This window comes from Vanessa cardui, chromosome 17, assembly GCF_905220365.1.
Source record: "Vanessa cardui chromosome 17, ilVanCard2.1, whole genome shotgun sequence".
Lineage (NCBI taxonomy): Eukaryota > Metazoa > Arthropoda > Insecta > Lepidoptera > Nymphalidae > Vanessa > Vanessa cardui.
The window spans coordinates 10129279-10385113 of record NC_061139.1 but is presented as its reverse complement, the minus strand read 5'-3'; the positions used below and the strand labels follow the sequence as shown (position 1 = coordinate 10385113).

Here is a 255835-nt window from a genome sequence, read left to right as displayed (position 1 = left end):
TTCGTAGGCCTTGATGTTTCTTGTGAGTTGCCAGTTATGAAAATAAACCATCATTGTGGACGTATTTGATTAAGACTGTCTTAAGGGATGAATGCTATAAAACAAATATTCGGTATTATGGTAATTACTTTAGTATCACGTACTACTGTAATATTGTATTTATAACACTTTGTTTTTTTGCACTTGTTATTTTCAAAATGTCACTATAATATGGTATTTAGAAAATAATCATTCAGTGATTTTATTTTCATTTATGAACGATACGCCATATAAATAAAGACACTAAAGCTTATAGCATCTGTTTGATGTTAAAGGTCAAATTTTCGAGTAAGGTAATGTGTATTTTACCATCTACCGAATCATTTATAAAATTATAACTTAGGCATAAGCTTAACGTTACTAATACAAATATATCACAGAAAAAGACATTTGTTGAAGTGATAACTTACTATGGTAAACCGCTTTGTTACGTAACGCGTTACAGCGTTACGGGGCCAGTCAATTTTTGACAGATGGACAGTAAAGGCTCGCGCAAACTATAGCCGCGGCGGACCTCAATGCATTGCATTGCAAAATTGCGCCAAAGCATATAGCAGGCGCATCGGGCCGCACTGCAACCCAATATCTTATAATCAGTCAGGTTTTGGCAATCAATAAATATTGTTGATGATTCGGTTTCTGTTTGGTAATTCACGAACAGCACTCATTCAGCCGTCTACTTGTTGCGTCTGCTAACGCACACTGAGACGGGCCGCATTGCAACGCATAACATCGTCGCAAAAATACGCCTGGCTAGTGATGCGCCAATGCGTTGCGATGCGGCCCGTTGCGGCCTGAGGTGTGCGATAGCCCATACAAAATGTATGAAACTGATTCAGGAGCATTTTTGTTATGCGTTGCGGCCCGCTTCAGTGTGCGCCTATCTTAATATTTCAATATTAAATAGTTCCACTTAGATTGATATAAGACACTTATGTCGGGCTCCCAAGTCGCAAATTTATTCTATTTCAAACAACCAAGTAGGTCTTTGTTTCTTCTGATCATCAAAACTAAATATAATGGCACTTCTAGTATCAAGCCACAGATTAAAAATTTACTTGACGAAAATCAGTTAGTAGAATCCATCGATCAACTCATTCAATTGTTATTTGGGTATTCTATTGATCTTTTAATAATATTGGAAAGTGTATGTGATATAAAGGTTGTTCAGGGTTCGTAAGGGTAATGAAATAATTATAGTTTTTTTCAATCTATGAATATTAGGATATTCTTAACAACACAGAACAGCTGTCTATGTGTGACATTTTAACGGCTTAAATGTTTTCTGTAATATGTTATTTTGCAGTCTGTTGTTATTCGAAATTTGAAAATTTTGACTCAATTTATTCTGTTTCTTTCAGTCTACTAAAATAAATATTGTATTATTATCCAGTTATTTCGGTTAGTTTACTTATTTATGCGTTACAAGTCATGTTCCAACATGTTTTCAGAGTTTATGAATCGTTTTTTTTTTTATTATAAAAAAGACTTGTATTAAATATACAAATTAAAAAAAAAAGTTTTTCAAATGTATCTGCAAGTTTTATACAATACGAACTTTGATTAAATAACTAATTTATGTGTCGGTATGTATTGATGTTATTAAACATAATACGAGCAGTTATTTTGGGTAAACGTGTAATGATACGATAATCTCCATAACGTTCTCTATTGTATTATGATCAATCCTTTAAAAATTCAATACAAATTTCATCCATACGTAAATACATTTAAATCTATTAAAAAATACCAACTAGTACCGTTTCGGTGCGAAAACATATCTCGTTTAGAGACCGTATTAATGACCGCTTTATATTTGTTTTTTAAAAAAAGATTGAAATAAACTATAAATAGTAATGTAGATGTGTAATGTTTACATTTAACGTTAAGAAAGTTTTATGGATACGGCGTTCGGTAGTAAGTAATTGGAAATTATATGGCAAATTAAACGTGAGCTTTGAAATAAGGTTTATTAGATATGACATAATTTGACGATGTCTTTGGATATAAATGGTTTACAATGTTAGATGGTAGGACCAGAGAAGAGGTGGAACTCTTTTGGGGAAATCGAGTGCCAGAAAAATACAAGGAAATCTTCGATATGCAAAAAAATGAAGATTATTAATCAACTATTATAACTAATATATTTGTGTACATATATTGTAAAAGAATACTTTGATTGTTTTCTGTTTTGGGTTTACGAGACCCTCTTTAGATAATATCCTGGCAACACCAAGGTATGGATGTAGTCACTGTTTGATTAGAAGTGGTATGCCTATTGTCATTGTACTAAAAGAATGGGAGATTCCCCAATGTATGTTCTAATACCAGTAAACCTATGTGTTTAGTAATAAAATATCACTCATTTACAGAAATATACATATCTACTTTGGGTTTGTTTGTAGTAATTATGCGTTGGTCGAAAATATTTAACATTTAAAATGACTTTATTCATAGTTCTATATTGTTTTCTGAAATTCACATACATCATCGCCAAGAGTAATTACTGCTGGAAATGGGCTCCAGTTGTTCGCCTTCCGTCTAGTCCGGTCCCACAACTTTCTTTACAGCAAACGAGTCAAAATGTAATCGTAGCCATTTAAACGTTTTCCTATTTTACTAACTCATCGATCTTTCGTTTCGATTTGAGCGAAATTGTTAGGAATTCGTAGAATTGAACCCCTACTCAGCTGAGGTTTATTTTTATAAGAAATATAATTGGTAGTGTTACGTAAATTAGTAGAATTGTCCCCAAGCCAGTTTCATTGTTAATTACTATATTTAATGTTTAGTTATATATTACTTTTCGAATCACTCGCTTAAATACGTACTTAATATAAAATGTGAACCGTAGTTGGAAGTATATATAGTAAGACACAATTTAGATGTAGCATCGGAAAATGCAATAGAATGAAAATAAAACCGATTACAGCCGATTTACACAACCAATAGAAATAGCTCCCTATCGCGCCATTCGACGCTATTCATCGCTATAGATTCACGCGTCAGAGAAAGCAAGTGCATGTAAATCGACGTGTCAAATTGACGAATATATTAGGTCATATGACATTACAAGTTATTACGTTTGTGCAAAGATCATATTCGCGTGAGAAATAAATAATGATAATTTGGGATAGCGTACTTAATTCGGATGTGATCGGTTTTACGAATTTTGCCGATGCTACATCTAAGTTGTGTCGTGCTATATTTTGGTACGAAAACTATCAAGTCATTCAATGAACGGTATAAAAAATTCGGTATCGAAAGCAAAACTCGATAACGTCATAAAATCAACGGATATGAATATAAGTTCGGTATTTGCTAACCTTGGATTGTTCTCAATTACGTCCGAAGGTCGTTAAGTTCGGTTGACAGTTTTTTATTGTGTCGGTTTATAGACTGTCAAGTATAAGTTGGCGTTCCTGTGGCAGCACCAGCTACACCTTTGTCTTGCCACTTTTTTGTTTATTTTACCAATATCTCCCTTGAAAATAATTCTCTACGTCTCATTTTTAATAGATTTTGGGTAAGTTTTCTTAATAAGGGTAAATATAACAAATAAGATATTAAATGAACAAAAATAATATTAGTACATGTTTTTGCCACACGCCAACTTACACTTGACGCGCTATACAAGCCGGTGACATAATACGGCGTTGAGTACTTACATGCGTATTACCAGTCGCTTGGATGGTAACCTATTTCACATTGCTAAAAGGAATTATGCAATTTTTAATCATGGTAACAGTTCTCTGTTTTGCCATATTTCGATGTCAAATTAATTTAATTTCTTTTAATTCGTCAGTCAATCTTTTATTTCGATTGTTCGGTACTCTGATAACAGATCAATATTTAAATATAACAACGATCCTACGGAAAAATGCTGCTAGTATTCTTGCCACGCGGTCAAGATTTATACAGTAACTATTTTTGGTTCATAATTAAATATTGGATACAATTACCAGATATTTAAATATTTATCTGTTATGGTATTTTTTTTTTTTGTAAAAATGTTGCCATCTACAAAAATTTGTGCTATTTTTAGATTGTAATCTCTGATGGCTATGTTTGTTAGGTTCCAAAGTATTGTTTCAATGTTGCAATAAATTTCCCAAGTTACAATGCATTCAAAATGTAGGCAATATCAATGTTATAAATTATTATCGTTATTTACTAATTAGTTGTGCTGATTTAAATGAGATTATTGAAAGAGTATTTAGCCTAAAAAACAGAAATTCAACAGTTTTTGTTATTATATACCATTTTTTAAGTAATAAATACTGCATTTGATTTAATGAATACTAAAGGAATTTAAAGTATTTACAAAACAAAAACAGTATCTAGTAAGTTTTTTTAAATGTTGTACATATTTTGTGAAACATTGAACTAACCTGAATGCCAGAAATTATTTAATATTATAATTTTGTTACTTAATTTTAACTTAACTATACTATGTATTACTTTTTCATTTAGTACTAATTTTTGTAAAAAAAATTCAATTAACTAAACATCTACTAAGAAACTTTTAAAATTGAGGCTGAAATTTCATCAACAACGATTAGTTTTGATACTTAAAACCATTGTAACGCATAAGTTCTGCGCTTATAATCTGTAAGAACTCACTTCGTATTTCACTCATGGAGCGTTGAATATTATAATCGACTTCCAATCATACCAGTACCAGATTATGCAAGCACGGGGCCCGTAGCAAATTCTTTTTAAAAACGCTTGATCTCTGGGTACTTAGTGGTAAAGAAATAATAATGTTTAAATTTGCGGGCCCCCCTTTCGCGAGGGGCCTGGAGCAATACTTATGGATATTTAAAATGTTATATTATTATAGTCAACTGACATTGCACGATGGTGTTTTGATTTGAGATTCGATTTTACATAATATATAAACAGTTATTATTTTTAACATTAATTCGGAGTTAAGACGGGTGGTATAAATTTTATAAAAAATCCATTCGGTGGTGCTGCGTAATTATAGAGGAGGGTAATTTTCTAAGTACTTACATTGACTGTTCCAATGACAGGAGTGGCGTTAATAAACCTTAGTATATATTTCATCTGATTTCCTAATGACTCTGTTTTATTATACTCTGCAAACGGCTTACGTTGACTGTTCCAATGACAGGAGTGGAGTTAACAAACCTTAGTATATATTCCATGCGATTTCTTAATTGCTCTGTTTTATTATACTCTGCAAACGGCTCTACATTAATATATCTCTATTTATAATACAACACTATTTAACATAATTACTTTTATCTACTTTATTTTTTTTCGAAAGTTTAGATAACAAATTCTCTGATATTCAAAGCGCCATTTTTTCACGAATCAATAAAATTGTTCACTATTGATTTATGAAAAAATGGCGCTTTGAATGTCATCGAAATCTCGACCAATGAGATCACATAAAGTCATTGTTTATGTTGTTTATTTGTCTTCACTTCTGCCATTGGAATATGTTTATAATTTAGTCTGGTGATGATGGTTTCTGTAAATATGGTACGATTGTATGTGTCTGATGTTTTAATAATAAATTGGTGCCATACTGACCAGTACAAATAATTATTTCCTTTATCCTTTGTAACTAATATTGTTTTTTTTATATTTTTGAGTATTTTGCTGTAATGTCATACAGCCCGTATGGCGTCTTCGTAATATTTGTTTTCAATAAACGCAACGAACTTTGAGTGGAGTTTTATTTGTAATATTTTATTGAATTAGGTAAAGTAAATTTCTTATCCTTGGGTGAACATCTTATGTCCTCTTGAATAATAAGTATATGTGGCAGAATCGAGAGCAACGAGTCGAGATGGCCCAGTGGTTAGAAGGCGTGTATCTTAACCGATGATAGCGGGTTCAAACCCAGGCAAGCACCGCTGATTCATGTGCTTAATTTGTCTTTATAATTCATCTCGTGCTCAGCGGTGAAGGAAAACATCGTGAGGAAACCTGCATGTGACAAATTTCATAGAAATTCTGCCACATGTGTATTCCACCAACCCGCATTGAAACAGCGTGGTGGAATATGTTCCAAACCTTCTCCTCAAAGGGAGAGGAGGCCTTTAGCCCAGCAGTGGCATTTACAGGCTGTTGTTGTTTGTTGTTATTTGTGGCAGAATAGTATTCTCCATCTAATGCTAACTAAAAAAGTAATATTGATTGTACAAAGTATCTGGGTATAATCATAGATAAAAATCTCAATTTCAAGGAACATATCAACCTAACTACAAGTAGGAGTTCGGAAACTAATATATATATTTAAAACCTTAAGAACTATTACAACTCAAGCCATTATAAGAAATGTCTATTTTGCCCTGTGTCAATCTATTGTCACATATTGCATTACATGCTGGGGTGGGACTGCAAAAACTATCCTAAAGCCACTGGAAATTGCGCATAAAGCCATATTAAAAGTGGCTACCTTCCGTCCACTCACCTTCCCAACTACACAATTGTATAATGAATGCAACGTCCTTAATATACGACAGAATTTTATACTGCAGACAATTCTATTGCAGCACCGCCAAACCCCCTACAAAAAAATAAACATACGGCGAAAGGACAAGGTCTGTGTAGTTCCACGAGCACGTACTACCTTTAGTAAAAGGTTTTTCCATTACCTAGGGCCATCCCTTTACAATAGGATCAATAAGGATTGTCCAATACACGACTTATCCTACCATAATTGCAAGAGAAGTGCACGTAAATTTCTTTCACACATGACCTATAACGAAACTGAGAAATACCTAACCAAGTATTATTAAAGGGAAAAGTATTCACACTAAGACCTAGACACACACATACAAACATACACACACACACAAACACTTGAATAAATAACTGTAGAACGTATAATATTGTATAATTTTTCTCTTTGTTTTTTTTTTTTTGTAAATCTTTATAACGTGTTTGCATGTTGTACAAAATGTTTAAGATACACCCAAAGAAGGGAAAGGGACTGTTACTCCTTATTACAGATTATTTTATAACCTAGCGAGGAGTACAGTACTAACTGAACTGAACCCAACTGATTGAAATAATATACAATTGTACAAATCAATTATAAAAAAAAAATATGCTAGGTATATTACTTTCCAGAAAGGAGTGATTCCTACCATGAAATGATTATATTGCGTTGAAGAGGAATAGGTTATCTTATGTATAAATAGCGTAAGCCGATTTTTGTCACAGTGCTTATGGAACATTTGAACTTTTCTATGGTTGGCGGACGAGTTTATGGGCCACCTGATTGTAAGTGGTCACCATCACCTATAGACAATGACGCTGTAAAAAATATTAACTATTCCTTACATCGTCACTGCGCCACCAACCTTGGGAACTAAGATGCTATGTCCCTTGTGCCTGTAGTTACACTAGCTCACTCACCCTTCAAACCGGAACACAAAAATACTGCGGACTGTTATTTAGGGGTAGAATATCTGATGAGTGAGTGGTGCCAACCCAGGCGGGCTTGCACAAAGCCCTACCACCAAGATAATCCATAAGCTGCACAATTAGCTGCGCAAAAAACATCGGTTATGGTCTCGTTTTGAAGAGCGGTCGTAGATGTGCAGAAAAATATGGGGATTCTTAATTGCAATTTGCTAAATTTTTACGATTTAACAAATAATTAATTTTAGAGAGCGAAAAAAGTTACTGGCCGACTAGAGAGCGGTTCAACGGCTGTATAAAAAAAATGAGAAACAAAATAAAAGTAAATTGTAATCGACAAACTGCCATTCTAAATGAAATAATTTATCAGTATAATAAATTATCCAATAGGTTTGACATTAAAAAAATCTTTCAAATAGGGTTTCATACAGGCGACAAAAATGTCGCCAAATGTATGTGTGACCTGCAGCTTACAATGAAAAAACCAAAACAAAACCTGACATAGTATATCAAATTTCTAAAAAATCTTTTGAATCAACGCGAAGTTTCACGGGATTTCCACTAGAAGTTGTTTATTGTGACAAGTTTTATGCCACTGTTGATAGTATAGAGATGTTTAGAATTATTAACAACAAGAATATCAACAGCCTGTATATTTCCCACTGCTGGCCTACGGCCTCCTTTGAGGGGAAGCTTTAGAACATATTTCACCACGCTGTTCTAGTGCGGGTTGGTGGAATAAACACGTGGCTGAATGTCTTTGAAATTAGACACATGCAGATTTCCTAACGATGTTTTCTGCCGAGCACGAGATATATACGCTAAATACGCTAGTAATACAAGTACTAAAAACAATATGACAAATAGAATTTATGCTGCTCTTGGTCCAATGCGGTTTTAGTTAGGTATAAAATCTCGAGCTAGAATTTGAAAGCACATATTGTTATGACGATATTAAATATTTGTAACGATACTATCGTAAGGTGAGCAAAAAACTTAAGCGAAATGAAGTGGGCGAGTGTTGCTGTAGGTGACCTAACAACTGTTTTTTCACGAAGTATTTTATATTAATAGTACAAAAAGTATGTAAGTTACAAAAAATGAGAAAAGTGATATATTTTCGTCAAATTTAACCAAAAAAAGAAACTTATTCTAAAAGAGTATCTAATGAGTTTCCCATCGTTTTCTCGGTAGACTCTACACTCCGAATCGGTGGTAACTTCACTTAATATAGTTTGTTAAATGACGATTTAAATGTACTTATAAAAACCTACTTGAATAAAGTGTATTTAGATTTTTGTTTTTAACACAAGTACAAAAACGCAATGTCAACGTTTGATTAGAAAATAATAATATAAAAACAATTAACATTATCGCGACCGTAACCCAGAATCGTGTCAGAACAGCATACATTACAGATAATCGCAGTCATTATATTAAAACGTAGACAATAGTCAGTAATAAACAAAGCCTCGCAGAAAGTGAGCTCTCACCGCAAATTGTTATCTACGCCGGTATCGGTCCCGGCCCGACGCGGCGACCCGTGGTAACGCCACATTGCGTGTGGTGCAAGTTACTTGCCAACCACAATCATTATTCAATGCAAATATATTGTCTCGAAATAGCCTTACCAAATAATTACCTTCCAATAAATATTGTGTTATGATGAAATCATAGTATTCTACAAAATACGCTTATTACATACTTAACGCTGCACTATTATACTTATCATACTACTCAATGGATGAATTAAACTTCCATGATCTTAAACAATTCCCTATATTGACTAGCAAATAACATTAATATCTACGAGTAAATAATTTGTACAAAATATCAACGCTGTAAAAGACTAGTAATTCTCTAGACTAGTAAATCTATAATAAATAAAAATAATAAATATACAATTTTATCAGAAATAAAACTAATCGACAGAAATGACACAAAATATTTTATACAATACTATTTTAATGTAAGTACTAAATTAAATAAAAAACAGATGCTAAGCCACAAATTGTTTGTATCGTACCTTCCAGCGTTAAGTTCATAACACAGCGCGTCTTATTATTTTGTCACGGCATCGAAGTGCAAACGAAAGTGTTACGTAAAATCCGTAAAAAAGTGGCTTATCTCCCCGGCTTAACTCTGTTCTTAATCGACCGTGAAACCGAACTTCCTGTGTTGTCGCTAATTATTTTTTAAGACATTATGCCTTTCTTGGTAAAACAATTGTACAATATTTCCTAACATTGATTCAGTTACATCTGTAATAATATTTGTAGTATTTAATTTTTGTAAGTAGTTATATCCACATTAATATTATAAATGTGAAAGTAACTCTGTCTGTCTGTTTGTCGCTCTTTCACGACCAACTCGCTGAACCGACTTTTATGAAATTCGGTATGAAGCAAACATGAACTCCAACAAAGGACATAGGTTACTTTATTTGCCTAACACATAACAACCAATATACTAAAAGGCAAGCAAAACCACGGGGGGCTTCTATTATCATATAAATACGATAATTATTTCTCGGTATACCCAATTTGAATACAGTTACCGCCGATTCAGAACTTCTAGCGGTTTTAACTTTAAGGTAATTACTAAATAAAATTATAATTAATTATTCTATAAGCTAAACTAAAGTGAAAGCTAGTAAATTAAGTACTGATTGGCAAAGATCTTTCGTCGGGAATTAATAAATTTGGATTTCACTGCTCCAGTGGTACCAAGCACGAGCTTTACGGATACAAATGCATCAGATTTCAATCTAACACGTGCCGTTTTTCTAAAGAGGTCCTCCTTTGCTGTCTAGCACGTGATGAATTATAAACGTAAGAGAAGTTAGTGGTACTTTCCCAGGTTTTAATACGTAATCTTCCGTTACGATTCATATTTTCTAGTCAATCCTCTTAGTGTTATTTATCATACAATAAAAATAATTCATTATAAGCAATTTGTAAGACTTTTACTACTTAATTGTGTAACTAAAATTTTGATAGATCTTTAATTACAATCAACAAAAACTCATTTAAAATATCGTATAAAAATAAATGACAAATTATTAACGCATCTGTTTTCTATTACTGGTAATAATTTATTTTAATCAACTTAATTGTAAAACAGTCACCATAACAAATTGATTTCGTAATAATAAATAAAAGAAAATATCTTCCAATATCGAGAAAACCACCAGAAACATTGATGTAAGACACTTTCCGTTCACTAAACGGACTTTCGATTCCACAGTTAACCCGTGAACTTAAAATTTGTCTTAAAACGGACCAAATTCGAATTGGATTTTAGCATAAGTATGACGTCACTCGATAATTAGTCGAACTGTGGGATTTGTGCATGTCCATGTAGATTAGTAGTAGCACACAGTCACCATGTTACAATAATAATAATAAAGCCTTTTTTATTTCCCATAATGTAAACATATTTTATAAAAGAAAATACTTATATCTATGTTAGTGTTGTATTATTTCTGTTTTTTTTTTGGTTAAATTATACTATAGGAATCGCTTCGTAGGGTATAGGCCTCCTCCTATTCTTTCCATTTTTTCCTATTCTGTGCTAATTTTATCCAGTCTTTCCCGGTGGTTTCTTCTATATCGTCTCTCCACCGTCTTTGTGGTCCAGACCACATCATATTATAAGCTAAAGTTAATTTGTTAATTAACTGTTGAAGGATAACTTTTGATATTAATTAATAACGTTCTTCTTTATTCTAGTTAAGCAAAGAATATAGAAAACGATACAGTAATGAAAATTAAAGTTATCACAATGTTCTCGGTTCCAGAGTATTCTGCAGAGAGCGAGTTCAATTTCCCGTCAATGTTTTCTTTTTTTTTATAATGTTGCTTACTTCAAAAACCGTAGCGACAACAATATATTCTATCCGCAAAGCAGTAATACCTAGTATTTTTGTATCATGGTTTGAAGGGTGAGTGAGTCAGTATTACAACCACAAGGGACTGAACACCTAATTTTGTTGACAATGTCCCTAAATGAAACTGTTAGAATTCCATAAAGAGTCATTGTATATGGGCAGTGGTGACCAATTAACGTCAGGTAGCCCAGCTTATGGAAAGCGAAAATCTTCCTTCCAAAGGCATCTGTCCTGTCAAATGTGCTAATCAGATAAAATATTCATTTCAACACAATGACACGGATAACGCATAATATTCGTATAATAACGTATTAATAGTGTATTAACTCCATCTCAGCAAAAAAAGCTGATTCTGTGAAAAGATGTTGACGATACACAGTATTGTATATGATAAAATAAAACTCGCATATAACATTTCTTATTACAAAAGTGTATATACAATCTCCGTATAAACATTTATTATTATTATTTTCACCGAAGAGTGTCTAAAATGTTAATAAGTGTAACAAAAGGTTTCTTTATTTATATTTCATATGAATCGTTCATAAGTAACTAAATCAAAGTACTATAATCAGATACTTGCGGCTGGTACTATATCAGACTTTCACAAGACTACAAGTTACTTACACGCCTTGTTCTAAACATAAATAGGTACCTACAGTTAAACTTACGAAAGCCGATATAAATAACAAACAGCTCCCATTCACGAGAATCAGACTGATATTTGCGTTACTCTAGGAATTAAGTGAATTAAAACATCTATGAAAAAAAAACAATATTTGATGTAATTGTTCTGTTACAGTTTTTATTAAAAAATAATTTTCCTTTCTGGAATTTTCAAATCGAATCTTAGTTATTACTTATATAGATTTATTAATTATTTAATTATTTATTTTTATGTCTATCTGAACAATATGGCAACACTCACAAGGATTGACTAAAGTTAATTTAGTCGAAAACATTTAAATTTCGAAGGATGGAACCACGGAAATCATTAGCAGATGGCGATGACATCGGAAATAAGGATAAGGGCTTCAGCCGAACATAAAAAACCTGTGTTTAATTTTATTTCTACATACCATAAAAAATAATGACTTATTTATTTTATTTTATTTGTTTACACACAAGTTTGTTTAAAATTTTTATACCAGCCCTGAATTTCAAACTAGTTTTCGCTCTGTTTTGGAGAATCATTTTTCAAACCATCTCAACAAACAGAAGAAGGAAATTTGCGAGCTGTTACTTACGTTCATTAATATAATTAGGTAAAATTTACTAAAGAACATTACAATATATTAGAGTGAAATTAATTAAACATTCTGAACAACAATAATATATTATTTTAATGTTGATTGTCATCATAATACTTGTTTACATTCTCGCCCTGACTCGTAACTACAGTGACATTCTCTCGCTCAGCGATAGAGGCGAGTACCAAAACCGAAGGCTCGCCGCATGTAGCTACACAGTCAAGACTAAAACAAAAGTGACCTTGCTCGATGGGCGTTAACGAACTGTGCAGTTATTAGAAAAAAAGTATCATAAATGCTATTCCAAACCTACCTCTACCAAATTTCATTCAAATTCAGAACAGCCTGTAAATTTCCCACGGCTAGGCTAAAGGCCCCTCTCCCTTTGAGGAGAAGGTTTGGAACATATTTCACCACGCTGTTCCAATGCGGGTTCGTAGAATACACATGCGGCAGAATTTCTATTAAATTAGACACATGCAGGTTTCTTCACGATGTTTTCCTTCACCGCCGAGTACGAGATGCATTAAAAACACAAAAGCACAGGAATATTCAGTGGTGTTTGCCTAGGTTTGAAGTCATAATCGTCGGTTAAGATGCACGTGTTCTAACCAATGGTCATGATTTATTTACAAACATTCATCCAAAAAAACATTCGCATTTATAATACCAATAGGACGAATATGTATTTTCAATTGTATTTCATAAAGAATACATTAAATAAATAAATGAGCTATTTTTACAAAACCAAAGCTTTTGATTATAATTGTAAATAAATTATTCTCTAGTCGCGATAACAGATCACAAGCAACACGTGTACGCATAAATAATTTTAATTCAACATTACTCAACGACAGTAACACTATTGCATAGCATTATTTGATTCTCGTATTAGGGCAGTGGAGAGTGCAGCAAGTGTAGCCGCACAAATCGAAAATGTGAAAGTTATTTCGTCTGTACATTACGTCGTGTCTATGGGAAAACTGTCCCAATATTTTATGATTTGTATCTTCCCTGTTTCGAATTGAAATAGCTGATAGAAATAGCTAAGTCAAACGAAGCATATAAAATATAAGTTTGCAATAAATATAAATGAGTATGTATTTATTATTGTAATAAATAATACTTCAGTTCAATGTTACTAGTTGTTTGTTTTTAGTTTACTTGGTGGTAGGGCTTTGTGCAAGCCCGTCTGGGTAGGTACCACCCACTCATCAGTTATTCTACCGCCAAATAACAGTACCCAGAATTGTTGTGTTCCGGTTTGAAGCGGTGAGTGTGCCAGTGTAACTACAGGCACAAGGGACAAAACATCTTAGTTCCCAAGGTTGGTGGCACATTGACGATGTAAGGAATAGTTAATATTTCTTACAGCGTCATTGTCTATGGGTGATGGTGACCACTTACCATCAGGTGGCCTATATGCTCGTCCGCCAACCTTTACCATAAAAAAAGAGACGAGAACTCAAACAGAACAAATAAAACGAAGTCAATGTTAGGTATTCGGCGGGATTTTACTAGTAAGTTAGTGATATGAGCAACTTGCATTTCGATTTTCCGAGTATTTTTTTACTGTCTTTGGTTTTTAACTGTATTGTGTATTTATAAACAGATTGATTTATAATAGCGTAATATTTAGGTATTTGCTATACTAGTATTAATAAATGTCATATAATGATTTTATTTGAACTTTTAGAATAGTAATTTCACCTTATTGGATTAAGAGAAGGAAGAATTTTTAAACATATTAAAAAAAAGTGACCTGAACTCGTATGCAGTTTTTCATATAAAGTTTACTTCTTAGTTTAACTTGGTGATACGACTTCATGCAAGGGTACCACACACTCATCATATATTCTTTTTATTCCATAATTCATCTTTCTAGATACCTAGAAGTCTGCTAACAATATAATAATGAAAAACCTAAAAGATCCCCAAAAAGACAACACAACAACAGTCTAAAACATCAAACATTTATACCATTTTTATGACAAGAATTCCTACATTTATTTAGCCATTGTCATAGTATGCGATATTGACTTAGAATACAAATGTTATGTAATGTTCAAAAGAAACAACTTTAAATAAAAACTTTCTCACTTAGAACGATAATTTCGCCGTTTATCTGTTAAGTGCTAAAGCTACATAACACCGTGGATGATGTACGGAATTACAACGGTCGAAGCAGAAAGACCGACCGTGGCTTACGTCACGCCGTGTCCGATGACGATAGATAATCACATAAACAATTTACCACTAAATTAACATATTTATAATTTATACAATAACTAGCTTTTATTAATTTCGCGGTTTTACCTGCGAAATTAATAAAACTTGAAATAACTACCCGGTCTACAGTCTACCCGTTACCACGAAAGCTGTAAAGTGCTCGAAACGTCGGGATGTTAAAAATAATTAATATACGCGATTCAAATCCGTTATAAATAGTTTTATTTCAATGTGTAATAATCGCGAAAATTTAAGACAACATTAATAAAACTTAACCTATAGTTTTGTTGATCGAAACCAGCAACAACTCAACAAACCATCACGCCCCCATTTTACGTAATCGAGGGGTGGAAAAATAAATAGCCTACGTCCTTGCCCGGGACTCCAACCAACTACGTACCAAATTCCATATAAATCGGTCCAACGGTTTAAGCATAAAGATGTAACGGACTTACGGACTTACTTTCATTTTTATAATATTAGTATGGATTACCACACGCGTTACAAACTGTTTTTCCAATCCTTAAAGGCCCAATGTCAAGTGATCGCTTTTGTTTATAAACATTAAAAGTAAGAATGAATAAATTTGAATACATAGATGACATAACTGTTTGTGTTCCTTTCGCTTTTAATTACATTGGCTCTTAGTTCCCATAGCTGGCGTGCATTAACGGCGTAAGAAATGCTCAATACTTTTTACAGTGCTAACGTTATAAGCGGCATTTATTATTTAGTGTCAGATGGCTTATACCTTCCTTAAAGTGAGTTTCGTTTTCAATACGAATCCGTAGGGCTCGAGATCGCTTTTTATAATGTACTAGCGACCCGCCCCGGCTTTGCACGCGTGCAATACTGATACTAAATAGGTATACTACGAAATTTGTTTATTTACGACACCACATTAGAAATTTCTAAAATCATCAATATTTCTTTACTTTATTGTCCATGTATTTTTTCAAAAACCTTCCTCCCGAATCACTCTATCTATTAAAAAAAAACCGCATCAAAATCCGTTGCGTAATTTAAAACATCTAAGCAAAAGGGACAGACGATAAGAGACTTTGTTTTATACTATATAATAATGATGAGGCACTGCTCCAACTAGCCTTTGCTCAGAGGAACTCTCCTAAGGGTGCGAGGCCCAAGATTATCTGAAACAGAACACGCGGGGTCCCGGCAAAAGCTTTAAGTATTTAATTAAATACATTATTAAATCTCGTTATATGGTGTGAAATTAAAGTTTTCCTTGACGAATTTCAATTCAAGATTCGGTTCTCAGATATCTTGGTCAATAGTATTACAAAAATTCATTGTTTTGATTCAACTACGCAGTTTTCTTAACAATTGGGTAATAGCCGTTACTCTACAACGAAACAGCAACGATTTTTATGATAAGATTTAGTACGTAGGTTGAATGAGATGTGATCTTTCGTGCTGTATTAAGGTCGTAGAGGTTGTAACAAAAATTGCAATATACATATGTTTTTAACTGACTAGGCGATGTATTTTTTTTTTTACTTTGAAAATAGCATTTTTTAAACTATAATCAAGATCGTGTCTATATAATAATTCAACTAAATATGATTTATTTTAAATATATATTTTTTAATTTTAAACATACTGCTGTTTTTTCAATTTAGTTGTTCTGTGCTGTATATTATGTAGATTCAATAGATTCAATGTTCCTCGACGTTTTTTTTATTAATAATTAAAGCCCACAAAATAAAAGAACACACGTTTGTTAAGAAAACAATACAAAAAAATTCGTTATTATTTTATGTACAAACTGCAACAATCCGTTCTATTACATTTTAAAGAAATGTCTGCAAGAGCGCTAGAAGAAATTCCACGTTAAATTACATTTTTTCTCATACATTCCTAGCATAATATTTCATAATGATAACATTTTTATTAACAGAAGCAATGCAATCTCGATTCTTCCGTAACATTTATGAATATTATATCGGCTATTATTTCTTTATTAAAGAACTAGGTCACACAAATGACACTCTATACTAGTCTACCTTTGCCAGAAAATGGAATTGCGACATGGTGATTTAGACCAGTGGTTCAGGTAGACAGACCCCCAGGGGTCCACAGAAGACATAATGGGGGTCTACGTAAGCGTGAATAAAAAATGGGGTCCATAAGATGTTAATGGGGTCCACGAAAGTTTATCTGCTTTTGATAGTAAAGAGTAAAAATGTAAGCATAGTTATATTACCCTATTCATTTTTTTTTGTAATTCTATTTTTTTAATAATTTAAATGTTAGAAAATGTACTATTTGACGTTTTTAGTTTACCTATCGGAATATAGGGACAGATTTCAGAAGCGACACAATTTTTATTTTTGGCGATTTTAAGAATGTCGTAGGAATGTAGCAGCAGGGTTCCACTGAAACCAATAAAAGTTCCCAAGTTTGGGAACTACTGATCTAGACCATCTTACTCTCAGTCTTACAAGAGAATAAAAGAGCCGTGGAAAAGGATATTTCAGGACGCAGTTCAATCCCCCGACCTAACACCATAAGACATATTTAATATTGTAATGGTTCATTCCAGATACATTCCATTACATTCCAATACATCTTTGATCTGATGACATTCCTCACAATCACAAAATCAGTCTTATGACCAAATTTGTTCAATGAAATGGGTCCAGAACGAAATAGGAACAGCACGACACAACTCAGATGTAGCATCCGCAAAATTCTTAAAACCCATCACAGCCGAATTAAGCACGATATCCCAAATGATCAATATTTATTTCTTAAGTGAATATGATCTTTACACAAACATAATAACTCTTTATATCATATGATATAATATATTCGTCAATTTAACACGTCGATTTCACAAGAATCTATAGGGACGAATAGTGTCTAATGGCGTGATAGTGAGCTATTTCTATTGGTTCTATAAATCGGCAGTAATCGGTTTTATTAAATTTGCCGATGCTACATCTAAGTTGTGTCGTACTAGCCTTTGTCTTGTTTTGAACTCCAATAGAATATTTCTTTAAAATTTAAAACCAATTAATTTCAGATGGGTGGAGGGTGGAAGTGCCATCTTTTTTACTCTTTTAGTGTCACAATTTTTTGGCAGGATAATTTGCGCGAATTTCTTTTAAAGGGGGAAAGAAAGATATTGCTACCTCGTCCTGATGTTTAATATTTATTTAATTCTGTATAACTAGAAATATATTAGTGTCGTTTCGTTAGTTTAGCAGATAATTTCAAGCAATGATTTCTTCTTAAAGCCGTGACATAATTATATTCAGGCAGGATATTATTGTGTATTGCTAAATATGAGATAAAAAGTAAAACACAGCTTCTCGTGAGAACGTTAAATTTGAATTCACTGTTTATTGACATCTGTCATAAAATAAACATACCCTTCAGATATGTTGTTTAAATCTAGTTGACATACAGATATATGTAATGAAAATAATTAAAAGAGTAATAACTACGGATTTTCTTGATGGTTTTTCTTTTATAATCTAGTATATTATATTACGGACCAACGATAGATTTAGATTTAATATAATCATACTGTAAAATGACAATCCAAAATTGAATGAGTGAAAGCGAATAAAATATGTTTTGATTATTTATTATTACCATTGAAATACGTCAACGCTTTATCGTAGCTATTGTCAATTCTCGTAAGTTTCTAAATCTTCTATATAAAATAAAAACTAAAATATGTTTATTTACATTTTATAAATATACGGAAAATTAAGAACATGTTAGGCGGGCAAATGTGTCAACTGATGGATATGTCGCATTCAGCCATTCCCAATCAGCACTGTTTCCATTTATTCACAACAATTCAACATTGGGAACTAAGATATGTCATATGTGTCTGTACCGAGTGTTTACTCGACGATGGAATATATGACGATAGAATATATGAGAAGTGGGTACCCCAAAGTAAATACGCATTAATATTATAAAATAGACTGTTACCAATAATTTTAAAGATAATTATTTGCAAGCACAATTTTTTCGTGTCTGTACAAGTTTTCAAACCAGATACAGATTAAAATATACTATTATTTATCCAAATTAATAATTTTGCAACAGTAATTGAATAATAGTCGAAAACTCATATATTTTTACTTTAATAAATATTTTATATATTAACACTAAGTGATCAGATGCATGCTGTTTAATCGTAACCAGAAATTTGAAATTGGAATATATTGAGTTCGAAAACAATATTAAGTACTAAAATAGTATAAGTCCACGCGAAATTACACAAGTAACGAGTGCATTTATAATGTCTTTGTCCTTTCTACAGTACTTATGTGTAATACTATATGAGTAACAAGACGTTGGATGTCGGTTCAAACGCCAGCTGTCGCACCGCTGACCACCTGCCCCCAACTTTATTGACAGACAAATGACGGCCACAGCTGTTCGATTCAAAGTACTTTTACATCGTATTATTCTCGAAATTTAAATAATAATGCTGTGGTTTCTTATCGTTCAAGAAGCACATAATAATATATCTCTTAGAATTTAATTGCAAGTGATTTTTATTCGTTGGAAATTCCAGTAACATAAATTAATATATCAAGCTATCAAATGTAATGTACATACTTATACATGTACATAATTCTTAGACATAAATTTATAGACAACATAATATATTTTATATGTAAAAATATTAACTATAACAACATTAACTGAATATTAGATCATATAATATTATTTATAATATTAAACCAAACCGTCTGCATAAACCGTCATCGTGTACTATATTTTTAAATTATAATCAATATTAAATACAAATATTTTTTGCAATAATAATATAAATAAAAGTAAAAGCCGTAAAAATCCATGCCCATCTCACCAAATAGAGTCATTCCTTACTCAATATCTCCAGCTTACAGGCGCTCAGTACAAACTCACTTTATTTTATTACAGCAGTCATATTCAATACATATAGATGTTTTAGGTAATTCTTACCTTATAATTAGGTAGTCCTTACCGTTTTTCATTTGGACAAAATCCTGTGGAAACCGAAAATAAAATCTCAATCAAACGAGAGCATTAAAGAAGTAAAATAATCATAAATAACATGCAAAATTTCAAATTATTAAACATGAAAAAAAATGCTAATCTCATAACGTCAACGTCTGATAATGCCAATGGTTTACATTTTACAGCCACGTGAAATTTCCGAAAGGATTTATTTTCTAGAATTACAAAACCAAAAATCAATAATTGTGCATCGTAAAAAAGTCGCCACAGATTAAATGTCAAGTATAATGACCATAACAAAGCCGGGTTTACTTTATCTACACGAGGAAGTGAATACATATTGCAACATTTCTCACTGAGTCAAGGTTGGAGTTAATCTCTGTAATATTAAGGACAGCTAAGGTCAAATGACACTCCTTACCTTTAAAACCGCTACAAGCGGTATATCCTGTTATTTATTGAAAAACGTACATTACCAAATAAGATAAGAATCATTACCTTTATAAAAAAGGAACAGATTAATTCAATGAACACGCTCTAGTATTTCATTTTATTGATACGTTTTTAAATGGCAACATGGCCGTGATAAAGAATGTCATTTGTTCCAAACAAATTATTATCTATATTTCTATCTAATTCAACATTAAAAAAAAAACATAAATTTGTGGAATTTTAAGTATCTAGTTACTTTACAGAAAAAAGGATAAAACTGACAATGTTATAAATAATCAAGTAAAATGGATGCAATGATATCTTAACATCATGATAGAACTTGTTTTCTCTGGTAATAAGATTAACTAGTAGACTTATGCAAGAAAATTTTGTACCCGTATAACCATGTTTAGCTTGGCGAAATAATCTTATGCTTGTAACAAATTCTACAATCTATCAGTAACATTGGCCGCTGTAAGGACTGATAGAAAAACTTATTGGATAGAATTAGAATTAGATTAACAATAAAAAGATTTACTTATTACTTAGTTCAGTAACAAAACCTTTCTTTATCGCAGACGTGCTGCGATAAAGAAAGATATCGTTTACTACGTGTACTCTTAAGTAAATATTGTTCTATATTGTAAGTAGTATGAGAAATACTTATTTATGCCTTTATATTGTAATTTTCATAAAAATAAGTACAATTGATTTCGAAACGTTATTTACGAATGTCGTTCTAAAGATTTCTAAATTTGAATTTAATTCAATTAGACAGATATCTATTTCTGTAAACGTAACTCTCTAGAGTTCCTTTTAAATTTAAAATAACCATAGATAAATTATATTTTCAGTAGACACCAGAGTACACACGTATGATATTAATTGCGACAGTTTCGAAATTAAGACGGACGTTACCCAATAACTTCGCGACAGCTGAATAAATTTAAATGAAATTTGAAGTCTATTCTTTATCATAAGCGTATATGTATGTGTAAGTAAGTAGGTTACTTCTTAAGACACTTTTATTTTTTCAACGTGTTTTAAATTTGTAGTGTAAAATTACTGAATTGAATATTTTATACATTTCATAATATATTTCGGTAATTTGATAATCAAATCAAATCAAAATAAAATTTATTCAAGTAGGCTTTTACAAGCTCATTGAGTCATTTAACAATCAAGTGAAGCTACCACCGGTTCGGAAAGTAGATTCTGCCGAGAAAAACCGGCAAGAAACTCTAGTAGTTACACTTTTTCAACATTTAAAAAATACAAGCGACTACTTCATTGGTGACTCCGAGTTGTGTTGAATATAATTTATTAGGTAATAAATTAATCCACCTAAAGTGAATAAACTGACGTACTTATTTCTCTTAGCGCAACTGTAACAGAAATAAAATAAAATAATAGAAAATGTTTTGAAAATTATACGAATGAAAAACGTACCAATTTTCAGGATAAAAATATATCGTCAATTTATTTCGTGTCCAAATAATTATATTCAATTAATATTACACGTACAGTTAGCAATTAATTATTAAACCATAAATAATAGCTTAATCCAATGGAAGGAGGAAAAAAGATAAACAACCTTAGTTTTACGTATTTAATGCTATATACTGATTTGCTAATAACTCAGCTATACTGAGCACTTTATCATTAATGAATCTTTATTTATAATACAATACTATCACACTTAACTGATTATATCCACTTTAATTTTACTTTCAAAGTTCCGATAATAGTTTCGCTTTGGTCCAAAGCCCAATTTTTTTTTGCAAGTCCATTGTGTATATCGAGCTGAGATGGAATTAGAACGCGTGCATCTTAACTGATGATTGCGGGTTAAAATCCAGGCAAGCACCACTATATATATGTGCTTAATTAGTGTTTATAATACATCTCGTGCTCGGCGTTGAAGGAAAACATCGTGAGGAAACCTGCATGTGCATTCCACCAACACGCATTGGAAAAGCGTGCTGGAATATGTACCAAGCCCTCTCCTTAATGGAAGAGGAGGCCTTATCTCAGCAGTGGGAAATGTGCAGGCTGTTACTTTACTTTTACTTTATTGTGTATATCGCAGCCAACCAAGCTCTCGACCAACAATACCGCGTTAATTTGCCGTCAAACGTTGTTTATTTGGCTTTATTCTGTTATGTTTGGAATAGATTATACAAATATTATTAGTCACACCTGGCTCTTCGATCTTGTAAACTGGATTTAAGCGATTTGTTCAACGTGGTACGTGACATTAGGATAATATTTAACTTAGCAACATTGATACAATCAAAGTTCACAGTCCGAGCTGAACTAGGACATTATTGTTACACAAATAATGATAACTAACAATTTAAGTAATTTGGTATTAACATAAACGACTTAAGACGCAAAATCGATTACGAGTAAAATAATACGTAGTTATATTTAAAAAAAAAGCTATACCCCTCTCCTTTGGAGGAGAGCTTATTCAAACTCACTGCTTGCTACTGGTGGATACTCACAGCACGCAGCAACAGCCTGTAAATTCCCACTGCTGGGCTAAAGGCCTCCTCTCCCTTTGAGGAGATGGTTTGAAACATATTCCATAGTGGATACTCATGTGGAAAAAATTCATTGATATTAGACACATCACCTCACGATGTTTTCCTTCATCGCCTGACACGAGATATAAACAGAAACCAAGCCTATAAAAAATCAGTGGTGATTACCTGTTTTTGAACTGGCAATCATTGATTAAACGTTCTAACCACGGAGCCTTCTCAGCGGTAATTTAAGAAACTTACTGTTAATTATTAACATACAAATTAAAAACAATAAAAGTCCACTTTTTGTGAGGAATGTTGGTACGCATGCGGTTTTTCCCTCCTGTGTCCAGTGAGGGTAATAAGACGACTATAATATGTGTTTGAACTATTAGTCCAGTACAACAACCGGCAGAAAGATATCAGTTATTGTTACACGATTATACATTTAAACATTTAATAACAGGCAATTACGATAAATAGATTACCTACTAATATTTAATTCTTGAGAACGGAGGCTACTGACAATCTAATTACATTAAGTGAGTAATTCTTGTACATTTATTGAAAGCAGATTATCTAACGATTTGGCTCAAATTATGTATTTAGATAAGGTTCTCCTTTTTCAATATATCTCCAGAATAAATATATCATACATACATTACATATAAGTAATTCTACATTATATATAAGTAATTCTATTCGCGCTGAGCGAAGCTTAACTGTTCAGGTAATTTATTATTAAACGTAGTAAAGACTTAATTTAAAGACAATAATTATCTTTACTTATTCCTTATACTTGATAAAAGTCTTAACAACTACACACAGACGTATAATTATATTGTATATTAGTTTCGTTATTCTTAACTTGTAAAGGGGAATTTTCACAGTAGTTTAAAGAGAAAGGAGGCGTACAAAAGCTGATGTTCCTTCGACTTGCACACAAAGCGCTTAGTATCACTTTATTACATTTATTTGAATTTGTTAACAATTTAAAATATAAAAATAATTCAATTGTATGTGTAAGACCGTTGCATATTAAGAATCTTTATTTGAAATTATTGACTCCTAGTGTTTTAATGCTTATTTTAAAAGTATTGACAATCTATGCATTATTTCAGTGAACTTTTTTTATGAAAAAAAAAAATCATTGGAAACACGTGTAATTATATCTGGAATGTTCGTAATATAAATCTCCGTAGCCGAAAACAGACTTAAAGTTACCTCAGCAACAGCTTCACCAAATAGTATTTAATCGATTGTGCTTTAGATTACCTTTGACCCCTCTATAGCCAGGTATTTGCCTGGGGGTTGCCTTTGTACCTTTAAAGGCATAAAAAAGTGGATCACGTTTGACTGGGCCGAGTAGAAAGTGAAACTTTGAAAGGTTGGTATAAAAATTGTTGCAGCGGCAACGTCGAGTTCAGTTGTGGCAAGCGCGCCCTGCGGTAGTGAAGTGGTACACCGGAGAGCATGGTCAGTTTCATTTGTGTTACATTTTATAATACGGATCGTATAAATTTAACGTGACGAAATTTTGCAAGTGTCTTGTTAACAATACATTCCTAATTCAAATTTATTATAATTGTTTATTTTTTTATTTTAGTATATTCGATTTCCTTTTTCGTCATTAGACTTTTAATATATAATTAAAAACAATAATTATTTAACTCTAATTTGTATAATATTGATAAAGAATTAATCTGATATTTTAATTAATATTTATCGCATATTTATGTAACTGTATAATTTTAACGCGTTAATTTTTTTATTACAGATTCATTCTTTGTCAATTCTTAGGATTTTAATTGTAATAATTGCAAATGAATAATTTCACGGCCCACAGACAATTGTCTAATAATTGTTTTTATTTTTTAAATTAACCAATCAACACGGAATCAGAGCGTTAACATATTAAGTTAACAAGGCCAGTGCAGTTAATCTTTCATAATTTTATTTAACGATGCATTTTTTTCTCTTCACAAAACATCCGTTGTTATAACTAACTTTTACTGAAATCACACATTATTTCAGTAAATGTTTTACATTTTAATTTTATGATCACATATTTTATATTTAGATTTAGAATATTTGAAATTAATTATTTACAAAGGTGTTACCAGTAAGAATAATATTAGACGAATTTGGTACGGGTGGAGAAATAATTAAGATATAAATTAGTAGTTTTTGGTATCCCTAGATAATTTTTTTTAAATGTGGAACACGTGCACTCAAATTGTCACCATCGTCTTTTATCATTAACAGTACCTATAAGAAATCTGCCAGCAACTAAGGAAAATAGATGTTATATTCCTTATCCCGGAACACTAGTTCAAGTCTTGAGATACAATTTGGTGGTAGAATAATTGTTGAGTGGTATTCTCAGGCTAGTTGACACAACGTCCAAGTAAAATTGTAACAGCGTAGCTAGATTAAAAATGAAAATAAAACAACGATTTTTAGTAAAACGTAAGTTCGATTCTCAATTTAAATTTATATCTAATCCACAACTTATTATTAATATTTTTGATTGTTTATAAGCTCGATTGAATTATTTTTTTGTTCCCTTTGGTTAGACAAATAAAAAAGTATTTAAAATTCTCAATCAACTTATTTAATGATCAAAATGTCAAAATTACTGTAACAAATAATATCTATGCGTCTTTAATCTAGCATAAAGGCTTTATTTGAGTTAAAAGCAAAGGTAGAGTTTTAAAAATCCTTAACGTTTAACAGCATTTTTTTTTAAACTGAATTATAATTTCTAAGACAAACAAGTTTAAGGGTTATATTATCATTTTTAAACATAAATATGGAGAATTATGATTTGCAACATAATTTGCATTTTTTACTAATAAAAACTGTAAAAATGAATTCGTTCAATGTTGATCACCTTGGTCCGGTTAATGGCAACCCTGTAAACGTGAAATTCGGTTATTCAAAATAAATTACTGCTATTTACTTTATTCACGGCGGTTACTTTAAATCATATTTCGTCGATTCAGGTCAACTGAAATACTTTATTAAAGTGGTTTTGAATTAAAATGAGGCTAAGCTATAACAATTTTAACGACATTATGAGATCTGCACGAATTTACTACAATTCTCAACATATAATAATGATTATTTTAAAATGTACATTTGATGTGTGAATTTCTAAACTACACATGTCAAATTTGACAGGACTTCTAGCTATCCTCTTTATGCCCACACTAAGGAAAGAGATAGTGAATTACCGTTAGAGATTGTGTGCTATAAAATCCTTATTATATTGCATTTCATACTGTAAATATTTTATTACGGTTAATATGCACGTGATTAAAATTCTTTTAAGATTTAATAACCTTATGATACACGTTATCATATTCCGTACTCTATTAAACCGGAAAAGTAAAAGTGCTTTAGCAACTAGACCTTGATTTTGTTACTTACAGATATTCTTTGTAGTTTTACCCACAATGGTCACCGCGACTGGCATTGAAGCCTTTCACTGATACGGAACCTATCGAAGGTTGACAGGAGTGGGCGACCCAGTCTTAAATTATTATAAATGTCGTTAATTATCTGTATGACAAATGGTACAAAGATTAAATTATTTAATATTGGGATACAAAAACATGATTAATTACTTCGTATCTGCATTGTATAATATTCTAATTGTATCGTGACTTAGGCATACGAAATATAGAGACTGCAATTCATTGTTACTGAAATAAGTAACTTCTGAATAAAGTAGCTTTCTAATCGTGAAAGAATAATAAAAATTGTTAAATCGGTCTAGTGGTTTCATAGTTTATCGATTGCAAAGAAAACGATATTTCCTCTTTAAAATAGAGAAACTTTTTTAATTTTTAAAGCAATGTCAACACAATGAATTATAAAATATCGATTTTATTCCAAATTTAATGTTTAAATTCCGTTTGAACTGTATCACGTTGTATTAGCAGAACTTTTTACTTTCTAAAATAATGAGTGCATGTATCGCAATCTCCGATTTTCTGAACTACGCTGACAGCGCCGAACGTTCGTGGGACAGATGTTACGTAAAAACAATTTCGCTTTTCGATATTACCTGATAATTCGGAAGTAGTTATAACATAAACACGATTTTATAGCGTAAATATACTTTCTGTTATGTTCGTATAATATTTATTTAATATATGAACTGCGATATATCCACATTACACTTACAAGATACTAATGTTGCCAGTATGGTACATTAACAATCAAAATATACAGATAATTGTTTTTTAGGTAAATAATATATTATTAATGAAATACTTTTATTCGTTATGTTTTGTATAGTGTAGGTTTTATTTATGGTAGGATTATGCAATAGACTTATATTCATATTAGAAGGGCCGTGTGGGATGGGGACCTATACAACCTTCTTGTTTATAGGTGTGTCGGAAACGCTACCCACATGAAATGATAGACGATGTCTACACATATAATTCATTTAAACGACGACAGTTAACTACTGTGTACGATTTTTTATTTTATTTTACTTATCGTCTTTATCTAATAAAGAATATTTAAAATGTTAAAGATTTTGAAAATAGAAATAACGATGGATAACCACACTCTTCGAGTAATTAAAATATCTATTATGTATTCATTTAACGTAAGCGGAAAGTGAAAACACCTCGTACGTCCGTGAGCGATAATACTTGTTGTTATTGCAATCGCTTGCTATTTTTATTATCACACTTTCAAATCGCTTGAACTCTTACGAAATTATATACCTTGAAATTAAAATTATCATTTATCTAGAAGAAAAATATATGAAGAACAATAAACAACAATAGTGTTTGATAGTAACCGTGCGAGCGTAAGCTCCAATTACGTAGGTTGCGCAAGCGCATCGGTCCGTGACCAGCCTTACCACATCTCGTTATTGCTCTGACATACTTCAATTACTCTCCGTGCTTTCTGTATGCGTAACATGCCACAGCTTAACGGATCATAAGATATATGTCACTCTATCATATTGGAGTTTTCATCATTAATCATCTAAGAACAACCTCAACCTCCTTTTGAATTATGTTGGAACTTTTTTATAAGTATACATCACATACATACTACAAGACTGCAATACGCTGTTATCTTATATCACTAAAATATATTTTTTAAATAATGTTGCATATTAACTACGCTTTCGATTTTCTAACGGTATTTAAATTTAAAACGTTAAAATCTGAAAATGTTATATAAACGGCTATTTCCTTCCATAGATTTAGATCTAAGCAGTTTATGCGAACTATTATGCTAAATTATATATTATTTTTGCAGCTTTCTCTCATTTTCGCGGCTTGTATAGCCGTAGCATGCGCCCTGCCTTCGTACATAGCGGTGCCCGCGGACCAGATAGCCTTCGTGGACCTGACAGCTTTGAGAGCTCGACGGGTCCCGAGGCAAACCCTGGCTCCGCCACCACCGCAATTACCAGAAGCTCTGTATGAAGACAATTATCAACCGATACCACTACAGAACTACCAGCAAGGAAGTGAGTCAAATTCATTGTCTTATAACTTGAATAGTTTATTCAAAAAGAAAACCTATCTGACTTGATTAATGTGAATGGATTTATCGATAAGTCTTATCGATAACAACTCTACGGATAAATCATTGTATTGACAGTGTTAAACTCAATTGCTGAGTCACGACTTCAACGCAGCTTTCAAATGATTTATATACAAAAAAAAAACTGTAATACAGTTTTTTTCCGTTGAAATAAGAGCAAATATATTTTCATATAAAGTGAAGTTCGTTACATAATGTTACTGAATGACAATAGAACTGGATAGGTCAGAGGCGCAGACCGTGACTTCCTAAGTACAAAGATCAGTTTAGTAAATGTCAAAGAAAGCGCAATAAGCGAGTCATACGGTTATCAATCATCGTCACTTTCACCGTCACAAAGGATTACCGACTTTCTAGTACACGGAGCAAACTCGTTTTACATTTGGTACACTATTTGTAAATAACACGTTCTCTAAAATTTTTATTCCATTATTTTGTGATTTATTCATCTGTATTTGTTACCGTTTGCACTTTTAATATGTAAATGGTACTTTATGGTATTTGGTTACTGTAGCAATAAATATATCCGAAAAATACCTAATCGCGTAAAACACAAATATAATTTTCGAACACACGCAAATATAAAAAACGAATCGATATACCTTTGGAATACGATTTTATTTATAGTATGACACAACTTAGATGTAGCATCGGCAAAATTCGTAAAACCGATCACATCTGAACTGAGTACGCTAGTCCAAACTATCAATATTTATTTTATACTTAGTTTCAATTTAATAAGCAACAGATTATACAACTTGGACGCAACTAGGAGTTCCCCCCTAGAATTTTAAGTGGGGTTATGCAAACCGAGCCTTGTTGCAATGTGACTATAGCAAGCCACTTTCGATTCATAGTCGTCGTAATTACAGTGGTAGATTGCCTTCCGCTAGTAAATTAAAGCCTGAATGAAATTACTTGCTTCATACTAGATAATAATCAGAATTAATTTAGACAAACTTATATATTATAAATGACGTTCGTACAATATGATGTAAGCTTATTTATCTTGTTACAAATAAAACAATATATAGAAATGGAAGAATGTGTTATAGACAGAAATATGTAAGGCAAAGTAAATATTGCATTATTACCAAATTGATTACCGCTAACATTCCTTCCATTTAATAGTTTCTATATTCCACTTTTTTTTTTAAAATAGAGAGTATAACCACCGGTAAGTAAGATATGTGATTATTTCCAGCTGTAGCGCTTGCCCCTCCTCCTGCGCCAGAAGTCCCAAGACCACAAGCACAAGATGGGGCTCCTAGTGAAACCAACTTAGGCGCAGTCTCCCAATACGCCGAAAGACCACCAGACTTCGGGGAATACGTTGACTTCGGTGCGCACACCGGGGACAACGGTGCTTTCGGCTGGTATGCCGATTATCCCGTTAATAACCAGGATTCATCGGGATATAGGAAGTAGGATTTAAAATGATAGTAAATCGAATGCACCCATCGCGATATCTGTTGAGCGAATTGGGTACAAAACATCAGTATTTCATAGAATATCTTTTTTAAAATCTATTAAGACTTAGAAAAGTAGATGAGAAAAATTCTTGCCAATTTTTGGATATGGCATCAAAACTCGAATTACCAAAGACAGTATTCTCAAGTGATATAATTATTTTAATTGTAAGCCGGATTACCGCACATTTGTTTAAAACGGTGAATTCCGCTAAGCACTTTTTAAATAATGTTCCTCTACATTAGATTTAGGTTGACAAAGTACACTGTGATATGCCACCAGGGTAGTTCAAATTTATATAACACCTTTTTTTAAATCTTTTCAATATCTTTTCTACTGCTTGCTTTTTCTTTTTCTTTTTCTTTTGCGTTTACTTCTTATTTCACTCTATTAACTCTATCTTTTTTTCTTTATCTATTATCTCTTGTATCTAAATGCTCTAATTCTTATCTATCAATGTCTTTTCTTCTTTCTTCTGTACTATTTCTGCTTCTTCACGCCTCACTTCACGCTCTATACTATGCTTTCAGCTTTTAAATTCTTTCTTACTTTTATCTATTTTTTTATCTTATATAATAAAGAACAACGTATGTATTGAATAGTTGCTACTATATATTTCAACTTTGATACTAATAAAAGTACGCTACTTGTTATTTATTAAACTATTAAACGCTGCCAATTCTTCTTTATATATTTTTAATTTAGTTTTCTCTTCTTAATCTGTCTTTCGTGTATACTTATATATATTCTAAAATTACTTTAAATATCTTTTAAATATATGTTTTATTTTCATTTCATTCTCTTTATCTATTTTACTTCACTTGAACCAACTACTTATCTTTTCATTGTTCTTATTCTATTATTTACTTCAAAATCTTTTATTTTGTTCTGTACACTGGACTTCATTCAATTCATATTTAACGTTGTCATTATAACATCGGCTTGATAATATTCATCATCCGATTTCTGTCTACATTCATTTTTTCATAACATATTATATTTGTACTTCTTTAATTTCTTTTTGTATCTTAACACGTTTTTCATCTTGAACTTAATTCTTTTACTTTTATCTTTGTTATTTATAACATCTTTACACTTCACTTCACTTTCATTTAAAACTTTATCAAATATTCATATTCCTTCATTCTACGCTTACTTACTTTTTTATCTTCTTTTTTTGTTCTAACTCATTTTCATATAATTAAGTCACAGAACATTTCCTTACTTTTACTTGCTTTATCATCATTTCTTTTATATTTCGCTGAAAAAGATAATTTGTTTTTTACTGTTTACTTCGTACTGTTTTCTTTAAAAAAATATTTTTATTGTTCATCTACTGATTTTCTATTTCTACTTTACAATTTTATTATTTTAATTACTATTCTGCCTATACTTTCACTTTACTTGTTTCTTAAAATCTCATACTTTTGATCTTTACACAACCTCTTCCTAATTTCATTCTTTTATTTCTACTACATTTCATCATTCTATTTGTTCAATTACAATATTTTCATACTCATTTTCTCTATATCTTGTACTTTCTCTATATCTAATTACTTTTACCTTGATCTTTCTTTAAGTCATTCTTTCTCCGTTTATATACTTTTCTTAATCTTCATACATTTTCTTATAATTTCTTCTCACTATCACTCAATCATTTGACATTATGCTAATTTCTTAAAATACAAAGCTACTTCAACATTTTCTCATAACATTCTTACAAAGAAACATCATATCGCATCTATCTTCTTTTTCATTCTTTTCCTTATGTCACAAGTTACAACTTCTTGAAGAAAATAATCATTTTCACAATTTCTTTTTCAACTAAATATATATCCTATTCATATTACATAGATATCATTTTATGCCATGTCATCACTTCCTTGATGTTATCATATTAATACCAATTATATACATATAATATCAAAACTTTTCACTCATATATTCCTCATAATTTCATATTAATAAAAATCATTTTTATGAAATCATTCTATCGACACTTTCTTTCTTCTATTTTCTTATCTCTATTAATGTCTCAAACTTGCTTTGTTTACTCTATCTGTTTTATTTCTTTCCCCTCAAATATCTATCTTTAGGCTTCTTTTCACTTTCTTGAATAGTTTTTACTCTCGAACATCTACAATATTTTACACTTTTATATCTATAGAAAAATATTTGCTGTCTTGTTGATGACTTCTTTCTATACTATGTCTTGTTTGAATATTTATCTGACTGTTTTCTTCTTCTTTTTTACTCTAATTTCACTTGTTATTTCAATTTTCATATTCATCTTGATTCTTGATTCTTAAATTGACTCTATATACTTGATATATATACTTAACTCTTCACTTGACTCTATATACTTAATACTTGTTTTACTATCCTTTACTTTCGATAAAGTACCAATTATTATATTCTTGTTATTCACATATTTTTTCTAAGCTATCAAAATACTTGAGCTACTTTATATATTTTTTTCTTTAACATCTGTATTATCAATTATTTTTGCGAAATATCTCAGGGGAATAATAATATGTTTTCTGCTACCAAAAAACATGCTATAATAAAATAGCTACGTTGATATTTTTAGATTTAAAGCAGCAACAATAAAATAACAACAAATGATGCTGTTTCCATTACATACTGACTTGTATTCTTATTTATTCTTTTCTATACATACATATCTATTCTATATTTTCTTTATTTTTTAATTTATAATTCAATCTTTTTATATATGTACTTATATTCTATTCTATTCTTTCCTGTAACTTTCTTTCTTCTCTTCTCTTCTCTATTTTTCCATGTCATATTTATCAGTAAGTTTAAATTATGCAAAATACTGATATATATTCTGTAATATACTATAACTTTTGATTTTGTATTCCGTTTCTTCTTTCATTCTCTTGTTTTTGTACTGTTTTACTTTTTTACAATTCTTTATTTCTACTTCATACTATCTCTATGCTTTTCCTTATATATAATAAGTATTCCTTCTTTATTTACTTCGCTTTTTTTATATATATTTTATATTTAGTAGAACTATTCTGTGACAAGAAACTCGAAACTCACGTCATACATCTATCTATCCATAATAATTATTAAATTATTGAATTTATAAGATACACGTACTGTACGTCGTTTGTCAACATTTCACGAGTGAGATACGAAATTAATTCTTACAGAATCGCACTGCTGACCTTTTTTCTCACTACATCTGTTTTATATGTATTGTTTCTTAACACGAACTACCTGGTGATTTATAACAAATTAGAATAACGCACAAAATGTTGTTACATGTTATTGTTATTAAATTAATGTTGTTCTCAGGAATAACAGTAATACAACCACTGTAATTTTATTACACAAACCATTTCCCAATTTCCCATTTATTTATATAACTTAAAAATAAAGTACACTGAGAAGATTCCTTTACCGATCCAACTGGCACTAACAATAAAAAAAACAAAAGAACTGTTGAAATTTGAATTACAACGCTATTAATTTTTCGTTTTGCCGTGTACCGTCAAAAGTTGATATTAGCGTGACTCGTATTTTTGGTTCGGTGTTTTATTTGGATTTGTTTGGTTAACTTATTCTACCGCCAAATAACAGTACTCAGTATTGTTGTGTTCCGGTCTGAAGGGTGAGTGAGCCAGTGTAACTACAGGCACAAGGGACATAACATCTTAGTTCCCAAGATTGACGATGTAAGGCATAGTTAATATTTCTTACAGCGTCATTGTCTATGGGTGATGGTGACCACATGCCATCAGGTGGCCCATATGATCATCCGTCAACCTATACCATAAAAAAAATTAAAAAAAACTGAGTAAGTAGTTTACTCAATAAATCAGATATTAGTAGTTTATTTATGTTAAGATAAATTCGAAGTTAGAGCAATTATTTTAATCATATTTTTTAAGTAATGTAAATTATTATTTTTTTTTGTTTAAATCTATTTCACTACTGGTTACTTATTCTATATTTATTAACGCGAAGGTTATGAAAAGCCATTGATATAAATTTTACATTTTATTATCATACATTTAACATATATTCTTATACAGTAATATTTAAAATATATTTCTTTATATTGATAACAGAGTTGATGAATATGCAAGATTATGAACCTATGTATTACGCTAATGATTTAAAGAGTCAGGCTGATAAGCTATTGAGATGATAACTAGTCATTTTAAATTTAATAATGATATTTAAACATTTGGCAGAAAATAAATTAAACACACTTGACGTGCTGCAAATTATTGCCTGGTGCTAAATAGGTCACATTATATTTGTTACTAGCCCTTAATTCAGGCATAGGGAGCTATTTTCCCACTCTTCCAATTTAACTAATTTCCCCAATATTTTATAAATGCCTACATTGAGGTTGCATTATTTACAAAAAATAATCCTGGATAAATACAGAATTATTTTACTGGTGTATATCTTTCAAATGTCAACGTCAGAATCATGGCCCAAGAACATATATTTAAGCCATGAAAGACAGATTTTTTGTTTCTGCCCTCTAATCGTATACCTACAAAATAATAGGTTTCTATTTTAATAACGGCATTTTTGACGACAGCTTATACGTTATTAACACCAACTGAGGGCCAATTTTACGAACTTGCAGCGGTAAGGATATTTTCCCAATCAACTCCGATCCAAATTCGACTAATCTGAACAAATATTACATCCTCATCTTAATCGTAACTGATGATCAATATCAAATCTTTCTTTTGGTTACAATACGATTCCAATTATATTCCGACACAACTCAGATTCTGTTCTGATTACCAAAATAAAGGGTTACAGAATTTGACCTCATTAGCACCAGGCCACAGAAATGTCTTCTGATCAAAGAACATGACGTCAAAATTATACACGAGCTTCACACAGAAATAGTCATGGTGAAAATGATGCACACGTACACATACGATAGACAGAGTCGGGGCGTTAGGCAGTTACATAATTCCACTTAATAATTTCTTCAACTTTTTAAAGCACATGAAATTTTAAAGACATAGTAGCACATATAACACACAATAACATTTAGCCAATTGTTTTGGCACCTGTTCTGAACACGGTTTCTGATAAACAGCAATTATTATATGGGATCGAACACGTACACGACCAAATAGGCAAAGCGAAAAAGTCCACTACGAAAATCGAAATGTATATGTGTCGACTACAAAATATGGTAGATATTATTATTAGAGATTATATGTGTCTCATTTACCCAGCGATGGTCGTATGGCAAAGAAAACTGAAGAATTCTACCAAATTAGTTCTAACTTTACGCCGAAGTTAATCATACGCTTCCACAAGACCGAATTAATATGTGGAAATTTTGTCGTTATTAAATGTGATCGCTTACGTTTGGTCGTGTAGTGTTTTCGATCTTTATTTCTATCAACACCTATCATTAGTGATTTACATTCTTTATTTTAAATATCGAAGACAAAATTTGTTTTTTTGTTTATTTTGTACTACACACAAAGTCTACGCACACAATTTGGTTCTATCGATTAAAATGAATATTGCACTGAACAAGAAAGAGTTTGACATAACGTGGCTAATAACTCAAAAAGCGGTCTACTAACAAATCTAATACATTTTATAGATTCCCCATATCTAAAGTTTAAACAACAAAACTTTTGCGAAAAATTAAAACTTGATATCCATATTTTATTCCAAATATTTCAATGACAAGATGGAAGATTATTTAAATGATTATTAAATAAGGTTTCATTTTAAAACATCTGTTCTTTTTTTTTAAATCGAGATCAATACAATTCACAACCAATTAAACCTCTAGACTTTCATTAATCTCGAATTTCATGTACAGCGCTCAATATACTTTATTTGTATAAAATTACAAATAAACCCATAGAAACAAAAAAACGTTCGATAATACAGAATTGTAAAAAAAATATTTACTTGATAATTGTTGTAAATATTTAAAAAAATATAATGCCAACGATTATTCGGTTATTAAGAAAAATCACAAGTACAAAGTAAAAAGCTTCCAAAAATAATAACGGAAAAACCTTTCAACCCTTAATCTTCTCTTAACTACTCTATGCCTTACCGATACCTACCTAATTAGATGCAAGTACCGCTGAAATTTTAAGCACTTTTTATGCTAGACCAAAATTTCCTATTTTTAGAATCAGTGACTAAATTCTAACCAGTATATAGATTGAAAGATTTTGAATTTTAAATTGATAGTTATAAATTCGGTAGATACTTGCATTCAACTATCCATTTCGTATGAAAGCCAAGAATATACTAATAAGACACTTTCGATTCATTCAATTCCCAAGCTACATCTATGAAAAATAAAAGAATTCTACATATTCTCCTCTAATTGATTTAATTATATATATAGGCTATAGACATATTAAAAAAAGAGTACGGTATACACTATATTTCAAAAGTTACCGTAAACGTCAAAAATGACGTTTGTAAAGCGCCATCTATTAAGAATTACAGAAAAAAGTTTATAATACTTGACAATTTCGTCAGTATAATTAGGACTGTTATAAATAATCCTTCATTTGAGTTTTTAATCTTGTCAAGAGTCGACAGATTCGAAATTTTTGAATTTCGAATTTTAATTTATGAATTATGATATATAAGGGGACAGCCCTTGTCCAACAGTCAATGATAAGTTTAAGAGTAGCCTAGCCAGCTAGTAAGTAAAGCAATTACATTATAATTATAATACACTTTACATCAAAAATACTACACATATTAATACAATAATATTTATATTAGAAGATTACAAACAACAATTTGAATTCGATTAAAATTTATCAACCGCGATATTCGTCTGTCGGCCAATCGAAGCACGTTTGTAACGAATCATTTAAATTGCCGACCAATCAGAATGAGCTATTCAAGGTCATATGATCAAGATTTATAACATTAAACATTTACTAAAGCTATAAAATACGTCGACATACAAATAGTTGCAGTTACTTCTTTTGCCATTATCTTCTTAAAGCAAAGAATTGTTTACTATTGTGTTCGTAGTGCCGATTTCAATCGATTCCAGAGTATTAACGTGTTCTTAATTGTAATAGAAATACAGTCATGGTGGAGAAATAAAATTCCTACTATTAGTATTTTCACACTTATGAACAAAAGTATTAAGTTTTTACTAACAATTATATATTTATTTTTGAAGGGAAACTTCATTGTGCGCAATATGATAAGCTTAATGTAAATCTGAGTGCATCATAACTATATTTAACGTTTCAGACGCTAAAATGTCTATCTTTCTATAACTGACACATTAAAAACCATAGATATGAGATACAATGTCAAACAATCTTGATATTTAACTTCGGGAGTATTGTCTAACATCAATATTCTTATTAATTTATAATACAATATCTGAAAATACATTTGTCTACACACAGATATTAAAGTATGATAATAATATACCACTGAAAAACGAATAAAAATGTCCATATCAAACATTTTTTTCTTGACAACAAGATAACTATAACAAAAACAGCGAAAGATATAAAAAAAATAACCTCCAAAACAAGAAAGAGACAGAGCACCATAATTTAGAAAAGTGAGCAGGAATTTAAAAAAATACTTACGCACTATCAATGATGTTGTAGTAAGCAGATATGTTGTTAACGCGCAAAAAGTGAAGACTAGAAAACGACCTAATTGGGACGTTTGCCTTTTGTCGTTTGACGTAGTAATACGTTATAATACACAATAATTACGTAGAAATACGTTTTGCGTAATTAAAACATCTAGTTATCCCTTTTACTTATTGTATTTATCAAGCTATCCTCTTTACTTTTAACGAAATGCAAAAATAAACAAAAATAAACGGTCCTCGGCACGGCACTCTTTTTTCTGTTGTTTAGTATGGATATAACATATCTGTTTATTAGAATATCATTGCGCACTATACATTAGTGACGATTGACATAAAATACATCTCTTTTATACTCTTAAAACCTTTATATTTTATAATATGAAGGTAAGAAAAAGAAGATTATGAGGTAGATTTGCTGGGTACCGATTCTGACACTTTTCCCGCAAGTGTGCCATGATAGAATTATGTTGGAGATTTTTTCGTGTACCATCAGTAATCACTATCATCACTTGTTGTATTATGAAGGCAATAACTGTTCACATACGTTTGCCCACAAGGATAATCACAAGACAAATCTACCCCCATTTCTATATTTCCCTTAGGCTAACATTACACACATACCATGCATATAACTAGCCTATACATCAATATCGATTAGTTAATTTTCAATCTTAATTATTTATAGATAAAATTGAAATTTGATCTACTAAACTTTTCAATAAAGTTTGTAACGATTTCAACTCTAACGAGCTATCTGCATAAAACTTCATATTTTAAAAAAAGGTTTTACGTAATTTGAACTTTTTATTAGTACTTCATAATTATATAGGAAGAGAATTTCTTACATAGTTCAATCAATCGCAGCTTGCTTTAGGCAAATGTGTTTTTACAGACAATACACATTACTTACTATCGTGAAACTGTAGTAACAAACAAACAACTACATGTAATATTATTTTCATATAAATCGTTTGTGGTCACAATCATATAGCAAAGTTGAAAGTTTGCTAACTAGCCTATAGGTAACTAGCCCATGAGTAAAATGTATAACGTTAATCCTTCTCTCCTATATCTTTTAGTTTCTCTTTAAAGTAATATTAAATTTTTCTTCAACTGAAGTCTTTTATGCAATACAAATGTTATTCGATTATTCACTATAATTTTTTTCCAACTATTCCAAAATCAAACATGTGGTTAATACTTATCACTGTTATCAAAAATAAACCTTAATGACACCATAGTAATGTTACTTTCAAATGACTTCAAGAGTATCACGTTTTTATACATTCACATTCCTTCATCAATTCCAGCAGGTATTCTCCCGTCTTATTATTACATAACATGCGTTAATTAGGCCTTTCTACATAGATTGATCAGTATAAAGACAACACATTTATATAAATTAACATGAACTTCACATTTATTTGAAAAGTCTAAAAATGGTCCTTCGAGCCGGATTTCCGTTTCACTTCATGTGCCTAGTTGGCCCACGCCATAACTATCTTCGAGAAGGGTACAAACAGAGCAGTGTACTGTGGCGGAGTGAGGAAATACCGCCTTCCATTGTAGTTACCATCATTACGAGGCATTCCTGGGTACTGAGACATTGAAAACTCCGCGCCGACAACTATACCGCTATTTGCAGCGGTGCCGCCCGCGAGGCCGACGTATCTATAACAAACTTACAACTTTATAACAGGGAAAGTAAGAAGCAAATTCAACAATTACTTTTTTCGCCCTAAAGCTTGCTATAAGAGTTTCATGAGTCTATATTTATCTAAGCGAGATCAAACATAAACTCATATTTCTAGTCCCATTGCCATAAGGTACGCACGGGAGTGAAACATGGCGGAACTTTTATATTCGTGCTATACTGAGATTTGTTTCACATAAAAAAACTGGTGCACGATTTTTTGATTTTTCATTCCATACCTGACGCGTCCCACCGCAAGTCTTCCTTGTGGGGTTATCAGTTTCACAGCGTGTCCGAGACGCAACTGCTTTGCATCAGCTGGGATGTATGGGTGACCTGATCGTTCACTGGAACTGTCCACTGTAAAACCGAGAAATTTGAATGATCGCTACTTATTCGTATTCGAGTATTATTCATTTGTTATTAAATTTATTTACATTATAATTAAAGACATTGAGGCAGTACAAATCATGACCAATTCTACGCAATGGTGGCAGGAATTCTAACAGCATTTCCTCATGAATCGCACCTCCGATCCTCTGGACATTTTATATTTTTAAAGTTTATCAACTTTAAATATTTATTTGACAGTATACCAGAAGGAAGTGCATTGAAAGAACAGTATCTTGCAGTGTATGTCCTTTTGTTAAACATTTACTTCAAATATTATCCTTTACACAACAACATTTTCAGATGGACTAATGTTGGACTTAAGTGTTTTGGTATGGATCTTTCGTGCGATAGTGCCGGTCAAATTATTGACAAAATCCGATTATTATATTATAAGCTATTGTATGTTTATCCATAAGGAGTTCTGGAATAAATATGAAAGAAATTATCTACGGTTTAATCAAATTCGATATAATAATAATTGACGAAACTATTTCAAAATTCGTTTAATTAACTGTGAGTGTGAGTGACGTCTAGTAATGATAATAGAGAGGTAGTTAATTATACAAAATTTATTTGAAAAATACTCAAAAGACATTCCAGAAGCGTTGTAAAAGATTGATTCTTCAAAAAAATTAAAACTTCAGTTAAAAATACATTCATATAAGTTAGATGGTGATTACATTTATATGGTGTTTCATCCTTTAAATAATCTTAGAAAAGTCCAATCGAAATACTAACTTTCAAGCGAAGTGGAGCGCAAATTATCAATAGAGCGACGAAGGAAAGCTTCGGTCTCCTGTAGAAGCTCATCAGTGTCATCCCGACGAACGTCTGGTAGTGAACCGCGCCAAGATACACCTAAGACATAATTTCAGTTAAGTAACAAAATAACTTTTGCTAAACAAAATGTCGAGTTTAATACGGCATTGCGTGGATTAACAAAATGTTTTTAAATTTAAGTCATCCTTTCGATTAAATAAAGCAACATAAGTCAAAAAACATTTCTCTCTATTTGATTAGGTATAGAATTAGAAATATTGTCGATATAAAAACCCATAAAACATAATCCAGCCAAACATAAATAAGAAGATTTAAAATATTTACAGGAAGATTTACAGGACTCTTGCTGTACTTATTTTATTTATGAAATTCGAAATATTAGACAAGGAATAAAATATTTTGGGTTATTTTTTAAACTAATGAAGATAATTCGTTACCTTTAACGGAAGCGATGTTTGCCGTTTGAGTCCAATCATTGCTTCGATCTACGCTCAGACACGGAGAACGGTAGCGATATCTGCAATAAATTGAACAAATGTACAACTTCATACATTATGGAATTCAACTGATGCTATCACGATACGACGATGCTACGATAATCTTCCATCTCAGAAAGCCGTTATATGTAGAAGGATAATTATAAATGAATAAACCCATAATTTTACTTTATCTAATCATATTCGCTCAGCAGTTAAGACTTCTTAAGTTCTTTGGAAATGACATGAAATGTTGCTTGATTCTCCCAAAAAAACACACATGCCTTAGGCTGATAACCAAAGATCAAATAGTCGAAATAAATGGCAATTTATTTTTATGACTTTTCAAGATTAAGGACTTAAAAATTGCCATGTATTAGACTATGGAATATATGTATCATTACGATAGATTAAATATATTTTAGGATATACGTAATTTCACACAAAATGCTCAAGTAACATCTGTTATACATATATTGTATATTTACTTGGAGGGTGATTGAGAAGAATCGTGAACGCCGGTCGCTCGTCGTGTCCACAGCGGCTCAGCTGAGCGTGACAACTCAGGCACCATGGACGTGAATCCTGTAAAACATATTACTAGCAACAAAGCTTCACCAGTGTCTTTATTACATACTACGAATCTTTTAAGCCCACATAGTGTATGGATTATGAGCGATTAAGACTGGCACCTAATCGTTGGATCTATAGACTATTAGGTAGTAAAGTTTGTATATTTTCCTGTAACCTCGTTGTAACCCATATTAAGTATACGTGTTGCAGGACAATGATTTATTGAAGTCCTCGTGACGAGATTGATGCCACTTTCTAGGAAATGGCAAATAAATCAATCGTCACGTTCGATATAATGCAATATAATTCAAGTAATCTTCGATTTCTATAAACTATACCGCATAAGTATCACTTTGAGTTCCATGAAGTAACCTCAAAATAACTATAAAGTTCTGAAGGCAACGCCTATATGCATGTTATAAAAACAGCACTTTACAATTTTCAGACTCATTAACAGACGATTGTCGACATGTTTAAAGAACACTACTTTGTTCTCTTTTATTTTACAATAAGGACATAACCACCACCAAACCAACCGAAAGAAAAAAAAATTCTGTAATGATTGGAAAAACGAAAAAATAAATAAACTCACAATTAAAACCAAAACGGGACTACAGGGATTTCGATCACGGCAAATCAAAATATGCACCGTAATCGGTGCACTCTACTTACTAGCTCTTTTAATCCGACACTACCTGTGGTTTTAGTTGCAGGATCTACGAAGTCACTTCCTTTAATTTCTACATCTTTACAAGCTAGATAACAGATTATCAAGACAGTCAAATGTCTAGATATTAGTAATTGATTTGCAATATCTTACCAATGTCACTGAGTAGTACCCGACGAGCCTCATCAGTGCGTCGTTGTGGTGGTGGTGGCCGCGCATCGGGGATGGTAAGCCGACGGGTGGTGCTTGTGCGCTGTGGTAGCGTGGGCGCCACCGTCGGGTGAGTCGAGTTCATCTGTTAGTATCATATTAATGTAGTACATTAATGTTATACTTCTTTGTAAACAATTTGATTGATATGGATGTATAATATACTTAATTGTATTTTATTTCTAATAAATACCAGAAAATCATGTGAACAGTATCAAAAGTCTGTATCAAGAGGGCTGATGGAGTTCACCGCACTTCAACGCAATTGCAAACTCAAAAGCGAAGGCAACAGTTTACGACGACGTTACTTATTGTTAATACGTCAAAAATGATATCACGTTTATTATTGTCATTTTAACAAATTGTTATTTCAACACAGACTTCCGGGAATTTTCAGTCGCTTTTATTGCTTCACTAAATAATCCGCGCGCTCCATGGGCCTCTTGTTTTATAGTCAATCTTTTATGTAGTATATTAACACAAAATGTGCAGAAAAATAGTTAAGTGTGTGCGTAAGCAGCTAGCAAAGGCAATGACTATGAAGAAAAGCATGCATACTGAATACAGGTTTGGCTATGGCCAAAAATGTTTCGCATTACATACCTTATAGGCTAAATAGCCATCTGAAGTCCACCTCGGTGGCAGAGCGGAGACATCTGTCTGTGCAGCGTTCTCCCGTCGAGGGGCGAATCCCTGGTACACTACTGGTCGAGGTCGGCCGACAGCTTTGTACCCCGAACGGGCTCCAGAGCGAGGCATCAAGGGTCTAAAAATTCCAGCAACATTTATATTCTAATTTATTTACAATACGCAAAGTATTTGGCACTTTCCAATGCGCTTTACATTTTACTCAAAAATTTAGATATGTCCTTTCAAACGCAGAGCCAAAATTGCAGTTAATTGAATTCTCACCTATATTGGAATGGGTTGGGGCATGTATTACGCCTCGAATTCAGATTGGTTGCAAGATCATCCTCCGAAATGCCACATTTCGATATATCAGTTTCAGCAAACACGGAAAACCGATGTCCCATTCTTGGCTTATAAAAGCTGTCCACACTCTCCTCTCTATGTAAGACATCTAGACTAGACCCTAATTCGTAGCTCGAAGACTTTGTGTTATCAAAGCTGAGTCCACGATTATATTCGCAAGTTAGGCTATCAATACTGTCAAGTCTCCTGGAACTTGTATTTGGACTACGTCTGTACAGCATATTATCGGACTTATTATCATAACTCTTTAGAATCCCACGACCAGGCAGTTCGAGAGTTCCCTTCTCGTTAAATCCAACATGTTTTATCTCTTTATCGTTAGGCAAAGACACCCTTTTCATTCTTAGCGACGGTTCTGCTGCATAGCATGGACTGTTTTCTTGATTCTCTTTTCTCATATTACTGACATCACTTCCTGGTTGAAAGTCTGGATCCAGAGTATGAAATTTGATCAGAACAGGCGTCGAATGAGTCGTAGAAGCTGAGGCAGGAACCCATTGATCGGTCTCTCGTATTGAAACGAGATCTTCCTGTGGATAACAATATCCATATTATATGGATGCTTTAAAGTATTTTTGTTTTAGAAAAAATAAATAAATATCAGTTCTAAAATTTAATGTTCTAATCATATACAGCCGAACGAATTATCGACTCTAATTCTGCTTAACACGTTTACTATTTCACACGCAAAACCATAAACCCCAGTCGTCGAAACAATTCTGGTATCCGAGTTGCAAATTTACGATGTGAATAAATGGGGGCGATACATGGGTACTCGAATTTAAAACTAATGTGACGTTCACACGCAATCAACTTGAACGGCAAAATCTATTACATCGTGTTTGTGAATTGCTCCTTTTGATAATAATTTTATCAAGCCCACCTTCACAGACCTATTTTCTAAAGTATTCTGTTTTTAAATTCATTTTGAAGAAATATTTTACTTTTTTAATTCATTTCTATTATTTTAATATTTATAGGGTTTAGGCGATTAGGGTCGAGGGAGGATCTTGAAGTTTTCTTTTTTCCTTAAGCATTCAGTTAAGACGTTATTTTTTGATAAACAAAAAAATTGTATACATAATTTAAATATACATAAAACAAGCCCAAATGTACAAACAAAGTATCTAAAGATATAATTCTGTCTATGACTGAAAAATAAAAACATCTGAAAATGATATACGATATTTCTAGTACTAGAACGTGCCTGCAAATTGCTCATATCCTTCGACTCATCCGTCGTAAATATAAGTTCTATATCGTCGACTTCCTCGGACTCGTTGCCGCTCCCGTTTTCCTGATCTTGTTTATCATCGGGTTCAGTATTCTGTTCCATTGGAGTTGTTCCGCCTTCAGAGAAAACTGAATTATCGCCTTCCGACATTGATCTGAAGCAAATAACATATAAATAATTTTATAAGATACTATATACATTTTATACTTAAACTTTTGAAAAAGAAACGTTTTATTTACCGAAGACTTAAATTGTCCACATCCAAATTTAACGTATCTTTCCTCCTCGACCTCTCGATAGTTTCTTTAACGACGAGATTGTCCTCTGATGTGATGCGCACTTGTACATCAAACTTATCAGTTTTAGATTTTACTTCTGCTTCATTTGGCACGGCCATTGTTATATTCTCCGAAGAAACAGATTTAAAATCAACCTTATCACCTTTATGGTTTGTTAATTTTTCAAAGTGTTCCCGTTGCTCTTCGAAATGGTAATTTTTTGACTCGTTAGCTTTACCAGTTGATTTTTCTTTTCTTTCTTCACTCGTAGTCGTAGAATCACTGTCAGACGTGGTGCTTGATTTTGCACTACCCTCTTTCAAAGTCTTTACTTTAATCCTAACATCAAACTTCGACAACAATTCCAATTTCGTTTTGAAGCTCGGTGTATTGACTTCAGATTCTTCTTTAGGAACAAAGATTTGACTATTATCGTCAATAGGACTGCTAGTAGCAATAGGAAAATTAGTTTTATCTGATACTATTGATTCAGATTTGGATTCTTCAATTATTTCTTCTAATTTCTCGGAACTTTTGAGTTCAGTTGTTTTATAATTTGTATCCTCAAAAATTTCATTGGCAGATTCTGTTTTAATAAAAACTTCGCTCCTATAACTGTCGCCACCTTTGTCTCCTTTTGGGCTATAAGACACCTCTAAATTGATGTTCTTGGGAGATTTACTTCCTATATCATCAGAATCAATTATCCTTCGACGTAATATATGATTCTCTAAAGTTAGTTTTTCTATAACATCAGCATATTCTATACAACGTGAATGTTCCTGATACTTTTCTTTCAATTCTTTAAGTTCGTTCTTAGATACTTCGAGTGCGGTTCTTAGAGACACCACCGTTTGATGAAGTGACCTTACAGTGTCCAAGTGTACAGTCCCTGGAGGGACCGTTTCCAGCCTACCGTTGTCCATTCCACCTTATTACCTTCATTCCATCCAATATTCAACATCCCATACATGACTGTTGCTATTTTAAATACACTTCAGTATACAATCACTCCTTTTTCCATTGCGAAAAAGTATTCACAAACCTTAAAAGAAAACTGTGTGATTATTTATTTAAACGGAAGACTTTTTGGAAAAAAAAGCAATACAATAGAATACTCACCGAGCGGTCGTTTCATTGTCACAAAAACTCATAGTAAAATCTCCGCGCATTTTTCGATCCTTATCGAATTACTAGCTCGTACACTTTACGCGAAAGGATACGAACGGGATGTGCAATCGATAAAGCAGTTCGCCTCGCGAGTAATTAAGCTTTTAAAGCCCTCAAAACTTCGCCCGGTTCGTATTTAAACTGGCACGATTCGTTGATAAACACCTCAACACGTAAAGAAGTAATTAAGTCGGAATATTATCTCGATCGTTTTGACAAGGTTGAGACACCTACCTATACCGAAGTATACTCAAAGTCTCCCAATTCGCTCCTTGTAAACAAATCAATACTCCTCAATTTGGTATTCGCGGGCGTGAGGGTAAATAAATAAGAGAGATATAATTGTCCTTGTCTTTCATTGTCATGGTGACAATTATTCGTTTCGTCCCGAAATAGTGAAAAATTAATGACTACTTATTTTCTTTAAATATATAAATATAAAATTTGTTTTCATTGTAATATAAATTAATTCTTTTTTTTTTTCATTTTTATGATGTAGTCGATGGTAATATCTTAGAATCTTTAAAGTATTTATTGACAGAATTGTCAATGTCAAAAAATAACCTAAAAGTAAATAAATATAAACACAGTGAAATCGAAAAGTATTTATAAATAAATATGTTTAGTGTTCAAAATATATTTAAAAATGCCCGAATAAACACATACTCGATTTTGCAAGTTAGGCTTAAGTCAAAAACTCATTGGGTAAAGTTATATCTAATGAACCTTTTTACCATAGTTCACAACGAAAGAAATACAAATGAATACTTTAAAATTATTTACAGTCAAAATTAAAAAAGAAGACTGGTCCAAAATACAAGGCTTTACACCACTTCGATGAGTTTTACGGATCGGTCTTCGGTAGTAAATGGGAACCGATGCGAGAAGCGCTATTACGAAAGTCCAAGTATGTAGCGGTTATTAACAATTACGGGGATTCCGAAGAAACTATGGAGTATCTATCGCATCGAGGTAACTATTGAGAAACATCTTGTTTAATTAAGTATTCATTCCATGCCATCGAATATACTATTTCCATAGATCATTTAATAATTGTCATCTCACTTTGGCATAAAGTATTTAGTATTCTTAGTGGGTGGACTGGCAATTAAGCCTAAATTAATTATAAAATTATTTTATTTAGATAACAATTTCTGAATTTGTGTACATTTTTAATGAATATGTACATCTTGGTGTGTGTTACGAAATCTTATTATTTTCCTAAGTATAGTAAAAATATTAAAGTACCCTTAAAAAACACTAAAATATGTGATGTGAAAGGTACCTACCAAGATGGAGTGGCACCCTGACAACTAAATAAAACAGACTCTTATATATATTTTAATAATCAAATTATATATGAATGCATTATAAAATACAATTCATACATACACCTATTTTGTTAAATTTAAGGTGCTCATTGCCTCAAGAAATTGATGTCCGTGCAAAAGACGTTTCATGATCAATATTCACCACAAGAACAGACAGAAGGAGATAACAGCCATAATAATAATTTAGATGACTATTTAGCTAAATTACAAAGCGAGGAAATAGCGAAAGTTTATCCGCAAGGTGAAAATCTACCAGACAAACTAGAATTAAGTGATAACAGGATACTACAAACAGACAAAAAGGAAAAAGAAAACAAAGAAGAAATGTAAGTACACATTTGATTGTTTTTAAACATAACAATTTACAAAGTTTAACAAAGTTTTTAAGTATAACAGCATTAAGAACAGCCTGTAAATTTCCCACTGCTGGGCTAAGGCCTCCTCTCCCTTTGAGGAGAAGGTTTGGAATATTATCCACCACCCTGCTCTAATGCTAATTGGTGGAATACACGTGTACCAGAATTAGCTAAGAAATTAGACACATGCAGGTTTTCTTTCACTGACACAAGATGCATTTCAGCCATTTTGGTTTTTTGAATAAATAAATATTATTAATTATTAATCAATTGTATATTTTCCTTTTAGTTCAAAATCAGCATACACCCTGAACAAAGCAATAGAGGAAGCACAGATAGACCACTCTCGTATTATTCAGCCATCAATGGGTCTGTCTTCAGAAGCGTTATACCAGTATGTGCCCGCAACGAAGATTAAAGGACTTGATGATTGGGTGCCGGAGTCCATGCATTATTCACTGTATGCTAATAGTAAGTTTGGGATATTATAGTCTTACATAAGTTATCATACATCATTGAATTCATATCTCATTGCTTTTTTAAGGTGACAGGAGGTCTTATCCTCTTCTCTCTTTAAGGTGAAGGGTTGGAGATTATTCCACCACACTGTTTCACATCTTGTTGGTGGATACATATGTGGTAGAATTTCATTAAAATTAAGTACACAACAATAATCATTTACTAATTATCTTTAAAAATATGGATTTTTAAAATAAGTACATTGTCAATACTACAATACAATAATAAATATTTAAATCGAAATTTATAATTTAATATAATATTGTTTTGTAGGAGACACAGATTTTCCACTCATCATTGAACCAGAGACAGAATTTGAATATCCAGAACATTTAAAAGTGATGACGTACGAAATGAATAGCGAATATGAGAAGTTTCCTGAGCCAAAGAGATGTAAAACAGGTAAGATTTGATGATGAATAAACCATACTACAAAACAATAAAATGCTTCAACCAAATGAGCTGGGTCCTTCATGTTCTGGGTTTTTCTAGGAGTGTTCAACTACTACCCCATGGACGGCGCCAGCGTGCTGGGCGTGCTGGCGCTGTGCCTGCGCGGCGGCGAGCGCGCGCTCGACCTCTGCGCGGCGCCCGGCGGCAAGGCGCTCACGGCGCTGCAGACGCTGCTGCCCGACGTGCTGCTCTGCAACGACGCGTCCGTGTCGCGCTCCAACAGGTGCGCTCTACTCGCTCTACTCGCTCTACTCGCTCTACCTAGTGTCGCCGGCGGCAAGGCGCTCACGGCGCTGCAGACGCTGCTGCCCGACGTGCTGCTCTGCAACGACGCGTCCGTGTCGCGCTCCAACAGGTGCGCTCTACTCGCTCTACTCGCTCTACTCGCTCTACCTAGTGTCGCCGGCGGCAAGGCGCTCACGGCGCTGCAGACGCTGCTGCCCGACGTGCTGCTCTGCAACGACGCGTCCGTGTCGCGCTCCAACAGGTGCGCTCTACTCGCTCTACTCGCTCTACTCGCTCTACCTAGTGTCGCCGGCGGCAAGGCGCTCACGGCGCTGCAGACGCTGCTGCCCGACGTGCTGCTCTGCAACGACGCGTCCGTGTCGCGCTCCAACAGGTGCGCTCTACTCGCTCTACTCGCTCTACCTAGTGTCGCCGGCGGCAAGGCGCTCACGGCGCTGCAGACGCTGCTGCCCGACGTGCTGCTCTGCAACGACGCGTCCGTGTCGCGCTCCAACAGGTGCGCTCTACTCGCTCTACTCGCTCTACCTAGTGTCGCCGGCGGCAAGGCGCTCACGGCGCTGCAGACGCTGCTGCCCGACGTGCTGCTCTGCAACGACGCGTCCGTGTCGCGCTCCAACAGGTGCGCTCTACTCGCTCTACTCGCTCTACCTAGTGTCGCCGGCGGCAAGGCGCTCACGGCGCTGCAGACGCTGCTGCCCGACGTGCTGCTCTGCAACGACGCGTCCGTGTCGCGCTCCAACAGGTGCGCTCTACTCGCTCTACTCGCTCTACCTAGTGCCGCCGGCGGCAAGGCGCTCACGGCGCTGCAGACGCTGCTGCCCGACGTGCTGCTCTGCAACGACGCGTCCGTGTCGCGCTCCAACAGGTGCGCTCTACTCGCTCTACTCGCTCTACTCGCTCTACCTAGTGTCGCCGGCGGCAAGGCGCTCACGGCGCTGCAGACGCTGCTGCCCGACGTGCTGCTCTGCAACGACGCGTCCGTGTCGCGCTCCAACAGGTGCGCTCTACTCGCTCTACTCGCTCTACCTAGTGTCGCCGGCGGCAAGGCGCTCACGGCGCTGCAGACGCTGCTGCCCGACGTGCTGCTCTGCAACGACGCGTCCGTGTCGCGCTCCAACAGGTGCGCTCTACTCGCTCTACTCGCTCTACCTAGTGTCGCCGGCGGCAAGGCGCTCACGGCGCTGCAGACGCTGCTGCCCGACGTGCTGCTCTGCAACGACGCGTCCGTGTCGCGCTCCAACAGGTGCGCTCTACTCGCTCTACTCGCTCTACCTAGTGTCGCCGGCGGCAAGGCGCTCACGGCGCTGCAGACGCTGCTGCCCGACGTGCTGCTCTGCAACGACGCGTCCGTGTCGCGCTCCAACAGGTGCGCTCTACTCGCTCTACCTAGTGTCGCCGGCGGCAAGGCGCTCACGGCGCTGCAGACGCTGCTGCCCGACGTGCTGCTCTGCAACGACGCGTCCGTGTCGCGCTCCAACAGGTGCGCTCTACTCGCTCTACTCGCTCTACCTAGTGTCGCCGGCGGCAAGGCGCTCACGGCGCTGCAGACGCTGCTGCCCGACGTGCTGCTCTGCAACGACGCGTCCGTGTCGCGCTCCAACAGGTGCGCTCTACTCGCTCTACCTAGTGTCGCCGGCGGCAAGGCGCTCACGGCGCTGCAGACGCTGCTGCCCGACGTGCTGCTCTGCAACGACGCGTCCGTGTCGCGCTCCAACAGGTGCGCTCTACTCGCTCTACTCGCTCTACCTAGTGTCGCCGGCGGCAAGGCGCTCACGGCGCTGCAGACGCTGCTGCCCGACGTGCTGCTCTGCAACGACGCGTCCGTGTCGCGCTCCAACAGGTGCGCTCTACTCGCTCTACTCGCTCTACCTAGTGTCGCCGGCGGCAAGGCGCTCACGGCGCTGCAGACGCTGCTGCCCGACGTGCTGCTCTGCAACGACGCGTCCGTGTCGCGCTCCAACAGGTGCGCTCTACTCGCTCTACTCGCTCTACTCGCTCTACTCGCTCTACCTAGTGTCGCCGGCGGCAAGGCGCTCACGGCGCTGCAGACGCTGCTGCCCGACGTGCTGCTCTGCAACGACGCGTCCGTGTCGCGCTCCAACAGGTGCGCTCTACTCGCTCTACTCGCTCTACCTAGTGTCGCCGGCGGCAAGGCGCTCACGGCGCTGCAGACGCTGCTGCCCGACGTGCTGCTCTGCAACGACGCGTCCGTGTCGCGCTCCAACAGGTGCGCTCTACTCGCTCTACTCGCTCTACCTAGTGTCGCCGGCGGCAAGGCGCTCACGGCGCTGCAGACGCTGCTGCCCGACGTGCTGCTCTGCAACGACGCGTCCGTGTCGCGCTCCAACAGGTGCGCTCTACTCGCTCTACTCGCTCTACCTAGTGTCGCCGGCGGCAAGGCGCTCACGGCGCTGCAGACGCTGCTGCCCGACGTGCTGCTCTGCAACGACGCGTCCGTGTCGCGCTCCAACAGGTGCGCTCTACTCGCTCTACTCGCTCTACCTAGTGTCGCCGGCGGCAAGGCGCTCACGGCGCTGCAGACGCTGCTGCCCGACGTGCTGCTCTGCAACGACGCGTCCGTTTTAATAAAAAAGGAATACATGTAATTGCGTATACAACAAAGTCATGTATGTCTATTCATAACAACCTGCATTCTAAACCAAGGGTAAAAATTAGTCGTAATGCAGTAAGTTGTAACAAAATCGTCTTTTTTGTTGCAGAATACATCGAATATTCCGCGACTACCTTTTAGACTACGAGAATGGCAACAAATGGCAAGAACGGGTTTTGTTATCGCGAGTTGACGGACGGTTCCTCACCGACGATTTCGGCTTTGATAAGGTTAGCAACTGTCTATGTGCCTTTTTCAATAACAAAATAAGAATAATAATTAACAGCTTTGAAATTGAACTAGGGCTAATTGCTATACAACTTGAATGACAGGGTATTATCGGTAGTGAAAAATAAACTGTAAAATTATATAAAAATCAAAATGTACGTAAGTTTTCTTAAATTTGTTGATTTGGAACTTTATGTATTTATTTTGTTTTCAGGTTTTAGTAGATGTGCCTTGCACAACAGACAGACATTCTGTTACGGAGGACGAGAACAATATATTTCGACCGGATCGTGTTAAGGAGAGGCTGAACATCCCGGAGGTCCAAACACAGCTACTGGTGTAAGTTTCTCAACTTTCTCATACTCCGATGGGGTTCTCAATTTTCCCATACTCCGAACGTGCATTCCGAAATGTAGGATTGTTAACAGTGTCCACTTTTGATCTCAGGGCACAGCCAAAAGATAATATTATAAGTCTCATTGAATTGAATTTGTCTACTCCGAGGATGGCATCCATTGCTTTGGAGTCTATAGCGTCAACAGAAGAAAGGATTTGAACGTATAAGTAGTGGACAAACATTTCCACAATTACTGTGCACTCTCTATTGTGTCACTCTCACAATTCGATTTAATCGCAGAATCAAAAGAGATTCAGGCGCAGGACCAATAGCCTTACCTGGTTTCTGAGGCACGCGATAGTCCTCACTTCCAACTTCTAGGATTGGGGCTATTAATTTTTGTCCAAATAACAAAATAACTTTCTATCCATCCGATCTCCAATTCACCAACGAGGTAATCCCTGTCTCGACCAATAATAATAACGATACAAATGTATGGGATTCGCGCAGCAACGCGCTGCGACTGGCGCGCGTGGGCGGCGCGGTAGTGTACTGCACGTGCGCGCTCAGTCCGGCGCAGAACGACGGCGTCGTGCACGCAGCACTGCAGCGCGCCTTCCGCGAACACGCGCTCGTCGCCACCGTGCGGTGAGCCTCACGATACACATTCACAGCTCTAATAAACTCCGCTTTGAATCAATAAAAAAACCCGAAGCTTGAGTTTCTTAAACTCCTGTCAGTTTGTTAAGCTATAAGGTGCAGTGTAGTTTTTCATGTAGTGGTATTGAATGTACGATTGTTTAAATGATAACGCAGTGATGATTAAAAATTGAATCTATATTATTAAATAATGTTGTTGTCTGTTTGTTTATTGTATCACGCAATACTGCAACGATTTAGATGAAACATTTTCTGTTTAAAAATTCATGATTAAACTTCCTAACTGACGTGCTCACCACAGAATTACGATGGCCAAAGTCGTCATCTATTTGTTAAAATAAATGCATCTATTAGCAAACATAAATGAACTCAAATGTTGAATATAAGTTCTTTTGCAAGTTTAAAAATTACAAATATTATTTCATACGATATTTCAGAGACTTGACAAAACCATTCAGTGCTCTGAGTAGTACTTTGTGCCTTGGCACGGGAGCAGCGCGACCAAAGTACGGGCAACTAGTGGTTCCCGACATCGCCGCCAACTTCGGCCCCGCCTACATATCACGACTTGTTAGATTAAAGTGACCACTAAATTAGTAACTTTGTAAATAAAGATTTGAATAGTTATTGCATTTTTTTTTATAAACCATGACCCAAAAAATATTTGTAATTCGATTTTTGAATTTAAGAAACAATGTATTTGTCAATTATACTTTTTTTTTTATTTGACATATATCTAATCTTGTGCTGATTGAAATAATACAATAAAATTAATGATTACATTTATTAAGTACAATAAAGTGTCTTTGGTAAGCACAAAATAATTAGAAATACAATATAAAATCATTATTAAACATACATTTTAAAAAAGCTACACATATTTTTACTTTTTTATTATATTATTAAAATGCAACAATACAAAAATATATTATTTATTCAGTTTTTCTCTTTTTAAATAATATTAAGCTAAAAGAGATTATTGGCTCATTTTCTTATTAAAAAAACTATAGCTAACTATAAATAAGTACATTTAAAAAAATATATACTTAATAATTATGTTGATTTAGCCCAGGCTTTAAAAAAAACATTTTTAATTATTATTCACGACTAAATCGTTTTTTGTGAAACTTGGATTGTCAAAGAAATAATTAAATATTGAACTTGTCTTGAACGCTACCGCGTATCTAGATAAATGAGATAAAGATCAAATATAATGTACTTAAAGCTAGGCGTTTTTAAATCTAAAAAAAATTACGACTTGTCTGTGATTTGACATTGCTTACAAAAAAAAAAACATAAGTACATAGACAAAAGTAGATGTAGATTAAATTCCCTTTTGGCAGTCTTAGACTAACATTTAAAAATATATATCGACACAATGGCACGAGTAAAACTTACATCTAATAATATCAATTACAATATATATTTTTCATAATAACAGTTGTTTTTATTTCTTAATTCATATGTAATTTAATTGGCTAAGAAAAATCAGTTAGATTCCAGTCTCACAAAATGAGTTTCACAGTGCGTTGGAATTATATAATAAGTACTAACAAAACACTTATAATTATAATAATTATGAGCATTGATAATTGCATTTAGAACAATGAATATAAGTACCATTGTATACAATTAGATGTTACGAGTACTACAGTTTATAATTAACATTGTACTCAGTATAGTAGTAGGAATTAAATATACATATGCCCATTTAAAGACATATTTATAAATAATTGGTCTTAATTATAATGTTTACCTATATGAATATTAGTTAAGTTTTTACAGAATATAAATTTGTTTTTTTTTTTTTTTTATATTGCTTCCTGTAAATTGGTTTATATAATTGTATGAAATGTACTTTCATTTGATAAAAAAAATATAATTTGCAGATATGATATTATCAGTCAATTCCTTATTATATACTTTTGTTTACTTGTTAGTGTTGCTATTAGAGAGACCAAAGGTAGCTTAACTTTTCATCACTTTTTTATAATCATGGAATAAAACATCAAAAACTTATTGGGATTTTTCAACTGTCTATATATATCTGTGTCCTTACTTTCTTGAAATTCTTACAAATAAACTATGTTCTTGTTTCCCTTAATGAATGAATGACCCGTACAAAAAGAAGAATCACAGTGAAATTAATATTTGTTAATCATATTTTACGAAACCAATATAACAAGTGCTGTTTCTTGTTATACATTTTGTTATCTATTATGCATTTACTTACAAAATTTTTAAGTTGAACTAAACCTTTCATCAATGTAACGATTGTATAAATTTAAGCATTGTTTTTAGCATTACATTAAAAAGTTTAGATTTCATCCATCTCAAACACTTTCTTCGTTTTTCAACGGTTTACCCTCCGGTTTTTCAGGAACTTCCGGCACTTTATTCCAAGACTGTTCTTCGCCTGAACCGAAAACTGTGTAGACAATAATTTCCACTGCGTACAAAGCAATCGTAACGAAGAAGATGATACGCCAAGCCGAAATGGTTTGCTGCAATTTAAGGAAAAACTCAATGATATAATCTATTTAAGAATATTTTAATAATTAAACAATATTAACAAAGGACAAAACGGATAAACCAATTGGGTTTAAGTTTCGTAATCCGGCTCGAAGGACCAAAAATTTATAGTAAAAATTAACTTACATTGCCGTGAGTTAAGACTCCTACGAAAATGGGTACGACGATACCAGGTATGGTTGCAACAGTGTTGGTTATAGCCATTAGTGTGCCTGAAAAAATAACACAGATTATAACATACCTTGACTGACATAATGTTTCGCTTCGTATGTAAATTTAAAGTGACTTTCTTGTATTGTATAACACACCGGACAATTTTTGTCAGTGTTGAAAAAATATGAGAACAGTTATATATTTTAGTAAATAAATAGAGTGCATAAATTAAAAACACTATCTTATAGTTCTAAGTCCAAACAACGATACAAAGTCTAGCGCTACTGACCATTGATTTGTCGATAGATACTTATGTAGGTAGTGACGTACCGGCGAAGTTGGGCGCGATGTCGATGTGGTTGGAGAGGAAACCGCAGAACATGCCGCCGATGGCCGTGACGCCGAGCGCCGTCAGCGCTACGGCCGCCGCGCGCGCGCAGCGCACGAAACTCAAGCCCAGCAGGCACGCCGCCGGCACCAGCGACGCTGCGCACACGCACGCTTTAGCGAGCCTGACACGCTGACCACAGCTTTTATTTCGTTATATTAGTGTCATGTATTAAACATTTTGTGCTCTCTAATGATTATAATCTATTTTTTTGTATAAAAATTTTTGTATATGATAATTTAATATCAGTATATTTTTAAAAAGTACAAAGATTTCTATGAAATCGAAAAATGATCATTTATATATAGCAAAAATAAAAATGGTCCTAATGTTTTACCTTGTGGAACACCTATAGTACGTATTACAAATCCAGAATACCATTACATTACCAGACAGTATACCATTAAAAGAAACAATTCCCACTTCTCACCGAACAATGTGCCTATCTTCCTAGCGGTGGTGGTAGTGATGATCCCCCTACTGCGTAGCCAGTCCAGGCCTCGACTCAGACCAATACTGAAGAACCAGAGCGAAAGGAAAGGCAGAGCTGTTGTCACCGCATTCTGAAATTTGTAAATTTCAACAAGTTATTAAGCTGGACTCTATTAGATTTTATTTGAATGATATTCACATCTCGACTAGAGTACAATTGCAGGGTAGCGGGAAATACATGATCTGCCGTTATACACAACGTAACAAAAATTTCGAATTTCTTACATGCGCCGTACCTCTAACATTTTACTAAACGTTTGTATATGTAATGGTTGTGTATATGTGTATTTAAAGCTACTGCCACACTGCTCAAAGTGTATCCATATAACATTGATTTTCTACTAAGCTGCGGAAGTTTGATACACTTGCTTTTTCGTCATTGGACGACGTGACCAAAATTTTACCAGGAATTTTTATTATGTAATCAGATAATATTTGATGATAATCCTCAACAGTGCTCAAGTCTTGTATTGGTTGAATAAGCAAAAAAAAAATTAAAGAACATTATAATTCATTTAAGATCTCAATCGATGCTAAGAACTGACCTGATGTAACAAAAAAAGGCAATACCTCAGTCATGTTGAACTTGAGTACTTGCTTCATGTAAAAGGGCAATTCGATCAGCAGCATGTACCAGCCCCAGTTCGAGCAAGCGTGCGCCACTAAAATAGCCAGGAAAGGCCCTGACGTGAACACTGCCTTCCACGGCACAGCCAGCTTCTGCTGAAAGAGATCAATCGTTTTATCGAAGTTTCCCTTCCCTTCAAACATTTTTGAGGTAAGTTCAAGTCGTTCAAGCCAAAATACTGCTTGCCTTTGGGAATTTGTTATGCATTATACGGGATCACTTCAGGCAGATTTTGCCGAGAAGAACTAGCACTCAACACTTAGTTTAGCTATGTTTTATACAATTAAAGCTAAAATAATTGAAGCAGTCAAATGTGACATGGTGCTTATACTACCAATGGACATTTACTCTGTAAAATATATTTTTTATATTAATATTTGTTGCTCACGTACAATTTACCAAAGCTTTTAGTTTGTGAAGTAATAACGGATCTTACTTTATGCTCCTGATCATTTGTCTTCCCGCCCAATGAGGTCACAATCATCTCCCTCTCCTCCACACTGATGAGAGGCTGCGACTGCGGCGAGTCCTGCACGAGCCACACCCACAACACGCACCACGCACACGACAACCCTCCCATCACGTAGAACACGCTCTCCCAGCCTACACAACGAGAACCAAAAAGAAGATAAAGACTTACATTCTACAATTACTTATTATAATATAGATTAGCATGTATCTTGACAGACGATTACGCGGTAAACTAAATTTTCAATAATTGTGCTTATAATTCATCTCGCACTCGGCGGTATACGAGAACACTGTGAGGAAACCTTGTGTCTAATTTCAATGAAATTCAAGTAGTAGCAGAAAGGAATATGCTCCAAACAGACTCCTTCAAGAAAGAGGGGGCTTAAGCTCAACCGTGAGACATTTACAATTGTTACTACTACATTGGTAGTAGACCAACTATTTCCATATCAATCCGTCATAGAACTGGTAAAGGAACTCGGAAGGTTTTAATGTTAACTGCAAATACTGCTTGGTGGTAGGGCTTTGTGCAAGCCCGTCTGGGTAGGTACCACCCACTCATCAGTTATTCTACCGCCAAATAACAGTACTTAGTATTGTTGTGTTCCGGTTTGAAGGGTGAGTGAGCCAGTGCAACTACAGGCACAAGGGACATAACATCTTAGTTCCCAAGGTTGGTGGCACATTGACGATGTAAGGAATAGTTAATATTTCTTACAGCGTTATTGTCTATGGGTTATGGTGACCACTTACCATCACGTGGCCCATATGCTCGTCTGCCAACCTATACCATAAAATTAAAAAAAAAAAATAAATAAATGACAATAACCGAGTGTCGCAGTCAGTACTCCAGCCATGAGCATGGAGATGACGGTGCCGAGCGAGGTGCCGGCGTACACCAGCGCGGCCATCACGCTGCGCTCGGCGGGCGGCGCCCACTTCGACAGCAGCACGTGCATCGCGGGGAAGGTCACACCCTGTGCAAACATTCTGTGGGTTAAGGACTTGGCAGGGTCTGTCTACAATATTATCTTAACACCCTTAAACAGGTAAAGAAGCAATTGAGTAATTATCACTTATTACTTACACAGGCATATTTAAACTTAATTCCTGTACATATAATATATAATCTATTTATTGATTCACAATTAGGATATTTCATAATTTTATTGTATTGAATAGCGAAAAAATTAAAGAATATTACGCTTTTTTGTCGCCTAATAATAATATGGCTAAAAACACAAAGTTTAAATTTCTTTTTTATTCAATTATGAGTATTAAGTTCTCAAGAGAATTTTATTTTAATGAATGGTTCGAAGGCATAATTATGGCATTATTCAGCGCAATATCAGCATGACATGACCTTTATTTAATTAAGTAGAGTTCGATCATTAATAAGCCTAATAAACGACAACAATATAAAATAATCATCCAGTACTAATACGCCAGCGAATAATGACACTAAAAGATATTTTCGGGAGACCGAAATCTTTACGATTACGAAAATACACAAAGCGATCACGTGCTACGAACGTGATGACTGGAAATATACTTTATATGTAATTATATATAGAACAATTTGGTGCCAATAAAATGTTAATTCGTTTTTTTGAATATACAATGTTGTTGTTAAACACATCGAATCATAAATTCGAAACATTAATGCAATTAGAAAAAAGATATAGATGTACCGTGGACGTGACATGACATAATATAAATGCACTTTTAATAAAAGAACGTTGAATTATTACTTACTTTCTTACAAGAGACAAAGAACGAGAGAGAAAAAGGTCCTCAAAGATGCAATCTTGATTTTACTATTTTCGAACTTCTTTATGACTCAATATAATGTAAGGCATTTATTCTGATATGTGAATAAAGCTAACACATCAGGATATCTTAAATAATGCCCAAAAATGCAGAATACCTAATGTGCAGAATAGGACACGGGGAAGATTTATATCCATTTAGGCTTCAAGACAGGCCAGGCTCGAATATGACCAAACAGTTGTCGAGTCCTTGTGACATATTATTTTGGACTGTTTACGTTTTAGACAGGCACGGACAGACGTGGAAATGTAAAAACCAAGAATTCTGTGAAATCAACCAAGTCCGAGATTCGCTGAATTTTTGAAGATATCAAGAACAGGATAGTTAAATGGCTAACAATGATTACTAATATACCCATATGGGATCCTCTTACTACTTATGACAAGAATGTATACATCGTTAGATTTATTAGAAAGCAAAAATTTTACACCTAATCTTGTAAAATTTAAAAAAAAAATTTAGCGCTTTACTCGTAGGATAATGTATCTGTAGAGGCCCTATGGTCTTCCAATATTAAATATGTTTAAAGGGTATTAACAAACAAACAAACAAGACAAGGGACTTAGTGCAATAATATTACAAATTTACAATTGTTAATTTACTACAATCAGAGAAAAAACTGGAGTAGGGGAAAGTGGGGGAAATACGAACACCTAAGGGAAAACTCAAATGAGACAGTGAAATATAATCACGTAGCTTCTTTAATTGTTTAATTATAAAGTTTAATAATCTATGCAACGAATTAACTAGACAACATTTATATTTTTTTAATAAAGTATGAAAATATGAATAAAAAACAAAACTCTTAGTGTTCGGCTTTCCCCGACATTAGTCGGGTAAATACGAACACCAAGTGGGGTAATTACGTAAGTAATTTACGTAACATTAATAACGACAGAGATCACATTTATAACCCGCCGATGTTGACTGCCCGTCGGTACAATGCTCGTGAGCCCATTGTCCACACACGTAACACATTATCCAGTCTTCGACCGGGGGATCTATATATTTTTCTTCACAAAAAATACAAAAGAAGTCTTCATTTCTCTCCTTTTCTCCTTTTTCTCTTGTATTTTGACTAGCGTAATTAAATTCTTTTATATTATTGAAATTTTTTAATATTCCTTTAATTTCTTTATTCAAAGGTTTCTTATCACTACGTTTCAGTCTTTTTATTTGAGATCCTTTATTTGTTTCTTTTTTTGGTTTTTCCTTGCTTTCTTCTGCTTTTGCTCTTTTTCTGTTTTCCTTTTCTTCTAACTGTTCTTTTATAGGTGTGCTCGTCAGAATAGTAGATTTTTTCTTCCTAATATTGCGTTTTGATACTTTTGGAGAAATCACAGGCAATTCAACAATTTCGGATAGATGAATTTCTTGTGTGCTTGTATTTTCGATTTGTGACTTAGTAAGACCTGCATCGGATGCCTGGACATTAAAATCTTCTATATTGTGAACTTGGGTTACTGCAGTCGTATCAGAATTAGGAACTTGTTGAACTTCAGTTTCTTGGTTATTTGAGAGTTGGGTATTCGTATCAATGTTTTGTGGTGGGTTTATTGTTGTCTGTGCGCTATTTTGGGATATGTTTGGATCGATTGGATCGAACTCAATGGGGCGCAAGGGATATATTCCTGCAGATCTGAATCCACTTGCTGCTTTTTGAAGGTTACTGCATCGATTAAAAGCATTCGTAAATAATTCTACTACATCGTATTGTGTGATGGGCTGTCCAAATCGATCCGCCATGTGATTTTCACATTCTTGATTGTATGCTGTCTTGATAGGGCCAAAATATGTCAAGTCCAAAGGTTGAAGTTTATGTGAGGTATGTGGTGGCAAAGTCAACATAATGATTCCATGTTCTCTGCATAGTGAATAAGCATCAAGACTTATGTGGCTTTCATGGTTATCCAATATGAGCAACACTGGATCTTCTTTTGAAGGCTTTGCATATGAAATGAAGTGGTGTAGCCAATCAACAAAAAGACTTTCATTTATCCATCCAGAGTCTGAAACAGCTCCAATCATGTTAGGGTTACTACCTTTTAGTAATAGTGGATTCATACGTTTTCTTTTAAAAATAAAAAATGGTGGAATGTATTGACCGGCTGCACTAAATGCACAAACCACTGTTGTTGTAGATCCCCTTTCGGCACTTGTTGCCTTACCAACTTGTTTCTGACCTCTTACTGCCACTATTTTCCGATTCTTCTGGACTGTTGATATACCTGTCTCATCAACGTTAAACATTTTATCAGGTTGAATATGATATTTCTCTTGTATGGCCTTCAAATGATCATAAAAAACTTGAACTTCAGTTTCATTGAATGCTGTGATACGATTCAGTGAAGTCGCCTCAGGTGTTCTCAGAGATAGGCTGGGATGTCTTTTCATGAAACTGTAATACCAGTCTTTCCCGCCTAGCTTTTTTACTCGGTCGAAATTATGGGGAAGTTTGTTTATCTCAGCATATTGGTACGCAATTTGGCGAATTTTTTTTATGGTTAGGCCGTAATAAAGTTTACTGCATTTTATTATATAATCCACGAGTTCAGCTTCTTGTTCGCCTGTGAATAAAGTTTTTCGACCAGCTATTGGCAATTTAATCACTGGCTTCTTTAGGTGATCAAAAATTGTAGTTTTTGGAACATTATAAGTTTGTGAAGCTTTGCTGATGCTAAGTTTATTGGTTTGAGCATCATTCACAGCCTTTTTGAGATCTTCTAGACTGTATTTCGTCACTGTTTTTCTTTTATAATTACGAGGCATCTGGAACAATAATACAAATTAGATTAACTGGGAATCAACAAAATGACGGGGCAATGACGAACGTTCGAGATTACCCCACATTGAGTGTTCGCCTTTACCCCGGCAAATCGAAAAAAATATATTGAGTTAAATATTTTAGGTTATTTTACTTTTGCCGATTACGTCATTGTTATTTTGCAGCTTATTATGTAAGTATTCCAGTAAATAAACGTTAAATAAATATTATTAGTAATAATCAAGTAATATCAAGTTGGATTTGCAAAAAAATTACATCAAAATCATGCAAAATATAACAAAATACATACCTTAATAAGTACGTGCGTCCGCGTCGCTCGGGTTGTTGACTGGCACTAGTGGTGGCGTGATGTTTGAGATAGCGACAAGTGAAATATGCCTATCTCTTTCTAACATATCACAATCGTTGCGTTCGGGTTTACCCCGCGTTCGCGTTTACCCCACACTCCCCTATGTCATTGTGTTAGCCTTTTTACTAACTTCATAGGAATTTCTGTTTAACCAATAAGAGTAATATTCGAATAAGTACTTACTCCACCAATCCCCTCGCCCACTCTCATGATGACCACCGCAATATAGTGTGCTTCAGCCATGACAGGAGTGAGCAGCGTGCATACTACATTGATGGTCACACTGAAGAACATCACCCATTTTGCAGAGAACAATTCCGCTATGCGACCTCCTGTTAAAAGCATATTTGTGTTTACAATAAATGGCATGTAACCAAGAATAAATATTCACTGCAGCAATTCAAATTTAATAGTTATAGGTTGAAATAAAGTAAGTGCTCTATTTGCGATTTGATAAATTATGTTCGGTAATACTAATTTTGTTTATTTTTAATCGGAACTCACCAGGAATTTGTGAAACGAAGTATCCCCAGAAATAGCAGCTGAGAACGATACCCTGGATTTCAGATGACCACAGAAAAGGGCCGTCCGCCTCCTAGAATCAATACAGATATTTTAAATATATTAGTGATCTAGACATATTTTACAAATTAGAACACTATTTATTGCACGTGAAAAAAAATATTATTTCTCGTAAACAACAAAATAGCAGTATGCTCACAGAGCTATAAATAAAACACCAAATAACAATGCAAATTATTGATTGGTACTTGTAAATGTATGAGCCAGTGAATTACAGGAACCAGTATGATGATGATCAGCATCATCATCTTCTTAAGCTATTATCGCCATAGAGGACATCAGAATTTAAAGAAGACTAACCAAATAAAGGACATACATTATAAGGCATAGTATGTAGTCACATAATCTTATAGATAATAAATCCGATGCGACTGGAAAGAGTACAGATATATGAACATGTTTTAAGTCCTTTCCATGACAAAGAAAAGTAAGCACTCCCAAGTTCTTTAAGCCAATTATAAAACATTCGCTCTTATTGAATACTATTGAAAAGTATTCGACATAAACAACAATATGGCTATGAGTTATGACCCAAAAGAATAAATCGGATTTGATTGAAATGGGTCAAATCATTGTACAAATTGACAATAACAAATCAAGTGCCAATATTTAAAATTTTATTTAAAATAAAGTCGCTCGCACACAATTCAAAAGCTGATACGTTTTGCTCAAGGAAAATGGTTTATTGAAGCGGTGTCTGTCATTTTCATAAATTCAACTTATTATTTATAATTTGTAAACTTCTAATCCCTTAGTATCAAGCCAATGGTAGTTCCGTGTCGTAGACAACTTTACGATCCGTAAGAAAAACTATTTGTCTCTTAAATACCGTAATCGGACGTACTACTGTTGAATGTTAAAAGTTCAAATTCTAACGACCTCCGTGGTTGAGTAGTGGGTACAGTGGTTTTGGGTGGGTACGCTATTCCGAGGTCCCGGGTTCGATTTCCGGCCGAAATGATGTAAAAAAAGTTCATTCATTCATTCACATTCCTCGCAATAAGAACGATATTCGAATTTAATTGAATCTCTGGAATCGTTCCAATAAATCAAAACGCCTTCAATCTATTTATAATTACTAGAAGTTTGTGATTCTCTATGTAAAGCTCTTTGTTTAGAACCCACTTTTGATTCGCCAATTTACTTGAATTGAATATGTATAAGTTGAATCCTATTTGAAGAAGGTTCACAAGGACAGACTTGTTTCTATACTTAATGCGAATATTAGGTATTAATTGGATGGAATCGGTTCAGTAACTTATTAATTAATTGGTTTTCCATTTTTTTCATTTTTAAAAATTTTTTTAAGACTCTTCATATACGATTGTCGCGAATTCGTTATGATTGGTATAAAAAGGAATCGCTATTTTCCTTGGTCGCTGATAACGACTTCACCAACATCATTTATGCTTTTTTTCAAATATCTGGTAGAAAATTCTTACGGATACAAAACTTTTGAAAGTAAATACCTAAAATTAATTTTCTATCCATAAAACGTTTAAATCGATGGCTATTTTATAAAATGTTTGCTCCATTCTTAACACTTTGGCTGCGGGGCCATTATTTTATTTTTTCCATTCCTGCGGTACGGGGTGTTTATGACCTCGTATGAAAAATATCATAATACGGGGATTATTAGACCGTAATGTTTAAAAAATGTGAAGTGATGCTGTGATGTTATCGAATGTTATTTCCTCAATGCGGTAGGTTGTCAAAGTGACCCCGTATTAAGTAGGTACATAGCATTCTGTTTTCAATGGGCATAAAAATATATTTATCACTTTTCTAACGTACAAATAGATATACGAGGCCTATTAGACCTCGCTCCGCTTTGATACGTGTTAAAAGTACAAAACTAGACAGCTATTCACGTACGGTAACCTAACACACTCGTGTACGTTATAAAACATTTACATAAACAGTTTTATTATCACGTGGCCAAAAATATAAACAGACGGTATGTCTGTCTGTCAATTCCAGGACAACAAATGAACGTAAATTTAAATATTTTATTGCTGTTCTTAATCCTATAAAAAGATTTACGTTTAAAGCGATCGCTCTTCGTTTGTTGATAGCATATTAAAATCCCGCACTTTAAACCTGGACTGTTTATAAATATTGTTGTTTTTTATAACTACAACGTTTCAAAAAACGAATGCCAAGTTTTTCCACTGTTTTTATTGTTATTATCTCTTATTATATAAGGCAATTTTTCATGACATATTTTTCTGTAAATTGACTTTTAGTCAAATAAACACCGATTTATAAAAATTAAATTTTTGACATATTCAATTTAATCCCATATTTTGTTGAAGTGATTTCAAGCTCTTTCCACACTTCTATCTACACGGTTAAAGTTACTTATGAAGCCGGCGTTTTTCCTTCCAATGGTATTCTTACATCTTTCTATCACAATTAAACTTGAAATGAAGTATTTATAGTCCTTTCCATCTCGGCTCAAATATATCAATGGATTTTGAGCCGAGATATAATTTGTAAAGAAATACCACAACAACAACAACAACAGCCTGTAAAATCCCACTGCCAGGGAGGTCTTTAGCCCAGGCTAAAGACCTCCTCTCCCTTTGAGGAGAAGGTTTTGGAACATATTCCACCACGCTGTTCCAATGCGGGTTGGTGGAATGCACATGTGGCAGAATTTCTATGAAATTTGTCACATGCAGGTTTCCTCACGATGTTTTCCTTCGCCGCTGAGCCCGAGATGAATTATAAAGACAAATTAAGCACATGAATCAGCGGTGCTTGCCTGTGTTTGAACCCGCAATCATCGGTTAAGATGCACGCGTTCTAACCACAATACAAACATATTACCTTCGCACTGGTCGAATTACCCGTAGCGTCACATTGCACGTCTTCTGCCGGTGCGGTAAAGTTGTCCTCGTCCTGCAAATTGTGTACCGATGCCTTTATCGCGGTGTGGTTCAGCATGCCCACCATGGCGACTGACAAGTTGACCTTCAACCCGTAGACAATCGCCATGCCGATGGAACCGAGAATCGCTAGGACGTACCGCGCCGGTACTATTCCTGGAAATAATATAATTATAGATGATAAAAAAGCGTGGAGTTAATACCTGTTGACTTCCAAGCAGGATAATTTAATTTAAATAATTGTATTTAATTAACGTGACTTTGAATTTTTTAAATGTTAAAAAAGAGTAACTACTGAGTTCTTGCTGGATCTTCTCGGTAGAATCTACTTTCCGAACCGGTGGTAGTTTCACTTAATTGTAAAATGACAATGACGATTCAAAAGTGCTTGTAAAAGCCTACTTGAATTAAGTTTAAGAATAGAAAAATTTTCGTAATTTTTTGCAGATTGACACACATACTATACACAAATGCTGTAAAGATTATATTTGTATCTACATGTTTTACTAAATTGCTATGTATCCAAAAGATACTTTTTATTAATTAAAACTAAATCATACGTATTTGTATCCTATAAATATGTTAGGACGAACTCTGCCTACATACCAAGTTTCATTCGAATCCGTTTAATAGTTTTGGTACCATTGACTAAAAAGGTACTGTAGTAACATTTTGTTTATTTCTATAAAACATCCCAGATATTTTTTTAAGCTTTTGGATGCACCGATTTCGATGTTAGATTGAGTACGAATATTACGTTTTTAAACATAATAATAACCTTTTTTAATCGCTTCGAAGTCGAAATGTAATATTGAAAACGAGACAATCCATCATGATATTTTTATATATTTAATGTAGATTCTTTGACAGAGAATATTAAGATTGTATTATATTACTACATAATAGATGTAAGAAAGTAACTCTGTCTCTGGCTAGTAAAAGTGGTTGATTTTATAAGATCATAAATCCATATTAAAGTGGAAACTATGTGATTGACCCAACTGTATGGACTACGTCAGAATAGAACTGGTTTTTCTACAACGGTCATTAAAAAAGTATAAGACAGTTTGTTACAAATCCAAGGGTTAGTTGAAATATGAGTGGAATGTTGTATAATTTAGAGATTAGTTAAAAACCTGTTGTTAAAACAAAAAGCTTCTTCAAAAATTGTAAAAATAAATCTTAACCTCTTATTCTTCTATACACTAGAAAATTAATAGAAATATCATCTTACTTTGTGATAATTTTGATAACATAGTTTAATTTTATCTATTTTACGTGCAAATATTAATTGTAGAATGAATTAATACCCCGAACAAGAAAATAAAATATAGAACTTAAGGGGCAACGATCGTTGCCTACCTCTGTTTTGCTAAAAACTACAAATTTAACTTCCGTCATTATTAATGATTTGTCTTAACTTTCGTAATTAAATTGAATTAAATCGATACAGAAAAAAAAACTCACATGTGTATGTATTTTTAAAACGTTAATATAGGTAATAGTTATGACTTATTAATAGGATGGTATAAATGACAGTATTTTATTTTCCTTATTTACTGAGCAACTGGTACGATATTTATGTACAATTATATTGCAGAGTAAATGTTTCATTTATCTCTTAAGAAAACAATCAGATCGTTTATTCTCACGAGGTATATAATTATTCAATTTTATTGTAAACACATGGTATAGTCCATACTATGTATAATGCAGGTAATCTCCGTAACTAATCTACTTAATTAAATTTTTTTATTAGTAAAGCTACCTTATCTTGAAAGCATAAATGATATACCATTTTTTTACTAATAAATAACACCAATGCGAAACTGGGGCGGATTAAATAAAAAATGCAAAAAAATTGTTAACTTAACCAAATGAATCGAATTCAAATCCAGACTCTCGGCTAGTGAAATTGATATTATTTAATTGTGTATAAATATAAAGGAAACTCGTGGGTCAATTTGGTATAACACATGTAAAATCTACAGGCACAAAAAGTTTCAAAAAAATTTTTTACTGACGAAAATCTATTTTCTTTTTGGTGCTGAAATATCAATAAAAAGGAGCCAATGCCACTTATGCCTAAAACAGCTTTTTTTCTACCGTATCGCTCAGAAATTTTCGAAATCTCGAATTCTAACATTATTTTTATTAATACAATTTCATCCTTATTGATGTTGAAGAAAAAATTATATAAATATTTATAACATATTTTCAACAAGTTTATACAATTTGTTTGTTGTTTGTAAGATATGTACGAATAATAAATAATTATGTGTAGACATGTCATGATAATATGTAATGCATTTATAAATAATGACTAGTGTGTTGTAAGTGAGGAAAGAATGAAAAATACTCAAGATTTATCCTACATCTAGACAGAGTCGGATTTTAAGGTCTGGAGGCCCTCGGGCAACAAAGCAGTGGGGGCCCTAGACAAACAGAAGCGTGAACAACCTAATAATTATATTATCATGAATTAATTACTTTTTTTTATTTCAATCAGTAAGCTATGATTTATTTAATAGTATCGGTAACTTTTAAAATATTAAATAATAACATTATTATATTTATATTTGTTAACTTGCTGAAAACTGTGGCCCTCACTAATGTGGAGGCCCCAGGGCAGTTGCCCCGGTTGCCCTCCCCTAAATACGGCCCTGCATCTAGAGTATTTAAAATTATCTTTAACTAATAAAAAAATGGAAATAAATGAGTGTTATTTAGTAGATAAATAATTATTATATTTAACAAATAACTTTGTTCATTTCTTTAATTTTATTAAAGTTTCTAACTTTCTCCAGCTGTCTGCTTGAGAAAGTTATGAACTATAATATGTGTTTTATAGGGATAGGGAAACATATATGTGAAAAAAACGCATAGTTATACTTATTTTTTTATGATGAAATGCGTCATCTAAATAAATTCTAATTAAAAAGGCTTTAGCTTCTGACTTCCGAAATGGCATCATCGTTTCAGTTACATGTTGCATGTATACAAACGATTATTACATTCAAACTAGAAATAATAATTACATATGATACCTTTTTATCATGAAAACCTTTTTATTTAATGAATTAATAATAACGAATTATATAACAAAAATAAACTTTATCATATATTCTTATGATTTCATTCATTTATAAGAATATTCTCTACATTGCAGATAAAATAAAAAAGGGGTTTACACTTGTTATTAATTATCTACTATGATTATTATTTTTTAAATATTTGTTAACTGTAATAAGTATTTCTATTCAAATTCAAATGGATGTCACGTAAACAAATACACATTGGGTATAAGTGATCCTTAATGTGTTGCCGATTTATTATGAATTAGTTTTAGTGGTAACCGATAGAAATGAATTTACATTTTAAACTAATATAAACCATATAAAAAAATATAATTTCATCATTATTTATTTACACAATATAATAAAATAAATAATACACAAATTACTTACGGCCTAAAATATTCCCCTTTGCCGGCACATCCATTTTAAGTAATTAAAACTAAAGTTAACTTAAGATAATCAACTAAATCGACTGAAACAAAACACGCGTATGACTCCGTTGGAGTAAGTCTCACGTATAAAGTATGACTGTGATGTTAAAGAATTATCCCGTACAAGTAAGACGCAACGTTATGAAATCCTTTTTCCACTCTACTCTGTTTACTTTTATACTATAAGTGTGACCGGTGCAAGTGATACGTGCGGACAAGCATGCACCCAAATTATTTTATGATGTTCATGTGATTCGTTGCCCCCGTTTGAGCTTTCGCGCTCTTTCAAGGTGACCTTCAAAGCTGACAGGATCGATGATGCTTATTGTGAAAGATCCTTTCCGTAATTTTTTTACAGAAGCGTTAGGTATATATTTATCCTAACTTAATTAAATCAATAGTAAGATATATTAAAATCATAATTAATATTGGTACTTTAGTGAAGAAATTATAAATGTAGTAGAAATTCGCTAAACCATGACATCTTTTGACTATCGTAGTCAGCTTTCCGCCAAAACTACGAAACGCCTATGTCTAGAAAGCTTTCTCTATTCAGACCATTATTTAAAAATGAACATATATAATTCAGGCTCATGTCAAGAGATGGCGCTAAAATATCAATTACTTTTTTTAAAAATAAAAGGTACAAATTTTCTTTAAAACCCTTTAAAATTAAAATTATAATGTATGTTAAACTATTAAAAACTTAACTTAACTAAATTATTTAACGTAGTATAGTATACTACGTTAAATAATAAAATCTAGTTCTTAATTATTAATTGTTATATATTTATATCCACTGTATTTTTTTAATAAAGCAAAGTAATATAATAATTGCGTTAAATAATTATGTTAAATGTTTATTGTTTTTTATATATTCTATTATTTTGTATTAATCCGCTTAAATCGAAGCAACTTTGCTTAACTGTATACTCTGTCCGATAAAACTACCGGTGTTTCTGTCCGTTATAAAAATGACAAGTATTGTCAATTTGTCAGTTTCGTTTAGTCAGTGTCAGACGAACGTCAGCGTTGCAAGTTGATGGTTCGATTGAAGATAATTTTAATAATGTAAACGAAAACTGTTAGCCATAATTTTCTCTATAAGAAAATCGTTCCAAGTATATGTTAATAAGTGTAGATTATTGGTTGTTATATTTATTTTTTATTTATATTCATAAATAAATTTAAATTTAGTGACATCGTTGATAATCAAACAAAGAAAGTTTTGTTTGCAAGTCTGAGGTGAAAGTGTGTTTAATATGTTGCGTTCCAAATCGTGAAGACATGTTCCTCGTCTATCGTCCATATAGTGTTAATTAATCAGGTACCTCCAATTAAGGCGGGCAGGTCAATTTTGTCGTCTAACTCGTGTATCTAACAAAATTTCAAGATGAGTCTCACGATGGAACCCAAGAGTGACCTAGAATTTATACTCAAAAATTTATTAGCTGGTGGTGAGTATATTCGTCTTTTATGTAAAATTTACAACAAAAAGTAGCCCTTATATTGGAATTAGAATTTTATTGAATAATAATTATATACTTAATATTTTTTGTGTTATAATATACAAAATTTTAAGAATATTCTCATATATTCCACTCGTATACAGGTGTAGCAGGCATGTGTGCAAAAACTACAGTAGCTCCATTAGACCGTATCAAGATACTGTTACAAGCACAGTCAGTACACTACAAACAGCATGGTGTGTTTGGAGGACTTATGGCTATAGTTAAACAAGAATCATTAATTGCATTATACAAAGGAAATGGTGCTCAAATGGTCCGAATATTCCCATATGCTGCGACCCAGTTTACTAGCTTTGAAATTTACAAAAGGGTAAGAATCTAAATTACAATTTATTCTTTATTTAAATTATTTTTGTGTTCATAATATGCTATTTGTTAAGTAGGCTCTTACTGTAAGATTTTACTTCAATAATCTTAAGTTTTCAAAATTGACTACAATAAGCTAGCATTTCTAACGAGACTAATAAATATTTACGGTGATATATGTAACATATGAATAAAATAATGAACACTTGTTTCAAATATAATAAATACATTTAGTGTATATATGAACAAACAATTTCACGAATGAAATCTCTTGTTTTTGTATTTTATCTCTGATTAGTCATGTAAATATAACTGATCACCGATAATAAATATAAATATTAAGATGTGAGATAGGAACTAGAAGGCTAACTCATCTGACTTTTAACAATACAATATTCATTTTAATTCTCTAGTACAAATATTGGTGTGAACTGATGGACTTTGCATTTTGTTCTTAAACCATGAAACATTTACAATAGTTCACTGGATGTTATTTCAATCAAAGTAGTTATGTATAGCAGAAACATTATACTACTCATGGTGGTGATGCCTCGTCTTTAAATATCAAAAATCCAAAGGTAATCCAATGCTAACTTAAATCAGCCTAACTCAGTTTATAAGATAAGGTCTTGTCCCATTTAATAGATACTTTTCCATTAACATGGAAGTAGGGTGTGTTATGAATGATAAATCAGGTAAACATAAGAAACAATATTTTCCAAACTATATAAGACAAATAATAAAGATTTTTTGTTTAAACTTTATATCCGACATAACCTATAGGACATTCCAATGATGAGAAAAAATTGGCAAATTTGCCTTTGACATAAAATTGTCTCTACATCCAGGGCAATAATTTGAATAATTTACAATTATTTATTTTTCTATTTTATTTATAGATCCGTAAAATAGTGGTATCCTTTCTTCTTGCTTTGGATGTATTATTAAAATATAAATAGATTATTTAAAATAGTTTTGTATTAAAAATAAAGATACATCAATCTTTTTTTAAACCCGATTTTAGAAGATAGTAACTGAGATATTAGAAAATTGCATGACATTTTAAGCCATAGGTTTGTTTACATCCAACTATTCATTCTTCGATTGGGCTGTATTATACTTTGACATTACCTTCAGTAGTATGACTTTCGATAAAGATGAAAGCTGAGTTATTTTGTTACTAATTACAATAAAAAACCGAATTGATAAAAAAATCCTATGAACACAAATATCAAGATTACTAATACTTCTAAAAGACAATATTCTTAAAGCGCTTGCGAATCTAGATACATAAAACGGATATCCTGGCGTTTATTTGTGTGAAATTGTTCGACTACTTTATTATGGTTCCCCTCCCAAAAGTACCTGTGTGTTGCCAAATACGCACACAGACTAAACTGTCGGCAAGCGGCCTTATATTTTATACTAAATCCGAAAACCGCTACATCTTAGTTTTATATTAAACTAGCGACCCGCCCCGGCTTCACACGGGTGCAATACTGATACTAAATATACTACAGAATTTGTTTATTTACGACATCACATTACAAACATCTAAAATTATCAGTTATTCTATGATATACTGTCCATGTATTATATACAAAAACCTTCCTCTCGAATCACTCGATCTATTAAAAATAACGCATAAAAATCCGTTGCTTAATACATAGGGATATAGGGAAAGCGACTTTGTTTTATACTATGTAGCGATGTTTTAACAGTTACGTTATACAAAAAAAAACGTCTCCACAAATATTCATATTACGTATTTTATTTCTGAAAAAAAAGCGCATGGAAGATTACGCACGTCAAATAAATGTTTCTAACGATACCGCCCTGCCTGCCAACTATTGCTTGCTTTGGCTATGCACCAAAATTCAATACAATATTAAGGCAAAATGAAATTAATAACCAACTCATTAAATAACTATTCAGACCATCTGGTAGGAAGCTTAAACAAAATGTAATCAAATTGATTATTTTGATGATTTATTATTACATTATAAATAAAACTAAAAAATACAACGATTTTTTGTATTCCTTTAACATTATTAAGGTTCCTTTTTTAAAAATCGAGATAACAATTGAAGGGTTGACATTACAAATTAAAAAAAAATACAAAAAAGTTATCTAACCAAACCGTAACTAATGTGTTGCCACTATTCTCATCAAAATCTCAATCTTACAATGTATTTATTATTTTATTAGGCAAGTATTTTAGAAAACACAATTTATTGACCATTAATCATTAATCGAAATTTTATGTTACTACTCAATAAATTTAATACTTCATTTTCTTATTTATACTGTTTATTTAAAATTTCCACATCTACAAAATAATATTGTACATGGATTATTTAAAAATAATGAATTTAAAATTGTCGACAAGCTAAATTGATAAATAAAAAAGTATTGCAGGTGATAATCATTTAATATTATTAGGAAACGATTTTAAATCGTGAGGCGCTTATCAACATTATATAACTTTTCGCAAATATGTATAACCAAGATTAGAACACGTTAATTTTTTAAATTGACTGGCTGACAAGACACCGACTCTCCTTTAAGTTATTACGAATATTATAAAAAAATATTTATCAAAAGTGTTAGTCACTACTGAGTTATTAATACTGACTTTCTTGCCGGTTTTTCTACGTAAAATCTACATACCGAACCAGTCGTAGCTTAATTTGATATAGTTGTTATACGACGATGCAAAAGTGCTCGTAAAAGCCACTCGAATAAAGTATATTTTGATTTTGATTAAAAAATATAAGTAACAAAATTATTAAACTGCTGCCTATCTTATCGACCTTTCGAAGACTCGCATTACAATTCTGTAATAACAGACTCGAAACGTAAAGTGAAAAAAGTAGAAATCGATCGAGGAATGTCAAAAAAAAAAGTGATAAGCCGCTTCGTCTACAACAATTACAATATTTAAAGGATGCACGTATTATACACCGTATCTTTTTAAGCCGGTTTTCAAAATTTAACTTTCGTGACGAACGCGATGCGTTCAACGTTCATTTTTCGTTAAAGATAAGCTTTGTTAACGATAAAAAATAGTAGAGAATATATTCCATACTAGTATAATCCATTCCAATCGAAGTAGGAATAAGGATTTGCACATTAAACGCTCGCATTTTAGCGGGTTAGTTGTCATGTGTTATTTGTCTTGGAGTTCAAATTTCATCAAATTCGGTTCATTGGTTTGTTCGTGAAAGAGCGACAAACAGACAGAGATTTTTCTTTAAAGATAAGCTTTGTAAATGATAAAAAGTAGTACAGACTATATTCCATTCTAGTATAGTCCATTCCAATCGAAGTAGGAATAAAGATAAACAAATCTTAGATTTACATATTTCATACACTTTACTAATAACTCAGTTATACTGTACACTAATAAGAGTCAATGATTACATCTTTATTTATAATACTATAGCAGTTAACTACTTATATCCACTTAAATTTTACTTCCAACATACTATTGGACATATATTCAAAACGCCATTTTTATATCAATATCATAGATTAATCAAGCTCTTAACCAATAATACACGTCAATTTTGCAGTCGAATGATGTATATTCACTTTTCTCCTCTTATGGTTGGAATAAGTTATACGTTACTTTTTATTTAAACAATAATTATTTTCCTCGTCATTTATGCGGTCACAGATCGTTTATCCGATTGACTTGAGGCTTTGTACCGTTGGTATTGAATAGTACCCGATATCAATTAGGTATATATACACATTATGAATTCGCATATCGTTCAATGTACTATGTGTAATGTAATTGGTTTTACTAAAGTATATTTTAGTATTTTATATCGAAATATTGTATCATACATTGAGTATGGTAAATCCAAAAATCATCAAATCGTAAAATAATACGTACAATTTATTCGTTAATAGAATATTTTAACATTTAAGACTGTATGTCTTCAGCTTAGTAAGTTAATCTACTATTGACGCGGTACTATTTTCAAAAACAATTTTTTTTTTTATAATTATTATAAGGCCATGTTAATATTATATTCAGACAGCATTGATTACTTACGGTATTAGTTTACGGATCTCAGTAAAAACATTCATCAGGAGTGAATGTAACCATACCTGCCTTTCGTTAACGTCACGGTTCTGCGTATAACAGTTATGTCTACACATGCTGCCCATTAAATAAACGGTTTTTATGGCATGGACACACGGACAAATAAATCAGCCGATAGTAAACTCATCACTGCCCATAATAATTGATGCTTTAATAAATATTCACCATACCTCACATAGCCAATGTACCAACCTTGTGTTACACTGGTTCACTCATTCTTCAGACCTGAACTAAACTGTACTAAATATTACTGCTTCGCGGTGTTGAATACATGGTACTGGTTTGTACAAACTGTGACTTACGATCAGTGGCGTAGCTAGGTGAGGAAGGGCCTCGGTGCATAGACAAAGAATCGGGCCCTCACCCCCTCCTTTCCCATCCCTCTTTAATTAATAATTATCCTTTAAAATTATAGACACCAAATAAGAATTATTGTGCGCAGGGTCGTGATTTTCTAGCTACAAAAACTAAAGGTTTAGTTTAAAGGGCCCCCTGAACTCTGGGGCCCTGGTGCACTGCACCTCCTGGCCCTACGATAGCTACGCCACTGCTTACGATCTTACGAGGTACCATAAATTGTTACGATGTTGACAATGAATTAATATATTTAATATACCTATTACAAGAAATAGATTTAATAACAATTGTGCAAATAACTTAAATTAACTTAATGTTACAGTTATTAATTACGGGATATTTACCATGATGAGACAGCAGACTGTCTCGTGAACAAGACATTCGTAGATAAAGTCGAAATATCGAGCTCCAATGGATAAAAATAAAGAACATGGTAAATATCTCGTAATTAATAACTGTAATAATAAAAATAACCATGTTAATTTAAAATTTAGTTATAATGTAATTTAATATTCAAACGTTACTAATGAATAGCTTACTACTAATTTCGATTCGCGGAATATAAATTTGATGATTAATATGTACTCAGTATTGCTGTGCGATTTGGAAAGTGAATGAGTATAGTAATACGAATAGGGAAAATACCATTTTAGATCATTTCATCCTTTCTTACATCGAAGAATATATTGTGATCAGTATGTCTACCAAATAAAAAAATTTGCGGAATTAGTTATCGACTTGTTTTATACGAAGCGATATAATACTAAATTTGTTTAAATATTTTCCTGAGTACAGTCAGAGTAAGAAAACCTTTGTCAGTTTTCAAATTCCTTTATCAAGTCTTAAAGTCTTAGTATCTTTGGAATCTAAACATCAAATCATTGCGACGCAATATGTCATTCTCAATCGGTAAAGCAGATTATCGCTCATACTGAGCACACGAAAATAGATCTTAAGGTGACGAACCTTTTCTTACCCCGACTGTACATACAGGTAAAGTTTGATGATTTTATTAATGAGAAGAGGTAAAAATCAGTTTATATAAGACACCTTCATTGCTTAATAAATGTTTGCTGAAATCGGATTGAGATAAAAGGTCGATTCGCTGGCCCGGTTGTTATTCACCTCTACGCCTTTATCGAGTCTTTGTCGTCTGTTTGATAAAATAGAGGACGCAAAATCACGGATGGGAAACTGAACTCCTGACATATTTTTTTTTAGAAAATATCTCTTTAAAATGAAGTGTACATAATATCGGCTTTCGACTTCAACATTTTATTTTATTTTAATCATGACTAGTTCTCGCTCGCAGCTTCGCTTGCATTTTAGTGGATTGGTTGTCATGTATTATGTGTTATTTGCAGTTCAAATTTCATCAAATTCGGTTCATTGGTTCGTTCATGAAAGAGCGACAAACAGACAGAAAGTCGGCAGTATTTTGTGGCATTTGTCTTATAAAAAATACCTAGGATTATTTCCAAGATATTAGTATAGAAAATAAATCTTACATTTATTACGGTACGAAGATTGGACGGGATATACATACATTTTAAGTTAGCCTGTGAATTTCTAAATCAGCCGCCATATTGGAATGTCATGAATGTGTATAAATTGCATGATTTTGCTTGTGGCACACTGACACGGTTTTTTAACGCGACACATGGCTTCGTCATCGCTATGCCGCGATGCCGGTTTTAATCCGGAAATCGAGATGGAAACTCGAATGAAACGGTAATGATTAATTTCATTCATTTTATGTTATGAAATGTTCATATATGTTTTTTATTCGACATTGTTCAACAGTCATTGAATTTATAAACGCACTTTGTGGTTCGGCTTTGTACAATTCGATTCGAAATGAGAAAAAAAAAGTATTATAAGCAATCTCTCTTTATACAATATGTATAATATAATCGAGCATACCTTCCCCATCTAATATTTATATGCAAAAACAGTGTTGTGTACAACAATGTACGTAATTTTTTACGCACATAGAAATACAGTGTAAACTCCATGTAACGTCACTCGATTTAACGGCAAACTCTCTAAAGCGTCGAAATCAATTGGTTTTAGTTGGTTTAGCTTGTATTCTATACAATGATACACTCTACATAGCATCACACCCACTCTCAATAACGACAACAATTGAGAAATAAAAAGTACCTTTTATGTTGCTAAAATTAGAAAAAACTGCGCATCTGTGTACGTTCTTTTGTCGCATTATTATTCTAGCCCTCAATAAACTCGAATGTCGGCACCACGCATTAGAAACTTTCTAAGAAATTCGTTTTGTTTAAAACTTACTTAAAATTGGGATTGCTTGCTCGTGTAGACTGTGACCATGCCTAATAAGTAGGAGTCATGGATTACAACGTTATCATATGTATTCTACGATTGATGAGGTAGAAACAGAACTTGAGTTTGATAGCGACGACGACCTTCCATTAACTGAGTGGATTCAGCAGGTCAACATGGCAAGAAATACGGTAAATCTTCAAACCTACATCGAAGTAGACAGCTGCCTGCTTACAACGGCTTCACGCACAGACATAGATATTTTGGATTCAGTGAGAAAAACTGAGGTTCAAGAATAAAGAGATGAAGAAGATGAGACGGATGAGCTTGAGCCTCCACCCATCGTTAAAGAAGTTTTGAAAGCAGCTAAATTATTGGAAAATACTTCCTTTATATCAGATATAAATAAAAAAATTAAAAATATACAACAAAATTACTGGTGCAGCAAAAGGCGTCAGTCAAAAATAACAGAGAATTCCCAATAGCGTTCAAATAAGATATATATTTTGTACATAACTACTAACAATACACTAAAATAAACTTTTTTTTCGAATTCTGATTTTTCTTCTCTTCATTTAACGACCACTCTTTATAACGCTATAAAATGCACAGTCCGTTCAGTGTCGTTATATAGAGTTTACACTGTATATGTTTAACAAATAACTTTCAAGTATGTGTGTTATGTATATTAAATGTATGTTATAGAATATCAAAGATAACCCATGTGGTTTTAGCCAAAGATAGCCGGTTCAAATCCAACAAACACTCATATTCATGCTCACTTCACCTCACACTCGTTAGCAGAGAAAATGCCAGAAAAAGAATTGGCTCCAAAATTGACTTTAGTTCAGTTTTGGTCCATTTATAGGCTGTTAATTTTCTGTTTAAGAATATCGAAATGTCTATGATGGTGATGAGGTGGTATTATTTGTAGGCTCGACGAAGCTTACAGTAGAGATCTTGTACTAATAACATAATTGCCTCGTCCGTGTTGTAGTTTTCTTAAATTATATATAACTAAACGAACAAAGTATTAAGTGCGCTATGTAAACAATGTTACTTACAACGTATTTATATTAACGCGTTAACACACAATTTCACCCGCGATTTCACTCGTGTTAAACGTGAAGTCTCCGCTTGGCCAGATTTAGAGGCACCACGGGAAACTGTGGTAGGGTCTCCACAACTCAATAAGGCCTTCACAATAGCGGTGCACTTAATTCCGACGAGTTAACAATGTTAATGTAATACATGATCAGATATCCATGTGTAGTCAAGTTATAATGATATTACTAATTACTCTTTTAAAAGTTACTGCTCGATAAATAAATTATAGACAAACCAAACTGACAATGATTATATACTATACTATACATATATATTATATACTACTATGTATCTTATTAATTTGATAAAAAAAAATAAAAAAAAGACCCGCTGAGTTTCTTTCGCCGGTTCTTCTCAGGTAAGGGTGTTCCTTTTTCCGAACCGGTGGTAGTGTTTATTTGACAATCAATAAGTAAGTGTAATGCTTCTATATTGAATAAAGGAATTTGTGTTTGAGTTTGACTACCTTTAAATCCAGTCGAGAGTTTTCGTCCCTGTAATTAGTAGCATATATAATCTTTCTCAAAAATTGGGCTTTATACGTCAAAAAACTTCAACTTTATTATATTAATATGAATACGTATAAATACAGTCCCTGGTCGTAAATATAATAAAAAAAATAATTTATCGTCCAATATTCTAATGATTATATAAAAATTATCATAACTAAGATATTAAAAACTATAAACCAAACAATTTACCTAGTTTAAAAATCGATCTTAGTTATTCTACTCTCGATTATTATCGTGCTACTTTCCGATTTTGCGCTCATTCATCAACATCTACGCAGTTAAACGAAACTAATGAGACGCTAAATTATAAAGTTGGACACGCAACCATAAATCTATATATATGTTACTGTAGAAGCTCGGACTACGGTAAATCCTAAAACTATCCAGTAAAACCTAAGATTTACCAAGTCTTAATGGTAAATGTCCTAAAGGGTTTGCGATTATAATAACCTATTTTTTTTCTCGCTGGAAAAACGTGTTACGCGCTTCCCCCACGTGATGGAAAGTGTGGGAGGGGAGTGGTACTCCCGGTTCCGTGGACGCCGAGTGCGCCCAAGTACACCGGGCTTACTCACTAAAAAACCAGCTGTACCCTCTCCGTCTTTCGACGGGTGCCACGGGATCGCTTACGCATGATACCGTGACAACGATTCTAATAACATAACCTAACCTAAAATATACTGAAATCAAATGGTAAAAGCCCGAAAAAAACGTCTCCGTTTCAGAAATACTTACATTTACCAAGTCATGTCGGTAAAACCTAAGACTTACTGTACTTCGAGCTTTTACAATAACATATATAAAAGCGAAATACCACTCACTGATTTATCACAAAATCTCAGAAAGTGTAACACGTACAAATTTGAGATTCGGCAGATTCTTTATAGGGTGTAGACATCCGCTAAGGACGGGATTTAATTTAAAAAAAAAAAACGGGATTTGGAAGTTTGTGTTTTATAAGTTTGGCGGGTAAAGCCCCAGGATTACTTGGTGGTAGGGCTTTGTGCAAGCCCGCCTGGGTAGGTACCACCCACTCATCAGATATTTTACCGCTGAACAACAGTACGCAATATTGTTGTGTTCCGGTTTGAAGGGTGAGTGAGCCAGTGTAACTACAGGCACAAGGGACATAGCATCTTAGTTCCCAAGGTTGGTGGCGCATTGGCGATGTAAGTAATTAATATTTCTTACAGCGTCATTGTCTATGGGTGATGGTGACCCCTTACCATCAGGTGGCCCATATGGTCGTCTGCCAACCTGTTCCATAAAATAAGATTCAGCTAGTATTATTACGATTCTCATTTGTTAACCATTCTAATCATTTATCATTAGCCAGAGTGCGAGGGAGACAAATCTGCAAGTAAATATGGATATAATCAAGTATTATTAGTTGGCTATTAATACATTAAGCAACTAAGCAAGGTAAATAATTGAATAGTCATTGTGACGCTTGGGCGCCAATTTTATTACAAATTAATACTTAGAATCTAAAACAATCCAATTGAAATAACGTCAAAGATGTATCGGAATATAATCGATATAAATGAGACAAATTGAGGTTTATTTTCGTGGGGAATAGGCCTAATAGTGGAATAACCCTAGACCGAAGGTTTGAAATAAAACAACAAACTAATGATTTGTACATATGAAACGCCAATATTCAAAAGCACCTCGTTATCTTTACTATACTTGGAAGACGAACGTAAGCCGAAATATGAAGAGACTACTTTATCTGATCGAATAATAAACATGAACTATTTTAATAAATGTTTTATGTATCTTTAAATAACCAAGTACTGGTGTAGTCGTCACTTCAATGGTGACACGAATGTTAAACAAAGGTAGGATTACTTAAAGAAACATATAAACATAAACCTATATGTAATATACGTATATAAATTATTTACACATATAATCTAGTACCTATACCATTAGCAGACAGAATAAAGATTAATCAAACCTCAGAATTACATAGTCGCGCGATTTGATTATACCTCAGATCTGTTGTGCAGTTTAGCCCTTGCTCAATATGTAAGTAAAGTATCCAGGTTCTCTTAAAAAGTAACAACCCGTAAATTTCCCACTACTGGGCTAAGGCCTCCTCTTTTATTGAGGAGAGAGTTTGGAACATATTTGACTGGAATGCACATGTGGCAGAATTTTGATTAAATTTGAACACACATGCAGGTTACCTCACGATGTTTTCCTTTTCCGCCTAGCATGAGATGAATTATAAACACAATTAAGCACATATAGTGTTGTTTGCCTGGGTTTGATCCCGAAATCATCTGTTAAGATGCAAGCGTTCTGACCATTTTTTTATAAACTCATAGTGAATATCATAGATTATTCCTTCTATTCTCAAGCTCATTTAGGCCAATGATATCGCGTGAATTCGTCGTCAAATGTTGTTTGTTTTTGCTTTTGTGCTGTGATTGAAATATAATACAGTTTATACCACTCAAATGAAAAAGTGAACTCGTGTTAAGAATTTATTAAATATATTTAATTATATATTCTAAAAGATCGACAAGTGGCACGCAACATTCCGAATTAGTGAAGAAATCATCATCGCAGAGAAAATATGTAAATGATCAATAATTCTCAAATTTAGATTATGATGACTTTAAATATTTTCTCTTTATTTCTGTGTCTGGTGATTAAAATACGAAAGATTGTTAATCCGAATTAAAGAAATGTATACTAAAAAGGATGAAAACATCTGACTTTAAAATAACTTGGAAATATTTATACCTTTTTGATATGGTACCTTTGATACATTTTTGGTAAGTGGTCACCACAGCTCAGCGATATTAGCGCTATCAAAAATATTAATAATTCTTTACATCGCCAATGCATAACAAACCTTCGGAGTTACGATGTTACATCCCCTGTGCCTGTAATTTACACTTACCGTTCAAACAAGATTACTAAGTAATGCTGCATGGCGGTAGCATATCTGATAAGCCTATGGATGGTACCTACCACGATGGATTTGCACAAAATCGTACAACCAATACTATATAGTGTTGATTACTAAAAGCAAACAAGCATATGTGGGTATGACCTACCTATCAGATTTGCTCAAATACATCATCAGTTTGCTCAGTATTACGCCGGTTTGAAGGTTACCTAGCATTTACACAGGCATATTTTATTATTGTAGTGTATATAAGCGCTTTGAATATGTCGCTTTAAATCCATACAGTATCTATGGCCTTAAATGTAATATGTGACAAAATTTTATAAAAAAAAATGTATCTTACTTTATTTAGTACTAGCTACGCCCGCGACTTCGCGCACGTTTAAATTTATGAAAAAGGTTTTTGTTGTAGCCCATGTACTCCTTATTACATCAGCTTTCTGTTTTTTTTTCTTACATACATACGTATGCTTTTAATAAAAACCAGTTTCTTTATATCATAAAAAGATCCAATTTTATTATATGACTAGTTGAACTTGCGGCGTAAACCGCAGTTAATTTAAGATAATAATATTAAATTTTACCCATAAAACGCATTTAAACCCCCTCGAAGAATGATTTAAAAAACGTATGCTTATACTTTCCCGGCACTCATCTAAACTAAACCTATCCATCGGTTTAAGTGAAATGGTAACAGACAAAGTTACTTTCGCATTTATAATATTAGTATAAATTTACTGTTGAATGACTTATTAGGTTTACCAATTGTCCGCAAACGGTATTAAATAAAAATAATCAGTTGACGTTCCAATTTGTACGTAAATGTCCATCAAATGATTGATGAGGCTGATGAACCATAAAGTACTGTTTTCGACAATGGTAATCAATATCACATCTGAATTGATCGCTGACACTTCGTCGAAGTCAGTCTTTGTTGAACGATTACGAGACTGGAATATAATTTGTGTCTGGGTATAGCACTACTTTATATATACTAATGCAATAATCGCCCACAAACCTTTGAAATAAAGAAAAAATTCCTATGCATTTGTTATACACGTTGCTCTGTGTAAATAGTACATAGCATTACAAATTTAAAATGAAGTCGTACGCTATGATTTAAATCTGAGTTACTTCTCATTTAAATTCTGTTGGTTTACGCAGTTTATTCTTTTAATAGCTAGTACCTTCTGCTTTGTCTGTGTGATATAGTTTTCCTGAAGTGCAGTTCTAAAGTTCAACTATTATTGTAAAACTAGAAGCTAGTGAGACTTGTAATGTTTTTAAAGGTGAACTTTATTTTAAGCCCTTCTGGTCCTGGCTAAGTCTAGGTCTTATTATAAATCGTATAGATTGTCAAGTAATACTATTTATTTAAGAAAAAAATGGAGTCGTAATTGGTTATTCCCATTTAAATGTTTTTTAAGTCTATGGCAAAAAAGTATGTGTTTTTTCTTTTGATATTTGCTCAAAATCATTAAGGATTGCTTCACGATGACATTATGATACTAATGATGTTTACATACGTACTTATTGATTTGGTCTACATGTATGTAAATAATATATTGTAAGCACTTATGTGGTTTAGGTAAGTAGGCAGATATCAGTTAAATATCTGTAAATGGGCTTCTCAAGCCTTATCTACTTTCAAATAGAAGCATTTGGAGACTGTACAACAATGCTGCTCTGCCAGATACATTTTGTTCCATAATTATTTCTGTTGCTTACAAGTTAAATCGTAAAGTTTGCAGAAAGCTACTCGTAAAAATTACAGTACCTATTATCACTATCATATACATAGTATATAACAAAGTCGTTTACCGTTGTCTGTCCATATATGTATGCTTAAATCTTTAAAATTATGCAACGGATTCTGATGCGTTTTTTTTAATAGATACAGTGATTCGAAACAAAGGTTTCTGTATAAAATACATGAACAATATACTAAAGAAACATGATAATTTTAGAAGTTTCTAATGTGATGTCGTAAATCAACAAATTCTGTGCTTAATTTAGTATCAGTATTGCACATGTGTGAAGCAGGGGCGGGTTGCTAGAATCGACTATAAATCTTAATATAATATTAATTAATAGCTTGTGTAAGCCTACCTATTTATATATATAAAATAGATATATATTTTTAAAGGATCATTAGGTAAATTGTGTATAATATAAGCTAAATAATAAGTCATAATTATCTAATTATAGAGTTTTATTGTGTAAAATAACACTAATTATTAATTTAAAATAATTACTAATAAATATATTTAAAATAGCAACACTAGACAAATAAACGAATTAAAAAAGCAGTATGATGGACAATGTGGGTAGAAGCATGCAGAATGTTCTGGAAAAGTTATACGGACGCATCGAAATTGTAGAGAGAGAAAATAAAATTGTAAAAGTGTAAATCAGTGTGTTTCAATTATTAAAAGTTCTAGCTAAACTGGAAATGTGACTTCACTTGTTAAAACTTGTTGCAGTATTTAAGCGGTCTGAGCATACCGCTGGTGCAGCACGGCGACAAGTTCGTAGCGGGCGCGGGCGCCGGCGTGACGGCTGTCACGCTCACCTATCCACTGGACACAATCCGGGCGAGACTCGCCTTCCAAGTGACAGGCGAACATCGGTACACCGGGATAGTGCATGCCGCCACGACGATATTTAAAACCGTGAGTAATTGTATGATACACTAAGGACCCATCACTATCGTCTGTACGTAAATATGCAAGCAAATTTGACCCTTCAAGCTTAATACTACGAGCAGAGTTTTTGGAGTAAAGTAAATTATTGAATAAGTCGTATTATTCAATGTACATATTTTTTTACGAAGATACAAACTCGACGTCTGTTAAAGTTCGAAATTCAAATTTTCTATAATGCTAATTATACTATATACTAGGCTTATGCTTAAACGCTATAGGTCAACGGAATATTGACAGGTTATTTGTTTTTTTTTTTTGCATGTATATATTAAGGGGTTTATATTATACATGAAATAAGGTCAATGACGTATATCCACTTATGACATTTTTTTCCGCAAAACAGCAAGTTGTTATCGGTTTGTTCCGTTCTGAAGGGTGAGTTAGCCAGTATAACTATAAGTACAGGGGTCATAATATCTATATTCCCAAGGTAATAAGCGAATTGGGTTTTTTTTGTAATGGTGAATATTGCATGGGCTCGTTGTAATCATTTACCAAATGCCAATCCGCCTCAAAAATACATTTATTGGAAATTGGAAGTTCACCAAAACAGCAATCCGATATTAAAAGATCTTACCGACTTATAACGCAGTCGTTACACGATATGGGAATTTATGGCTTATATTCAACATTATCTTTAAGTAAAAAGAATATATTAAATAAATATGAGACAACATCACATACATTACTCTGATCCCAAAGTACGTAGCTAAAGCACTTATGTTATGGAAAATCAGAAGTAACGACATGACAACATAGAAAACTAATGATAATCTACATTGACTCGGCCGGGACTCGAACCCGGGCCCTCGGAGTGGCGTACCCATGAAAACCGGTGTACACACCACTCGACCACGGAGGTCGTCAAACTTAAATGTAGTGTCCGTACTTAAAAAGTCTTGTACAGTACAATAATCGTGCTACAAGTATGTTAAAATAATATGATGGTGTTCCAGGAGGGTGGTATTCGCGCACTGTACCGCGGCTTCGTGCCCACGATGGTGGGGATGGTGCCGTACGCCGGCTTCAGCTTCTATTGCTTCGAGTCGCTCAAATTCTTCTGTATGAAATATCTGCCCAGCACGCTGTGTCGCAAATGCGAAAGGAATACAGGTAAATAATTTGAAACGGTACTTTGCTAACAATTTTAATTAAATCAAATCAAAATGTACTTTTTTCGAGTAGGATTTTACAAGCATCGTCATTAAACAACCTATATTAAGTGTTTAATTCATAGCTTAGGTAGGTAGGTAGCTTCCTGCCACCGGTTCGGAATGGAGATTCTACTGAGAAGACCCGGCAAGTAGTCAGTCAGTAGTTTTTTAACTTTAAAAAATACAAAGTCATGTTAGTTAAATACAATTACATTAGTACACAGACACCGCCTGGAAGTCAATAAGTATTAGCTCCACGCTTTTTTGATCGTCTATATAATCTTGTACATATTTATTAATATGCCTTACTTTTTTACAAATGATTCGAATTTATGAAACGACAAAGTTAAAATAAATTAAATAAAATAATTGATAAAATAGTTTATAATTCATAACAAATATGTCCCAGTTTTTGGATTGCTAAAGAAACAGCCACTAAATTAACCGCTAGACTAAAACCTCCCCTTCTTTTCAAAAGCTCCAAACCAAATTTCACCAAGATAACAAATGGTCACATTGGCATTCATCGTCATGGATATTTCTTGCAGGCGGTCTAGTGTTAACAGTTCCCGGCAAGCTGGTGTGTGGCGGGCTGGCGGGCGCAGTCGCGCAATCCGTGTCCTACCCGCTCGACGTCACGCGGCGGCGAATGCAGCTCGCCTGCATGCACCCCAGTACCGCCAAGTTCGGGTGAGACACACATGCAAGCACTGCACCCTTATGTTCACTTACACGCACACAAATGTACATATAAATAAATAAATATTTGACAACATCACATACATTACTCTGATCCCAATGTAAGTAGCTGAAGCACTTGTGTTATGGAAATCAGAACGACGGTACCACAAACACCCAGACCCAAGATAACATAGAAAACTAATGGTAATCTACATCGACTCGGCCGGGAATCGAACCCGGGACCTCAGAGTGGCGTACCCATGAAAACCGGTGTACACACCACTCGACCACAGAGGTCGTATATCGTCACATATATATGTGACTTTCAAATCCCTACACGATTTGCATTGCACGCAAACTATAAAGCAAGCCACGTTAGATCTTTCTACGCACACATACGCAATCAGTGCACACTTACGTACACAAATATTATCCATCACATATTTGTTTCAACAAAATTAAATTCATATAAATATATGTATAATAAAGATAAAGTTATTTATATTATACATATACATTTCACATGTCCAAGTTATTTTTTTCATTAGACAATATAAAATAGTATAGCAAAGTACTTATTCTTAGGCATGGCAACACCGAACGGTGTTGTATTTTGTGACAGGAAACACTAAACATTTTAGTATAAAAAAGAAAGTCATTGATCTCATTGGTTCATTATTTATGTTATACTAAATGCTATAAATTAATCTGAATTTTTATGTTAACGGTATTTCTACTGTACTCAGAGGCCTAACATAAGCACTAAAGCTCTTATTAATTTTGAGATTCTGAGACTTAACTTAATAATATGAGCCTGAGCTGAAAAATAAATCGGAGAGAATTAATTCACACTTAAAAAAATCTATTCAGGCTATTTTCCAATGTTAGATATCGAACATCACCTACAAATGCTTACACACAGTATATAACTTGTGTGCATGTCACAAGCTATTTACCATTGGTTCGATGATATATTTGAATTAAATTTATCACCAGTGTACTGTTATTAAGTATTATTATTTTAATTTATAAACATTTTACTGTTCTCTTCAGCTTACATTTGAATTCTGTCATATGTTTATGCATATTATATTGTAGTAGATAAAAATATCATTTGTCTATTTCATGTAATTAAACTGTATGTCTTTGTACCTTATGTAGTTATAATTATGTAATAATTAATATCCTTTTAACTAACTACAACTTGCACTAACATATTTATTTATGTAGATTAATAATAACCTTATTTTCTGTTGCATATTTCTTGCACTGGTGTTGGCAACATTAATAGAAGGTTGGTATTTATCTTTATATAAATAATAGTGGTGTAATATTATTTTTTATTATTGTTAATTAGTAATGTCATTATCTATGTCTATGTAGATATAGAAACTCATTGATGTAGTAATAATTATATTGTTTTTAACAAATATTATATATCTCATGGATATAATATATTAACGGAATTGAGCCAGCTACTAATCATAATCTTGAAAAATGACAATTTGTTGTAAATTGAACTTAATATAAAATACTTACACACTTTCTTCTTAGTATTTACTTGTATTCTTATTGTTAACAAACTTCAAGTAGGTCTTCCATTTTGATTTCCGTTCTATTAGCACAAGGTACCTGTCTAATTTTTCAATGGCATGACTAAAATAATTATTAAAAAAAGAATTAAACTATCGCCTCCAGGAATTTTCAAATATAGTGTCAAATGTATATATTTTAATAAGCAACTGGTAAAATATATATAATCCAGGTAATTTATATGTATGTGATGTTCCTGATGACTTTGTGGTCACCAACCATTCTTAAACTATAAAGAATCTTCTACTGCAAAACATTTGGAGTACGCCAATGTAATTGTCGGCATAATATCATACAAGGAGGGTAACAACTTCGATGGTTCACGGTGCAAGGTTGTTGCATTGTCGAGAGCTGATAAGACTTCTTGCATCGCTCCCGACCTTCCAATGTCTGTAGTATTAATTGAGTGCACCATTTGCCGGCTTTCCATGAATGTACTTTAATAATATTCTTTAAAATAATATTTACAGGTACAGGTTAATAATAAATTATTATTAATAATTGCAATCACATTTGCGATTGAGTATGTTTGCTGATGGATTCTTGTGGTTAAATTGTCATATTGTTTCAATTGTACTAATCAGTATAATTTTTACCAGCACGGGTATGGTGAAAACTCTGACTCTGATATACCAAGACAATGGTATAGTTAAAGGCCTGTATCGAGGCATGACCATCAATTACATCCGTGCCATCCCCATGGTGGCGACATCCTTCTCCACCTACGAGCTTATGAAGCAACTCCTTCATCTCGACACCGGGATGAAGCTGTCATAGATGAACCGACCACCTAACGTCGGTGAAAACCTAACACAGTATGTTACAATTTATACAAAAACTATTGTTAAAATATTAAAAATATTTTGAGACATAAATGAAGTTTATAAAAGTGTAAATTAAATTTTAAATAGTGAAATGATATGTTATTATTTTTTGAGTAATTTTGCTTTGTGTTTTTGTTGTTTAAAGTAGACTTTATGTCGATAGTAAATTTATGTTTTTATTATACATAAGTAAAGTAATGACGAAACGTTAAAATTACAGTGCAGTAGGAACAAGTTGATGAATTAATTAATTATCAATTTGTTTCCAAAAGTTATGTTATGTCGATATTTTTTGTGAGGCTTCGTGTATATAGTATTCATATGCAGGTATAATATGTTTGAATAGACTACGAATTTAATCAAATAAGGAATTTGCTTCAAACTTTTTTTTATCTAAAAAAGTGGACATTTTATTATAAATTGACCATAGACAGCAAGTTTACTTATAATCTTCACAAAATGCTACAATATGTATTAAATTAAATAATTATGTTTGAAACAAACGATAAGTATTTAATTCCCTAATTGATAGCGATTGCCTTTTTAAGCAATTAAGAATAAAAACTTTTTTGTGTAATTTTTACAAACAGACAATAAATACAAGTTAAAAAATTCCGTGTATACTATTATAGGTACTATTTAATAATAATCAAAGTGTAAATAAATCACGTATTGATATTATTGTATGAGTGCTGACTTTCTAAAGATTCTTTCTTTGTTATTTTCTAGGATAATTAACTATCTGTCCCTTTCTAATAATAAAAATAAATAAGATAAGCTAAAACCAGTCAGGCTAAAATTATATATGAGAAGGTAAAAAACTTCAATTTGTTACAGAACTTTTCATACTTTTGTATGTATATTATACTAACTTAACCCACGGCTTCATGGCTCTTGACAGGAAATAATTATTTGACATAAGTCTGTCATATAATTATTATATAACCTCTAAAAATTACTAAAACAGTATTTACCTCCAACGTATTAACAAAATAATCTAATAAAAAGCTTGAACTTTGTAATGTCGTGTACGTAATAAAGTATACAGTTATTGTAATGAATGACGATAAACGGTTGTATAACTCGGATAAAACATCAATGAGAATCTAACGACTGCCATTCCAGTATTACAGACCAACAAAGTTAAAAGTTTTGACATTAATACACTTTTAAATAAAAACTGTGAAACTTACAGATTAACGAAGAATGTTTTATTTTATTGTATTATAATTGTGCTGTTTTAGTTGTTAGAATTTATTTCAATTAATTATATTGTAACTTTATTTTATACCACTTAGTCAATTTGTATAATAAAAATACAAATTACATTTTGTATATGTATTTAAAAATTATATTGTTTGGTGTTTAATTGTTAGTACACGGTTAAATGTTTACTTAAAATTTATATTAATCGTTAAGGGCAGGGTAGGTCGTAAAAATAAAACACACAAAGTGAAGTGAACATTAAAAAATAATGACACAAGGATGTTATTGTGCTCTCTAATTACCGTTTATGAAAATGTAATGAGAAAGTTCCAATTTTTTTATTTTTTCAGAAATATAAATTTCCATTTGTTATTTTAACTTTTATGACAGTAAACAGATTTTATCTGTGATATATTATTGATTTTAATGTTTAACAGCTTTTCATTAAACCATATGGTGGCTGTTAACGCCTATCATTGAATTTTCATCGCGTTTCGGAAGGTTTATTCTATACAGTATTGTTTAGTTAATTCTTCCAGAACACAGGTAAAGCCGCATTGGTAATTTTCATATCATAGTGACTTTGTTAAAACTTCATTCAACGCCTCTGAGGCTTACTAATAAGTGATAACAAATAAGGTTTATCGTGTTAAAAATGTTGTTAATAAAGTATTAATCGTAATAAACAGCACAGAATGCCTTGTAAATTATAATAAGTAGGTAAAAGAGTTGTATTTATTTTCTAAATAAAAATATTTCTCTAATAAATACTTGTTTATTTTCTCCTGCCTATTGTTTACTTTTTACTCGAAATTTTTCAATAACACCATAGATTAAATTAGAGTCCATAGTGATAAGTATGTACGAATCTCATAAATTTGGTTTACTTTAATGGTATAACATTGTTTTTAACACTAACAGCCGCATTTATAAATATTGTTTTGCGGTGTTAATTTAAACAGCTCCTTAGCTCCATTTAGCTCCTTCTGACATCCGAAAGAATTCTGAACGCAGAAGACAACTGACAAGACAATATTAGTAAACTTATCACTTTCCGCACCATTTTTCAACAAAGCAGTTATTTTATTATATATTTTTGTGGAATATTTAACATTGATTTGTCAGTTTTATGTTAGAATAAACGATTGCAAGTGTATTTAAAGTCGTAGAAAATAATACTATTTAATCAATTAACACAAAATAAGCGGAACATTTTAGTTAATATTTTACAAATATTGTAATATCATCTTATGAGTCAAAAAAACTCAACGCATAAAGATAAAATAATCGTTGCACTTGTCTTAGTAACGTGAAGGGAAACTAAATCGACGAATAAAAGATTTTCATATAATTAATTTTATTTATTATCTAATTCCTATCAACGGGCATAGTACAGAGTTGAAAGAATAAACTGCTTTTACTTTTGTTTTCACTTTCATTATTGCATACTTTCTCGATTTTAACTTCGGATATAACCATATAATATAATGTATATATCAATATATCTGACGCAATTTATATTTGCCATCAAGATAATCTCTCGCACGACACTCGCTCCGTATAAAAGTTCTTATACTTGCCTGTATTATTCTCGAATGTTGCATTATATCTATGCGGATTGCCAGGAAAGCCTTAATTAAATAAACGAGCTTCGATTGTGTGAAATAACGAAAGTATAAAATCAACCTTATGTCTTGTACCATTAAGTTCAAATTTTTATTTTATTTCACACAAAGGGAGCTCGAGTACATACATTTTTTTGTGGTTTTTAGGATTTATTTGTTAACCTAACTTACATACTTAATACTTAACGAAACGTGTGGCTTCCGATGTCATTGGTGGGTAATTCTTTGTATTAATAGTACACACGCGTTCAGTAAAATCGTAGTGCTGATTTGGAAATGTAATCATCTCATGCTCTGCAAGCTTGGGGCCTTAAACATCGCCCAAATCTTAATCATACATGGAATTATATTTGTCTGTACCTATTTTAATTATTTCAATTAAAAATGCGCCTAAATTTAACTAAGTATTAAATTTCAGCAAGTCATGTGATCAATTCAGCCAATAATAAAAAAATGTTTTTTTTTTTTTTCAAAATATCAGTAAAACTTCTAGATCTCTCAAATAGCATTACAGATATTTATACAAGATTGTAAATTTATTTATCTACAAAGTATTTCCTTGTTTGTGTTTGGATACATTGAAGAAGAAGTGAAACAAATTCATGCTTATTAAATAATAACAATTTATGTAATGCCTTGATCTTTAGGTATTTACATGTCTACCTAAAATTATTTAAAGTGAAAAATTAATAAAAAGAAACTATTAAAGCTCCACGCTTGTGAAACACTTTATTCCATGTTATACAGGTACTGTGGCACAAGAACAGGAGAATTTCGATAAATCAACCCCGAAATGCACATCTCAAAACATTTTATGACAGATCGGACGCACAGAGCATTCTTAACGCGTCTTATAAGATTCTAATACTTTTTTTATGTGACTTAGTCATGCGTATATATTATAAATTTGTGTAAATATTTTCTACCGTTCTGTCATAAAACTAAATGCTTACTATTGTTCCACACAAGATACATAGCAACGAGTACGCCCGTCAGTGTGTATGTTGTGCTATATTTTGTTTGCTCGTGGAAAGCAAGTCCGAGTAAGTAAAAACAGAATAATTAGTTTAAAAAAAAATTACGTTTTAAAACAATAAAATGGAACTTTATAGATTTTGATCTACGAAAATAAAAAAAAAAACTTTCACTAGGCAATTTTTTTTATGTAATAGATAAAAAAAAAAGAAATTTTACGAGGGTCACCCCAAGACGGCTACACTCGATTTGTTCGATCACCAAAGTTCTTATGGTGGTATGTCCATTCATCGTTCCCGCCAATCGATGGTGAATTTCGGTTGAAATAAAACTACCGTATAGCAAATGTACGCTGTTTAATGAGGTCTAAGTGTCTTTGATACATCGTAAGTTACATACAACAGTGAACCGGTCGCGCCGTCCGGCCGCGCATAATGAACATACCAGCATAAATAGCGCGGGCGAGTCATCCCACAAGCTCGCAGCTCACCGATTTCGAACCTTACGGCAGTCGCAATAAGGTTGGAAATCGGTCAGCTGTGAATTTGTGCGATGTCGAAGGGGCAAGAACCTAAAATTGCGGTGACTTATAACTTATTCGCGCCCGGCGCCCGCCGTCACTTGTAAAAACATCACATAATAATTTTAATTTTGTATATATAATGCTCGCCACAGCCCACGTTCCCGCCATTTAACCGCTCGACATAAGAGTAGGGTCCTTAAAATGATTTATATAGTAAACTAGACTACTATACAAAAAGATAATATTAAGCGCACTGTAAACGCTACATGTTTATTTTTACATATACCGACACTCTAAAGTACATCGTAATGAACAGATAAGACTCTCATGAACGAGATATTTACTCAACAAATTTGGATTTACAAACCAAATACATAAATATCTATTTGTTTTATTATTATTGTGCTCTTAACAAAATTCTATACAACATCCAAACTTCACATGGCATTAGGTTAAATTATCGAGAAACATTCAGTGACGTATACCAGAAACATTTCATACAATCGACCGTGCTGGAGGTTTCGACATAACCCAAAACGTCGGCCATTTCAATACTGGAACGACATATCGAACGGAATAAAAAAACTGATTACATTTAATCTCCGGACTCAGTCGATCCAGTCGGCAGCGACCACAAAACGTGTAGACTATGTCAAGAAAACGAAACCCACAGCACGAGCGACGTGATTATGCGTCAGTTTCCAAGGTCATGGCTGCAATGTAAGCAACGATTCGAAATCAATGTGCATCGTTCGAGTGCGTCACGCACAATTGCATAGTCACGTTGGAAAAGGACACACGCGTGCGGGACTCGGGGTCAGATCGCTGCGAGCCAGTGCGCGACGCGACGCAGGCTGCAGCGGGCGGCGCGGACGGCGCGCGACGGGCGGCGGGCGGGCGGCGCGCCGGCCTCCGCCCCCGGGGGCGCCAGCGCTGCGGGCGGCAAGCTCGGTTAGTGTGTCGCGTTCTAGTACAACATGTTGCAATACAATTTTTTTTATATGAGACAACATCGCATACATTACTCTGATCCCACTGTAAGTAGCTGAAGCACTTGTGTTATGGAAATCAGAAGTATCGACGGTACCACAAACACCCAGACCCAAGACAACATAGAAGACTAATGGTAATCTACATCGACTCGGCCGGGAATCGAACCCGGGACCTCAGAGTGGCGTACCCATGAAAACCGGTGTACACACCACTCGACCACGGAGGTCGTCTGAATTAGATAGGAGAACGATTTTTTTTTTTATGTTATAGGTTGACGGACGAGCATATGGGCCACCTGATTGTAAGTGGTCACCATCACCCATAGACAATGACGCTGTGAGAAATATTAACTATTCCTTACATCGTCACTGCGCCACTAACCTTGGGAACTGAGATGTTATGTCCCTTGTGCCTGTAGTTACACTGGCTCACTCACCCTTCAAACCGGAACACAACAATACTGACTACTGTTATTTGGCGGTAGAATAACTGATGAGTGGGTGGTACCTACCCAGACGGGCTCGCACAAAGACCTACCACCAAGTGCTACGTGACTATTTATTCAAAATTCAAGTTAAAAAAGAAAGTAATGTCATGAATGCTTAATCATATGCAACCTCATTTTATGTACATTAACACTCCTAACATGCAACATATGATGCAGATAAATAATAATTTCGTTGATTACAATACAAAAAGAATTTATGGTATGTTGAAATATCGTTCAACGACTGACATAATTTTACTTAGATAAAGTCGTAACTCAGATATAAAAATGTTAGAACTTGACTATTTATTCAAAATTTAAGTTAAAAATGCTTAATCATATGCAACCTAATTTTATGTACATTACATGCAACATATGAAGCAGATAAATACTAATTTCATTGATTACAATACAAAAAGAATTTAAGGTATGTTGAAATATTGTTCAACGACTGTCGTAACTCAGATATAAAAATGTTAAATAATGTGATGTGATACATACGTGCAGTCTACATGAAGTAATCCGGCGTCCGTCGCGTTACGTGCGGTTCACCGCGCCTCGGAGCCGGGTCGAACTGCAGGCTGGCGGACAAAAGACAAACGTACGTTAAGATTGTTACCACATACATACATAGTGTGAAATCATTGTAGACAAAATCATAAACTTTAAGTATCCACAGTATGAGGACATATAGTCCATATTGATTTGTTTAAACAAATACAATATGTCATCACTTTGCGCTATTAATCATTTGAAGGGGGGAGAAAGAGTAAAAGTTTCTATGAAACAAAACTGTTTTGTACATTATTTAATTTCAGACAAAATATTTATTTATCTACAAAATTCGCACAACCGATATTTTTTTGTTTTTTCACATTTAAATTTTTACTAATTTCCAGACAGAAAAAAAAACATATTCTATACTTTATTATATAATAAAGGCAGACTTGTTGTTAAGGTGAGTCTATGATAATTAAATACTTGTTATATATACTTACAATGAGTACTTAAGCGCATCATCCAATTCCATTATGGCGGCTTGGTTACCACATCTGTAAAGAATAATTAATTATTTTATTACACAACATAAACTTACACAGGACAAATATAAGAAATATGGGAATAACTTTAATAATTCTAAATTAACCCTTTTTTACTCAATGCATCTGTATATACGGTACATATACCAAAATAACATTTTTTACAATTTTTGTGTCTGTCTGTCCATCTGTTTGTTCCGGCTAATCTCTGGAACGGCTGGGTCGATTTTGACGCGACTTTCACTGGCAGATGACTTATATAATAAGGAGTAACTTAGGCTACAATAATATATTTTTTTTTTGTTAAATTCAAACGCGTACAAGGTCGCGGGCACAGCTAGTTAATTAGTGTTAAATTAAATGCAGTGGCGTAGCTATCGGAGGGCCAGGTGGTGCAGTGCACCAGGGCCCCGGAGTTCAGGGGGCCCTCTAAACAAAACCTTAAGCTTATGAAGCTGGAAAAACACGACATAAATAATATAATATAATTTTAAAGGGTTATTTTTCTATGCACCGGGGCCCTTCGTCTCCTAGCTACGCCACTGATTAAATGTATAAGAATATATATTTTTTAAAGGTGAAGTTGCTTCATTTATAGTATTATGCTTGGACTCTCGTTACGATGTGAATGTATGTATTGTACCTGTAGCAGTAGTTAGGCGCTGAGAATATGGTCACGACGTTACGGTCGTGGCACCAGTTGTAGCCCTCCATTACAAGCTGATGCGCGCGAGAGACGAGCGTCAGACCGTTGCTGTGGTTGAACGTCTCCGATATGTCCTGGCCGAACGTGTAGCCGGCGCCTCGGGGCGATATACCCCATCCGCCTCTGTGCACGTTAATACAAAATGTTATACAATTGACTACGAGTCGAGATGGCCCAGTGGTTAGAACGCGTGCATCTTAACCGATGATTGCGGGTTCAAACCCAGGCAAGCACCGCTGATTCATGTGCTTAATTTGTCTTTTTAATTCATCTCGTGCTCAGCGGTGAAGGAAAACATCGTGAGGAAACCTGCATGTTTCATAGAAATTCTGCCACATGTGCATTCCACCAACCCGCATTGGAACAGCGTGGTGGAATATGTGCCAAACCTTCTCCTCAAAGGGAGAGGAGGCCTTTAGCCCAGCAGTAGGAATTTACAGGCTGTTGTTGTTGTATACAATAGATAATAAATACTTACAAGTGCATATTTAACAATTATACTTATATGTGTATACACTTGTTAGCATTAAAGTATCACTTCACTATTTGATGGGTTCTTTATTGGAGATTTGTTATTTATTTCGATGTGATTGCTACATATGTTTTACATTTAACAATGTGATTAATTACTTGATTAGATATATCCTCGAATACAATAAAATAGCATTGTAAATGTATATCTACATAACGTAGCATTTTGAACATTTACCTCTCTTCTGTCAAAGTCATATCATGGTCATGAAATAGTTCATAAAAAAAATGTTATATAAATAGAAAAATAAGGGAAATAAGAATTATTTCTTTCGACAAATTGGTTCAGAGATAATATAGTTAATGTAATCGTTTTATAGGGTTAAAAAATTGTAAGACTAAGACAAAATAAATTTAAAAGAAAAAATGTAATAGTTTGTTACTCTGATTATTCTCAAGCTCACTTTACTAAGCAGACATAATATGAGATTGTCGATAAATAAATACTTGGTTTAAAATATAATAAAAGTTTTAACCTCATGTCTAATTAAATAATACAAATAAATCCTATAAGTATTAGACACAATATACCGATTTGTTAGTTAAGCTAAGTCGAATTTTCTGCTTGATACAAACTTTCTAATACCCACTGCTAATCCAATATTAACAGCAATATACTTGCAGCGCGTAACTCGGATCGATTGGATTAAAACTTTGACACTAAGCCATCGAGAACAAACATATTATGTATAGGAAATAGCAGATGTCTAACTCCTCCGCAAATTATCGCTCGTTCGATAATTAGCCACGAGTCTGCCATTAAATGCCCTTGTCATAACATTAGAAATGAATCATTATTCTCTTCATAGATAATACCTAATCTGCCTCGATTTTGTATGAATTTTATTATGTTCTCAAATATCAGTCTTGAATAATGATAACAAAATAAAATCTATAAACATATTCTGAATAAACTAGGTCACTTTTTCCATGATTAATTCATAATTATAAATTATAAATGTTATTTAAATATAAAATGTTAATTATTCCAAAAAATTATATTACCGATGGCAAATTTTCCAATTCCAGTTCTAACTAAACATAATATTACAGTATTAAAATTAGAAATCACTGTCACACCTCTAAAAAACATTTACTGTTTTACTTTTTTTATAAATCATGCCTTTGTGACACATAGCAAAGAGATACGAACATTGTGCCATCGAATCTCAATTCCGATTAAATGAGTTCATTCATTGAGATAAAAATTATCATGTATTTAATGTAGCACATTTGGGACATTTTATATTAACTATTTCATATTAGCCTAAAGTATATATGTCACAGTAAGATTACAAAATTCGTTAGATTACAATCTGACGAGACAGATTATAATCTGTCGAAATATTGTGAACTGTATAATATGATTGCATTTTAACGTATTATTTTTCGCTACAGTGTAATCTATGGAAGTTAAACTGTCAGATTACAATCTGTTACGAGTCGAATTGTTTTTCATTTTGCAGACCTCTGTGGTAGAGTGGTGGGTACATGGGTTTTCATGGGTAAGCCACTCCGAGGTACTGGGTTCGATTCCCGGCTGAGTCGATGTTGAGATTATCATTAGTTTTCTATGTTGTCTTGGGTCTGGGTGTTTGTGGTACCGTCGTTGCTTCTGTACTTTAGCTACTTACATTGGGATCAGAGTAATGTATGTGATGTTGTCTCAAATTTATTTATTATTTATTTAATTGTCAACTATCGAAAGTTCTTCCTATCATAATGTCACCGTTATTCGGTGGTTTACATATACATAATTATATACATACATAGAGACATTGCATTACTCATGTACTAATTAAGTTTAAACGATTTTACTTTCATATTGATCTTTGTAACAGTGACCTAGATATATTTACTTTATTCAGTTTCAATGGCTCACGGTCAATATTGTTTTGTCTTCGCTTTATCGCGAGTCGATTACAGAGAACAATGCCTGCATAGTCGTGTAAGCAATTTAACGGAATTTATATGATGATAACCCAAGCGCAATAGACGATCATTATAGGAGATCTTTTTAATTCGAAATGAATTATCATCGCGTTTATAATACAGACTTGGGATTTGTCATTCACAAATGTGATTTATCATTATCATAAGTTGATCTCCTAATATATTTACGTAGTTTATTTTCCTGACATTTTAAAAAGACATATGCGATGATCATTAAGATCTAATATTAAAAACTCGATGTATACAAACGAGAACAAAAAACAAAGGTCAGAGAAGACAAATGCGAATTTATCGTTGTAATCTAAAGTAGTAGTCTCTGAAATACAAAAATCCTAGGTATGCATTACGTGTTTCGTTCAAATACTCACCAAACCATACCAAGGTAGAACAAAATCTATAAAGAAAGAGAGGCAAACAACTCAACAGTGTGGGGGGGGGGGTTCAGTTAGCAAGGTAGAAAAAAATCTAGGAAGAAAGAGAGGCAAACAACTCAACAGTGGGGGGGGGGGGGTTAAGTTAGTAGGAAAGCAATCCTACCTGTCATCGGGATCACTCCAGAGCAGGTCGCACATGGGCCCCTCGTGCGGCACCTCCTGCACGCGATCCAGGGCGCGGATGTGATCCAGCGTGTCTATCGACGGGCTGAGGCCGCCGTGCAGGCAGAATATCTGCCCGTCGACAAGCGCGGTGAGCGGCAGGAAATCGAACAGGTCCGTGAAGTGCTTCCACACGGACGCGTTGCCGTATTTACGGAGGCACTCGTCGTAGAAACCGTACACTTGGGTGATTTGACGTGATTCGTGATTACCGCGGAGGATTGTTATTCTCTCACGATATCTAACCTGGAATTGTTATGTAACGTTATTAGTGGTCATTCTTAGTGACATTATGAATACAAACCATTGCAATAGAATATGAACAAGAGATTCATTACGGCTTACACTATTATGATAATTATTTTTAAAGTGTTCCGTAAGAATAAATTCGAAATTAAACGTCTAGTTTAGTCGTGGAATTTAAAAAATCTATTTTATGAGTGATTCGTGTTTCTATAATTACTGGATCGAGACAACACGCTCACAATCAAAATTCACCTTTTATTCTTTCTTAATTACATGACTGAACATTGAATATTAATTCTTTAATGAAACTTAATAAAAAAAAATGTAAATACAATTAGTGTATACAATGTTATATCGTACGTCTTAGATGCGTTTTAAAGATCGTAAAACTTTATTTCAGTACTTAAATTCTCAATCGTGTCATATATACATATTAACGAGGCATTGACAAAGTTATTTTTCGACGGCAAGAATTAGCACTAGCAACACACGTACGACCTTGAACAACAACATTCAAAAAGAAAATTAAACGGATGTACTGGCTGTCTCAATCTCTAAATGCAATACACAAAGGATCATTGAACCATGATTCAATTTAAAAATAGAATTCATATTTAAATTACCTACGAACCAAAAAAAAACATTCGATTGAGCATAGAAAAAATCAATTACCAATAGACCCAACAATTTATTCCTTTGTCAGTCTTTGGAATCATAAATTTCCATAGACAAATAGTGAAATTATTTGTATTATAAATTCACTTCCAATTAATTGATTATAAATAAACATTAGTGGCCTCATAATCTATATTAGTTCTTATCGATACGATTAATAATTTAGTGACAATCATTTGTAAAACCTAGGAAATTTACATTAATGAGAAAAATCATTAATGTAATTTATTATCTACTTATTCCATAATACAGCTTCTAGTTATGTTAACGAGGAATATGAATTAGAAACAATATTATTCGTGAATCAGCTCATTTGTGAAAGTCAACTCGTTGATAATCTGCGTGATAAATGTAATACAAACAGTGACCCGACTTTATCAAAGATACCAACTGATAATGTGAGCTTGCTCTCACGTAGTCTATGTAATATTAGAAACAATGAAATTGTTCATAATACATTTCTCAAAAGATGTTTTCATTTATTTCAAACAAACTAAACACTAGTTTCTGAAATGCTTTTGTTTCGTTTTAAGCTGAACGCTCATTGGTTGCCTATTACGTCATAGGATGCCATCGACCAATGATTATACGGAGTACAATCAAATTACTTAATACTATATTCCACGTTTCAGAAATTGGAGGCAAGAGTTTGATATAAACAAAGCATTCTTTACTTTTTATGTTCAATTTTTCGTTTCAGAAACTGGAGGCAAGTTTTCAAGCAAGAGCAAGCAAAGCATTCTATACTTTTTTCAAACATATAGTATATTCATGTATGTATAGTCTGCTGCTATAGAACTGCAATAATATGCTCTATTGATACTATGTCTTAGATACAATATGAGTAACCTTTTTATTTAATTTTAAAATTAAGTTTGGGAACGATTCAAAATCAAAATAAACTTTATTCGATAAGCATTACTGAATCTTCATTTTACAATAAAGTGAAGCTACAATCGGTTCGGAAAGTAGATTCTACCGAGAAGAACCGGCAACAAACTCAGTAGTTACTCTTCTTCATATATTGACATAACTACTGGTAGTCGAACTGGAGTGGTAAGTTTATTTACGTGACATTAAATCCAGTCGTTTCAACCGAGTTTTTTTAAAGAAAACTTAAATCAAGGTGGTATGCAATAAGGTGTCGTATATAATTAATTTCAAATTTGCACATTTTCCAAGAAAAAACAGCCGAAGATCATCACGCAACGTCATAAATCATTATTGATATATGTGATTCATGTAACGAATTCAATACAAAACAATGAAAGAGAATGAGAAATCTTAAGAAAACTGCAAAGATCAGAGAACTGGCGTACAATATTCATGATCTAGTTGGATATATTATTGATAATAGTTCAAATCTGTTGCCTGTCGAATCTAGAATCGAACCCACTATCTATATAGCTTGTTGAATCTTATATTGTTTGTAATGTGATAAATTCAATCCCATCAAAATACTAACAAAACACTTCTGAATCGAATGTAATAAAAACTCGAAACGAGTGCTGCAATCATTAATTTTCCTCGTAAATTGTGATGCCAAAAAAAGTCATAATAATACATACATACACATTACATTTACGAACTTAGGAAACAAAACTCTAAGACGTGCCAAAATATAAATTTAAATCTTAAAATGAGACCCACATAGTTGGATGACTCACCTTCCAATTATGGAATTAAAAAAAAAAAAAACTTATTCACAATCCATATCGGTCTAGCAAGTAGTTATACTATCTAATGCACTTGCTTTTATCACATACGAGAATAATTTATCAATAATATTATAATTAAAACTACTAATAATATCGCAATGAGCATAATATGAATTTAACCTTTGACAAGTATCAAGTAAACAGATTTTTTCATACACATTCGTTAATTGAAAACTAAAAAAATCAACGTGCACACTCAAAGCACATCTAACGTTTCGATCTAAGCACTATTGGATCATGTGAAATAAACAAAACGCTTAAAATCAGGTCGACTTCTAAGAAATACGTATTAAATTGTATAGTTCGACGAAATTTCATTTGATTGAATCTTTCCTAAACAGTTTACCGTTCTAAATAAAATCGATATAAAAAAGCGATTCCAACATCGTTGTACGATTTCTTTACTGTGATTCTCCCCTTATTCGATTACATAACGTTATATCATTGAATGCAATAACACGAATGGCATCTGATGTTCGCATACACATTATACATAGGATTCAGTTGTATTGAATGCAATGGGATCTAAAGATGTTTGTGAGACTGTTCATAGTTGTCCATAAAATAGTTACTTTGTTTTATTTATAGATGGCATTAGTAGTTCTTTAAATTGCGCTATAATAGTCTTAAGTTAATTTTAATTATAAAAAAACGAATTTCCCGGATCAATGTTCCTTTCATTTGTCGTCCAACAGAGACCATCCAATATCGTACCAGAGAACATTTTTTAAAACACAGTTCAGTACATATGATCAGTGATATAGCGTAACTAAGTATAGAAACGAACGGTTATTTGAAATATAGCAATGACATGTAGTTCGAATAACAGCTACGTGTTAACTGACAAACACGCTCGTAATAACAATCGCGTAAACTTTATAACAAATCTATTGTACAAATTGAAAACATGAAGATCGTTTACAACTCCAGCATTTTAACAAATTATCACCAACAATTCTTTCGGCGATAATTAATACCGTTACACACTACTAGCGAACAGATGAACTAATAGTTTTATTGTAGATGCACGTGGAGCGAAGCCAGGTGAAATAAATTATACAACTACCCGCCCCGCCTTCGCACGTGTAAAACATGAAGGACAGAGACACACATTTACGAACAGGACAACTAACAAAAGTTTCATCACAATCGGATGTATGTATTTTTTTTTTTTAATCTGATTTTAAGAACTGAATCAATAAGATGACTATGTAGTTCTCGTAGGGCTACCTTATACATTACAAAACTAAGTATGACTAACATAAAACTAATTTTTTCTACGATCCAAGTTATTGCGCACCATCTTATACATCTTTTTTGCTGCTGCGGATGTTGGATTCGTCAAAATAATGTTTTAACGAATGTATGTATAAAAACCTGTAAAGAGATCTAATACATTTTTTTTTTTTAATAAATAAGGTAATATATGTATGTTGAATGTTACCTTAAGTGCAACAAGCAATGTGACCGTCTCCACGCTGTAGTAACCGCGGTCCACGTAGTCGCCCATGAACAGGTAGTTGGTGTCGGGCGAGCGGCCTCCGATGCGGAACAGCTCCATCAGGTCGTGGAACTGGCCGTGGACGTCGCCGCAAACGGTGACCGGACATTTCACTTCTTGCACATTCGACTCTTTAGTTAGAATCTCCTTTGCCTGTAAACATTAATTTATTTTCACAATACCTATTTATATGACATTGCACTCCAGCACATCTAACGTTTATTAATTACTAGTTTATAAGGGGTCCGGGTTACATATATCCGGCCTAAAAATTAACCTGTGATCAAAACTTAACCCCCCAAACTAACGTAGATAAATATTCATTGATCAACCAATATATTTTATCATACGTAGAATTTAAAGGTGGTCTTTGCTGAGAAAACGATCTACAGCTACCGGAGTCTTTGCGGCGTACAGTTACAAGTACATAGTAGCATTGGCTTGAAAGAAGAACACAAATAAATATATTATATTTAAACACATAGTATTGAATAATTATCGCATACTATATTAATTTGGAATCGGTTAACAACCTAGCCTATGACATATAAATAGTATAAATGCAAATCAAATAAAGAGTTACATGTCATCCCAAATCTTAAATTTATTGTGAGCCTAATAATATGATAATTATTGATAATTCAATAAATATCGTGAAGAGTACATAGCTATGTAGTACATTTGATTATTTTGAATATATTTGCATAGTCTTTACCAATAGCGAGTATCACTCACGCTCACCTTGCAACTTGTAACAGTGATCAATGCTAGCGACCTTTACAAAAATACACTATAAACATTACTTAGACTGGTATATGAACAAAAAAATATGGACGTATGATTTGCCTCGCTTAATTAGTAGATGTTTTCAACTTAGCTTTATTAAACGAAGTCATTCTTATAGACAATGATTAATTTACTAACAAATATAAATCTATCGCAATATACCATTGATAAAATATTTGAAACAACATTACAATTTCACTAAACTAATAAAATTAAACATATATTTGTATAGTATTGGCAAATAGTGGACGGTACATAGTTACCAACAGACATAAGCGCAGTAAGAAATATTAGCCAATCCCTACATCATCAATGCTCCACCAAAACAGGAAGTAGCACTGGCTCACTCACCCTTCAAATCGATCACCGCAATACTAAGTATTGGTGCTTAATATGTTATGAGTGAGTACTTTCTTTCAAAACAATAATAATATTCATCTGTTTAATAACACTATAAATAACTGTTGAACGAGATATAATCTCATTAATTTACTGAAACAAACCGTGTCAGCCGAGATGGTTCAGTGGTTCGAATACGTCAATCTTAATCGAAGATTGCGAGTTCAAGATTACAAAATTGTATGTACATATAATTCTCGTGTCAGCGGTGAAATATAACAAGGTAAGGTGCATATGTGAGGTGAACATTATTGTCAAATAAGTAATGTATACAATAAGAAAAAATATAAAAATATTTCCAAAATAGACTACTACTCTCGAAGGATTAGTGTATACTGTCATATGAAACAGGGCTCATTTAAATTCCAAGCATATTTATGTGCAGAGAAGACGAAATACCGTAGCTTAGTTAGTTAGTTCTAGCTTAGAATTAAGGATTAGTGATGGGTCCAGCGCAGAATAATCTAAAATGATTACGGACTTAAGATATTATACGTGAAATGTCGGTTTAAAATTATTATTAATAAATTATAAAGATATTCAATATACGTGTTACTTGGTATTAACAGATCAAACGGCTAGGTATAGCGGATAGTAAAATAAATGTATTGATAAATAAAAATAAAGAAAATATAAATGAGTTAGACCATAATTGTACTATTAGCTGCGATTAAGTAAGTAGGTTTCATTTAATTTTGAAGCTATACACAAAACACAAAAGAGAACAGTAAGAGCATTATGGAATTACATAACATATTATATCATTTTATTTACCGCTATTAAACATTATTGAAATGATTGCCATCGACGGATCTTAATGTTTATTACCAACATTGATAAACTAAGAAATAGCTAAAGCGTATGATTAATTTGCGATTGAACGTCATCAAAACTTAATAGAAGCGTTGGAACGAAATAAAATAATGTACTTTTTATAAATAAAACAATTCCGGTCATATAATCGTAAGAACAGTTACACGAGAAATTGTATTCAATCCGGCGACCAGATGTTAGGGGATAGGAAATTGTTTATTATTTCTCCGCAAACATACACGACTCTCGCATTCAAAACAACACAAGCGTGTACATAAATGATATCACCAAAACAAATTACTTAAGCGACTGGCTGACGTTCGCCTGTATTCGCCGAATGGGCTATACTCGATTATTTGCTCGAAATACCGTGGAGCCTTCCAAAATAGCATAATTCCGTTACGTATTTTCGATCGTTCACAGTCGACGCAATCAACAACAACAACAGCCTGTAAATTCCCACTACTGGGCTAAAGGTCTCCTCTCCCTTTGAGGAGAAGGTTTGGAACATATTCCACCACGCTGTTCCAATGCGGGTTGGTGGAATATACATGTGGCAGAATTTCTATGAAATTTGTCACATGCAGGTTTCCTCACGATGTTTTCCTTCACCGCTGAGCACGAGATGAATTATAAAGACAAATTAAGCGCATGAATCAGCGGTGCTTGTCTGGGCTTGAACCCGCATTCATCGGTTAAGATGCACGCGTTCTAACCACTGGGCCATCTCGACTCATCGACGCAATCAGGTGCAGCGTATTTGATCAGTGGATATAGTCGTCGTTCTAATACGTACTGCAAGGGAACGCATTGTCAAGCTCAATCGCTCGGTGCTGCGGTTAAACGCTATATAGATGACCACGGTGACGCAAACATTGAGAACTCTATTGATTCGCATTGAAAAAAAAAATCGAAATCTAGCAAAGATTGGCAACTATCGGCGAATACAAGACGCCCACACACACATTCGTATTCGCATCAATCCGTCCGATACACGTAAACGTATATCCGTTTCCAAAAAGGAAATTCATACGACGACGCAACCTGTTAAAATAATTATAACGTTCATTTTGTGTTCCGTAATAATAGCTCGAGAATAAAGGGATCCATTTTACTAAAACTGTATATAAAAACAATGCTGTCTTCCAAGAGGCTGTTATTTTACGGCGAGAGCTGAAGCACGTACACATGACAAGGCATTTAAACATACAATTCTATTCTAGGTTGACACTACTCTGTACTCTTGCAGATGTTTATTTAATATTAATAACGTCGCACAATTCACGATTTTAGAATACGATTTTTTTTAATTCAAAGCAAAATCATCGATACATTTACTCATGCAATTAAACATAAAATTCTATTCTAGGTTGACACTACTCTGTATTCTTGCATACGTATGATTAATTTTAATATAACTGCACGACTAATTTAAAGATATTGTATGGTTTCGCCATTAGATACATTATTAATATTCAAAGCTAAAACATATCCACGATGAAATCACCTCTTCTAGAAACGCTGCCCTTTACTTTGACATAATGCGGTAAAAATGGTCGGGACATTTTTATCCATATCAAAAAGCGAAACCAACTCTCTCGTCCGCAAAAAGTCAATGTTCGGAACCAGAGCTCGTGTTAGGGCACTAATCGAGATGCAACTGGTTTCGCTTCCACCTCGCTCATTAAGGTAGTCTTCGTGATATATTTTCCTGAACGACACAAACATTACGCAAGCCTATTAGATAAGATGTGATAAAAAAATCCCCGATTCCTAGATAATGAATATGGATGATATTGCAAATATTATTATTCGATTCATAACAAAAATAAACAACTCAAATTAGATAAAAACGAGTAACATAAGAATTAATCTTCTTGCGGTTTTAAAGTAACTTCAAAGGTCAAATTTCTAAATCTGTGGCAAGAACGGAAATCATATTGTTGATAACTAACGCGACTGAAAATTTGTTAAGATTTTATAACATAAAAAAAACAATACAATTTGCAAGTAAATTTAGACTCTTCGTGACAAAAAGGTATAAATCTTTCTTTCAGTTTTACAACAATCACAATTAGACGGAACAAAGTGACAATTACAATAAAAGGAGAAAGAAATTCTATTTAAATACATGACCTTCAGAACTCCTAGTTTATGTTTATATTAATCAGTTGTTTATATTATGGTTACACAGATTAGTCGGACGTGAGAAAACAAACACAATTACACAAATCTTTCAAAAATTATAACACTATATTTTTATTATTAATTCAAAATAAACGGATATTATTTTACGAAAAGATGAATTTGGTTTAATAACACGAGTCACCATAATAAGGGCAATAGCATTGCTATCTCTCTCGGAGCATCGCGCAACATCCTCCCTGATACAGATGCCATAAAATAATAAAAATGTAAATTTAATATTTTTTTATTGTGACGTGTAACTTAAAGATTGAAACGATTTAATTTAACATCAAAATAAGTCGATTCGAACTTTTTTACTCGCGTAAATAATAGTTACGAGACTTAAGACGAAAAGAGAAATCGTTATCTTCGACGAAATATCTCAACTAATTAGCGTCTTGTTAAAATTATAAATAATTCTAAAGAACACAAATATTTCAGACTAAATATGGTATTATATTTATTTCATTTCAAAGGATAACATTATAAAATGTATGCGGCCGTGGAGAATGACCTAGATGTATATTTTCAGGCTGATCCTTAACCTGGGAAGTGCACTTAACGGGGAAGCTCGCTGGCTGTGGGCGGCGAGCGGGGATGAGGAGGGTCTGCGCGAGGTTTAAAGGATGTATGCAGCGTGATGCCTTTGATTGCAAATATCGACTGGCAATGTTAGTTTTAGCGTTAAATATTGATTTCATTGAAGTGTATAACGCCATCACTTTACAAACAGTTATTATATTTCATTTTATTTATTATTTATTTAAATACTTTATTGTACACCACAAATTAGTCAGATTAGCCTTTTAGTAAGTAAAGATGGTACAACAGGCGATCTTATCGCTTTAAAGCGATAAATATATTCGTATTACAAAAAGTACATAGTTAAAATGTACGAGTATTAATAATTCGATTTACGATTTCACTATTATATTTGAAACAAAATTATCTTAAATATATTTATATTCAATGTAGATTATATTTCTAATCAAATAATTGAAAAAAATAATAAAATAAGGTGATACAAAGCACAGCACGTCGTAAACAATCAGTGCATTAAATTGAAAAGAAAAGGCTTAACACGCGTACGACCATGAGAATTCGAGTGTTTACGAAACATTAGGAAAACGGAATGCAAATATGGGAAGGCCAGTCAAAAGGCTAGATATTACGAATACTATATAACAACTAACTATATATCTACGTATTATTATGCTTGAAGTTACGAGGCAAAGACGCCTGGACGGAGGACGAGTTTCGGCAAATAATTGGACATCTTATTTGACTTGGGAGTGATATCCCGAGGGTGGACTGAGGCCAGTTGAATGCAAATTTGAGCTTTTGATGTTAAATTTTCATCATTCAATACTCATCTTAGCAATTATAATTGTTGCATTGTGATGTATTGAATTATTGTTATTAAATTAGTCCACTTAGTAAGAAAGTATATAATATATAGATACCTAGTATAGTATCTTAAAATCTGAGAAGCGATAACATTTTTATTAGAAAATTATGGTACAGCGTGCGTGTATTTGTTTTTGTGTATTATTAATACAGTTACATAAAATAAATACAATTAATTTAAAAAATATATCATAATTTTTAGTATTAAAACCAATTTATATACGGCAATTTATTTAATATTTTTACTTAATTACCTCAAAAACCTTGAGAGAAAATCCTTGCATATTATTTATTTAATTTCAGTTAATACTTTTTACGTCGTTAAAAAATATCCAACTTCATACATTTCATTTAACAAATTGTTAAAGAAAAAAACAATACGCATATTATATATTAGAAGATGAAATAAAACATCGATCAAAGAAACGTCTTCATTGCAAAGACTAAAATAATAAAGGTTAAAATTTTAATTTCCTTGAGTGTTGAAACATTTAAGTATTTATTTACGGATATAGATAATATTTAAGGTAAACACCTTACACTTCTATAAACAACCTTTTATTAGCCCTTAGAAAATATTTTCATTGGAGATTATTTTAAGAAATTAAAGGTACACTTGATCTACGTCATTGGGCACGTTATTTGTAACACGTCAATGGCTCCGGTTTAATAACTTTTAGGATTTTGCTAAATGTATCCCGCTGTTTCATCAGACGTAAATTTGGATTATACAATCATAGATGTCAGTTTCATACCGTTTGACTGACGTTTACGGTTACAGTTCTCAGCTTAGTGTCGTAGAATAAAACTATACGGATTCCTCAATAAACTATCAAACAAAATAATTCTATCACTACAACTTTCCAATAGGAATACATACAAAAGAAACTGTACAAAGTATGAACTAATAATTCTTGATTATTGTTTATGTTACATATTGACTGTCGTTAAACATTGCGCTGAGATTATATTAAGCGTAATTATATACGAACCTTTCTTCAATTATAAAAAAGCTATTCAATATAATTTTTTCAATTTCTGAAATATGTACGTAAGTAGTTAAATAGAGAAGCAACTAAAAAGACAACGTATATATTTGTAACAGTACAGTCATTGCGTTTTTTAATTTAATTTAACATTACGTACTATTATTGCCGAAAATCGAAAATATAAAAAAAAAAATATTACTTTTGTTTTATACCGTACTTTGCACATTGGACCTATATACCTATAGATAAAAGAATTCAATGAGTTCTATAATACATCAAAAATAAATAATAATATAAATAGACAAATTATAAATATAAGGTTCTGTATGAGTAATTATTTAAAAAAAAAAAAGAAAACAATTACTTGATAATCCTTTACGACAAAAACATCATTATAAAAAACCGCAACGTCCTACTACTGTATAATAGTCTACAAAATACGTCATCTTGTAAAAAAAAACTTTAATAAAACGGTGATTGATACATATAATAAAACACGAGGCATTGCGGATGCATAATTATATTTAAAAGTGGACTAAATCGTCGTCAAACCGCACCGATGTCAAGCTAAACGGTTATTAGAGTATTGATTTTTGTGACTCGAAACAGTATTGCAGGTAATAAAAATAGTAATAACATCATATTTACCTAACCATTTAATTGTAAACAAGCATATTACGTGTTCGATCTTATTTACTTACTAATACTATAAACCAAGCATGCACCGTGACTATGTCCGCAAAAAAAACTCGTACGTCACTAACCAAGTTCTAAACACCGAAATTAAGGATAAGAACATACACTCACTTTCGCTTTTAAAATATTACTATGCAAACAGTCTTATTTTTGTTAGTTACACAAAAATATGATGGATTCAAATTCATATAATTTTTAATTTAGTATAGGATGATTATGGTATGAAAATTTTATTAGTTCAAACAATTTAAATAATTTATGAATTAGTGTAGGAGTATAATAAAATACCTGAAAGTTTTATGTACGTAAAGTAACACAACTATTTAAATTAAAAAAAATATTTGAAGTTACACTTTGTAATTTTGAAACAACTGCCTATCTGAAGAATGTTTGCAGGCTAAAAAAAATAACAATAATTTATTTTTGTTTATTTGTTTGTCTAAATTATCTTAAAACAGTCAATAGTTACAAATATAAGAAATTGGATTGATAAGTGTACCAAGGTATATGTTTGTCATCAAAATAGATTGTCATTTTTATTCCATGTATAATACAAACTCAATGCATGTAAACTGTGGGTCAGGGACTAGTTCTTAATATTATAAACAAAGCACTTAAAAATATACAAACATTCCATAATTAAAAACCAAATCACATAGTTGTGAAGAACCATATACTCATAGATTAATAATTGAGGTATTTATAAACTACATTCCACACAACTTTTTTAGATGTTTTTTTTTTTTACTTTATAGCACAGAGCATTAAGAAAACCTCCTGTCAGCTAATTATGAAATAACTTTTTAAAAATTGGAAGTAATAAGCATATTCAATATATCATTAATAAACTATTTGAACATTGAAAGCAAAAATATTTTTACTAATTACATAGCAGACTTGCAAACATTGTTTAGGTGTTACTAAACATATCTTTTCTCTTTCTGACATTACTGATTTGACATTTAAAAGAAAAAGATGTAGCTTTTTTAAATTAATCAACCCCTGCATAACATATAGAAGTAAAACTATATATTATATAAGTTATCATTATGCATATAAACAGAACCAGAGGATGATGTAATTACAATTCGATGAATGAAAAAGGTTACATCAATTACTCACAATAAAATCTAACAACGGATTAGTTAATCCAGTGGGTTATATAGTTTAAAAAAGAAATCCTACTCCAATTACTCTTTTATGTATTTTGACAATACAAATCAAATTTGCCAGCAACATATTTTATTTTTAATTATCAGTTGATAAGAAATTTCTATTTAATACTTTTTTTTCATAAAATCCTGATATATAGAATATTTGAACGGTAAATATAAAGAACAAATGTTTTTGTTATTTTTTAGCCAAGATCCATTACAGCAGACAACATATGCAAAACAACTCACCAAAATTAATTAACAATCAAATTGAATGATTTAAGAACACAAAGGGGACATACATATGAATAAACATTATTTTTATTCATAATCTATATAAACCTTTGATCAAAACATCTTTGCAGCGACTAACTTAATGAATATATTTTCAATTGTACATAAAACAGACATTATTATCATTAGATATCTTGAAAGTAATTTAACATATATGTATGTTTTACATTTAAAAAGCATAGTCTTACTATATGGTACTGTCATATAAAGAAAAAGAAGAATGAAATATAACTCCATATTTATCTTCAGATTATGAAACACTATTCTAATAAGATATTAGAATTGATAAATTTGATAAACAAATATGACTTGGCTACATAAATAAAAACATAACTTATTATAATTAGAATATGCAAAAGAACACTTTTAATTTTGTCTTTTACACAAATTTGATTAAATATTTTGTACATTACTGTAACAGAAAATAAAAGCTTCCCAGTTACTTCTATTAAATTTTTGTGTAACTGTTACCTAATTGTTAAATTAATATCCATTTTCAGTCAATCAAGCAACTTTTAGAACAGCTATTAGATAACAATGAGACACCAAGATAAATATGAAAGTCTCGACTGAAGCAAAAGTTTTATGTTTTAAGAATGACATCATCTTAGAGGTTGACAGATTTGTATACGAGAAATATTAAGTAATTATTGATTTAACTGCTAAAAATTACCTCAATAAAAATTTCATAGATATACATCGACCTTAAATAAACAACAAAATGTTATGTAAATAAGATTTGTCCTAGAGAGCAGGAAAATTGTAAAAACACAAATGTTTTACCAATATAGTATAGTGTAATATCCATACACAAGGTAAATTATTAACAAGATACCGTTACCACATAACATTAGCGAGTAATTCTCTTCTAAACAAATTAGATTAATTCATTTACAATTTAATTAAATTAAGCTATCATTAAAAAAAAATAATAATCTAAATATAAATGCAACTTCTATGAAAATGGAGCTAATTCAAATGAAGTATTTAATGTTCTATTCTATATCAAAACTTGGTTCATTAATTAACAAAAATAGGAATACCTACAATCTCTTTATACCTAATTATTTTTCACAGTTTCAGTATATTTCCTTGATAGTAAAAAAATATATTTAAAGTTTCAAGAGTACAAGTACGAAAAATTGTATGTTTTGAAATTGTTTCTACTGTACTTTGTAAATATGTACTTACACTCCACTTAAGACTATTAACATTGTTTTCATTATAAATAATAAAATACATGAATGTAAATGGGTTATTAGTTAAAAATGTATCTTTATCTGTATTATAAAGCTTGTTGTCCAAATGCTACCATCAAAGTTTTAGTCCATGTAGATACACCCAACCATTTATTATACCGGTTAAAATTAAAAACTACAAAATGAAATGAAATAACATAGGAATAATAACTATAGCCATCATTTCCGTGCCTCGTCTATAAATATCCTATTCAATTAGGCTATTTGACTGACATGAAATAAAAACTGTAGCTACCTGGGTGTGGTGATACAAACAAACACTTTCAGACCTATCAAAAATGTTTTATTATACCATCTCAATAAGAAACCGATTACCTACCTACTAGTGAATAGTTGGATAAAGTCAGTTTCCATACATTACATACGCGATCTCGTTCTTGCCTATGTATGTACGTGAATCATTCGATATAAGTATAAGTGGATACCAACCTAACTTTTGACTAACCATATAAACAAATGATTCAAGGTACAAATATATAAATTAATTAGTAAATATAAAGCATTATTACCTTATCGCATAACGTTTTCACTTGGTTTTCTGTCAATTGCTTGCATTCATTTAGCTGTTCTATCCATTGATCCAGTTCTTTTAATGACGCCTTGTCCTCCATACTTTGTGTCTGTGAATTAACGCACTAGACGTTAACTTAGTTTTGAGATATTTTTATCTATTAAATGTACACAAAACCATGCGAATTTTGTATTTTACACTGTGCCCAGAAATACTGACTATGGCAGACACTTACAAAATGGCGTAGGTACCACTTGCGTGACGTCAATTTGGTTCAAAAGAACGACGGTGTCCCCCAAGCGGAATACAATGGCATTACAACATGATGCCAAATATCGATGCATTCACGAACATAGTATTTTTATTAACATTAAATTAAATCAAAACTTCTTTGATTTTTTAAATTTATCATTTGATGGGTTAAAATGAAATTTCTTTACCTGGCTAATATGCTATATTAGGAGTATTATCCTCTAAAAACGAATTAAAATGTATATACCTTAATATGATAGCAACACAGTTATAATAGTTAGCAACATTTTAATTCAAAATCTAAAATTTGAACGGTTTTGTTTCAAAATATATTGCATAACAGCATTAATTGAATCGTCTTAAAAAAATAAAAAGTATATTACACTATTCAACAAACGAAAATATTATAGTATAAACCGATTATATTAATATATTTAATGGATAAACTATGAAATTTAATTGTTAGGAAAGAGAAACTATTATTTTTTTTGACTATTCTTATTTCTTAGCAGTCTGTTTTCACAATAAACATCGTAACAAGAGTTAATTTTGTAAAATAATAATTCAAATTTATTTAATAGCTTACTTGCATATTAATTAACATTCAGATTTATTAAATAATGTATTCATAATTGCACCGAACCGTATTTTCTCAAGGAAGGTTAACAAACTGCAGAGGAAATAATATAATACCTAAGTTGGTGCGCAATCACAATATCATGCCATTCCTTCACACTCATAATCTCATAAGACGGCTATTCCACACGACCGCACAAATCAACGGTTATCGAAACAACATAATTGAGGATACAACGCGGTGCTTTTGATTCTGATATTCATAAAAAAATCACTTTATCGCAGATTGAATACGGGTCATAAGGATTTGCTACCTTTTAAGCTATCGACTATTCGACCTACAAGAACTCGATCAGCGATTAAATATAAATAAATATATAAGTGATTGTTTAAAAAACAATCAGCTTTATAGAAACTTAATATAATGGGTTTAAATAAAACTTTATATTACAAGAAACTATTGAAATCATTTATTGTACTTACGTTTACTGCAGCAAACGGTACAGGTTTCGTCATCTGCTGTGATTGCGATTTATCTATAATAAAATCCATTTAATACAGAACTTGTACAAAAGGGCTGTAATTTTAATTTGATATGAGTTTTTCAAAAATTCTAATTTTGGAATAAAATGACATCGCCTTTCTTTAAGATTGATAGATTATTTTCAAGTTTTGATACATAATGTCATGTGTAATTATGATATTTTTCGCATTCATACTTTTTTTACCTTAGGAATCACAAACAAAAGATATAAGCGTATGAATAAATTTAACCAATATCAATAAACTCGTGTGCTTGATCAAAAATTATAATATATTGTCTTTTTGCAGACTGTAATGCCAGATAGACATAAATTTAACTTGTATAAATAGAAATTATGTGTAATAGGTACAAACTTTTTGATCAAAACTATTCAGCTTTGAAGTATGTCAAGTCATTCTCAATCATTTTTTATCTGTTCCTTTTAGTTATCTTTATCATTCACTCATTCATTCACATGTTATATCCTTCAACAACGAGTCTATTTCCTTCTTTTATCATCAGCTTGGTGCGTCGCGAAGGGGGTCTCTGATTCTCCCAAGTTAAAAATGACTGAGACCTTAAAACTTAGAGGGACTCTTTGTGGTCACAATGGGTGGGTTACCCAAATTGCCACCAATCCTAAATATCCGGACATGATTTTGTCATCTTCTCGAGGTAAGGGATTTTAATCTCTAATATGTGCGTGCTACTCGTAACCTTAAAATCTTAATCTTCTTTCATCCAATAAATAACATATGTATTTCGAGAGATTGTAACGTTCTTTTGTAATATAAGATTATATTATATTAAGACAGTGTATATTTTAAAAAACATGATGATATAAACTTTGCCACGCGATACCTGAGCGGCAAGCGGATATGGGGCTGATCAATACTATCAATTTCGTTACATGTCATGTCTCTAAACGAAATTATAGCTTAATTTTTTGTTTTCAGACAAAACCCTTATTGTATGGAAGTTGACTCGTGACGAAACTAACTACGGTATACCGCAGAAGCGTCTGTATGGACACTCCCACTTCATCTCGGATGTAGTACTGTCCAGTGACGGCAACTACGCTCTGTCAGGTTCCTGGGACAAAACTCTTCGTCTTTGGGATCTCGCAGCCGGAAAAACTACCAGGCGTTTTGAAGACCATACTAAGGTGTGACAGAACTCTTAATTTGGTAGGATTAGTGCCGATGCGCGGCAGAAGATAATAGTTTTAAGCGCCTTTGCGAGGCAGAAGACAGTGCCTGTGCGAGGCAGAATTGTGTGTATGTGCCTTTGCGAGGCAGAAGACTTAGGTGGATCTTCATGAGACATTGGTTTCAGTAAGTAACTCTGAAACTGATTATGGGTAACATGGTATGAATAGAAATGCACTATCCAAAATATATTGTATATTTCATGTGTATTTTGGCTTATACCTGATTAGTTAATTGATACAATTGTTGTTTGAAAACTGATAAAAATCATCTAGTTTGTAGCACGATAATGTTCATAGTTTTTTTTTTTTGCACTTTGATTTTTGATAAAATCATTTCTACCATACACACATAGTCTAAACCCAGTTTAAGCAGTACAGTACTAACTTTGAGTTTTCAAGTTGTGTAGTAAACTAACTAAATTTTTCTTGTGTTGTACAGGATGTCCTGTCTGTAGCATTCTCAGTTGACAACCGTCAGATTGTATCTGGCTCACGTGACAAGACCATCAAGCTGTGGAACACCCTTGCCGAGTGCAAGTACACTATTCAAGACGATGGCCACACTGACTGGGTTTCATGCGTGCGTTTCTCACCGAACCATGCTAACCCTATCATTGTCTCTGCTGGTTGGGATCGTACCGTTAAGGTAAAATGTCATATTTTTCAACTTAATTATTTTTGACCAAATATATCAGATATTGCAATAATCAAAGAGAAAACATTTTACAATTATTATTTTTTTAATTTCTAGGTATGGCACTTGACCAACTGCAAGTTGAAGATCAACCACTTGGGTCACTCTGGATATTTGAACACAGTGACTGTATCTCCTGATGGTTCACTCTGTGCATCTGGTGGCAAGGACATGAAGGCTATGCTCTGGGATCTGAATGATGGCAAACACCTTCACACCTTAGACCACAATGACATCATCACAGCACTGTGCTTCTCGCCCAACAGATACTGGCTTTGTGCTGCCTTTGGGCCTTCTATCAAGATCTGGGTAAGAAAAAAACTTTATTGTTAAAGTTGCATAAATATTTTTTTTTACATTACATATATATAACCTTTTTTTATTAATTATAGGATCTGGAAAGCAAGGAAATGGTTGAGGAGTTGAAGCCCGAGATTATTAACCAGACACAGACCTCCAAGACAGATCCACCCCAGTGTCTCTCCTTGGCATGGTCTACCGATGGTCAAACTCTCTTCGCTGGCTACTCCGACAACATCATAAGAGTCTGGCAGGTTTCAGTCTCTGCTAGATAAGATGTTAAATAAGAATAGTTTCATTTATTTTTGTCCTCCATTAAAAAGTATAAAAATAAATGGAATTGACTGACACTAGTGTTTTAATTATGATCTCCATGTATAGCTACTGATAAGGTACTTTTTAATGCAGAGTTATGTATCTGCAATCTATGTATATTTGACCTTTATTGTGTAAATAAACTTTGTGTTATTTTATAATACATCTTTATTTCATACTCCATCCTTTTGATATGTTAAGTGGGATTGAGTTAAGATAACATAAATTCAACCTACACCTTGATTTAAATAAATATGAATAATACTGATACAATTCAAATTCTAAATAATTATTGTCATGAGATATACACATTAAAATCCATCACCTATACATAAAAATCATAAACCAGTTATAACCCATACACAAAGACCAGAATACATACTGGTTTTTACAATCTTAACTATTATATAATTCTTATAGTTTAACTCATAGAATACAAATTGAAAACAGTTGACAATAGTTCCTCTTAAATTATATTAATTTAATATCTTAACTACACAACCTCATGCAATTATAAAAACAATTATTTTTAAAGATGTAATACTTCTAATTAATATAAAAATGATATTCCAATATTGTGTCTATATATTGAAATGATAATATTACATATTTATAATAATAATATAACAACTCTTAAGTGAATATATAATTTGCTACAAATAACTGAAGTATAATAAACTATTAGTTTCAACATTGATATTGTATTCTTAACGAATCCCTTGTTAAATTAACAAATTATCTTGAAACCTAACCTAATGTCTTAAAGTAGATTTCCTTGGGCATTCAAAAGATGAGATTCATCAGTTATGATCTCGGGTCCATCACCAAGTTTTGTATAAATTAAGTATTTCAGTAAATTTGGTTCAAGAGGGTTCATTGGAAATTCTTTGATTAGGTCTATATGTGTTGTAGGAGCATCTAAACCTTTGATGAAATCATCAGAAGTTGTAGGAAACATATGCTTTATCAAAGAGAGGACTTCAGGAACATCCTTCTCTAAAAGGTATAAACATGCATTTGGCCCTGCATCAAAAGTGTAAGCCACTTTCACTGCTCCACAACTTTCATTATATTTATGTATTATTTCAACAATTTTATGAGAAACATCAGTCATGTAGACACAAGGTGGGTATGAATCAAGACATACAGCATGAAATTGATTACTATCTTTCATAGTTATTTCTGCAAATGTGGAGAAATCTTTGTCTTTAATAGCTTCACATATTTGCTTAACTCGTGTGGGTACACACACTTGAACCCTGTATTTAAGCAATTCTGATGTCTCCACTGCACAACTCATTCCTTTTACCGAACTTATGTGTTTCTTTGTATCAGCTACAACCAGTATTATAACTCGCATTTCATTCCAATGTGAGGAGTCTGCTATTTGGGTCGCTATTGAATCGCTTCCATCAGCTTGAACACCTGCATGCCATCTCACGAATCCACCAAATACACTTCTACAGGCACTGCCGGATCCCACTCGGGCAATTTTGCTGACATCAGTTTTTATTTTATACAATCTTGCTAAAGCTGTAACTAAACAAGCATACCCTGCAGCCGAAGACGCTAAACCGGCAGCAGTTGGGAAATTGTTCATAGAGCAAATACGAACATTCCATGATAAAAATTCTTCACTGACACTTTGTTGTTCACGTGCAATTGCTTTTATTGAGTTGAGGCAATTTTGTAAACGTTGGTTGGAAAACGAATTCTGAATTCCATTTAGCCATATTTCATTTTCTAAGATATCTGGCCGAGCGCATACAGAAGTTTTAGCGCACATAACACTTGTATCCAAAGTAGCACTAACGGAATCGTTTAACGGTAATATTAATTTCTCATCACGTTTACCCCAATATTTTATCATTGCTATATTAACTGGTGCTATAGCTGTAATAATATCACTCATTTTAAGTGAAAAAAAATCAAAACTTTTCAAATTATAATAATTACCGCGCCACTACCGATAACACTACGCAGATACCACAAAGTACAACCGCAATTGACAAAAATGTAATTCTACTGCTACTTCGGAAATCAGATTCTGAACGTTTGCAGTTAGAATCAGACTGACAAATTGACAATGTCAAATGACACGTAGTGTAGCCATTTTGTAAAACTATTTGCTCAAGAGTTATTTGAGAAAACAAATCTAGAGAAACAGAAATCAATAATTAAGAGATAATATTGTTTTGTTTGTAAGTAAATTAAAAGATTGTTGTGAACATATAAAAGATAAAGTTTTATGGCCGAATGAATTTCACAGAAACTAAAATTAAAAATACATCATTTATATTGTACAAAATCAATAATATATATTCATACACAAAAACCCTTATGTTATCGGTATAAAAAATGTTTAATTATCATACACATTAAACATATTTTGAGTTTTGACAGAAATATGGAAGAAATATCCTATGCAGGTATTTAAATAAATAATTTTACATGTTTATCTACAGAGCTATAAGCTATTTTCCAGAAAGTCATCTATATAAAAATATTTTACATATCTATATTATAATTATATTATGAAGTATTTGATATATTTTTTCTAACGGGTTAATTTTTATTTTTAATATTGTCTAGATTCCTACTAGGTTTTAAAGAAGCCTGATTATAAGAATCAGGCTTCATAAAAATGGATAAAGCAATAATCACTATTCACTAAGTACCCAGTTACTAGTTGTGGTAGCAGCAAGAGAGGGGAATATAGACAGTGTTGTCAGGTAATAACAAGCATTTTTTTCAGTGTGAAACATCAACGCTGCCATTTTCGTTTTGTGGCACGGTTATAGCGGCAGACTTATTGAAATATATTGAAAATATCATTTATTTATTTGTAGTATCAGTGCAGAAAGTTACAAATATTGTGATCTTATGCAAGTGAAAATTATTTAGGACGTTTTTTCGAGTGAATATTAAATCAAGTAATTGTTGACTTCCTTGGGTGGATCGGGTGAGTACATCTTGCATCAATATTTCCTTTATTTTCCGTAAAAATGATGTTATTTAAAATCTAATTAATTCGTCGAAAACGAAATTTCTCCTACCACATATTCTGCGATTCGGATATTGAGTAAGTTAGTGAAGATATAAGTTTAAGCAGTGTTCTAAAGAAATGGGCGTTGTGATTCGAAGGGTTCATAATATCGTCACACACATCGTAATGGTTTCAATGATGTTATTTTGGGATAAAACTATATATTGTCAATATTTTATAATTTAATATAAATATATTTTTAAAGTACTTATATTTATTTTTTAATTTTATGCCGGGATTAATTTTTATTAAGAAATTTAAAACATTACGTCTGTAATGTAACTATATTTTGACTAGAAATCATAATCGTTAAATTATATGGAAACTAAGTATGTTCAAATCATTATTCTTAACCAAAGTTGAAGTGAGACGATCTCATATTTTTCCAAATATAATCTAACGTTTTGATTTCTTTTATATTTCTATTTATCCAATTGGATTTTGTAGTGTTTTATGTGATGTAAATAAATGTGAATGTAAATTTGTCAAAATATTATATGAATATTTGCATATTCAAAACCTAGAGATAGTATATATAGTAGTAAGAGTTGAAGATGATAAAATTTGTGAGCTACAACTCTTGAAATTAATCATTTTGTTTACACATTATTTATTATATGGACAAGATAAAGAAATTTTAATATTATACAATAGTCTAACAAGAAAAATTGGTAACAATTCGAGAACATCTCGCAGTACTTAATAGAAATTCACATAATGATAACCAATTTTATGTTATTTAATAATAATAATAATAAAAAATATTTTATGCAACTCTGATATTTTATGAAAACTCATACAAAGGACTACAATGAATTCATTAACTTTGTATGATGTCATGGAATTATACAATTGTTTTATTATCTATCAATTAGTGTGTAATTATTAATTTTATTTGTTTTCCGTCTTAAGGTTTTTAAAGAGATAGATCTTGGTTTTAAAGGACCATATACACATTTCTTATCATTTATATTTTTATATTAGATTTATTTAGTCTTATTAACAGTGTTAGCGAGTACAAGACCTGCAGATATCACAATGGCTGAAGAGACTTTGTAATAAATGTCATGACGGAAGAGGGAACTTAATATCAGTTGACCAGTTCAATGCTCATTTACAAAAAATATGATTCTCATAAAAAATAATCCATATATATTCAAATAAGATATCTTACATGAAGATGAAAGTGAAAGAGCAATAAAGTTTAACTGTCTCTCAATAAACTACGTAAACATAACTTTCGCACATCAAAATATATTAGAAAATATTACCTTTCTTTATAAGTGATATTTAAAAATGTTTATATTATTATTGTGTACAATAATGATACATGAAAAGAAAATTCGGATTTGCTGTATTTAAAGAAGCACGCTCAATTTGAAGGTATACATTATATTGCCAATAATTTCTTCCCACTCCTTAAGGTATATGTCGAAATAAATCCCAAAATGGTGTCTCGAAAATTTCTACTTAGCTATTTGTCTTTATTTAAAATAAATAATTAACATCACATCATTATAGGGTGTGTTTTTATCATGAATCATCAGACCAATAAATTACCCCAAGGGTTGTAAAGCGATTTGATTTTAACAGCATTCATTTTAAAGGCTATTTTCATTATAAAGTTGGTTTTGTTACCGGTTCTTTTCCCCCATTTCAATGAATGTCTTTTGTTTTTATTGTAGTTTCATTCATTTTTTGTTTGTGTAATTGTGTATTCAATGTTGAGTGCACTGATTATGAAAGTAAAATTAAATATGAAATTGTTTGTGTATGTAAATATTTTTCCACCAACCCCCATTGGAACAGCGTGGTGGAATATGTTCCAAACCTTCTTCTCAAAGGGAGAGGAGGCCTTTGGCCCAGCAGTGGGAATTTACAGGCTGTTGTTGTTATGTAAATATTTTAAATGTGAGATTCTATTATCTGTTTTTTACTTTTAATTATTAACATTTATAATTAAAAATGGAAGAACTAAAAAAAAAATCCATTTAAAAAAAATTATCTTTCGTTTTAAATTATTCCATTAGAAATTTCAATAACGTATTTGTTATCGCTATCTCTTTGTTTTCCGAAAATTATTTCTTTTGTACGACAAATATCGATGTTAGTATACAGAACCCAAATATTCGCTGTTGTATGGAGTAACAAGAGATATCGTGCATGCGAGAGAAAACATGTCGAATAAAATTAGTTCGCCAATTAAAAAATACGAGACATTACGGTTACAAAATGCGCCCGTTTGAATCGGGTTGCGTGTCATATGACTATTTGTACATTAAAATTTCTATCAATCATGAATGTGGATAATTTAATAAGGCTGATGGCGACCCTGTTTCGATATATATATAGTTCCACAATAATTATAATTACAAGAACGAAATATACTCTTAAGCCTTTTCGCGTCTAATATCTCATAATTATAGCAGCCAGACACGACTATCATCTGTCACATCTATGCTAACCTATATTATATATATTACCTAACCTTCTGCTTAACAGTAAAAGTATCCTCTAATGAAATATGTAAGTGCTGCACCTTGGCTTTTATGCAGTTCATTAAAAAAAGATAAAAGTCCAGGGTTCCAAATTTGAATTCAAATCTTATCTTAACAAAATACTACATACGATTCGATTAGGTGTCCGATAGACCTGTACAACGGATGCATTTCCAAATATGTGATACGGACTAGTTCATCACTTCCATAAAGTAATTAAAACTTGTTGTAATTGTAAATAAAAGATTTTATTACGGTGGTGAAGAGAATATATTCGCTTGCGAAACTTTTTTATGCAGTGTTTAATGAGAGAGAAAAACATATATATCCGAGCTTGCGAATGGCTGGTATAAAAATGCAGGTTGAGTTCGCAATATTTGACGCAGTGTCGAAACATTTCAATTTGAATCAATTCTTACAAGGATGGAGACGTTTAACGTAATAGACTGAATAAAATATTATAATCGTTAGTAACTTTAACATTTACGTTTGTGTTTGCATAAGTAAATAATTATTTGTAAGTGTCGAGCCAATGCGGTCAGCTCTCGTCGGAATTGGATTGAAATTGTCTTCACATGTATCTCGCAGTGGCTCCACCAAAGAGAGACATGGCGATTCGATTATCGAATGAAAGCAACGAAAGTTGTAATCTCTAATGCCGTTCTCAATGGTTAGTCTACATAACGTTGAAAAAGATAGCGCAAAACGTATAAATTGACCCACATTGTGGTTGGGTTTATTTATATATATAAACTGACCAGTTTGTGCTGTTCTTTTTTTAAAATTGATAGTATTCGTTTTTTTTTTAAATAATGCGCTTTTTGTATTAATTGAACATTGAACCAGAGAGTAACAACGGATGTGTCAAATTTATTCAACCCACACGTAGGTATCAACTCTCTTATTGGCTGCAAGCGTGAGTATTACTGATGTATAATATAACCAAAATTAAGTAATTTTAAATTTTACACACTATCAATGAGTTATTTCGACCTTATGTCTATATTAATAAAAATGTTATATATAAAAATAGATAGTAAGTTATATTACAGATATTATATTTAAGTATCTTTAATGATATTAATGGTTATCGTTAAAAAAAGGTGTAATTTGAAGCACTTCGACAGCCAGACTTCGACATTAAGTATAGTATTAAAACAAAGTCGCTTCCCGCCGTCTGTACGCTTAGATCTTTTAAATTACGCAAAGGATTTTAATGCGGTTTTCATCATGCATATTACAGTTGAGAAGACGGGAATTTGAACTTTCCTAGCCAAACAAAACGAGGATTTTTCTTTTTGTTATTCCATGTAAAATTGTATTCATACACTTAGTGTAGCCAGTGTACACTTAGTGTATGAAACTGGGACGTTAAGGTAGTGCTTAATAAAATGCGAGAACCATTTAGAATACTAGGTGTTACTCGCGGCTTCGCATGTCTTTTAAGGGTTTTTCATCAGGTGCTAGGCATAAAATCTAAGCTATGTCTTTCCTTGGGGTGAAATATAGTTTCATATCAAATTTCATAATATTCATAATGGTTTGGCAGTGAAAGGGCAACAAGAAAACATATTACGCATTTGTGATACTAGTATAGATTAATATAGATGAAACATCTTATTTGTATATGTTGACACTAATGCATACCGTGGTTAAGGCGATTGTAGGTCACAATAATGATTACTACCTAATCTTATTTACGATCAGCGCTCGAGCTCAACATTGTAGAAAGGTTTTTTTGGCGAATATGTCGTACCTTTCTATGACGTGTAAAGTCTGTTTAAGGATTCTCATTACGCTATCTCAGTTACATACTAACTATAAGTAGGCTATGTGGTTCGGTATGGCTTACAGAATTAACCGGCTGTCATTTTATAATTATGTCATCACCAAGTTCATAGAAACATGACGTAAGTTTCACGTTTCTCTAAACAAAATGCAATCGGCGTTGTTAATTTGATAGTTTTTTTTTAATTTTTTTAATTTTTCGTATCGATAAATATTTATGAAGTGAAAGTTTTAACCAGTATTACTCGTGGAATTACAAGTGTTAGATCGTTAATACGCGTTATTATGAATTTTAAATGTTACAATAAACGTTTTATTTTATTCGTAATCATTACGTAAGAAGCGATTATCGTAACTGATACTATTAATGCGGAAAATTGTATGTTTGTTCTGCTTTGAATTTTCAATTACAGATCCGATCATTATGAAAGTTTGCATACCTCACTCCCCCCCTTCCCCTCACGTTAATGAAGACAGAGGCGCATACTAGCTACTACATTCATAAAGCTATGATTTTATTAGCTAAAAAACCTACAGCTACTAAATACACGTTTACTAGAGCGTGATATGAATCTAATTGGCGTTTGTTATTTGGCATTTAATAAAATGCTAGAGTTCCTTAACCTTGACCGAAAGCCTTTAATATGATCACGCATTACACCCGTAGAAATATATTTATTGTCTTATAAGGTAATATAATTGAAAACAAATGCCCAAGCGAATTTGTCTCTTGATAATCTTCGTTATCGATATCAAAATTCCTTAGGTTATGTTTATTCTTATAAAGGCACGATTTAACTTATGCCCAATTATAGATCATGTGATATAGTAGCTATACATTTATTGTTGGTGACTTTAGTACAAGAACTAATAGTATAGTTACATAGACACAGAATAAGGTGGCGGTAAGAATTTTTTAGTGTTTCTTTAATTCCAAATCAAATATTGGTCGTTTTCCCTACGACTATGGTTTTTCTTTTATATTCAGTCCTAGTTTACGGTAATCGTAATTTATGTTTAATTTCTTGTAAAATGTAAATTGGTTTTAAACATAACTCGTGTGTTAATTTTAAGGAACGCTTGAATATAATTTGATGCTATTCAATCGATAATAATTGTTCATTGTGTGTTGTGTGTGTGCGTCAGATGAATTGGTTTCGTAGTATGATGTTTAACGAAAGAAAATTAATTTAATTAAACATCCTTTCCCCTAGTTATAGGAAATCGAAGAATATGCAAATACATGAAAAAAAGTAACCATATTGAACCTTCTCTGAAATATCGCTATTTCAGTATTTCAAGGTTTCTAGTACATAATATTGTTGTATAAATAGCTAAGTTTCGCAGTTTAACTCGCTGTTTATATATGTATATTTTGGCTGTAATATTTTTAAATTGTAAGTGTGCATTAAGATTATAAAAAAATGTAAAAAGTTTTAATTAGATGTGATGTAATTCTACTTAGTTTCGGATATTATGTTCATGCATATTATTTACTGCATAAGGTCTGTTTTACTATAAAACGTTTGTTTGAGTACGAATAGATAAAACGACATACTATTATCGAAAGTAACTGTTTGTAAAACCTTGACATATCATATTAAACCGTACTGGCTTTTGGTAATTCACGTTTGACGTTGGCTCTTGAATTTACCTACTATATATATCTGAGCTGAGATGGCCCAGTGGTTAGAACGCGCGCATCTTAACCGATGATTGCGGGTTCAAACCCAGGCAAGCACCACTATATATATGTGCTTAATTTGTGTTTATAAATTCATCTCGTGCTCGGCGGTGAAGGAAAACATCGCGAGGAAACCTGCATGTGTCTAATTTCAGCGAAATTCTGCCACATGTGCATTCCACCAACCCGCATTGGAACAGCGTGGTGGAATATGATCCAAACCCTCTCCTTAATGGAAGAGGAGGCCTTATCCCAGCAGTGGGAAAATTTACAGGCTGTTACTTTACTTTACTTTATATATCAGCGATATAGTTTGCGTGGATAAAATTAGTGATCCAGTTAGTTGACTAATCACCGGGAATCCCCTAACCATACTTTTATTGTGACGTTACTTTTTATTTCTTACTAGTTGTCGCCCTCAGATTTGCTTGCGTATTTAGGGTGTTGGTTGTCATGTGTTGGGCCAAATAATTTGCCTATATCCTTTCTTTGATTTCAAGTTTGCTTGACACAAAATTAGATTAAATTCGGTTCAGAGGTTTGGTCGTGAAAGAACGACAGACAGGGCAACTTTCACATTTATTATATTAGTATAAATAATAAATAAATGTGAAACAACATCGCATACATTACTCTGATCCCAATGTAAGTAGCTAAAGCACTTGTGTTATGGAAAATCAGAAGTCACGACGGTACCACAGACACCCAGACCCAAGAAAACACAGAAAACTAACGATAATCTACATTGACTCGGCCGGGAATCGAACCCGGGACCTCAGAGTGGCGTACCCATGAAAACCAGTGTACACACCACTTGACCACGGAGGTCGTATAGATTTTACTAAGTACTATCAAAAAATAGAGAGGCATTTATTTTCCTACATTACATTGTCTTTTTAAAGAGACAGACATGGCAGTCTAGTTTAACCTTGATTTTACTATTATTCTATCCAATTACTTCAAAAATGTCTTGAAAAACTGTTAAATATTGTCTAGCTGCATCGACAAAAATGAGATGGATGCTGAACTGAATAAATATATGAATGAACTGCTTAAATAAAGATAATGCCTCTCCCTCTAACCTGCCCGAAACAGTTGACACAGTTCACAGTGTTCAGCAACATTTAGAAGTATTATGGTGTCTGCCTGAGGCGTAATCCATGCAAATTATGTCTAGTAATTATTACCTTAGGGTAAACGAGGGTACTGAATTACACCGTATTTCTTTCAATCTAGTTGATATTGCTAAGGATATAACAATGTTTCTATGCGATACATTCAGTACTTATGTTATGTAAACAAATGTCATTGACCCTAATTGTGAGAACATTACTTTAACACTATTACGGCACCCACGCGTTATATGGATGATATCATAGTAATGCTTTATTATTAATTAGAAATAACCGAAACGTCAATGTCGAAATCTTAGTTCTATTCTGTATCCTTTCTAGAAGTGAAATATTTACGATATATTTTTGGAAATTCTAAATTTATACTTTTGGTGTTTTAAGATATGTTTAAGTTTTCTATAAACGTTTGATTGTTGGAATCAATAAGGAAGCTGACGTTTACATCTTAAACCAATATAAAAATAAAAGTTTTCATGACATATTTCTGCGAACACGCTTCTGGACTACCTAATTGTAAGGGCCATAATTTATAGACATTGGCGCTGTAGTTAATATTGAAACATATATCTTTACATCATCCCAACGCGTCACGAACCTTGGGAGCTGAGATATTATGTCCTTTGTGTTACTCTGGCTCGCTCACCCTTCAAACCGGAACACAATACTTAGTATAAGTATTACTGTTTAGCGGTAGAATATCTGCTTTGATGATACCAACTCTGGATGTATTTGCAAAAAAACCTACCACCAAGTAAACAAAGTTGTGTTGATAAAGGAATTACTAATTCGTCCTGTAAATGTATGCATGTATAGAATAAATTAGACAAGCTATGGCTGCCAAAAGGTAATCTTAAATAAATCGATTGTTAAAAATCATTGAGCATATGCCCATTCATATTCAAAAGTTAGCTACTGTCAAGGTCGGAGTCTTGTAGCAATTGTTATTTGAAATCTGCTGAAGATGGAAATAATTTTCAAATAGGTACGACCCAAATACTGTATCAGGAAAATTGTATCTTTTATACAAAAACCAACATTTATATTGTGTGTTATTTAATAGTTTATGAACGTATAGTTACAAAACAGGATAATCTTATCGAGTACAGGATGAGAACGGTTTGCGTTGCACAAAAATAATTGTTGTGAAACATAGTTGTATATTTTTTCTCATACGTTTTTTCTTTGAACTGTGTACTATTTTCTATGTTAAAAACTTGTTAATGTAATAAGAGTAATATAATGTTTCCAGTTTATGTATGTGTATATAGTACTATGCACAAGGGACATAACATCTTTGTTCCCAAGGTTGGCGGCGCGTTGGCGATGTAAGGAATGGTTAATATTTCTATCAATGCTAATAGGTGACCCATTTCGCTGTTGTCTACCTATTTTATGAAATGAAAGTTTTCTTAATATTACCAAGACCCGTGTCTATTCGGTTCCATTTTTTTATGGTATAGGTTGGCGGACGAGCATATGGGCCACCTGATGGTAAGTGGTCACCATCGCCCATAGACAATGACGCTGTAAGAAATATTAACTATTCCTTACATCGTCAATGTGCCACCAACCTAGGGCACTAAGATGTATGTATTTCCCTTGTGCCTGTAGTTACACTGGCTCACTCACCCTTCAGACCGGAACACAACAATACTGAGTACTGTTATTTGGCGGTAGAAAAGCTGATGAGTGGGTGGTATCTAACCAGACGGGCTTGCGCACAAAGCCCTACCACCAAGTGAATTTATGAAACATGTTCTTGTCCATGGCTATCCGAGGCAAAGCCCACGGGTTTTTTTATGAGTTTTTAATTTACCGCAAATGAGAGTAGGTATGGATAATTTAGAAGGTAGCAGATTATTTGAGACATTTATAAATTTAGGAAGAGTTTTGCAGAGTTTATCGAATTTGAAGTAATATTCATTACATTAAACTAAAGTTTTTTTATATGAATGTCTTTTTAAATTTTTCGTGTACTCTTCATTTATGTTAAGGTACAATAACGTACTTTTACGTTATTTTTTAGTTACCTGTTACAAACGGGTTATTATCACATTGTGTGAAATAATTAAAATAAGTAGATACAATAAGTCACATGGATATCGTTAAACAACTCATTTCGTTCTTTGAGCCGAAGAAAATGCAGGAAAATAATTAAGGAAACTGACGTGTTTCAAAAGAAATTCTGATATAATCCGCGACATGGACGAGGCAGCTAAAAACAAAAAAGATCTTTCTTAACAGTAATTAAGCTTTATATCTAAATCCTGCTGTGGCAGATTAGCGGTATATTAAAGATGCAAGAGGTTTTTGTTGGGGAAAGCCTTTTTTTTCATATCCAGTAGGCATCTTGAGGATTACTTTTCATAGACGTAAGGGACATAACATCTTAGATGTTATATTTAATAGCATATTATTGGCGTAACGAGTGGTTCGTACTTATTACAGTGTCACTGCCTAAGAGTGTTACATAATATCAGTTATGTGCTTGCTTTCCTAACTTTTATTTTGTACTTCTAAAATCAAATTAATAATAAATAAAATAATATTTGCTTTTTTCAAGCAATTGATTCGCTGTTGCCCTGTTAAGGAATATAAAACGGAGCTTAAGTCCCCCATACTGCTTATTGTGGATTGTTAGAAAATTTCTTCCGGTGTAAGTGGATTTCCTTGCGATGTTTTCCTCGTAAAGTCGACTAGAGCAGGCCGTAAAACTGTGTTACTCACAGGGTTTTAAACTATTGATCTGCGGTAGACTAGTTTTTATTATACAAGAAATGAAGATAAAGATATATCTATGCAGAAGAACATATGTTTACAGTATAAGGAATTTTTTTCGAGTTATTTCTAGTATTTTTAAAAGTACTACGAATTAATAAAAAAAAAAAAATAAAAATAAATTTTATTGACATGAAAAGTTAACATAGTCGCAAAACATCCAGTGGTCCCGCACTAGGCGAGCCTGTGTTGCGGGTACCAGCTACCGGTTACAATTTCAAGTTATTAACAGAAGCTCGGACTATATTCTACGATCCCATATCTAATTATATAATAATACAACATATATATAAGAAATAGAAAAATATGTAATACCGAAAAAAATAAAAACAATAATAGAAACAAAAATAAATATTATATCCGTATTTTAATCCTTGAAAGAGAGCCCATATAGATTAACGTGCAAGCGTTACTGTACCAAGAATGGGGCTTGAATATACTCTTAGTTTATAAACTAGTTTAAAGGTGCCAAAAAATGTTCAACCTCGTCGTATGTCATCGAATTTAGCCATTCAAATAGTTTTTGTTTTGCTTCGCGAATATTCATTTTTTTGATATCACAAACACTGGTTACTTTATTATATATGGAGTACTCTTTAAATATACCGAAACGTCTCGCAAAGTGAGTGTTTATGCGTGGTACCTCAATTTTGAATACTCGTCGCTTAAGGAGATTTTGATAATCAGCCGAGTTTATAACAGTTTGATGAACCTTTGCTACCGTTTTATGTATAAATAGTTTTCGCACGCTAAGTAGATCGATTTCCTCAAACAGCTTTTGGGTTGGATATCTAAAAGGCTTCTTAAGCATCGTTTTTATCACTGATCTCTGGGCTCTTTCCAATTGAAGTAAAGATGTCTTTGGTGCACTTCCCCAGCTTGTAATACAGTAGGTGAGTAGTGACTGAGTTAAAGCAAGGTAAACAGACTTTAATATATCTCTCGTTGCTGAGGCGCGAAGAAGGTGCATTATATTTGCTGTTTTACGTATACGCGATGAAAGTAATTTTATGTGCGTTTTAAAGCTTAAGTTGGAGTCAACAATTACGCCAAGATACCTGACAGTATCAGTGGGTTTTATAGATTCACAGCTGCATGTATGCACAGAATTGCAGTTGTGTAGTTTTATAACGGGTGCGAAACGCGGTGATGAAGCAGATGTTTTATAAAAGCATAGAAAATGCCGTAATATACTATTAATCTGTGTCTAAAAATGCTATATTATTATACTGTTTGGCATATATTCAACAATAAACTAAGAAATTGAAAGTTCAAATAGATAAAGCAAGATTTTGCATAAAGTCGAAAAAATAACCAAAAAACCTTACCTTACCTTATGTATGAAAAGAAATATATTAATATGGAAAGTTTAATTTTTTTTTTAAGACTTAAAAACAAAAATTTAGTAATCATGTAAAACAGTGTTGTGGAAAGCACATAGCTTGTTATGAGTGTATTAATTTCTAACTTAACCATTACACACAGACAGTCTTTACTAGTCTTTGTCTTTAACTAGCTGACATATATTTTACAAAAGTACTCATAAAACGTGCAATGAATCGCCTTCAAACTAAAACAATTCTCTGGCAAAGCTTTTGACATTTACAATCGTAACGCTGATTTCTGTTTTCGTTTGAAAATTAATTTTGTTAGCTTAATGGATATTAAATATCGATATTAATATTGATTGATTTTATCGATAAAGTAATACATAACTTACAAATTCCAAGACCTTATTAGTAAACACATTGAAAGCTCTATGATTACATTAATCTGTATAAGGATTTGAAGTCGAGCTTATTGAATATCAAATAGTTCAAGTACGTGAAGTACGATTAATACTTCTGGTATCAAACTAAATATACTATACCTTAACGTATACCACATTAATCACAATTAGAACGCCATGGTGTAAATCACTTACACGCGTTGTGGTAAATTTGTATTCCAATGTCAAAATGTCAGAGTCAAAAAGCAATACGACGTGTAGACAATTTAGATCGAAAAGTCGTAAAAGAACGAAGGCAATGACGATGTAAGGAATAGGTATCATGTGAGTCATTATTAGGCAGACGAGTGTAGGCATTTGTCTAAATATATACGGAAATTAAAAAAATACATTAAATATACGCTTTCCACTTGTTATTGGATATTTCCACTTATTATTATTATTATTATTTTTTTTTTTTTTTATTATTGGATATCAATTCGGTTTTTTTATAGAATAATACTTTTTTGCAACGTCTCTTTTCAAAGAATTAGTAATGCACATATTTTCTTGTCCAATTAAGCGTAAAGCTTAGGTTAATAGTTCGACTACAGTTCATGGGGTCAGGATCGAACCTTCGTCTTCAACATACAACTGCAAGTTAAGATTTGTTATCAATTTGTTTAAATTACTTTAATGTTTTTTTAATTATTAACTTGATTATAAGGAAAAACCGGTCAGAGTAGGTAAATGGCAAAATCGTAACAATTTATTTAATTAAATATTTATGCTACATAATTTATGTTAATTTAATACATTAAACTAGAAGTTACTATGTGACCGCCGAGAACAACTCCGAAAACGTATCATTAGTGATACCGTGTGACACATTGAAAAGGCACAGGGTCTTTTCATTAAACTTATTCTGTCATATAATAATACTGCAGACAATATTTTCCTTATTCTCTTTGTAATAATCACTAAATTACATAGCAAATTTAGTGTTTTGTTTACTGTTTTCTCTGGTTTCGTAATGTTTTAATACCATTATCAAGCTTGAGGCGAATTAAAAACACAAATTAAGCACATTAACACCGATAGAGAGATTTCAAATTATACAGAATGAAAATAACGATCTAGTATCTTATTCATGTCAAAACCAGCTGAAGAATAAATTTGCTACAGTGGATCGAAAGTGAGAAATAATGAAGATGGATTTCGATTTCTATAAATGGATACTCCTACTTGCATACTGAAGAAAGAGTTCGTTACAATCTGCTTAATTACTCTTTGAGTTCTTAGTCGTGTTTGGTTACTCTTTACACAATAAATTAATTATTACTACGGGCTCTATTGTACAGAGTCCCCTGGCACAGACCTTACTCTGACATTGTCTTCTCGATTTGAATCAAAGACAAGGAATTTAGAAATAGACGAAATTACCACCTTTTAATAATATGTAATATCTGAAACACGATGCTATAAAATTATGTAGATATGTAGGTATACCTCACCATAGTGTGCACGATATACGCCACGTCAGGGATACTATTTTTGTAATATATAAGTTCAAATTCAATTATTTATTACGATTTAACTATTATTTAACAAACTTTCTTAATCTTAATAAATATGCAAGCGATTAGGCCGCTGTTACTTTCTGATTTATTCGATGTTTCTCTGCCTACCGTTTATAATTCAAGTTTGTCACTATCTTACTTCCGAATATTATATTATGTCATGAATTATGTATCATCATGAACTTTAGTAACCTTAGTTATTTACTTAAGAAACTGCGTGTGACATGATTAGAAGAAAAGTAATATCGACGAAATTTTGTATACATATATGCCTGAAAAGAAAATTTCCTGCCTTTCCTCTTGAATACATAAACTGGGTTACTACTTCTAAAGTGGAACACGCTTCATTTTTTTTTTCGCTAACGATCCTTTTTGCGTCCGCCTTTCTTTGAGAACTGAATGCAATACGTTTAGGCGCAAAATGGACAATCCTTGAGTTTAAAATACTGAAAATATTCCTTTAGTTATTCAAAGATGACAATTATTATGCCTCTTTATTCTGAATGCAATACTGTTACTACTGGACATGTCAAATAAACATCTCGACAGAATTTTATACCAAGTTATTTCATTGATGAGCTGTATTTCATACCCGTGGCGAATATTTATTAATAGCAAAACTTGTCGCTTTGTTCCCGAGAACTTTATAAAACTTTACTTATAACACCGTCGCCGATGTTACTCAATGGCAGGTTTATCTAAAAAAAAGTCTTCCCGGATCTACTAAACTATCGCCATACGAAATTTCATTTAAATCAGTTTAAGCGTGAAGTGGTTACAGAGTTACTTTCGCATTTATAATATCAGTATAAAATCGAATTTGCACAAAATCATCTAATAAATTACCTTCGACTTTTTGCACTTGAATGGATTAATATAGTTATTATTACTATATAATGTGTCTTTTCTTGGTAGATCACATTAATTTTATCTACGAGATGACAGAAGGTAGTGTGCTCTTGTATGTTTATAACTAAATCTAAAGGACTCTGAAAAATATGTCGCTTCGGACGCCGAGGGGACTAAGGTCGTCGCCCAATGAATACCTAATGTAACTTTGTGAGTGTTCCAGCGCTCCTGCCGCCTGGCTATCAATAATATATAACATTGGACATCAGCAACACTATCTATTGATTATGTATCAAAGTAAAAAGTGCAAGATAAATAAACACTATCAAAATATATTGCAAATACGTTTGAAAGGTTTCCGTTTCGAGATACTCCATTATGTCAATAATGCAAAAACGTCTGTAAGTAGTGCGACAATAATTGGGTATTTAAATAATAAAAACAATAATTATATCCGTCGTAGAAATAGTGAAACTAAATAATTTGAATGCTAATTTTCACTTCCACTCGGCATGAACATTTCACGCGCGCTGAACATCGTGGTTTAGACCGACTGAATTGCTAAATTGCTAGGAACTGACTGGTGACGGTAATGCCCGAGCCGGGAAATCGTCAGGCGTAATTTATTGAATTTAGTTAACGCAGGAAGCAATCGACTTATCAGTGACGATCTTCATAAAACTGGCTCGATTAAGTTACCAGCCCGTATGGCTCACTGTTGGATTGGTCACTCTGCTCCAACTTCACAATCATCTATACTACAATAGCTTTATAGATTATTAACTTATTTATTTTTTTTGGTTTTTCTCGGCAGAATCAATATTCCAAACCGGCGGTAGCTTCAGTTTTAATCAATTTGCTAAACGACGATTGAATCATAGAAAAATTGAAAAATAAATGAACACCGCTATAAAATATAATCTGTCGAATATAATATAAACCGAATCAAAGATGCAGGAAGTACAAAGCAATTAACGGATTTGTGTTTACGAGTATCTTATGCTAATTCGCCTCCGCTATGCACGATAGTTCCGGCAAGACCGCTACTGTAATTAAACGATACCTGGATAACACCTAACTCCTTAAGATCTATTATTCGGACGGCGCTTGATATTCGTCGAAGTAATATATGTTTGCGGTTTCACAGTAAAATGTTCTTTGGTTTTGTTTGCCTCACAATTTTATTTCTTCTTTAAGGCTTTGAACGCCGACCGGCATTACTAAAATTCAGATATACCATCACTATCATTTGAATAAAACCTTTCCTTAAATTTGATTTTATTAATACAAGCCAAAAGTTTGCCTGTCAATGTATTATTTAATTTATCATGGCGATCAGTTAAAATAGATTCGTTTCGCGTTTGTTCGACAGATTTTTACAAATTACTTAACTGATAGGTTTTGTTATTAATTAATTTCATTGTAAACTGTCAACGTCTGTTCGCACTTTTTTACCATATATACAGCCATAGCGCCGCTCTCTACATGTCCAGTAACCGGTTTTTTCTGCTCTCTAAAATTAATTATTTGTTAAATCGTAACAATGTAGTAAATTGCAATTAAGATACTTTTATTTTCTATACATCCACGGCTCCTCGAAATAGGACCATAAACGATCTTCTAGATCGTGTAGCAATTGCCCGATAATCACTGGGACAAATGGGAAATGAACCAAATAATATACATAAATATGTATATAACATGGACGTATTCTGTAATTTAAGTTTTACTTGAATAAGTGTATTTGGTGGTAAGGCTATCGATTTGATTTAATTGGAACATACCATCTTAGTAATCAGAGTGGCCGCATATTTGTGATTTCAAGAATGGTTAATATTTCATACAATGCCACTGTCTAAGGCTACCTATTAATATAAAAAAAATCTACATTTTTTTATACTGGACAAGTGGGTCTTGGGTTAGCGGGACTTGCTATCGTACAATGTACGCTGTTTTTTTTCCGTTAAATGTAGCAATGATGATCGTAACGATAACGACACATTGTATAAGACTGTCCTTAGATATTCCAGGTATTTGCACTTAACTTATGCTTTGTGTATGTCGATTATAACTGTTCGTAACATTATATTATGATTACTATTCTCGTACGGTTCACTGCACGGAGCTAATGGTCGAATTAGATATTAGTATTGTGTATCTCAGCTGATAACGGATGTTTATCGATAAAAATTGCATATCTAAAGCAAATGGGCGTTTCGGTATGAGCGATAAATTTACCCGTAGTATTTTTATCGTGTTTTTTTTTACTAATTTACAATATTTGATATCTTGTTTTTTTTTTTAAATATTTATCAAAAAAATAAATTCGAAACTTTTTTGAGTTAGTTCTATTTATAAAATGTTTTTATGATTATAAAAAAAGTTGTTATTTATGTGTATTCATGTTTGAAATAAGACTAAATTTCAAAAACAACAAAACAAACAACAACAGCCTGTAAATTCCCACTGCTGGGCTAAAGGCCTCCTCTTTCTTTGAGGAGAAGGTTTGGAACATTTTTCACCACGCTGTTCCAATGCGGGTTGGTGGAATACACATGTGGCAGAATTTCTATGAAATTTGTCCCATGCAGGTTTCCTCACGATGTTTTCCTTCACCGCTGAGCACGAGATGAATTATAAAGATAAATTAAGCACATGAATCAGCGGTGCTAGCCTGGGCTTGAACCCGCAATCATCGGTTAAGATGCACGCGTTCTAACCACTGGGCCATCTCGACTCAGACGAAATTTATTTGATTGAAATTTTAATATTTTTTTTCTTCGTCAGTGATGCACACGAGGTAGCCGGCACCGAAGCGCGCAGCCATGCCGCTGCCGAAGCGCTGCGTGGAGCCAGTGCACGTGTCGCGCGGGACCGTGCCCGAGCGGCTCGACGTGCCGTCCGAGCTAGAGGCAGTCACGAACGGGACACTTGCCAACACCGTCAGGTAACTATGGAAACATCGACGCCACTATCGATGTCATCATTCAATGTCAAGAGTTCAAATTGCGAAAAGCCATAGAGGGGCTAATACAGAGGCCGTCATTTTATTCACGGGTAGTTTTCAACCGACTTCAAAAAGGAGGAGATTATCAATTCGTCTGTATTTTTTTTTAAAGTAACCGTATCACACACTGAAACACATTTAATTTGAATTATTTTGTTTTGTATAAAAAATAATTAGAACACCTTCAAAGAATCATTAGAATATATAAGATATTTAATTTGTGTTTTTTATAATAGGCTGAGACTTATAGTCTACTTCAATAGAAGTAGGAATAAAAAAAATTAAAACGTTGATTGACTTATATGTAATACGTAAGTATTACATAAGATTTGCTATAATTACTCAGTTATATTGTGGACTAGAGTTATACTATGCACTCATCGTAAACTCTTAGTAAAGACTTTATGATATCCTTGTTTATAATATAACACTATTATTTTTCGCAAGTCCATAGTGAATATCATAGACTAAGGTAGGACTCGACCAATCATATCGCGTCATTTTGATGTCCAATGTTTTTAATTTGGATTTTCTTTTTCTTATGGCTGGAATGGGTTATAATAGTCATTAAAATACAAATTGTATAAAGCTTAACGTATAAAACTGAAAGGTTTCGCTAATTAATTAGATATTTTGCTCTCTATTACATTAATAAAAATAAAATATATGTATTACAGACAGCTTTCGTCTCTGTCAAAACATGCGGAGGATATGTTCGGCGAGTTGACGCGGGAGGCAACGAGCCTGGCGGAAAGGACAAATGTGCTGCAAGCCCGAATTGATAGGCTCGCTATAAAGGTCACACAGCTGGATTCTGGCGTAGAAGAGGGTAAAGATATATTTAAAAAAAAACTAATAGTGAAAAGGATATAATCATATGTGAAAGATCAAATCAATAATGTACCAACCTAATGAGAAAATTGTAGACTACCGTTCTTTTTTTTAATTTGTAATCTTATGAGCAGCCATCAGACCTGATGAAAAGTGCCCAGATTCAAGTTATCTGGTATAACTGATCTTCCTATCGACTTTAGAAAGAATCCTTGTATATCATTAAAACTAAGCTAGCAAATTATATTTTTGACGACCTCCGTGGTCGAGTGGTGTGTACACCGGTTTTTCATGGGTACGCTACTCTGAGGTCCCGGGTTCGATTCCCGGCCGATTCGATGTAGATTACCATTAGTTTTCTATGTTGTCTTGGGTCGGGGTGTTTGTGGTACCGTCGTTACTTCTGATTTCCATAACACAAGTGCTTCAGCTACTTACATTGGGATCAGAGTAATGTATGTGATGTTGTCTCATATTTATATTTATTTATTTATAATAGGCTATTTGATATAGACAGTGTATATTATGAGTTTAATAATGGTTATTTACTAACGAAAGTTGAAAATAATACTTAATTTATTCAAAAATCCATGAATAAAAATGCATATTTTTTCAAACGTTTGTCACGTGACACAAAACGCTCCTGATTGGCTGGGCTTATGATGAAGTCACTTTTTTGTAAACTTTGCTCTTCTACTATATGTACCACAGATTAAAATACAGGAAAGTGACGTCACCGACCCCATTGCAGCGCCATATTGTCCAAGTAGCGTTTTTGCGCGCTATTTAAATATGGACTTTTTAATATGATATTTTTCGGCAAATATGTACTAGAAATAAAAACACATATTTATATATAAAGTTCTAATTATGTCGATATATTTCCAGTGTCCCTGCAAGACATCCAAATGCGGAAGGCGTTCCGTTCGTCTAGAACGTTCCAGCAGCAGCTGTTCTCTCGGACCACGATGCCGTCTGCGATGCTGGCGACGTACGCTCGCTGCGACCGCCCGCCGCCACTCGAGCGTCTCAACGAGTTCCGAGATGATGGTAGAGACGCTAGAAAGTTCTACACCGATCCGGATTACTTCTTCGAGCTCTGGCGCAGGGAGATGCTTCAGGACACCGAGAGGATCCAGCACGATCGAGGGAAGAAGGTAAATCCTACTACTATTATAAAGGCGAAAGTTTGTATGTATGTTTGTTACTCTTTCACGTAAAAACTACTGAATGGATTTGAATGAAACTTTAACACAATATAGCTTATACATCAGAATAACACATGGCTACAATTTTTGAGGTTTCTAATGTGAGGTCGTAAAAAAAACACATTTTTTGCGCTTACATTGCAAACGCTGACTGAATCCTACAAGATAGATCAAAACAATGTACTACAGTATTGTACAACTTAAAAAGGTCTACAAAAAAGTCCGTGATGGTATATGTTTATCTCTTAGGAATAACCCACAATAACCATTTTTTATCCTTTACTTTGTACGAGAAATAATGGCTTATTTACGAAGCGATTACTAGACTAGACGGGACGAACCTGAAGTCCACGCGAACGAAGTCGCGGGGAAAAGCTAGTACTTGTTATACATTTGTTACATTATTCAAAGGAAATGTGTTAATATTATATAACCACTCTGTGAAACCAGCTTTCGACAATCAAAAAGATCGTACTTATTTCTAAAAGGCCGTTAACGCAACTGTATGTCCCCCCCCCCCCCCCCTGTGTTGCAGATGTCCATGGGTGTGGTAGACACTCTCTTAAAAAAAATACGTTATTCATAAAATAAATTATATAATTGCATATAAACGTCATATTTGTGCTAATTAATTATATTCAAGCGTTTATTGAAAATTAAAACGATATTCTTAGTTTGAACCCAATTTAGTGATATTTAGTGATATTTTCTTGGTGGTAGGGCTTTGTGCAAGCCCATCTGGGTAGGTACCACCCACTCATCAGTTATTCTACCGACAAATAACAGTGTAGTGGTGAGTGAGCCAGTGTAACTACAAGGACAAAACATCTTAGTTCCCTAGGTTGGTGGCACATTGACGGTGTAAGGAATAGTTAATATTTCTTACAGCGTCATTGTCTATGGGCGATGGTGACCAATTACCATCAGGTGACCCATATGCTCGTCCGCAAATCTATAACATTCAAAAATATAATTAAATACTTTACCAAAAGTTTTTGGAAGAAACTAATTTCATTTCAGATAAATCTTATTTCAGTTTAACTTTTTGTGCTCTCATATATCATCTATGACATAACCTCTTTCTAGTTAGCTACCTTCAACAAATTGTAATGATTGTTTGTTTACATTAATTACTAGCTGTGACCGAGACCTTGTGCGCAATTTAACAGAAAAAAAATATATATTGTAGCCTAAGTTATCTGCCGGTGAAAGTCTTGTCAAAATCGGTCCAGCCGTTCCAGAGATTAGCCGGGACAAACTGACAGATAGACAGACAGACAAAAATTATAAAAAATGTTATTTTGGTATATGTACCGTGTATACATACATATGTGCATTGAGTAAAAAAGGGCTATATATATATATATATATATATATACCTACACGTATGTGTGATGGCAGGTCCGCCAGCCACGCAGCGGTGGTGCGGACGGTCGCGGCACGAGACGGGTTCGCGTCCCGCATTCGACGCGCGACCGTCAGAAGGCCGAGGTTGTGACGCGCGGGGAACACATAATGGCGCCCAACCAGCTGCGGCGCTACAACATCGAGCAGTACCGGCCCGACCCGCTCTATCAGAGTATGTATATCGTAAAAAACTATTAGTGAAAAGGATATAAACATATGTGAAAGAACAAATCATTAATGTACCTAATGAGAAAATTATAGACTATCGTTCTTTTTTTTTATTTGGTATCCTATGAGCAGCCAATAGACCTGATGAAAAGTGCCCAGATTCAAGTTATCTGGTATAACTGATCTTCTTATCGACTTTAGAAAGAGTCCTTGTATATCATTAAAACTAAGCTAGCAAATTATATTTTTGACGACCTCCGTGGTCGAGTGGTGTGTACACCGTTTTTCATGGGTACGCCAGGAGGTCCCGGGTTCGATTCCCGGCCGAGTCGATGTAGATTACCATTAGTTTTTCTATGTTGTCTTGGGTCTGAGTGTTTGTGGTACCGTCGTTACTTCTGATTTCCATAACACAAGTGCTTCAGCTACTTACATTGGGATCAGAGTAATGTATGTGATGTTGTCTCATATTTATATTTATTTATTTATAATAGGCTATTTGACATAGCCAGTGTATATTATGAGTTTAATAATGGTTATTTACTAACGAAAGTTGAAAATAATACTTAATTTATTGAAAAATCCATAAATAAAAATGCATTTTTTTTTCAAACGTTTGTCACGTGACACAAAACGCTCCTGATTGACAGGGCTTATGATGAAGTCACTTTTTTGTAAACTTTGCTTTTCTACTATATGTACCACAGATTAAAATACAGGAAAGTGACGTCACCGATCCTATTGCAGCGCCATATTGTCCAATTACCGTTTTTGCGCGCTATTTAAATATGGACTTTTTATATGATATTTTTCGGCAAATATGTACTAGAAATAAAACTGTAAATTTACTGGGTTCCTTAACTTCTACTAAATAATATAAAATTGATTTTAAAAACCAGTCAAATAGCCTGTTGTGTACATAGCCAGGAACGAATATAGGCTAATCCAAAATTGAAGGTGTCCAGGAAACAAATAAAATGCTGACAACATACATTTTCTAAGCATATTTTTTAGAAAGTACGCAATAATTCAAATGCCAGTAAAATACGAATTCGAATTCAAAAGATTGCATTTTTTTCTTTAAAATGTTTTTATTTTATTTAATAAAGAGTTATGTATTTATAATTTGATGTTTAAATATAATATACGTTTTTCTTTAGTGTAAAAATGATTGATGATAACGAACAAGACCTGTGAATATATTTTAATGTAAGTAATGTACTCCTCAGCAACTACTATGACGGATGGTGGATACAGAGCGCCTCAGAGCCGACCTGCGTCGTCACAGCCTGCGCGACCGAACTCCATCGAAATCGAGAACCAGCAAAATAGGACTCCCAGGCTCACCGGAAATGGACACGGTAACAATGGAAATATTTTGACTTATTTTTCATATACACAAAAAAAAATTGATAGTATTTGGAGCAATTCCTTCTTGAAATGTTACACCATACGCCATAAATGTTATGCAGTTTAAAGAAAGAATTTATTTTATTAATAATATCTAATTATTACAGAAATACTGTTAGCATTCTTTCTACTATTTCACGCGGTCAAGATTCGTACAGTTACTATTCTTAATTCATATTTGTATATATTTAAACATTTAATGTTATTAATTCTTACAGTAATGGGAGAGGAAAGTCCATATGGACCAATAGAGCCAATATACGGAGGTAGTATCGCGGGTACTCCGCGCAGAGCCAGACCTTCCATACCTCCGCCTGCGCCCCCCGCACCACTGCAGCCAGATACACCACCACATCATACACCTACAAGGTATCAATTTAATATTGAAACTTTTTAAATAAAGGCAGAAATGTATTTTTAAAACCATAATTTACACAAGTCAACACGGTATAAGCTTATGTCGAATTGTATAAAATTACGTATGCTGAGATAAATAAATAAATATTGGACAACATCACATACATTACTCTGATTCCTCAAAATCAAAAAAAAAAATCAAAATCAAAGTATACTTTATTCAAGTGGGCTTTTACAAGCACTTTTGAATCGTCATTTAACAATTAAGTGAAGCTACCACCGGTTCGGTAAGTAGATTCTACCGAGAAGAACCGTCAAGAAACTCAGTAGTTACTCTTTTTCAACATTTAACAAAATACAGTCATGTTAGTTAATTTTTAAGTTAATACAATTATTAAATTAATATAATTACGTAAGTAACTAAAGCACTTGTCCAAAATATAACCAAATTCTCTTGTATAATATACTTATAATACTAATCCTCAGATCCGCGTTGCCGCCGCCACCGCCGCCGCCGGAAGGCACCTCACCCCCGCCCGTGCTCAACGGCGCTTCGCCCCCGCATCGCACGGCACTGGATGCACATCTCGATCAGATGCATGCCGTCATTGGTCAGTTACATTTTAGTACATTCCTAAGGGGTTGTCCATTAATCACGTGATCTTTTTTTAGCATTTTTTAACCCCCCCTCCCCCATTGGTGATACGTAGTGAGGTTTAAGACCACCCCCCCTCCCCCTTCTAAACATCATGTGTATTTTTAGTACCTACAACGAATCTTAAAATTTTCTGAATATTATCTTAATTTAAATACAGGTATAAACTATAATCTTATTTTATTCTGAAATTAAGGACAATGTTTGTTTAAAAATCGCGCATTAGACGAAAAAAATAAATACACGAGATATCTTACTACACCCCCCCCCCCCTTGTGTTATTTTCGTGATTTTTATCAAACCGGGAGGGGTTTCAAGCCTCATGTGATTAATGGACAACCCCTAATATGATATCTTCTATACCATAATGTATGGAATGTAATTAAAAAAAAAAAAATTAAAACAAAAAATTTCTTTCCAGGCATGATGTCATCCGAGGATCTGCCACCACGGGCCCCGACGCCCCCGCCGGCACCTCCAGCTCCTCCACCGCCGGAAGACGAGCACCGACCTCGGCCCCCCTCGCCGGCCTCGCTGCTCCGGGGCGCCTCTGCCCTTAAGCCGCCGCGCCCTGCCGCCGACCCTGCGCCTGATCCACGTTCAGACTTACTCAAAGCTATACGTGAAGGTAAACATTTAGATTCCCATAATTATTTAATAGTGATGCTACTGCTCAGTTTATTATATCAGAGAGCTGAGATGGCCAAGTGGTTAGAACGCGTGCATCTTTACCGATGATTGCGGGTTCAAACCCAGACAAGCACCACTATATATATGTGCTTAATTGTGTTTATAATTCATCTCATGCTCGGCGGTGAAGGAAAACATCGTGAGGAAACCTGCATGTGTCTAATTTTATCGAAATTCTGCCACATGTGCATTCCACCAACCCGCATTGGAACAGCGTGGTGGAATACGTTCCAAACCCTCTCCTTAATGGAAGAGAGGCCTTATCTCAGCAGTGGGAAATTTACAGGCTGTTACTTTACTTTACTTTTTACTTTTTTATTATATCAAACATTTGAATACCCATCAACTCAACCTGGACTTATTCCATACTCGTATTACAGGTATTAAACTGCGCAAAGTGGAGAAGCGATGTGAGGAGAACACTGGCAAATACGATACGCTTCGCGGGGTGCCAGCGCTACACGACGTAGCGTCCATTCTCGCGCGGCGGGTTGCCGTGGAGCAGAGCGACACGAGCTCCGGCAACGACACCGACTCGGACGACTCCGACCAGTGGACCGACTCCCGCGCGTGACGTCGCGCCTCGCCGCGCAGACACTCGCGCGACAACACTCACGCCGATATCGACAAGCACAATCCAACCCTTCCGGCCGAACCGCAACCAGTCGTCGAGAAAAATGAAGAACAAACCCAACCCGGCCCTATCCACGTCAATATTGAAATTAAACACCCACCAACTACTCAAAACGACATTACCCATTCTTCAGATAAAGATGAATGCTATGTCAGAAACTCTTCCTTTCTCAGCCGGGACATTGAAGCCCAAAAAGCAAAGGTCGAGGCTTTGGCTAAATCGGAGTCGCCACCTAAAAGTAGTCCGCCCAGAAATGTCTCGGCGCCACCGAGGAAAAGTAGTCTCATTAAGGAGACGACGTCACCGCCTAAAGACGCCTCACCGCCGAAAAATTCAACCTCGCCACCAAAGAAAGTCTTATCGCCACCACCCGCGCAGACACTTTCAGCTCAGACTAACACTAACGTATCGTCTATAATAAATAAAGTAAATACAATACCTTCTTTTAAAAATGATTTAGCTAAACAACCACCAAAAACTGAGGTTACTTCACCACCTAGCAAAAAGGAAGTTATGTCTGTAACACTTAAAAAGATTGTCTCTCCGCCGTTAAATAGAGAAGTGAGTACTCCTCAAGCCAAAAACGACGTTGCTTCGCCGCCACCAATAAAACCTGTGTCGTCTCCTCCTATAAATGCTTTTAAAACAAGTAAAGTTGAAGCAAAACCTGAAGATAATTCATTGGCAAAAATAAAAAAAGAAACAGTGCTAGCCAAGGAAGCGCCTATTAAAACAGAAAAACTTTCTTTAACATTGAGTAATGACATTTCGGACAAAGTTATTAATAATGATACACTCAATACGAACAAAAATGATGATGCCGACAACAACAAAACAATAAAAAATAATGATAAAACTGGCGAATCCAATGGTGTAGGAGACAAAATTAGAAAGTTTGAGAAGGCAGCAGAAGATGCTAGCGTTAATGCAGGAAGATTATCACGACCAGGATCAGTGCGTGGACGCTCCCGCACGGAAAGACTTGGATCTGATAATAAAGAAGATTTACCACCCCCAGCCACGCCATTTAAGGATCATGTGTTCTTTGATTTAGGAAGTACTGACAAAAATGGCACAGAATCCCACGTCACTAATAATACAGAAACATTTGAAAGGCAACAGAGTTTGACGAAAGGATTGGTGAATTCGGCAACAGCAAAATGGCAGCGCAACGACAGTGCTTCCTTTGATGAAAAGATACAAAAGCCTGAGCCACAGAAAATTATTAAGCCGGAATTTAAGCCGATGCCATCTCCCGTCGATGTCACCATACGATCACCTAGTCTTGGTACAAAATTACCCGATCAATTCCCATCGCACGGTACAGCTTTTCGCAACGTGGCTTCCCCCGACACTGCCCGTTCAAACTTGCATAAATTCAACGAAGATGTAAATACTCAAAATAATTTTAAGACATGTAAAGTTAAACCTAAGGAGAAGTACTCTGTGAGCAAGGGATCCAGCTACTTTACTAGGGGATCAGAGGAAATTTGGCTCGTGAAGAAAAAAGACATCGAAGAAATCGAGGAGCGTGTTTTAGATTCGTTTCGGCGAGCGGGTGGGAACCTCTGCATGCGTAGCGAGTCTATGCGCCCTTCATCAGATAGCGGACAGAGTACTGCTTTCACACATGCAACTATGGGACGCACAAAGCGGCAAATGTACGCTAGAAGCGAGTCTTTAGATCCGCAATGGGCGGGGGCGCGCGCTCAAACATTAAAGCGCCAGTCTTCGGTCGCATGCACTTGTGGCCACGATAAAAAGACCCGAGCGAAAAGCTCAGGAGCCGACACCACGCCTCGTCCGCGCTCTCGTTCGCACGGAGACGAAAATAATCAAGCTCACGTCCTAGACAAGTATGAAACATTAGTATAGTGCATTAACCGCCCTATTCCATGCATGAATTATATAATTGTGATAGTCGCTCGTAAAGTAAATCGTGTAAGCCTGTCGTATCCCATATATGATCAGTATATAGGGGTGCGAGTTCGTTTTGTAAGAGTAACTTGGTGCGCTTAGTGCATGGAGTATCGTTTGTATTTTTAATAAGGTACTCACGTAATCGGTTTGGAGTGTCAATACGTTGTATTTTACATTGAAGAGTTTTCGCTAGGCATAAATAGTTATACGAAGTGGGATAGCTGTTGGAGCGTCAAATATTAAACCTTTTATTATAAACCAAATATATGAATATTGAATTAAATTAGTTACAAAAAGGTTAGTATGTAGTGGTAATAAGGATGTCTATTACACCCCTTAACTATAATGTTTAATAGTTGGCAGATTTTATGTGGCGCTTGTGTTGTTTCTTACCTGTAAGTACATATTTACTTTCTAAGAATATTGAACACAAGTTCAAATCGCATCTTGGCCCACCTTAGCACAATCTTTTAAATGGTGCTTTTGCTTGTTAAAATTAAATCTGTTTCTCTAAAAATATTCTTTAGCGGTTGTGAAAACATGTTTGAGATTTAAATATATTTTAATTTATCTTAAAATGCTTTAAAGTATGTTGAATATGATGACTTAGCTAGTCTGTGTTTCAAGTTTGAAGATCAAAGTGAGGAATGATATACTATTAGTACTCTGCCGATGAAGTATTGTCTTGCAATTTTAGTAATGAATGTTTTCTATTGACATGTTTATTAGATGGTGAATATTTGTAATACTTAGATGCCTATACAAATTCACTGATAGTACGATTTTCTAATAACCATATTATTATATTGTGACCTGCATATGTAGTGCCAATTTATAAAAACTGTGTTTATCATTTAAATCAATAACTTCCATTTTATAAGAAATTATAATCACCTTAGTGTTTGGGATAATAGTTTTATATAAGAGAATATTACAGAGGAGATTTTTTTTATTTCTTTTTTACTTTTTATATGTTAAGATCATGTAATATGCATTCCACAATGTTCAGTTGCTCACTATCCCGCAGCTGTAATGATACTATAATGGAAATATGAGCAACGAATGTGTACCAAATTTTCTTAATATGTAGAGTTGTATGTAGCTAGGCTTAAGTTGACACTTCATTTAAGTACCTTATGATTTCTCTTAGATAGCAACTGGAGAAAATATACAATCCCCTAGAAATATAGATGTAACAACCTCTTTCATACTTACATGTAATCTGTAAGTGTCCTCATCTCCAATGTATATTCTGTTTTTCTATTTTTATATTCAGTGTGTTCCATTAGTAATTAAGAGTGATAAAAAACGAAATAACTAACTAGCATCTCTATGAATGTAACCTCCCAAAAAAGTATCTACTCTCATCAATATTTACTTTGTCAGTATGTCATTGAACAATGTTGTAGTATAGTAGTATAACTTACATGTATGATCATGATAAGCTTAAGGAAATGTAAATTATAGATATAAGAAATAATTAAAGCATGTTTTATATTTTGTAGATTATGTAAACGCTCCTTTATTTTGCCGTAATTTGGCGAACGCTAATTATTTATTTGCATTTTTTACCTTTAAAGTTTATAATTTTAAATGTTAAATATCAAGCAAGTTGTTATATTCGCTGTAATTGAATAGTCCATATAAAATTATGACATTAATTGTTTTATAGGTTATTTTAAAGCTATTCATATCAATGTGAAAAATAATTTCATAACGCTAAAATATATAATATATATTACATTACAAAAAATGTAACAGTTATGTATCGGGTGTCATTATAAAATAACCAATATTACAATTTATGTAAACTAAGCTAATATGCTGCGTATCCCGGACTAGTGTCATTTCTATTAAGAAAATATTTTATAACTTGTTTATTTGCTAATACAATAAAATATTAAAAAATATATGTGTTTTAATAATCAACCAGTAACCACATGCTATAGGTAGGTACTCGATTTTACCCGCTAATTCGCCGCTGGATGCCGCAGGCAGTCCATTATCCTTAAGAAATATTACTTGCACTTACATTGAACTATTCGTCAAAATATATCCACAATTACTATAAAAATAAAGCAATAATTTTGTATTCTACTATACTAAAAAAATGATTTTTTACATTTTATCAAGTGTAAAATTTGTGGAAAATCATTCATAAGACTAATGAAAAAAGAATTATAATATTTACATAAGTACAATAAATAATAAGTACAATAAATAATGTTTAATTAAAATAATTATACTAGGAGCAAGCATATTGCATATTGAATTATTATAAACGCAATTTTCAGTTCCTCAAGGACCTTTCATTTCCTTCACCTTTACCTAATTTTAAATACAATTAAGACACGCATAATGATGCTGCGGCATACAATACTTGACATACATCATTTACACATATCATACAATGTTATATATTATTACTATGTTAATTTTTGAATTTTTAATTTATTGTTCTTTAACGGTTTTTGTCGATGCACAAAATGTATAATCGCTTCATAACAACTTGAAAACTGTGCAAGAGTTTTACCAAATATTCGAGAGAACTCTTGGCACAAAATATGAGAATTACACCCTAAATATTGAATTCAATCAAATTGATTATGGCTAATGGCGTTGGATTTTCGAATTATTATATACTCTGTAAGTGTTCTCTACGTGCACAGCGGAGTGTATCATTTTAGTAGTTCCATTGTACGCTTGTATTTATAAATTTTATTGTAAACATGAGAGGTAAAAAAATGTTAGACATTAAAAATAGATATATAATAAAATACTATTTTTATTATTACATTTTTTGAAATTCTTAATTACTTGTACAAGGACAATAAATTATTTTCAAAGATTTAACAATGCAATAAAGGAACGTTATTTGTTCAGTTTCATTCGTTTGATTGGTGGTTAGAAGACAGTGGAAATTGCTTGTTGTAATGTAATCTAAAAGAATACAAGCATATTTTTTCATTTTATTTCTTCGGTTATTCAATGATTTAAATAAAGTTTCTATAGTGGATTATACTGAGCGGATAATCAAAATTAAGTTAGTGTAAATTTAATTAGTGTCTTCTTTTATTTTGGCGCCTTTGCAGTACAATATAGAGTGGAGTCGTTACAAAATATTGCAAAATGACTTCAGCTTTATATTTGGAACATTACCTGGACAGTTTGCAGCATTTACCTATAGAATTACAAAGAAATTTTAAATTAATGAGGGATCTCGACGACAGAGCCCACGGCCTAATGAGGACAATTGATCTTATGGCCGATGAATTGCTTCCCAATATTCCGAAAATGGACGAAGAAACTAAAAAAGAAAAGGTGAATACTATTCAGGGTTTATTTAATAAAGCTAAAGAGTACGGAGATGATAAGGTGCAGCTCGCCATTCAGACCTACGAATTAGTTGATAAACACATACGTCGCCTTGATTCTGACCTCGCACGTTTCGAGTCCGAAATACAAGAGAAAGTAATGAGCTCTCGCGCAGCTCAACAGGCTGCCACGGATCAGGAGTCTAATCCTGCTACTGTTAAAAAAGGAAGGAAAAAGCACAAGGGAAGTGAGAAAGCCGCGGCGACAACAGGTAAGAAAAAGCGCACGGGCGCATCGAGCGAGGAGGACGCAGTTGCTAGTGGACGGTCGGCGGCTAAGAAAAAAGCTCAACGAAAAGGTACTACAACTACAACCACAGCTGTTAAAGAGCAGGAAGAAAATGCGGACCTCGATTCCGTTGCGGGAATGGCGCATCCTAGTGACGTACTAGACATGCCTGTTGATCCAAATGAACCTACATACTGCCTTTGTCACCAAGTGTCCTATGGTGAAATGATAGGGTGTGATAATCCCGACTGTCCTATTGAGTGGTTTCACTTTGCATGTGTAGATCTTAAAATTAAGCCGAAAGGCAAGTGGTATTGTCCAAAGTGTACTCAAGACAGAAAAAAGAAATGATCCACAGTTAAACCACCTGTTAAACCAGCAGAAAAGACTGTCACTGTTAAAAAAGAAACAAAGTGATTATATTAGTCTATAGGCATAGTATCTAATATAACATATTGTTTTCTATTAAAATATATATGGATTAATATAGAATTAATTTATTTTTAGTGTAAATTGATGAAATTAATGTAAGATTAAGAATAATATAGGAAAAGTCATTATAATGCTGATATAGCTTATAATAAATTAAATCCAAAATGTGTTATAGTGAAAATGAATATTTTATTCCGTCTAATATGATTTCTTTTGATCTAAGTAATATTATCAACTAGTGAAGGCAAAAATGTTTCAATTGTTATACTAATGTTTCAATTTAACTAAATATCATACATATATTAACAATGCATTTTAGTGCTTCCATAGCAATTTCATAAGATCTTAACATGTAATAATATTTCAAAACGATTTTAGTCAGAACTTATGGTTGAATGATGAAAGTACTTATAAGTTACACAAAGACTGAAGTTCGTAAATTCTAAATCAATAGTTGTTGATTTAATATGGTTAATATTATGAATTATTTGTATCATTTACATTATTTTGCCACAAACAAGCCATTCACGAATTCACCATTTGATAATTGAATAAAACCAAATTGTTTAATTGATAACTTATCAACTTAGAAAATCAAATTAAAATGATCTTGTTCTAAGGAAAATACAAATGAGAAACTTTAAAATGTTATGTACTATCATTTAAATTAGTATCTCTCATTGTTACATATTAATAGAAGGGACAAAAAATATGTTAAACAATATATATCCATTTTTTCTCATCATATAATTTATTTGAGGCTAAAAATTACTGCCAATTTAATATAATGTGGCTAAATTAGGTAAAAGATGTATATATATAAAAAAAAATTAAGCAATAGTAGATAAATTTGATCTGATAAAATGAATTTGAGAATGTTTGTGTATTACAAGAATGAACAGGAAAATAATAACATTGGATTTTAGTTTTGTTTAATAAAAATTCAAGTTAATCTGTATGTTGCATTGGTAATTACTCTTATTGTTATTTAATAACTGTTACAAATGGTAATAATGATGTTTTAAAACAAAACTCTTTTACATAAGGCGTTATCTTTGTGAATAGTTTGATCAATACTAAACTTTCTGTGTTATATTGACTTGGCAAAGGAAGAAAAGCAAAAGCTCCAAAAGTGGTACTTTTAGGAAACAAGGTTTCATTTATTTTTTAGAAAAAAAAACTGGTTGCACAAACTTAGAAGCTATAAAATATGAAAATTAGATAACAACACTTATCATTTAAACTAAATTGAATTCAAATGCAACTCATTTAATTTATTTCATAAATACAACTTCAATTCATTAAGTAATAATAATTCTAGTTTTAGCATTTCTTCGTTTCCGATGACAATATGATAATTTAACATTTCTGACACAATATTTATTTTTTATTGTTTTATTATGACATACCTACTGCATCTATGTATGTTTATTACGAAAATGTACGATTTTGGTCTTATTTGATGTATATGTTATTTTAAGTGCATCACATAAATTAACCTTTCCAGAAAATGACTTGATGAAGAATATTTTCCACCACCTTTATATGACAATAACATGAGAAAAGCCACTGGCGACAGTTAGTGTTAGAAGATTATACAGATGTGGGAACTAACTGAAATGTGCATTTAATAGAAAAATTAGAATTGTCAAATAGCAATAAATTAAAGTATAATGTTTTTGTTTGATTTAAATGTATTTATATATTAGGGTGCGTTTCTACTGAAATAATTGGCAATATTTTGGTTGCAACTGTTTGTGATTCCACAAAAAGTCACCAAATATTTGCTACTAACTATATGGTTATTTTAAAAACTTTTGTTACCAAAGTGTGTTGAAAGCGTTGCCAATGATCTTTTTATTAGAAACGCAGCTTTAGTGATACATAATAATTTAAGATATCAAAGGTGGGCTAGTTCAGAGTTATATCACTATGAAGTGTCAAATTAATAAAGTTCGATAATTCTAAATATAAAAAAGTATCATGTTTACATTTTTATATGAACTGTATCATGCTAAGTTGCTACAACCGCAGATTAAGTAGCTTGTGATAGATATTTTGCACTTTACTCACAATAGGAATATATCTATTAGGTACCAATTATTGTTATAACATTCAAAGTTATACAATACTGATTTCTATATTATTAAAGTTATTTTTATTACATATAATGATTTTTTTTCTTTTTTTACCATGATCACTAAACACTTACCACCGAAACATTTATTTGAATTAATATAAATTAACAGTACTTGCAGCATTAAATATGTAAATAATATACCTTATTTTTTTGTGTGTACTGAATTCATTTTAATTGTTTTAATTTTAGTGTCAAGGCTTACTCTGCACCATGCATGAACAACATGATAAAATGGAAGTATAGTTTTAACCGCGATGGATAGATATTTATGAGTAAGAATTACAATTTAAAAATAGGATTGTGATCAGGATAGGTTTTTGTGCAGACTGTGGTTTGAGTGAGTATCACTAACATCAATTATTAAACTAAAAAATATTACTGCATGTTCCTTTCTTTAGGTGAAAGGTGAGCGAGCCAGTTTAATAACATCAACATGCAAGGGGATTATGTTAATATGCTATCCCGTGTAAGGATTGGTTTATACTTCTTGCAGTACCAGTTTGTCTGTGTTGCTCAATATTATATTGTGTTTGAATTATAATCAAAATTTTAAGACAATACAATTTTTATTGGTTTAATTATGTAACATTTTGACTTACTTAATTCTGATTATTAAACAATTTTAATTCATGAAATAATATATGCTGTGGTATAACAAATTTTTTTGCTCATAGCTGATAGATGACTAGGTAGAAAACGCCATTATAAATATACCACGGCATTCATGGCAGTAAGAACTCTGAAAATCTAGACTTTAAAAATAGGTACATTTTAGTTCACCTGTTTTAATAAATTAATATTTATAATTATTTGCAGGAATATACCATTAATATTTTTACTGAGATTTAATTTTTTTTAGCTGGATGTATATCCTTTTTGCTAATAATATACAATGCATAGAAAGACATTTTCAAGTCTAGTGTGTCCCTTTTTGGAATGATTAATTTGATATTCTGTATATGTGATCATATCATATTGAAAGGGATTTCGCCAGGGGTTTTGGTAGGTTCCTACCTATAAATCCTATTATGCAAGATGTACTGTTATTACATACATACATACATTCAGCTTACTGATACGGAGTTGTGATATAACTTCTATAGTGCTAGCAAAACGAGTAACACGAATGAAGAAGTCGAAAAGAATAAAATAAAAAGTAAGTATTACAGAGTTTTGGAAGCAGGTTGGATACATATGTGGTAGATTTTCATTCCACGCATGCAGGTTTCACCATCACCGTCAAACACGATGAATTATAACCATGAATAAATTATTAACGCAACCCATGACTATCGTAGCATCGAGGACAAGCCTCTGTGATTATTATAATGTTAGTTACGAATTAATGTAAAATCATATTTACATCGACGTTAAATAAACAAATATTTATTATTCGGAATAGATCCCGGCTATCCCGAATACGGGATACGAAGGACGCTGAGTACACCCGGAGTACCCACTAAAAAAACTATATTCGCCTCATTATCGGATGACACGGGATCATGGTAATCATGGAAGGTAATTTCGATACATATTAATCATTAGATATTCTAGAGTTAAGCAACAGTAGGTACTTAGTGTTGTTATGTTCCGTTTTGAAGGATGAGTGAGCCAATGTGTTATAGGCACAAGACACAACATCTTAGTTCAAAATGTAGGCGGCGCATCGGCGTTTACGCATGCCGCCCGGTCGGGGGACCGGGATGGGTATCTGGGACTCAACCGGGGTCATAAAGGCTCCGTGCCAGGGCCCAATGCCCTGTCCTACCCACTAAAACCATCCTCGGGTTTCCACCATGTCGCCGAGTGCTGAGGCAACGGGATCGCCCAGGGCATACAAACGCGACCTCACAGCGGCAGCCGCCTAGTGCGCGCCATCCTCCTCATCCTCCATGTGCTTATGTGACGAACTCCCCCGAGTCCGCCACTGGAGGCTGGGCGTCAATGAAGCTGACGCCCTGCGGTGGAAAAGATGGCAGGCTCCGCCGCTGACCGCCGGTGTAAAACACCTGGGGGCTCGAGTAGCGAGCCCTCCCACTCCCTCCTATTCAACGAGGCCACTCACATGGTCCGCCTTGACGCCAACCAGGAATGTTCCAGGAGCAGACCCGCGGCATCCCTCCCGCCAGTCTTAGCCGTGGCCGACGAGCAAGCTCAAGCCGGCCGCGTTGCCCAGGGTGCATCACGAGGAGGTGACTGACATGCACACCCAACGTAAATTACCCATTCAGCCCCGGTAAAATAATTATTTGCAAATTTTGTGAATCGATTCTTCTCCTTTTCCTCCTCGACTCCCAATTTGGATATTTGACTGTAGGCGACACCACGTTGTGAGACATAAAAAGAAATAAAATTATTTTTGGTGTATGCCTATGAAGAAAAAGTAGCATTATTTGAAATATGAGTGTATGTATAATAATTTATGTAAAAAAAAATATTACCGCAAGATGATTTTATATAGTATTTGTTACCATTTAGCTGCTTACTTTGAGTTACCTGGTTGTTGAGGAAATGATTATGAGGAAGAGGAGGAGGAAGAGGATTTGCCACGCTCAAATTTAGAGGATGCGGATGAGGATATTTTCGAGAAAGAGGATGCGGATGAGGAATTGGTAGAGAAAGCGGATTAGGAAGATAGGAAATTATAAATACTAGTGGACCCAACCGAAAAGCCGTTGTCCTGTCTGTACATAACATATATACGCTAAAAATACAATTAAACTATTCTCAAAACACACAATAAAGAATAATCAAAATCGGTCCAGTGGTTATGAAGGAGTTCAATAACATACACAACCCAAGCACTCAAAAAAGATGTGTAAATAATACAATTTATTTTAGGAATTCAATAGATATATAGTATGTAATACGGATGCAGTCTTTATTTCTTTATTAATAACTTAAGTGAAATATTTTATTAATCAAAATAAAGAAATTGAATACTAACAAATAATCAAAATTAATTATAGGGAGGTTATTTTTTATAAAAATTAGGAGGCTGTTTCCCCTGTCAACCGGTTTCATAGCTCATTATATACTAATCAGCTTATATACAAACTTATATACAAACCAGCATCGCTAAAGCGTCGTTCGCTGGGCATACTTGATGGAGGAGAAGATAGGTATTCCGTTCCTTAAAGCTCCCAAAAATCACGGATCATTTTTCCACCATAGAAGACTGTGTTCATGCATATTCATTCCTTTTTCTTTAATGTCGCTATGTAATAGTAACTTTAGTACCACGCACCTATCTTCTATTGGTAAACTTTCATTTTCATCGTCACTATTTGGTTCAGAGGCTAGCATTTCGGCTAACATTGAATCTACAATCTTACCCGTGGTGGCTGTCGGGCAGGATGTGTCTACTACAGCTCCAGATTCCAAACTTTCAGGGTCAAAATGGAATGTACTTAGTTATATTTTGAAAGGGAAATACGGGTACAAATAGTGCGAGCTTAAATTATGTGGGAAAGCAATGGAGAAAATGTTATGGTGTAGAGTAGGTAAAGGCATAGTCTGCGGTTGTGTCTCTTCGGCATCGGCCGTAACAAGGGCGTAGGGTCTTTGAAAGCATTGGTGCTGGGAGCGATGCATTTTTGGAGGTGTCACATTAGACGTCGCTTGACGACCCCTTAAACCTGGCGCCCGTGGGCGCCTCACAGCGTGTACTATATGTAAATCCGCCTCTGGAATTTATTGCCTATATTGGTGACAGGAAGGGCGAATTTCATATTTCTCATTACAATCAGAGCATTCAACTATAATTCAATCGAATTTGTTCCAGAATTCCTTACACGGTTCCACGCAGTTATGTATTATATATTTGTGTGTATCCTATAACAAGTACTGCTGTTTGGCAAATATCTGATAAGTATGTTAATCAGGCGGGTTTGCACAAATCCAAGTAATTAGGTATACTTATTATACAGGGTTATTGGTAATTCGACGTACATCCGTTAGGAGGTGATAGGGGTGACTATTTGCAACAATTTAAACCTAAATTTTGAAAAAATCTAAAATTAAAATATTGATTTTTTCAAAATTAAAAATAATGCGACTTAAAAAATTTATTAAAAAAAGTATCAATTAAAATCAATTTTTTTCTTCTGTTTTATAAAAAAGATTAAACACTGGATATTTGTTAATGTTTAAATAATAATTATCAGTCAAAATTAAAAATGCGAGACTAAAAACGAAATTATTTCAATATTTTTTTTTATTTTTTTTCTCAAAACTGCCTTAAGAACAACAAAAATCATTATTAAACTTGGTCTGCAGATTTTTTTAAAAACATGCCTGTTTTTTAGGCTTTCCAAAAATATGTATATAAAAAGTAGGAATTTAGTATGGTAGTCTGTAATCTGTGTGAAAAATATTAATTTCCATTATGGATGTAAGTAAACTGTGACTACGATTTAATATGAAAAATTCCATTATTTGCTTTCTTGCAGATTATTATTATGTAGGTATAAAAAATTTTTTACATTACATTTTGTTCTGAACATCTTAATCAATTGGCACTGATACTGTTTGAAAAATACTATTGTAAAAATATGCCGATATGTCCTTGTCCTGCCGTACGGATTAGCATCACCAATAGCATTCGCCTTCTGAGGAGAACTCCGTAGATCTTAGAGCGGAGATCGGTATAGGATCAGCTGTGGAAGAGTTATAAAAATGTGATCTTTACCAAAGACAGAACAGAATAATCCCATAAAAACTTAAGGCCACCTAAAAAGGGATCTATGCTGGAGGATTCTATAATAATAATAATCCTTCAGATATTTTTATCTTTACTCAATAGTTTCACAATCTAAAAAAATATTTGTGTTATTTAGAAAATTGCCTTAATTATTATTACGATAAAAAAATCAAAACGTCTGCAACGTTCATGAAAAAGAGTTACCTATTTTTTTCTCTTAAAAAAATGTAGTACTTTATAGAAACATTTTCTATACCAAACATAGACCACTATATTTTTTAAATAAATAAAAACTTTTCAATTGGTTTTCCTGGTAATTTAAAAACAATTAAGCTGTTTTACTTTTATTTATATGCATTCTATATAACTTAAATATATTATTATCATACATCTTGATGAAGAAAATGATTTTCATATAGCGAACGGCGGCTGATGCAAGTGCCTTCATTGAGCGATCACGCCTGATGCAACACCCGAGCTTTTGCTCTCAGATCGGGTTTTAACTCGACCCCACCACTTTTTTGCCACCAAATAATTACAATTTAATGCACGACTCGACTCCGCAAACGCAACCGTTATTAGCGAATAACACCGCAATTTTATACTTGAAATTCCGTTTCAATACAAAATTCGAATGATTTAAATTGGACTCATTCGAAACAATCTCATTATCAACTATAATAAGATATTTTCATTCGTTGTGATTTTTAAGCATTTCGTAATAAAAATAGTGCTCTATAAAAAAGTGCTCTATAAACGATGCCTATGTGATTGCAAAACGCAAATAAATATTGATGATCTTTATATTTTTTCAAAAGAATCTTATTATTTTTTAATTACAACTATAAATTTATATTTTAAGTGTAAAATATGCCATAACCGCAGGGAGGTAGGCTCGCTTGAGTTAAAATTTGACCACCCATGTGGCACAAAGTATTCTGCCACCAAATATTAATTCTTAGTATTGTTATGTTCCAGTTTTAGGAGTGAGAAAGTTTAACTACAGGCACCAGGGACATGAAATTGTAGCCCCAAGGGTTGATGTTATATTATATTAGTTTCTTATTTTGTACAGTGTCAGTGTCTAAGGTGGTGACCACTTATTATCGGGTGGTCAAATTTTCCGTCCGCCTATGTCTTACACAAAAAAGAATTTTGTATTCCTGTGTTCGAATGTTTAAGCAATACACAATACTTTAAATACCGTGGTAAGTGTCAAAAATAAATCGAAGTAGGATAAATAAATGTTTGATTTTCATGCGGTTTGCAAAAAGTCATATATTGAGAGCCAGTGATCGGCATACTTACGTTAGCAATCTTCATATTCATGCCGGTTATACTGCTTCACCTGCTGTTGGTGAAATGGAGGTTCACTATTCCCATCGAGGGTTCCTTTGAGCATGCCATGGAGTCGAACAACATAAAAATCGACTTTCAAAACGTGACTGCAGCAAGTCTGCCCTTTTGATATTTAAAATATATAGAAAACTTCAATGGCGGGCACTTACTCCGGTTCCTTCTATATCTTCTATCATGTATATATATATATATATATATATATATATATATATATATATATATATATATATATATATATATATATATATATATATATATATATATATATATATATATATATATCTATATATATACTCCTGACAGACTGATTCCTCATCGCCGAGTGTAAAGTACTATAGTTAGGGTCTTGAAACATCATATATTTATATTTCAATGCCAAAGTTTGACTATGGCACTTAACTACTTATATTCACTTTAATTTAACTTTCAAACCTCCAATAACAGTTTCGTCGATGTTCAAAGCGTCATTATTCGCTAATCCATAGTGAATAAAATAGATTAAATTAAAATAAATTAATCAAGCTTTCGAACAAGATTATCGCGTAAATTCGCAATCAAGTGTTGTTTGTTTATCGGTGTTTTCCAAAGTATCCTGGCAGAACCAACGACGTTATCGGCTAAATATATTTATGGTATAGTTCTGGCACACATGCAGCCTCTCTAAAAGATAATTTAAGATTAATTTAATCAACAGTCATTTAATTTTTAGATATAAGTTGTATTTACATTGTGTTGATAAGACAAATTGTAAGACAACAATGGGACTGACATATTTTTTATGAATAAAAGTCCCTTACTTGAATAAAGAATAAAAAATTAAGTGTTGTTTGTGTAGCTTTTGTCCTCTTGTGATTGGAATTGACTTTAAAAGCAATTTTGGCACTAAAAGTAAAAGCTATCTTATCTAATCTTGACTATTGCACTGTTTTTAAATTATGCTTAAATTTTAACTGTCATTACTATGGATTCGATTTTCGTATTGGTTTGGCGAAAGCAGACTTTAAACAAATTATAAATTAACTTAATATATTATAGACTGTATATTAATATTAGATTTTTTTTATATAAGAACTTCAAGACTGTTTAATCTAATAAATTGTACTTGCACCCGTTTGTTTATTTGTTTGTTAAATTTAAGTGCTTACCTACACAATGTGTATCCCAGGCTCTCAACAAAAGGGTGCAAAAAGGCTACTTTTAAAATTTAAAACCATACCACATAAAGCAAGCGAAGGGCGGATGCTGGTGTATAATACCTAAATAAACAATCATTTTACACCTTACGTATCACCGCTTATAGTACTGTGATTAGAGAGATTGCTATTAATAAATACTAATCAACAGGCGTTATTTCGAAATATAATTAAATCGTTATATCGTAGCTTTAACATTAAAAAAATAAAAACATATTTGTTTGTAATTAAGATTAATTTGAATTAATATTTTTTTATAAAATGTATTCTGTATAAAAAAAAGTATTTAAAGTAAGTAAGACTATGAAATACCAACTAAGAACAGTAACTAAGCTACATTAAAATACGAATTGCATATTAATATTTATTTTTATAAACAATTTAAGATAAAATAAATTTATTGCGCATAAGATACCGCGTAAATGATTTAATTTTTATACTCTTTAGCGATCCTGAATCTCGTATGCCCATATCAAAGGGTTGGTCGCAGCTCAGTTGCAGTTATCTGCAGACCACGCGCGGGAAAAGTTGCGTACCATAGGTTTTTAAATTTCGAACTATATACGGAATATTTTTTTTTAATTTACGTTAAACGAGCTTAATAAAGAAAATAAAATGACGACGCTTTTAAGAAAAATGTGGAGGAACCATTCGAAACACAAAAGTAAGTCTAATAATTTTATTATAAACTGAACGTTTTGTTTCAAATAATTTTATTTTAATATAATTATGATAGTTACCAATGAATATTGTTCATAATTTTATTTACATTATTTAATTATTTTTAAATAAGTGAATTGGACTGAAAAATTGACATATAAAACTTGTGAATGTAAGAATATTTATATGATTTATTATTTCATCACTTAATATCTATGTGAGTTCATTTAATATTAGTTTCAACTTAAGAACTTTTTTTTTGACTACATGAGCTTAGTTTCTCTCTTTAATTGCTGAGGAATTAGAACTCGTAACATGCGCCTTACTGGATGTTTAAAGGGATTAAAAAACTTGTCGTGTTAGTTTTCTACAAGAGTGAAGTAAATCAGTAAACGCTGTATATAAACCATATGGAACATAAGCCTTTAGAAATTTATAAGAGCATGATAGGAAAGTATAAAAAAAAAAAAACAATAGTTTAGTCAGCTTTCTCAGAATCAGATAAAGGTATAAAGTTGTATCGTAAAAATACAATACGAATATATTCTGTAATATTTTGACACACAAATTCAGCTTATTAAGGTAAAGGGTCTTAATATTATGCAATTTTAAAAATACAAATCAACGCTAATATAAGTTTTCTTTTATTAATCTTAAGCTATTCTAGCTATACGCTAATAAACAAGCCTGGCGATTTGACTACGTTAAAAGTTTAATGTAACTACGAAAATGTGATTTTAGATTTTAGCGTCATTTACCCTTTTTCACTAAATGTTTGATAGTTCGCAAAAAAATGGATCAGTTACCAATCTAGATACAAGTGTAGTGGGGGCGTTATGATAGGCAGATTTATTTTTCACTTATCTTTACTCTATACTCAGCATTTGAAGTGCACAATGCAAATTTGTTTCATTTGCGCTTCTTGAATTTATAATAAATAAATAATAATTAATAAATTAACTAAACTATTAAGAATTACTATGACGCAAAGGTTAGACATGACAGTGACGATTTTTGTTTAAAATATAATATAATCCATATGATTTAAATATGATGTATTTCAAACTCAAATAATATGATGTTTTTTAGTTATTTCCTTGTAAAAAATGACAGTTGATAGTCCAAGGAAATAGACAATTTATAAGCAATCTCTCATTGCCGTTGTTTTTTTTTCTTTATGGCTATTGGTAATAGTTTCAGCCAAAAATAATTCAGCCAATGCCATTTTTAGTAATAATGTCTGTAAAGAGTTCATAATAAAATATTACCATTAACATTAGTATTTAATTAAATTATAATATTACGATGCAATTTATACGAAGTATATTTCATTGATAAGGTTTTCCCAAACATCCATCAATGTAAATATTACTCGATTAATGACACTGACGCATGAATCAATTATTCATATTTTGATTCAATAGTTGTAGTATATTACTGGTTGATCCACACGGTTTCATCAGCGAAAACATAACTTCTTCACCCCTTACTTGTGATTTTCTACAAAGCAAAAATATATTGATATATCGATTTCAATACGTACAAATTAAAATAAAAAATAGGTACTAGAATAGAAAATAATGTCTGAATATCGAATTATTATAAATATATCTGTTTGAGTTTATGAAAGAGTATTGATTGACCACGCCTAAGTCTGGGCCAGTTTTTGTGGTGGTCGGAAGCAAGTTAGCCCATGCTTCCTTCTAGGGGTAATGCATGTAAAGCTTTGATTTAATATTCATGTCCTAAGTTACTCTTCGATTAAGGACATGCACAATTATTTGGAAATAATAGAGCTAGTTAAAACTTTCTATTTTAATTTTAAATTATTAGGTATATTTATTTTATTCGATTTTGTGTAAAGATTGATCTTGAAAGAATTTAAAAATAGCGAATGATTATTGCGTCCTTAACACATTTTCTCTTAACACATTGATGTACTTACATCATAATAAATTGAGTATTTTTGAACAAAAACTCGTTCGTACTACTAATTTGGACCAGAGACTTCAATTACTGTAAAATAATATTTTCTGGTACCTATTTATATAATACAAGAATGGATTTTTATTTTGCTTAAAACCTTTTCACATAACAGGCATAGATAACGAAAGGATGTTCCTAACCAAATTTATTTTTAATCTATTTTGAAAACAGAACTTTCTTTTAAATATTTTTTTTTTATTTTGTTTGTTTACATTTTGACGAAATATACGTTCGAATAACTGCGTAATTATTCATCACGTGTACAATTATAATGTATATGAATGAGGCGAAATTGTATTTTCGCAGAATTCCAGTTCAAACTGACGATACAACATCCTTTCCAAGGCTAGAGAGTCCTACATTGATAACACTTGCGAATTGCGTAATAGCGTTCATGCAGTTTTGTTTGTAAACATTTAAAACGTCGTTTACTAGAGTTTGATAAATTACTGTATTTTTCTTGTTGGGCTTGATGTTATGGTATCTAAGAAGTTTATGATTGAAGGGTTGCCCTTTTAATCAATAATTTGCTGAGATAGCGCGCCTTTGGGTCTGTATGACGATGTATCGTTCGAGATATTTAAGCAAGTTTTATACAATTTATTGTTTGCCTAAATTGAATTTTAATACATATTAAGAGTTTTGGTTTAAAAAGAACAATCTGAATGTGACCAAAAGAACAAGTGAACTGTAAAATTAGTCCGTAAGAATTAACTAAAAATTCACCTTACTTAAATTATCTTGAAATTGTCTTAACGTCCAATACTAAACGTATCAAAATAGAGAATCTCTCTTGATCAGCAAAATTTCACGAAAGTGAATTGAAGTGAGTTCATATATAATATGAATAGAATACTTGTCGGTGAATGTTAAGATAAATGCATACGGTATATGAAGAAATAATTGTGCAGTGTTACATAAAACCTAATCTATTTGAAGGTGACTTTCTTGAAAATCAAATTATTATTTTGTACCGTTTTTTTCATTTAATTATAAACATAATTATGTTTAACATACATATTTCAATACCCGAGGATGTTGTTTTTTTTAGGGGAGGCTTAAGCAAACTTAACTAGGACCAATTCTATTACCAAATCAATAGTTAATCAAAATCGAATGGAAAGGAATGGTAATCGTTGCCGTTCAGCCATATACCGATTTTACAAAAGTAACAAAAGTTACGTTAATTAAGTTAGTTCGGTCACAGGTGAATGATATAAAAAAGTAGATTTGGTGATCTGTTACGATTAAGTTAAGGTTAATGTTTGTGATAGTTAAAGTTAGATTGGAATACTTTCGAAGACATATTACCGGTATAAGTTAGAAAAGTTAGTCTCTGAAGTTGTAGACATCTCGAATATCATTTGTGCGAATTTGTACCATTGTGATGTGATCCACAGTTTAGGTCACATAGTCGTCACATAGTCGCTTTAAACATAGGGACTGTTGCTGTGCTACGTATATCACGATAACAATTAGTTTTAGGGTCGAAAATTTATAAATTGAAATCCACTGTAAATTTGAAATATTTTTAAAAACGACGAACACTACAACCAATGGGGGTCGAATTATGTTTAACGCCAGTAAAAGTCCGTATAACAGTTTTTAATATTAACCTAGGTATTCAAAAATATTTCTGTAACGCTGTAGAAAATTGATGGTCTTCTTAATGATTAATGGTTACTTTTGATCATAAATATTAGCTAGTAAAACTTTGTAAGAGACGATGGCTTACCTTCCTTATACTGTAAATCACTGGCCACATAACAGTAGGTTATTAGTTTAAATGCTCTCTAATAGGACGTAGTCCACCTATGTCGCTATGGTCCACCGTTAGTCTACCTGCTTTATTAGACGCGAGTAAAAAAATAATATAGGCTTTGACACATTTATCCATAGCTTTCTACGATACAAGAAAAAACCTGCTTCATGCCCACTTTCTAGAGTCAATAGTCGTTTATCTAGGGTTTATGAACGCCGTAATTATAACTGCTCACATCTCATCCGTTAACATTTATTTATTCTTAGTTCATACCACATACAGATGAAAGTTGACATAATTGTCTTCGTAATTGTGGATAATTGATATTAGCGTTTTGAAATTCAACTGCACCTACGAATGTTCAAAGCAGTAATTTGTTTCAGTTTTTGTGTTTTCTTCAATCATATTTTAAAAGACTTTTTTTTTAAATTATAAAAGATTATGGTGTCAAAATTATGAATCTTTATTTTTTTAAGTGGTCACACGTTATTTACATTATGAAGAAGAAAAAAAACAAATGACAAACAGAGAAGTAAAAGTTACTGAACACAATATCGTGATTCGTGACAATAATTTATTTTATTTAACTTTAGTTTTTAAGATTCCCTCAGGACACTTTATATGAGCAATTTCACTCGCATTAAATGCGCATCGAATGTAGTGTGTTCGTGATGTATTTGTTATACGAACAGCAATATTGCATTTATCAATTAAATATTAATCAGCAAATATTTTTTCACATAAATCTAGCATATCTCGCATCAGCTTTATATAAAAGTACTAGTAGTTGTTTTAGGATGTTATTGTATAGTACAGCAGCTGAATTTTTTAACTTTGCCGTCTCGTAAATTCAAATCGTTTATAATAAATATATTGGTAAAAAAGGCGTATTATTCGATACAAGATTTTTGATTTGATTTTATTTGATTTGCTGTATGTAGCATGTAGCCTATGACCGTCCTTGGAGGTTAAGTTTGCTTCATACCAAATTTCATAAAATTCGGTTCAACGGTGAAAGATCTACAGACCGACAGAGTTACTTCACATATTGAGACTTGCTTAGTAAAAAGTAGCCACGTGTTTAGTATACAAAGCTTATTAAATTAAGATTAGATTATGAATGGCTATTATGGTCTTTCGATAGTGTTATTGCGCCTAATATACTGACCTATGGCCTATTTCCGTTATCATCCGTCTGGCCTAGATAGTGACGATAAATATTATTATAATCAAAACATTATTTATTAACTAGAATTAAACCCTAAATGTGTTTTGATTATATCACAGAGGAACGTTGTTTTAGGCATTTTGCACATATATATAAAATGAATATATGTAAGTAATTTAACTGTTTTTGGTAAGCTTGAACCCAACGCCTCCGGATTGTTTCAAATAATGAAGATATATTTTTTGGTATTATATGAAAACAATAATTGTAATTTATACGCTACGATTCTGAGGTGGTTATTTCAGAATCGGTGGTATATTTTCTGACTATCAATAAGCAATTGTATCGCTTCTATATTGAATAAAGATTTTGACTTTGATTTTGCTTTGGAACTAGATTTTCAATTTGAAATTTCAGTCAAGTTATTTTTTGTAATCATAATTTAAAAAAGACCCTTATACTGAATGTATAATTTAACCGAAGATTTTTAAAATAAATTTAAATTTAAAAGAACTTTATCTAATGAGCTATTTTTTATATCAAGCTAGTCGTTTCCTAAGAAAGATGATCTTTATTTATTGACATAACAACAATGTGAATAATGCGTAATAGGTATGTTTTCTAAATATCATAATATATAATACAGATAAAATAAGACAATAATAAAAATATTAACCCAAATACAAGGTCTGATGTCACGTAAATATTTTTAAAAATAAAATATTTTTAGACGCATAATCTGTACCAATGTTATAAATACGAAAGTAAATCTGTCCGTCAGTATATCTCGGAGAAACTTGAACGGAATACGACGAAATTTCGAAAGAAGCAAGCTTGAACAAACATACATGCAAGGAAGAACATAAGTTCCTTATTATGATTATATATTTTCGATGTTTAAAACATTTAAAGTTACTGAAACCATGTTATATAAAAAAAAGTGTTACGAATTTTGTTCAAGCCGGGTCAAGTAAGCTGGGGTTATTTTTTTATAATAACGTTAATAATAATTATTACAGTAATAGCTTAGCTCCACACATTGATTTATGATTTACACCAAGCTTGCCCATTTCCATACTGAAAATTTTAAATAGTTACTAAGTGGTTCACAGTTTCTAATGTAATATTGGCTTATTGATTGTGTACCCAATTAATAAAATTCCACGCGGTGCCCATGTTTTTTGGTAACGTTTATTGACTGTTTACGTATTTTTTTTTCATAATTCTATATTTATAACCTAAGCCGTTAACTTACCAGCCACCACACAGATAATTAGTATAAACAGTAATTGGTTGTTTTACTTCAATTTAATGATCTAAAATGTAAAAACTACGTTTTTAATGTTAATTTTATGCGTTTGGTACGTTCCCCGTTACAAAATATTAGACACAGTTTACGCTAAACCTGTATTTACGTTGGGTTTGCAATAAATTGTTATTCAGTTACGCAGGCAAATTATTTTCTAACTAATACCCGGTCAGCTGCCTGCTATGTTTTATAATGCCAATTTCAACGTATCCATAATCTGATGTTTTTGATTTATAAGTAAGTTAGACTTGTATAAGGCAAAATTAACGGATAATTCAGAGTGCAACTTTTCCGAAAGAAACTTAATTAGGTACTATGGAGTATTCTTTTTGGCAAACTTGAAAGGGTCTTTGACGTCATGAGTCATCTAAATTAAATACCCAAAATTTTAACGAATTTACTTGGAGGTAGGGCTTTGTGCAAGCCCGCCTGTGTAGGTAACTATAGGCACAAGTAACATAGCATCTTAGTTCCCAAGGTTGGTGGCGTATTGACGATGTAAGGAATAGTTAATATTTCTTACAGCGTCATTGTCTATGGGCGATGGTGACGATTTACCATCAGGTGGATCATATGCTCGTCTACCAACATATCCATAAAAAATAAAACCGAAAAATAAACCTCTTAGTAAATAAGTATTCATATTATCAGCTTTCATCACTATGACTATGTACATAAAAGTTTCATTTTTTGAAATTTCTTTAGTGAAAATAATTTAAAATTTGTGGTCGACTATTCCGATAAAAATCATACGATACATAATATAATAAAGCTGTATATTTGTATCAATATTACGTCGTTAATTTGCGTTATAAAAAGGTCTATACTCGTGTAATAGGCATGTTAGTATAATGTATTATAATTGTTTTTTTTATGGAATGCACATAATGACTGATCACACAATTACGTTTCATATAAATGGTAATTTATAGCTAATAATGATGTTATTACGCCCAGTAAGGAAATCATGGTTGTCGCGATTAGCTTATCGCGGTCTACTATCATATTATATACTTTCTACTTTATGTCTAGGTATTATTTGTTTATTAATATTTTCAACTCAGAAATAAAAATGTATTTTCTTAAGCTAATAAAAGTGGTTTTGGCTTTGATTATATTTGATTATTTTTATCTATATTACCAGTGGTGCATTTACCAATAGGCTAAGTAGGCTGGAGCCTAGGGCGGCAAATTTAGCCCAAATTTGTTATTATCTTACAGAAAGAAAAAAAAAACTTATATGTTTACATATTACGTCCGTAATCCGTTTACTCGTCACTACATAGCGGGTTGGAAAAATTATCTAGTTACTGATAGAAATATCACCTATTTTATAATTATACTAATAACGGGAAAAAACCGATTTAATGAGGACGATAGAACACAAATCATAAATTTTGCTAAAAAGTAGGGGTGGCAAAAATTTAATAGCCTATTAGCGACAGATTTGTAAACCGCCACTGTATATTACATATAATAAAATAAATACACCGTTTTTGTCTGTCTGACTGTTTATATCGGCTAATCTTTAGAATGGCTGGACAGATTTTGGCAAGACTTTCACTGGCAGAAAGCAGATATATAACTTTATTTCAATCACGCATAGCTTCAATTCGGTTGTTGTTAATTAATTCCATTAAATTAATTGATATTTAATTGAAGTATTCAAACAGAGAGGCAGGACTACTTACGGAGATTCTTCTTTAATGGGGAGAATGGTTAAGCTTTGCTGCTTTACATGCTTGCATGCGCAATAAAAAAAGTGTATTTCTATGGTTTCTTGTTTTTTTTTTTTTTAAGAATTATGCGAGGAATGGGCCCTAGCGGAGTGCGAAGGAGAGGGCTGGTGGAGAGAAGCTCGTGACGGGAGAGGCAATTCCGAAGTCCGTTACGCGGGTATGGCTCCAGTAGAACGGGCTGCGTCGGCACCCGCGACTGCCCTCGCTGTAAGATCAGCTTTACACACGGCCAAGAGTAAGTGGAACTTTTAAATAACATTGTTTTATTAACATATTGTTTTATTTGTTATCTGTGTACTTCAAATTTAATGTATACTCCAAATAAAAAAAAAACTTTTCAATCAAGACTAATGTATCTGCGTGTAAAAAGGTTTCTTCTCGAACGGAAATCTGTTTGTAAGATAAAATATCGGTTGTTAAAATTGGTATAATATTACATTAGTCTGAGTGTTTGTTATTATAATTAAATCGATGCATATTGAATTATCTTTGTGTGTGCGTCACGTTGGTGATCCTTTGTAGATGTCAATTATCACAGTTTTCATCATCACCGGAATAAGCATATGTAAACTTGGAATGATATTTATTTATACATATAATAAAATTGGAGTGTCTGTTTGTAATATAAAAAAAGCCTTTTTTTACTCAATGCATATTGATTGTATGTGATTTACACGGTACGTATACCAAAATGTCATTTTCTACAATTTTTGTCGGTCGGTCTGTCTGTCTGTCTGTTTGTTCCGACTAATCTTTGGAACGGCTGGCCCGATTTTGACGGGACTTTCATCGGGAGATAGCTCATATAATAGGGAGTAGCTTAGGCTACAATAATACACTTCTTTTGTTATATTCAACGGCGTACAAGGTATAAGATACAATTATATTTTTGAATTTTGAATATATTTTTCTTCTTATTTCTTCATTGTTTTGGTATGCGCTTTTGACTGCTCAAGCAGTTGTTATTCCACATTTGTTATAAAAAGAAAAATTTTATGGAACCTTAATAATTTAATAAGGAGGTTTTATATTTCGAATTTAAGTAAATGTGAATAAGTTATATACGCATAAACTTAACACAATTGTTTAATTTGTTTATTAACGTTGCAACTCCAATAATGTCTTCCTGACCGAATTTCGGTCACGGCCGTCATCTTTAACTGCGCAGTTTCTTATCAGCTGATGGGAATACAAACAAACCAGGTCGGAGAAAGATCAGTAGAAGATACTTTTAAAAATGTTTTTTTTTTTTTAATTTCAGCTGTAAATAAAAAACTACAGCGAGTGAATCTGGACATCAGTTCGAAGGGCATCCTCGTGACCGACGCAGACTCACAGGAAAACGTACTCAGTGTCTCAATTTACAGGTATAAGTTATAAATTATGTGGTGTAAATAAATCGGATTATGTAAGGTTACATATCTATAATAATGCTTTAGAATATGTTTTAAATAAAAACAAAAATTTGTGCTTAATTCAACTGACTGAACGATGCGTTAAAGGTACAAAGACGCAGCGTGTGTTACAATTTCAATAAAGTATTGTGACTTCGAAAATCGAAAGGAAATATTTTTAAAAATAACTAATGAACATTTATTATCAGCCTGAGCTCGTTTTTGTTATACAGTCGAACTTTTCTGAGAGTACTCATTCTTTCGGGATGTGATGCGGATGCGTTAGATCAAGATGATTCCATAAGCTTCAGCAGTGATGTTAGTTGTTAAGAAATCTGTATAATTTCGACAATTACTCAGATCGCCTACTCAAGGATCTGAGTCATACAATATTTCTAAAAACTAAAAGGACCCATCTCTTCTATGTCTCAGATCTGTGTAGCTACGATAATCTTCTATGCTCTTTAAAAGAAAAGTGGAATAAAGCTGTTACGTATGTTATGTTTTTATTAAATAAGATTGTTTATAATGCATCCTGTAAAAGTGTTCTGAGTGTTAATACAATTTATTTAATTAATTTTATGGGCTTTCGTTTTTTTTGCAATCACGTAATTTTAACAAAATCAGCATAATTTAAGAATTCTGATATGTGAAATCAATAGGATTTAAATAACACTCTGTATGTTGGATTCTCTCTAATTCTGCCTTTTTAGGAATATTTTATATTAAGTTTCTAGAGTTCTAAAGGTTAGTAACAATTAATATAAATCTATTTATTATTAATGAACATTAATATGCATACACATTAATTATTATTTATGTAACAGAAGAAAATTCATTGACTCCATTATCACATGACCTGTCTCATCTTGAGAACATTGTACTTTTAGATAAAAAAAATGTGTCAATAATATTACTTGGAGTAGAATATAATTAAGTATATTAAGTTTGTGAGATAGTAATCTATCAAACGTATACAACCGTAATTATATTTCCTGCACAAATTACACAGGGTTTAATCATTAATGAACCGATTTGGAAGCCCTATAATATATTGTTACGGGAAGAAGTTACGGGTTGTACTTATCACCTATTTATTACCTTTGTTTTTAATGATTAGTCATTTATATAATATATTTATAGTTTGGCGCGGTATATTTTCATATATATCTTGTACATACCATTCATATGTCATTGATCTGGCTTTACCTATTTTCATCTTCATTGTTGCTAATTTAAAATTTTGCTCTTATCACTGAAGTATAATATACGATGGTAGGGGCAAAAAAAACAGTTATAAGAGGTTATAACTGTTTGTTTTGCCCCTACCATCTATGAGCATTGGGACAATTGGTTAAATTATGTTTACCGTCCTAGATTATGTAAATTTCATAGTCATAATTGTATTCACTGTAAAGTATTGCACTGTAGATAAGGATTTCGTTTAAAAAGCAAAAATATGGGGTCTTTTGTATGTATACCACAAGAACAACATCAGCCTGTAAAATTGCCACTGCTCGGCTAATGTGGCAGAATTTCTATGAAGTTAGACAGATGCAGGTTTCTTCACGATGTTTTCCTTCACCGCCAAGCACGAGATAAATTACAAAAAAAAAAGATTAAGCACATGAATATTCAGTAGTGCTTCAGGTGCATCTTAACCTACGATTGATGGTTATCAATCGTAGGTTAAGATGCACGTGTTCTAACCACTGGGTATCTTGGCTTTTGTTTGTATGTATACGTTCTATGAACACTTGACGACCTCCATGGTCGAGTGGTGTGTACACCGGTTTTCATGGGTACGCCACTCTGAGGTCCCGGGTTCGATTCCTGACCGAGTCGATGTAGATTACCATTAGCTTTCTATGTTGTCTTGGGTCTGGGTGTTTGTGGTACCATCGTTACTTCTGATTTCCATAACACAAGTGCTTCAGCTACTTACATTGGGATCAGAGTGATGTATGTGATGTTGTCTCATATTTATTATTATTTATTTTTTTCAGGATCTCATACTGTTCGGCGGACGCGGCCAACGCGCGCGTGTTCGCGGTGGTGGAAGGCAAGAGCGTGGGCGGCGACGACGCGCACGTCGTGCACGTTTTCGTGTGCGCGCGCCGCCGGCAGGCCCGCGCGCTCGCGCTGTCGCTGGCTCACGCTTTCAACGATGCGTACCAGGTAACTATTGTTCTAAGATTTGGAGAATCTCCGTGAAAACTTCTGGCTACGTAGTAGTACTACGAGTAGTTGCATACGTGAAGTGAAACAATAAAATTATGTATCTCTAATAGATACTTTTATCAAGGTAGTAAGTTTAGACTTCTCATTTAAATTAGGAGTAAATAAAATTTTCAGCTATTCAATGAGAGTAGCATATTCGGATAGTTTATTTTTGTAAACCTATTCTTAAAAATTACAACGTCGAACATTTTTAAAATTAATAATTACTGTTATTATAGAATATTACACATTTACATAAATATTTTTGAAAGTCGTTAAATTGAAGAGAACGGAAAACTAATAAAAGAAAAATTACTTATATCTTATATATATATATATTAAAATTAAATCAATGTTTCTTAATATAAAAATAAACTAAAACAAATAAATTGTTTAATATAAAATCCTAATATTTATGATTATAATTATATATAATATATAAATTGTTATTTTAAGTAAAATATTGCCATCAGTCTTCTCATTTGAAGTTTTCGACGATTTTTATATGTATGTAATTTTATATATTTATGCATAGCTTAAACTATATAAGCTATGCATAAAGTACACCTTAGTGTTGTAGTATGATTAATTACAAAGTTCATAAATAGAATTAAGAATTTAATAACTAATGCTGTAGCTTAATGACATTGATTGATGGATTGATCAGAACAACACGTGATCAATTTTATATGGCACATTTAACTTCCCGTGTTAATAGAAGGACCACACGTGATTATCATATGTACATGCATCGGAAGTTACAATTACAGCTCATATTTTTAATCGTTTTTTTTTTTTTTTTTAATACAAGCGCACTGTAAATATTCCTTTATTTTATTTGCAGGCATGGCAAGCAAGTCAAGCTGCTTCCTTGAAATCGGGCGGTAAACGACTAGTAACTCCATGGGTAATAAAAATAAATTTATTGTAAAGACTAAATATCCTTTTCTTTAATAATTGAAAAAAAAACTTGTCAACTATGCATGACAGAGTATTCAGTATTCAGCCAATGTAAAAACTTTTTGGTATTTATTTTCGAAACTATATCAAAATATTTTTTTGTCACTCAGGTGCACTTTCCCGATGAATCTGAGGAAGAAAGCGACGGCGAACAGTGGAACTCTCCCGCCCCGCTCGTGACATTCGCCTAAGCCTAATTAAGAACATTTAGATATTAAAAAAAGATTATAATAATTTTAAACGTATTTGTAGAGTTCGATATGATAATAATTGATACGATGGTTTTATATTTTTATATAAATATCAGCATCGAAGTTAAATAGCTTTAAAACTGAATAAAGGCTGGGCTATATATAAATACTTATTATATTTAAGAAAAAAAGAACTATGTGTTTATATTAGCTATAATTTAAAAATCTATCTTAAAGTTTTTAAAAAAAGAATCATAATTATCTAAATAACGGACTGAACTACTTTTTTCTTTCAATAAAGTTTAAAAAACAACTGACTTATACTGACGTCAACAGGGAATATATTAATGTTATACTAAATTGCACATACATTGTTTCTTTTATATTAATAATATAGATTATTGTATTATAAATGTATTGTACTATATAATATATGGACTTTTAATGTATTAATAAAATAATACAAAACAATAATTTGAGTTATCATTGATTCAATTCAAATTACATGTATATAATATTGGTTAATTTTATTAAATAGTTGATATATGTACCTGATGGTAAGTGGTCACCACTGACCATAGACATTCGCGCTGTAAAAATAAATCATTCCTTAAATCACCAATGCGCCACCAACTTTGGGAACTAAGCTGTTCTATATAATTGTAGTACTACTGGCTTTATCACCCAAGCACAACGATATTAAATATTTCCATTTTGCGATAATGTGTCTGATGAGTAGGTAATATTCACACACACACAAAGCCCTACCACCATGTCATGTCAGTATCAGTGTGGGGTTCTTAGACATGATTAAATTTCAATCAAAATTTCATTTTTAATGAATTGTTATTTGTTCGTATTTACGGTGTTAATTTATTAGGAAGAATTAAAATAAAGATTAATTAATATTTGACATTTGTTATAACTTATTATAATATTTCTATCAAGTGTTTTCAATCAAAGCGCTAACTTACTCAAAATATATTTTGTTTGGTTGTTAGTCACTGGTAAAGAACTTCTTAAAAACTATAAATATTACTTAGTAAATTTGCTAGTGGAATTATCTGATAGATCTTCTAAAAGATGTTATTAAGTTGAGATGAAAATTTCAACTCTTCAAAACATGTAAGTAGGCTTGAAAACACATTCATATCTTTCAAAAAAGTCTTCGATATTTTGCAAAAATACTTCCGAGCATGAATAAATAAATAATAACATTCGTTATAAAAATCGTTTAATAAATTGACTAATCACCGTGTTAAATACTATTGTCCTTGATTAAAACGGCACTGGTTGAAGAGCTGCAGCCGACGACGCCCCAACTGCGTGGTGTGCAGCGGCGCTGAACATGACGGCCCATGGTGGTTTATCATCATGTAGTCGAAGCAGTTCGTTACACCATCTCCATTGCAGTCCTGAAATATAAAAGTACACTTATAAATAAATCTACAATTTTAACAATATTTTTCTTTATAAAAATTTAAGTAAATGTTTTAGTCTTTTTTTATTTTTATTTTAGGTAATTCAGTACCTGATGGCCAGTATTCGCCGTCACACACATATATTGGAATTAAAAAATATTAACTATTCGTTTGCCTATTAATATGTATCTTCAACCTTGATACCTATGTAAACTCTTATGTATTATAATATCCTGCAAATTTGGCCAGTCTTTCTTTCAGTCAGTCACTTAAATCGTTCAAAAGACATAGACATTATAATGCGTAGACTGGTACTCAAAACTTACATCAAAAAATGAAGATCAAGTCTACTTGAAAAATTAAAAGAAAAACTTTGAACATAAAAAATTTAGACAACTCATTAATTTTCTTCTTCAAATTGAAAATGTATACCTTTCCAAACTTCGCCATGTATCCTTGTACGATTTTCTGGGAACAATAGTAGTCTCTTGCACAGTCTTCGTAAGCTGTTGAAGATAAATAGCAATCATATGTAAGTAATATTTAAATTATTATGGTTATTGTAACGATATTGATATTTATCATCCAATTAACATAAGTGAGCAATTATATATCAATTATGGATAAATATACATATTCTATTCCAAGCTCTACGGGAAAAAATCCAGATTAACAAAACTTGACATCGCATTTACGCGACATCATTTGTTTAGACTTTTTTATTGCTTGGCGGACGAGAATGTGGGCCTCCTGATTGTAAATGGACACCACCGCCCACAGACAATGGCGCTGTAAGAAACATTAACCATTCCATTCATCGCCAATGCGCCACCAACTTTGAGAAATAAGAAGTTATGTCTCTTATGCCTGTAAATACACTGGCTCACTCACCCTTCAAACTGGAACACAACAATACCAAGTACTGTTGTTTGGTGGTAGAATATCTGATGAGTGGAGTGGTACCTATTTGGATGGGCTTTGCACAAATCCCTATCTAGCTTGAATAATCTATAATATGGAATATAAATAAATCGTCAACGATACTGTTACCAGAAGTTTGGAAGCAAAATTAAAGTGGGTATAAGTACCTAATTTGTGGAATTGTATTGTATCATAAATAAAAATAACTGTTAAAAGTGAAAATGAAGTGAAAATTAGCTAGTCGCATGAAATCATCATCATCATCAGCCCGTTTTCGTCCACTGCTGGACATAGGCCTCTCCAAGTGCACGCCACTGTGGTCTTTCTCCGGCTACTCGCATCCAGCTCCTGCCTACCGTATTGCGTACATCGGCATGAAATGCCTACGCAGATCGCAATGTGGTAATGATACGCAGTTTTGATCTTAATTCTTCGATTTGTATAGAATATACCCACGCATATTCCAATCGAAGAAGGCAAAGTTAATGAGCTCGAACGATCGGTTCATTACATTGGGTAGAATAAAAGTAAGTAGGAAAACTTAAGCATTATACCTTCATTCCTCTCAGGACTATCATCTGGTAGAGTAGGTTTTCCAGCGTCGACCCAGTACACTCTGGATATGTAGAATGGTCCACAATACCCGCCTGAACATCCATGGGACAGATCACACCCGGAAACGTGACAGAGGCATCTTAAGCAGGCATCGTTCAAGTTGGATATGTATATACCTATAACAGACATAATAATTATTATAAGAGGATAAAAACTGATTTAAATAATTTAAGAAAAGAATATTGTTATTATGATATTTTTGTTCCATTTGCAGTTGAAATACTTGAACCTTGTACCTTGAAAAAACCTTTGTTAAAAGTATGACGAGTGTAATAACTTTACTTGTGACAGGAGAACTGAACTGAGAACTGAACTATATTTTCGCACAGAATAACAGATTTGTGATTCAACAGGCAAATAGTGCAAGCGTGCGCATGCAAATCGTTCATGAATTGTAAAGTAACTAGGTATCTTTATTTTTATTTGTTGTTAAGGTCTTAATGTAAAACTTGGGTAAATAAATAAATAAAACTGTTGGTGATACAGTGAATAATTATACACGTAAACTAAAAATAATAATTTATTATAAATTAAATAATTGTTACAATATATAGATTCTGACGTCATTGAGTGACGTGACCATTGAATAAATAAACAGGATTGCACGAAAAGGGATCTATTTATGTCTGTAGGTAAAAAAATATGCTGAAAGATTGTAAGAAAGCATATCATATTTATATATAATTAGATGTATGTTAGCTTTATAATTAGTCTTTTTACTTATAACAAAAAACTCAACGAAACAAAATATTCCATTAACAAAATCGTAATATTTGTGATTATCATAGAACCTTACAGTAATTTAAACTTATTCACTTTGCAAAACATGAATACTGTATCGTAAAATACGGTTTATGATGAGACAATTTTCGTTCGCATTTATTCATTTTACTTCCAGAAAGCTAAGACATATATGAAGTAATTGAGTAAATCAATACATACCTGTGACAACATTCATAAGAAATAAACTCACAAATATTGATGGTAACACTTTCGCGCACATTTCACTAGATAATATTAACGTCAAATCCCGAAGTTAAATGAAGAAAACTTTATATTAAACATAAGCTATCGTATTTCTCATAAACAAAACCGAATCCTTCGAACGATGACATAATTCCATACACAAAAAATACGACAATAGGCACTTCGATCGAAAAGACGGATCTTAAATGTAACTGTGTTTTATAAAAACCGATAAGTCATACCATCGATGGCTTAGCGAGGATCACGCATTTGAATTTATTTAATTGAATTTCTGTAGATGGTTTATATTCCAACCAATCACATTACAATACGTTACATAATTCTAAGAATATGACGGTCGTATAGTTCTTCGATTGCATTTAATATAAAATTATAACATCCGTGTGCCAAAGCTCTTACTCCGGTCGCGTCTAGAAGGTTACACGTAAGATAATTACTTCACAATGAACGGAACTCTTGAGTTAATTGACTATATTTTATTCGTAAGGTGAAACAGAGAACAGACTTAATTGTCGATATTTATTTCACACACTAATATTTGAATGCATATAAGTTAAGAAGTTTGCATTGCATTGAAATTTGCAACAAAAATTATCCAAAACATATCCTCTCTATTTATTATTAAAGTTACGGCTAAGCAATTATTATGATATATATTATAAAGTATGATTTAAAGCGTCTGATGGAAAATTACTCAGCTTGTGTATAATTATGTATAAGTCATTCAATTAATCTTCAAACCAAATGTAATTATTAAATTTTGTAAAGAGCGTTGAACTATCGTTCATAATTGAATGATTTAAATGGTACATGTTTAGAAACTCATGAGAAAAAAGATACTCATCACTAAAATCTCTTTGTAGAGCCTGAATAGATATGTACTTGATATTGTTTTCTATTATAAAATATATTGATGTGTGATAACTTTATGAGTATTTACATCAGTAAGGTTAAATAAGATAACTGGCAATTGTATCTTTAAGATAAATATAGTTTTATGTGCATGTTCATTTTTATCTTCATGAACCAACAATCGTCATATAGGGTTTATGAAAAAGTGTATCATGATAATATATTACAAACATATAATTTGTTGAGCTTAAAATTTAATACTTTTGAAGGGTTTGAAGTTAATATCTTCTCATTAGGGGTAAACCGCTTACGTTAGGGTTACGTACTCCTCCCGGACGCACATGTTTTTTTTTTTTTTATGCTGTAGGTAAATGTAGGCAAAAGAGCAGGAGGCTCACAAGTGCCTACCATCGTCCATGGAACACCGGAGATCTTGCATGTTCGTTGCCAACCCTTAAGAAATGTGTAGGCCCTTTTCTTGAAGATATTCAAGTGAATTAAGAAAAACCGCCGGTGAAAGCTTATTCCATAGAGTGGTTGTGCGATGCAGTAAATGCCTTAAAAATCGAGCTGTTATGGATTTTCGGACATCTATGTAATGCATATGAAACTTCGATATCTGGCGCGATGTTTCGAAGGTGATAATCAAATTGGTACTGTAGAGCTCATGCCCAGGTATGCATTTTAGGCTTCTAACTTTGAGCGAATTATCGACAAACTTGTATATTTTTAAGGTTGGATTGTTGCCTTCCTTATGGTCTCGAAAGGAAGACTTTTGAAGCCTTGTCCAGCCATACTGCCAAGACCACATCGCCTCCGTTCACCGCCCCTATAGTTCGGATCTTCAAGACCCTGAGGGCGTCCAACGGCCAACCTTGAGCCCGCAATGAGTCACTGGGAGACCCGACCTCTTTTCATCGAGATTCTCATCCTCAGTCGGTCGAGACGAATCTCCATCTCTTGCTCCGTGATTTGTGGTGGAGCTATAATTTCCTTTTAAATCGTCGGGTCATACTTGCCTGAGTGGGGAAGTAATTCCCCAAGTAATTCCAAGTACGGATTTGTCCAGGAACATCGGTGGCGTATTGGTGTCATGTATGGAATAGTTATTATTGTTTATGACGCCAATATCTATGGGCGGTGGTGAGCACTTACCATCAAGTGGGTCATTTGTTCGTCCGCCTACCTATTACATAAAAAATCTATCTACTGCAGGAACCACCATGGACATTTACGTTAAAAGTGTATTGACTCTTTGTATTAAATAATTTTACATTACTTAGAATATTCTCTTTACACGTGTACATACACAGTACATGTTGTAGTATATACAGTAGTGGGTTAGATAGAGCAATTTTACTGCAGTTCGTACCGCGCGTCTATGCTTCGTATACATGATGCGGAAGAAGAGTTATGCTGGATAAAACCATATTCATCCAGTCATTTTTTTTATTATATAGGTTGGCGGATGAGCATCTGGGCCATCTGATGGTGAGTGGGTACCATCACCCATAGACAATGAAGCTGTAAGAAATATTAACTATTCCTTACAACGTCAATATGCCACCAACCTTGGAAACTAAGATTTTATGTCCCTTGTGCCTGTAGTTTCAATTTCAATATTCAATCCACCTTAGATCAACAGAAACAGAATAACGTTTGAAATCAAAACAATCGAAAATTGTGTCATACATTTTTACCATATTATATTCTTATGCTTTTTGCAAATCTCCTTGTTCATGACATTCTTAAGGCGAAAAGTTGGATTTACATAATTGAGTTTTTCTTTCTAGAAATGTAAAAGCGTTCCATAAGTAGTCCGTGCATATAATTGGGATCTATCTAATATAGATAGTTCTATGAGTTTGTAATAACACTAGCTCACTTATCTTTAAAACAGGAACACAACAAAACAAAGAAATATAATTTATAATAATTTATTATATGTACTTAGGGCAGTTTTAGGTTTGGCGGAGACCTCTCGCTACCGAGCGTTATCAACGCCATGCTCGGTAGCGAGGTGTGCTGGTCAGAGATGCGCTCCTTCTGCGAAAGTGTTATGTAGCAGAAGAAAGCAGCGGAGCGGGAGCGGGAAAAAAATGGCGCCGCTGACTCGCTCCGCAGAAGACGACCGGGGAGAAGGAAAAGCTGGTTTTTTAGTGGGTAAACCCGGTGTGCTTGGGCGCACTCGGCGTTCAGGGCTCCGGGGAGTCCCACACACCCCTCCACTTTCCATCACGTGGGGGAAGCGCGTAAAGCGAAAAAAAGGGCAGTTTTAGGTTTTAAATGAAATTAATTGTTTTGTATAAATTATTTTTAATATATTTTGAATACTAACCAAGTCATAGAATTATTCATAACTGACTCATTAACTTACAATGCTAATTAACTTTAACACTGAGAAACAGTAAACTAAACATAATATCTAAGTAATTGTTATGGTGTATAAAGATGTATATTATCCCTTTTAAGTGATACTTTTGATTTGAAGAACTGTGAAATTTATAAACGACTTTAGGATTTTTTTTAAGTTTTACAGATATAAGTTACCATTGGATTAAGAATGAAGACAAATAATTAGTATTTATTCATAAATAATGGAAGATTTATTGAGCAAAAGATATTTTTAAAGCTAATTTTTTTTCAGCCTTGCGCTGCGGCGACGGCAGCTACACATTGGTTGAAAACGTTGACGTATTGGAAAGGTAGCTGACCGGTACACCCGTAACCTCCCAGCTTGTGGATGGCCATATAATCGTAGCAATTCACGACACCGTCACCGTTGCAGTCCTGCAAATATAAATATAAATATTGGACAACATTACATACATTACTCTGATCTTAAAGTAAATAGCTAAAGCACTTGTGTTATGGAAAATCAGAAGTAACGATGGTACCACAAACACCAACACCTCTTTAGTCTGGGTGTTTGAGGTACAAAAGAGAAAACTGATGAACTTTTATGATTCGAACCCGGGCACTTTGGAGTGGCGTACCCATGAAAACCGGTGTACACACTACTCGACCACTTAGGTCTTCAAATAAGAACAAAGTTCACAGAATCTGTTACATGCGTCCTTCTGACTGATTTCAGCCACGGTTAATATTTTTAGAGTCTAGTCTAATTATAGATCGCATAAGAGTTCTTAAACTCTGGTAGATACAGTCGCTATTTCTTCATTTATAAGGTTAAATAGTAGAATGTCAGGTGCATTGCCAAATAATTGCAAATCTGAAGGTATATCTTGGCGGTAGAGCTTAGTACAAGCCCAAAAAATTGCTATCTGAAGGTATTTCTTGGCGGTAGAGCTTTGTACAAGCCCCGTGCAAGATGAAATCCGCTCATAGGATAATAGCACTATTCAGTATCTTTGTATTTCCAGTTTGAAGGGTGAGTCGAACAGAGTTACAACCAGGCTTAAGGGACATAATATCTTAGTTCTAAGAGAAACCTAACTGCGGGCTTACTATTATACATATTTATTAAAATATTTGATATCCTTTCATTTCGTAAAAGTCTCGTGAATCTGATAATTTGATAGGTGATGCGACACTTATGAAGGGATCATCATCATCAGACTCTAGGCCAACAGGATTTCTCTCCGAGGCACGATAGTTTCACAAAATCGACGTTCTGAGGCCTGAAAATTTATTTCCAGAGACCCATAAAAAGTAATAATTAAATTCTGGCCCAGAATCGATGACCTCGTGATCTGTAGGCTTTTAATTTAATCATAATATAGCTAAATTCTGACTTTGATTAAACCTAGCTACTCGTGATCAATAGACTTTTAAACTAATCACAAGATCAACAATGCATTTACAACTTATTTTTATTACATAGCTAAGTACTCTTTTTATATAACATAAGAAAAACTATTTTATTCGAATCGGTCTATATATTTTTATATTATTAAAGTGTCGTTTTAAGTTTCAATAAAACCCTCAATGATATATATGTATGTATAATAATATACTAGCTATATGATATCACGGCCGAATCATTCGACTGTGATAATGATAAAGGATTATGTAAATTAGATTCTCAACACGGAACAAAAACGTACAATAATGCAAAGTAGATATCAGAAAAACCAAACTAAAAAAGCTGATTTATCTCAGAGGTAAACTATACACATGGAAATCCAACAGTTTTGATAATATGCGCTATTATTAAGCTGTATTAAACCATTGGAATATTTACAAAAGGCTCTGTTATGTGGTTTACAAGAAAAAATAAACGGTTTATATTTTTCGTTAGTTAAGAAAAAAATAACCATCACATCGTCAATGTGCCGCCTACCTTGGGAACTAATATGTTATGTCCTTTGTGCCCATAGTTACACTGGCTCATTCACCCTTCGAACCGGTACGTAAGTATTCCTGTTTCGCGGTAGAATGTGATAAGTACCTATTCAGACAAGTGTGCACAAAGATCTACTACCAAAGAAGTGTAAATTTTCCTGTTGTGGATGAAAATCTACTACACGTGCATCTATCATTATCCCAATGAAAAGGAACCAATAGAACATTTACTTGCTGCTTTACTCTATATAAAAAAATATATTTTAAATTAATTTCCAATTGCTAAAATTATTTCATTAATTAACTTAAATATCTAAATGATAATGTTATACGAATCTAATAATTTGGTTTAACTAGTTCATATTATCATATGTAATCTATTTATGAAGGCTATAAATCGTGTGATTGTTTTTGTTTGAGCTGGCGAGTGACATCGATGATCTCATGACATGCGTCTTTATGCAAATTTCAATGACGGTACGATATCCGACAAATGTATCTCAATGCTAATTCCCGCCTACGATTATTATCGCGGATGTCATATTTAACCTGTCCCTCCCAGCTTCATCTGACTAGCTTAAAGGTTCATATAAAATTAATATTATATTATACTATTGAGTCGAGATGGCCCAGTGGTTAGAACGCCTGCATCTTAACCGATGATTGCGGGTTAAAACCCAGGCAAGCACCGCTGTTTCATGTGCTTATTTTGTCTTTATAATTCATCTCGTGCTCATCGGTGAAGGAAAACATCGTGAGGAAACCTGCATGTGACAAGTTTCATAGAAATTCTGCCACATGTGTATTCCACCAACCCGCATTGGAACAGCGTGGTGGAATATGTTCCAAACCTTCTCCTCAAAGGGAGAGGAGGCCTTTAGTCCAGCAGTGGGAATTTACAGGCTGCTGTTGTTGTTGTATATTACAGGAAAAACCAATAGTAAAATTATGTATTTTCTGAGTCTCACAATCGCGTAAATGATCTGGCAACTCTTAGAGGACAGACGTAAAAACCTTCGTTTTTATTTATTAAGTAAACAGGCGACAGCTGAGATATGAGTGTATCCGGTTATGATTGAATATTTAAAAATCGAATATTATGTTCTTGTTGTAAAAAATACATTACCTGGCCGAATTTCCTCATGTAATTCTGAACGGCCTCAGCGGCACAGCGGGGGTCGTTTGTGCAGTCTGAATAAGCTGGAAATTTATACATTTAATATTAGATTTATATGAGATATATTTCAGTTGATTATTTCTTTATATTAGTGCTTCGAATCATTTATTCGATTATGGTCGCACGACTAACGTACATGCTCTTTTTTTACCACACAGGAGACAGAGATTTCAATGTTCGTAGATTATGTACAAAAGCATTGGTGATACTATCTATTTATTAAAGAAACAAAAATATGATTTTTAACATTATCTACTTAAATATATAAAAATATGAATTAAAATAAGTTATAGTATAAATCTTAATAAAACATCAATTTATATTTGACACACTTAATGTTTATTTAAATCAAAATGATTGATACTATGTAATATATGACAGCAATAAAAAGGAAAATAGAACACATATTTTAAATATACGCATTGAATTGATTACGGGAAAACCATGAAAATTCCTATTGCTTATTGCAAAACCACCTTCAATTAGATGAATACCCAGATAGTGATTTAAAGTACTTTTAAAAACAATGTAAAGATATATTTTTATATCTTTATTACTTATTCAGAGCCTTAAAACCTTGGAATATGTTCATGGTCAAAGCTTACTCATATTACGGATGAATCGATTCTGAGAATTTAACCCTGAAATGGGTTACGTATGAGGTTGTATATATTTTTTAAAGTCATGTGACATTTTTTTATTACGTCGCATAAAAGAATATCATCCTTATTTTAGGCCAGATATTGATACAAGCATTGCAAAAGAGGTCTTATATATTATCTTTTTTTTTATTCAAGCTCAGTATTAAGGATTAATTATCTTAGTCGTTGAAATAAGTACATCTAGTAGTAAGTCTCTAAGCGTACTTTAGTGTTAATTACAGTATTATATATGTTTATTATTAAATAAACAATACAATGATGTGATGATAATTATGCAAAAACAAAAGGAAATAATATTGCAATTATTCATGACTATTTCAGCTAAAATTTTATAATATGACTTTTTTTATTACTATTTTTATTTCTCAAATAAACTTACCCGTAGGAGAGTCGGGTGAAGATCCTGGGAGTACTGGTTTTCCAGCGTCGGCCCAGTACGCCCAGGTGATACGGAAGAGACCACAAGCGTCACCCTCACACAGCTGTCCTTGTTTGCAGCCTGATACGGCTTGGCAAATACATCCTAGACACACTTCTGTGACTGGTTTCAGACCTGGAATAGTAAAAAGTTGAAAGGTAAATTTAATTTAAAAAAAACCCAGAATTTAGATTAGTAATATTATATATTTTTAAAACGTCTAGGATGTCTATACTATAGCAATATGCGAATAAATAGACATACGTCGGTAAACAATCAAAACATATAGAAAAAGTTTGAGACCGTTAAAAAAAATTATGTCAATTTCGGCCTAGCTCTTATTTGTCAAAGGTAGAGCTGAAGAGTTGAAATAGATAAAGAATATCCTTAAAAAACATTTGCTGTAGCCTTAACCTTGACCTTAAAATAAAAATTGTTAAATACGTGACATTGGCGAAATAATCCGCCATGTTGGCCTAACTAAAATCATTAAACTAAGAATAAGTTTGACAAGTAATTACAACTACTTTTTTTTTTTAAAAAAAGGAACTTCATTTGGTTCTCATAGTTCTCTTATTTTAACGTACTCAATAATTTAATGCTATAAGAATATAAACATCTATATCATTCTTTTTATTTTGTTGAATTTGTGAATTATAAAAGGACATATCCTCGATTAAACAAAGCTTACGTGAAATTATTTATGTTAATATTTTAAACCACAGCTTATCAAATGAACTATTGTTAAGGGTCAAGGCACTTGTTACCTTGTATGGATATGACCATGTATGATAAATGCGTAAATATAATATCTATATATACATATAAAACCGGACTGTCTGGCTAACGATGCATAGATTTAACTATACCTACGCTTGAAAATAGAGGATTTCCGATTAATTACTGAGAAGGGATTTTAGAGAATCATGAATTTAAAAGGTTTGGTGCCATTTTTAAATGGAACTCATAGATTTGTTAAAAATTGTATCATCATCATTACATAGTATAAAATAAAGTCGCATACCGCTGTCGATCCCTATAATGTATGTATGTATGTATGTATGCTTAGTGCTTATATCTTTGAAATTACGCAAAGGATTTTCATACGGTTTTTTTAATAGATAGAGCGTTTCTAGAGGAAGGTTCTTGTATATAATATATGGACAATATATTCAAGAAACACTGATAATTTTAACTGTTACTAATCTGATGTCGAAGTATTGCAGTATTCCCTATCGAAGCTGCGGCGGATCACTTAGTAATTTATACAATATTAATTAATGAAGGTTTGTTATAAGAAAAAAACTGTCGCGCTGAGATCGCGATCATTCAAATTAATTAATGTATTAGGAGTATTTTGTTGATCTTAAATACTCGCTATTTTTTGCGACTTCTCATTCCAGCATTTTGTGTCCTTTAAGATTATAATCAATATATATAACCTTTTTAAAAGATCAAGATCATTAGACATTAGACATCATACACTTTTGATATTTGTATTTTAATATTTTTAATATAGTGTTTTAATTATGTGTAGTTTTTATAACTTGTCCTACGTAAATTGTAAAATATCTCAACCAAAAATTTATTATATAAATGTGATATTTCAAATTACAATAACATTGCTCAATTAGAAGAAGTTTGCAATAGTTTAAAATTGGAATTCATTCCACAGTTTTGGCAGATTAAAAAACTTTCTTAGTTTATATTTTTTAATTCTTATAAATAATATAATGTTATTAAATAAGTATTTTTTCTACATATATTGTTAATAAGCCTATAAAGAGATCCGGTTAATGTATTGTTCATTCTATTACATATCTGATTGCTATTTAATCTGTGACCATTTATTGCTTCTTAATTAAATAATAACATCGTTTATGGAAATATTATTATGCGATTTACTAAGTATAGCTAAGTACACCTAATAGAGGAAAATACTTGTGTAATATACGTTCGAAGGAGGAATGCGTTAAGAATATTTTGCTATGGCAACACTGTAATATGATCATTTTTTTGCTTTTTTAATTTGTATTTATAAAAAAAATTATACATTTTATCCATAAATAAAGCCACACTTTATAATGGATATATATAGTTTATCATAGGTGTAAATGTGCTTTTTTATGGAATAGGATGGCGGACGAGCATATGGGCCACCTGATAGTAAGTGGTCATCATCACCCATAGACAATGACGCTGTAAGAAATATTAACTATTCCTTACATTGTACATGCGCTACCAACCTTGGGACCTAAGATGCTATGTCCCTTGTGCCTGTAGTTACACTGGCTCACTGATCCTTCAAACCGGAACACAACAATGCTGCGTGCTGTTGTTTAGCGGTAGAATATCTGATGAGTGGGTGGTACCTACTCAGGCGGGCTTGCACAAAGCCCTACCACCAAGTGAAGTGCTGTTGACCCTTTGGTCCGTAACATATTAATAATAGACTTAAAAAAAACTTAAAAAATGGCCAATTAATTTTTTTATTGAATCCCATAGATTCCAAAGGTTAGTGAAGAATTCATGTTATCTTTCAATTATTTAATATAATACCATATACCACATTACAGTCATTTGTTCCTCCTCCAAGATATATAGTCTAATAACGCTATAAGCAAAGTAAGCCCGGGGCAAGAGCGATAAAACTTGATGAGATTATGACGTCATGACAGTGTTTAAAAACGCAACCAGCACTTCGCTAAAAATATACCATTATGAAAACTTCGAAAAAAATTTATGGGAATCCCGGCAATCCTCATAAGGACCAGTGCAGCAAAGGTAACAAATCCGTCCATATGCTTCGGCTTTATAGGACTAAAATTATCCCTTATCGTCATATGTAATAACAGGATTTAAGAGGCTTTACGTCTTATTAGCGTAGCAGTGTAATTACACTGGTTAACTCCGCTTTCAAACCGGAATATGCAATGCAACTTAAACTTGCATGCAAGTAAGTACATATAAAATAAGCTGGACTTATTAAGATTGCTGTATAGATGCACTGTATGGTGAAATTAATCTTTTCTCATAAATCTTATTAGTTTTTCTAAAACGTTACAAGTGTCATTTGTATTATTTTAACAATAAATACTTTTTGGTATTGCAACATCCGGTTGTTACGGTTATTTATTTTAATGAGTTTTTTTGCGTAAAGTCCGTGTATAGAATAAGGTGATTCATAAGTGACCGAATATAAATACTTTTCGTTTATTTTTCCGGACTTCGACATGATTCCTATTATATTTTATGAGTAAGTGTTACATATTCATATAAGTATTTCGGTAATAATTCATAGTTTTAAACTTAAGAAACAATAATGTCATTGCGATATTTTCGAATGATGACTTTTTTTTTTGTACGTTTAAGTTTTATATTTTATAAAGCGTAAGCAACATAAACAATGTTAAAGAGGTATGTAGTCGAACAGGCCAACTGCCAAGTAGTAGCTACTAATTTTCAGAACTAAGATGTTATAGAAGATGTTCTTTGTGTAGTTAAACTACTTTGATTATTGATCACTGTACAGTGTACATACCTAGACCCTTAACAACCCAACATAAACAATAATGATTGTATTAAGATAAAATCTAAACATAACAGCAGAGAAGTGTATGGCCAAAAATAGGTGCTCTATCTTCTTGTATTTCTAAAATCCAATGATTCAGCGCTTCGATACGATCGGACGGATATCACAGTACAAATGGCGTTATGTTATTATAGGCATAGTTATGTAAGTGAACTGAAAAATTGTTCAATAATACAGTGCAGTAATTCTTTCAGTCTTTAGGTTGGTCGCTGTTGTGGAAATTCGATCTTATGGTGACTTATAATTCACAGTTAACACATGGAGGGCATTATCTATGTTAATGGTTGAATAGGACGTAGCTCAGTAAGTGTTACTCTACTTACGCACGTAAAGCCGCGATTGTATCAGTAGTAAAAAGACATAACTTGCTAAAGAACTTTACTATTAAAGTTATACTGGGCTGAAATACTTGCTATTCTTTTCAGTTTTACATGTTCGAAAGATATGGCAGTAGTTTTAGTCAAATCAGTTTAAAGTAATATACAATTTGATCATATGCTATTTACGTGCTTTGTACGTGGGATATATTATTAGCAACGTCCGTACCCTGTCGCAGAACCTAAGTATGTCGTCAGACGGGTGCCGTCTAGAACCGGACCGATTGGCACGCGGATCCAGCGGATGTCATTACCATGTTAAATATTCAAACAACCGTAAACTATTCAAGTTTAAGCTCTGGCAATTATAAATGACAAGCTATATAATGTAACTATATAATGTAGTTTACACACGACAACACAAACGATTTTATAATATAAACTTTTTTATGTCTTTATATATTAAGAATTTACTAGTAAATAAATGTTGCCAATCGTTTTGTAAGTTAATATTATTTAATTAAATTATTTGATTAATATTTTTTTGTGTTGCCAGTGTTATTTTATTTAGTCCTTGACCACGTTGTTTATATTAAAAAAGTATAATCGTTTAAAAATGGCAGTGACAAGCATACACAAAATAAGTGTAATTTTAAACATAAAATTTCTACAGTATATCACATTCTCATAGAACTTATATGTCTGTTGAAATAGTCGTCTTATTAGTGGGAAGATGTTTGTTTTTTATTTATTTCACCTTTTGTGTGATAACAACTCCTTGTTTTTTTTTACATATATTTCGACATTTAGCATTGCCATGGCAAAGCAAACATGAAATTAAGCCCAGCTGACATTACTATACTAACAGTGGACAGCAGAATGACCTCTACGCGAGTTGCGTCAAAACTAATATCTTATTCGCATTTAATATTTAACCGACATAAGTGATGCTTTTCTACAAGTGAACTGGTGGTATTATAATTTTGTCGACTATAAATTGTATTGTTATTTTAAAATTTGTATCTATTTATATTGAACTATGTATAAAACCCAAATATTTTTTGAGGTTATATTTACAAAATTAGAATAGAAGTAAATTATCAAATTCATTTATAAGTTGTATATGATATAGGGAGAAGCTGCTCCTTCGCTTGGAATTCAGTTTATGACAAAAATGCTTTAAGAACGTGCATACAACCCCTTATCTCGAAAATAACCTCAAAATTTCGAGTTCGCAATCAAATTTCATCAAATAGATTTAGTCTTTAACCGTTACAACGTAACAGAGAGACAAGCAGACAAATAGAGTTACTATATATACAGATAACATCAACATCGACTTTAAGGAAGTGTATTTTATACCATTAGCAAAAAAAAAACTGTATGTGTAGATCTAGGAGAATACGAAAGCAAGGCCCTATTTTTTCAATTAAAAGCTAAGTTAAATAATTATGCAAAACATCAAAGCACACGGAAATATATTTATTTCATAAGACGTCAGATGCACCTATTGTTGTAAAATAATTGGCTTTTCAGAAATCATGAATAATAAGTTTTTTTTAATAACGATTTTGCAACTTATCGTAATTAATAATGTAATTGTTTTATAAAACGCTAATTGGTCATATTAACTGCATTAGTAATCTGTTCTTTGAAAAAAAGTACCACCGTACCAATCTTCCGCAATTTAGCGTAAATAGCGAATTACATCTTTTTTGTTGTATACCACATATCTTAATCACATTACAATGTTTAGTTTTAGGCATAAAATATGCCTTTTAAAATAATATATTATTATTGATATATTTATATACTAACGACCCTCTCCAGCTTTGCATGGCTGCAAAACTGATACTAAATGTACTACAGAATTTGTTACCTACGACGTTACATTAGACACTTTTTAAATTATTAGTGTCTGTTAACTATATTGTTCATATATTATAACAAAAACCTCCTCTCGAAAAACTCTTTTAAAAGAAACCGTATCACAAACTAATGCCCTGAGCGGCTGGGCCGATTATAACGTTTTTTTCGTGTGTTTGACTGAATAAAATACTTATACTACCTAGTAAATTGTATGTTTTTGCGCTTCTGGGTAAAGAGCATTTTATTCTCTAGACTTGTTCATATTATAGATTATATGAATGTTGTGAATAAAAAATCGACGAGAAAATTAATTAAACGTACAAGATATTATTATAATTGATCTATTATAAAAATTGTTTTTATAATTAGATAATTTAATCGATTGATATAAGCGTCAGGATATATATACTTGTTGCGATGTTTCTGTATATTTGGAAAAGGGAGAACGATATATTTTATACATAAAAAAAAAACATATAATCAAATACATATTCATATAAGTTATTAACGTTAATTTATAGCTAATGTATTGTTTATATATTTTAATAAAACTTAATTATAAATGGAAATTAAAGTACTGTTGTATGAATTTTACCCCTACGAAATTATGACGGGTAATTTGTTTCAAATCTGTAACCCAACCTGTTTAATATTGCTTCTAAAATAGCTTTTAAGGAATATTGAAAGCATAATTTAATATCTTTTGCTTTTAAAATAGCGTTTTAGGAATATTGAAAACATTATTTTAATCTTTGAAGTTGACGGCGAAGTCACGGAAATTCCTTATGTCGAATAATTTAATTCTTAGTAAAGTGTGAGATAAGACAATTTACGTGGGAAGTTAATTAATCAGTATCAATAGTCTACGATTAATTAATGTTCTGTAACGTTTAATTGCTCTCTTTGTTGCAGTTTAGTTTGCTTACAAAGTCAAAAGTATTAGAAGACTAACACAATGTGGGCAAGATTCAGTTTGCGAGGCCCTTGTTTTTTTTTACAGTACTCTGATCCCAATGTTATGTTGTAGTTTTTCAAGTCCTTAAGAGCCTTAGTAACTCTACTTGTCATTAATATTCTATGTGACGTTTGTTTTAAAAACCTTATTTTATTTACTTTGATTATCTAATAATTATTATTTAATTGTCTCTCTATTAGATTTATTCCATGTTTTAATGTAACCGTGAAAATTTGCTGGCACATTTCGATTTATTTGTAATCACATGCTTGAGTTATATACTATTATGTATGTTTTCCGAAGATAAAAAAAATATATTACTTAAGTTTGTTAGTATAATTACATTTTCATAATTAATTTTTATCTTAACTATGTTATTTATTTTTAATATATTAATCAAATTATTTAAATAGATTCATAAATAATATGTTTTTATTATTCATTTGATGATTTAATACGATGTTTGATTGTATAATGATTTAAAATTCAATGAAACTAATTATTATATATGTGATTTATTAAGATTTCAAGGCTAAATTAAATAAAAAAAAACAACACTACATTTACAACAAATAGAAAAAGTTCAAATTTGATACTGGCCGTATTTGATCGAGTATCTTTATTTTTATTTTATTGCTTAGGTGGATAGATTGAAGTGATTTAAATCGATTTAGAGTATAATAAAATATATTTATTTAACTTCGTTTTGCAGCGTAACTTTGAGATTATTCAAATTGTTTAAAAGATCACTTTTACCAACACCATAAAAAATATAGAAATGTCTTACTAACCAATATCCGCTAAAACAACTCCAGCCAGCATTAATATGGCACTAAACTTAATCACGGCTGACGTCATAATGATAGTAGTATAAAAAAATAATAAATAAGAAAAACGTTAGCGTAAATTTTAGCGTCGTATGCGCACGCGCATCTGCTCTCGACTGGCATTGATCGTGGCCTTAAACCTTCTTATATGGTCGGATGTTGAGTCAGTGGAATCCATAAAAATAATATTACACTATTTTTGTATTATTTTTTATTTATCATCTTAAAATGTTAACAAGAAGGCGTCGTACATTAATGGGAATACGAAAACAAACTTGTAAGTTTAATTTGGTTCGTGTAGATGTTGGACATGGAGACAGGATACAGTATAATTTTATATATATGTATTTATATTTAGTGCCTGATTCTCTATAGGTACATTGGCTACCAGGGGACTAATTCTACTAAAATATAACTAACTCCGACTGTCCCTCGCAAAAATAAAACTCAGTTTAATTATGAATGAGGGCCAGTTCTACTTATTTAGACCGGTTATGATACGATCCAACTTTGACGGATTACAATTTGATACATTTGTACCATAATGGCTGTACAATTACATAGGCTACATGCATTGGCTTATTTACCATCCAACGTAATCCAAAATTTTTTTTGGTAAAATAATACCAAATTGTTGGGAGATAACTCTGGGTAAATTAGTTAAAGGAGTTCGTATTGGCCCACCACTTTGCTTTTCATCGATTTGTAGTGAAAGTAAGAAAGAAATATATCAACTAAAATTGAGGAAATGAAAAATTAAAAAGTGTTTGCCTGGCTTTGAACTCGTATCTTGCCACCTCGTTTATGTATTGCTACTGTAAAGAGTATCTTATTTATTGACGTAAACAAGTATTATTGTTGCAATCCAGTGGTTAAAATTTGACAAAAATCATTTCTCTATGGAAACCATAATAAATGGATTTTGACAGAGGTTATTTCGAAGTTTTGCAAAATTTTTGCTACTCTTAATGCTGATTTTTCGAAATAAAAGAATATCGGTTTAAAAACAGGAGAGGAAAAGGTAGCGAACTGTGTTGTTGTTGTTTATTTTAGACACAAATTACGAGGATATTTTGTGCCTTTCATGATACGGGTGTGTTATACAAACATACAGTGTAATTAAAGAGAATATCAATATAATATAAGAACTGTGGTCAACGCCTGTACCCTTCACCGAAGTTGTATTATTAAACCTTTAATTAAGATTAGATGAGATCATTCCGTTGCTAATTTATGGTGTATTGAAATTTTCAGATTTCTTTTTATGGACACATGAAATAAAATCCAAAAGTTTCACGTTTTTTATTTAGAAGATAATTTTATCTTAGCTTGTTTTTTATTTTGGTCCTTTCGTATCTAATTAAAGCGATACATATTATAAAGATATATGGCCATAAATTGAAGGGTTCATGTTTTAAATGGTATAATGCACATTTACTATACGTATTCACATGTACGTAAATAAATTTAAGTTTAATTATATACCTATTTATTTAATTATAATTTTAACCTATACTAACGACTACATTGAAATTCTGAATTTTATATTTATGTTAACAAAATTTTATTCGCCTAAAAGGAATAAAGATATTGTCTAATTGTATTTTAGTTATTGGTAAAAGAATAACAAATTATTGGGAGAAATATCTGGGTAAATTAGTTAAAGGAGTTCGTATTGGTCTAACACCTCGCCTTATTGCCTCCACTGGTGACAGGAGGGCTGGTTCGTTTTTTGCCCAGAGGATCGGAATTGCGATTCAACAGGGAAATGCTGCTAGGATTTTTGATACTATTCCCGTCATGATTTGTAAAGCTATTTTTAAACCATATGTAAATTAAAATCGATGCTAAGGTGATCGTGATATTTTTTATACTGATAATAGAACACTGCCACGATGCTTCGTGCTCGTAGTGTGCGAAAGATAATAATCCTTGAAAGTAAACCTGGAAAAACCTAGTACACGAAGTAAGGCAGCTTACAAATTTCCTTTAAAACCAGTCATGTTAGTCATCACTACATATACAACAAGAATCCCGTGTTATGTAAACTTACATCTCCGAAGGTACAATTTTAAAAATCGTAGAAATCAAATCCGGGAAAATGTTTTCTCGGAATGCTTCCTCAATTTGGTAGTGTATACTTTGAAATAATTAATACGAGGATTACAAGTACAAAAATTACTTATATTAGAAATAATTTAAATTATTAAAGTATATAAAAATTTTAGACCTTAAATTTGGGAGTAATATACCAAATATATCCCAACGTTATTATTATTAGTACCTACAGATATAAAGTTCTTAAATGCCAATAACAGTTATTTTTAATGGAATATTGTGATTATGTTGACGATCTATAATTCATAAACAAGAAACCGAAACAAAATTTGTGTAAATAGTGACATCATTGTATCTTTAAATATAGTATATCACCGTGAAGCACTCTCATCGCACTCATTACTTCTTTGTTGTTGTGATTAGTTCAGACACGGGCCCAAGTTTTTTCAACTAAAGATACTTTAAAATTTATTTTTGCACGACAAAAGGTTGGCCAAAACGTTGGGTATAGATTTACGTGTGGAAAAGTGAATTATTTCGACTTACATGGTTATTTTTTTTAAGAAATTCAGATAATCCCGAAGAGCAAAAGTCGATAGTATCTCTGTATATTATTGACAGTTTTGCTCTTTCGGAATGAGTCAGTAGATGTAATAGCGCAAGATCTGATAGACATATAGTGTTTCTCTAGGAACCAGACGGATTATTGTCGGTACACAATCCAAACGCCTAAACCTTTACTGGAAAATGATGAAACGTTCATTAGTTTTTAATTTCGAATTTTATATTTATTTTCTCGTCCCTTGATTCTTAGACTTTACTTAAGTACTACTTGCAAAAGTATTCCTAATTGACAGGAGAGCTGGTTCATTACCTATTGTCACTACACTACCCGACTTTTCGTATATTTTACATTGAAAGACAAACTTGTAGGAAACCTCAACCGATTTCTATCTCAATTAAGTTACTATAATAGAAAGCCATAGAAAACACCCATTTTCATTTACTCAGAAGAAGATAGTGCAAGAATTAGACACATTGCATGGTTATATAGTTATCTGAATAACTATTTGTAGAAACTTATTTTTCAACCTTGAATCAGATGGGAATCAATTTATTAAATTTATAGATCGATAATTTATATGATTATAGTTAATATTGTTCCATTTAATATCAATAAATATATGACGCACTGCTGAATGTTAGCATTAGACTGTACGTATACACTGAATCATGTCTTGTTCAAGGTGTAGGAAGTGACATTTAGAAAACAATGCAACTATATCATACGTACGATTTTATATATCCGTTTGATGTTTTTAAAAATAAAAAATATAGTACAGGTTGGTTCTGCGTCGTAATTGTTCATTTGTATTACTTATTTTCATATAAAATTGATGACTTATAATGATATTTTTACTTTACTGATTTATAAATTAAATCGCTTGTTAATTTCAAGAGAAGTTTATATACCTAGTGGCTAGAAAAGCGTGGAGCTAATATTTGTTTCAGCCAGGATATAACATTTTGTTTAACTACTGACTTGCAAGTTCTTCTCGGTCTATATTTCTAATCTAAAGTTGTTACAGGTTTTACTTTATGCTTTTAAAAGCCTACTTGAACAAAATATATTTTGTTTTGATTTTATATAGTTCATATAACTATGGATAGTTCTAGTGAGTTCCCTCATTTTAATTTAATTGGGGCGGAAATTTAGACAGGACCGAAAACAGTTGAGGGTAAAACTTTGTAATTCGTAGCTAGATTAAAAATCTTAACAGTAAAACCCATTAAAATATATTGACAAAATAATGGCCCAAGATCCTACTATCGGCAGCTTTATAAGCCAGTCACTAGACGAACAACAACAACAACAACAGCCTGTAATTTCCCACTGCTGAGCTAAAGGCCTCCTCTCCCTTTGATGAGAAGGTTTGGAACATATTCCACCACGCTGTTCCAATGCGGGTTGGTGGAATGCACATCTGGCAGAATTTCTATGAAATTTGTCACATGCAAGTTCCTCACGATGTTTTCCTTCACCGCTGAGCACGAGATGAATTATAAAGACAAATTAAGCACATGAAACAGCGGTGCTTGCCTGGGTTTGAACCCGCAATCATCGGTTAAGATGCAGGCGTTCTAACCACTGGGCCATCTGGACGAACGGAATACATTAATATATAAATAAGCTTTGCCCTGCAGCTTGCCTGCGTAAAATCATATTTTCCTATCATATATGCTATACGATATAGAATAAAAAATTGATATTAAGGTATTCCAATATGCCACTATTACTTTTATTAATGAATTGGCTGTATTGCTTAGGTACAGCCCCCTTTTGACTCGAGCGACGAGCCAACTTCAGGCTTATTAAAAAATTGAATGCAAAAAGATATGTTGTTAGTTTCCGCGTTGACTACATAGGCACAGTACCAACTACTCATAAATAGTGTATCGATATCAATATTGTGTTACATCAAATTATTCCGCCGTATTTTTTCTTTACGGTCATTGTAAAATAAATTTATATCAGGTTTATATACATAAGTTGTATAACAATATAAATATCATTTAAAAATAAATGAACAACAATGAAACATGCTCATAATCTATTTATATATAGATTCATAAATAAAATAATAATATAACGGTTTGTGTTCCTATTATTTCAATAAACATAAATTATGTAAAATATATTCTATGATTTTAGATTAAACGGTACATTTCAATAGACGAATGTTGTTTAACACAGGTCCACAAAAATAATAAAAAATAGGTCTTTGACCCCATAAAGTGGCGAATACATTAGTTAGAAGTATTGTCTTAAAATACATTTTTTAATAGTCAGCGAAATAATATAATAAAAATTTTATCGTCGATATTGACTTAAATATAGCTTTTGGGCTGTGTTAAATATTATTACCATTAAATCAAGTTATTTTATTTTTACTTTTTAATTAATTTATATCTCCCTAAAATTTTAATTAATTTTATAATAGCACTAGTTATTGCCCGCGTCTTCACTCGTGTTTTAAAGATTTGTCGTTGGGTAGGTAGACTATGTGGTTCCTTGGATTTCAAACTTGTTTCATAGCAAAATTTCAACAAATTAAGTTCAGGGAAAGAGGCACAGACAGACGAACATACAGTTTAAGATAAAATTGATATTTTTAAGTTTATAAATATAGAATACCGAAGTAAGACCTGTAAAATTAAATCTACCTTGTGTGAATGATAGAATTTTGTTCTCGTAAATTATGTTCTATTAAAATATATTTAAATGAGACTGTTAAGATATTTTTCAAAATAATATCAATTTATATTTAAATATTGCTTAGAGACCCGTTCAATTTCACGTTTCAGTCAAACTATGTGAATTTGTAGGATGGTGATAGGATAGTTAAAACGAAAGATTTAAATTAAAAAAAAAAGTAGTCAGAAGGTTTTAATTGTTACGGAATATGCTACGGAAAATAACCAGATACAAACTTAATATCGACTTAGATACTTTTTTACCGATGAAATTACAGTAACGACTACATATATACATTGCATTAGGATTAATAAATGTCAGTAAATAAATCTGTAATATATTGCGTTTTCGTATCCTTATTTGCTTATTCTTTATGAATATTACAGATTTTATATACATATGTATTATAAAGGTTATTGTGTGTGTCAGCCTTACTTGGATGAAACATTGTAATATAAACGCTACTTGCAACACTAGTAAAAATTGTCATGTGACGACATAAATTAATGTCAATGTCAAGAATTATGTGTCTTACGTTACGTTTATGACAAAACTGCAATAAACCTTCATTCGCTCTCTTTTACGATTGGTTAAAAATCTAACATACTACAATTTAAACCAATCAAATAACATGACAAAGTTTTGATTAATGAAATTGAGAAAAATCAGAATATTTTGTGTGATAAGTAATGATATAGCTATTTAGTTTAGAACAAATTGTTAAAAATAAGTAACTTAAAATAAATGTATTTATTTAATATTTAAGTTAGTGTATCGTCCTACAGGTAAAAAATTAATATTCAAATATTTATGAAAGTGATAAAATAATACGTAAAATGTAAATGTCATTGAAGTATTATTTCGTGGTTATATTCATATTTTATAACTTATAAAGTAATATATGACTACGACGTTGTGCATTTGTTGTTTAAAATTGATGTTTTTTTCATTCCCCTATAAATATACTAAGGTTTAGCCGTTTTGATAAGTGATAATATTATAAATAGGTCAGTTAAGTAAAGTTCAGTGAAGCCCTTAATTTGGTACAGAAACCTTACATATAATGAGTTATATGTGATAAATCATTTCACCTTGTGGCTTTGTCTTATTATGTTCTTAAAATAGCCCATGTCCTAGATGTTTTTACATATCAATCTTACATATTATAACATGATTTTGACTTTAAATATTGAATATTTTTTCCAACCTTTTATTAACAATTATACTTCGTAGGTATTATAACTCATCCTAATTGATATATACTCAAATTACAAAGACATTTGTCAAGATCTTATCTGATCACAACCTTGTTATAAGATAAATATGATCTAGTAAGATAAATTAAGTCAATAGGGAAAGAAATTGTAGGTATGAATGAACAATTTGTAGGAAATTTAGTAAAAGTGGATACAAGTTGTCTTAATATATATTGCCAATATTTAATGTTACTTTAAAAATCTGTATATAATTATATACACATAAAATATATAGGCAAAGTATTTCTGGCATTAGATCAGATAGACATAACAAAGTTGATACAGAGAGCTATTTACAATATAATCCTTCAATCATTTAACATTAAATAAACATTTCTCAGGGCTTTTCTAAAAGTTCAAATATTGTTTTCGTACTAATTCTCTGTTACAGTATTAAGTTAATTAAATAAATAGATTTTATTTCTTTCATTAATTTATGGTTCTAATAATGGGTCATTTTCTTCTAGGTTGAAAATGCGTATATTACTCCTCTCCATAGCACTGCTACTGGGCAGTGTTTGTGTGTCTCGGGCTTATGAGGACACTTCACTAGAGGATGATGATTTTGCTGAGTTTGAACAGTTTGAGGCTGACGAGGATACTCCAGGAAATGGTAAGAGGTTGAATTAAAGATGAAGATAGTGCATCTCCTTTTAAAATCAAAAATATTTTAATGCTATAGTATACAAGGATATTTAAGGTTGGGATTTTCTAGTGAGCCTAATATTGTATTTGGTTTGGGGAGACCCACAAAATTCCGAAGACATTTTAACGTTGCCATTTCGTACATTCAAATCGTTTATAAAAGATACATTGGTAAAAAAGGCATATTACTTGATACAGGATTTTGTAGATGATAAAAAAGAGTGGAATTAATACCTGTTGACTTCCAGGCAGGATATATTAATTTAAATAATTGTTTAACAAACATGACTTTGTATTTTTTAAATGTTGAACAAGAGTAAACTACTGAGAAAACTACTGAGTTTCTTGCCGGTTCTTTTCAGTAGAATCTACTTTCCAAACTAGAGCTTCACTTAATTGTTAAATGATGATTCAAAAGTGCTTTTAAAAACCCACTTGAATTGATTTTGATTCAGAAGTACATTTACATTGTTTCTCCTATTCAAGTTTAAGTAACTGCTTATCTCAAGTGAACAATACATTTTATAAAGACCTTTCACTGTAGACGATTTTCATTTTTATTCTCTACTTTTGAACAGTATATCAAAGAAATCAAACTCATTTGCTTATTTATTCAAATTAAGTATCATAATTTACTTTTATGTTTCAGATTTCAAAGAAGAAGAAGTGCCAGTGTTAAAGCCAAAATTGAATGTAAATAAAGAACAGTTTGAAACAAACATTGATGCAGATGATATAGTTGTCGAGGTAAATATTTATGGGCTGAAAGAAAGCTAATCAATTCTTAGTTGAGTCATCTAACCATTAGTAAAATACCTTAATGTATGTAGTAAATGACAAAAGAGTTTATGGCAAGCTTTTATCATGTCTCTGTATGCTAAAATCTATATGTTTTTCTCAGGATGAAGACAATGAATTTGAGCATTTTCAAGATCCTGAAGAGTTTGAGGGGTACCAGGACACAACACCTCGCACTGCCGAACAACCAAAAATTACTATCTCTCAGGTACCTTTCTTATACTTAGTAGAATACTGGTTGGTCTGCCTTTGCTCGAGTTTAGGTTGGTCATTGTGTATTTGCTTTGTTAATAACAAATTTGGTTCTGTTGCTTGTTTGTGAACAGACAGAGAGACAGAGCTTCTTTATAAAGACTTTTTTAAGTTTATATGAAAGTAACATAAGAGTATAATTATCCTATTGTTGGGCTTCGTTAGAAAAGGATTTGAAGCTTTTTCTAGGATGCTATATAAATATATAGTGTTGGTAGAAATACATTTGGCAAATCATTATCCAAAACAAGGAGGATACCTCACAATGTTATCTTTGACTGCTGAACTCGAGATGAATTATAAATTGAAATTAAACACAAAGTTTGTTCTCATTATTTTGTTAAAATTGTACTGTCTCTTACTAGGACATCCTGGTGCTGCTTTGGTTTGTGTAGGATATATATTATACATAGTAGAACTTGAAATATTTCTTTGCATATATCATGTATAAAAGTCGAAGCATTGCATATGTAAAACAGAGTGTCTATCAAGTGCGTCACAGTCTCTATATAATTGTACCGTCTCGTTGATAAATCGTGAACCAGTTAGTGACTTTCATTATCCTCTACACAAATCCAGCAATAGTATAATAATTTCTGTTTAAAATTATAATGATTTTAATTGTATTTTTTTCAACAGGTGCCAATAATGATACGCCCCAGATGGGACGCGTACTGGCTGGAAGGTATCCTGTGCTGTTTGCTCGCAGCGTACGCGCTCGCGTACGCCATCGGACGCGCCAAGAACACGGCCATAGCGACTAACTTCCTCAAGTTACACAAACCACTTTTGGATGAGAATTTCACTTTAGTCGGTGAGATTATGTTTACTTTGGTTATATTTTAATATTTAATTATTTTAATTACATTGTTTTTTAATACAAGTGTAAATTTATTATTAACTTAATTTGAATATTTTGAAATATATTTAAAAACAATATTGAAAATAATAAAAATTTACTTAAATCGTTTTCAATTTTATATTTGAAATAGTTGCTATTTATAAAATCACAGAAAAAATTAGAATATGTATTGTTGGAATAAACAAGCAACATCTGCGTCAAGTCACACAACTTCCCTTTGAAAAAAAAAGGCGGGAGATTTGTATTTGACACATTGAGATCGCGAATATAATTATTACGGTGTAATGTGATTATTGATGGTTATTTGTGTTGTAGACTAAATGTTTTTCTATTGTGTTATTTTAAATTAAAGATAATTTTTAGAGGTTAACCTACTTCCTACTTCTGGTTCTAAAAGTATTTATAAAATAATTAAAATAGGTTAGTCGATTAATGATTATTATGATTATCTGTAAATATACCTCTTTTAAATACACTCAGAATTAGTTATTCCCTGGGATCATTGGTTATCCGAACAGACAAGTCTTCTTTAAGTATATTTCACCAACAATTTATACTACGCTAACTCTTAATTTAGTGAAAATCGTTCTTATGCCAAGTTGCTTAAAATATGTTATTTTATATATATTAAATAAAGAATAGTCGTATTAAAAAGTTACAAATTTATAAAACGATCACTATTTTTTATTTTGAGTCGAGATGGCCCAGTGGTTAGAACGCGTGCATCTTAACCGATGATTGCGGGTTCAAACCCAGGCAAGCACCGCTGATTCATGTGCTTAATTTGTCTTTATAATTCATCTCGTACTCGGCGGTGAAGGAAAACATCGCGAGGAAACCTGCATGTGACAAATTTCATAAGAAATTCTGCCACATGTGTATTCCACCAACCCGCATTGGAACAGCGTGGTGGAACATGTTCCAAACCTTCTCTAAGGGAGAGGAGGCCTTTAGCCCAGCAGTGGGAATTTACAGGCTATTGTTGTTGTTGTTTGTTATTTTTTTTTTAATCGATTTAAATTACGCTGAGTATTATTAGTGGAGTGTGCGCAATGCTGAGAGAGCCTTCGGTCCTCAGGAGAGTCAGGGTTGGACGTGGTTTCCGCTGACGAGCGCGGCTGGAGGCGCGAGGCGGAGCACTGTTTCACCATGTGGTGCAGCGGCCGCCAGTGCTGCGAGGGGATGCTGCTTACCCTCAAACTCATCAAGGTCAGGCCCTGAATGTACAAAACTTACTCAACAAGCCCCCCCCCCCTTTGGAGGTGATTTGTTTCTGTGGGTCCTATAGGTACGTACAAAACTTACTCAACTAAAGGGGGGGGGGGGGTGATTTGTTTCTATGAGTTCTATAGGTAGTTTTGTGCATTTCGCATGGTTAGCCGCAGGTTCACGTATTATAAAATATAAAACAATATCAATTGATTATATTTCTGATCTTTAAACAGGATCAAAATGTTCTTATCGTTAAATCTTATAACACAAAGTACCCCCGTCCCGTCTGTAGTTAATGTTTTATGTGTGGTAATTAAATGTCCATGATGGTTTTTCGTAAAACGGATGAAATTTGAAATTAGTTATGGTATAAATTAATATAACGTATAATGCTTAAAAGACGGGATGGAATAGTCTGTCTGTCTGCTGCTTTTCACGGTCAAATCACTGATTCAAATTTGATGAAATTTCGTATGTAACAAACTTGCATCCCAAGGTGGGACATAGACGACTTTCTTACCTAAGACCTATTTACTTACTTATATACTTTACCCTAAAGTATAGGGGAAACCGCCTTCGGCAATATTATTCAAATTAAAAGGCCAAACTATAACAATATGTTTATTATGTCTTCGTTTTCAGCGTCAAGACTTAGTGCACGTTCTGCTGGGTGTAGTCAGACCGACTCCGGACACGCTGCTGATTCGCGTGGAGCTCGGCAAAGACGACTGCGATCCGTTCGTGCTCTGCATCGCGCAGAAGAAGATCGCCACGCGCCTCGCCAAGGAGATGCAGGACTTGGTAAGCAGTTTGACTTATTGCGAATCACTGAAAGCGTCAGCATAAAACTATGATTATTTTATTTTTTGCTGACCGTACCGTTTTTTTTTTATTTCTTTTATTTCTAGTAATGTGAGCGTGTAACGATTAGTATTTTATAAAAAACGAGATTACTATAATATATATTATCATTACATAGTATAAAACAAAGTCGCTTACTGGTGTCTGTTACTATGCTCAGATCGTTAATATTACACAACGAATTTTGATGTCTCGTTTTGATTTTTTTTGTATTTTAAAATAATTGAAGGGGGCCAATAGTAATAGTTGGCTAAAAACAAATTTAAAATATTAATTTTCTTCGAGGCAAACTAAAAAAAATCGGTAGAGCTGGACAATGTTTTTTAAACTAAACAAATCCTCGAAAGAAAGTGCTCCGGAAGTCAGTTAAATAACCCTTTAACATTATAAATAGATTTACTAAAAGGCAAATATATGTTAAAAAAATTATTTATTCAAATCTTCAAAATATCCAAAGAAATAAAGTTGAAGAGTTCGTCGAAAATAATCCACTCGAGGATACCAAAAGAAAATTATTCAAGGAAAATTATCCCCGTAAACAACTTGAGAAAATAGTTATCGAAATTAACCATTGAAAATAATTGTAGAAAATAACTTTAAAAGGAGAAACAATTCTAGTTAGATTCTAACACGAATCTCGAAAACGTATAATTTCACTTTAATAATCCAACCAACTTACCCGGTCAATCCCGGTTATTTTCCAAAAATAACGAAATGCATCATGGGAAATATTCTAAAGATTCCCTGTAAAGAACCACAATCGTCGTTACGAAACAGAACAGTTGAAATAAATACAAATTTCGAAGAAAGTTTTACGACTTACTACGAGGCGACAAATATCCGAATTAATTTTTGTAATCCGACATGGATTTACTTCCAATTCTTTAAATCAGAACACATCGTTTTTTTAAATCAACATTTTAAACAATATTCAATGATTTAAACCAAATAAAAGTTACAAAAACTTTGTAAATAATTTAGCGTCACATTTCGACTCAAAAAGCGGAAGTAAAGTGACGTCTTAGACAAATGTCAAAGATCATCTTAAAGATAACATAAAGATAATAAATCACAATTAGGTCAGGAACGCATAATGCATTAAAAGTGCATTTATTTCAAATGTAAAATTTAGCGGTATTTTTAAATTATGCGTTAACATAACCTTAGAAATGGTTGTCAAAGTCAAATGACAGATGACATCCGATAATTTATGTTAGAAATTTAATAATTTTTGACGAAATTATTTAAAAATGGATGCAATATTTAACGGGCGCCACAATTACGTTACAATATATAATATTTTTTATATGATAGACTGATTCAAGAAGAAGCTTTATGTGTATAATACATGTACAATATAGCAAAGACACTGATTATATTATAGGGTTTAAAATGATGTGAATAAACACATTTTTTTGCGCTTAAATTGCCAACGCTGGTTGAACCTTAAGATATTGATCAAAATAATGTACAGTATTGTACACCCGGGGCGGGTCGCTAGTATTTCATGTTTTAATATTCAGTTTCCGTCTGCAATGTACTAGAAAGTATCGTGAGATGGGATTGTATAGTAAGACACAAATTAGATGTAGCATCGGAAAATGCAATGGAATGAAAATAAAACCGATTACTGCCGATTTACAATAGCTCCCCATCGCGCCATTAGACGCTATTCGTCGCTATAGATTCACGCGTCAGAGAAAGCAAGTGCATGTAAATCGACGCGTCAAATTGACGAATATATTAGGTCATATGATATTACAAGTTATTACGTTTGTGCAAAGATCATATTCGCATGAGAAATAAATATTGATAATTTGGGATAGCGTACTTAATTCGGATGTGATCGGTTTTACGAATTTTGCCGATGCGACATCTAAGTTGTGTCGTACTATACTTAATTCGGATGTGATCGGTTTTACGAATTTTGCCGATGCGACATCTTAGTTGTGTCATACTACATACATAAGTGTGTGTGTCGGGCCGCAGAGTATGTTCTGCCCCGAGCGGCGCGCGGGCGACAAGCACGGGCTTCCGGCGGCGCTGGGCGTGCTGTCCGAGTGCGCGGAGGCCACGGCAGCCCTGCTGGACGCGCGCGTCACGGCAGCGCTGCAGCGCTACCACGCGCACGTGCTCTCCATACACGTGTCCGACCGCTACGCCGGGCCCAAGCAGATGGAGTGAGTGCACCCACCGTCTCCTCTCTCTTTTCAGCAAACGCTGCTCCAATACGGCATGGTGGATATAATAAATAAATTAGATGATGTTTTTCTTCACCATCGAGCACGAGATGAGTAACACTAATGCTTGGGTTTAAACCAATAATCGTCGATTAAAATGCGCCGTACTCTAATCACTAGGCTATCGGTTGTTGTACCCTTGATTGTATTTATAAGTTGCTCTCATCAGACATTCTACCGCTAAATAAAAATACGCAGTATTCTTGTTCGGTTTGAAGGTGAGTGAGCCAGTGTTACTACAGGCACAAGGGACATAGCATCTTAGTTCCCAAGGTTGGTGGTGCATTAATGTAAGGAATAGTTAATATTCCTTACAGCGACATTGTCTATGGGTGATGACCACTTACCATCAGGTGGCTCATATGTAAATAATATAATTGCTACATTTTCTTTGCCGTCATTATACTTGTAACTCTCTTTCTCTTTGGGCCTCTGGATTTCATGAATACATTAATGATTTTATTTGTCAGAGAAACAGTAGCCACGAAACCGCCAGAAACGGAACGGGTGATGCTAGTCCACCTCGCGCTGGGCCCCGACGGCGGCGGCGAGGAGGTTCGACCGCTGTTGCTACTGGTTTTCTATTTGCTGGATAAAATCAAACGGCTTCGTTTAAGCAAGGAGGTATGTTATCTTTGTGTTAAGCCTTGATTTTTATTCTAAAATTTTAATTATTATATTTTTATAATTATTATATTTTATATAATTTTATTAATTTTGTAATTATAATAAAAGCTTATTAAATGAAGAATTAACTTGTAAATTAAGACTACATATTTTAGTGACATTTAGTATACCTAATTTGAATTTTCACTTTACACGGTAATTTTGCTATTAAATTTAAAGCCAAGCCAAAATAGCAGGTTTGATTCTGATCTCTTGGGTTATAGTCGTATCTACTCATTAGACAAGACCTTTAAGCCTAACGGGATAAATAGGAATATTATAGTTTGTTCGCGTTAAGAATGCAGTGAGTTGTCATTGTTTACCGGCTTTACTCCGCCCCCTGACCAATCAAATCTTTTTTAACAGCAGGGTGAAGGTGTATGCATATTTGTGTTAAAATTCCAACAAATTATATTTGTTTTAAAGATTAAGTATAATGAATTTAAAAAATACACATTAAAATAAAAAATCGAATCGGGGTGTTTAATCAACAAAATTCTTAACACTATATACAATATTCGTTTGCGAATTTTCCCATCGCGATGTAGAAATTTACATATTTTGACATAACGTCATCTAGTAGCTACAGGTTACATTAATTATTACGTGTACAGCTTGAATAAATTAAATATAAATATATAAATAAACAAAAATTTAAATTATAAAATAAAAATATCAGTTAATAATTAATTAAATGTGAACTTGACTTTGTAATTTGAAAAGATTTGATTGGTCAAAGGGGGCGGAGTCTTTCCGGTGAACAATGACAACTAACTGCATTCTCAACGCGAACAGACTATAGTAGTTGCTTAAGAATGTGAATTGTCTTTGTGGCAGGCGCTATCGAAGTGCGAGAAGCGTCGCGTGAAGGCGACGGAGGCGTGGGTGCGCGGCGCTCACGCGGCGCGACAGGAGCAGGCAGCGCAGCGCCGCGAGGAGAAGCGCAAGCAGGAGAAGGAGCGCATACTGGCGGTCAGTGACCCTTGACAAACATCACCCCCCCCCCCCCACCGACTGAACCGCTGTGCTCCCCTCATAGTTCCCTCGCCTTGACAAACATCAAACCGACTGAACCCGTCATAGTTCCCTCGCTTATGATCTGTCGCAATCCGACAAGACCGCAGAAGACTAAATCCGGCTTTTGTCAATGTCCTGATATAAGAATTCCTGACCTTTTTTGGGGAGACAATTTTGTTCACTTTTATTTGCAAAGTCACAGTTATGTCGTATATCTAGGAACTAGCGCGCACTGGTAACTTTTGTCACGGTGACTGTTTCGTCACTCTTGTCAAGTCCGTGAATATGTACAGAAGCAGACACAAATGTCACGTCGTAATGTGCGCGCACCTCCATACATATTCATGGACTCGACAAAAGTGACGAAACAGTCACCGTGACAAAGGTTACCAGTGCGCGCTAGTTCTTATATCTCAATTAAACGGTTGAAAGACGCAGGTTCTGTCTGATCTAAATTGTATTGATAATAATATTTTTTATTAAATATTATAAGTACTGCCTGCAAAGAAATCATTGTTGAAATTATTTTAAAATTTTTCAACGCAATGAAGTTTTGTAATTCAAATTGGTGTTAAAATCTACATAATTATATTTCAAATCGGTTAATCCCCATCGAAATCGCTAATTTTAAATTGATATCCCATTTATAATTACGTATGTGGTATTACAGGAAGATGATCCTGAGAAGCAGCGGCGTTGGGAGCTAAAGGAGCAGAAGCGTCAACAGAAGCGCAAAGCCCCGAAAATGAAGCAACTCAAAGTGAAGGCGCTGTAAATCAGCAATACTCAAATGCAATAATTATTTAAATAAAGAGTTTTTTGTTACCTATCCATAAGTGTTGATCCTACAGTCTTGTGAATAAATAATATCTGTATACATCCGTAAATGTTTTAATTTATACATAACTAGCCTCCGATGTCTTGACATAACATTACACAATAGGCTATTTGACTGGTTTTTATAATATATTTTATACTATTAAGTAGAAGTTAAGGAACCCAGTAAAAGTTGTGTTTTTTATTTCTAGTACATATTTGCCGAAAAATATCATATTAAAAATTATATACATAAATAGCGCGCAAACGCGCTACTTGGACAATATGGCGCTGCAATGGTGTCGGTGACATCACTTTCCTGTATTTTAGTCTGTGGTACATATAGGAGAAAAGCAAAGTTTACAAGAAAATGACTTCATCATAAGCCCGGCCAATCAGGAGCGTTTTGTGTCACGTGGCAAACGTTTGAAAAAATGCATTTTTATTTATGGATTTTTGAATAAATTAAGTATTATTTTCAACTTCGTTAGTAAATAACCATTTTTAATTTCATAATATACACTGATTACAATAATTCACAATTTATTTTTCGCATTGTCAAATAGCCTATTATTATTTTTTACTACGACTGCTAGACTAGCCGTGGTCGTAATGTTAAGGTTATATATTGGCGTCAAAACACTTTAAGATATTATTATAAAATAATTCTACGAATCCGTCTGCTAACAAAACCGTTAAAATAAATGATAATTGATATTGATTGGTCTTCTTTTATTGATTTCGCATGCTTAAGATATTTCTTTACAAACTGATAGTCGTATTATTGCCGACAATTTAAGTTATTTTAAATTTGATGTTTAATTTAAAAGCTATTTTGAAAATTATTAATTATTTTTTGTGACAGTTCTAAAAAATCTTAGCGGCTTAGATTATACTTTTTTTATAGTATAGATTGGCGGACGAGCATATGGGCCACCTGATGGTAAGTGGTCACTATCACCCATAGACAATGAAGCTGTAAGAAATATTAACTATTCCTTCCATCTTTAATGTGCCACCAACCTTTGGAACTAAGATGTTATGTCCCTTGTGCCTGTAGTTACACTGGGTCAAACACAACAATACTGAGTACTTTTATTTGGCGGTAGCATAACTGATGAGTGGGTGGTACCTACCCAGATAGGCTTGCACGAAGCCCTACGACCAAGTAATACTGCTATAATATCAAAAATGTACTATAATTGTTGGTGCTCTTCGTCTTGTAACAAATAATAGAATGCGGATGGCCAGCGAATGGGAGGCCAAGTCCGGGTCCATATTGAACCGATTTAAATTGTTGCAAATTTAATTATTATACCTAATGTTTTTATATAAGTATCCCGAAGACCTATATTATTTTATAAACCTTATTATCAAGATTATAGGTATAATTTAGTTAATTAAATAAAATTTCATTTCAATCGAGCGGAAAGGAAAAATCGGCCGAGTGTCATGAAAGCCGCTGATTGAACAGCACAGCTCAGTAAAGTGGCTAGACGTCTAATTAGTTGACTGTTTTAGCAAGTATAAGTATACCTCATAAATCGATGTCATCATACTTTGACTAATATGATTAATTCATTATATGCACTTATTTCAATGAGACAAATTTATGATATGCGCGTACTATAAAGAGTCTATATACATAACTACATTCTCTTTTATTCACCTAAGAAAGCTAAAATTTTCGGCTACTCTATAATATACATTTAAATAACGTAAATAATATGAAACCTTCCTCTGTAATCTCAAGACTGAAGATGGGAATCGACTTTGATTTATACTATGTGGAAATAAATAAAAAAAGAATATCAGCATTAATTTTTCTAATTTACTTGTATTTGCACATAATTTTAATTAATTTTGTTGTATTTTTTTTTGATAATGACAAAAATAAAAGCAGGTAAGAAAGGTAACTAGAGTTCGTTAAAATAATAATAAAACAACCAAATATTTCAAGGCAATATTTATTTCAAATATTGTTTATTAAATAAGAAAAAAAAAAATAACAAAATATGTTAACAAACATGTATTAGCCATTCCTAAGTCACAAAAGCGAAACAGAGTGATAAATAATTGTTTTATTTTGTTTCAAGAATTAACACACTAAATTCAAAATATTCACCACAAAGCTGTGATGTTATGAGATCTCTAGTAAAAACTTATTAAAACAACCTTTGTTGTTTAACTAATCACAATTACTTTTTTATTAAACTACTTTAAAACATAATATAAATAAATTCAAACACACACATGGAAGCCAGTAAATTATACATCTGTGACTTAGAGAAAACAAAATTAAAATTGTTCTCAACAAGCACTATACGCTAAAGGTAACCATCAATTCTACTTTCAGACAATTTAATGGATATTAAAGTTAGGTGCATACAATACAATTAATATTTTAGAAGATATTTTGTTGTAATAATAAAATTGTTTAACGCACATTGACCTGAATTTCTATTTCTAAATTAAATGTATGAAGATACTATTATGCACCAAAGCGAGAATTAAACCATGAAATTAAATAATGATATTAAATATCCAATAGTTTCTATATCTGTTGAGCAAAAATGCTTATGATTTTAACTAACAATTATCTATCGGTACGTAACAGGCAGGAGAAACATGCAAAATTAATTTAAATTAAATCCTAGGAACATTTATAATCAGTATCTTCTAAGTTCCTTCAATCTATCATACATATTCATACACAGAAAAAATACATTCTGAGTTCATCGATCACTCAAATCTGATATTAACTACACACAGTTTCAACGCACAATTATTATTCATGGATACATTTACACGGGTTGATGTTTTTAATTTGATTGTCATTCGTCAACTTGTAATTTCTGAATTCTAGTCGACACACAATCCATATCGGGCGACGTTTCTGCCTTCGGTGGGGATTCTAAATTAAGATTGAGGTTCTCGAGCGATTGACATCGCTTGGCAGGGCTCTTGACGTCGACATTTTCTCTAATGCAGGTACTGGTTGATGGCTCTAATAAGTTATATTTAAAGTCACAGTTGCTGTCGTTAGCCTCACAACTGATGGCATCCGAGTTTTCACTCTTAGTTCTATGCCTTACGGGCAGCACGTAAGGGCACAGTCTGTTTTTATTTGTGCTTCTTTTCATACAATACCCCACCGTGACGTTGGAAACGTACCGCGTGTTCAGCCTCATTACGCCCAGATTAGTTTTTGATTCTCGTAAATAGTCACGTCGCGCTTCAGTTATTGCACTCAACATTCCCAAATCGTGTAATGCTTTATCCAAATTATCCAGATTCATGTGATGGCGAGGTTTCTGTAAACAACGTAATATGTTTCCAAATAAAAGATGGAGATACGGACTTTCTACTCAAGATGTCGGAAAGTTACATACACTTTTTTCAAATTCGTTGCATTTCATCATGAATAGATTTGAATGAAATTTATGAAATATGCAAAAACCGTGCGAAAATAAACATCACAAAAAAGTCATAATATGCTATGACATTTTGTGGGGCTTGCCATAAAAATATACAATATAGGGAAAATTTGTTTTTAATTGTTACCAGAAATCGACGTGATATGATTTAATTAGAATAGGCTGATTTTGTTAGACAAATATAAAAAAAAGTGAAGTTGATTTTGTCACTGGTCACTATCATCAATTAAATATTAAGAAATATATTGAATAAAAGTCGAGACAAGGGTGAAGAAAGATAACAGAAATGTCAAAATCGGAATAAAGATTTTTTTATTTCAGCTTTCATTAATTATTATAACTTTATTAGAAAATGGCAGAAATTTTAAAGGAATGGCTTTCCCATATTTTGCAGCATTCTATTACATGGGAAGCTAAAGAATTCGGAGATAAAATGAAAAATGGTCATATTATTTCATGTGTCTTACGGAGTTATAATGTTATAAATGAAGAAAAGCATTATCTTATAAAGCCAAGTAATATAAATGAAGATATAAAAAATAATTGGAAGTTTTTAACAATGTGGTTGCTTGAACTGGAAATCGAGTTAAGTGATACAGATTTGGCTAACGTAATGGCAGGACATGGTTCTTCAATACTTCGATTATTTTATAAACTTTTTCTTTGTTTAGACAAAAGAGATCGAACGAATTTTATTAAAAAGGAGAGAAAAATGTGTTCGAATTTAGTAGAAAAAATTGAACATCGGTTTACTGTTAAAAAACTAAAAGAAGAACAGGATCGATTTGTCGATTACCTAGCAAAGCCTTTATTAGATGAAAATCAATTCATTGAGTGGCAAAGAGAAAAATCAAAACAGATTCAAGAAACTTACGATTATTTGCGTCACAATTATTTAAAAACCTTAAAAAGAATAGAAGAGTCTCAAACTCCACTGAAATATCCAGAGACAACGACGAAAAAAATAACCAATAAAGATAAGAAAGAAATGGATAAATTTTCAATGAGGTATCCATGTAAATTCCACGATTATACTTACGAAGAGTTGTGTAATTTGGATGAAGCAGCTAAAGAAAGAAAAAAATCTATTTTTGATTCAGAGTGGACTAAAAATTATTTGGATAACCTACACAGTAGAATACATAAAAAAGCAGATTCTGAAGAATTTCAAAAACAGATAAGTAATGTTATAAGTGGATCGTTATGGGATATGTCTGTCGCTGAAGAGGAAGCAAAATTGGATATTGAGCTCGCTAAAAAAGTTATGAAATTGTCCCAGTTTGAAAAACAAATGTGTACACAAATAATGGAAACCAAGCAACAGGCTCGGAATTTAGTACAAAATAGAATCGCTGGTGAAGAGGAATTTGCTGAACAAAGAACTCAGCAATTTAATCAATTTCTTGACAATTTAAAAGAGGACATTAATTTAGGCTTAGTTGAAATAGATTTTGAAAAACAAAGACAGAATACTTTGCACAAAAAATTATATGCAGAAAAAATGAAAAGAAAAAGACAGCACTATTACGATATTTGTTATGAGACAATTCTATCGATAATTGATTACGCCACTAAATATGCTTATTATAAAAGGCTCTTAGAAGGCGATATACCAAACCATTTTATTACAGAGTGGAAAGCATTGTATTATAAACAACAACCCGTCTTTGATTATCTGGAGCCAATGGAAAATATTTTAAAAGAACCTGCAACAGATGAAAATCAGACACCTGATTATGAAGAAATTCTGCATTTAGAATTAGATAGACAAGAAGTTCTAAATGAGAGTGAGTTTAAAGATTATCATAATTATTTATATCCATGGTCACTAGATTTGTTAATTCCTAATTTTGATCCCGAGTCTGAAGATAGAAAATACGAATATTTAGGATTACGTATATTAGGACATGTAGTGTACTCACTTCTCGAAATTAAGTACCCACTCCCACCGCAACGATTACCAGCGACGTTACCAAATTATTCAGCTAAAGCCATCTTACGCAATCTACCGGACAACTCAATAACAATTGCTATGCAAATATTGTTAAACGCTCAAAAAATACATGTTGTACGCCTTGAGTCTGCTATCAATTTCTGTCTTAGACAATTCAAAACTGAATTGATTGGTTGTACGGATATCGAGCTATCATTTGATAAATTTATTGCATCAGCCCAAGAAGAAGATGCAAAAGAATTTATTAAGTTGTTAAAGTCTGAAGATGAGATAGTGTCAAAAAGTAGTGAAGCAAATTTGTCATTAATTTCGGGACCATTAATTGCTAACACTAAGCAAACACAAACACCTAAAGCTATACCCGAAGAAGACATAACTTTGTCACCTTCCGCAGAATTGGGTAGATATGCTTATGAATGCTTAAATTCTGGTAATATTTTAACGGATCATTTGCTCTGTGCTATAATAGTTGAGTATCTAAAGGACCAAGATAACATCAATGGCTTTGTTATAATAAACTATCCCAATTCTTATTATCAAGCACAAATTTTGGAAGAAACGTTTTCGGGCAGGGCACCTCCTGATGAAATGGAACTAGATGATCAAGACGATGTATACCTGGAAGAAAGTATTATGAAACACAGAGTCAAGAAAAAAGACCCCTACCTTCATGTGAGAACTTCTGAGCTCGTCAATGATCCTCATAAGAAGTTATCAGACAGGCCGTTTACAAGTTATTTTTCTTGCTACATTAAACTGAAAGAAACAGAAGATATTCTTCAAGAGTTTGTTATATGGAATTTAGATGAAGAAAATTCTGAACTAATAGATAGATTTTACGCTGTATTGGGAATCAATTACAGTATGTATTACGAAGTAATTGAAAAAGAGCAGCTAGCTTTGATTTGTAAGTATATAATTGGTGACTATACAATGCCCTTAAAATCGAACGATCGATTATTTGGAGAAAATGTATTAAGTATTCTCGACTTTCCATCTTCTGATGACAAGCGAATGAAATCAAAAATAGTCAAACCGGAAGTTTCTAATGGGAAATCTAAAGAAAAATTGCGTCGCAGTTCAAAATTAAGTAAATTATCCTCTTTGAATGATTTAAATGTCGTAAAGGCACCTGAGTCTATAGAAGAAATACAAAATGATGTGTTATTAGAAAGTGTCGATGCAGAAGAAAATGAGAGTAAAACATATTCAACTATCAGTACCGAAGAAGTAAAGCTATTGGCAGGGGAAGAAGACTGGATATATGGAGAACTACCAATACCTGACATTATTGGTAGCGCATTAGCTACCTGTTGGGAAGAAATAGAAAAAACGTATATACACGATATGAAACACTTATTCTTTGCGAAGAGATTGCAAATGAATTGTCTCGTCCCATATACGAGATTTCTTAAAGACAAAATGGAGCAAATCATAACTCTGCCATCTCAAAAACAAGATTTAGTTAGTAGTTTTCAACAGGAATATAATAGCTTTGAAAATGACTGGCGTGATATTCATTTTTCTAAAAACGAATGGCATTGTAAAGTAAAAGAATTACAACAAAGGTTATATAAAATATGTGACGAAAGAAAGCTATTTGCAGAACAACAAAGGCATATGCTTATTTGTGAAAATTGGGCTTTAGAAGAGATGACGACGATGGTGAATACGTACATTTCTTGTATGCAGACGGAACTGAATAGGTAAGCGTTAGTAGTTACGGTTTGAAATAAATTTGTTTTTGACTTTATTAGATACAAGTCATCGCCCGCCGCTTCACTTGCATTTTAAGGCATTTGTGTACGTAGCTACATGTAGGTGCAATGAAATGAAAATGAAACCGATTACTGCCGATTTACACAACCAATAGAAATAGCTCCCAATCGCAGAATTCAACGCTATTTGTCGCTATAGATTCTCGCGTCAGTTCAAACCGAAAAATCAAGTGCATTTACATCGACGTGTCAAATTGACGAATATATGAATAGGTCATATGATATAACCAGTTATCGCGAAAGAGCGACATATAGACAGACAGACAGACAGAATTACTTTCACATTTATAATATTTAAATTGATTGTTTTTTGTTTCAGAGCTATGTTAACTTATCAAACTTTGCACGATTTCTATTTTGCTATGATAAAGCGTTCTCCATCGAGTGATCGAATAACCTCAAAAGAATTAAATAAAATATTTAAAGAAACAGACGAAACACCCGGAAGTAAGAAGGGCGGCGAGGATAAATTGTATAGACAACTTAAAACTTCTTTTCAAGAAATGCAATTAAAAAATATAGAGATAGATTTCAGTAATAATCCTTTTCATTTTATTATAGAAAGTAACGTAAAATTTGCTTTAAAGAGTGTTAAAGATACAAATGATTCATACAGATCACTCATTAGTCGAGAATATAGTGAATTAGCCAAAATAGTACCAGCAACAAAGAAAAAGGAAGATAATAATTCAGTGGAGTCATTGAACGAAGAAGAAATATACAAGAATAATGCTCTTAAATGTATAGACGAATGGATTATGGGAATAAATGGTGAAATGTTCAGAGTTAGTTTACGTCTATTGGCGTTGCAGTACAAGTGCTATAAGGACATCAAATTATTTAACGATCACATATGCAAGACTTTTACAGACATTCAGAACGATATAAATAACTATTACCTTAACGAGATAAAATCAGTGGACCGCTTATGTAAATATTTACAATTGGCAGTTGAAGGTGGTAAGAGAATCCCAGAAAGTCTTGCACTGGAAGAAGACATGTTTATTATAGATGCTAATCTTTTGCAATTTTCCGCATCAAAAACAGAAGTGGAAACTGCTGTAACTAAAGAATTTGTAGCCGATATGCAATTCAAAATTTGTCACTTAGCTAGATTACGTTCACAATTCAAAATCGTGGCTCCAACTGGTTTAATATTGCAGCAAGCGTTCATTTACTTACTACAAGATTTTATTTTCTTTGGTAGAGAGATCTGTGATGGTCCTATGTTTCCAGAAGTTTGGAAACGAATAGATCCTGACCTTATACCGAAGTTAGTATTCTCATTGTTTGGAGAGGCAACGTATATTGATTGGAGGGATTTTCTCATTTTTTGTCTGAATTTACCATTCCCTTCTGTCGATGAATTGTTACTGCATCGTAAGCATTTTCGCTGCAACGATCTTGAATCTACAGAATTAATAGAAAGAAATAAGTTTATTGAAGAGGAACTCTGGTTTGAAAAGGATTTTAACTCTGAAGATAAGCATGATTTAATAAGGAAAAATTTAATAAAACATTTTCTTTTTGAATTGTTTGAGACTGCTGACAACGTCATGAATTATTCGGCTTTCTTACTAGCAGTCTGCAAAAATGTTGATCCTATTGAAGGTTTTGTAATGGCATTATCGATGGCTGTTGGTAAAGGCATCTGTTTCAAACTTGAGGAATGCAAAGAAATTGTGTCTAAGTTAATTAAAGATAAAAAATATAAAGACGAATGCCTAGTTTGTGCACATAAATGCACAGGCCAGTTTCTAGATAAGTTGATTACTAATGTTATCAATACATGTGAAGGTACTTCGATAATAGAGTTAGAATATACAGAGCCTGTCTTGCCTGAATCTGATAAAAAAGGAAAAAAGGGTAAAGGCGGTACAAAGGCTAAAAAGATTGAAAGTACTCAAAGTGCTCGAATACCGAAGGCTCAAAAGAGTCTCACAAGTCGGAGTAAAATAGCACAATCTACTACAGATGTAAAAATGACGTATATTTGTAAACCGTGCGAAGAGCACGTGGAAGTAGTTGAAGAAATACCATCAGAAAAAGAAGAGGTAATAGAAGAAGAGAAAGTTGAACCTCAGAAAGACCCAAATTTGGCTTATGTTGTGAGTCAATCCGTTATTTGGAAAATACTTAATATTTGTTTACCTTCTTTTTTTCAACTACAACCGGAAGTGGGAGCTGCCCCGTACATAGAACATGTGAAAGAAGCAATGCAAAGACTTGAAGATGACGATGAAAATAAAGACATATTTGTGTGTAAATTCGTTTCTGAACCCAATATATGCAAAATATTGCATAAAACAAAAAAGTTTTATGCCACAAATTTGGCTGACGAGGTTTATAAGATAATAAGTCTATAAAATTCTTATTATAGTATGTATATTTTATCAACGTTTGACTCGCAAAAATTAGTTTATAAAAACCCAATATAATACGAGATTAAATGGTTACAGGTGGTTAATGGTTTATAAATACAGTTGGGGACACCTGTGACATACTAGTATGTAATTCTGAAAATTATTTCCTTTAAATATGTACCAACAGTTCGTTCTATAAAACTAATTGTATTGTAGGTATCTTGGAGAGTATTGACCAGTTTTTAATTTGAAGAGTGTTTTTTTATTCTTAAACAAAATTTGAATACATATAATTATAAATAATATTGTGTTTATGATGTTGAAATAATAAGTAGAAATTTTAATAAATAGCGTGACAAAAATATATATATTGCGATTTAAGTTCAACTGAGCAAGATTAATTTGTATGGATGAAAATAATCCTGTCTGCCCTGTCACTGTCTGTAAAAGAAATCAAGTGAAATAAGCTGAAAATGCAATCTTAGTATTGTTCCGGTTTGAGGAAATAGTGAGTCAGTTTAATCAATGTTACATTACAGCTAAGATCCCAGTTTGGTAGCGTATTGACGATGAAGGAATGCTTGATATTTCTTACTGTGCGAGATGGGGGAATGTCATTTATGATGATTAAATATGAAAGAAAAATCATGATGATGGATAAAACATCAGCTATTGTGACATGCTTTGTGGTCATTTGTAACCCTACAGCAGGCTACTTCTCTTTCCTTGTATGATTATTTAAATAAACTAAAACATTAAATCCTATTTATGTGTACGCTAACGTCCTTCTTGATGTATTTGTCAATGGTGAACCTTATTTATTAGCATGGTGCACAAAAAAGTTGACCTGCGGAATTGTAGATGTAGATTTTATGTATGATGGGATCGCATTCAGAACTAACATATATTACCTTTTGTAAGATCCTTACCTTATATCCACGTGTGCAGATACAGTACTTAACAGCTTTCGCCTTCTGGCAAATGCTGGCAAAGCGGCAGGTAAAACCGGGCAATGAGTTTGCCTATAAATATTAATGCAAATTGCAAAGTGTTAACTGTAAATTTGATTTGCCCGTTTAAAATTAATATTTTGTTGATCATGATGACGATTGATTGTCAATAAGCTTATGTAACTGTGATGTAATTATCTAACTCTGACTGACTCATGGACTGACGGGAGTACAATACGTGGAGCATATGTATATTTTTGCAAAAAAATACGTAGGTGAGTGCGTAAGTTACGTACGAGAGCAATAAATCTCTGTGGTGATATATCTAATTTGTCCTCTAAAGGTGTTTGAAATAAGTCAATTCATTAAAAAGCAGTAAGATTATTTATTTGGAAAAGTCACTCATGGCCGTGACAATCACAACTCTTCTCCGAGGGAATGTAGTTTTTTTTTGTGATATAGGTAGCAAACGCACAGGAAACTCACCTAAAAGAAAATGAGTACGACCGCCTATGATGCGTGCACACATATCTTTAAAAAAATGTGTGCTTTAGTTAAAGGCTCCAAAGTCGTATCGGTTTTGAAAAACCACCGGCGATAGTTACTGAAGAAAATGGAATATTTTCTGAGATATTGTCAATGGTCGATAGTCCAATGGTTAGCCTGCCTGTTGATTGTTCAAAACCAAGCAACCACTCGAGTCGAGATTTTTTTTTAAATTTTTTTTTAAAAAGAGATGGCTCAGTGGTTAGAACGCGTGCATCTTAACCGATGATTTCGGGTTCAAATCCAGGCAAGCACCGCTGATTCATGTGCTTAATTTGTCTTTATAATTCATCTCGTGCTCAACGGTGAAGGAAAACATCGTGAGGAAACCTGCATATGACAAATTTCATAGATATTCTGCCACATGTGTATTCCACCAACCCGCATTAGAACAGCGGGGTGGAATATGTTCCAAACCTTCTCCTCTAAAGGAGAGGAAGCCTTTAGCCCAGCAGTGGGAATTTACAGGCTGTTGTTGTTGTTGTAAGTAACCACAACAACAGGTGGATATCATCATCGTAGTTTGGTAACCGAGCCCACAGTGGCGTCAGCTGCTGTGTTCCATGTAAAATCACATACAACATTTTGGAGTTTATGTGTCTTGGAGTTTATGTACCTATCCGTATTGTTTTAAAGAGTTTGTTGACAAAATATTATAAAATTGAGATTTATTTTTTCTGAGTGAAAACTAACGAAATTAAGAGTTCACATTGTTTTTGTATACGGGTTACTTTTGTTTTTAACAATTAGATACGTGCGGTGAATACTTAAAGTAGTTTTTAAATCTATTGATGCATTTATATTATAAACTTTCAGTGATATTTCTTAATTTTATTATTTATTAAGTGATTTACTATAATCTATACTTATAATAAATCTGTAGGGAGGTCAATTCTGTACATGAAATATTTTTCCAAAATATCTATCAGAGGTTGAAAAGGGGTCGATACTGATGGCAAAAATGCAATCAGTAAAATTTTTGTCTGTCTGTCTGTCTGTCCGTATAACCGTTATAGAAACAAAAACTACTCGACGGATTTTAACGAAACTTGGTACAATTATTTTTCATACTCCTGAGCAGGTTATAGTATACTTTTCATAACACTGCAGTCAATAGGAGCAGAGCAGTGAAGGGAAATGTCGGAAAAACGGGAGAAGTTACTCCACATTTTAAGCTTCCGTCGCGTGTAAAACCTTAATGGTTAAAGCTACATAGAAATTGTGTATTACGGAAATGTTCTCCTTAAAATTAAGTAAAAAATATCCCATGGCAGCCTTTGTCTATCTTTTATGGTTGACTCACAATAACACGTGTCACTCCCAATAGCTTAGTAGTTCGAAGCTTTCTGATTATATTTGTCTATTCCTGCGTTTATAACACTCAATCATCCCAAATTAAAAAAGTTAACAGTATTAACTATTACAAAAAAGAAGCATAGAAATCGACAGAAACACCAAAGTTATACATGAAATACGCTAATAATAAAGCTATCGCACGTGAATACTAAATCTATACTACTATATAAATCCCTAGAGTCTGTCTGTACACTTATTTTTGTCGTAATTCGTCATAAGTATTCTATTTTGATTGACTGACATAATTTTTACCATTTTTGACATTTTTGTCTGTCAACATACAGATGTATGTTCTGCTATAATTCGAGAACAGATACACCGATCTTTATAAAAATTGGTATACAGGAAAAACATGTACTTGCGCAAATGATAGGATATCTATATACAAAAGTGGATGTTTTTGTATGTGTGTCATCGATAAACTCAGAAACTATTTGATCGATCATTAAGATTAAATGAATAAAGAGATTATGCTATCCCCATTGATGTAACTCGCCACCAGGTAGCGCTGCGATACAAATATATCTGCACCGTTCAACCGATATTATTTCGCGTGTATTTTTTCACGGAGAAAGTGATTATTTCATCCGTATCATTAAAAATAACCAACAGATGGCCCTTACGAGTATCACGTTGCATTTCTATGCCGATCAACCGATAAGTATAAAATATGAAACAAAAAATGCAAACCATTAATCATCATTGAATCAAATAATTTATATAAATAGAAAATACCATGCCGTTGAAGAAACAAAATATCGGAACATCAACGAGCTACGGAAACAACACACCAACAAGAAATACGTTTATAAACAAATAGAATCCGAATTTCTACTTTGAGAGTTGCCAAAACAGTTAGTCAACGTAATGATCAAGTTCAGATCTTCGAAAAAGCATCTTCATTAAGAGATACTGAAAAACCTGACGAGCGAGCCCAACGACTGGATGATCAACGATTAAAATAGACCAAGTCAAAAACTAGAACCAATCTCAATAAATCCCGATGTGATCATTGGTTCAATGAATATAGTATGCCCATATTGTCACGCTATGATGTTTAAAATAAACTGCTTAGTGCTACTCCACTGGCAAAATGTATTTACCACAACTGGTTGAACCACCAGAACTTCTTCTTCATGTGCATGATGCATGTTCAGTACCACAACTAATCGAGAAATCATCGCTAAATTTAGGATTATGCTTTATGAAAATAAATGTTTAGTTAAAGATTTTAAAACTGCTTTAGAAGGTGAAACAACAAATGATTCAAAGTCATTATCAATGCAAATAGAACGCCATTGAATGCAGAACATGAAAATTGTTTTAATGCTGCCGTAGCTCCTGAAGTCACAGCTGTAGTTATTCGTACAGAAATTACAAAACAATCAAGGTGTCGCTGAAACACATCAATCTTATGACAATTATTACGATTATCCAATGATGTTTATGCAAGCAGAAGATGGATATCATCTCGGACTGTATGAAAATTCTCACGACAGGCTCTGTGACATCGAAGAGTTAGTTGTATGGATTTTTTTTTGCGTTACGATTAAAGATAATCAATCTAACCATATTCTGAAGTGTCGTCAACTGTTTTAACAATTCATTGTGACATGTTCGCTATGTTCAAGAACGAACGTTTAAACTACAGGAGCTGCTGATATTGGACAAAGATCTTCGTACAGTGGAAGTCCAAGACATATGCACATAAACGCTCAGGATGCTTTGACGTACGTTCGCAAGTATTGACAAGGTTGTAAATGTAATAACATCGATATTCGATAGAACCGGATAAAAGGACGTGTTGGTTTGAAGCAAACTTTTACAGACTATAGAAATTTAATTAAAAATTTCATCGTACCTATAGAACATCGTATAAGTTTATTGGTGTTATGACCAATCTGCAGCCTATCGAGAACACCATTGAAGAAGATGAAATAGATGACGAATATTAAATTTTTTTTTTAAGAATTTGATTAGATCTCGCATGTTTTTATCTCTTTATTTGTTTCTTTATTATTTGTACATTGTTGATGATCAGTAATTAAGTACAAAATAAAAATATTTTTTTTTGCGACTAATGCCCAGCGAAGCGGGCGGGCATAGCTAGTTTTAAATAAGTGATATATCGAAACATGCTATGGTTGACAAAAAAATCGTTGCGTTTTATTATTGTTTAATAAATAAACGAAGTACACTTCACAAATTGGAATGTTTATAAAATGTAAAGACAACATCCCATGTTTACTAATTCGTTTTATTAAAAATTCCCAATGAAGTAATTAATCGTTTAACGTAGTCATTAGCGAGTTGTAAATTCAAGTGATGATCTTATGAACAAATTAGCGCGGTTTTCATAATTTTCATACGCGTTATATTTAAAAAATGGTTAGTTTTTTGCCAGTTAGGAAAATAATAAAGGTTATTACAACGAAGTGTGGTTTTAAAAGTAAGTATTATATGTTTATATTCAATGAATATGGTAATTAAGTCAATCATAGTAATTGTCTGAATTTTAAAGTCGGTTATACTGCGCAGCTTTATATACTTTTTTTTTTAAATTTTATTTCATCCCCGTGGATGATATTACAGATTTCACAGTTGTTATACTCTATATTGCTTATTGTCGGTAGTATACATATTTGAGTAGCTAGTATTTACCCAGAAGGGTAACTTGCCTTAAGACCTACCACAAAAAGAAATCATTGTATAATACTCAAAATAAATAAATAAAAATATTTATGTACAAAATTTGTAATTATGTAATATTTTGGTCTTTGGATATTACTTATAACTTTAATCATCTTTAAACATACTTTAACTTAGTATAAACTTTAATAAAATTTAAAATGATTGATTATATTGTTAATTAACCCAAAAACGTTTAATTGATAACTTTGATTTTTCTTAATATTAGGTCATGTCGATATGTTATAAAAATCTTCGTCTCAAAACGTAAACGCACACATAACTTGGTGGTAAGAGGGTTGGCAAACGATCAAAAGGTCACGAGATCGATATTCGCGGCTGGACTTATTTCGTTTCCTAGGAAAACATTTTTCTTTAATTTGTGTTAGTTATCAAAGTATGTCGGATTTTTTTTTTATTAATTGCATCATTTTTTAATAGATGTTTTGACAGTCTAAGATTGCATGATATTGCAAGACAATATATGATTCAGATAGACAGACTTCGACAAATCAATACAAGATATCATGTCTAATTTAAAGCTTTAATGACATCTTAGGCAATCAAAAAGATTTCTTGTTGATATAACACTAGACGTTGTCAAAATATGTTACACTATTTTGAACCAAGTTATCATACTATGTAAGTTCAATTTTATATGCAGTTGTCTGTTTAGTGCTTTAGTTTCAAAAGGTTGTAAGAGTTTACTACTTGGTAAAGGAATTAATTTGAAAACTGACGAAGGTTTTATTACTCTGATTTTACTTTAATTTATTATAGATATTACCCAGGATTACTATTTGTCTTAATAGGTAATTTTTTTTTATTCGTAATTTTTTTATCCCGATTAAACTTTCAGTTGAATATAAAAAAAACTTACAGTGTATGAAATATTAATGTTTTTTTGTATTTCAATTTTAGAACGAGTTCGAACTTTAAAGTCAGAAATTCATAACAAAGAAGATAATGACACAAAATGTGTCTTTCGAGTTACATGTGTTATTGTACTATTGATAATAGCATACTGCGTTCGAATTTTAACCGTTACAAATACAAACATAAGGGAATATGTCAATACGAAGTTGACATGGATTGCAGAAGACAACATAACTACAATTATTTACGAAAATATAGAAAGTGGTAATAATTCTGTTTTTTTTTTTTTTTTATTGAAAGCAAACGAGTAAAATAGTACTGGCAATTAAATGTCAAGAAAGAGTTGAGAAAATTAAATCTGGCAATCGAATGAAAATGCGCTGCCATTATGGAATCTAAAACTCTCCTTGCACTTGTTATTAGATTGAGTCACTTACCCAATGATATTCTAATAAACAGATATGTTATACCCATACTAAACAACAGAAAAAAGTGTGCCGCGCCGGGGACCGTTTATTTTACATTTCGTTACAAATAAAAATGATAGCTTGATAAAAACAATAAGTAAAAGGGACAATTAGATGTTTTAATTACGCAAAACGTTTTATTTCGTAATTATGATGTGTTATAACGTATTACTACTTAAAACGACTAAAGGCAAACGTCCCAATTAGGACGTTTTCTAGTCTTCACTTTTTGCGCGTTAATAACATATCTGTTCACAAGAACATCATTGCACTTCCCTTCAAACTGGAACTGAGTAATTCAAAATATTATTGTACGGTGGTAGAATAATTAGTGATTAGTTCGTCATACCTAAAAGACTCTGCAAAGACGTCAAAGTGTCACTTAAATTCTACCACTGGTAATATTTTATGTACTTATATTTTTTTGAATGATCAATAACAAAACAAATTTTTTGGATCTTTTTTCAATCATCTGAGAATTCTAATTATTATTTATTACTAGTATGGTAATGTAATCTTAAATACCTTTTAAAACCAGGAAAATCATAAAACAAACTAAGTTTTTTAGTGCAGTCGGATTTTTATATCCTAAAATCAGCAGAAGCTAAAGCGAATATAAATTAAAAGCATAATATGTGACGTTTAGGTAAACTTATGAATAAACATTTTGCCTTTTAATGAAACATAATAAAACACTGCCCTGCCCATGAATTTTAAAAATCATTCCGAGAGTTAGGGATTAATTGTTTGTTTTTAACATGTTACACGCGCGTTGTAAAGCTATTGTTTCTGTTTATTTAGGCTTAAACAATTTAAATAAATTAAACATACTCCAAGTATTATTTATTACAGAGACTTCGGAAGTTTTTAATAATAGTTGCAATGCTGACGAATCACTAACTAATGGAAGTATCGGAATGTTCCATTTTCGTTCATTTTGTTCATTCACTACGTCTAAACAAAAAATGAAACAAAAGTGACAAATTAATTCATTAGCGTATCCATACAACAATGTTGGATATTGGCATTCGGCTTAGTGATTCATTCTTTCTTCAATTTTTTTTTTATTATTTGACAACATCACATACAATAGGCTATTTGACTGGTTTTTAAAATCCATTTTATATTATTTAGTAGAAGTTAAGGAACCCAGTAAAAGTTGTTTTTTTTTATTTCTAGTACATATTTGCCGAAAAATATCATATTAAAAATTCCATATTTAAATAGCGCGCAAAAACGCTACTTGGACAATATGGCGCTGCAATGGGGTCGGTGACGTCACTTTCCTGTATTTTAATTTGTGGTACATATAGTAGAAAAGCAAATTTTACAAGAAAGTGACTTCATCATAAGTCCGGCCAATCAGGAGCGTTTTGTGTCACGTGACAAACGTTTGAAAATTTGCATTTTTATTTATTGATTTTGGAATAAATTCAGTATTACTTTCAACTTTCGTTAGTAAATAACCATTTTGATACTCATAATATACACTGATCACAATTTATTTTTCGCATTGTCAAATAGCCTTTTACTCTTGATACCAGAGTGAACGTTCTTTAGATTGTGTCTTGTATCACCTGAAAGGCATTTTCTCACTTAGTATTTCGTTTGTTAAATATTAAAAAAAAAAAACATTGATATCCCATTTTGATCTCTATAGTTATTCAATATTATCAGCAAATCTCGCTCAAGTAATTAAGCTTGATAATTAAATATAGTTTTCTAAAAATCCTTTTCTAACTTACTAGATCAAATCCCTGAAACGTTAATGCCGTAATCGTCTCCATTACATTCAGAATTAATCTTCAAGTTTGTTAATCAATTAATTGGTTAATCGACAAGTTGTATTTAGAATACAGGAACTACAATATTATTTTGGTTCTATGTTTATACAATTTTACTAAATTTAAAATTTGCTTTTTTTAATTTGCGCTTTTTTTGTGCTCAAGAAAAGTTTTTAATATGTATAAATTACTAATGAAACCTTTTTTTTACCTAATCGACATCTAGTGACTGCTGAAAGTGGCCAAGAAATAAATTTACCCACGTGCTACATTAATATTACTGAATGCGGTAAGTATACCCCCACATGCATATATCAATATAAAAAGTTTTTATTGATATTTGAATAAAATCTTATCTTTTAGGTGAAATATTTGTTAATAAAACAATTACGAAATATCCCGAAGAGTATCCAGAAGTGAGTACTGGAGGATATTATCGACCAAAAAAATGCAAGTCCAGGCATAGAGTTGCTGTTTTGGTACCGTACAGGTAGGTTTCCTTTCCTAATGTTTTTTTTTTTAATATTTCTGTTTACATCCTTGTTATATAATCACCGAATCTCCGATGTTTAATTTGAAATAAGTATAGAATAATACTTTCGTGATAATTAAGTTCGTACGTATTTGTAGTGAAGCACCAGAAGTTGTTTATACAGTATTTTTATATCGTAAAATCCTTCATTATATATTAAAGGATAACATTTAATTGAATAGACGCGAATTAATATTACGAAGAATAATTTAGATTATTCACGTAATTGATCCCGTTTACTTAAATCGAAGACTGGCGTATTCCATCACCCGGGAACCCCCTAGGAATTGGAGGCCCACAGCGTTGGCCTATAGGACGTCAAGGCAGTAGTCGCAAGCGACCTTATCCACCGAGTAGATGGAGTGGGTACCGCAGGTTTATATTGGGTATTCTGGCGCCTTAAGCGCTGGTGGGCTACACATACCCTCTCACATTATGTGGAGGAAACGCGTCATGCGTTTTTCGAGCGAAAAAAAAACTGGAGTATCTGGTTTACTATAGAGGTATCTCTAAAGCAAACCAGTTGACCAACATAAATCCTCCTTTATATTCCGGTCACCATGGGGGTGACTTAGAAGAGACGTATTGATTGATACATTCGCTGAACAAAAATTTTTTTAGTTCTATTAGACGACCAGGGCACAAATGTAGAGGCATTTACTCAATCAGAACCATACGGCTCATTATTATTTATATTCTGTTGTAATAACATGTTGGAGAAAGTAAATGACACCCTTGAAATCATCATGATTTACAGGTCTCGTGTGCATTACCAGGATAAAATGAAACCTTGGTGGTAGGGCTTTGTGCAAGCCCGTCTGGGTAGGTACCACCCACTCATCAGTTATTCTACCGCCAAATAACAGTACTTAGTATTGTTGTGTTCCGGTTTGAAGGGTGAGTGAGCCAGTTTAACTACAGGCACAAGGGACATAACATCTTAGTTCCCAAGGTTGATGGCACATTGACGATGTAAGGAATAGTTAATATTTCTTACAGCGTCATTGTCTATGGGTTATGGTGACCACTTACCATCACGTGGCCCATATGCTCGTCTGCCAACCTATACCATAAAATAAATAAAATAAATAAAAAAACCGATTATTTTTTAACCGTTATATAATTATAAACACAGTAACATTGATCACTTTGATAAAATCAGTGATAATCATTGTATATGCACTAGAAGTAAGGATAAGCTTATAACGCCAAGTTTCCGACTCCGCAAAGTCAATAAATCTTTCTTGGGGCAAGGTAAATTCCACAGACATTTTTAACTTTGCCGTCTCGTAAATTCAAATCGTTTATAAAAAAGACATTGGTGAAAAAGGCGTATTATTCGATACAAGATTTTGTAGATGATAAAAAAGCGTGGAATTAATACCTGTTGACTTCCAGGCAGGATATATTAATTTAATAATTGTATTAACTAACATGACTGTATTTTTTTAAATGTTGAAAAAGAGTAACTACTGATTTTCTTGCCGGTTCTTCTCGGTAGAATCTACTTTCCGAACCGGTGGTAGCTTCACTTAATTGTTAAATGACGATTCAAAAGTGCTTGCAAAAGCCCACTTGAATAAAGTATACTTTGATTTTGATTAAAAAAAAAACAAAAACGATATATTTTGGATGTATTATTAAGTTTTTAATGAGTACAAAATTACAGTTCCTTGAATCCAATGGGAATTTCTCGGTCATTACCCATTCTCTGTGTCTTATAAACATGTCTTTTATACAGGTTAAATACGTTTATAAACTATGTAAATGTTTGAGTGAACGGCGCTTAAAATTGCAAATTCAGTAGCAATAGTCTCCTTACAATAAAAGGAAGCGGCAGGAAAAATCTTTTGAGTCTTGCTAGCGTTGTATAGAGCTTACATAATGGCCTCCATTTTGAATAGTGAATGTTTCATCACGAAGAATACAGTTCTCGATTTGATACTGAAATTTGAATGCAAGCTTAACATAACAGAGTCTTTTATCTAAGTTTAAAAAGGTTCTTTATCTTTATATTATATTTGGCATTATTTTAGACTTGGTATAAAGTAAAGTAAAGTAACAGCCTGTAAATTAAACTGAAAATGGAGATTCGATATAGGTACAGACCGATAATGAGTCTTAACGGTTTTTGTTTTGTATGTTAATACGTGTGTACTGTGTAGCAAACGCCATCAAATACTCTGCCATCGCATGATATGATAGACGTTATTATGCTCTTTTTGTTTTTAATTACTAAATTAAATTCGGTTTAGTGACCCATTGTATTGAACACAGCACATATTTTGAGCATTTGTAATTAAATATGACAATAATCTATGAAAGTGTTAATGTTGCCATATAATATAATAAAAATTCCAAACAATATTGAAATACATAACTCAACGTCATCATTTGTCGTAATTCTGAATACTTAGTCAGTGCTTTCGCATGTGTTAATTATGTACTTGGCCCAGAAATTACGACTCTTTTAGAAACCAAACATAAAATGATACGTGCCCAATGCACGTTGCCTGTTGGAAAAGTGTCTTTAGCCAAGTTGTATATACATATGTACAATATATAGTAAACGGAAATGTGTACAAGAATTATACAAAAATACAGAGAATAGTTTATCCTAATAACGTCTTACAAATAATAGTAAATTATGCAATGAAATTCTAGTAAACAGATATGTCATTAAAGTGAAGACTAGAAAACGTCCTAATTGGGACGTTTGCACTTAGTCGTTTTACGTAGTAATATATTATAAATTTATAATACATCATAAGTACGTAGCAATACGTTTTGCGTTATTCAAACATATAGTTATACATTTTACTTATTGTTTTTATTAAGCTATCCTTTTTACTTGTAGCGAAATGGAAAATAAACGGTCCCCGGCGCGGCACACTTTTTTCTGTTGTTTAGTATGGATATAACATATCTGTTTATTAGAATATCATTGAAATTATATATGAGATCGTACCAATCGTGAATTATTCATAATCAGCAAAACTCTCAACAAAAGCAATAAAGTCTGTAAATGTCACATTGCTTAACTAACGTATCCTTTTATGAGGAAGTCTGGAGTTTATACCACTACGCTACTCTAATGCAGATGGGAGTGCTACACAAGTGGCGGAATTAAATTGAAATTAGATACATGCAGGTTTCCTCATTACGTTTCCCTTCACCGCCGAGCACAAGATGAATTATAAACACATATAAGCGCATGAAAATTCAGTGGTATTTCGCGTGGCTAAAATGGACGCGTTCTAATTACTGGAGCATATCGCTTCGAACTATTTCCGAAACGTATTGCATCTTCATTATCATTACATAGTATGAAATAAAGTCGCTCACCGCTGTCTGTCCATATATATGTTTAAATCTTTAAAATTGCGCAATAGATTTTGATGCGGATTTTTTAATATATAGATTGATTCAAGAGGAAGGTTTGTATCTAAATTCTTACACAATATAATAGAGAAACTGTCTACTATTCTTATATAAATTTATGTATATTGGTCTAGACCAATATACATAAACTAAGTTTCAGTTAGGCATTACAAAGAAAGCTTAGCTCAAAGTATATTTGAATATAAGCCTTAACTACCATAACTTGAGTTCAGTAATTAATAATACATTAAGAAATCCTGCGGGAAAACTTATTTATTGTGTGGGAAATTATAGTTGTTGACGAAACCGTGAAAATATTAATTGAAATGTCTCTTTCCAACTCTTTGGTTGTTTGTTTACCTCCCGTGCATCCATTACATTTTAACAAAATTCAGTTTGTTTACCGATGCGCAACGTTGGGTCAATAGTGTTGCCATTACCGAAAACAGATTCGTATGGCAAAAATGAAATTGTATTTTCGTTTTAAGCTTCTGCGTTTTCTAATATTATTTGTGATACGCTAACTATTTTTGTGTTTCATTTTACAGAGACCGTAAAAAAGACTTGTTTATTTATCTCTTTAATATTCATCCTTTCCTCATAAGGCAAAAATTGGAATATAGGATATTTGTTATTGAGCAGAAAGGTAAGGGCGCAAATATTAACGCATAAATTTATTGTCTATTTATATAATTGTTATATGTATTCGTTTTCATTTAAAATATTTTATAAAATGTGTATTGTAATGTTATAAGTGCATGCCGAGACTACCTGTAATTAGTAGAACATTTTCCTTGATTCAAGTTCTTATATTGTATGTATTCAATGTGTTATTGTATCTACTGTTGGTGGTCCTAAATAAATAAATAAATAAATATAAATAATAATAATAAATATGAGACAACATCACATACATTACTCTGATCCCAATGTAAGTAGCTAAAGCACTTGTGTTATGGAAAATCAGAGGTAACGACGGTACCACAAAAACCCAGACCCAAGACAACATAGAAAAGAATGATAATCTACATTGACTCGGCCGGGAATCGAACCCGGGACCCCGTAGTGGCGTACCCATGAAAACCGGCGTACACGCCACTCGACCACGGAGGTCGTCTTTTTATGGAGCATTAATAATGAAACAAATCTTATTAACAGAAAGTATGGAAATCATTCCGTTGTCTGTACTTATTAATTTTCTCGGCTCACTAGAACTAATTATTTGTTAAATCGTAACAATTTAGTAAATTGCAATCAAGAATTATCTTTATTTATTTACACATCTATGTCTAAAGATCTCCAAAATGAGATCATAACAGCTTTTTTGTGTGCAGCTATCGTCCCACAAACACTCGGACAAAAAACGTTTTACGCTATTATTATGTAGGTTATAGTTACATGAAATTAATTTATATTCTTGAGCTTCAAGCAAATTAACTTTTGTCTTCGAGTAACACTATCCTTTGGTACATCTAAACGTACCAACGGATGGACATGAAACGCTTCGCACAATACGTCATAATTACACAGCATTGCAACGCGTTTATAGATAACACTTAGATTTGAATTACACCTAGCTTTCGATTCGAACGGATTAAAACAATAAAGGTAAAGCCATACTCTTTGTATGCGTAATATAATTAGTGCTGGTGATTTAATTAGGACTTATAAGAGCTTAGAATACGGTAGACGAAGTAACAGATTAATAATGATTTTCTCTAACAGGCACAGATGTTTTCAATAGAGGGAAGCTTTTCAACGCAGGTTTTGTTGAGGTAAAAAAATATGGCAAATGGCGCTGCGTTATATTCCATGATGTGGACTTGTTACCCTTGGACGATAGAATATTGTACTCCTGTCCAACATGGCCGAAACATATGTGCGCAACAGTCGCGGAAGTTACTAAGTAATTTCTTTTTTAATAAATTAATAAACATTAAGTTTCGTCTTCGTTTCGAATCTTTGAATGTAAAAAATAATAGTATTTAAAAAATATTAAAAATCAATGTGCATGGACTATTAAAAAATACGAAATAAGTTTTTTTTTTTAAATTCTTATTTTAAACTGGATGCTTTCATGCAAACCTCTTTGGGTAATAATAATTTGGTATCCATGGGTAGCGGAGCATTTAAGTTGCTAGTAATTGTGTATATTTGTAACTAATAGATGTAAATTACAGTAAATGATCACTTAAATGTTTAAGTGATCGATTTTTTTAATTGTATGTAACTTGGTGGTAGGGCTTTGTGCAAGCCCGTCAGGGTTATCCTACCGCCAAATAACAGTACTCAGTATTGTTGTGTTCCGGTTTGAAGGGTGAGTGAGCCAGTGCAACTACAGGCACAAAGGACATAACATCTTAATTCCCATATTGGTGGCATATTGACGTAGTAAGGAACAGTTAATATTTCTTACAGCGTCATTGTTTATGGGTGATGGTGACCACTTAGCATCAGGTGATAAAAAATAGAAATAATTGTATGCTTTTAGACCAAAATTTAGATCTTTATTCGGTGGCGTGTCTTCTATGGCCGTGGAGCAATTCCAGCTAGTCAATGGATATTCTAATTTATATTGGGGCTGGGGTGGAGAAGACAACGACATGTTCTGGAGGTTTGACTCATATTATTTAATTGAGTACATAAAAATTCTAAGTGAAAAAAAATTGTTTTAAAGACTGTAAGTATAACAAAGGAATGTATTAAAATACTTATTTTATTCAGCCACGGCGTTGTCAATGATAATACTTATTATATGTTTCACAGTTATTAAATACATGTCACCAATTTTCAAATGTAATATTGATTAAAAATTAACTACATAAATGAAAGCAGAATGAACAGCTTCTTTTCTTGAAAGTTGAGTGCATTATTCTGTTTCTAAAATTCATTTTTTAAATATAGTTTTATTTCTAGAATCCGAGCTGCCGGCTTACCAGTAGCGAGAAATCGTAAAGACATCGCTCGATATACAACTCTTAATCATTCAGCTCAATCACCAAATCGTCTACGGTAAGTGACCATGTTATGGAACATAGTTTTTTAATGTATCCTCGTACATATTCCTAGGGCGTGTTTGGCGACTGAATTATGTATAATATTTGACGATAAAAGTATCTCCACTTTAGACAGCGTTACAGATTTTATTTTGGTTATCATTGAATTTGTATTTATGCTGTAAGGACTGTCATCCCTACCACACCAGCCTACCTGCTACAGGCTATATAAGGTGTGCGATTCCAAGACTTCGAGCCCCGCGCTCAACCTCAGTGCAGGGGACATTAGTTCTCGCCCAAAAGACCGGTGACGCTGTAAAGGTCAGTAGGGCCAACAGCAATACTACACACATAAAAAAAAAGACTAGAGGCCACTTATCATCTCGCGCTAGACGGTCGTCATGCTGTCGGCACGTGAGATAATTAGTATTTCGCTAATTGTTATTATTGTCAGCCATTTAGTGTAATAAAAGTTATTGTTAAATTCTTTATTTCGAATAAAACATAAAATAAGCGTGTTTTGTCGGTAGATTGTTGTTTTTCAATAAATTACCACTACTGACTCTTATAATACTATATTTTTTTTCGAAATGCTAGGTTACATTTTGATCTAATTACCTTCATGCATAGGTTTACAGGGCGCACGACTAAATGTAAATAAATAAATCATGTTCCGCAAATGGTACAGTGTAATTGATATCGGCGTAATTTTTTATCAGACTAATGTTCTCGTAATTTTTTATTATGAATATTTTAGTGTTGAGACTTAACAGATGTCAGAATTAATAATTATGTTATCAATCTGTGTTCTTATCTAATGTTAAATATGTAACTATACACTAATGTCCGATTGATATTTTAATATATTTATTTTAATTAAAAGAGCACTTTTTGGAAAGACACGCCTGGAGTTAGGCTTAGGCTTAGTTAGTTAGGCTTAGATTCCATGATAGGACACTAATTACTGTAAATAACAGCCTTGTAAATTTAAATATAAAATAAATATGAGACAACATCACATACATTACTCTGATCCCAATATAAGTAGCTAAAGCACTTGTGTTATGGAAAATCAGAAGTAACGAAGGTACCACAAACACCCAGACCCAAGACAACATAGAAAACTAATGATAATCTATATCGACTCGGCCGGGAATCGAACCCGGGACCTCGGAGTGGCGTACCCTTGAAAACCGGTGTACACACCACTCGACCACGGAGGTCGTCAAAATTTGTAAATTTGTTTATATGAAAAGAGCAACTATGCGAGTTTCTTGCCGTTGCTTCTCGCTAGAAGCTGTGGTAGTATTTAATTATTGACGATTCAAAAACGCTTCATTGTAAAGTTTACTTGAATGAAATTGATTTGATTGATATAAACTTTGATTGATCATACGCGTATTTTTGGATAGAAAAACAAATCTCCTAAGTCATTGTGATCGTACAAAAGTAATATTGATTTATAGTCAAGTTATATACTTCGTAAAAATAATTTATATATAAAACGTATGTACGTTAAAAATTAAAACACCAAATAAATCTGTACCTACTTATTACATTAGAATACAATAACAGTACCTCTCTCCTATCCTGATTTCCTACAACAACAGCCTGTAAATTCCCACTACTGGGCTAAAGGCCTCCTCTCCCTTTGAGGAGAAGGTTTGTAACATATTCCACCACGCTGTTCCAATGCGGGTTGGTGGAATACACATGTGGCAGAATTTGTATGAAATTTGTCACATTTTTTTTATGGCATATGTGGCAAACGAGCAGGAGGCTCACCTGATGGAAAGTGACTACCACCGCCCATGGACATCTGCAACACCAGGGGGCTTGCAGGTGCGTTGCCGGCCTTTCAAAAATGAGTACGCTCTTTTCTTGAAGGTTCCCATGTCGTATCGGTTCGGAAAAACTGCCGGCGAAAGCTGGTTCCACAAAGCGGTTGTGCGAGGCTGAAAATGTCTGAGAAATCGCGCTGTTTTGGATTTTCGGACATCAAGGTGGTGCGGGTGAAACTTAGAATTTTGGCGAGATGTCCGACGGTGAAATTCAGCAGCCGGGATTAATCCGAACAATTCCTCGGAACATTCCCCGTGAAAAATTCGGTAGAAGATGCAGAGTGATCCGACATCTCTACGCAAAGCCAAAGGATCAAGGAGATCGGAAAGGGCTTGATCGTCGATAACTCGAGCCGCTCTACGCTGGATGCGGTCAAATGGAAGGAGCTGGTACTGGGGAGCACCCGCCCGGAGGTGAGAGCAGTACTCCATGTGAGGCTGAATTTGCGCCTTGTAAAGTTTTAGGCGATGGGCCGACGTGAAATACTGTCTCGCCTTGCTGAGCACGCCCAGCTTTTTTGAAGCCAATTTGGCTTTGCCTTCCAATTGACCGCGGAACTGAACGAGGCTCGAAATATCAACGCCAAGTATTCCGATACTACCTGTAGCGGCTATCGGAATGTTCTCAAATCGTGGAGATACGACAAATGGTGTTTTTTTAGCGGTTAACTCGCAAACTTGCGTCTTTTTTGGGTTGAAATGGACTAGATTTAGCCGGCCCCAATTCGAGACTTCGTTTAATGAAGACTCGATTTCAGACACAAGTTTGTTCCGGTTCTCTTCGACGTTTGCAGGTTTGGTTTGCATGCAGATTTCCTCACGATGTTTTCCTTCAATTGTTGTTATTGTTGTTGTTGGCTATGACGGTTCATCATCTAAATCTATTTTTTTTAGATATGCGCTGATTTCTTCAACTTATGAGCGTTATAAGAAAGATGGAATTTCAAATTTGAAGTATAAAGTGGAATCAGTCAAGGAGCATCATCTTCACACCCATATAATTGTTGACATAAATCCCGATAAAGAAAATACTACAAAATTGATATCACAATGGATTAAATTACGTCGTCTTGAATAAAAAATGTGTTTTACTTTATTTCTTAATTATAATAGACGATTTCTGTTGTATTTTTAAATAATACGATATTATTCGTATGTACATATAACATTATTTTTATAATAAGTAGGTATGGTATTTCTATTTTCCATTTTGGAATTTTGGTCACTTGAAAGTCTGCATTCCTCACTGTTTTTGTGTTTCTGACTTCCTTGAAGTCATCAGTAATAATGCAGTTACGAAAAGGAAGACTTGAGGGCTATTCCACTAACATATTGACATTTTATCGCAATCGAATGTCGCTATTAATCCGAGTATTCTATAAGTCAAAGTTGCATCGGGATACAATCAGTATCGTGTTATTTTTTATATCGTGTCGATTTTTTTTTATTTCTAGTACATATTTGCCGAAAAATGTCATATTAAAAATTCTATATTTAAATAGCGCGCAAAAACACTACTTGGACAATATGGCGCTGCAATGGGGTCGGTGACATCACTTTGCTGTATTTTAATCTGTGGTACATATAGTAGAAAAGCAAGGTTTACTAGAAAGTGACTTCATCATAAGCTCGGCCAATCGGGAGCGTTTTGTATCACCTGACAAACGTTTGAAAAAATTCATTTTATTTATGGGTTTTTTGAATAAATTAAGTATTATTTTCAACTTTCGTCAGTAAATAACCATTTTTAAACTCATAATATACAACACTGATTACAATAATTCACAATTTATTTTTCGCATTGTCAAATAGCCTATTAGTAGAATCATCCCTTAGTTAAGTAATCGTATTTTTTCTATTAACTAGATTCTTTCTTTTAAGTATTGTGAACGTACGATTACTGTTATATATTCGTAGAATTTTCCCCAACAATATTGGCGTTTGTAAATCTGCCTTTGTTTTAATTGGATTCAGAACAGTGCAGTATATTAGACAGTGCTGTACAGTGTACAAGACGTCAGGACCAATTTATTAAAAACAATTATTAATGACTATATTTCTAGCTGAAAACTGAATAACTTTAAGGAAAAGAATAAAATTGTAGCATGATGTTTTACTTATTTATTTCCTCATATTATAATGAAACAAAACGCAAATGTAAACGAATTTTAGATTTAATTCACAACGATTAAATACAGCGCAATTTTTATTATTATTTCCACCACCATTATGAGGAATCAGCTTTTGCCGGAGGTTTTTCCGAACTGATTTGACATGGGAACTTTCAAGAAAAGAGCGTACTCCTTTTTTAAAGATCGTCAACGCATCTGCAAGCCCTCCGGTGTTGTAGATGTCCATGAGCAGTGGTAGTCACTTTCCATCAGGAACGCCTTCTGCTCGTTTCGCCCCTATAACATAAAAAAAATTTGATATTATTCAAATTAAATGCGAATCGAAATCGAAATCCTAAATTTAATGCGAATTCAAAAGGTTTTATCGTATTAAAATTATAATCATTAATGTAGGTAGAAAAACATCGATCTTTTCATTAAGATAGTAACCACTTCGAAAATCGTATAACTTAAAAATCTTTTAAGAAATATCTACGACGGTATTATAATAAATCTATCCTATAAAATATTTATTACATATTTCCAAAATTTGAGGAAATAGCACAAGAATAAACTGTACCTACTACAAATATAACGTTAGGTATGGGCAATATATTATAGTATTTATTAAACTCTCATGTCTGTTTTTTTAACAAAATTATTATGTATTTTTTAAAATAATAACTTAATAATAATAACGCTGTACACATGTTACAACATGAGTAAGTTGAATATTATGACTCAAAGTTAATCTTTGTTACTTTATAGACTTCATAATGTCCCAAGCTTTAATATAACAAGTTTTGTAACATTTAAATTGTTCTGATTATAATCATATTGACGAATTTAATGAATTTTGTAGTCATAATATAAAAGAATATCTGCTTAAAATGAAACGTTTCGAGGCACTGTAGACAGTGCTGCCAAAGCAGTACTCATACCGAATTTTGGACTACTGTCTACGATGCAGATATTAACATTTACTATTTTAGTTACAGAATTTTCTTGGATAATTTTCAATGTTTATCGGTCAGAACAGTAATATCAATTTAAAATGTTTTTAATAACTGTAAAAAACATTTTCAAACTTGATCTCCGTAAAATTAACATAACGTCAGGCAGATTATTATCCAAACATGGTATCATTCAGTCTGACTCTTCACTAAATGTCAGTTGGATTTTGCGGTTTGCGGTAGTAGGTGATCTTTTGGTGGATTTTCCGTGTTTTCTCTAATAATTTTCGCACTTTCACCATTTTTTTAAATGTTTATACTATTTTGAATAACTGAAACTCGTTATATTTTTTTTAAAAAGTCCGTGTATGTTGTTGAAATAAATTAATTTGGAATATAGTTGTTTATAGTCAAAGACAGACAGTGTGTTTTTTGGACCGATTGGTTTTTGTGAGGAAATTTGTACCAATTTTGGCGCAAGTTCTTTCGAATTCACAACAAATGGTGTAAAAGGTTAGTAATTATTTACTTTCAAATATATTTTATTTATTAAGTTTATAATGTAAACATTGCTGTTTTGACTGCGTCGTTCTATATTTAGAAATGGTCCTCAGTGGGGGATAATGTTTTTCTGTCAAAATATATTTACTTCATCATCTTAATATGGTAAAGAAATTTAGAAGTTGACAGAAGTAAACAATAAGTTATTTAGGAAACCCTTATCACTTTTTTTCAGTAATCTTAAAAACATTGTTTACTTATGTAATTTTCAAAATAGATTTCTGAATTTGTATTTTAAAGTTTTAATGGGTGCTAAAGTTTCGTATTTCATCTTTAATACTAACTAAAATCATTCCATCATAAGATTTTCTATGCCATTTTTCATTAATTTACTTATGATCTACAGCTTATCATTATGGTAAGTATATTTTGTATCAAAATTAAACAAAAAAACTGTCTATGATAATTTAATTCAATTTTTAACAGAATTAAAACTTTGACACATATTTTTATAAATTAAATTTAAGTGCAACAAGTTTATAAAATTATATTAAAAATAATAGTTTTAAAGTAATTAACCATAAGCTATGTAAATGAATATTACTAATTGTAAGATGAAATGTCTTGTTTAAAACTTTTAGCAATATACTTTTGTGTATTCATGAAGGTTACCTTCAAGAATTTGCGATTGATATTAACAGGTGTTCATTCAGCATATGATGTAAGAAGTACATACATTAGATACAATTGAAAGAGTATATAATACAGTCATAACTTGTTCTAGAATCATTTACATCATGTGTAAAGATACTTATATATTAACAACTGTATGAATAAAAAGTATATTACTATTTGCTAATTATACTATTGATAAATACCATTATAACACATACATTGAAGATTAATTTATGATTAACTTTATTCATTATTTGTAATATAGACACCAACAGAAACAATAGAAAAACCTATATATTTTTTTATTAAAAATTAATAAATTATTTATCTGTGTAGATCGAAGAATCTTGATTTATTATGAATACAGAGTATGATAAAATGTTAATAATATACAATATTTTAGAGTGTCACCGAGGAAGCATCGATTCCGTTGTGGTATCGTTCGATTTATAACTATTTGCCTCAAATCAAAGGGGCTACTTGTATACAAAAAGAATCAATGTTTAATGAAAAGTATAACAAAAAGAATCAATGTTTGTATAAAACTTCAAACTCAAATGACACTAATAAATAAACAGATAAGAAAAACTTATTGACATACCCATTGCTCTGCGACGAAACCTTCAACAATGTTTATTTTAATGCCGATTATATCTCAAAGAATAAAGCTCACATCACGGTCGGTAATAGTTTGGGTAGATAACACTGGTTTAACAGTTTTTCTGCTGGCAACCATAATTACTTTGTGATGCTATGTGGTATTTGGAAGAGAGAAAGAAACAGTTTTATAACAGGTAAAGAGATTCTCGAAGATCTCATGGTTTGAATCATATTGATGATGATTTTTTGGCTGATATATATAATCTATATTTTAACAAATTGACTACATAATATTAACATTAAGAAATAAATAGTCTTAATTCAGGTATGGCTTCAGTTTTTAAATTGCTAGATTTAATAAGAAAGAGTACTCAAATAATAGAAAAAATAATTGAATTATTTTATAAACATTTAATTTTAAATAGTTTCAATGAAGCTTTACGACCGTAAACGTAAACAGTTTCCTCAATGCTTGTAGTAAAACAATCAATATATCAAGCTGTGGTATAGATACATTGTATAGTACTATATGTAGGTTGACATAAAATATATATGATAATGTAAACATATAGTAATATAATCACCGTTGTTGAACAGATATTATTGTTATCTTGATTGTATCACTTGTAAAATGGTGATTTAAAGGTTCTTGTAAGAGCTTATTTGAGCATACAACTTGATAAGGAATCAATCTGAAGTGTTTGCTTTTAAATATATTTGTACTAGCAACGTTGATACTAAATATACTACAGAATTTGTTTATTTACGACATCAAATTAGAAATTTCTAAAAATATCAGTATTTCTTTACTATATTGTTGATATATTAAATACAAAAATCTTCCCATCAAAAAACCACATCAAAATCAGTTGTGTAATTTTAAAGATCTAAGCATACATATGGCAGACAGCGGTACGCGACTTTGTTTTATACAATGTACACTTTTAAATCAATATGTGTAATAGGGAAAAATGTTCATAAATTGATAAAGAACTCTTTAAATATTATAGTTGCTATGCAAAATATTTCGCCGATGTTATTTTGTTTGTTTAAATATACACACAACATTTTAATTATTATGTCATAATATATATCACCTTTAGATTTATCTTACGATGCGACGCGACGAAATAATCTCGAGTCTTGACTGCGTTACGTCACAACGGGTTTTTTTGCAACGAGATACAGAACAGATGTCTACTTGTCATCTCATTGACGTCATCTAATTATCATAATACCATTTAATGAAGTCGTTTTAAATAAAATGTATTATTAAAGTAACAGGTATCTTATTTATTGGCGGTTTCTTCTCGGTAGAATCTACTACCTACTTTCCGAACTGGTGCTAGCCTTTAATTGATAAATTAAGAGTAACATGATGATGCAGAACTTAAATAAATAATAATAAAACCATAAAACATTGTATGAATTTGTTCGAAGGGTTTAATTAAAATTGATTCGAGTTTGGTAAGCAATCCGTCATATTGGTTGAAGTATTATGAAACCTGAAGTATTATGAAGACTGACTGAAAAGAAACAACATGAATGAACTAAAATAAGAAATGTAGATTTGTTTCTTAATTTCGCGTGTATTTTATTTATTATTAACTGTAAGAAAATTGTATACTGTTTAGCACGTTAGCGGTCGAAGGAGGAAAGTTTAACGTAGATATAACCCAGTTCAGACAGCTTTTTATATACTTTTTTTATATAATCAGTAGTCGAACTAACAAATATATCTGAGTTATATTGGTCACGAACGTCCAAAAAATTTCCTTACAATGCAATGCGCCACCAACCTTGGGCAAGCTTAAGTTTTTTGTGCCTCCTGGCCTGGCTCCTTCACCTACAACCGGAACACAACTTGTATAAAAAACTCATTGATGTTTGCAGGGATTTATGCCCACGATAACGTTTTAAATCCACGTGTTATTTAACATTAAATATTTCAATTAAATGACCTAGGAACATGTAAGCATATATTTTTTGGGTTTTGTTACAGATTTCTTTATTTCTTATTTTATTGTTATTATGACCTAGTATTCTAGCTCGAATCGTTAGTTCAAATGTTTTCAGATTACGTTGGGTGCAGGCACCCCCTCCTCGACCTCCCCCACTCTAATGACTGACGAATCGGATTAACTGAAAAATGTCCGAATTTTCCGTCAGACTTTATTTTATACGATTCTGCTATTTCATAAATCCGATTTGTGCCCGATGTTTGTAATTGTTTAATCTGTGTTACATGTTGTATAGTTTTTTTTTTAATACTACATATTAGTGTGGCTTTAGGCTATGTAATTTATGTTCTGTACACGTGATATGTTCTAAGTTTAAAATAATTAGGAAGTTCGAATGGAATTGGTTTGGTTTCACATGCATTAAAATATCCTTTGTATACCGATACGACGAACACGCCTTGCAAATGCAACCACTAGGGAATTTCTGGATAACAATCTAAATATGGCGATCAATGGTATCGATGACCCGATTGTGGGCAACCTATACATATTCCATCGAGATTAGTTGATCAATCCAGAAGACCACGAAGACCGATAACACCAACGAAGACAAGTCAAAGACAAATTCCGAGTCAAGTCAAAGTTATCATACATGCATTTACTTGGTGGTAGGGCTTTGTGCAAGCCCGCCTGGGTAGGTACCACTCACTCATCAGATATTCTACCGCTAAACAACAGTACGCAGTGTTGTTATGTTCCGGTTTGAAGGGTGAGTGAGCCAGTGTAACTACGGGCACAAGGCATTTTAGTTCCCAAGGTTGGTGGCGCATTAACGATGTAAAGAATAGTAAAATATTTCTCACAGCGTCATTGTCTATGGGTGATGGTGACCACTTACCACCAGGTGGCCTATATGCTCGTCAGTCAACCTATACCATAAAAAATGCAGTTTAAGGATATATGTAAAATATCAACTTTTCTGTCTTTTAGTTATGCGAGAGAGTTGATTACGTTGCTTCCATTGTAAATAGAAATAGGTAGGCCTATTACTTGAAAGAAATATTAAAGATTTAGTAGGTACTTTGGTATAAGAATAATCTAATAAAAAAAAAAATGGAACAAAATTCTTTCAATTATCTTATCGTAATCAATGCACGGCAAAAAAATCCACAATTTACCAATATTTACTTACATTAGTATAGTTAAGTAATTATCTCGCTTTTTCTGTTAACATTGATTTGACATTCGAAAGAAGAAGACAAGACGTTAAACTAATCACCGCCCTAAGCAATATTTACAGGCAGAGCTGTTTTTATTTTAGTATTCACTATGGATTTTTTTTCAGAGTAGGGATTTTAATTTATTGGGTCACGACCTTTGCTGAATAAACGTATTACTAAATAGACGCTTCAGAAGTTTCGCTACTTAAATATTTTGTACACGGAACTAACGGCCTTATATCTATACTAGAGACCTGACCCGGCTTTATACGGGTCTAATTTATTAATAAAGAAAATGATATATATTTCATTTATTAACACCTTTTCGCCCGAAAGGATCATTTAGATTTACGTGGGTTAAATTTTTTTATAGGACCATTTGTTCCGGAGATTACCCCGTACATGTTATTTTATTATATTAGTATACACTCAGCGGCACAGAATGTGGCCCAAACACATAATGTGGTTAAACACCAAAATTAAACACGAAATAGGGGTATTTTTTTTTGTGAATAAAATTTAAAGGTATTAAAGTGAATATTAAGTAAAAAAAAAGTAATATCTAAATTAATTAATTTTTTATCTTAAAAATAACAAATAACTCTAAAATTGGAAAAAAATAAACAAAAGAAAGTTTTAAAAAAAAATTACAAAAACTTACGGGACTTAAAATTAATACCGGGTATTGCCTCCTCTAACCTTGATGACTGCCTGCATGCGATCAGGCATGGATTTAATTATGTTTTTTATGTCAACCTGGGGTACTTCTTCCCAGGCGGTTATCAAGGCGGTTTTTAAATCACTGGTAGACTCTGGAGGGTTGATGCTGGATCTGATGCGTCTTTTAAGCATCTGCCATACATGTTCTATTGGATTTAAAACCGAACTTCGTGCTGGCCAGTCCAATTTTAAAATTCCTACCTCCGATAGGTAGCTATTCACGCAAAATACTGTGTGAGGTCGCGCATTATCGTGCATTAAAAGAAATTCCTGGCTTCCAATAAATTCCATTTATGGTAAAACATGTTCTTGGAGGACCTCTTCGATGTATCGCACTGCTGTTAAGCGACCTTCGATTATTGTTAACTCCGTACGTGCGTCTGAACTTATTCCTGCCCAGACCATAACAGAGCCACCATGATCACTTACGGTTTGCCAGGTAGTGGTGGGTAAAAACCTTTCTCCTCGCCTTCTCCACACATGTTCGCGACCATCTGGATGCCTTAAGGCTACTCTGCATTCATCGGTCCACAGGACCTTAGCCCACTGCTCGTGAGTCCAATTAGCGTGTTCGCGAGCGAATTGAAGTCGAGCTACACGATGATGTCGGAGCAGTTCTGGACCTCGTGCTGGTCTTCGGGAACGCAGGTTTTGTTCCTTCATTCTTCTTCTTATTGTTCGCTCACTTACACGGACGCCTCTTGTCGTTTGTAGACGCTGCATTATTTCACCCGCAGTAAGGAAACGATTTCTCAATATTGCGAGGATGATAAATCGGTCATCTCGAGCTGATGTGCATCTGATATTGCCACTTCCTGGTCTCCTCGTGTATAGGCCGGTCTCATCGTATCTTTTTAGGGCATATCTTAGAGTTGTACGTGGTACATTTAAAGATACAGCGATTTCACGCTGCGTTAAACCTTGACTCCGAAGTAACACAGTTTGAGCGATTTGTGCTGAACTTAAGGCCATAGTTTTCAGTTTTTAGTAAGAAAAATGACTAAAGATTAAATTAAAAAAAAACAATAAGGGTTAAATGCACGACCGTTTGAATATCGAACTTTAACTCAACTGAGTTTTGGGCGTTTTTACACTTAATAACGTTAAGTGCCACTTACGTTAAACAAATAACCTTTTTTTATAACTTTGAAACTCATAAATTAACAAAAACTAACGCCACGATACGCTGCCACTTAAAATTCTCATACGCAACACCAAAATTGCATGTTATAAGAATTTTAGAGTTTGGGCCACATTTTCTGCCGCTGAGTGTAATTTACTGGTTGTGCTATATATTTTCATTTTAAGTTGATCCGTTAAATACTGCTGTCTTTTTTTCTCACGTTTAATCAGCCAGGACTGAAAGAGATAGATGTTGTTTAAACCAAATTGTGTAAGTAACGTAAAATATTTTGATGTAGGTACCTTTTGCTGATCCATGCCCCTCAACGTTATTACTCCGCCTCTGTAGGTCTTAGCATAATACTCTTATAATATTTCTTAATAAATGATCTATATCAAGTAAAAAAACTTAAATAGCTTTTTTTAAATCGTTTGGGTGATTCTAAGATAAGCGCGTCTCAAAAAAGAAAAGATAAGAATAGTATTGATTACTAAAGTTTAAGAAGCTTAGTAAAAAAGTCATAAATCAAAGAAATCATGATTGTTATGCGCCGTGCAATAAGTACCGGTAACGCATGGAGTGGCCAAGTAGCCTTTTGTAGACTCCTTTCCATTTTGAGGTTTTTGATTAGAAATTAATATTAGGCTATAGAATTTGGAAAGGTTAACAAATAAAAGTTCATTCTGTAATATATAGTGAGGTGTTATTACTTAGGTAATTATTACCCGATGCCACCTTAACCGAAATCTTTATCCAATATAACAAAATTAGTGAAATCGCTGAAGTTTTCTATGAATCTCGTTGTTCTTTTCGTTAAAACAACCTTATTAACAATGAAATAGAATATATATTCACTTCAACGTTACAAAAGTTATATTTTGAAATTTAACTGTAATTAATTTTTATTATTTATTGCTTGCTTTATTCTATATTTTATATTATATTGTATGAAGCGTTTATCAGTGCACAATGCTTAATTATTTATAATATATAAATACGATTTTTTTGTAACAAGTTGTTAAACGCTAGAAATAGAAGCAAACATTACATATATTTCATATAGTACTATGAAACTTTTTGAACGTTATAAATTTAAAGTTGTTCGGTTAATAGATCTCTGCAAAAAATCTCTAGTAATCCTTCAATGGAACCATTTGTTGACGTGCGATTGTTTATGGTTTCGTAATTTAACATTATGTTTCTTTTTTCAGAATCCCTATCGATGTGCCCCTGTCAAGTGATCCATATCCCGCAATTCCCAGCTTAACAATAATTAATTATCCTAGAGAAAATTATGGTTGTATTCAAGCATAAATTGATTGCGATAGTATTGTTTATGACGGCTTGTGTAACAGTTTTCAGCATGTACTTGTATATTTTTGAAAGATTTGACAAAAAAACTGATTTATTTTTATTGGGTAATATATTTACTTTTTAAAAAAATGTATACATTTTTTTGGACAAGGTAATCTACCAAACAGCCATGTTTATGCTATTACGAGAAATTGCTTTTATCAAATAGACATGTATGACAAAATTATAAGGCAGTAGCAAAAGTAGTTTTCATAAAAACTACTAAACTAAACAAATATACTTTACATGTGTATCGTTGTACTAATAAAATCCTTTTTCTCTTTTTTTTCTTTGATTCAAACGAGCAAATAATTTTAGACGTCAGTCAACTAGAAAATTAACAAGTTTCAAAACGAATTGAGTTTTTTCGTCAATCAATAAGCCGGAGGCGTCGTAAACGTTTTATTTCTTGTTTTGCTAAATATATTCTGAAGCGATTTCGATACGTGACGTATTGTGCTATTTCTGACTGAATATAACGATGAAACTTTTATGTTTACATTATTTTAATTACATATAACCGTTAAGATATATAAGAAATGGAATGGAGAGATGATGAAGATAATATTTTTAGCCGACTCTGATAGTAAACCTCTTTTTCAAAATCACCTAATATTATTTGATTATTTTGAAAAAGGAATATTCAGATTTTAATAATATGCAGATTTCTAAAAAATATGCAACGACCACATTGCATACAGCTTTGATAAAAAAAATGAAATGTATATTTCCTCGATGGGCGAGTCGTGGACCTGAAAAGTGCCCAATTAGACTGACATTTCTAATAACGAGTGACGTGCATCAAAGTACATAAGCACTCCATGATCTAGTTGTAATGCTTCGTCGGCTATTGGCCAACTAACAAGGTTCCAGATCCTGAAAGGTTCGTGCTCGAGCCAATATAGACTTATAAGATTTTATAGGCAGATTGTTATTTTTTTAATTATGAATATAAGACTGTCATATATATAAGCCAGTTGTTTGTGTATCTGCTTTGTTCTCAAACATTGTAATAAGGAACGAAATTATTTATGAGTAGTCTTTTAGTCTTGTTATGCACGGAGCTAACTCTTAAGTGCGATAAAGCAAAAACAGAGGTTATAGAGAAATCAAGCAAGTTAGCGAAAAACCCTAATATTTGGGTTAAGTGGGAAGGAAGTGGAATTTGCTTCACTAAGTAAATCAGTAAAGATCAAACTCTTTACTAGCCAACTCTTTACAAAGCCCTACGTAGGACTAGGACCTAGGTAGGACTTCGTGCCTTGTCTGGGTAGATACCACTTGCTCATAATATACCTATTGTACTCCCCAAGCCGCAATTGTTAGTAGTGATGTGTTTCGGCTTATAAGGTGGGTTAGTGTAACTACATGCACAAGGGACCGGTTTCAAGGTTAGTGGAGTGTTGGTGATGTAAGGAATGGTTACTTTTTTTACGGCGCCAATGTCTTTGGATAGCCGTGACCATTTGTCATCCGGTGGCCTTTTTGCTAGTCTAACTACCTGTGCCATAAATTAAATGTTTTCTGAAATGCTGCCGATGGTACCTATATACCATGACAATTTTTTTTTTTAATTTCTAGAGAGCAATATTACTTCCTACTAGATGTCTAGTAATTTATTCAGGGATAATTTTTAGTAATAGTAATAATATGAATATAAGGTACATAAACTTGAAGATCAGTAAATAAAATAATTATAAAAACACGTAACTTCTTATTCGTTTTACATTTCCATTCATTTGCTTAATTTATATACGAATTAAATAATATGAAATGAAATATGAAACAGACAAATGATAAACGATAACGTTAACAGCAAATATTGTAAACAATCGAGAAAATATGTCACCCGATGAAAAATTTTCAGCTTAACAAATAGACATTGAAACTGAATAATAAACAACATTTAACGTCGTTAAGACGTCGTAAACTATAGCATGCTATGTCCATTGTGCGTCTTATTACACTGGCTAACTCACAATTTCAAACGTAAAACATTGAAACATAATATTGTTGTGTGGTAGTATTATGTGGGTTTATTTGATGAGTATGAGCATAGAGGGAAGGAGGGGAAGAGCGCCCTAAGAAATTATGGATGCGGTGTGTGAGGATGTATGTGAAGTAGCAGATGATGAGTAGTAGTGGAAAGAATAGATTTTGCGCCCCCCCCCCCAATAGATCAATACACGACCGTGGGGAAAAGAACAGAACTGGTTTAACTGATATACAACTTGACGGTACTACTAATCTATATGTGAATATTATAAATGTGAAAGTAACTCTGTCAGTCTGTCTGTCGATCTTTTGCGACTAAACCGCTGAATCGAATTTGATGAATTTTGGTTTGAAGCAAACTTGAAACCCACGAAAAGTTACAAGGCCAACTTTTCTAACACGTGTCACCAACACCCTAAAATGTGAGTGAAACCGCGGGCGTGTACTAGTTTAAAAATAAAGCCCTGGTGCTTGAAAATGTTGGTTTGCCTTTTATTCGTAGATTACAGGCGAGATTATCCAGTGATTAGAACAAATTATACTTACTTAACAACGGGTCTAAACGGGAAACGCATGACTGAATTTATCTCAGCGCTGAAGGAAAACGTGAGGATACCGGCATGTGTCGGTTGATAATTTGCCACAAGTTTATCGATGAACCCGCATGAGGCCTTAACCCGTACCGGAACAATTATAGGTTAAATAATTAGTCAAATTCTATTTGTAATCTTGTTTGTTGAACTGTAACGAGGAATATTTGTTTGCATAACCTCGGGCTGACGTTGAAGAACGTTTTGTAGGCAGTACAAATATTTATTACACATTTCTTAGACTACGTAAGCATGTTTGAAGGTAAGCTAATAAAAAGAATACCATATGCTCTGTATATAAATATATGTAGCATTACTGATAATATTGTTCTATCATGGAACAGGATAAAAATTATGTGTATTATTTTTATATGTGTGTATTATTGGGATGTATTTATGTGTAGTTTATTATTATAACTTAGTATAAATATTATTATATTATACTTTATCTATATCTTGTTCTTCACTTACCTGTTTTCGTTCTAAGCTCCTATCACTAAAGGTTGTCTGTGAGAGATCGCTATAAGAGATAAGACCGCCTTTCCGCACCATGTATGTTTTGTATTTCCCATATATTTCCATGTGTTGTGCACTAAAGTATTTTAAATAAAATTAAATAAAAATAAACAATTCCAATAAAAAACTGCTGTATATAATTTATATAAATACTATTATTTTGATAAATAGTATTTTTTGACAGGTAGTTTCACTTAGTAATACTGACTTGTATCTGTGGTCTTTGATCTTCGATTCTATTGGTACTCAATTATGACATATGCATGATTCAATAAGTCCCACAAACGCATGGTTTAGTCAAAATTGTATTTAATTTATGTAGGCTCCAATACATTTAAGGACTAAGGACATATTAAGACAATGGAGATGTCACAATAAAAAATAATATTTAAACTTATACTGGCTCACATGGAATGTAATTCAGTCACGATGAACCTGTCATAAAAATAGTATTTATCCATCATTATCTATAACAGATTTTATTATGAAGGATTTTCATTAGCAAGTTACATACCACGTACAAACGCTAATTTATCTCTACGTGACATTTCTACGCTTTTGTATTCAAGTAAATAAGACATCACACAATAATATCAATTATTTTCATACGATTAATGTCGATTATGGCGTGAACGTCACATGTTAGTATAAGTTGTAGAACAATACTTATTACATTCGATATTGGTTCCACACGAAGTTTAGTATATTTGTATGCAAATATTAGCCTTGGAATATTGTTTATATGTTAATATTATATTCTTGCCTTTTATATTGTACAGTGAATCTTGTTTTGTTCGTATATAGTCAATTGAGTGTTATGGATCGAGAATATGCTATCATTTGAATTAATCAAAGGACAATAACAAAATACTCATGTAAACAATTGCCTTTAAAGTAAAAAATAAATGAAGGACACTATGTTTTAACTTTAAAAATTGGTAGTTTAAAGAGTACTGTAGATTTACAAATAGCGAATTCTTACCCGCCTTCGTCTTTCTAGACAAAAAAAATTTATGTAATAAAAAAAATCTACTGTCAATTCAGCGACGATAGAAAGCAGTAAGTTAAAGATCTTTTCGTATGATTGTCAGACAGAAAAAAAAATCAATACGTATGTTTTGGCAAACAATGTTCCCTATTTATTTCATTTATTAGATTCCGCACGTGTGAAAGGGTTGGATGGAGACGTTATTTTCTATATGTTATGTCGGGGTATGACCAATTTCTTATAATTAAAAATTTTTTGACAAATTTGGTATTTGTTTGGTTTGGTATTTAAAGTGCTTTTTAAAGTCCTTAAAGTGCTGTTTTGTTTTTTTAAGTTTTTTATCCAATAAATAAAGTATGTAACCAATCACCATACAAGATAACACATTGCGCGTTATTATTAACGACAAATGTTTATTGTTTTTGTGATTTATGACGAGGTCGTTTAAGTGGTATTTTGTTTTTATATTTTGATATAGATACACCAATATTGTTAATAAGGTAATTATTATTGAACATTTTCCTCTCGTGAATATTTGCTTAGTATAAAAATTGATGTGCGATTTGTTACATAGATGGCGTTGATTGCTGTTGAAAAATAAATTAGTCTTATCAATTTGATTCGTCTGTAATTTAATAAGTATTTTTAAGTAAGGTATATCTAATATGCCTTTATTATATATTGTGGTTGAGAGGTTGTCTGTTTACTCATAATATGAAAATAAAATTAAAATTTCAAAGTCTTTTTCAACACATTTTTATTACAATAATACACTTACAGTAATTACTCACTACACACACGAATACATAATTTTACGTACAATAATCAATTATTAATAAAAGAAAACGATGCGGGAAATGAGGCGTTTAAAATAATAATTATGATGTGTCAATTTTCAATAAATGTTGTGATTATATTATTTTAATCATACGTCAATCGCGTTATTCCGTGAAATAATAGGTTAAACAAATATATGTACATATTACAGACTAAAAAACCTATGCGTGTTAACACTACAGCGATAAGTAAAAACTTTTTGCTTCGAAGTTAACTATCGACTACCCGCCACTCAAACTTTCTATTTTTGAAGTTTAACACTTTTGGGTGCGTGGCGCTGATGGCTACATATCAAGGTCGAATCTTTGTGCAGTCTTTTAATATATAAACCACGTTTTTGAATTTATTAAATCTTTTTGCCGTTTAACATACATATCCTTTATTGTAATGTATGAAATAACTTTATTTTAATTTACTGTTATAATTGTTACATTACTCTTTCGAGGGGTTTTATAAAGTTTTCAAAATTGTAGTCTAATTACCGGTAACACCTCAATATTAAACAAAGTATGCTGGCTATCGCTGCGTTTCAAGTGTTTTATTTGTGTTATAATTAATCTTCAATCTTGGTGGTAGGGCTTTGTGCAAGCCCGTCTGGGTAGGTACCACCCACTCATCAGTTATTCTACCGCCAAATAACAGTATTCAGTATTGTCGTGTTCCGGTTTGAAGGGTGAGTGAGCCAGTGTAACTGCAGGAACAAGGGACATAACAACCAAGGTTGATAGCACATTGACGATGTAAGGAATAGTTAATATTTCTTACAGCGTCATTGTCTATGGGTGATGGTGACCACTTACCATCAGGTGGCCCATCTGCTCGTCCACCAACCTATACCATACTATAAAAAAAAGTCTTGGTGAAGGATAACATGGTGAGAAAACCGGCATGTGTCGTTATATTAACACGTGTGTATCCAACAATGAAGCAGTGGCAGAACCCTTCTTTAACTTTTTTATCTTTTAGAGTTCTTTGTCCAACTGTGTGACGTAAGGATGCTACTGATATTGAATTGAAAAGCTTATAGAATACTAGTTGTTTCATGCGGCTTCGCTCGCATTTCAGAGGTCGTCAGGTGTTCGGTATAAAAAAACGTTTGTCATTCCTAGGAGTTGAAGCCTCACATGAAATTTCATAAAATATCGTTTAGTGATATGACCATAAAAGAGAAAAAAACAAACAGACAGAATTACATTAGTAAAGAAAAGCTCAATGAAACATTTTTTATTTAATTAAATATTACTATATATTAATGACTACAATTTAAGGTAAACAGTGAAACTTGACCTCCATTAATCTGGCTTAATGTGCTCTGAATCGCCCCTTAATGAATAGCAGGGGTGTGGTGGCAATTGTCTGGTGAAGTATGGCTAATAAATTAATGGTATTAACTTGATGGTAAACTTAACATGGCTTTGTTTTTTTACAATTAACACTTTCTTTGCATAATTTATTTGCTACCTCTACCTTAACACACTAAAATGGCTTCTAAAATTATTATTGTTTTTTTTAACTATTCAAAAACAGGCTGTAAATTTCCCACTGCTGGGCTAAGGCCTCCTCTCCCTTTGCGGAGAAGGTTAGGAACATATTCCAGCACGCTGTTCCAATGCCGGTTGGTGGAATATACATTTGGCAGAATTTCTATGAAATTAGACACATGCAGGTTTCATCGCGATGTTTTCGTTCACCACGGAGCACATGAATATTCAGTGGTACTTGCCTGGGTTTGAACCCACATCGGTTAAGATGCATGCTTTCTAACTCTGGGCCATCTCGGCTTAAACATTCGACATAACAAAATCGCTTCAAATTTAACAATGCTACTGTAGTTAAAGTTCTAGAAGCGGGAACGAAACTGGCCCCCGGAGACTGAATTGAACCTGCGACTTTCATCGTTCCCGGCGCCATATATATATAAGGTATTGTCGGTTTTATGTCTGCAATCAGCTCTGTATTTCACGTGAATGTGCAATAACATGTTTTGTAGTTAATATGGTCTACAGACACTTCCGAATTTTGATCGTGAAATTCAAAATATACATTATTTAAATTGTCGTATATGTTCATTTGTTACTAATTAAATGTCAGGAGTGTTTTTAAAATCAATAAATACTAATTTATTTTTTAAATATATTTACTTATAATATGGTATTGAGATATGAGATATATAACTTATTAATTGATAAAACTAAAAATTAGTATACAATTATACAAACAAACCTTCACCCTAAAGCTTTGTTTTTATTTGTGTTTTAAGCTTATTTTTAATTCTCGTGTTCTTCAAATTTATTGTATATGTAGGCATATTAAGAGGGCTTAATATTTCAAATGATTTGATTTCAAATTCATACATATACTAAGGTATGTTTGTCATCGGACAGAATGGCGACTCTGAAAATTTATTAATATTTGCCAAAAAAATTGACCTTTCACACCAAAGTCTATATTGGCGTAAATCTTTTAGAAAATGTGATAAAAAACTTATGATGACGAAAATGGTGGTCATTACTTACATATTTTTTCTTTTTAAAAATAAATACATCAAGAAAGTTTTGTTCTTTTTGTTGATTGATACATAGCAGTTGTTTCCAATGGAGTATAGCCCAAGGTAAACAGGTGAGACTTCTCACGCTAGTTTCCTTCTATTTTCTCACTCTCATAATCCGATTGCTCGGCAATACGATACGATCGTCGAGTTAAAACCTTCATATATTCTCAGATTCCCAGTTGCTACTGACTGACATTTTTTAATTGTAAGCTGGCAATATATTGTTACCTAGTTGTCAAGGAAAGGCTATTTTAGTTCTTATTTAGTTTAAAGTTAATATTCTAAGACCCTCACAGTAACTGGTTATCTTAAGAAGCCCTCTCTGTAGTTCAGTATAGTAAGACACAAATTAGATGTAGCATCGGAAAATGCAATGGAATGAAAATAAAATCGATTACTGCCGATTTACACAACCAATAGAAATAGCCCCCTATCGCGCCATTCGACGCTATTCGTCGCTATAGATTCACGCGTCAGAGAAAGCAAGTGCATGTAAATCGACGTGTCAAATTGACGAATATATTAGGTCATATGATATTACAAGTTATTACGTTTGTGCAAAGATCATATTCGTGTGAGAAATAAATATTGATAATTTGGGATAGCGTACTTAATTCGGATGTGATCGGTTTTACGAATTTTGCCGATGCGACATCTAAGTTGTGT

The 255835-nt window shown here is 32.8% G+C and overlaps 18 protein-coding genes and 1 long non-coding RNA gene across 24 annotated transcripts in view; 11 read left to right on the top strand and 8 right to left on the bottom strand.

Annotated features, from left to right (window-relative positions):
• Positions 1–24134: 24134 nt before the first annotated feature.
• Positions 24135–33157, top strand: LOC124536975. Its single transcript, XM_047113665.1, has 3 exons — positions 24135–24236; positions 28053–28266; positions 29548–33157. Exons 1-3 carry the CDS (start codon positions 24234–24236, stop codon positions 29769–29771), a joined length of 441 nt encoding a protein of 146 aa, XP_046969621.1. The 5' UTR covers positions 24135–24233; the 3' UTR covers positions 29772–33157.
• LOC124536976 lies at positions 25424–26940 on the bottom strand. Its single transcript, XR_006966910.1, has 3 exons — positions 26833–26940; positions 26193–26324; positions 25424–25675 (listed from the first exon to the last, which is right to left on the bottom strand). It is a non-coding gene; the product is annotated as an uncharacterized LOC124536976 (long non-coding RNA).
• A 5459-nt stretch (positions 33158–38616) lies between the features above and the next one.
• On the bottom strand, positions 38617–45779 carry LOC124536902. Its single transcript, XM_047113561.1, has 10 exons — positions 44702–45779; positions 44436–44616; positions 43148–43758; positions 42839–43001; positions 42179–42320; positions 41274–41370; positions 40747–40826; positions 40268–40387; positions 39376–39496; positions 38617–39114 (listed from the first exon to the last, which is right to left on the bottom strand). Exons 1-10 carry the CDS (start codon positions 45664–45666, stop codon positions 38922–38924), a joined length of 2673 nt encoding a protein of 890 aa, XP_046969517.1. The 5' UTR covers positions 45667–45779; the 3' UTR covers positions 38617–38921.
• Positions 45780–46860: 1081 nt separating this feature from the next.
• On the top strand, positions 46861–53278 carry LOC124537058. Its single transcript, XM_047113770.1, has 9 exons — positions 46861–46882; positions 47324–47567; positions 47887–48068; positions 48390–48518; positions 48609–51165; positions 51536–51656; positions 51869–51993; positions 52502–52639; positions 53089–53278. The coding sequence occupies exons 1-9, from the start codon at positions 46861–46863 to the stop codon at positions 53234–53236; spliced, it is 3666 nt and encodes a 1221-aa protein (XP_046969726.1). The 3' UTR covers positions 53237–53278.
• A 1421-nt stretch (positions 53279–54699) lies between these two features.
• Positions 54700–69569, bottom strand: LOC124537005 (sialin). 2 transcript variants are annotated; one of them, XM_047113710.1, is made up of 11 exons: positions 69220–69569; positions 65694–65908; positions 62784–62874; positions 62463–62611; positions 58145–58292; positions 57281–57447; positions 56787–56936; positions 56155–56287; positions 55667–55822; positions 55310–55395; positions 54700–55155 (listed from the first exon to the last, which is right to left on the bottom strand). In XM_047113710.1, the coding sequence occupies exons 1-11, from the start codon at positions 69251–69253 to the stop codon at positions 54985–54987; spliced, it is 1500 nt and encodes a 499-aa protein (XP_046969666.1). In that variant the 5' UTR covers positions 69254–69569; the 3' UTR covers positions 54700–54984. The 2 variants fall into 2 exon arrangements, with proteins under 2 accessions (XP_046969666.1, XP_046969665.1); XM_047113709.1 differs by lacking the exon at positions 54700–55155 and having other exon boundaries at positions 55286–55395; positions 56787–56939.
• Positions 69570–70156: 587 nt separating this feature from the next.
• Positions 70157–92043, top strand: LOC124536874 (graves disease carrier protein-like). Of its 2 annotated transcripts, XM_047113522.1 has the most exons (7): positions 70157–70717; positions 70873–71099; positions 84887–85075; positions 86065–86221; positions 86811–86952; positions 88235–88237; positions 89136–92043. In XM_047113522.1, exons 1-7 carry the CDS (start codon positions 70654–70656, stop codon positions 89311–89313), a joined length of 960 nt encoding a protein of 319 aa, XP_046969478.1. In that variant the 5' UTR covers positions 70157–70653; the 3' UTR covers positions 89314–92043. The 2 variants fall into 2 exon arrangements, with proteins under 2 accessions (XP_046969478.1, XP_046969479.1); XM_047113523.1 differs by lacking the exon at positions 88235–88237 and having other exon boundaries at positions 70160–70717.
• Positions 92044–93505: 1462 nt separating this feature from the next.
• On the bottom strand, positions 93506–115004 carry LOC124536875 (serine/threonine-protein phosphatase 2A catalytic subunit beta isoform). Of its 2 annotated transcripts, XM_047113525.1 has the most exons (8): positions 114866–115004; positions 114629–114739; positions 104079–104288; positions 99937–100241; positions 96853–97038; positions 96168–96221; positions 95671–95750; positions 93506–94622 (listed from the first exon to the last, which is right to left on the bottom strand). In XM_047113525.1, the coding sequence occupies exons 2-7, from the start codon at positions 114728–114730 to the stop codon at positions 95678–95680; spliced, it is 930 nt and encodes a 309-aa protein (XP_046969481.1). In that variant the 5' UTR covers positions 114731–114739; positions 114866–115004; the 3' UTR covers positions 93506–94622; positions 95671–95677. The 2 variants fall into 2 exon arrangements, with proteins under 2 accessions (XP_046969481.1, XP_046969480.1); XM_047113524.1 differs by having other exon boundaries at positions 93506–94656; positions 114629–114898.
• A 1427-nt stretch (positions 115005–116431) lies between these two features.
• LOC124536701 (guanine nucleotide-binding protein subunit beta-like protein) lies at positions 116432–118535 on the top strand. 2 transcript variants are annotated; one of them, XM_047113263.1, is made up of 5 exons: positions 116433–116656; positions 116938–117146; positions 117631–117837; positions 117943–118194; positions 118278–118535. In XM_047113263.1, the coding sequence occupies exons 1-5, from the start codon at positions 116548–116550 to the stop codon at positions 118458–118460; spliced, it is 960 nt and encodes a 319-aa protein (XP_046969219.1). In that variant the 5' UTR covers positions 116433–116547; the 3' UTR covers positions 118461–118535. The 2 variants fall into 2 exon arrangements, 1 of the variants encoding a protein (XP_046969219.1); XR_006966896.1 differs by lacking the exon at positions 118278–118535 and having other exon boundaries at positions 116432–116656; positions 116938–117315; positions 117943–118111.
• Positions 118362–120584, bottom strand: LOC124536700 (diphosphomevalonate decarboxylase). Its single transcript, XM_047113262.1, has one exon. The coding sequence runs from the start codon at positions 120410–120412 to the stop codon at positions 119261–119263; it is 1152 nt and encodes a 383-aa protein (XP_046969218.1). The 5' UTR covers positions 120413–120584; the 3' UTR covers positions 118362–119260.
• A 586-nt stretch (positions 120585–121170) lies between these two features.
• LOC124536622 (wiskott-Aldrich syndrome protein family member 3) lies at positions 121171–146697 on the top strand. Of its 2 annotated transcripts, none has more exons than XM_047113133.1 (10): positions 121171–121232; positions 138352–138511; positions 139249–139400; positions 140291–140559; positions 142012–142189; positions 143415–143546; positions 143814–143964; positions 144439–144563; positions 145029–145235; positions 145678–146697. In XM_047113133.1, exons 2-10 carry the CDS (start codon positions 138390–138392, stop codon positions 145869–145871), a joined length of 1530 nt encoding a protein of 509 aa, XP_046969089.1. In that variant the 5' UTR covers positions 121171–121232; positions 138352–138389; the 3' UTR covers positions 145872–146697. The 2 variants fall into 2 exon arrangements, with proteins under 2 accessions (XP_046969089.1, XP_046969088.1); XM_047113132.1 differs by lacking the exon at positions 121171–121232 and adding an exon at positions 121244–121462.
• A 4051-nt stretch (positions 146698–150748) lies between these two features.
• LOC124536919 (inhibitor of growth protein 5) lies at positions 150749–154051 on the top strand. Its single transcript, XM_047113585.1, has one exon. The coding sequence runs from the start codon at positions 150981–150983 to the stop codon at positions 151803–151805; it is 825 nt and encodes a 274-aa protein (XP_046969541.1). The 5' UTR covers positions 150749–150980; the 3' UTR covers positions 151806–154051.
• A 7715-nt stretch (positions 154052–161766) lies between these two features.
• LOC124536814 (low density lipoprotein receptor adapter protein 1-like) lies at positions 161767–174899 on the top strand. Its single transcript, XM_047113428.1, has 6 exons — positions 161767–161944; positions 169966–170139; positions 171166–171271; positions 173305–173476; positions 174363–174425; positions 174589–174899. The coding sequence occupies exons 1-6, from the start codon at positions 161896–161898 to the stop codon at positions 174667–174669; spliced, it is 645 nt and encodes a 214-aa protein (XP_046969384.1). The 5' UTR covers positions 161767–161895; the 3' UTR covers positions 174670–174899.
• Positions 174900–175886: 987 nt separating this feature from the next.
• On the bottom strand, positions 175887–178629 carry LOC124537056 (lysozyme 2-like). Its single transcript, XM_047113769.1, has 4 exons — positions 178569–178629; positions 177566–177742; positions 176523–176596; positions 175887–176084 (listed from the first exon to the last, which is right to left on the bottom strand). Exons 1-4 carry the CDS (start codon positions 178627–178629, stop codon positions 175935–175937), a joined length of 462 nt encoding a protein of 153 aa, XP_046969725.1. The 3' UTR covers positions 175887–175934.
• Positions 178630–182037: 3408 nt separating this feature from the next.
• Positions 182038–193742, bottom strand: LOC124536985 (lysozyme-like). The gene is made up of 4 exons (XM_047113683.1): positions 193552–193742; positions 185989–186162; positions 184897–184970; positions 182038–182255 (listed from the first exon to the last, which is right to left on the bottom strand). Exons 1-4 carry the CDS (start codon positions 193616–193618, stop codon positions 182109–182111), a joined length of 462 nt encoding a protein of 153 aa, XP_046969639.1. The 5' UTR covers positions 193619–193742; the 3' UTR covers positions 182038–182108.
• A 5768-nt stretch (positions 193743–199510) lies between these two features.
• Positions 199511–209591, top strand: LOC124536894 (PAT complex subunit CCDC47). Its single transcript, XM_047113546.1, has 11 exons — positions 199511–199686; positions 200625–200770; positions 201452–201549; positions 201704–201808; positions 202492–202666; positions 203793–203923; positions 204569–204727; positions 206777–206967; positions 207498–207651; positions 208531–208665; positions 209381–209591. The coding sequence occupies exons 2-11, from the start codon at positions 200632–200634 to the stop codon at positions 209483–209485; spliced, it is 1392 nt and encodes a 463-aa protein (XP_046969502.1). The 5' UTR covers positions 199511–199686; positions 200625–200631; the 3' UTR covers positions 209486–209591.
• Positions 209592–211477: 1886 nt separating this feature from the next.
• Positions 211478–213072, bottom strand: LOC124536954. Its single transcript, XM_047113624.1, has 2 exons — positions 212919–213072; positions 211478–212840 (listed from the first exon to the last, which is right to left on the bottom strand). Exons 1-2 carry the CDS (start codon positions 212946–212948, stop codon positions 212361–212363), a joined length of 510 nt encoding a protein of 169 aa, XP_046969580.1. The 5' UTR covers positions 212949–213072; the 3' UTR covers positions 211478–212360.
• A 203-nt stretch (positions 213073–213275) lies between these two features.
• Positions 213276–219092, top strand: LOC124536953 (sperm flagellar protein 2-like). The gene is made up of 2 exons (XM_047113623.1): positions 213276–216623; positions 217015–219092. Exons 1-2 carry the CDS (start codon positions 213316–213318, stop codon positions 219059–219061), a joined length of 5355 nt encoding a protein of 1784 aa, XP_046969579.1. The 5' UTR covers positions 213276–213315; the 3' UTR covers positions 219062–219092.
• Positions 219093–232044: 12952 nt separating this feature from the next.
• On the top strand, positions 232045–237553 carry LOC124537055 (beta-1,4-N-acetylgalactosaminyltransferase bre-4-like). Its single transcript, XM_047113768.1, has 6 exons — positions 232045–232091; positions 232187–232284; positions 233364–233544; positions 234130–234252; positions 234555–234650; positions 237370–237553. Exons 1-6 carry the CDS (start codon positions 232045–232047, stop codon positions 237551–237553), a joined length of 729 nt encoding a protein of 242 aa, XP_046969724.1.
• Positions 237554–239682: 2129 nt separating this feature from the next.
• Positions 239683–255835, top strand: part of LOC124536621 (beta-1,4-N-acetylgalactosaminyltransferase bre-4-like) — a 227402-nt gene continuing 211249 nt past the window's right edge. The window contains exon 1 of the mRNA XM_047113131.1: positions 239683–240052. The gene's annotated coding sequence lies outside the window, so the exon portion shown is untranslated. The remainder of the gene's footprint in view (positions 240053–255835) is intronic.

Excerpts from the sequence above, each read along its gene's own strand:
- LOC124537055 (XM_047113768.1), top strand. The coding sequence starts at position 232,045 with ATGCGCAACGTTGGGTCAATAGTGTTGCCATTACCGAAAACAGATTC. Across the intron at positions 233,545-234,129 it reads ACAGTCGCGGAAGTTACTAA|ACCAAAATTTAGATCTTTAT; the intron begins GTAATTTCTTTT and ends GTATGCTTTTAG. Across the intron at positions 234,651-237,369 it reads CAATCACCAAATCGTCTACG|ATATGCGCTGATTTCTTCAA; the intron begins GTAAGTGACCAT and ends TATTTTTTTTAG.
- LOC124536985 (XM_047113683.1), bottom strand. The coding sequence starts at position 193,618 with ATGACGTCAGCCGTGATTAAGTTTAGTGCCATATTAATGCTGGCTGGA. Across the intron at positions 184,971-185,988 it reads TTCACCCGACTCTCCTACGG|CTTATTCAGACTGCACAAAC; the intron begins GTAAGTTTATTT and ends ATAAATTTCCAG. Across the intron at positions 182,256-184,896 it reads ACATGAGGAAATTCGGCCAG|GACTGCAACGGTGACGGTGT; the intron begins GTAATGTATTTT and ends TTATATTTGCAG.
- LOC124536814 (XM_047113428.1), top strand. The coding sequence starts at position 161,896 with ATGACGACGCTTTTAAGAAAAATGTGGAGGAACCATTCGAAACACAAA. Across the intron at positions 170,140-171,165 it reads AGCTTTACACACGGCCAAGA|CTGTAAATAAAAAACTACAG; the intron begins GTAAGTGGAACT and ends TTTTAATTTCAG. Across the intron at positions 174,426-174,588 it reads AACGACTAGTAACTCCATGG|GTGCACTTTCCCGATGAATC; the intron begins GTAATAAAAATA and ends TTTGTCACTCAG.
- LOC124537005 (XM_047113710.1), bottom strand. The coding sequence starts at position 69,253 with ATGGATGTGCCGGCAAAGGGGAATATTTTAGGCC. Across the intron at positions 56,937-57,280 it reads CAAATGATCAGGAGCATAAA|AAGCTGGCTGTGCCGTGGAA; the intron begins GTAAGATCCGTT and ends CTCTTTCAGCAG. Across the intron at positions 55,823-56,154 it reads GAAGATAGGCACATTGTTCG|CGTCGCTGGTGCCGGCGGCG; the intron begins GTGAGAAGTGGG and ends GCGTGTGCGCAG.
- LOC124536874 (XM_047113522.1), top strand. The coding sequence starts at position 70,654 with ATGAGTCTCACGATGGAACCCAAGAGTGACCTAGAATTTATACTCAAA. Across the intron at positions 70,718-70,872 it reads CAAAAATTTATTAGCTGGTG|GTGTAGCAGGCATGTGTGCA; the intron begins GTGAGTATATTC and ends ACTCGTATACAG. Across the intron at positions 86,222-86,810 it reads CAAATGCGAAAGGAATACAG|GCGGTCTAGTGTTAACAGTT; the intron begins GTAAATAATTTG and ends TATTTCTTGCAG.
- LOC124536919 (XM_047113585.1), top strand. The coding sequence starts at position 150,981 with ATGACTTCAGCTTTATATTTGGAACATTACCTGGACAGTTTGCAGCAT.
- LOC124536875 (XM_047113525.1), bottom strand. The coding sequence starts at position 114,730 with ATGGAGGACAAGGCGTCATTAAAAGAACTGGATCAATGGATAGAACAG. Across the intron at positions 100,242-104,078 it reads CATTGCTTGTTGCACTTAAG|GTTAGATATCGTGAGAGAAT; the intron begins GTAACATTCAAC and ends TAACAATTCCAG. Across the intron at positions 95,751-96,167 it reads GATGCGCTTAAGTACTCATT|CCTGCAGTTCGACCCGGCTC; the intron begins GTAAGTATATAT and ends TTTGTCCGCCAG.
- LOC124537056 (XM_047113769.1), bottom strand. The coding sequence starts at position 178,629 with ATGTGCGCGAAAGTGTTACCATCAATATTTGTGAGTTTATTTCTTATG. Across the intron at positions 177,743-178,568 it reads TCTTATGAATGTTGTCACAG|GTATATACATATCCAACTTG; the intron begins GTATGTATTGAT and ends TGTCTGTTATAG. Across the intron at positions 176,085-176,522 it reads ACATGGCGAAGTTTGGAAAG|GACTGCAATGGAGATGGTGT; the intron begins GTATACATTTTC and ends TTTATATTTCAG.
- LOC124536954 (XM_047113624.1), bottom strand. The coding sequence starts at position 212,948 with ATGATGAAATGCAACGAATTTGAAAAAAGT. Across the intron at positions 212,841-212,918 it reads GCAACGAATTTGAAAAAAGT|AAACCTCGCCATCACATGAA; the intron begins GTATGTAACTTT and ends CGTTGTTTACAG.
- LOC124536894 (XM_047113546.1), top strand. The coding sequence starts at position 200,632 with ATGCGTATATTACTCCTCTCCATAGCACTGCTACTGGGCAGTGTTTGT. Across the intron at positions 201,550-201,703 it reads CAGATGATATAGTTGTCGAG|GATGAAGACAATGAATTTGA; the intron begins GTAAATATTTAT and ends TGTTTTTCTCAG. Across the intron at positions 206,968-207,497 it reads GCCGGGCCCAAGCAGATGGA|AGAAACAGTAGCCACGAAAC; the intron begins GTGAGTGCACCC and ends TTTATTTGTCAG.
- LOC124536902 (XM_047113561.1), bottom strand. The coding sequence starts at position 45,666 with ATGGACAACGGTAGGCTGGAAACGGTCCCTCCAGGGACTGTACACTTG. Across the intron at positions 42,321-42,838 it reads ATGGCTATTTAGCCTATAAG|ATGAACTCGACTCACCCGAC; the intron begins GTATGTAATGCG and ends TGATACTAACAG. Across the intron at positions 39,497-40,267 it reads GCGCTCCACTTCGCTTGAAA|TGGACAGTTCCAGTGAACGA; the intron begins GTTAGTATTTCG and ends TCGGTTTTACAG.
- LOC124536622 (XM_047113133.1), top strand. The coding sequence starts at position 138,390 with ATGCCGCTGCCGAAGCGCTGCGTGGAGCCAGTGCACGTGTCGCGCGGG. Across the intron at positions 138,512-139,248 it reads ACACTTGCCAACACCGTCAG|ACAGCTTTCGTCTCTGTCAA; the intron begins GTAACTATGGAA and ends TATGTATTACAG. Across the intron at positions 145,236-145,677 it reads ACTCAAAGCTATACGTGAAG|GTATTAAACTGCGCAAAGTG; the intron begins GTAAACATTTAG and ends CTCGTATTACAG.
- LOC124537058 (XM_047113770.1), top strand. The coding sequence starts at position 46,861 with ATGGAGTATCTATCGCATCGAG. Across the intron at positions 47,568-47,886 it reads AAAGAAAACAAAGAAGAAAT|TTCAAAATCAGCATACACCC; the intron begins GTAAGTACACAT and ends TTTTCCTTTTAG. Across the intron at positions 51,166-51,535 it reads TCCGTGTCGCGCTCCAACAG|AATACATCGAATATTCCGCG; the intron begins GTGCGCTCTACT and ends TTTTTGTTGCAG.
- LOC124536700 (XM_047113262.1), bottom strand. The coding sequence starts at position 120,412 with ATGAGTGATATTATTACAGCTATAGCACCAGTTAATATAGCAATGATA.
- LOC124536953 (XM_047113623.1), top strand. The coding sequence starts at position 213,316 with ATGGCAGAAATTTTAAAGGAATGGCTTTCCCATATTTTGCAGCATTCT. Across the intron at positions 216,624-217,014 it reads ATGCAGACGGAACTGAATAG|AGCTATGTTAACTTATCAAA; the intron begins GTAAGCGTTAGT and ends TTTTTGTTTCAG.
- LOC124536701 (XM_047113263.1), top strand. The coding sequence starts at position 116,548 with ATGACTGAGACCTTAAAACTTAGAGGGACTCTTTGTGGTCACAATGGG. Across the intron at positions 117,838-117,942 it reads GTTGGGATCGTACCGTTAAG|GTATGGCACTTGACCAACTG; the intron begins GTAAAATGTCAT and ends TTTAATTTCTAG. Across the intron at positions 118,195-118,277 it reads GGCCTTCTATCAAGATCTGG|GATCTGGAAAGCAAGGAAAT; the intron begins GTAAGAAAAAAA and ends TATTAATTATAG.
- LOC124536975 (XM_047113665.1), top strand. Across the intron at positions 28,267-29,547 it reads ACAGAACTACCAGCAAGGAA|CTGTAGCGCTTGCCCCTCCT; the intron begins GTGAGTCAAATT and ends GATTATTTCCAG.